The sequence below is a fragment of the Leptosomus discolor genome, chromosome 2 (genome assembly GCF_034619465.1).
Source record: "Leptosomus discolor isolate bLepDis1 chromosome 2, bLepDis1.hap2, whole genome shotgun sequence".
In the NCBI taxonomy this organism is placed as follows: domain Eukaryota; kingdom Metazoa; phylum Chordata; class Aves; order Leptosomiformes; family Leptosomidae; genus Leptosomus; species Leptosomus discolor.
The window spans coordinates 36,680,867-36,969,224 of NC_141392.1; the positions used below are offsets into that span (position 1 = coordinate 36,680,867).

The window sequence follows — 288,358 nt, forward strand, 5'->3', positions numbered from 1 at the left end:
TAGTGCCATCAGGACTGTGCAGCAGCATTTTGAAGGCCATATCTCTGTGACCCAGACAAAAATTTGGAGGACATTTTGGGTGATTAATTGCATAGCAAAAAGCTGGTTCTTTGATGCAGAGCACCCATGCAAGATGTTCCTGTGCCATTCAGAATACATCTCATTTTGCTGCTCTGTTCATACAAGAAGCATCTTGCTGAGCAAATAGTCTCTGTGGGATTACATAGTACCTTTCAATCACCCATCCACGTAAGAACAAATGGCCTTGGGCTGGGAGGGAAGTGCTTGTACCAACACCCACTCTGCTTGTGGAGCCACTGTGAATCCAAACAAACGTTTAGGGTGCCTCATTCCCTCTCAAATCCCTCCTCCTCCCTCTGTTTTCTCAACTTTGAGCATCTCTGCTCAATAAACCCTTTCTGCATCTTTCTGCACTCAGGGTTCAGACCAGCTGACCCATCGCAGGGCTCACATGTGGGCAGCTCTAAGCCATGGGATGTTCCCAGTGACCAGCCAGAACCCTCCAGAGTGAGGACAGGAGTCCCTGCAAGGACGCACACCCTATAGCAGCCATGGACTCAAACAAACAAGAAGGTAAAGCATCCTCTTATTTCACTTCTTGGTAGTATGAAAGGCAGCAAGGAAGAAACCTGCTCTTATATGATCTGTCTGTTGGCAGCTGCCAGCCAGTCCCCCGAAAGCACCAAGACCATAGCAGCTGAGGGCAAATGTGTCCCTTCTTTTAGTGTCATAGAAATATGAATTGAAGCTTTTATGTCTTTTATTTTAGAAACACCTCCCTCTCCCCTCTGGAAAATAATCCTGTGGCATATGTAATGTCCAACATGGGAAGTCATTCCCCTCTCTTGCCTCAGACTCATCTCTGCCTTGGGGTGTACAGGGACTTCTAACTGTCAAAAGCTGCCTTACATGAGGGCACTATGATGAAGATCTGCCTCTCTCCCCCACATGCTTTGTTGCAAGTGGTTCTTTTTCATGTCAGTGCCATAAGGCAGACTTCTGCGCCAGTCTCGACCTTGCAAGCACCAAGGTTTATCCAGGCCACACTATTTGCATGCAACTAGTCCTGCTACAGTCAGCAGCACCTCTAGAAAGTCTGCAAAGCATAGGGGTTTCAGGTCCAGAGTTTTAGTGGTTATCGGCTTTCAGATGAATGTGGGGCTCGTGGTACTTGCTTTCCACCCCAAACCCCTTGCAGCACTGTGCTCTGCCTTGTCACCTCAGAGGTGACTGTGTCCATATACTGAGGAACTCCTGAAACCATGAGGAGCAGGGGGAGCAGCTTCAGGATTGCCCATAACTGTCAGCTCAGGAGAGAGCCTGGACCATCTCTTTCCCTCTTAAAAGATGCTTGCTGGTGCCACCATTAATTCATGGCATAGGTAATATAAGAGTTAATTTATCTATTATTATTATTATTATTCTTCTAAATTGACTAAATTAGGTCTGTGTACCTAGGCCCCTGCACTACAGCAGGCTGAAAAGGAAATTAACTCAGAGGGTTTTTTCCAATTAATTTGTACGCCCCCATGGGCTGCAGATGTTCGCAGCAGAAATTGGAAGATAACCACAAAGCCCCTTGCTTCCCACAGTGCAACAGTGAGGAGCCTCCTGTGCTTCAGCTCTTAGCAATAACTTTATAGAAATGGTCTGGGTTTTGACTAGGTACATGTGGAGAGTGCGTCTGCTCGTGCTCATGGCAAAGGTGGGAGGTAAAATCACAGCAGCAGGGACCCTCTCCCCTCTTCTGGTCTTGCTGCGGAGCTGATCCTCTCTTTGAGTGTGTCCAAGGACATTACAGACTGATCCGTATCCAAACCCAAATGAAAGATCTCTACAGATTTCTGTAGGGCTTGGGTCAAGCTCGCAGAGTTATATATCAGGTTGAAAAACACCCAAATAAAATGCGAGGAGAGACCATGGCTCTTCCTTGTTGTGCTGTACTTCTACCTGAAACCTCTAGCCCTTCATAAAGCTCAGCATTCAATATGTCCACCACTTCGCAAAAACAGTATCTCCCTGTCCTCCTAGCATCTAGTTTGTATTGTGGTGTTAATTAAGAAACATGCCCTCTTGCTCTTTTCTGGTCACTCATTACCAGAAAATCGCACAGTAAGAGTCCAGCAGCAACATTTACATCAGAACAGACATGTCCCTCAGGCTTCTTGATTCAGGAGGATCGCAGCACACAGCAGCTTTCTCAAGCCTTGACTCCAGGCATCATGAGAAAGCTTCATCATTCACTTCAGGTCAAAAGTCGGTTTCTAGTTCGCGGGGTTGCAGAGAAAATCCAAAAAAAAAACCCCAAGACCCAGAAGGGACAAAGATGAAAACGTAAACAACCTGTCATTCAAGAGATGAAACTTGGGACTTGGTGCGGGCTGGCTGATGAGTTTTGACCCCAAACATCTGGAAGTTTGGGGTCATGGTTACTTCTCCCAGTAAGTCTGCTGCCCCTTGTTTTCCCCAGGAGGAACCTCAGAGGATATTCCCTGGAGGGTCAATATCTAACCCTGCTACCCAACCCCATGGCTGTGAGACCAGCCAGCATACAGAGAAAGTGGCATATGGGCAGAGAGGGGCACACGGCTGCTCTTCCTCTGCCTCTCACTTCTGTGAGTCACTGGGGAATTTCCTCACATTCCTCTGAATCAGGACAAATCCTAGAGACCAGAACAGGGCCAATTCATACGTGCCCTTGGTGGTAACCCATATTCCCCCTCGGGGGCAAAGAAACCAGAACATAGCTTTGCCTTGTAAAGCTCTGATTTCCAGGCTTCAGCTTTCCACTTCATGCACTGGCTGACTGCATAGAGTCCTCCCTGCACCATTTTCAAGCCTCTGCAGGACTGAATTTCTGTGGTCTTAAAGGCTCAGGTGGGTAAGACACTGACCATCTGCAGCCAGCATGGAAAGGGGGAGCTTGGCTGCCCCTAGAATTGGGCATGGGGTCATGTCTGTGACTGACAGCAGAGAAGCAAATTCTTGGATGCAAGAGGAAGCCCACGTCATGAAGTGACATTACCAAGGGCATGCAATCCAGATGAGGAACTGAGTGGCATGGTGTTTTCTGGGAGTGAAGGCCAGCCAGGGACCCTGATGTAGGGAATAACATGGGCACCGAGGGCCATTAGACTGCAATTCCCTTGAAGTGCAATGGTGGCACAACCAGCAATAATTTCTGTTGGATAACTGAAGGTTTCTGCGCAGAAGAGACAGTGTTAGAAGAGGAAATAACAAATACGGACTTTTTGGTTTCAATCAAGAACCCTTTAACGCCTAGAAATAATGTCTCTCCACAGTGTCCAAAACACTTCTGCAAAGTAGATATAAGCTCCTCCATAAGCTAAGTCTGTTTCAGAAATGTTAAATCTAGCTCCATTGTACAAGATCAGGTGGGATCAAAATGCCACAAAAACCTAGGAATGACAAAACTAGTGAAAAGATCTATTTTTTTGGTGTTACAAAAGACATGATTACTGTTTGGAATGCATTGTGACAAAATATAACTTAGGGCTGAAAATATATAGATCAGATCAGCCTTTTGTGGAGATAATAGAAATACGTACAAATATAGTAGAGGACAAAATTCACAATTTCAGAAGAGAGATGGATCAGTAATGCTTTAGGGGAAAAAAAAACTTATTTAAGGTTGGTGCACACAACTGAACTTCACAGGGAGCAATTTAGTCCCAATTGCACATACAAGGTTTCTCACCTCTTCACATTGATCAGGTTTGGACAGATACAGGATCGCAAATGAGTTGAATTTGACATCTGATTTAGGTGAGCCATTCCTGTTTTATAATTGCAGTTACAAATGATATGGTGTTCACACCTACTAAAGTGAGACTTGAGTCCTTTAAAACTGATTTGTACCCCAAGAGGGACTTCAAACCCTTTGTTCCAGTTATTTATAGTAACCATAATAAGTCATTTTAATTGACTGAAGTTCTTTATTCCCACAGGAGAGACTGAAAGTGTGCCTGTGAGTACCCCTGCAACACAGATTTCCCAGGTAAAGATGAGCAAAATGCCTTAACTCCAGAAGTTTAAAGAGTTACTAACAGATAAAGACTAGTGAAAAAACTAAATGAAGTGGAAGGGAAAATGTAGGCATTTACAAGGAACACAGCAACTAAAATGTGCACACTGCATGAATAAGTGTCATACATATCCCATCTGGGGCCTCATCTTAAAAGACACTTCAGTAAAATTCCTCTGCTCCCAACCAGTTGTGTTTAGACAGGTGACTTGTGGGCTCAGCTAATTAACTAGCTGGCATCATTAGCACCAATTAGAGAATGTCAATTCACTGGGCCAGAGGGAGATTTCATGGTTGAGGTCTGATGAGCTTTCACCAAACCCGATGAACTTTCCCAGGAGCAAGGATGTGTTGATTGACATGGTGCAGGGGGGTTTTCCCAGGAGGGGGCCAAGTCTCCTGGGGGGCTCTGGGCTATCCTGGCAGCCCTCATGGCTCCTTGGACCCTGGGGTGATCTTCCTCGGTAATCCAGAGCAGCTGGGCAGGCCAGAGCATTGAGTCTTGCTGCATGTCTGTCTGGGTTCCCAGCCCAGAGCTTGGAAACCCTGTCTTTCAGCCCACACTGGCTCAAGGTGATCAGGACTTCCAGAGCTCTGCGGCCACTCTTCGAGTTGACATTCTTGCTGCAATTAGCCATCATGGGTGCAACAAGATTGCCTATACCACAGCTCAGGGAGCATCCTTCCTGTAAGATGCAGTTTCAGTGTTTCCACACTAATGTTTCCTACGCACTTCCAGTCTGCAGGAAATGCAACAGAGTTTTGAGCATTTTAAACGTTGGTCTGGTACAATATGGAATTGTGCTCTGAAAGAGAAACATATCCCTGAACTGGAAACCCTGACTATTTGAGACCTCCCTTGTCACCATTGCAACACTAATGCTCATCATTGCTTGTAAGTGCACCATGGCAAGTGGAGAAGATTTCCGTTAACTAGTCATTGCTTCTCTTGTCTGATCCAGACAGCTCATCTTTTCCTATTCAGAGAGCTCCAAGCATGAGCTGTGAGTGGGCTGCTGAAGTGCCCAGCACAGTGGATTCAACACGCATGGAAAGCTAGCGCACTGTTGGGACAGTGCACTGGCAATACCATGCTCATGTGCTGCTTTCCAGGAAAACCTGGCTGAGAAGTCGATACCCTAATGAATCCTTTAAATGAAAGTCACCAGCTAGCTGTCCCTTCTGCCTCAGTGAAGGCTCTATGGACACTGCAGTTACCAAAAAAGACTGCACAGGTATGAAACAAGAGCTGATAAGTGCTTGCAGCTCCCTTTAAGTATCTCCGTCCTTCTCTTCTGTCCTTACCCTGCTGCTCTGCCTTTATTCCTACCATCCTTGCCTAGGACTATAAACACTGGATATACTCCTAGGGCCAGGTTCCATGCCACAGCTCTGCTGCTTTCCTGCTATGACACATCGCAAGCCTTCCTCATGCTCAGCTGTTGAAGTGCTGCCTTTCAGCTATGCTAGAAATTAGTTGTTCCCTGGTAATAGCATACATTATGCAGCTCAGAAAAATCAGATCAAGGCTTTGTGGCAAGTGTTGGACTTTGTGCCAGATTAGTTTTAGGCAGTGTCCTCACGGAGCCCTCTTTTAGGTGACACAATGCTTGCTTACTTCTTCAGATCAGCCACGTAAGATGATGTGCAAAGGGATGGACAGTAGATAAGCTGGGGGAGGTAACACAGACAGTACCCCTTCATGGCCACAGAAGGTTTTACTCTTTTCTAGGATGTATTTCTAACAGCAGAATTATTCCTGTGCAGTGTTTCTTCATCACGAGCCTGTTTTCTACTGGTTTTGACAGGCTTCAGCTCAAGGTCCCTGAGAGTTTTGCTGCAGTTTTGCAGAGCCCTGCAATTTTGCTGCCTCTGGTTCTGGAAGCAGCATCAGTCCTGTCCACCTTGTTCTAGTGTAAGGACCCTAGGCATGTGCCAAGGGTAGCAGATGCAAACATCCGTTCCTTTGGAGAGACAGAGCCCTGGACAGCCTGGCTAGTGCCAGGCGAGATATGTGGGGACACAGCTACTCAGGGAAGCAATGGTTCCCTCTCCTCTCATCCTCTCAGTGGCAATCAGGGCAGTAAACCCAGATCACCAAGGCTCTACTTCCATCCCAGCCCTTCCTTCTGTAAGCCATCCCTGTCGCCTGGCCACAGCTATCTTCCCTGGGCTGCCTCAAAGTCTGAACAAAGCTTTAGGCTGCAGGGACAGTCTCTATCTTTTGCAAACAGCTCAAATTGCTGGCACCCACAGAAGAAGGATGAAGAGGCCCTGCAGTTTTGCTGCCTCTGGTCCTGGAAGCAGCATCAATCCTGTCCACCTTTTGGGGACAGCACAGCAGGCAAGACAAGAGTAGAGGCTCAGCAAAGGAGATTTCACAACTGTTATTTACATATAAATATATATATATAAAAAAATAACTCCACTCTTGCAAAATAAAGTCAGAACCAGGCAGAGAAATGCTCACTGTACGTCTTCTGATCTCACCCTTCCCCTACCCTCTAGCCACCATTACTTCCTCCATGTGGTCACGGTTCTCCCTTTCACGCTGGGAAATGCTTGCTCCGCTCTCCTCTTATTGGGCTGGAGGACAAGTGAGAGTCACAAGTGACTGCTTCTCAGTGTCCTATTAGTCAGTCATGCGAAGAAGCAAGGAGAATCCTTCATTTCCCCATGGGCAGCTACCCACAGAGCACAGCACAGTTACTTGGTCTCGTTAGAGATTTTACTTGAATGGTTTTTCCACAGAGCTGAAAAACATCAGGGCAGCAGGTAAAATTGGAGTCACAGCCCCCAAGAAAGGCATAATCTGCTACACATGCATGGCACTGGATCCCCCACTATATTGCTTTGTCAGGTTTGAGGGCTACACTCCAAAGACAGGTGAGGGCTGAAATGTGTATCTCATGCTAAATTGTTTAGATGCCTAAATACTTTTTTTGAACAGTTCTTGGACAGGTTCTAAGGACTCCCTGTGACCATCAGATTAATTTATCCTCTAGGCATTAGTTAGTTCAACTTCAGTTGTTAAGGTGTGTTCCTTAACTTCCACAGCTTAAACATTAAGATGTGTGTTTATTCCCATGATTAGGTGAGCCAGGGCAACACATTATGGTTAAACCGTTGTCGAGTTTCCACGGTAGTATAAAATCTGTCTTTTTTGGTATGTGTTGCACTTTAGAAACACCAAATTAGCTTGACTTTCCAGGGGTTCCCAAACCTGTGAAATGTCTCTTTGGTCCTGCAGGCATTAGCATGAGCTGATGCTTCAACATCTTCCATTCATTGTAACAGCTCATGGGATTTAAAGGATGATTTTCTGCAGCTTGTCATTAGAAATGAGTTCAAACTAAAATCCACAGCTCAAACACTACACTGCGCTTGGCAGGAATTCGAAGATAACATGTTGTTCCTGTACCACTCCACTCAATTTTGGATCAAATTTGCATCCAATGCCACAAGGCTGTTTGTGTTTCCTTTCTATGCTCTGAGCACTGAGGACAGCAGAGGATGGAATTCTCAGTGTTTCGGCACTTCATGTCCAACCATGCAAACCCTGGCAGATGTGGCTGATTGGTGTTGCTGGCTGCTTTCTCCACCAAGTTGCAACCAAGGGAAATAAGAGTGTAAGATGCATTTTAGTGTCTGAAACAGCTGCTGCATGGGGCTGAGGAAGGATGTACCAGGCAGGACAGGTGGGGTCTGGAGCACTGGGAAGGATACACAAAGAAACCAAGTTAGCACCATGACTGCAAAAGAAGAGACTGGCCAACAGTGAACCCCAAAGTAAGAAGTGTCTGCTCTGTGATGCAGAGGATATTTTAGTCCAGCCTCTAGTCCAAATCTTTCTTTTGGCTGCCTGAGCTCTGCTTTCACAGAGCGTTTCGGTGCACATGGACACCAAAGTCTCTGCAGTGGTCCCTTTTTGCTGACACCTAGCAGTTTTTGACTCTGAAACCTCCAGATCAGCAATGACTCCAATCCCTGTACCCTTCACAAAGGCTCTGCCTAGTTTACACCCTTTCTGGAAGCATCCGAGGAGGATATGGCTGGGCTTGTGGGCAGAAACATTTCACTTTGGGCTTGTTCTCCCCAAACATTGTTATCTCCAGGGCCAGCTTCTGGACTGCTCCACTGCTAGCGAGATGAGGCTGTGACATCTCCATCCTGAAGCAGATCTCTAAAATGGATAGCATAGGATAGAACAGAAGAATGTCTTTCAGGAATGGATCTGACAAATCACCCCTTTTCACTTGGAGGAAAGCGTCTGATGCCCAGCCCTGATGCAGGCTAGCAGCCAGGCCCAGCCTTGGCAATATCAGCTCAGTGTGGAAGTGTGTCAAGCACCTGTGAGCAGGGATGGGAACATTAACAATTTGCACAGTTGCAGTACTTCATATCCCTCCCCACTTCTCCAGGCATGTATGTTAGGTGGTCTGACAATGCTAAAACTGTCTGGCTCACCCCCTTAGACTGCGATATCAGAAGCAGTATGGTCATTGGCTCCCCTACCAGCTATGGCTCCAAGCAGCCTCTCTAACCCTTCAGGCTACACTCACAGGTCACAGGGTGACAGTTCCCGTGACACAGGAGTGTCACAGAAAGGTGTCCACTGTGGCCAGGAAGGGTGCGTGAAGAGGTTGAACCAATGGGTCTGGAGCTCCAGCTGGCTTGGGGAGGCAGGGTTGACTGCCTGAGGAGGGAAGATGTCCTCAGCCTCCTGCTCCCCTCTGCCCCATCCCAGCTCCTGTCAGTCCCGCTCTTCCTACCCAAGTAGCTCTGGGAGCGTGTGTGTCCAGCCAGACCAGACTGGGGACTGTGGGGTAAGCACTGGGGTAGGAATGGGGATGTCAGGCAGATGTCCTCTGTAAAGACACTGTCAGTCTTGATCAGAGGAGGATGGTGCATGCCATTGCCCCGAGGTATCGGAAGCCATCTCTGCTCCATTTACAGGGCTCGAGCGCCTGAGTTCCCCGGGGTGCCTGTCCTCTTACCATCAGTGCTCCAGTTTTGGACTCAGTTTATAACCAGATGTTAGGCCGAATTTCTGTTGTAAAGGTAAAAACCACTGGTACCGAAGCGCCTTGGGCCGCGACCTCGCCGCGGGCTTTGTGCAGGCAGAACGAGCGCCTTGCTCAGAGCAGTGGGGGCAGAGTTTAGGATCACCAGCCCAAGCTGCCCCCAAAGAGGGTGTGTCCCTGCTTAGCCCTCTGCAAGCCGCCTACCTCCCCTCACTGCCCACCTCCACACCTGCCTTGTCTGCTTGCTATGCCAGCCTGGCTCGCTCCAGTCTGTCTCCTGCTTTGCCTGGCTATGAACCAGCTGCCTCCAGCTTAGGTTGTGAGCTCTTCCAGCAGTGCTAGGGCCTCAAGGGACAGAAAACAGGGAGAGTGGGCACAGTGTTGCTGTACACCAGGGGAAAACCTCATGCTCTTTCCCCATCATGAGTTAAAGAGCTGCCTCCTTCCTTGGAAAGGGCCTGCTGACCAAGGACAGAGTTAATCCACCGCCCTTGGAGAGCGAGGAGGTGTTAAACCAATCTGGGGAGAGCACCAGCCCCACAAGCATGTGGGGGAGGACTTGCTCAAAAACAGACATATTCTTGATTGCTCAGCTGCTTTGGGGATTGATAACCTGGCTGCTATTATTGCAAACCTTCTTGGCATGTTTCAGGCTGTGTTCTCCTTCTACAGACTGACAGGCTGCAAACTGCCAGGGAGCCTGGAAAAACTGTCTAAAAAGGGGCACATTGACTGCCCAAGACAAACACCTCATACCCTGTACTGAGGCTGCAGCAGGGGCCAAACCTCCCTCCATGTCTCCCAGCCACGACAGGAGGAGGAGAAAGAGGACAGCACCTTTTCAGAATGGGTTACACCCAGCCTTCATGCCACTCTTGAACCATGGGTGACCCTCGGGGACACAGCCATGTGCATCTGGGAAAAAGGACTGAACCTACCATGTTTGTGGTTCCTCTAGTTGCAGGCATTAGCCTCTGAGTTGAAGGCGGGTTTCACAGAAGCGATGCAGGAGCTGTCACGAATCCAGCATGGCGAGTACGCCCTGGAGGAGAAGGTCAAGAGCTGCCGGTGTGCCATGGAAGAGAAAGTGGCCGAGATGAAGAATTCCCTCAACACATTCAAGGTAGGAATGTGACCTGCAGGGGGGCTGCATACCTGCCACATTAGCTCGAGTGGCATGGGGCAGCATTCCCCTGCCTCCATCAATCCTTTCTGCTTGCAAAGAAAATGAGCCAGCAATTGTTTCAGATGTATCTGGTGCACTCCTTTGGCTTTGTGTCTCCCCCCAACTGCTCCAATCCAAACATAACCCATGTCCCAGCCTGTTTAGTGTTCTCAGTGGGCCATGAGGCAGTGCTGCAAGCTACCCCTGCTCTGGGCTGCACAGGCAACAGGCATATGGCCCGTTCATAGGCTGCTGCTGGGCCACTGTGCCATACTCCTCCCTGGGTCAGGTCTCCTGCATTTTCTGCAGGAACCAGAGCCACTGGGGAGCAGGGAATTAACACAAAACCCTAAACCCTTTTGGAGTTACGTTCTTACGTGGCTGGGCAGAAGTGCTGCCTGGTTTGACCCGGCCAAGGAGGATAAAGACAAAGGACTGGAGAGAGAGAGAGCCTAGCAAGAGGGCTTGATGTACAGTTTAAACCAGCCAGCGTCTCCATGCAGAAAATGGATGAGAGCCTGTGAGGGGGCAGGCAGAGGGATGGTTTTATTGTTTTTACGGTAAATTTTTCCCATCGGATTTTGCTGAGTCAATAATACCTTGTGAAGTTAAATGAGCTTAGTGGAAAAGCCCGTTACTGACCCTGTGACAGGGAGAGATGGATGGCACTGGGCAAAAGCCCTGCAGTCCCAGATGAGTAGGGGAGACAAGAAGAAGTGTCAGGGCACATGGCAGAGATCTCAAAGCAGCCAGAGGCAGGGTTATCCAGGACATTGTTATGGGGGAAAAAGGGATTTTAAAATCCAGATACGAGGAATTATGCAAGCAACAGGAGGGGCAAAGGCTGATCTCCCTCTGCCTCATGCCTGTGTTGACTGTCCAAAAGCTGAGCTCCCTGTGAAGCCACCTCCTTGCTTAGGGAAAACCCCTCTCCTTTGATTTACAAAAACCTCTCAAGTCTCTCCCCTCCATCCTGCTGCTCACACTGATGAAACCTGCAGGAACTTCATGCATCTGAGAGCTCTACATCCGAGTACAGCTTGGTTGAAACTGCCTGAGGGAGGACATGCTGACAGGGAGGTTACGGGAGGACCTCATTTCCTTAGGAAACCAGGCTAAAAAGGCAGTTCTAAGGCCTGACTGGCAAAAGCTTATACATGTGAGTGATCATACTGGGATCTGAACCAAGTGCAACATGTGAATACACATGCTGGAGAATGCAGCGGGAACCATGCTTCCTCAGGCCCACTCCCAAATGCCATTAAAGCCAGGAGTCCTCGCAGTGCTTCCAACTGGTGGCAAATGAAGCCCTATGCCTCCATCTCCCGCCAGTGCCTTAACCATGTGACATCATGCTGGCTTGAGTGAGGTGCCTGTAGTTGAATTAAGGATTGCCATGCTGTGCATGGCTTGTATTACACACTCTGAACTTACAAAGGAAGCACCTAATCACAGAGCCACCCTCTGCAGCACCCTGAAGAGTCTCTAGTGGACACCAGCCAACATTCAAAGCTGTGCTATGTAAGGCTGATGGGCACCCTGGAAATGCTGTGGTTTTGCCTGTTTCACAGGAGGAGCTCAGTGATGCAAAGTCAATGATTGAAGAGATTAGTGCCAAGCAGGAGGAAATGCAACAGAAAATTGAGCAGCTGCAGCAAGAGAAGCGGCGGGAATCACGGAAAATGAAAGCTAAGTAAGGGTCCAAACTCCAGGGCTCTGGAATTGCTAATTAACAGTAATGTCCGTTTTGTTCATTTCCTTATAGCTTAATTTCTTAATCTTTTCCTGGATGGACATGTGCATAAACCCTGATTATTACTGGAAGCTCTAGCCTTCAGTTTATCCCAGGCTTTTAGACTCATAACCCACAGAGCAAACACAGAAGAAAACCACCATCACCTTACTGAGATTCCAACGGCAAAATAGCCCCAGCAGCTCTCAGGGAAACCAGGATACAGACCTGCTAGAGACACATTGGGGCAGCAATATGGTTGAAAGCCAGAAGCCTTCACCATTACAAGCTGTTGCTAAGCCACCCCCATCCAGACAATAGCACTGCAGTTTCCCCTTCCAAGTGTGCAGGACTCTGTGGGCTCCTGATGGTGCAGTCATGCTCTGCTTTCCTGTCAAGCCTTTTCTTCTCTGAGCAGGGCCATGCAGGAGCATGCTTACACACTGCTGGGCCACACCGTTGCTGTGATGAAGTAGACAGCTCGTCTGCCTTGGCCCTGATTAGCCTCCTTCCAAAATCAGAGTATTGATGAGTGTACAGCTGCCTTGGTGCAAACACTTTGCAGATCTAGGCTAGCCCCTTAGCTAATTAAGCCATTTAATTAGATGAAACATGCTCTGCAAAAGAACAGATCTGAAATAACCTTCTCCTATAGCCAGTGGAAGTTACTTCCAGAACTTTGTTCATGAACTACATCAAAGCCAACTCCTTTCCCGGTTTCTGCTGGAGTTGTCCTACTTCTGACTCTGTGCTTGTACTTATACTGGTGTCTGCCACAACTGTAGCATAGGAGCTTCACCTGTAGCATTTGTACTTTTCAACTGTCTCATTCTTTGTATTTGTACAGAAGAGCACAGAAGGATGATCATGGGTCACAGACGGTGCCTACACCTCTCCAGGGCAGCCCATTTCGATCCATTAATCTCCCAGAACCTGTGCTGATCAATGAAGATTTTACAAGTCTTTTACACAACGTAACTTATGAAAAAGGTAGGAAATAGAGTAGGCAAATGCAGTGCCTTCCCCAGGGAAAAAAATCCAGAAAAGGTAAGAGGACACTCAGTTTTCGTCAGGTGCCAGCAGCACAAACAGAGAACAGGGGTGCTCACCTCAGCAGCACTGCTTCTGGGTCTGTGCATGACCTCAGCACAGAGTCTCAGGATAGCAGCCTTGGTGCTGGCCTGGATTCAGGAAACACTGCTCTGTAAACACTGTCCCAAAAGCCATCGTTTGCCTCCTCCAAGGAGAGGGAAGCAGGCTGGATCTTCTTCCCTGTAGCGCTAGTGGTACAGACACAGAGCCAAGCAGGAGCCCCTAATAACAATACTACAACCTGTGGATTTGTTTCTGTGTAAGGGAGCAGGACACAGAAAGGAGGATCACAGGGATTGAACTGACAGAGAACACCTGGTGTCACTAGGGGGTCACACAGTGGTTAATTTAACAAGAGGACATGGGAGCTGGTACATAGACACCAGGCTACTGGTGTCACTGGTCCTTGTGTTGACGAAAGGTCGCAATCATGACAAACTTATCTACACAGTTGCAGATAAGCAGACACTTCTTTATTGCAGCGCTGGGAAGCACGGGGGATAGCTCCACCTTAAGTGCTTTAAAGTTACATAAAAAAATTCAGCATTTTATATCCTTTTTCTGCAAAGTCATGGTCTTTAACATATTTTAACATAAGCATGCATGTTATGCTCGCTATTAATTTTGACATTTACAATGATTGGTCCACCCTATTAACCAACTTCATTAGTATTCCTATACTAATACAATCATTGGTTATCTTACTGATTAAGATCTCTGATATACAAATTAGGATGGGGAGGATGTGAGGGTCTTCACCTTAACATTCCTTAGTTTCTCTGGTTTCATCACATAAGATAAGAAGACACGCCAAGAATGTGCACATTCACTCCCTGTACCTGTCTCCCTGCCTCCCTGTTCTGTTGTGGACAATTTCAAAATTAGCTGCAGCTTCAGCTTTGACCTTCTTTGCAAGGCCTGCATCTGTTGTTTCTTAGCATAAGTGAGGTTTTGTATATTTCTTACTACAATGTAAACTAATATCATCAATACATAGCGTTAGCTATTCCTTAAAGCAATTAAGTCGTTCATTAAAAGCAATTAGTTATCAATGAAAAGTAATTATCTGTTCAAAATCCAAACTTGATTATAACACTTGCATATACATGCTGCTAGGAGAATCACTGCCCCTTGTTAGCTGAGGAAACTGCTAACCTATGGTGTTAATGTTGCACCTTGACCAGGAAAACACTGTCAACTGCCAAATGCTTGTGAAGGTTGAAATCAAAGAAAAGGTGATAGACTAGAGCCTTTTTTTTTTTCTATAATTAACTTTGGGTGTCTCAACTGATCTGTCACTCTCTTGCTGTTCAGATAGGAAGACACTAAAAGCATATACATTTAAAATATTAACGAAGGCAGAGACTGGATGAAAACCATGTGCTGTTTTCTACTCTGTTCTGCTCAGAATCTGGCCAACCACGGCCCCCATCTGCCCTGCTCTGAGGTGGTATGTTAGCCCTCTCCATCACATTCCTCTTGCACATCCCCACCTCTCTCATTCACTTTTCCCACTGCCCCTTTCTTTCCAGCTGTCTCACCCCTCCACTCTTCAGTAAGCTCCCTTCCACCCATACATACTCATACAGCACCAAGCACAACAGGAACCTCCCACATTAGCCTGCCTGCAGGTGCTACTGAAACAAAGACCACAACAAGAGCCACAACAGTAATGATCCTCCTTAGTGGAGGATCTAACAGGGGTGTTTCTATAGCAAAAATGTGAAAGACTGGAGGATCTAACCATGCTGACTGGTCTTGGCAGGAGGAAGGCTGCTCTACAGCTGTCTCCTCTTGCAAAGTTTCCCTTTGTTCTTCAACAGTATCTGACACCAGGATCATGCCAATGGGAGAAGGAGGTGTGAAAGTCGTAGCAGGTCCAGGTAAGAAAACATCAAACTATCAAAAAAACCAGTAGGACAACGATTCAATGAGAGTGCTTGCTTTACTGCACTAAAGAAATGCTTTCAGGGAATGCATTTCATGGGAATGTCTTTCACTTTACCATGTACCTCCATTTTCATACTTTCAGTTGAGATATGAGGGCAAACCTGCGTCCCTGAAGTGCCGAATACCTGACAGACAACGTAAACGATTGGTATTCGGCAAGGAAAGCCTTTCTGCTGCTGCTTTTGCAGGTTCTAAGTGCCTTTGCAGAAAGAAAGAACTGAGGCTAACTGATGGGGCAAAGAATAACAAGGATGCCTTTTTGTCACTTGGGAAGAGATGATCTTTGCAGTGACTACACAGCAGTAGAACTGGTGAGATGTTTATTTGACCACCAGCTTCCAGATTCCTTGTAGACATGTCTGAATAGTAACAAAGGAATTTTTCTGGCAAAAATAAAAATTGGTCAGAAGTAAGAGAAGGGTAAGTAAGAGGATGCTAAAGATCCTGGCCAGCAAAAGGACACATGAGAACAACCATTAGATGTTGGCACTGTTCATTAGAAGCACTCACTGTTCTGGATGGCTCTTTTGCATGAATCCACTTGAAAAAAAAAAAGAGGACAAAAGCTACAGAATTACCACTCAAATTCAAAGTATTTGCCTTAAAATAATTCCAGCCCAATGGCTCTAATGCACCTACACTCTCCCCTACGTTCTTTGTGATTTAATAGCCTCAGACTATCAGTTCTGCTGCAGGTTCTGTATATCACATCACACTAACAAAAATTTGAAGAGCCATGACAGTTTACGTCCATTAAACATTTAAATCGAAATTATAATAATACTTTCTGGTTTTACAATCCCTGCCAATAAGTGTCATATTACTAAGTCCTGAAGCGTCCCAAAACCCTGAAGTGCAACCATACTTGGAACATATGCTTTTTCTTTTCTAATGTGTGTCTAACTTTGGACCTTATTTGGCGTGAAAATAAATGCTGGAAGAGTGCAAACCTTGCTCTACCAAAGTGCTCGCCAAGTGCACTTCTGTTTGTAAATTAACTCTACAAGGCTACAGCCCTTGTGAAGCACAGAGGATGCTTCAACCTCTACTTCCAGTACCTCAAATGGATGATAATGCAGCTTAGTTGCCTGCTGCAGCATAACCTGTCAATTGAGATGTCATGATCCATGCAGCTGTTTGTCATTGCAGGAGCAACCCTAGAGACAGATGACAGCCTCAAGCCTTCCTTGGCAACAGAGGGGCAGTCGAAAGTGCATCTGCCATCCACAGTGTGGAAGCAGCCCAAGGACACGAAGGACTGGGGGGACGAATACATTTCCAAGGAGCAACCGGAGAGAGGGAAAGACATAGGCCAAAGCAGATACAGCTCAGCAGACAACATTATATGTGAACCCTCTTTGGCTGGTAAGGACAGAGCAGAAAACTCTGGCTAGAGAGGCTCAAAGCCGCATTCACATCTAGAGCGAGCTGGTTGGTAATCAGCTTCTACAGAGGGAGACACACAAGCCAGTTTCTCCTGCTAGGGGCGAATGTCTCAGGGCCTCAGGCTCCAAGATTTCTGGCCTTTGTATTTGATGGTCTGTGCCACTGACAGAATTGCTCTGCACCCAGAACACCTGTTTTCCTTCCTAAGACCTGGCACATTCAGATGACTGATGGGGTTGTGACAGCATAGTTGCTTAAGCAGGTGAAAAATACAACTACTCATTCTGCAGGAAACTGGATGTGAATCCCTGGTATGAGTTGTTTTGCCTTCAGTGGTTTGTTTTGTTATTCTTAGGAAAAAATAGTATTCATAGGGGAAAACACATTTGCTTTGGAGCTTTCTTGGCAAACTGTGGCTCTAGTCATGTCTGGGGCATGCTGTAGCATCAGGCTAGAATTTTATATTTTGGGGAAAGTAGACACACAAAGATAAGGCATTGGTATCACTTTTTGACAGCTTCTCCTTTCATGATTTAATGTCAGATCACCAGTCTAACATGAGGCTGTCCTTGAGGTCAGCATTTCCTTATTTTTAAACTTAACCATTATCTTCTGGAAGCCAAAAGGCAGAACATTGCTTTAGAGCTGCTGGAGTCAGAAAGAAAATACGTCATCAACCTTTCCCTAATCCTGAAGATCAAGGCCACATTGCAAGGGCCAGATGTGAAAAGGAGCACCAAAGAGAGAAGGTATTTGGTTTAATGTCAATACTAGTCAATATTCTTTCTGCATCATCCTCTCTCTCCCACTTTTCTTTCACCCACAGAGATCTTTGAACACTTAGAACCAATTTCTAGTTGAAAATTGGAGGCACTAGAAGGTCTTCGCAGTGATTAAAGACTTTCCTGCCTGTCCTTGCATCTTGTCCACCTTGCATCCCAAACTCTTTCACTACTACTTCATTTCAGTCTCCTGAGTTCCATCAGTCTCCTATTCTTCTTTCGCATGCCTCCTGACTGGGTGGGAACAAAGCTTTGTGCCTTCACTGCCTGCTTCTCCCAGTGCACATCTCCAGCTCTAGAAGTCGCTGTGGGCATAAGCCCCTGGCTGGTGGCTGCCATCTGTTTGGTATTGATACATACAGACATAGACATGTATATACACACAGATACAAGACCAGCGGGACTGACCCAGCCCAGCACTTAAACCCAGCTCTTTGCAAAGGCCATTCCCTGTGACAGCCAGGGTGGGATAGCTCCTACAGCTCTCCCCATTCACTCAGCTTTGGCCTGGGAGTTGCCAGCCCCTAAACACATTTGGGGAGCCCAGCCCTTGCTAGCTCTCTCTTTTTGGCTCTTTCTGCTGTCCCTAGGAGCCCCACATCCAAGGAGTTATTTGACAGAAGTCCACTGTAGGACATGTGGTCCATGGGTTGATGTGGACTCATTTAAGCAGTTACATGACACAGAGTTCGAACCGAAGCATGGTAGTCCAGAGTTTTTATTTTTACTCTTTTTTCCCTGGGACTTTTCCATCTGGCAAAATATTTTGGTATTTGACATCATCATTCTGATTCTGGGTTAAATCAGCATGAAATAACAGAAAGCCAGCAGCACATTTTGACCAGCTCTGCATCAAAGCATTGGCTTGTTAAAGGGCCTGACAAAAGAGACAACATACAAAGCTGGGGAGCTCTCCTCCAAGCACTCTATGGGATGGCTCTAGACCCTGGTTCTGCTTCCTTAGCCACAGCAGCATTGCCTTGGGCTTTTTAATTCTGCAAATTCTGGTCAGCTACACAATGCAATGGAGAGTCAGCCTAAGAAACCTTCAAAACACTGTCCTAATAGCCTACTGGGGAGGGTACCCGCATATACATAGCAGCCAAAACTGCTGCAGTCAGGACTCCAATAAAAGTAGGTAATAACACCTGTGATTAAAGCAAGCCTGTGCTGACCACCCATGAATGCACACTTCAGCAGTACATGCTTGGGGCTGAGCTTCTGCTCTGTGTAACCAGCCTGATATGGTCTCCCTTCAGTTTCTTTCCCAACTCTTTGCGGTACCTGGTCCAGCAGCATGTCGATTTACTTCACGCTCTACAGGAGCGAGTCCTGAGCTGGCCACGACAAGGGATCCTAGGAGACATCTTCCTGAAGTTAACAAATGACGAGGTATGTTACAGACCTCTCTGGACTCTTCTGCTATGATTCATGATGTTGTGCTGTTGGCGCACAGGAGAAGGGCTGTGCTGAGAAACTGTGGAGAGGGTAAGGCCTTTCAGTCAGCCTCCTTTTGAGCAGAGCCCCGGTACATGGTAGCCCCTTTGCTGTCGTACTTGGCTGGTCAGGGAGCTCATGGGCCAGACCCACCTGGGGACATGCAGCCACATAAGACAGCCCTATAATAAATGCATGAGACTTGGTTGCATGAGTCACATGTGAGCCTTGACAGTTTGGATGTCTGCATTCACAGTGAGGGTGTGAAAAGAGCATGTTTCTTCTGCACCCCTCCCCTTCCCCAATACGCTTTGCTCAGAGTGATGACAAGTGGGTGGGCAGGTGCCTTATCCTATAGGGCTTGTAGCCCCAAATAGAACTGCACCTCCTTCTCAGGGTGAAGATCTGCCAAAACCCTGGTAAGCAGTGGGACCACTGCTGGAAGGATGTGTAAAAACTCATCTGATGCTTTATAAATTTTAAGAGTCTTAAATAAGAAAAGCTTCTTCCTCCCCAGCCTCTCTACCCCTCCAATCTGCTATAAAGCTTTACACACTGTGCTCAGCAGCTGAACATTGTATTAACAGCCTTTCTTGAGAAGTCCCAAGCCCTGAAAACTTCACACAGTTAGCAGCTCTGCTGCACTGAGGAGCTCTCAGGAGTGATGGTGGGGAAATCAACAGTTTCTCCTTCTATCTGTCTCTATGACCAAAAATCTCTCTTAAGTTTCTTTGTTCTTTTTCTTTTGTAAGAATAATTTTCTGGACTACTATGTTGCTTACTTGAGGGACCTGCCAGAATGCATCTCTCTGATCCACGTGGTGATCCTGAAGGAGGTATACCCCCTGCCTGCTTCACAGACATGTAATGGCAGCACGCAAGCCTGAGTCTCTTCCTGTTATGCCTGTTAGTCCACAATAGGACTCTTCTGCCAATCCACTTGTTCTGTTACCAAATGCCAGTTTCCCAAATGTTGCCACGGCTGACACGCACCTACAAAAGGCAGCTTTAATGTGTTTATCACTGTGTAACCAAAGCTGTATTTCTGCTGTGACATGAACTAATGTCTCAGATCAAACCTCCAGAAAGCTTTCCTGTGCCCATGCTATCCAGACCTGTCCCAGGCAAATGGAGTCTCCTGGAAAATGGAGGACTCGTGCAAACAGTAAGACCAAAAGTGAGGCTGTAAGTAAGGCTTTAGAGAGAAAACACCCTCCACTGTTCAGCTTCAGGTGTTTGGTCTCACACCCTTGATTCTTGGTTTAAACAAGGAAAGTTAAATATAAAAGTGGTTTTAAAGTGCAGTAACTAAATGATACTAGCTCACTTTCAAGACATCTTAATTTAGATTGGCATTTTGTTCAATTAATTTTGTTCAATTAATTTGGGCCTAAACTAAGAACTGAACAACAGCATCTACCTGGGGTTTTGATGAAACTTAACTTGTACACTTTAAAACACACCCCCCCCCCCACTTAATTAGGCTGAGCGTCCTTCATAGATAATCCCCAGCCTAAGGAATTTAATCCTTAGGACTAGTAGTGCTGGGGGAAGGAGCTGCAAAAGTCCCTTCCAGAAGCATGATGAAGACCAGTGCGTTCTTACACACAACTGCCACTTGACTGGCATACTCCTGCGAACAGTTGTAGCTACTTACAGCATAACTACTCATTACACCCCACAACCGTTCGGAAGCAGACATGTTTTATGGGTGGGAGAGACTCTGAAGTCGCTTCCTCTATTTCAGGTAGAAGAAGAAATCAAGTCTGATCTCTACATTCTGTTCTTCCATATAGTCCAACGAATCCCTGAATATCTTATTCATCTACAGGTAGGGCCCCAGGATGGAAACTGTCTTGTTGAACTCTTATCACAAGATGTGACTTTTAACTCAGAGCTGTTATTCAGGCCTGTACAGGTACAGGTCTTCTCACTAACCCAGTGGGCTCTCTGAAAAAAACCTGAAATTATTTTAATAATTTTCACCTGAAGCTTCCTTCTATTTGCCAGTTTCTCCATTTGGCCTGACAGAACCAACCAAAAGCTCTGCTGCCTGCTGCTCTGGGAGAACAGGAGGCTAGAGATGGGGCACATCTACTGTGAGCTCTGGCTTAACTTCTGTGACAGAGCTGGCCTCTTCGCTGAGTAGTCCTCATGCCTGTTAGCTGAGAGACAGAGGGCTAGAGGCTCCCAGGGCCCCAACAACCTTTCCTACACAGAGCTTGCTGACAGAGTTCTCGTTCACAGGAGGGTTATCTGAATTGTACCAAAACATTTCGGACAAGGCAAATGACGCAGAAAGCAAGCCCTATAAAAAGAAGAGATTGGTTTATTTATCCAATGCTAGACTCAACCAGTGCATCACCCACACACCCCATGATTACATTCACAGTGGTTACTTGTGTATTTGCACTGGAGTAGAAGGCAGCAGGCCCCATCCCAGTCCCTCAGAAACTGGTGCTGCCTGGAAAAGCACCCACTGTGCTCCCACAAGGCAGCACCATGGGCACTCCAGAGCACTAATCCATGGTCCCAATAGCACCTTCTCCCCAGAAACTGCTAGGACACCCCTCAAATAGCCTGCTCTCCTCTGTGCCCCAGAATGTCCTGAAGTTCACGGAGCAAGAGCATCCTGACTATTACCTGCTGCTGGTGTGTGTGCAGCGCCTCCGAGTTTTCATCTCGCACTATAGCCTCCTCTTCCAATGCAACGAAGACCTGCTTATACAGAAGAGGAAAAAGCTGAAGAAGTAAGCACAACATCAGCTCGTTCTCTCTCTATCACCAGGGAAAGGGAGGTGTGTGGGAAGCTTGAAAACAGGCGGTTTAGGTCCAGGCAAGCTCAACAGGCACATTGCTCTGTTGAAATAAAACAAAGCCCTTTGCGCGTGAATGGTGGAGACAGCCCACTATTGATATTTGTCCTCCAAACTGAGGTCAGATTTGGGGTGGACCCTTCTGTCTGAGAGCGAAAGAAAAATCAGTTTAATCCTTCTAAACATAGCAGCCACGTTTCATGGGCCAAATCATATTTGATTCTTTAAGCTGATGGCAAAGTCACTCCCCAGTGGGAGAATACATGGGGACATAGCTGCTATGGCACCTTGGGGCCCTGGTGAATGGCAAGACTGTTGCCTGAAGCCCTCATAGGCTGAGATTTAGAAAGGATAGTGTTATCTTATTTTACTGGGGGAGTAGGGTGGGAGAAACAAAAGCCTCCCATAACCTGTTTGAGATGAACTGTGATAGAAATGACCCTGAATGTAGATTCTCAAGTTGCAGTTCGGAAGAGTTCCTTGAAATCAAGACTTTACTAAAATCAAAATCTGGTTGCCTTTGCTCCTTGTGATGATTCACTGGGGGAGGAGGACAAGATCAAACTTCCAAGTGAAGCTTCCAAACATAGAGGGTGGTAAAGGGCTAGAGCAGACTGCTGGGGAGGGACTGCTATCAGGAGAGGCATTAAGAACAGGACTGAAAGCAGGATGCCCTGCTGACTGGGACAGACTAAGGGGAATAGGTCCTTCCTTGGGGTGGGAAGACGTGAATGGGAATATTAAGGTCCCTCCCAGCTCTGTTTTCTGTGACTTTACATCTCGTGCTCATTCCCTGCCTTATTTCTTAGCACGACGATGGATTTCTCCTCCCTCAGGTCATCCCTGGTGAAGCTGTATAAAGGTCTCACCTCCCAGTGTACAAGCCAAGAGGTTTCTCCAACACCCAGTGCAACATCTATCCGGGACAGCGGGATCCACTCTGAAGAGACAATACAGTCATTCCCACCAGCACCTTCCTCTGGCACGACAACCCCGTAAGCCTTTTGTCCTAGTAGAAGGCTTTCAAAGTAGGCTGAAAACTCTCTCCTCAACCAAACAATGCCAGTGACACTAGGCAGTTACAGACTGTCATTTCCAAGACTACTCCCTGTGCATGCATAGAGAGATGAAAGGCTGGCTCCTTTCTGCTATCCACTTGTGGCTTACAAGCAGGAAACGTTTCAGAGCTCTACCCAGGGCTTTCAATGCTTTTGCTAGCTCTCTTAACAGTGTATCAGGCAGGACATGTAATTGTGTAGGCCTGGCAGCGGTGTGCATATTAACATTCCGCATTATTCACTGTCAACATTACAAGATCTAGGAAACATGACCAAGGTCCCACACTAGCAAAAAACATACTTCTCCACATAGCATGTCATTGAACGATGGGACTCACCATCACAAGATTCAAGTACCAATTATTCAAAAAGACACAAGACTAATTCAAGAGAGACAGGACTGCTGACAGCACCTGGCAACCTTTGGCCATTTCTAGCCTAATGATAGATGCCAACTGAGATGATGATCAGAGAAGCATGGTAGACTTGCCTTTTTTCTTATGTCAGCAATTTGTGGCTGTTGTGCTTCCTTACATCATTCTAGCAAGAAGAGTTTGACTTCATCATTCTGAGCCCCCCTCAAGTGGTACTGTTACCAGATCAATGCCCAGCCTTCTTTTCACCAGACTACCCAAGGCAATCTCCCTCCCCTCACAGACACGATGCTCCAGGCTCCCATCTCGGTAGCCTCAGCTGGCGCCTTCCCAGTTTCACCACATCCATCCTGAACTGAGGACCCGACATGGGCCCAGGTGGGGCCTCATCAGCACTGAACATTAGGGTTAAAAATAACTCCCCAGGCTTGGCTGGCCATGCAGCTCCTAATATAGCTCAGGTCAGGGTTTGCATTGCCTGCCACGACAGCATGCTGTCAGTTCATCTTTACCCTGTCATTGGCTATAACCCCAAGTTCATATCAGGGCTGCTGCTCAACTCAAATCTCCCAGTCTGGTCTGATGTATGGCCTTATCTTGCCCTAGATGCACATCCACACATCTTGAACACCACCAGGTTTCTGTTCCCCCACTCCATTCATTATGTCCCCAGAAGATGACAGTGGGACTTCGCTAACCAGTGCACACCCCGCACCCAATACTTCCTCCAATGCAGTACTCTCTGCTGACTTACCTGGAACACATGGAGGGTAGGAGCCCTCCAAGTGCTCCTGACACTTCTGCGGACAGAGTCACTCCACCACGAAAGGAACCTTGTGCACCTGAAAAGACAATCAGACCACAGGAAAGTAAGACACAGCCCCTACATTACAGAAGGAGAAGGAAAGTAAAAATTCAAAATGCAGATGGACAGGAGAGAGATGGAGAACTTGGCTCCTCGTCTCACTTTCTATTAATTTCATGGTGTAGAGTACAAAAGCCAGCCAAAGCTACAGAATAGGAAGTCCTACCTATTCAAGTTTGCTCCTTCTAACCAAACCAGGCAATTGCTATTAGTGGCAGCTCTGTTCTCCAAGATATGAAAATACCTTTTGGCCTTAAAAGAAAGAGAATGGGTCTGTGGGAGTGAGGGGAGGGCTTGTCATGCTGTCTCTTTGTCATCCTTTAGTATTCCACTTCCTTCTGGTTTGTTGTTGGTTTTTTTTTTTTTTTTGGTTTGTGTTTTTTTTTTTGTTGTGTTGGTTTTTTTTTTCTGTTGTTTTGTGGTTTTTTTCTGTTTCTTATTTTTAAGGCATTTGATGCCCCAGATGAAGAAACCCCAGCCAACCGCGATGGAGAACATCCAGGCTGTAAAGCCCCCTGACTGGGAAATGGAAAGTAGAAAACATGAGAGGCCAGAGAACATCCTTGCATCCTCTCAGCTCACAGAGCAGGAGCTCAAGGCTCTGACAGCCCCCTTACAATCCATCCCTGAAATGGAGTATGAAGCACCACCAGCTGATGTGGTGGGAAACACAGAGAGAGCCATCAGGACCTCTGTGGAGCTGCTGCAGGATGCAAGAAGCCTTGCGCCAAGCTACGAAGAGTTTGACTACCCTGGGGAGGTTTTCACCCTGCCAGGCCCCTATGAAGATGATGCCTTCCAAAACCTCACTCTCTTTGAGAATTGCTCCCCAGCCTCTTCTGAGTCCAGCTTAGACATTTGCTTCCTTAGGCCTGTTAACTTCACCTCAGAACCAGAGAGGACAGATCATGCCTTACAGCCATTGCCCAAGAGCTGCACTCCTGTAAGCAGCAGTACTTACAAGCGTGAGATGTTCCACAGCAAAGGCAAACAGCTGAGCAGGTCTCTGAAGGAGCTGCCAAGGAGCGCTGAGGGCGTGAGCACCAGACTTTACAGCACACGGAGCAGCAGCGGGAGCCGGCTGCAGCAGAAGCAGGAGAGGAATGTCCAGCCTCACATGATCTCAGCCTCATCTCGAAGCTCCCAAAGGAGCTACTTCCCCCCACAGAGAGGAGCGGGTGAAAAACAGAGCTTTTTGGAAGTAAGGAGGCTTAAATAGGAGGAGGAAAAAAAAAAAAAAAAAAAAAAAAAAAGGCACGCGGTGGTGCAGAAGCAGTGGCAGCAGCAGGAGAAATATCTGAGATAAAGTTAGGGCAGAACATGCCAAAATAGCTTCCAAGTCCACACATTCAAAGTCCTCATCTGCATGTATGTGCCCAAGGGAGAGATAAGACAGCTCCTTTCCACACACATCTTCCCCAAAGGCAAGCATAAGCTTGAGGCACACAGCTGGTTGAGTGACAGCTAGAACACCCTTGAGACAAGCTAGCCTCTCAGATGTCTCTAGCTGTCACTGAGCTTCCCTGCTCAGGGTCACCAAGTATGTGCAAAGCTGTTCAGTATCAGTGCTACAGGGTGACACCAGTTAAAAAGGTGCCTTTCCTGCTGGAAGAAGTGCTGGGTTAAGAAAACCAATGGCTTTAGGATCAGATCCTCAGCTGGTGTAAACTGGCATGACTCGGCTGAACTCGGCCCAGCAAGGATCTGGTCCATGGGTTTTCTTTCGCCTGTGTTTGTTGCATGGATCATAGACATACAGAGTACGAAAACAGACAGAGCTCAGCAACTGTGTCCCTCAGACAACCACTGGCATGGCAGGCAGCAATCTAGTCCTTCAGAGACAGGGCAGGAGTGATGTTTCTGTAGTCAGCAATGCCTGCTCAGAGTCAGCTTTGAGCTGTCCTAGTCACAGGGGGGAAGACGCTCTTCACACTCCCTGGGGAAGAGGCCAAGGGTACTGTGAGGTGCTCAGCTAGTTGTGTCAGTGCTGCCTGGAGAAACAACCTCCTGTTAAAATGAGGCAAGATGCAGGTGAGGGTGTAGATACAGATGATGATGGCAGCAAGATTCCAACAGCCTGACTGAAAAGGCAGCGAGGAAACCTCAAAAAGAGAAGAGACAAAAGCCTAGTGAGTGAAGGAGGTAGTGGATGGCTGAGCAGGGGAGATGAAGCAGAGGGAGAAGAGCCATGGGGACACAGTCCCCCCAGAAACAGTAGCCTGTGAGCTCTCTGGCACTCACCTGCACAGAGCTATTGGCCCCCAACAGATGTGGAGCTAGTCCAGACCTACAGGACACATCCTCCCCCTCACAGAGCAAAGGAGAACACCATGGCAGTGGTGGGCAGAACTGAAGAGACTTGTCCAGAGCCTTGCTGAGAGGAACTCGGTATTCTCCTAGAAGGGGGAGATATCTTTTGGCGGCACATTTACCACAAGGTGTGTGTGCTAATGAAGCCTTCTACCCCACAGATATAAAACCAGGCAGCAGCAGAGCCAACAGAAGAGTCTTTGACACCGTATTAGCTCAAGAAGCCTGAAGCCTCCCTGCCCTAGAGTAAACAGAGCTCAGGAGCAAGGAGAGGGTGGGAAGCTCCTTCAACTGCCCACGCTGCCTTGCTCCCACATCAGCAACAGGGGCTAGTAAGCTCCCCCTAAACAAAAAGCTTAGCAAGGAAGGCTCCAGTTCCCTCTAACAGTGCTTATCCTTCCACTCCTCTGCCACTGCCTCAGCCTTAGAGCTAGCAACAAGCTCTCTGCAGAGGTACCAGTGCTGCCAAGGCCCGAGTGACCTGTTGTCTCCCAGCCTTGCCAGCACCTCCTCACCCACCAGGTCGCTCCTAGCACAGAGAGAGAGAGATAGAGAGAAGGGGACAAGGATGTGAGGTTGAAAATGCTGGTTAAATTGTCTTTTCCCTTTTAGGAGCTCCATGCAGAAGACAACACCAGGTTCTGCCAGAAGGATGACAATGAGCAAACATCCTTCAGCGACCACAACCCGCGGCACGAGCCCAAGGGGGGTTTCCGGAGCTCCTTCCGCAAGCTCTTCAAAAAGAAATAAGCAGCCCCAAGAAAGGCAGGCCACAGCCTAAGCGCAACAGTGCTTCCCCAGGTCCCCAAGGGTGGAGACAGACAGCAAGGCCCCACGATCCCCCCTGACTAACACAGTAGGTGGAGGGGTGGGGGAGAGGAGACTGTCACAACTGCCTTACAAACGCATCCTGCTCTTCCTAGCACAGGGCAGGGCCAGGCTACAGGTTGAAGTGGAGCTCAGCCAGCAGGCCCAGTAAGCACAGGAACTTGCTAGCTTTCACCCCTGCCTGACTTAACTTTCCTTGGAGTTTTGGAGAGCTTTGGCTGAATTCCACTGTCTTCTCCTCTCCCTCACTCCCCAATGCTTCTTGATTTGCCATACATCTTTGCTCTTCCAAATTCAAGCTAGGTCTGATTTGGGCTCACCCACAACAGAGGGATTACCTTTGCAGCCTTGGTGTCCTAGCCAGAAGTCTGAAATTCCCTCTTTCAAAAAAAAAAAACCCCAACCTAAACCAAAAAGCAAACCAAAACCTACAACAAAACCACCAAACAAAAAAACCAAACCACAGAAAACCACCATCAAAGATGTCTTCCAGAAGGCCAGCTCACATTACCCTGCTGCTTTGAGAAGGTCTAATATGCATCAGCTGAAGCACCTAGGCTTTGTACTGCTTAATCAGTTCTTTCTTTTGGACTTCCATCACTACTCAAAATTCTCCTTCAACTTTTACGCAGCATGCCGTTTCTTGAATTGCCTCCTGCTGTATGAATTTCTGCTCCTGCTGTTGGAATTGCCTATGTCGCCAGGCAGGTGATGCAGGCTGAGCCCAGGGCCTGCCACAAGAGACAAAGACTCTTCTCCACCCTATCCTCACCGTGGATCGATGCAGACACTGACACAGTCAACCAAGCAGTGTCCCGGCTCCTGATCTGCAATATACCTGAAATACTCTTTGATAGCTCTCTTCAGCCTGACACCACCTTACAAGCCTATCACGTGCAGCATGCTGCTTTGAAGCAGTTCTAGCTAAAATTGAGGCATTAAGGCAGGAAAGTCAATGGTGCCCCATGTTCAAAGTCACAAGCCCTCCTTCTTGTGCAAGGATGCTCTCCCTCCCACAACAAGGCCACACACACACACGCCGTCCTCCTTGCAACTTGACATGACAAACCCTAAGTAACGCTGTTCTCTGCATAAGACTATAGCTTTTGTTAAAAAGAAAGTGTGGAAACACAGCCTTCTTGTGCGACAGCCACGTCACACCCCATCAGCAAGAGCACTCTTGGTAGAGGGCTGTGGTGTTAGCTGGAGTTGGGGCATGCTGAGGGCAGTTTCAAGAGGAAATGTGGTTTTATCACCTTATTTTGGCAGGGCTGGGACACTGGCCTGTCATAAAGAACAGCTTCACCTGAAAAGAGGTTGTGAACTGTCTCCATGGGGCCAACAGCAATGTCTCAGGGGAAAGGCTGTGAGATTAGGGGCTGGGTACTCCAACACCAGTGAAAGGGTGATTGAATCTGGTGCCAAGAGAAGAGCACCCATCACACTACATGGCTCTCCTGGCGGTGGTACAGGGAGGGCCCAGAGCGGGTGTCCTTGGCTGCAGTCGCTAACACCCACCACAGATGCAAGGCCTATAGCTCTCCTATAGTGTTGGCTGACCTGACTCTACCACCTGTTTTCCCTCCTCTGGTGGAGGTGAAGAGGTGTGGGTGAAAAGGGTTATCCACCTAAGACAGAAAAAAATCCATCCTTTCTCTCAAAGCTTTCCCAACATTTCAAGAAAGTGACCAAGCAAAACCCCAGAGATCAAAATGTTTTAGCTCATGCCTGCCCCATAGATTTTACTGGGCTCAAAGTAGTTCTCAAAAATCCACTTCTTACAGAGGAAAAAAATATCACCCCACCCCCCCAGCTTTTGAAAATATTCTGGCAGGACTTTAAGGTTTTTAGTAACAAAAACCCCTTCTATCTCTTCTCCTTTCCCTCACATCCTCATTAAATTACAAATTCCCTGGCCCTTCCCAGTCAGGACCAGTCCACACCGATCAGCCACTGCATCACAAAGACTTCGCAGCTTTCAGTCAGACAGTGCAGTGCCAGGACAGAAAAATGTAAAAGCCAGACACTTGTAACTGGAGCATCAGCAAAGTTTTTTTTGTTCTGCAAGGGAATCAGGTATAGACAGACCTGTTTATTTGTCCACAGAACCAGAGTTATATCAATATGGGTGAGTTTCCACTGTAATGCACTGATGCTGTCAAGAGCTCTGCTGCTTGTGTCTTTGGTCTCATATGTAACAACACTTTATCCTTCATAGCACAAACTTGCTCCTCACACTTGCCAGGCAGATGTCAGGCCAGAAAGAGGACAAAGGGAAAAACCTACCTGTTAACATCTCCTGGGTGAGGAAATCCTTCCAAAGTGGCAGACTTTTGCTTGTAAAATGCGCGTGGATTTTAGCTTCTGTTTTAGTGATTTAAGGCATGGTCAGAATTGATGGTTATTTCTCTCTGATCCTGTACGAGTTGTTACCTCCAGGGCTATACTTACCATTTGAGATGTCCTTGTACCTGCTCAGTATCTGCAAATGTAAATAAAATGAATGAATGATGCTCAGCATCACACAACCTCTTGCAGGATCCAATCCAACTTTGCCTTTAGTGTATGTGTACGCTCTGGATTATTTTTCTTCCTGTGCCAAATAAATGTTGCTTTTAAATAATGCTGTTGTCTCTTTTGCACTGAATCAGCCATAAGGTTGCATCCATTAAAAGAAGAAACATGTTTCTCAGGTTCCTTTCTGAAAAAAATCCTTTTCCCCTGCACAGAGCCATGTGAAAAGCCTGTTTCCATACACCTGGTTCTAAGACCCAGCACTCAGCTGACTCACTCAGCTTCTGGTCAAGATCCTGTTGATTGTGCAGCTCACTGTGGCATTTCTTCAGCTCCTTCCTCCACCTCCTTTACTCCTTCTGCTTCATCTGTTACAGACACGTAAGCTTTCACAAAAAAATCCCACAAGCCTCCTCCACTGACATACACGCCACTAATTTCAACTACCCAATTCTGTAAAAGATTTTAATACCTTCTTCTATATCACAAACATACCAAGTTTTTTTTAAAAATTTAATTCCAGTTTGGACTATTAATACTATCTTACCTTTGCCACATTCTCAGCAGGTCCCAAACAATAACACCGCAAACAGGGACAACTCAGCCTGCGGTGCTCACGCTTCCCCATGCCATACGGCACAAGCAACCATGCGCAGCATTCCTCCTACTGCTCTACAGCCTCCCGCAGCGTTATGTCACTTGAGCATGGGTGGTTTCAGAGATCAGAGTATGCCAGAAGTTTTGAATCAACACCCCAAATGCAGTTTTACTCCTGTGCAAATCGACTGGGGTGGTTCCTCCTCAAATTCCTCTCAATCATATGGATGCAGCACATGCCTATCAGCTGGCTGCTAGGGAACTGCCAGCACCTGAGAGCCCCCAACAGGACATGCTCTCATCATGGCTGTGACTCCTCTAGATCACCTCCCCATGGCTACACTCCCTGCTTAAGTCAGCCACCCTAGACTTGCTCAGATTCTGGGTAACTTTGACTTTCAGTGCTGGTCAAACACATCCTCTCACTACTTCATTCCTCTAAGCCAGCATAACCAAGGTTATTTCTAAGTTTATGTAACTTCAGCACTTTCTCCTACTTCTTTTCCCCAGAGTTGCAATGTATCCTGGTTTCCTCTACAAGTTCTTGAGAGTATTTTCACCTCAGTACAAGTCATGTGCATGTACAAATATTAGTAAGGGCAAAACCCACTTCAACACGTTCCCAGGAATCCAGTTGCTTTTTCCAAACTCTACACAAAGTTCTTCGGGCCCCTTCCTCATGCCTCAACAGGAGAGGAGCTGGGGCATGCATAGTACTGTCTTTGGCCACTGTTTGGTTTTGTGGGGTGGATTAGATGCAGGAGGCTACCAATATTAAGCAGTTTCTACTTGTGAGTGGTTTTCATTTATTCACTCTGTTCTTTGAAAGCACATGTTTTGCCTATTGCCAGCTAGAAGATATTAAATTTAATGTCCCTTTATTTACTGTGATCTGATTCAACAAGGAGACAAGACATAGGCTCTTAAATGAAATTACCTACCTCAAAACCTCATACAGTAAAATTCAAGAGACAGTATTTATCCATAGACTGCAGATCCTTTGATACAGTAAGTTGTAACAGAAAGCCACAGAACTGGAGTACCATCAACAATGAATAATCCTGTGGCAGAGAACAATGCAGTTAAAAGATGCTATTTCATGTCCCCTACTGTACATACACCTTGCTTGTTTGTCTTCTCCTCCACACAGTTCCTCTGCTCACAAGCTACTGCGTCTTGCAGTTTTACCATCTTGAGCATGTGTAGTAGACTCATCACTGTCCTTAACGTCAAGCACACAGTATTTAAGCTTAAGGAAGCCAGTCTCAGACTGTAGAAAGGACTTCCTGTGTATCTTACACATTCAAAGTGTACACTTCTGGGACATGTAAGGCTTTTTATTATTATTATTTTTTAGCACATATCTTTTAATGCCAAAAGGTAACACCCACTAAATTTTCACTTAAATGCAACCTGAATCCCAGTGCAGACACAACATACAAAGATCACCTACAGACAGTTAGATGCACAGGTCATCATGTGTGCCAGCTAAAGTTTACCACTTTCTCTGGTGGTTGTTTTTCATTTGTTTGTTGTGGGTTTTTTGTTTGTTTGTTTTGTGTGTTTTTGTTGGGTTTTTTGTTTTGGTTTTGGTGGGGTTTTTTTTTGTTTTGGTTTTTGTTTTTGTTTTTTGGTGGTGGTTTTTTTTTTTTTTTTTTTTTTTTTTTTTTTTTTTTAAACAACTGGACTGACATAGCTTTTAACATTTACTCATTTTGGCAAGTAACCATGCCATCAAAGGCAAATGTACACACATACAGGAACAAACTTATTGGAATCCAAAATTCATTCTTTTCGCAAACAGAAAAAGCTTATTCTGAAGTAGATCCTAACAAATTTGTTCAAAGCAATTCCAGCAATATGCACCCCTCATCATCTACCCTTCTTTTTAAAAATATTACAGATGTTCTTTGATAAAAGGCACATTTGCCAGCTACTAAAATTGTCATGCATTTGGCATATGGTTTTTAATTTTATTTTTTCCCTTTCAACTTTTCAGCCACCATAGGTGTGGTTTTCAACAAATTTCACATTTGCTGGCTAGAAAGTAAAGAAAAAAGTTAGTTACTTTTTACTTTGTTTACTTACAATGCTGCAGCAGTTGGCTACTTAACACGCTATTTTCAGTAAAGGCAAAAATTTGCTCACAGTTGACAGAAAAATACATTTCAGAGTGTTATTTTTAATGGGAAAAGGCATGAGATCTACAAAGTAAAAGTGCTTTTGTTTTTACAACTATATGGGGCCACAGTTTTCTCTCCTTGATAACTAAGAGTTAAAAAGGCTTCAGCCCATGCATCATCTAGGTTTTGAAATGACAACTCAACAACTAAAAAAGGGTATTTTAAAGGGGATGATGACGGACAACCCATAAGAATTCGCAAACTTTTAAATATCATCTTAAAACAGCCTTTTTGAACATGTCCCTCCTTGTTGGCTGGAAAGGGCAGCAAGGAGACAGTGAAGGAGGGACTTTTACACGCTGCAGCGAACTGCACTGCTCACAGCAGCAAAGCATTAAGAAATACTTTGTTTAGCTTTCATACAATTTGTAAGACAAACATTCATGAACGAGGGGCTCTTTCTAGTAGAGCTTAAATTGCAGTAATGCTAGAAATATCAGTAGTCGAGGCTGCCACACTAGGTTGAGACAACAGCCAAAAACTCCTTACAATGCACTGCCATTGCCACATAGCCTACTGTGACGCAAATTTGTTCCAGCACCTCTTCAGGCTGAAAAGAAACCTCCTTGTACGTAACAAGGTAAAACCTCATTCCTGAAGCACAATAATCTACTACCTTTGATAGTGGCACATCCAGTGACATCACCTAGCTTGAATCAGGCAAAAGAAAAATAATTAAACATCCCATGATTTTAGTCTAAATCTTGAAGGATCTAAATTCAGTGCATTAGCATAAACATACTCTTCCTGAGACAGACCCCTCCCTCCCCAATTGAAGCGAGGAGTGTACTAAAGAATCAGGTTAGCCCACACTGGAGATGGCTTCCAGAGGATGGAGTACTCAAATGTTTCCATGTTATCGATCCTGAAGCAGGATAATGTCCTCCACTAGAAAGACTTTGCAGGGGCTGATGAATGTCATGACAACAGCATGTACCTTGGGGTCACCAGGCAGACCTTCCATACAGCATGCTAACAGAAGTAAACACACAGCACTTGCAAAATCATAGAATGACAGAATAGTTTGTGTTGGAAGGGACCCTTAAAGGCCATCTAGTCCAACCCCCTAAACCACACCACCACCCCCTCCCCTGCAGTGAGCAAGGACATCTTTAGCTGGATCAGGTTGCTCAGAGCCCTGTCCAACCTGACGTTGAATGTTTCCAGGGATGGGGCTTCTACCATCTCTCTGGCAAACCTGTTCTAGTGTTTCACTACCCTCACTGTAAAAAAAAAACAAGTCTTCCTTGTGTCTAGTCTAAATGTACCCTCTTTCAATTTAAAACCATTACCCCTTGTCCTGTCACTACAGCCCCTACTCAAAAGTCTGTCCCCATCTTTCTTATAAGCCCCCTTTAAGTACTGAAAGGCAGCAATAAGCTCTCCTGGAGCCTTCTCTTCTCCAGAATGAGCAAATGCCAACTCTCTCAGCCTTTCCTCACAGGAGAGGTGTTCCATCCCTCTGACCATTTTTATGGCCCTCATCTGAACCTGCTCCAACAGGTCCATGTCTGTCTTGTGCTGAGTACTCCAGAGATGGATGCAGCACTGCAGGTGGGGTCTCACCACAGCAGAGGGGCAGAATTACTTCCCTCGACCTGCTGGCCACACTTCCCTTGATGCACCCCAGGATGCGATCGGCTTTCTGGGCTGCGAGCGCATATTGCTGGGTCATGTCCAGCTTTTCATCCACCAGCAGCCCCAAGCCCTTCTCCGCGGGGCTGCTCTCAATCCCTCCATCCCTCTGCCTGTATTGACAGCAGGGGTTGCCCTGATCCAAGTGCAGGACCTTGCACCTGGAATCCTGGCACTTCCAAATTCCCAGAGGACTTTTCTGAGCGAACACAACCGTGACACTGGAAGAGAATGAACAAATCCAGGTTATGCTCCACTATTGCACTAGACATATATATAAAGTATAAACCTTGAGGTCTAACAGCATGAATTGGTAAGTACCACACCACTGACCTCTGTTACCCTGCCTACATAGTTCACAGTTGTTGAGGCTGACTTTTAGCCACACATCAGCACCCTAAAGTAATACCAGCAACCCACCTGGCCTCCACACAAGCCTGTTCCTTTGTCCAGACCACATCATCCCAGGCCACACCAGACCACCTAGGGTTATATTACCAAGGAAACAGATAGCATCATTGAAATGATTTCATTTTCTGTGTGAAAAATATTATCACTAATGCAAACAAGGTCCAAATAAGAAGTCATCCCAGATTAAAGAACTATTAATGCAAATAAAGCTGTCATTAGACAAACCAGTGGCTTAGCAGTTGTACTCAAAACTTCTATTCTAAATGCAAAGGTTTGATTCTCACTCTGTCTTTCCTGTTTGCAGCTGAGTCAACACCATGGTTTATGCACTGTATGACTGACCCATTCTGCTGGGCTGTAAAGGACATTTCAGTTAGGTTCTTGCACGGTGATCATTATCACCTGTTGTTGGGGTACCTCACCAGTAAAACACTTTTATCCTAACCACAAAGACATGAAACAGCATTCCCCATCTCACAAAGGGAAATGGAGAACTGCTGACGTTCAAGTAATCTGTCAATTAGCAGGATCCACGCAAGATCTCTCTTTCTGGCTGAGCAATGTAACCACTGGATCACTCCTCCTGCCTGGTCTGCCTTGGCTGCAAAATAGCACAGACGAGAGCATACAGAAGAAGAGACACAGATCAGAAAGTCTAAATTTAAAGAGTTTTCCCTTGATGAGATAATAATTTAATGACATTGCCAACAATATGCCCATTATGGTGCTTACATCCAAAGAACTGCTAACCTAAGCTACGCCTCCTGTAGCTTGAGGGCCTTCACAAAGCTCCCATATAATGTTCTCCTCTGAAGCCAAGCTTTAGAGATCTTCAATTTTTCTTCTTTTGCCAGGAAAACATTTCAACACAATGTTGTTAAAGACATCAAAGGAGGAAAACAACTGACAAATTTCAACATTTGACTATGATGAAAACGGCCGTTCTTCTTGATGAAATCAGAACGCTTCCTGAAATGTAATGACCACACTAAAGGATCAAGGGGCACTGATCAATGGCACTGTAGCAAGCACTAAAAAAAGAAGTTGATTTCCGTCATCATTCAACTGACACCATCTCTAATGGTACAGCTCTCCAAGGTGCTGAAATGTATTCTCCTTCCAAAAAGGAAATGTGATATAGTATGTTACTTTGACCCATGAGCCATATTAACTGAAGATAAGATACTTCACGCTTCACATACATACTGTGGCGGAGATCGCAGAGCTTCTTTTCTTCAATAACTGCCATGCATTACAGTCAAAGAATCATCTAGAGCTGAAGAGCAGTACACAGGTTTATGGATAATCCATGTCATGATACTTATACAACTACATGTTCTGTCATGTGTATTCTGGACACAGAAAGCTACGGTAAAGATTAACAGAAGTTTGGATTTTTCTAACAAGTGTCATCTTCACACAGAAGGTATGAGAAGTTTTATAACATATAATAGTTTGCTTTTGGAGTAACCCACCATCTTAAATATTACTAAATTATCACTAACACATGCCAAAACCGACTTCTCTTTTGACTCTTATTACTAAAATACATACACTGAACTGGGAAAAATATGTACCATAACATGTGCTTTTATCCCCTTCGGAGCTCAACTGAAAAACTGAGTTGTACATTTGTCCATGTAATAATTTAACATATGTCAGCCAAACATATCTGTATCTTTATTTCAATTAAATTAAAAACAATCTGCAAGTATATTTATGCAACGTTCACTATATACACATGATTTATGCAACTGCAAAGCAATTCTATGTATGCTGATTAATCTATTGTTAGTAAAACATGACAATAGCTACAGAAGTTGACCAGTGAGTGCTCCTTTTCACAAGTGACTGTTTTCATGGCACGACTGAAAAAGAATAACTACTAGCCATGAAATGGATTATCAGTAAACCTTAAAAAGAATATGACATAACCTAGCAGAGATTAACAGTCTTCTAAATGTAGTAGTATATTTACTTTGGATGATAGTGCTGCTTTTCAAAAAAAAAATTTGCTGTCATCTTAATGATGTAAGATTTTCACCTGCTCTATCTGAAGAAAGTAATAATTAGACATTATGCTTCCTGGCAAAAATTTATTTTTGAACTGGCACCATAATATTTCAGGAAAAAAATAATAAAGTACCTCTTTGGTGAAGCCTAGGTACCCCCTACTACTCATTGTAACAACTTGTAAACAGGACCGCAATACAGTGCTTTGCCTTAATTCTAGCTCAGATAGGTACCACAGATCTTCCTCACAGTCCTTCTCATAATTTTAGGAAGGTATTTTAAAGCAGGGAGTAAAGCAAAGGAAAATTAAGAAGGATATAAAGTTCCCTGTTTGAGATTTTAAAAAAGTGCATAATGTTTTCATTCCAAAAACTGTGCCACTGTATAGAACTGATTGATACAAGACTGTTTTCCTTTCTGTACTGGACATTATTGATCATTACACAAACACAGTCTCTGCTCATTGGCCAAAGAAGTCTCACAAGTCTGTTTTCTGGTACAATCAGTTGTCCAGTTACCTTAGAACAATGTTTGCATACTAAAACAACAATAGCAAGTTAACCGTTTTTTCCACTAGAATGTCTGTTTTTGAAACTCCATTTCTGTACACTGCATTTCCAAACCAGCGAAGAGTTTTTAGTGTTTGGCATACACATTCCAGCCCCTTGGCACCACCAGGTTCAGTGCATCCATTGCCAGCAACAGACATAGCACCAGGAAAATGCAACTCCCAGTGCAAAGGACAGTTCAGGAGGAGTGGGCATTCTCCAGCAACGGTGGTCCGTCTTGATGCATCGACGGGTGTGTGTGCTCCCTTTTGTAAGTTTTTGGAGGAAGCTTTGGAATATGTTGAGAAGTGCTTTGTCGTGGAGGAACAGGTGGTCCAGCAACAGAATGGAGGTCCACATCTTGCGGTATTAAAGGCGGTGATGGAAGATGCCTCCGTGCTACATGTGGAGAAGGCGTCTGAGGGGGAGGAGGAGTAAATGGAGACGGACTGTTTGGGAAAAAGGTGTTACCAAGTTCACTTTTTCTCCCCAACGGTGGAGGTTGGAGGTGTAGTGGTGAGCTAGAGAAAACATCTGGAGTTCGCACAGGTTCTCGTGGTGGTAACACGGGAGGGCTCTCAGGGGGGTCAGAGATGCAGGTCCGGTCAGGCACGGAGTACCTTGGTGAATACACTTTAGAGGTTGGTTGCCTCGGAGGGATTGCTGGTGGGCTGTCCAGGTGTGCAGAAGTAATCTGAGGTACACAAACATTTAATTCAATAAGATTTTAAGAGTGGCAGTAAAGAACAGGACCCTGCTGTGAAATGGAAGCAGAACTCCTGCCCAGCAGGTTGCTCTCATCTAGCTAAAGAGGAGGCACAGCAAGCAGGTGCAGCACAAGGATGGGTAGTAAGGAAGCAGAACTGAGTTGTGAGGCCTGAAAAACATCTTTCTCAGAGTGTTGCAGACAGAAAAAGACAGAGACTGGATGTGCAGGGGGAGAGCAGGCATATATCAATGCACGAGTTAACAGCCAAGGATGGAAGGAATAAAGATGCACAGAGAGGGACAAAGGCAAGGCAAAGAATGGTCAAGGCAACAGATTCCACGCTAGTTCCAGGTCTGCTTTCTGGGGTGGGTCTGGGTATCCTCCACCACCTCCCCAGTAACAAGCACTTGGGTACTAACACCAGGTATCTCTCCAAGAAAATGAGGAAAAGGGAGGGGCAGATGATGCTGAACAGGGAAAAAAAAAATAACCATGCTCAGAAAATCGAATTAGTCACAATTATTGAAGTGAACAGTTCCCAAGGTGCAGAACAACACAGTGACAGGGTAATTGGTCTCCAACACCCTATCACCTATATGATGTTTTCAATTATATTTTGGTAAGAACATGATATGTTAAACTCTGCTGGCTGACAGCATAGTCACCTGTGATCTGAAAACATCAACTTGCTGAAGAGCCATACACAAGCCCTCTTCAAAAACGTACATGCGCCAAAGTAATTTTGAGAGGGATTTTCAAATCTACCTAGTTCTCTGAAGTCACAAACCAGCTCCCGCTGAAATCAAGAGACATTTGATACTGTCTGCAACAAGGGCTGGATCAGATCCCAAATGCCAGACAAATACAAAAGTAACATGTAGCAATGGCTCGAGTGGGTACAGATAATCAAGAAGGGAAAGAAAGCACTGAGCACTCCAGCATCAGGGTCAAATATTCTAGCAAACCTTTTCAGAGGACTTAGGTGTGTACGTCACTTTCCATCATCACTATTCTTCAGTTCTTTACCTCCAATGATACACCTCAAAATAATATTCTGGCACAACTATTGCAGATGGAAATATCTGCCTGAAGCCTCAAATTCTCACAGGCAATGTGAGGGCCTGAGCATAGCAGATCAGTAAACAAGAGACATTTCTAATCCTAAATTTAGGTCCCATCTTTTAATTTTCATTTGTTTGGGATCAGGACAGTGAGGCAGAGCTCTGAAGACTTGAAAATACGTGGCTGCTTACTCTTTCACATACAGTTCTTCAAAAACACATGTACTAACTTTAAGAGTTACTTTTCTATCATACCCTGCCCTCTGCTCTCAGAAAAAAATGCCCTTTTTTCTCCTTACTTTTGATGGGGAAGATTCAGCTGGGGCAGACTCTGGTCGTCTTCGTGGAGGAACTGGAGGGGGGACATGAGCTTCATCTGGATTTTTGGTAAAGTTTATGGATGACACAGACGCAGATCCTAGCGGATATAAAAAAAAGAAGCCCTCATAATGATGAACTTTTGTTTGATTCAATATATTTCCTTTATTGCTGTCAATAAAGGTGTCATAAATAATAAAGTAATTGCTCATAAAAAGTAGCATGAATCAAGAAGTTATTAAAGAAAGACAACGAAACAACCCTCTAACTCGCAGCTTCCAGAAAAACTGTTTTTTCTGAGCTGCCATCATCTGTGGCCATGAGTTCCTGCACATTCTTAAGTAACCCTTGAGACCAAAACCACACCACAAAGTTCCTTTGTACTACAACAGCACTAAACCAATATCCTGAACCTGTGGTCGATGGGCCAACCCAACAATGAAGAAATAGCTTCTTCTGAAGAGGTATTCCAAAGACCTAGCTTGGACACTCGACAACGTCACTGCTCTGCTAAGCAACTTGTGCTTTTAGCAAGTCATTTCACCTCCTTCTGGCAACCAGCTGAACACAGGACCAACCTTGAACTTCCTTTGAAAGCCCTCACACATGAAAGGAAGCTATGTCCACTATTAATTACTGAAAGGACACCATAAAATACGAGCTTCCTTGTCTGCTGGTGAAGACAGAAGAAAAATAGGTGTGGGTGGGTCCTGATGGTTTTAAAGCAGGGAAATGCTGACTTTAAGTTCTGTGGGAAAACCATCCGTGTGCACTGAAACCAACTCAGAATGGCAGACAGCAGAATAAGGCACCCACAAAGCATTAATTTTTATTCTCATTGTTCACCAAACAGACACTCACCAAACACCTTCACCACAGATATACATGGCAGCAAATTCCACAAGTGTTTGCTTGGGACATATATGGACACTAGAGATATATCTCTGCCTTCTGTTTTGACAGTTTCTCCTACAACATGTAATATTTTCTAAGTAACACACCTATTCTGTTCAGTTTCTCCCTTTACAACAACAACAAAAAAAAGGAATAAAATACCCTGAAAGTTTTTGCTGTCACAAGATAAAAGCAACTATTTCTACAGTCACTTTAGAAGACTAAACCTGATTTCCCCTCTTTAACACCACAAAATCCAGTGCAAACATTCTTGGTAGACTATCTATTAGCACCTACTTGCATGAAAAGGACTTGAAGGATCCGAGTCAAACACACTGCAGGCATCTGTAGTACTCGAAGTAGCAGAAGCAGGGGGAGGGGTCAAAGGTGTTCGGGGAGAGTTTGGTGCAGATGCTGTCGTTTCAGTCTCACTCTCTGGGATGCGGCTGTAACTAATTTTCCTTGGCTCCTGTTGCAGGGGTGTAGGATGTCTCATGGTACCTGGCCTTGGATTAGAGGGACGAACACCTGGGGACTTGAGAGGATAGCTGTATTTTTTGGGCTGAAATGACAAAAAAGATAATATCAAACAAAATCAAAAGTCCACAAGACCACCTAAATGTAGCTTTGTATTTATGAAGTTACAGGTCTAAAACGACTTCTGCAGTCAGTGAAAGACAAATGTAAGAATTTTTGGAAAAAAAAAAAATCTAAAAAAATGGAATACTAACAAATCTTGGTGGAGGCTTGACATTTCGTGGCTCTATCTCTAGGGACTTGTTGAACAGATAATCTGTAAATTCTGTCTCCACATTGTTTCCCATTGGATTCAGGTTTTCAAAAAATCTCTGAAATACAAAAAGGTAGAAAACTTGTCAGCTAATCTACTTCTTAGTAGCCTAGTACTGCTTGTTTCTACAGCACAAATGATTCCAACTGTTCCAGAGGAGAGAGAAAATGCTGTAAAGATAGATTTTTAAGTTATTAAACCTGTTTGTTGTCAGCCCTTTGCTAGGCATTGCTACTGATATGCTTAGCCTGAAAACCAACCGCGCAAGTACCCTAAATCCTTTCTACAGTGCAAAAATCAGACGAGGTTAGCTCAAACACCTTCAGAAGCAGCTGTATGTAGTCCATCTTTATACCGATGCAGGGAAGGCTGCTCTCACAATGCATTCTGTCAAACCCTGGGGAGAACAAATAGCAAAAGAAAATCTTGCAGAATCTCTTAAAATAACCTATCCTATGACTCTCTGAAAGTATACAGCTCAAAAGATATTAAGAGAAAAGGAAGAAAGGAAAGCAAGTGGAGAAAATGACTGCTTAGAGAACACCATGGACGAAGGAGGTCAAAGCAGGAGAAAGAAAAATGTGAGCATGACAACTGCCAACACACGATGTAAACGCAGCGCTATCAGGTAAACCTGGAAACATAAGGCAGTGTAACAGAAGAGGAAAAAGACAGCTGGGCCCACTGGACAAATAAATACATCTGAGTGAAGGACAGTGAGAATCTGGTAGTTTGTGTTCCTGTTTAACACTGATCAGTAAGACCACCTATCAACCAATAGCTGGGTGAAGGAAACAAAAACCAAAAAAAACCCACCACCAAAACCCATCAAACAGCAAGCATTGAGCTTTCTGCCCTCCGTTACAGTGAGACCTGAGAGATATTTTATGCCAGGCCTTCTGCTTGACTCTGATTCAGTCTGACTGAACCTATGTGAATCCAACCTATCCTTACAGTCTTTCAGCTGACAGAGTCCCCACAAAAATAACTCAGTGCACAGACTCAAGGAAATAATGTCACTTACCCTGATGTCAAATTCTACTCTTAAACAATATGGCTGGTTCTGGTACTGCTGTATCTCTCCTGTTATTTCAGCTACCTTTCTTCTCTTGCTGAAGTTTATAAGTTCTTTCCCATGTCGCTTTAAAAATTCAGGGTTGCCTTCTTCTGTTTTCAAAATGTTAGTTAAGTAAATCCCTAAAGAGCACACAGAAGATGTTCTCAACATATAGTACAAAACAAGGAGGAAGTCTCACAACTGGAACACAAAGAATTCTTAAATAATTTAATTTGTGCAGCCTGTTTAGAAAAATTCTCTTTTAGGGTCAGTAAGAGAACACATCTAATTTCCAAACAAGGGCAACAATTTAAATATTTTAATACGCATTTTCCAGAAAGCTGCCTTTTTTCTTCAAAACTTCAAAGTCTACGCATCTTTGTATTGCTTAGAAAGTTCACACAACTGAACACTACTAGCATTTTGCAATACAAGAGTACACTGAACTCAAGGGCTTTCTCTCAACTGTTCTCCCTCAATTCAGGTCTACTCCATTAGAGATCTTAGCTAAGCTCCAAAAAATTATTTTCAGGTTTTCTTCTTCTGTTCCACTCTCCACTCCTGGCTTCATAATTGCACCAAACCATTTGAAGATGAGAAAGAAAAGAGTGCTCTCAAGTCCACAGATGATATATCTGGATCGGTCATTATGACTCTTCTAAGTATAACTTCAGAGAAATAACTGAAGCTATTCATGTGTGATCCTGCTAGCCTCTACTCATTTCTGAAGCAGGGCAGAAGGTTTCTTAGTTATCTTTCTTTGCAGAGCTCTGCAGTATAGCCTTCCCCAATCTGTAAAGGCCAAGAAAACCATCAACACTATTTTCTTTCAGTTTTGGCCTGAAGCCTACGCTGGACAAGTGTAATGTCCAGAGTTGGACCTGATCTGCAGCAAACATCCAAGCAGATTGCTAAACAACAGGAATGCCATCTGCTTAACTTCACAATTTGCTAAACATCAGAAATGCGAAACAATATAGTTGAAAGAAGAACTGTTAAGTCTGATGGTAACAAACAAGCCTTCCTCCCAAACTCTACTTTTATATAAATAAGACATTTTAATAGAAATAAGACTCTAGTTATAAGAAACTATAAAAATTAAAACTCTAGCTTTATTTCTTTGAATTCTTGATGGGGAAGGGGGTCCTTCTTTCTCTACTAGTCAATGGCAACAGTATTTCTAATGTGACCACCTTCCATTCAAGGCATTTATGGTCACAACACAGTTCAAACCACACTCAAAATAAAAATGAGTGAACACGTAAATAAGGTATCACAGATATACTTACTTTTACTGCAAGTAACATCTGCAATCAATAGTCACTTTGACTTTTCTTTCACATATATACAATTAATGTCTGGGCACCTGAAATTCAAACCCAACTGACTTCTCAATACTGTTCATACTCTGTTTAGTGCCCTAGCTCAATACTTTCCAAATGTTTATGCATGATACAGCTCATTCAAACCAAACGCACTTACCAAAAAAAGGCACACAAGGAGGATTAATGGACCTGAGTTTTGCCAAGTATTTCTTATAATGATCCTCACTCAGCTCATAAGCTTCTTCTAGAATCTTCTTCTGGCGACTTGGAATTTGCTAGACAGAGAGAGAGAGATAGAACACGTTTGGAAATACAGGGTAATGGTATGGACCGGCAATGATACTGAGAGAATGGTCTCCTACTGATAATTAAGTCAATGACCATGAGGACAGTGCCCCACCATCTCAGGATCTTGCTACCTCCTTCTGCCTTTAAGTGAGGATTGATTTCTTGCTTATGAAACCAAGAAAAATACCCTATTACACCTTGATTGATCACTTGTTGGGGGATTTACCTTCCTTCCTCCTTCTTTGAAGCACATGCTTACTGAAAAGACAGGCTTTTAGTGAGCTAAAGTGCACTGCATTACACTTCAATACCAAAAATGGAAAACATTCACTGTACCTCAAATGTGTGATCCAACCTATACACTGCCGCAGAGTTCATAGCACTGACAATCTCAAGGACACCATTAAAGTTGTTTAGCTCTTGAAAAACTTGCAGGATCTCAATTATCCGGCTCACTACAATTACTCTTTCCTCTAGGTTTTCTGTTTCTACAATGCATCTAAATACACAAGAACATTTGATTTTGTATTACAGCGTTGATGAGTTTTCCAAAATCAAATATTAAGTCGTAACACAAACAAACATGAAAAGTTTATCAAATTACTTGATGCAGTTTTGAAAATGTTTAGAGAACAGACATTTGAAAATATTCTAAGAATAAAAAGCTGAGAGCATCATGGTAAAATTCTTGCAGGGACCTGCTGTAACATCTAAACGACTTAAAACTGGAATTCTCCCAGAGCAGAGTTTTCCACAGTATACTTCTGAATGGACTGTAAATGTCCAGAAATGGAGCAGGTGCAGATTCAGGAAAGCCACTTACTTTTCAAACCACAAAGTGAGGTTAGTTGTATGCCTTATCATTTTGAGAAGGTTGGGAGAATTAATTTCTTTATCTTCCTTTGTCCACACACTTCCAACTAGTTCAGATGGCTGCACAGCTCTAGAAAAGTAGATGCATGTATCAAAGAAATGTAATTAAGAGCAGGAAAGAAGATTATATTTTCCCAAAACCTCTTTATTTCCAATGAATTTGGAAATAAATTCTTAAGGTATCGTTTCTTTTCTATAATGTTAGGCTCTCCACATGACTAAGTGTCTGGTATTTCTACGCTTACTTTTTTAGTGTGTAAATATTTCTTAATTTATGCACCTCTGTACATCTAAATGAAGAATGAAGTCCACATCTCATTCACCATAGTAAAACGCGAGCTTCCTACACCTGAACAACCTCTCACAGACAGCTGGTGAGATCTGACACGATCCATAATTTGCTTCACAAACCAGGGTATGAAGAAAACGGATTTAATTAATGTTCATACTTCTCAAAAGTTGATCTACTTGGAAAATATCAAGAGAAACCTGCAGCACAATGCAATTAACAGCATCAGTCACATGTACTGCACGTTAACACGGTGAGGGCAAGACAAATACTGGTTTTTAGAATTTTTTTCTGAAAAAATAGCAATTAATATACAGCATTGGTAAAGTCCCTTGACCTACCGTGGGGCTTCACAGCAGGGGCCCGCAGAAACAATTTCATGCTGGAGAATATTTTGGTTTGTGTCATGTGTTTTTCAATGGAGGAAAGTTACCTGTAAAAATCTGACTCAAGTAAAGTGAGCTGCCGAGCAATTTCTATTGGATGCAAAGTGAGCAAGTCAAAAGTTTCTGTGTGTCCTGGTTTGCTTATGTGCCATTCAATCGCCGGAGGTGGGCTCTCAAAAGTAATGTTGTGACTTGGCCCAATGGCTTGTGCCTGCTTTTTCCGGTTTATTATCTTTGTGATCGATTCAACCCACTTCTTCATTGCTTTGCCTGGCACACAGAGAAAATTACTATTTAGTTACTCTTAATACTGTTTTTCCAGAGGTCAGTAGAAATCTTTGGATTTAAACCCCAAACCTACTAAATTAAAGCAACCATATAGTCTTTAGAAGTGCGTAAGTGGTGTTCTCACACAAGTCTCAAAGCATTTGAACATATAACGAAGTAGTCCTCAACAGCCAATGCTGAGCACACCAAGTTTGCCCGAGCACAATTCACAACACCCAAATTAGGCTCCTGCTCTGAATCAGGTGTTTTCCTTCCTTTTCTGACTTCACAATGAGTTTATGTGAACTAACCTCTTTTTCCCCAAAATTCACTCCTGTAAACACTCAGAAGTTTACATTTTGTGCAAGAGTACACGCTTACCTCAGAAGGTAAGAGGCAAAATAACAAACAGGGAGAAACTTCTCTCTACTGCATTTAACATCAAAGCTCAGAATAAAACCCAAAGGCCAAAAGCCTGTTCAGCTCTACACCGTAAGAATTTCATGCATGAGATGTCACGTTCATTGAAAATTTACCGGTAATCCACATTAAACTAGCTGACTCATTCTCCCTCTCTTTTTAATTGCTAAATAACCATTAAATACTTCTCTAACATAACATTTTCCTACAAACTGCTCCCGTAGCTGTCTGTTTTTCTTACAAGGGAACAGGAAAGACCCGTACAATCACAACTGGAATGCACTGCGAAATATCTGGAAAATCCTTGCTTCAAAGAAACAGTGGTTTCCACCATTAAAGTTTTACAAAAATTACCCCTGTATATAGTTTAAGAGGACAATCAAAGGACAATTATTCTGTCCTAATCATTACTCAGTTATTATTTTGTATTATTTCAGTTCCTTTATAACAAAAACCATACTTATTTATCAGGATGTAAGTAACATTCTTCTGAACCCTGAATAATAATGTGTTGGGGTTTTTTTAAATTATGATTTATTTTATGTTCTTTGTGAAGCATTTAGTAAGCAGGCAGTCCTGTTGTTCTTTATCTGTTCAGTGAAAGGAAAAGTGATCTCACTCCACACCTTTGAAAAGGGATGCTTTATGATAAATGCCTGCACATAAGAAACCGTAAGTACCTCTTACTGTTCCAATGAATTCCTCCAAACGTTGCAGAAGATCAGCATCTCTTTCGAAGTCATAGAAGTGGTGTTCTACCCAGTGTCGACATACATTTAATACTCTGCAAAAGTAAAGGACAAGTAAGCACACTATAACAGAGCCTATCTTCATCTCTAGCATTTCAAGGCTTTTAGCAGGAGAGGGCTCACAGGAATATCAGAATCAGCAGACCAAATGCAATTATTCCACTGCATTTCATCAGCGACCAGCTATAAGCATTTTTGTACTTTAAAGAAGTCAGAGTAATGCTATTGTTCATAAAAAGAACATTATTTAAAGTGTTCTCTGCCTACACCTTTGTGGCACACTTAAAGTGTATAGCCTTGCAGAAACATGGATTAAAAAAAAGGCAAGTGTGAGAAATTAATTTGCACACTAACAGTCGAAAACTCAGCACAAGCCTTTCCCGAGGATTTTCATGCCATGAAAATTTCCACCAGGTTTTCAAGCAGCAAGGTCAAAATGGCTGATTGTCCACACACGCTCCCTACCAAAGCGTCTACAAGATAGGCTGCTGGTATCACAAAGAGCCACTGCATCCAAAAGATGGTACTTCAAAAGACTTAAAGGAAGTCAGTTTGGCTCACACTGATGAAACACTCACCGTAGCTGCACAGGTTGAATGTACTCTTTCCTAAATCTTTTCAACTCTGCACTAAGAGGCTGGTCTCCATTCTCCATAGCAATACGATCAGCTTCTGTTGGCTCAGGCTCTGGAATTTCAAATCTAACACAGAAGATGGGTATAAACACTAGGCTCCTATTATACTAATCTTGCTCACAGCATGCACAATAAAATGTTGATTAAAGACAGCTTGAAATTCAGAATGTTTCTACACATCAGAATTTTATGTCTTGATAAGCACAAAGGAAGATTTGCTAAATTCAGTAATAACACAGATTTCAAAGACAAAACTGTGGAATGGTAGAAGTTATTGGAGATACCTGAACAATTGTAAAGCTTCTGGATATAACTTGCACATTTTACTTGCAATCCTTGCAATTCTTGAATTTGACAACTTTTCAAAAAAGTATTTGGAGTGAATCAAAACCAACTGGAAAACAAGAATCTTACAAACTCTACTCCAAGCAAAAAAGAAAAAAAAAAAAAAAGAGACAAAAAAAATCCCTTGCACTTCTTATGAACAATATTTTTAATAGTGGCATACCTTTCTATTAGCAGACTCAGCAACTCTTGAGGTTTACAGAAGGATCTATATGTTGTGAGAAAAGTCCGAACAAAGTTGGGATCTAAGACAAAGAATAATTTTATGCTCATGTCAGCAACTACCTATTTTTTAAACACTTTAAGTATAATAGCTTTAAGTACCCTTTAAAATTAAGGGTGCCAGCCTATCAATTTACAGAGAAGATGATGTAAACCAAAATGGCTTTGGTAACAATGCAGAACCTCTTAAAATAGCAATACAAAGCAGAATTTAAAACCAATTTTTATTCTGTTGAAATTTAAAAGCAATGACTTCTTTCCCTTCAATTATTAAAAGACTGGATTCTTCTTCAACAACTTTAAAAATAACAAATAGATTATTTTATTTATGAGCCATCTAGTAAACAACTTTGGTTTTGACAACAAATCAGGACAAGATAACTAAAAAGACAGATTCAGTAATTTTGCATTGGGTAGAAATGCTCTCTTCAAGGGGAGAATGTTTTCCCTAAACTGGTACAACTGATAACCAGTCGCGGTTAAGGCAGGCTAGATTTTTTCAGCTGACAGCCATGCTTTGAAGTTACACTTCTTTCACCTCAAGAAAATCAACAGATTCCATTTAAATTGACTAATTACATGTCAGGTGCATTTTAAAAACTAGCAAGTATGCAAAACAAAAAACCAAAGAGTCTCCCTTAATTACAAAAGCAAAACCATTTGTTTTCAAGTATGAGAAAATGCAGTCACAGCATGCTGGTACTGCACAGAGCTGACTAGAAACAAGGTTAACATTGTTATCACTGAACAAAATTAACAAGTGGGTTGCAATGGCTTTGCATATTAAATCCATACACAAGATTTTAAAAACAAACCCCATTGGTAATTTTTTTTAACACAGAGTGGCTGAAAAGGAGCACATAGGCCTTGAAGTAGGAGTTCCTATGGACTGTAATGAAGAAAAAACCACACCTGCATTACTTGACCTAACACTATATTAAGCCATGAGACTTGTTTGCTGGAATATGGGTTTTTAAGAGCTTTTTTTAAAAGTCCTCCTTAACTATTTAGCAGCATCTTGTCCATTTGAATGAACATTCTACCCTTCTCAGATCCTACTGAGTTCTTCATTTGGGCAACAGTTTACTGCAACGTGTCACACAGATTATCTGTGTATTGTGTGAAACAGCATTCCCACTGATTAAACAATCAGCTGTACCATCTCTATGTCATTCATTACTCCATTTTTCTTATCATAATGCCTCTCCCACCTCTCCTTGAAATGTACAATCTAAAATCCTTTTCAAAGGCAGAACTCCAAATCTTTTTGCATGAAGAATGTCATCCCTGTCCCCATCGTCCTGATCATAAAAATACAATTATTTGTTGTCCTAAAAAACAAGTATAGAAGCACAGTAGCTCATGTTTTCACAGCCTGCATTCTACACACAGCATCCACCCCAAACAGATTTTGTCTACATGGAAAAGAAACTCTCCATAGCAACTAACATTTTCAGATCACTGCAAGCTCTGAGTCATAACTACTGTTATTTACAGGTAGGGTTAGTGTTTAAATCCACAATACATACTGAATTTCAAATGAAGTAGATCAGAAAAAATCAAATCTAACCTTGTTATCTTACTAGTAAAATCTGTGACTCAAAATAGCGTACAATATATGAGCAAGTGTTAAAAAAACCACAGACAACTCTAGTTAGTCTCAGGACGTCTGCTCATGTGATAATTCTCTCTTCAGTACAGCCAATTTGAAAGCTAAAAAAGAACAATAACTTGTTCTACAAGGATTTATAAATAATCACCCTTGAATCCCTTAAGAAAGGAAACGGACACTATGATGACGCACAAGCGCTCTTAACACATCAAAGCTTTAAAAATAGAAGAGCACTGCCCTACAGATAAAAAAAATTGCCACAACTTTCAAAACTTGGTACCACCTAATCCAGCTGCTCTTAAACAAGAATCGGGCAAGGAGGAGATAGAAACACATTAAAACAAGTAAAACCCACCAGAATATGCAAATGAGTTCAGTACCTGAATTTCTAATCAAAGGGCAGTTTCTCTCATGTAAAATACATGGAAATCTGCATTTGTAAAGAAGATTTCTCCCTATTTTGCTGCTCCACTGCAGGACAGTTCGTACTGTCTGCTGCACCTTGCAGCCAGGTGGCCATCGGAGCTGTCTCCCTGTCCCAGCTCTCGCACTGGCTGGACACCTCCCACCCCTGGCAGCACTTCTTTGTTAGACCTAGACTACTGGGCTGTCCCTGTTCCACAGTGAAACAGAGAAATATTTCAACTGATAAGCTGATTTGTGCATTATCAGGGAGGTGGGGGAAGACAAATAAAAGGTCCAACACCCATATCTACAAATGAGATGGGCTGTGTGGATCTTCACAGACAACAGAAAAGTTGAGACCTGATTTGACTACCATCTGAACGCAGCCCGTATACTACTCAATAAGCAACTCACTGAACTGGTCTTCAGCTACTTGCAACAAATCAGTACCACCTCTGCAATTATGTCTGTAATTATTCCTATAGTATTTGACCCACAAAGACAAAAACCTACACAAGAGTCACAGCTACAGTAAATACTGTCTTTAAACTTTCAGATCAAGGGCTGCCATAACCAGTCACACCGTACTTGAGAAAAGTCACCTCAGAAATGTAAGGCCTTGCTATTCTGGCATATGAATATAAAGTCAATAAATTCCTTTAAGATCACAATCATGCACGCACAATCTGACGTGAGTCAAGAAAGTCTGTAGCTGTTTGGCTAGATATCAAAGTACTCATCTTCCCACATCTCAAAGCAAAACAGAAGCCTTGAACTCAGCTGACACGTGTATGAAATAAGAGCTAAAGGGTTACTGTGGAAAGTTGTTGCCTTACCGCATCTCATAAAATGCAACAAAACACGGAATGATTTACATAATAAATGGACCTTGTTTCCTGTACAACAGAGCATTTTTGGCTGAGTCACTATATCTCTATCTCTTTGTTCCGCTGGAAAAGACAGCACAGAATGGTTAGAATGATTACATTTTTCCTGATAGAAAACCAATTCTAAAACAGAAGGTACAGAATGAAAGATAAGGGGTGTTGAGAAATGACAGGCAACCTAACAATTCAGCATCAGGTCCATGTATGTTGCAGTAAGATCTTTAAGGCTACAAAGACAGGCTAAATACATCACAAGACAACTATTTTTATTCTTTTGGTTGAAGTCTTTCAGCCCATCTCACAGCAGCCATGTTCTCTGTTTGTTCATAGAATAGTTTGGCCAATGTGACACACACCTACAAAGTTAGGCTTCAAGCAACCTACTTAAAGCTTTATTAAATAGGGGCTGCTACAAGCAGGGATTTAAATGACCGTGGACAAAAGCGTATCTAATCAGTTGATCTGAACCCTTCCTTGATGTCCTATGCGCTACAAAGGCCAAAACCACATGCAGACGCAAAAAAAAAAAAACAACAAAAAACACCACAATATAAGAGATTTATTTCAACAAGCCACGTGTTCCTTAAAAATAGGCCTTTGTGTTTTATGGAACTGGAGAATGCAGTTTGGGGCTGCCTGGGCATAGATGGCACAGAGAGCACTGCTAGCACCTGAAACAATGCCAAGGCTATGGCACTGAAGTCCCAGTGCATATGGAAAGGGCAATTCTCAATGGTGCCCTAGTTAGCTAAAGCAAAGCAAATGTTCACCACAGCAGTAATCGAAGTACTATTTTTGCCAATTCTCTGTCAAATACAATGCTAGCTTTAAAAAAACCAAACACAGAACAATCCAGTGTCTTCCTTTCTCTAAGGCTGAATTGTTTTAACTTCCAAAACCACAAAAGTATGTCAGAAGTCACGCTTGTAAAATTCGAAGGCAAGGGCTAAAAGTTCATAAAGTTACAAGAAAATGAAGACAGGCACAAAACTGCTCTGGTAAAAAAGGCCAGCATGATATTGCATTTGGGTTTCTTACAAACATTATGAAGAGCAGTAAAAATAATGGAGTAAAGAGATGTATCTACAAGCATTTAAAAAATAAACAAAAGTACTAAACTACACTGATTATATTCTGTTTACTCCTCCCTTTTTCCAAACAAATATTCCTGGTCTATGTGGAGCATACAAGACCAAGCTGCAGAAGAACAATTAGGACAATCAGACTGTAAAAGAATAAAAATAAATAAATAAATAAAAGGAATCTGCAATTGTATACGAGAAGCACTAACACCAAGATGCATAAAGCTTTTTGAGTAACTGACATTCAGGCAGAATTAAAAAAAAAAAAATCCAAACCCACAACCCAAGCCCATGGTTTTCAGCACAGCTTAGGAAAATCCTGGGAAATTATCAAGAAAACTCCACACACTGAAGTTGGACTGGATGATCACATAAGTGCCTTCAATGTATCTTCAACACAAACAGAAACGCAAAGTCAAAAGTCCTTAAATCAAATCCTCACTGAAATGCTGATTAAGGCAAAGTTCCAAGGCCAAATTATACAAGTGACTGCTTCAAGCAAGCTGGTATTTGGTCTTTTCATCACACGCCAGCATGGACACAGGTAATAGTCAATAGAGTACAACCCTTAACTGAAAACACTGGGCCTATAATTCTTTCCTGCAATGCTGGCACTTCATGTAACACCCAGCTGTGGAAGTCTCAAGGGAAGAAAATTCTTGTAGCTTAGGGAATATAGTAAAAAGCATTGTCTAGAGCTCAACTGCTGCAGGCCTCCACCCCCCGATCCCTTACGTGACAATAACCTTAGCACATGCATACCCCACTACAATCAGCCAAACAGGATTCACATTTTTAACTACTACAGTAGTGCATATTTAGACCTCAAAACCTTACTCAAAAAGAACGTTACAATGCGCACTGCAAAGCATACTCATTTTCGACACGCTTTATGTATTTTGCTGCATGTATTTGACACAAAGAGAAGTACAAACTAGCCACCACCCTGAGTTTTGGCCATGTAAATGAAGCGCCTCACCTGCATACATGTGGTAAGTCAGTCTCTCTATGAGCTTGACAACAGTTCCTGCCTTGATGATGGGGATTCCAGATTTGGGCTGCATGTTTTCTTCAAACACAATATTCTCTTCAGAGTCAGGTTCTGCAAATCTATAAAGCTCAGGATTTGGAAATCTCATCTGCTCCTCTTTTTCTTCCTGCAACATCGTTACATCCAACATCCTTTCCAGCGTGCTTCTATATTGCAAAGATATCAATGCTGCCATCCAGTTGTTCTTCTCTTCAGCTGACTTAGCAGCAAAAATAACACTGTTCTCATCTTTTAAGATGATTTCGAAAGCATGTCTGTACTCATTAGTGTCATCTTTATCATTGATTTGTACCTTGCGCATGAAGAACTTTTCTTTTAGACGATATTCTGCGTTGCTAGCACCAGGAAGTCTTGGCTGGCCGTGATTTGACTTACAGCAAATCATCAAGCCATCAAATAGAAATATGTGTCTCTCGTGCTTTGCTCCTACACGTGTGAGCGTTCCTTCCATGATGAATTCGTTACAGCATTGTCCAATGTCCTTACCCTCCCAACCATCAATATTTTTCTGGATTTCATTCATTTTCTTAATTGCTAGCTGTTTCCCCTTCATCTGCTGAGTATAGAATCGGCATGCAGATTCACTTCAGTGAAGGATGGGAGAAAGGCAGCCTATTAGTACACATGTATTTAAAAACCAGAACCACCACTACCCGCAAAACCAGAAGATCATCTTTCCAATTGGTGATAAATCCCCTGAAAATGCAATTTCAGCACTCAACATCAGCACCATCGCAAACCTTGACTAATGTTTTTCTTAAGCACCTCATCCGATAAATTTCCTACTTATCTTTCATGCAATAAACGCTCTGCCAAAACACAGGCAACTAGAAGTAGGCAAGCCGTTAGTGCTTCTTAGCTTAACAAACCACTCATTTCCATAGCCAACAAAACAATTTTAGACTGCATTAATTTGAAAGATGCACATTCAGTGAAAATAAGCTGTTAAATGCATTCATGTCCAAGCCTAAAGCTTACACTTTGCAGCACAGAACCTGTTTGGCAAAGAAAGTATTGAAACAATTTTAAAAGCAAAAGCAGAGTTTTAACACATTTAAATAACTGCACAGTATTAGCACTAAATCGAACAGCAGACAGTGTAATCCAAGAATGTGCTACAACAGTGCAACTAAGTACAGTTATCTACCCATCTGTTTCTATTATCCAGTGGTAACTTTAACTGGCCATTGCACAAAAACCTCTTCAGATTAAGTACTTTCATATTCAAAAACATTCCCTTCTAATCACACAGAAACGTACTTTTACAGTATTTTTAGGTGGATATTTACTATCTGAGCATAATTAACCCACAAATGCCATAACTTTCTACTTACCAGGGAATTCTCAGAACGTCTTGACTACCAGCATGCAAGGACACATAGAAATTAGAACGGTTTTAAAACAATAACAAATTATCTTGGCTTTGATGTCACTTCCTCTGAAAAAGCAGGCTTGTCACAAACTATTTTGTTCATTGTTTACTAAAAGAGGAAACTGGGAGCCCTGGATTTATAGCAAAGCATTAAGAGCAGAAAGCAGGAAAAATGGAAATATGTTTACCTAAGCCTTCGTTTTGCAAGACTTTTGGAGCATATCCGTTCCATACTGCTTTGAAGATTTAGTAGGGCAGTTATTGCTTGCTTTAAGCACTCTTTATCCTCTTCATCCTCACTTTTTTCTTCCAATTGCTGTGAACATTGAAAGTCAAATACAGAAAGTGTTACAAGCATTTTGGTATGCACAAATCCAGAAGTTTGACCTAGGAAGAAGAAACCATCTGCTGATTTTGCATGCTCCTGCTTGCAAAATTAGAGTTAATGAAATAACCAAGTGCATTACTGACAAAGGTGAGAGACTGTCTGCTAAGAGCTTAATCTCAGTAAAATCGAGAGCAGCAGGTACTAGTCCCCCAGAAACAGACGCACTCAGGAACATGTTATTCACCCCAAAAGTAGTTTGATTTACCTTACATCTCCAAAGAACACATTAGAAGTCTTAAATCTTAAGAGGAACAAGTGAGGAAGGAGATCCTCATACATACTATTCTATAGCACAAGATCAAACCTGTGGGATGTCTGTACGTTTGCAACGTGCACACACAGTCCTGGAAGCTAGACCGAAAGCTAAGCAAAACTCCTTTATCACATTTATGAACAGAAGATTACAAGGGCTCTCACCTTGCTAACAACAGTCTAATCAATAATTCAGGTTGGAAGGGACATTGGAGATTATCTTATCCAACCTCCAGTTCAACCGCAGAGCCAACACAGGTCAGGTTGCCTACAGCCATATTGAGTTTTGAATTGTTCTCAGGATAGAAAGGCCACAACCTTTCTGGACAATCTGTTCCAATGTCTGAAAGCCCTCATGGCAACTTTTTTCTTCCTAATAGATTATCTGGATTTCCCTTATTGACTTTTCATATTGGAATACGCAGAAGCACTATGCAGCTGCAAGAAGTATTTCTCTGTCTTCCCTACCCCATTCACACAGTCAAAGACAGCAGGAAAGTTTCCCTTCCTCCTCAGCCTCCTTTTCTCCAGAACGAGTAAGCCCACTCCCCCAGCCTCTCCTTTATCGCATGCTCCATTCCTCACGTCATCTTGACAAGCCATTCCAGTGGGCTTGTTTCGGTACACCAATGTCAACAGGAAACCCAAGCTGGACATGGTTCTCACAACGCAACCTTGCCAGTACTGATGTAGGCACTGCCGCTTCCCTCAACCTCAGGGCTACACACTTGCCAATACAGCAATACAGGCCTTTGTAGCTGCAAGGGTGTTCTGCTGGCTTGTGTTCAGCTTATCCACTAGGACTGGGATTTCTTTTTTCATGAAAAAAAAAAACAAACCAACCAGGAACTAGAGGGACAGCAGGGAGAAGTAAACATTCTTCCTCCATGGAGGGGTTGCTCAGCTGTTCATCAGAAAACATGGGGGCATCTAACCATGGCCAGTTTGTAAAACAATGGTACATTGAGTATACAGCTACATTAACACCTTCGTATACTAAATCGACTTTTCTTAAGGACAAGAAAAAAAAGCTATGAACTAAAACTGGATGAGAAGGGTTAATACTAACACTATTTTCTGCCTATTGCTGCCAGGTAACTTTTATAAAGCAAGATCTGCCATGTTTTTATCTTAAATCTTTGTTTAAGCAATAAAATGTTTCACATTACAGTTAGTGAAATAAATTTTGACTACAGCTGTGGCTCAGACATAAAGCTAAGGTAATTATTTACAGGATTATTAAGAGACAAGCATTTCAGACTATTATACACCAAGAACAGGCTGCACAGAATTGAAAGATTTGTTTTGACAAAGATGGTAAAAGTGAAGCGAGAGGCTGGCATGGACCAGACACCCTTAGAAACAGTACAATCATGCTGTCTGCTTCCAGTGTGAAATATAAGTATTGTCCTCCAAAATCCAACCAAATACAACATAGTCATGTTTGTCATTTGAACGGGTTATAGAACAGCATTATTTTTTTTCCCTGACCAGAGTTAATCATTCAGTGCAACTACTACTTTATCTGTGTTTTCAGCCATAAGGATGACCGCAAGGTTTGCTCTAAGCAGCTTTGGTTCATATAGCACAATCTGTCATATTCTTGACCTAAGCAGCATTAGGCGTGAGTGCCTACTCATGCAACAACCACTGAAACAGGGCTGACAATGCACACAACAGGCATTACTTCCCAAAAGGTCTCAGGGAGACTACATCACCTCAACAAGGAACAGACTACCCTTGTCATACTCTTCTACTCTCTAGATTTAACATAGAGGTATCATCCCTTTGCTTCAGTTGTGCTTCATCTAGGGTTAAAGAAGACTTCAGACAAATGAGACCGGTGCAGTACTGCTGACAGAAGTCCTGAAAGAAAGCTAAGAAAAATGTGTGAGATCTGCCTCTAAGATCTTGCATCTTTCCTGCACAAGAGTTCAAAGGAGGCTCTTTGCTTTGCACACTGCCATCAAGACTTTGGCTGGACTTCTTATCATCTCTGGGTAGCTACCCTTCAACAATGGATAAGACTGTTTTAGCCCAGTCTCCTTGAAAACAAGCCTTATTAGATCCTGTAATATTCTGTGATTTCCTTGTAAGGGTATATCACAGGAGACAGTGTAAGGAGCAAAAGGCACGTAAAACACAGGACAAAATAAATTAAAATTAGGTTCAACATGCAACAACACTTATGAAACTATTTCCTTATATTTAATACTGTCTATACAACCTAAATGCTCCAATCAAAGTAACAGATGCACGGTGCCTAGCATAAAGCAGAACAAAAATGGCCAACATCCCAAAAGAAGAAAGCTTTTGAAATCTGAAAAAATCTCAGAAGAAACCCATGCAAATGTAGAATAACATGTATAAGGGGAGTGCTAAAGCAAACAAACAGAAAAATAAACCTCTATAAAGTAATGAGGAATTTTCTCCATGTAGCACCTTATAAACTCAAATATGTGGGGAAAAAAAATGGCTCCCTGTAGATTCTCTTCAGAAACATACTGGTAACAGATTAACATTCATTACCACAAAGCATTCTGCTCCTGTATGGAGCTTATAAAATGCTTTTTACAGCAATTTCTGTCCAGTTGCAAAAATGTTGGTATTCATCACAGAAAAGTCCACATCCAAAAGCAGAATACGTTTGTATACAGTGCTGGAGAGAAAGCAGTTGTTTAAGACTTCAACATTTCCCCATCAGGATCTAATGGAAGTAACCCATATCTCTAACTGTATGTACAAACTAAATCAAAGTCCAATGAGTGTAAATATGCTCCGGCTTTAACAATTAGAAAGTAGTGTGTAGAAATACATGCCATCTTAGGGGTAGGACCAACATAAATAGCAAATCAGACAGTGCTGTGAAGAACTATAAAGAACTTCCCTGCACACAGAGAAGGAATTCGAAAGTTTATATTAATGGCATCACTGGAAAGGCATGCAAGTTTCTCTGCAAATCCCATTGATTCTTCTATAGCTGTGCAGTGCCCCCTAATGAACGAATCGGGTAGATGCTACACTAGTGTGCTTTTTTTTTTTTTTTTTTAGATAACGTTTCCAGTGAGGAATATTGTATTATTACAGGAAGGAGGTGCAGATTTCTGATTATTAGTAGTGTTACAGTAGCTGTGTTTTTTAACAATCTTCTGGGCAAATATTGGTTTATAATGATTGTAATGATTCACAACACTATAGAGGTAGTATCCTGGCCATTCAAGGAAAACAAACTTTGAAAATTGACGGCTAAGGGAAATTTCTAATAAAAAAAAGTACTCTACATTCTAGGCTACAAGCTCTGAAGAGACACCAAGAAGTGGAAGACATGGTATTTTGTTCCACCTGTTGTATAACACAAGGATTTAGGTATTTACGAAACCAGGAAATTCCAAACAGCTAGAAAATAAATCCTCCTCATGCACTACACAATTAAAACCATGGTAGTTGTTCTCTTATGCCATCATGGAAGCGTCTATCTAGGACAACAACAAAAAATACACTTACGGCGAGAATATGCAACTATAACAATGCTAGTAGGTGTCACAATGTATACAAAATCTTGTACTTCAGAGCTTACATCACCATCTAGACTTCTGTCTTTCTAGGTTATTCTAAATCTAACCACTGAAATGTGTGAAGTGCAGGTTCCCCAGTTCATCTGGCAGATCACAAGTCAGCTTCTACACACAAAAGCCAACAGTGTATGGGAGGCAGGGAAATCACAACTGGATTAGCTTAAGCTTAACTGAATATCACTTGATTGTAGGTGCTAATGATTCTTACTGCTCCTTAAAACATTAATCCAAGAAGTTTAGTGCATAAGTGGTCCCACGTTACAAATGCAAGCTGTGCACCTCAGTACTCAAAACGAGCTCAAACTAGTGCTGCTTCAGAGAAACCTCTTCAATACCCACTACATAATTTCTTCAGACATCCTGAAGCCCACAGCAAGGCAACAAAACACAGTTGCATAGCTGGCAAAGCAAGCCTGATCTGTAGTGTGACCTAGCTACCTGCTCTGTAGGGAAATGCTACATAAGTAAGCAATGTTCACAAGAACTTGGATTGCACTGACACCAGTTACTCCAGCTTCTGCTCTAATGCATCACCATTTTCTTCAGCATGTTTCTGAGAATGGGATACCTACCAAAAGGCAATCCTGAAACAGGCTATTTACGATCAAGAATAAAAGTGATCAGAATACCTCCTCTGACGCAGGCACAGGCAGGTCTGCTGGCGCTTTGCCATAAAACAATCCTGGAAGCTGGCTCAGCAGCACTGAGCTGCCCCAGAGCTCTGACTTCTTTGCAACTCTTTCAAATAAGAAAAAACTCAGCCCAGAGCAGCAGTATGCTGGAAAAAAGTGCTCTCACATCCAGAGACTTTATTTTTCAGAAAGCATCAGGAAATCATCTGGAACAGCAAAAGACGACAACTGCAGGGAACACTACTCACTTCTGGAAAATGCTAGCAGTCTAAAAGGCACTTCACACTTGAAGCTTAAAGGAAGCTCTGTGTGCCATATTCCTGGATGTACATACACAGCTTGAATGCACTGAAATTTCAAGAGTCATTTTGTTTTCATAAACTTGGACAGTCTTGAGCACAGCGCAGTAAAAATATGCAAACATTCATATAACTGTTTATTCAGGCTTACATTACAGCAGGAGTGTTAATTGCATTAAGGGTGCAACAGAAAAATGTATTACTGAAATAACGGTAAAAACTTTTTCTGCACTCCAAGTTTAACGATGCCTTCTCAGCTTAACTTTAAAAATTTACATTAAATCACATAATCTTACATAAACATGTCAAATATCAAACTTCAGATATCAAATAATTAGTTAAAAAAGCTTCCAGCATTCTATTAGAAGTACATTTTAAAAGAGATAGAAGCTAAAAAGCCCTCACCTTTTATTTCACTTTAAGTTTTAACTCATACAATGTAAAATACAGTCAGTCCGTTGGAAGTATGTTGTAAAAATAAAGCATTAAAACAAAGGAAAATAAGAAGCCATTAAACTGTTAGTGCAAGCTTCCCAGTTCTTTCACAGCTTGACTATGTGACTTAAAATAGATCTCAAAGATACGTGGAAAACTTAAGTACATCAAACTTCACCTGAGCCCCAAAAAGTGAAAACATTTGGACTAGAGAAATACATGAGTTTAAGGAATTGCTACTTTGATTACTTGATGCAGATGCTCTTATTGGGGGGGGGGGGCTGTGCGTGAAATTAAAATAAATCTGTTTAAGAAATAAATTACACTACTCTGAAGTAAGTCCTATTTTTCAAATCAGGATGGACATTGAGGAAAAGTCAGGAAATCCATACCACACAGAGGTCTGTCAGTTGACATTTCTCTGATTCAACAATTCAAAGTTTTTCATAACAGGCTTCTTACGTGGCCAACTTGCCACTAGCATTCCCATGAATGGGTATAGCCTGTCAGAAGACCATATTTCAGATAGAGCCACTTAAGTGCTACTGCAGACTGCCAGGTATTTCAACTGGTGTCTGCTCAGCAGGAAAGAGTGTATTTTTGCTCTGTTTCTGCAGCTGGGAATGGATTCACGTATGTGAGCAATTCTCATTGAGCTTCCACAATCAACATTTCTTTCATCAAGAACAGATTAAAAAAAAAAAATCAAAGCCTTGTTTTCAAGTAAGTTCCTTGATGTTCTCATAAAACCATTTCCTAAACATTCAGACTTTTTGTAGGCTACTAGCAGCCATATATGCACTTTATATGCCCAGATTCCATTACTAAGGAAACTGCTACTTTGTTTACAGGTGGCCATGTCTTCTCAGAGTATGGAAAACCCATTCGCTCTGCATTCTTCAAGAATATGGTGTGTGTGTGCATATGCTGATGTCTCTTCCACAGCAGATTCATTACCTTTCTGCAACTAATGTACAAGTTCACACAGATCCTTCCAGAGCCTTCATGCTCTGAAATTCTCTTCTTTCTATCACTCTTGGTTTGTCTCATCATTATTAGCAGACCTGCAGAATACATGAGAAATTTAAAATTCACAATTAAGTTGATAACATTTAGTTAGATCAGCATTTGAAATATCACAAGATATTTACCTATGTGCTTCCACACTTGTAACTGAGGTCTTCTATTTTCTTCCCCCAAATTTTCCATCACAGTAAGACAATTCAATTTGAAAACATCTTCCCTTTCTCTTTCGTAATTCCAAAGTAGATTAAAATCCACTTTCAGTGTTTCGACACAATTCAAGTCTGATCTTTGCCAGCCAAGTTTGCAAGGCTGTAAGTTCAACTGGATGGCATCTCTACGTTTGGATAGAAATGTATGAAGTTTTGAACGCTACGTGAGATGAATTAACAATTTCAGAGATCATTCTGGGAAGCAACAGTAGAACCCCATTGATTTTTAAGAGGAACCCTGTTGATTAAGGAAAAAACAGCAGGGAGATGAGGGATGACAAGCAGAATCGCATCTGCGGATGTGACCTACAGAAACCACGAACGCAGCTTGTTGTTTTACTTGTGTTTGTTATTTCCTACATCTTTCCATTGGTTTCCACTGAAGGTACCAGGGTACTGACAGAAAAACATAAACCTCCACTGCTGTAAGTGCAAACAGAGAAAGCTTGCTGGTAGTGGAACTAAATCCACAGCTCCACATCCAGAAACATTCCCACTGAAGAAGTCAAGCATATGAAAGTCCCAACCATAGCGTTCTCTCTCAGAGGATCTCCCTTTTGTATAGAAGGTGACAGAAACAGAGGCAGAAGAAGAGGACAGGGAAATATAACTTCTACCATAAGGCACAACTTCTATAGCTTTACAACAAAGCAGCTGCAATGTAAGTCTTCATAGCTCAACCATATGAAGAAGTTGCTGGAATTTTTCACCTACTGTTATATTCTAGGAAATCTCTTCTTAGACTTGAGACAAATTTTTACATCACTCCAGCTTTTTCTCCCAAGAAACACTCAAATATGCTTTGCAGTCCTTATCACACACTAGCAACAGTTTGGTCAAGCTACATTTCCTCCAGCAGATAGACCTTCATCTGTCACAGACACATAAAATTACACATTATCTCCAGTAGATGTAAAAAAACCTCAGCCTCATCTGCAGTTAAATATAAAAATACATGTAAACCAGTAATATTTTTGCTTTTACCTTTATTTCAAAACAGTATTGTACATACAAGTTACTGTGTTTAGAAAGAAGCACACCAGGAAAAGTGATTCCAGAAAACAAGATCCTTTACTGACACCAAGGTACATACTTTCTTAAAATAATTCATAGCTAGTCTGAATCTGCGATTTTCTGTTTTTAATATTAACGAAGGAGACTTAAGAATCGACTAAAGCAAGAGAACCTGTTAATTACAGTGCCTGTACTAAATACAAGCAATACAGACAGTGTTTTGAGACAGTGATCTATAATTGCAGTTCAACTAATTAAGATTCAGTGATTCTCCACCCTGGGCTGGGTTACACCTGTTACAGGTGGGATCGCAAACCAACTTCATCAAATTTGTTACACTCTGGATCATGAGCCTGCCTGAAACAAGGCTGAGATTCAAAATGAAGTCAAAGCCCAAAACAGTCTGGGATGCATTGCCTAACAAAACACACAGCAAGAGACCTACGCGATCAATCTAAAGATACTGTAGTCCTCAACTATCACCATTTCACCACCATGTGCCTTCTCCAGCAACATGTAGCAAATCTAATACCATCAGGCTGGAAAAAAGGTTGTTTCTTATCTTGGAAGACCTTGTCAAACTAGAATTATTTAATTCTTTAAGTTACATTAGCATAGTGAAAGAGGAAGACAAAAAAAGTTTAATTGAGGAATATTTCTAGTTGAACTGAATTGCCAGTCCATAAAGGTTGGCAATTCATTTATTTAAGAACAAAGCTTGAAAAAAAATAAATAAAACACACTAGATGCTGTTGTGAAATGAATGCTTAGAATTCCAACTAAAATAATATTCGCAGAGACAAGAAGTTCCCATGCGTAAGTCATGGGAGCTGAGTCTACATCTGGTTTAAAACAAAACAAATTAAAAAAAATAAAGTATCTATCTAGCCCTCCTGTTTTCCAGAACATATTATTTTATCTAAGCAAAGTTTATATGTGTTTTGAGCCATTTCTATGCAGAAAATAGGAATTTTAAAGTAATTTTCTACTTACCCGAAGAAAGGAAAGAACGTCACACATGCACACAAATTTACAGCATCTGAAGCAGCACCCAATTCAATTAAAAGTCTTGTAAACTTCTTTCTTCAATTACTCAAGGTCACAAATAACTGCATATTTGTACTACCCTACCGTTCACTTAAGAACCCACATTTCTATTCACAGAATTCTATGATTCTATAATTTGGAAAAGCCCATTCCTGTTACCTGCAAATTTGCAGAAAAGCACTCATATGAAGCTGCTATTTTATATAGTTAGTTTTTTATACACAAGTTTGGGGACTTTCAGGTTGGTTGAAGGAAAACACAGCCCTTAGTCATATGTTGATTTTCCAACAAAGTTACAGCAATGAGCTTCAGCTAAAAATAGAGTATGTATTTGTGCGTTCCTGATGCCCTGCCAAACTTCAGGAGGGCTTTAGTTTCTAAGTAGGATAACCATTGGTGGATATAAATTCACTTTTTTTATCGTCTGCATAGTTAGAAGGTAACTTTGAGATGCATTTTAAATAGATGACTTCAAAGTATGCAAGATTACACAACATAGCTCAAAGAAAAATGCTAACCCCTTTATCTATATTGTAGAGAAATGTTTTTTCCACATACTACTACGCCAACATTTTGCCTCTTCATACCAAGAGATCCATTTTCATGATTTTTAACTTGATTATTCAGAGATATGCCTCAAATTTGAGTGTCTCCAAGAGACTCAAATCAGGTCCCTTACCATACAAAAGAATTCAATACAACCTTGCATCAATGAAATTGTCAGGATTATATGGCTAAATAATTACACCAATACCCTTCTGTAACAAATACCCTTCCATCAGGCCACTTTTAAATATAACCAAGCTGGAATCTTTTTGAAGTTTCCAGATATAAGAAAGAAAATGTTATTGCCAGCAGAGAATCCCCCCCGAAGGAGGGATTAACGTGCTGTGTGCACATTTATGTACTAATTGACAGATGAAGCTACTGCTGCGAGAGCTAGTATCTCTCTCCATGTGCTCTTATTATCCACCAATGCCTATAACACATATCACATCTGACAAGATGACAGAGACTAGTACCTGTCAGAGATTCTTGCTCAGAGATGTTGCTCTGAGATCAGCAACACAGTGGGAAGAAAACCTGGAAGGTTATCATATACAGAACAAAATCCAACTCAACAATATCATATTTACACAGGGTGCGTGTGTGTGTTTGTAGAGCTTGAGTGAGAAAAGACAAAAATTTTACATAAAGCATAGGTCATGAGTTGCAAAAAGACTGATAACCTTCTGGAGGCAGGCTTAGCTTAGACTCCAGTTTGCCCTAGAAAAGGCGAACACGAGCTGCTCCCTATTTTCATAAGCACACATGCCCCCTTTCCCCCACTAAAATTACCAAAGGCAAGAAGCAACATAGGATGCAAGTGTGTCAGACAATGCTAATCCTTCAATGCTTTGTCTATCACATAAGACAATACCACGTTCACATGGAAGTACGCAAAGCCACTAGGTACAGCATTTTGAGACTGTGTGATAAACGCATGAGCAGAGAAACCTTTATGTCTGTGCAGGTCTTTGTACCATACAAAATGCAGTCAACTGTATCATACCTCTCTTCAAATGGACTGTCATGAAAGAAAATGCTTAATATATTAAAGAAGTCAGACCAAACCCACGAGCTAGACAAACAGATCAAGCATGCATTCCAAAATTCAAAAGAAGCATGTTATACAAGATAAGCTACGTGCCAAAGCTGTATGTGTAGATCTGAATCAGTAAAAGTGGTGTTAAAACTGTATACACTTAGATCCAAAGATGACCTAACTACTGGGTTATCCCAAGACAACCAAACATTCAAGAAATACACACCCAGATCTCTTCAAAAGAGCAGACACTTTTTTTGACTTCTGATCCAAATTTTGCCAAGTAATTAAGTTTGGAACACTGTATGCCTTATGAGTTTCAATTAAGTCCAAATGAAGACTCCGCTTGAAAGTCTTCCTCAAAACTCTTCACATTAAAGATTATTATTCAATGCTAACCGATAAATGCCCCAGAAAAACACTCTGTAGCTACTTTATTTACATGTGTATGTTTCAGTCTTTACTGCTACCCTACTGACATGAGGTCTCGCTACAAAAAGCCCAAGAAGTGTATATATCAACCAAGCCTTCCTTTTGAAGGAAGGACATCACCTTTACAACCACCATGGGATGTGCACTGCAAGAACACTGAAGCTTTTATGAAAAAAAAATAGTTTGATGGGAAATCTTACTGTGATTTTAAATTCACAAAATAACAGCTTGAGAAAGCCTTGGACTTTTTTTGTAACACAGCCATTTGCTATTATCTCTTACCGCTGTTGAAACAGTCATTCCAAAACCACAAATACCTAGATCTCTATTGCTTTCTAAATTAGTAGTAACTTGATTATTCAATACAAGTCATTAGCTGCTGTAAAACTCCCATGAAACAACAAGCTGATACCAGTTAGTCATAGCACACACCAGAGCACATAACCTGGTTTTCTTTCATCATAGTGGTTTTATCAGTCACATACTAGTAAAAGGTTTTACACCTAACTGAGCACACAAAGCCCTGGTATCCAATACTGAAAATGACGAAAAAAACATTGGATTGACAAAACGTTCTTACTTTTAGCAGTTCAAAATAATGAAGGCAGTGATAAACAGGGGCAAGGAGCAGCCGGGGTAGAACATACTGAACAGCTTCTTTAAAGCCTTCACCTATTGACTAGAAACAAAATAAGTCTCAGTCTTAAAACAGTGAACGTATTGAAGCAACAATATAATGTAACTAAAATAGTAATAAAAATAATACGGCTTACTTAAAAGAAAGTTACCTGTAAATAAAATGCTGCTCCTGGCTTTGATAATTGACTTAGAAAATGATCATGAAAACCAGGTCGCAAAATATCTTGTGCATATGATTCATACGGATCAAATGCTAGCTCCTAAGAAGAAATACAGAGTAATTTTAGAAAACCAATTTAACGTCTAAGCTCCATATTTCTTAAAGAAAATACACAGGAGAGACTTTTCTGCACACTTTTTCTAAAACACCTATAGAGAAGAATCAATACTTTTAAGTGCACAGACTCATGGACTAATTCAGTCTGGGAGAGATCTCTGACGGTCAAGTGGCCCAATTCCCTGTTTAAAGCAGGGCCTGCCTCAGGGCCAAAGATGGACACAGCATCAAAGCTAGCTGAGGTTGCTCAGAGTCTCATTCAATTGAGTTCCAAGTACCTTCAAGACCAGAGGCACCAAAACCTCTCTGGGCAGTCTATTCCAATGTTCAATTTTTCTTGTTGCGGATTAATTTTTTTTTCCCCTCAGTATCTCATCAGGATTGCTCTTTATACAATTCACGTGCTCTCTCATCTCACCACAGTTCTCTGCTGTGAATCCTGAATAGGAGCCTGCCTCGGTCTTCTCTATACCTTCCCTTCAGGCAACTGAAGACAGCAATATCTCCTTTCTCAGACTTCTAAGACTGAATATAATCAGCGCTCTTAACCCTCTTCATACATCACGGGCCTCAAGTCCTTAATCATCACGGCAACACTTGTGTACAAGCTTATTTTGTACTAGGAAGACCAAAACCAGACACAGTATGCCAGATGTGGCCTCAAGTGCTACGCAGAAGTGATTCCTCAACCTGTCAGCTATACTTTTCCTAGTATAACCCAGTAGGCAGTTAGCCTTCACTGCCAGTTCCCAAGGATCTCTGTCAAGCAGTACTGCTCCTCAGCTAGCCAGCTGGACCACTGCATGGGGTTGTTTGGTCCCAAGTGCAGAACTACATGTTTGTCTTTACTCAGCTCTGTGAGGTTCCTGTAGGTCCATTTCTTCAGCCTGTCAGGTCCCCCAAGAAATAGCCCTGTCCTCCTGTGTGTCCCTCCCACAATTTGGCATCACCTATCCACTTAATGAGGCAGACCTCCTCCCACAACACTGATACAGGCATTAAACAATATTAGCCACAGTATCAAACCTGAGGAATGCCACTAACCCTTGGCCACCAGATGGACTTTGTAGAGCTGATGACGGTCCTTCAAGCCTGCCAGTCCAACCAATTTCCCACCCAATCTACACATAGTTAGTCTACATCTCACCAAGCAACTATAAGGATACTATGACAGACTGTGCTTAAGGACTTGCTTAAGTTAAGAACAGGGGGTATTAACTGCTCTTCCCTTTGTTCATGCAGCTGGTCATCTCCTCTTAGAAAGCAGTCAAGTTGGTCAGCTACAGTCTGTCCTTTGGCAATCTGTGCTGGCTGTTGCAAATCACATTCTAGACCTTCACAGGGCTAGATGTGAATTCCAGAAAGATTAACAAACCTCCTCAGTCCCTGAGAAGAGGCTGACTGCCTTCTAGTTTCCAGGATTCCCCTCATCAGCCTTTTTGAGATTAAGCATAATTAGGGCCTGTGAATGCATATTGCATGTGCTTTGAACACATCGCCTTTGAAAGTAAACCAGCTTTCCTGAGCCCCTTCTACTCTCAAGACAGCTACCAATGTGATCCTGTCTTCCCATTCCCTGAACAAGCTAGTCTACTCTCACAAAGCCCAGGGTTTTCAGTCTGGATATCTCTTGCACTTTTGTCAGGACCTTAAACTCTACCATCTGTGGCCAAGCCTGTCATTAGCTATGATTTGCTGCCAGTTCTTCCTTATTCATGAGAAAGAGGTCAAGTGCAGCACCTTTCTTAGTTGGCCCATCAGCATGTGCCACAAAAACCAAACAAAAAACAAAACAAAACAAACCTGTCCTCAGTGCCCACCAGAAATCTTCTGGATTACTTGAACCACAGTAAGTTGTCCACCCAGCAGATGTCAGGAATGTTACTCTCCCAAGAGAACCAAGGTCTGTGATAAGGAAATGACTCCTACTTGTTTAAAGAAGGTTTTTGCCACTTGTCGACTGGGCAGTCTCTGCAGGAGAAGCTTAACCACAACATACCCTTTGGTAGCCTCCTCCTCTGATCCTTACACATTCACCAAGCTCATCATTCATTCTGTAACAGAGCTCCATGTATTTGAGCTGATCTTTTGATAAGCCTCCTAGCTTCTCCCCCATCCTTCCTGAGTGCCTGTATTTGTTCATGCAGCCCCTACCCCTGCCATTTTGCTAATTCGAGTCACGTAACGGCTCTGCAACTGTGCACAGATTCCCACATCCTCCTATCTGTCGATGAGCACATGAACCCCAGGGAAACAGACACTTCAGATGAGCCTTTGGTCATCCCACCTTCTCAGCAGGAAGGTGCAAGAGCCTTTGTTGTCATACGTTCCGTTATGCACATCCCCTTCTCCTCTCAATTATTCTATCTGCAAACTTGGTCTTCATCCACTAATGAGCCTAGTTCAAAATCCTTCCTCACTAGTTTAGCAAGCCTGTTGGCAAAGAAGTCCTTGTTCCACTTTGTCTTTCCACAGCAATCCTGGTCTACAGCTGATTTACAGGATATCTCCATTTCTGTTGAAATCTAGTGACAGGCACGGGCATTTTTTCCCCCCACCCTGTTGTCTCTAAACAGCCCTAAAAACTGAGGTTTAGCGACTAAAAAGGTAAAAGCATTCAAAAATGGGCAGTCTATTCACCATGGCGGAGCTGGAAGAAGAGATCTCACCCTAAACAAAGGCAGCTACTACAGAGATGCACTTACATCTAAGTACAAGTCACTAAAATATACATGAATAGCAAAAAACCCCCAAGCATTTTCTTACCTCTGCCATGTCTTCAAAACAGCTGCCTACTAACGGATGAGGACTACCTTCATCTGTCATTTCAACAGTGTCTTCTATATGACCCAGTAACTTCACACTAAGTTCATGAATGTCCGATATACGACTAAATATATTTTCCACATCCTGAAAAAGCAACAGCAACAAGGAATTGGACACAATTTCTAAGAGGTAGAATGTTACGTGTAAAGCTACTCTACTGTGATATGAAAGTCAAGTACTTCCTTAAATAGTACAAGATTTTACAGTACATTTTATATAAAACATACAGAAAGTATATAAGATGATAATAGAATTTATTTTTAAAATAATGACTAGAGAGATATATATATATAAAAATACATAAAAATTTACAATGACTCAAACACGGCAAAGAACAATAGTGACAAATCTTAAGTTTCAGGCCTGCGAGTGAATATAGTAAATTGGGTGGTTTCTTCCACAGTTCCACAAAATCTGTGCTTCCTCACAAGTGCTTCTTTACTATTTCCATTTCAGAACTCGAGACAAGTTGATTTGTTATTGATACGTTAAACTGGACAACAGTTAAATTCCAGAAGTGTTCATCTAGATTTACAGGTATTATAGCAGTGGTGGTTTTTTTTTGTTTGTACAATACTTACATGAGGTGAAAACAGTTTGGAGTTGGAGGCATATGGCTCTCTGAAAACTCTGATAATGAGATTTAGTTCCCTTATATATTGTCGAACCTCTGCCATAAATGACTTCACTAGATCATAATAGGTTTGTTCCCCTGAGGTGGAGGGTTCCTCATCAGATAAAGTTAGTGCACTTAAATCTTCTACATCTTGATGGAACATATCCATTAATACCTAGGTAGCAAAGAGGGGGAAATCCACAAAGCAAGAAAAACTTCTTTTTAAGATCTACCAGTAAAGGAAATCTATTATTCCCATGAAGTCAGACTGATCAGCAGTAAGAGTTATGTATTATCATTCTGCAATTGGTTGAGCATTACAAAAGCAATATTCATTGCTATGAATTTGCAAGTCACTATTTGCAGTGGCAATGTCTGAAGAATTCCCAGTCATTTAGACCAATCCAGGCATCCCTCCAAGGATGTGGTCCTAAAATCAATTACAATTTTAAGAAGTCTATGAAGTATACAGACACATTTAGCATTTAGCTGTATTCTATCACTCCAAATTAGCCATGCATAATCTAAGTTTCTGAAGATACTATATTACCTAAAGTCAAAAAGTGCGTGCATTTTGGCTTTTCAGTCTCAGCTTTAAGAGGAAGTCACACATGATCATGCTCAGAAGCCTTTAATCTACCTGTGCTGAATACTAGCCTGCCCACACACTGTACGTGCCTGGTTTCTGTCCTCAACTCCTGAGTTCACTTGTTAAAATGGACCCTCAAGGAAGAGGACCTGCTTCAGAAAAGGTGGCAGTCACATTGCAGAATTACATAGACAAAAAGACCTCTAAAAACTTTGACTACCAGAGGTCCCAATTCATATCCAAGCAAGGCTTACTAAACACAAGCAATTAATAATTTGAACTTCAAGAAAAGTGGATGACTGAACACTTCTTCCAAACATGGTATCCAAGCCAGGAGTCATTACAATGACTTAGCAAGTTTGTTTCCATGACACTCAAAGAACATCTTAAAGGTAAACTAAGTAGACTGCAAATTAGTAAAAGACATCGTAATTTGAAGTATCTTTAGCAGAAGAAAACCTAAAAAGGGTCCACAAACAATCTACAATGATCTACAGTGACGTAGCAAATCTTAACGACAAGCCAGCATAAGATGCAGTTCAACATACAAGATGACTTTGTCCTGGGATAGACAGATGGGACAGTATTTATAAACAAATCTGCTGCCCACAGCTACACTCCTTTCAGGAAGTCGTGAAGTGTATCAAACAATGTATGTGACCTTGAAAATGAAAGAGAACTTAAGTGCTGCTTGCCAGCCTCCCCTCCAAACAGATGGAGGTGAAGCCACGGCAACCTATGCCTGTTACTGCAGAGACTGACACGACTACCGTCAATCACTGAAAAGACTGAGGAAAAAACTGCAGGATCAAAGCTGTAAATACCCCTCTGAGAACCACAGAAGGGAAGACTAACACAACAAACATGAACTAGAGTTTTCAAAATGGCAGAAAACAGAATGAAAAAGTGTTTTTCAAATTAATTCTAAAACTAGAGATCAAGGATCAAACTTCTGAATAAGCCACAACAAACACGACATTTAGCCTGATATTTACTGTAAGAGTCTTCTTTATTTTAAGCATGTTACAGGCACTTCTCCAGAAGACATGTCAGTTAACCATACTGTTGACTACTGATATTAGACAAATGAACTATTCTACAAGAGAATACTTGGGGATCTCTAAGTTCAAGAGATGGTCTGGTAGGTTAATCAGACAATATTATCAGAATATTGGAAGAAACACACCTACCTAGAGCAGTAATTCCTCACCCAGGTCTTGTCCTAACACTTCTCAAAAACATGGAGGTCTAGTGAGGAGAGAAATAGGCACACAGCAGGTTCTTTCTCTTAGCGAGTCAAAGGTCCCTACTACACACCCTGGTCTCAAGCTTCTCTGAAAGCAGAGCAGTGGACATTTTGCATTCAGACAGGCTTCCTCTGAAGCTCTAAGAACAGAAGGCAATTAATCTTCGAAAGCCAGTGAATGTACACGGTACTCAGATTATAAGGAAAATCCTAACTCATTCTGGGGAATGGGACATTATAGGGTCACTACTGTAGGAAATTACATGGAACAATGAAGGTTTTCAAGGAGGCTCCAACATTTGTAACTTTACTTCATGGACGCAGTTCTAACACTTACTTGAGCTAGAAGACTCGAGGCCATATTCAGGAGGTGCATATCTCACTACTATGAAATTCACAGAAACAAGCTGAAGTAACTATACCCCAGATACTGAACTTAGAGCAATCAGAAGCATGGGCAGATAGTAGAAGAAAACCAGCTTGCATTTTAACAAAATTTGGTTTTTGCAGACAAGGCAAAATTTTCTAGACGGATGGATGGCACAAAAGCAACTGTGGAAGTGCTTGAGGAAAAAAATGGCACAAAGGGCCAAGAAACTGTTCTGGTTGTTCTGTTTCAAAAATAAAAATAAGTAGAACACATATTATGGGTATGAACATAATACACTATGAAGTTTCTCAATGTAACTGGAAAGAAAACATCTTGGGAGCATCTTTCAATGGCTTGTTCTGCTGAGACAGTAAACCAACAGGCCTGCTTTAGAGCCTTGAGTTTCTTCTCTGTACATATCGAAGAGTTCCTCCAATGTAATGTAATAGAAGTTCAACTTCTTCATGGCTGTTCTGCTCACCACCTTTCCTAGGACAGAAAGAAGCATGCAGCAACAGCACTTGTTCCTGCTGCTATTCTATGACAAATATTCAAACCCTTCAAATCCTGCCCTAATGACCCAGGCAGAGATGTCCAAAAGCAAGAGGGAACAAGACTACTGCCCTGACTGAGAAATACTTGACTCAAGTCCTCATAAGATATCTTGAGAGAGTAAAAGAAAGGTGAAGTAGAATGAAAAAAAAAAAATAAAGCAAGCAGGAATGAGACAAAGACATTTATTGAAACACAGAGGTGATACCAACCATAGATACTGATTAACATAGACCAAGACAAAATACTGAAAAGTAGTGATAAATCTGAAAATCCTCAGACTTCGGCAAGATTAGAGATTCTCAAGTCCCATCCCCTAAAGGATGAACTTCAAGCTTTGTTTTTCAAACAACGGAAAACTTGAGATGCTAATGAGGTGGCCATGTAAGCTAGAGTGCAAAAGCACCTGAAAAACAGACAGGAGACCTTGTTCTGTTCACTGCTGGAAAGAGAGTCGATTCCTGTCTGAACACAATGAATCTTCTGAAGCTACAAGCAAGACTACCTGCAGATAAAAATACGGATTGCTAAGGAGAACTAGGCTGAGATACTATTGCAAGTGGGATTTTTGTTTTAAAATGCTGAACCATCGAGACACTACTTTTTACATCTTAGGGATGTGAAATTTATACTAGGAACGTTAATTTTTTACACTATTACAGCTTAGGAATGTTAAATAATTTTTAAAGCATTCACACGTTGCTGAGATTAGGCAAGTGATATCAAAAGGAAGAGAGACTTTAATATTAATATATGGAAGCAACATTTCTGTAAGCTCAATCAGCTTTTTGGTAGCTTTGCTCTATTACTGGAACTATATTTTATGGCAGTAATTTCTTCTTTCAAAGGTACAACATTCCCTGTGCTCAATAAGGAACAGCACACACTGTCCCTCTCAAAACTTAACTAAAACTTCCCACTAATGTGAGAAAGAAGAGTTAGGCTTACCTTATCAGCACACATTGCCACTTTAATATCTTGTTTTGTAATCTCATAATGTCTTATATTCCGCACGTAATTCCCAACCAATTTTAAGATGTCTGCAGAAATGTATTCTAATACTGCCACTACGTAAACAGACACTTGGTGGTCAACTTTGTAGCCCAGAACTTCCTGAAAGGATTTAAAAAAAAAAGGCATTCCGCTATTATTCAGTTGATGAAATACATATCATACATCACAACTACAAACAGTAAGTTTAAGACCCTACTCAATAAACACTCATCACATATCCACAATGTTTTATTAACAGAAACACATTAGTCTGTAGGCCTAGAGAAAAAACAATGTCATTGCAGATGCTGCTTTATTAACTATGAAAGTGACAACAGCCAACAACTGTCCCAAAAACCTCACTTAAAACATTTAGGGCTGTTTCCAGAAGTTTCTTGAGCATTTTCTTAGTCACGCAAAACGAAACAAGAACAACCAAATTCATAGCAAATGAGTTCTTGCCTTTGTTTTTCCAATAGAGAATTAACTAATTTTTAAGTGAAAAAGAAACATATGCAATTAACTAAAATGGAACACCTAAAACTATGTAACCAACACACATACTCTTAATCCTTTTTGTTTACATTTCAGGCAGCATACAGACATTACATGAAACAAAGGTATCAACTTCTAGTTGCATTCTAAAAGCAAGATTACACAACTGCTTACCTTTAATAACGGATGGATTTTTTCTACTGGAAGAGATAATGGATTTCTTCGTTTCCTCTTCTCAATAGCAGACTGGGCATCAGCTATTGCCCACTTATCAATAGGATGGGGAAAACTCTTTTGGACACGATCCTTAAAAAAACAGGACTAAAGGGTAAACTCACAATCTGAATGAGCTTAACAATATTACTACATTATCAAATGACTTTCCGTTACTTAACAAAGGAAAGTTTACTACTGTTAGTATTTCAACTCTAAAAGCTTGTACAACATGCATAAATTTTATCATTTTGTTACATGCAACTCACTACATTCACAAGGCTGTATCAGAAGATCATTATCATAGAATAATCTAGCGCTGATAATTTGAGAAATGCCAGAATTAAGTTGCCACTGCAGGCACAATTTGCTCCCCTTGTGTACATGCCTGGTAATTCAGAATTTAAATACATGACTACATTTTATCCTAGCACTTTACTCCCTGTACAGAACAGTCACTGAACGAGATTACAAGAGTTTCCTGTTTCACCTTTACTGATCAGCACATGGTCCAGAGTGCACATGTGCAAACAGCTCTGACAATGGCAAGGAACATAATAGGAAAAGAGAACATACAACAGCACCCACATGTTTCAAATCCATTTCATAGTCTACAGTTGGACCATATATGCCTCAGTTTTACTCTTTCCAGTAGTCAGGGTGCCTGAGGACACTTATGCTTTCATGCACTAAACAACCCTCCTGCCAGAAATCACACACACGTGTCTCCGGAGGTTCAAAGGCCTCACCATTTTTGGTAGCCCTGGTGTTCAGAGATAGCGGAAATCTAATTTCTTGGATAACTTCACCTTTTATTTCTTCAGACCACACTTCCCACTGACTGTTTCAGTTGCTAGTGCTCACTTACGTAAATATGACCCCCGTTTGAGCAACCGTGAAATGAGGAAGATGAAGTTAATGACCACTTACAAAGAGCTGCTACAGGACAAAGCACACAAATGAAAACTTTCAGACAAAAAACTGGGACAGAATGCAATTCTATAAAGGTGGCACCCAGCTTCCCAAAGTACAGGCTTTTCTTTTTCTCCCCTCATCATAACACTTCCACAAAAGGAAAGCAGAGGTCCTACCAAAAAAACCGCAAACAACAACAAAAGCCTCATTCACTGTCTAATACCAATTCACTCTCCTAGTCCAGCCTGCTGATTGAACAATGAAGTTGCCCTGGGGGAAAAAATAAATGTGTAAGACTGTATAAATAAAGACAGCATTATTATGCATAAACACAAAGAGTGTAAATTGAGGTTGCTTGATCATCTCTAATTCTTGCTTTTCTCATCCTGACTTCATAGCCATAAGACTCATAACGCAACACTGTGTGTCAAGGGTTTTTTTAATATTGTTTGAAACACAACATTAAACAGTCTTCCACAAACCTCTTGTCTCTTGAGTGGGCAGACCAGAATGATGGTGCAAAACAGGCCAGCCATTAAAGGGGACACTGGAACACCACTAGAGGTGTCAATGTTCAAGAGACAAGAGGAAAGATGAAATTCATTAATTTTAAGCTCAGAGACAGCCACTTTTTTTTTTAAAGAGGTTTTTGGGTTTTTTCTGGTTGGTTTTTTTTGGTTGGTTGGTTGGTTTTGGGGGTTTTTGTGTTGGGGTTCTTTCCCCCCCCCATTAGCCCACTTTCTTCAGAACATGAGGAAGTTACATCTTGTTTTATTACCTAACCCAGCACAGGCACAGCCCCCGAGTACTAGAAACCAACAGGCACACTGCACATGGAGTCTGTAGCTTGGCACCAAAGTCTTCAAATCATGCTTAAGCACAAAGGGCTACCAAAATATTCATGGGCTTAGAAGTTCAACTCATTTAGCTTAACTCATACGTTTCTCAGATGAAGAAAGTCTTCTCAGATCAAGCCCTCTTCTCAAACATCAAGTTGCTTTTCTGAGCAACAGAGGTTGTAGATCTTTGAAAAGGCAATTGTAAGACAAGAGATTTCTATATAGAGGAAAGAAGTGTTCCACAACCTGCACTGAGAAAGCAAATGAACTATTTTCGTTCAAATTTCCAGGATGGCTTGAGGTATAAATCACCATGCTGAGAAAGCAGCACAGAGCCTGAGACCAAGCAGCTATAGTTTGCATGCAATTATCAGTGGGGAGAAAAGGTCTTTTGAAAGGAACCAGTCAGAACACAAGCTACACTCACCATCTTATATAGAGTAATACAGCTCAGAGATAGTTCTACCATGCATTGAATAACAAATTCAGTTGATAGGAAAATCAGCTATTAGGTAAATCAGCAGGCTTTACACGGAAGGTTCTGCTACATAAAGATACATAATTACTGCTTTTCTTTTCACATTGTGAAATGATTAATATACTAAATTCACATTACCAGTCCAAATCACAGATTTGTAATAATTATTCTCTATACCTCTACATCCAGAAAACTTCTTGGTTGGGCTTGGCACAACATATTTAACAACTGGAGAATTAACTCCTCCACATACTGTAACGCATCTTCAGTAGAGGAAAGTTTAGGATGGACTTGCACCTGAACCTACAGGAAACAGAAGAATTCAAGTTTTGAGTTTTGCTCTTCCCCAAACCACATGCTTTACTTGCAAAAAAAAAAAAAAGTCAAGAGTCAAACAGCTCAGAAAAATCTAACACAAAATACAGCTTTATTAGGGCACACCAGACAAACATGAATGAAACACTTACCTACATCTGACAGAAATACCAATCTCCAATGTTAAAGGTATCAAATAGCTGTGACATTTAATGTCAAGAAAACAGCAAATTAATAACAGTGCTTAGCAGTACAACTAGGAAAACTGTTTAAAAACACTGCATATATTTATCTTTCTCCCCTAGCTCTTAAACCACTGTTTGTACAACATGTTTTAGACATGGGGTTTTCTCCCTTTTACCACTCATTGTTCGTCACTCAATCTATAGTAATGAGACACAGAACTTTTTTCACAGAGCGTGCACTACAGAAACAGTAATGCCTTCAGCAGTATTTAGCCTTCGAATTATTTAATCCATACTCGATTAGCTCTCACTGAAATAAGACTGGTTTAGAAGTTTGTTCCTGCACTGAATTTTTAAAAAGATGTCAGCCTCCAGAGTAAAAAACACTTCAAATGAAAAAAGGCCACAGTGTTGCCCTGCCATTAAGTGGGAGTTCCGAGGTTGTGAGAGTTCAAAAGCCCCATACAGTTAGTTGTAAGTCATAAGCATCCGTAAATTCTCACTGGTGTAAAGCCACTGAGGCACAATCCTCCTTGCTCCTCCCATTATTCTTCTGGTCATTTAACTTCTGAAACAAGTCTCCAGTATAGCTTTCCTCTGCACTTCCGTAGTTCACAAAACAGCAGTTTTAACCAGGATAAGTTTCAGGTATGCAAAGCTCAGTGCTTCAGAGCTTAAACAGGCAGTTTAATCTCAATACTACACCAACAGCAAATACCATGCCAGAGCAAGCTGACTGCTAACTTTCGCAACACATCTTTCAAGCTCCGATTTCATCACTTCACCATTCCACTGCACACATCTCAAAATGCCTCCAGTTCTCTCAGTCACTAACACAAGAGCTTAACCACCTTAAATCAAAACCCAACAATCTGTCTCATCCAAATACTAAACCCATGTCTATATTCAAATAATGGTGCCATAATTACTTAATTTCACACCTGAGTTTTCATTCCTGTTTGTAGTTATAGCAAGAATTAAACGTTATGAAGTTCAAACACACAACAGCCTCAAATAGAAATCTACTTGTCTGCTAAGGCACTCATTAGTTCGAAAACTTCATGTCTGGGCATAGTCCTGGTGCTCATTTAACTGCTGTTGAGATTTAAATACGCTAAATCACGCATTTAGTGTCTTGCAGATTGGATACTCTTATGCAGCAGGTCTTAAAAACCTTCTGTAGAAGTTATTGCTTTTTTACCTTAAAAGCACTCTGGCAAAAATAGAACAAAACAACTTCTCTCCATTTGACTAGCTAATGCAACTGTTTTGATTATGCCAACAGTTTAATTTTTCCTAAGAACTTCACTGTGCACAGCTACAGAGTGTGTTTGTGGACATACCCAAGTAACAACATGTTCGCCAGTCCCAAGCATTACTTACAATTCAAACACTGACATATGAAGTACTGTACCAGCCTGGACCATCTTAACACCAGAAATTCAGATTTGCAGAAGTATTCTCTTCGAGATCAGAGCTGATCTGAGCTGCTTCTAGTTTGGTTTTTTTGGGGTTTTGGTTTTTTTGTTTGTTTGTTTTGTTTTGTTTGGGGGGGGGGGGGAGGGTTCTGGTTTGGGTTTTTTTTAAAGCAGAACTGAACAAATCTGTATTACATTCTGCCTACAGTATACTCTAGCACTTTGTATTTCAAGAAGTGTTAGATTACCAAGTGAATCTGACAGAGCATGATAAACTGGAGTGATGAAGAACAGCTCTATTTCCTCCTTTACTTAGAAAACAGATTGTAGACTTAAATAACCTCATCACAACTCTTTCAGTCTGTAACACAGAGTCTATAGGAATAAGAACAAACAAACAAAAAATACCACATCAGGCTGTGACCTGAAATATTATCCAAAGTCAGCAAAACACAGTCAGCAACAATAACCTACCCCTAGTTCGGGAGATAAAGTTCCAAACATTTTTCCTAAGCATGTTAGGGGGCAATTACATCATTCTTCTTAAAGGCCATCATCTTCTGGCACTGTCAAGCTCTACTTCAGCAGAATATCCACCTCAGCAGAGGAAAACATCATAAGGTGCCACTGGCTTGCCAGCTTACTTTGTCTATATTAGGTAAGTAGTAAATAAGCTTCATTGCTACTTAAGTGAGATGTCGTATCATTTAGGGTTCAAAGTCATACAAGCGAAAGCAAGAAAACAACTAGACGAACAAGGAAAATTACAGGATAGCTTGGACTACAATTATCATAGAAATGTGTAATTTTAGTATCTGCACTGCTGTAATACCTAAAGGCTCTGACTGAGAATGAAACAGTGTTATTTGAGGGTATGCAAAGCAAGCCTCAAGAAGTCCATTATCCAAGACATGATGCAAGACTGGGTAAGATGCAAGATTTAGTAAGAGAAGACAAGAAATGAGAACATCTGTTGGCAAACACCATCATGTGACCAGTTTCAAAAATGAAGATCAAGTTAGCAGGGGGTTTCCACCTTTCTCATAAAGTCAGCCCAGATTTTAAATTAAAAAAAAAAAAAATGGGGCCACCCTGCCTTATCACACTCGAAAAGCAGGAGTATTGCTTGAATCCCACCAGATCCTTCACAGTCCTCTTACGAATATACATGATAAAAACAGACTAACAACTTCTGAAGTGTAGTGATAATAAGAATCTTATCTAAACATTTAACCTCTCCCTTAAATAATGACAGAACCCATCCCTTCCCTCCCACACACACACCAAAGCTTCTATCTTTATGATAAGGGAAATTACTAAAAGAGCAGCTTAAGATCTTTTCACAAAAGCTTCAATTCTTTGAAATATCCCAACAAATTCTAATGGGCAAATACAACCCACATCAGCTACAACCCCCTGCCTCCATGGCTCCATTTTCACTCAACTAAACTGATCACTTTCTTGAACATTCAATCTTCTCAATCTTTTTTAATTCTCAAAGGGGATCTTTATTTGAAGATAAGCAGAGCCAGCATTTCTTTAACAGCTTTTCATGCTCTGTTTAAGAACAGGAGAAAATTTGTACCACTGTGCCTTTTTTTTTTCCTTCCCTTAAAATCAACAAAAGCAGGGAACTTCTATCAGGAATGGCAACAGCTTAAAAATTAGGCAACCAGAAAAAGTCAATGAAATCAACTAAAAAAAATGTGCTTAATGAATAATACAAAGATAAATAACCCTTAGCAACTGATTTCTATATAAAGCTGCTCTAAACTTTTTTTTAAAACTTTTATATAAAGCTTTCTCAAACCATTCCTTTCAAACTCTACATAATCAATTACAATATAAACACTCTCACAAGCCTTAAGAAAGCAGTAAGGATGTAGACCATACCCAGATACAAGTTTCAATTACAGGACTGCAGATCGAACAGCTTCAGCTTACACAGGGGCTTGGTCTCCGACTAGTATAACACAACTCCTTGGCTGGTCACAAGATGACCCAAACCCAAGTCTAGACTGACACCCAGCAGCTCATCCTGCACTAGAAAGAGGTGTTTGGTATCAGTGAAAGAGAGAAAGACTCGCACAGTGAATTTAATCTGACTGATACTAAACCATACTTTATACAAACTGTTTCGGGTTACCTCTTCCTCACTCAGCCATGAGGAAAAATCTAATTTATGTCGATCGTGAAGCTGAAGAATTTCAACTTACGATGAAAAAAACTCTCCAAGGACTTCTTAAAGCAACTTCACATACTACACAAACCCATCAGCGTAATGCTCCCAAATCATCAGTAGCAATCAACACGACCAGGCTCATGGATCTCAGTTGCTCTGCTAAGTACAGAACACACCAGCAAAATCCTACATGTGAAAGGCTTCAGAGAGAACAATACCGGACTGAGTCCCATTGGGAGCAGCAGAAGCTCCAGCAGATTCAGAAAGTGCATCACAGAAGGAAATCATTCTAAAGCTACATAACAAACTGAAATAAAAATGAAGCACCTACTGTTGGTTAGAGATTATTTTTTTCATACCTGGGCAAGACTACCCATCTACTGGGATTCTGGCAAGAAGTCACAGTATGAATAAAAACCCAACACCTACTAAAGAACAACTGCACTTCACTGCTGAGTACTGCCATGCTGCCAGCCTTCCTTGGTGCTAGCTGAAGCGCTGGTAAGAAAGAGTCTAAAGGAAAAAAACCCATCAATGTTTACCACAGCATTTTGATAATAAAATGGAAGAAGCTGTAACGAGATGACAGGTCAAGTTGTTTTCCAAAGCACTATCAGAGAGGGTGAAACTTTACAGATTATAAACATTTTTCTAACCTTTTTCTAAACCTAAAATTGCTAAACCTTCACAAACACAGTTTATTCAGTGGATAATTAGTAGAAATGACTTGGTCACAGAGCAGGTTTTTCTGAGGGGGGGCGGGGGGGAACGGAGGGAAGAATTTTCTTCACTTCAGTAACTTTGAAAGTCTTCACTAATGTTACAACTCTTATTTTTATTCAATGTATCTTTTGTTAATCTTCCCTCAATGACTACAAAACTAATGACAAGCAACTGCTTATCACTAAAACGCTCCAGGATGAAATACTTTATGTGCAGCTTGCATGGATGAGCATTCCCATAACACAAGCACTCTGTAAACAGCTTTTTTTTCTTCTGTTCTTGTACATCTCTGTTGATATTTGGCAGGTAGAAATACCTTTGTCAGCCACAGCTTCTTGAGCACTCTGTAGTCACTGAATCAGCTTTTCTCGTCTCATTTGCTCCATAAAGTGTCCAGAAGACTGACTACATGATACATGGAGTACATGGAAGCATGTTGCCTGGAACAGTTTCTTTAACTGAGGAAGCAAATTCCCCTCAGCTGTCAAGCCAAATCAGTCCAATCATTTTGACCACGACAAATTCCAACAGCACCCCTTGTTACTTGCTCAACTGATTCAAACCAAATTGAGGTATGCAAACAGTGGAATATCTGTATGGTAACAAAGTTCTTCTGTTTTCCTCAATCATCAAATTGCTTACAGTATCAATCAGTAAGGATTACACGCTTTCTACTGTAAAAGCCAATATATCAGGGAAGAAGCAAGTCACAGGCACGCAGAACAATTCTGACTCTGTAAACAAGAGTTACAAAAGCAAGACGATCCCACGAGGAAAGATGTTTAGGGAAACTATCCAAAATGTTATGACCAGAATAAAGTGTATGAATTCACTAGCGAAGGAACACCAATGCTACAAGAGGCACCACTTTGCAGATGTCCCTTCTTAGTCTGTTTTCCAAGGTGTATTAAAAGCCGTGGATATCCATCTCCAGCCACACAAGAGTTCTGGTGTTTCATGTGCCTTGAATCCTCCATCTTCAGCCTCAGCATCTCACCTTCTATTCATCTCTGCAACTACAGTTTCAGATGCCAGCTCTCATTCTTTCTTTTCTTGTACCTCATCATCACAATCGCTGTCCTTTGTCAGCAACCAAGGATCTCCACAACACTCCTCTTTCGCTGCTTCAAAGTAACAGTGACCAGGCAGAGAAGCATCTCAGTACACACCATTTTCTTCCTAACCGAGTGCACTGAAGTCTATCTTGACGGTATCTGAAGGAGAATCAGAGAAAAAGGATTACATTAAGATCTGAACGGTACAAGAGCTGCTTTTTGCAAATGCAGCTGTTCAATGCAAATACAGTTCTATTGTTGAGGTTCACGTCTAACAAAATACAAAGCATGCTCTCCTAAGAATTTGTTGCTGTAGGAAGATTTATTCTTACTGCATATTCTTGGTTTTGCTGCTTAACAAAAAAAATTAAATCAAAATAACTCATGGGAAAAAAAGAAAGCTATTCGCAATGATTCAACAATATCTGTTTAAGAAAGCAATTCCAAGGCTGTAGTTTGAACTCTGCATTACAAGCCAACTCACAGTTACAAAAGGGCAACAACATTTTAATGATTCAGTCCACGCATGGTAGCCTTCCCCAATAGCTGAGACACTCCATCCTGGTACATGTACTTTAACAATGTTAAATTAAATGCCACTCTCCTCACAAGGGGCATTAATTCAACATCGATCTTCCTAAACTATCAAGTCTTATTTCCAGCTATGCAGAAAATCATCAGAATCCTGTTTGCACATCTAATTTGTTTCAAGGTGGAGTTCAGAAAGCAGCTTGCTATCGCTACCTGAGAAAGAGCATCAGCATCTGGTGAGCTAACTGGGAAAAGAAGGAAAGCTTCTCCTTCAGTGATGACAGGATGTACATGAGCTTCAGATAATCTGACTCCTACTGAGCAGCAATTCAGCAGACAAAGCCACAAGGCATTAGTTTCCCTCCAGTCATTTCTGCCCTTTGACCTCACTGGCATATGCTGCCACGTTCCCTACTTTACTAGTCCCACACGCTGGTCTCCAGGTGCAGCTCAGGTCTTCGGCTAGCAGAGCGAGGGGTCAGTGTCTCAAACTCACTGGCTCCAAAGCTGCAGTATCGCACCCCGTCTTGTGAACGACCACAGGTGATTGTCAAAGCAAGTACGCTGCATTGTTCATGGTTCTACATGCCACCTGTGTCAGGTTCATTACTTTACAGGGCCTTTAACAGGGCTGAACACCCTAGCCAGCACTACTTGTACCTATGTAAGTTAGTAAAATACCAAATTTACTGTCTCCATTAGTGAAGAAGCCATTAAGATAATAATTTAATGTTTTCATCTGCCATTTAGTTTTCCTGTAACTCAGGTATTGAGCTGTTCAGTACAGCAGGTGACAATATGGACAGATTCTTCATTTCTACCTTCACAGGGACAGCAATAGTAAGCAGAAGACGACTATGCTTCTGGAGCGCAGGGGGCAACAGTGTGAGAGAAGGTCAGAAACAGGTGATGATCTTACGAAGAACTAAGGTTAAAAGAGTTAACACCTGCAAGTTTGAACTACCTTCAGAACTAACTCCACCTCACTCCTGCCACCCCTCTACCCATAGTAAAAAACAGAGCACAGCACAACAAAACCAAAACAACTATACCTTGTAGGGCCTGTTTGTCATCCTCAGTAGCTTGTCATCGTTGGCCTTCTCTGTTGACTTCAGACTCCAGAATTCCTTTTCCCCTCCAAGGAACTTATCCAATTCCTTCAGTAAGCATCCTTAAAGCAGAGTGACTCCACTAATCGCTTGTCCACTGGGAAGAAATCTCGCACTTCAGGTATAGCAAGTAATTCCAAAGTCTTGGCTCATATTTGCCTCAAATCCTCACTCTATGTCCTCCAGTGGTTAGCACTGTGCCTCATTCCAAATTTGACAAATCTCTGCTACACCATCCTCCAAAGGAACAAGCTTGTGCTGGTTGAGTTGGGTAGCTCTAGTTTCCAAGCAGGCTTCAGTCAGATGGCTGTCCAAGTGCTTACAAGCACCACAAGAAGCACTCCGTTGTATGGTTAATGCAGATGTATAGTTTCATAGAAGTTACCACCGACCAAGGATGAGACATTAACACTACATGCTACAGATGAGACAAGCAAGAAGACTTCCAAGAACTGGATGAAACTGCAGAGTGTTGGAGACCTCAAAGAGCACGCCCAGAAAAGCGAGGCAATACATTGCAAGAGGAAATTAGGAAGAAATACTGAACCTGTACAACTGCAACACTTGAGACTTCCAATCCATCCTGGAGAATGCAATAGTTCTGCTAGCCCCAAGAGCAAGTCTTTTACGCAAAAGTTGCAGTTAATCACTGTAACTAGACAGACTCATAAAGCATTGTTGTATACAACTGAAAAGCATCAGGCTCTGTAGTCTGAAACCAGTTCAAGCAATGGTGTCAGAAACCTAGTTTCTTAAGCCTTGTACTTTCTGGGCTCTGGCTGCAGAAGTGGAAGAGGAGCCCTCCCCATTTTTTCCTCTCCTCCAAATAAATTCTTTCCACACCATGGGCACAAGCTTCACCATCCCGAGGGAGCAAGACTTGCTAGTTTGTCCTAACGATGCCTTCTCAGCAAAAAGGTATTTAAACAAAGAGAAACGTAACTAAAAGCCATTAAAGCCGAACATTTATTAACCAACACTCTCTCAGCAGTTCCTCATAACGATCCCCGCCCCCCCCCCCCCCCCCCCCCCCCCCCCCCGCCCCAGCTGTGTCACTTCTGGGCGCTAAGCGAGCCTAGCAAAAACCCGCAGCAGCACTAATCGCCTCCTTCTGGGCGAACGGAGGCCAGGACCTGCGTGTCAATTTACCGGCTTTTATCTCCACGGCTCCGTCTGTCAGAGCATCGCCCCTACACGGGGCCGCCGGGGCCCCCCTCCGCGGCATCTATCGAGGCGGACGCCCGGCTGCACCGACCGACCCCCGCCGAGACCTAACGCCGCTTCCGGAGCGCGGGTAGCGCCGGCCGGCCCCGCTGCCTCGGCTCGCCCGAGGCGCCTCGCCGGCCGCGGCCCATCCCGCGCTGAGGCCGGACCGCCGCGCCGGGCGCCGGGCCAAGCCAAGCCCCACTCCCGCGGCCCTGCCCGCCGGGGCGAGGGACCACACTCCCCCTCACCTTCTTGAGGGCAGGCACGAGCAGCCCCCGCCACTTGGGCGCGTTCTCCTCGCTGAAGAATTCGTAGAGCAGCGGCTGCGCCTGCATACTGCCGCCGGGCCCGGCCCGCTCGGGAAGGCGGGCGGGGCGAGCCGGGCAGGCCGGGCCGGGCGCCGCGAGGAGGCCGCCGCGGGAGTGCTCGGTGCCCCTCAGCAGGAGGCCCGGCGGCCCCCCACCGCCACGGCCACGGCCACGGCCACGGCCACGGCCGTCGCCAGGCCCGCAGCGGCGGGGGGAGGCGGCGGCTGCCGCATTCCCCGCCCCCGGCTCTCAGTGGTCGCCCCGGTGGGCGGCGGTGGACGGCGGGAGCAGAGTCACGCGGGGCAGAGCGGCGCGCGAGGGGCGGGGTCGGGCGCCCGGGGCGCGAGCGCCGCCGCCGCCGCTTCCCCCCTCTCCAGACTCCTCTCCTCTCCCGCACGGTTGGCGGCCGCAGCGCAGGCGCGATGCAGCAGCAACACGCCCCGGCGGCGCGTGGTCGGGGCCTTTTTCCTCCCCTCTCCGGCGGAAGTGGCTTCATGGGGCGGCTGCACCCCCCGCGCGCCCCCTGCCGGCGGGAGGCGCCGCTCAGTTGCGCGGAGCCCCGGCGCTCCCTGACCGGGCCGAGCTGCACGAAGGGGCCAGCGCCGCTGCGGTGGGGACCTGCAAACCCCCCCCACCGCGGCTGCCTCCGGCCACTGCAGCGGGGCGGGAACGGCCGCGGCCCGCCAGGCCCTCCGTGCGGCCGCAGATCTGCCCGCTCTCGGCAGCCGCCCAGCGACCCTGGGAAACTGGGGCCCAGCCGAGGTGCCCTTGGGTAGGGCCTGGGGAGGGGACAGGGTGCTGGGGAGCCGTGCCCGCCAAGGGAGAGTCCAGCAGTGGAGGGGTGGCAGCCCCACACAGCCCTGCAGAGGTCTGGGGGAGAGAGAGAGGCTTTCCATTTACACCAAACTTAGTAGAGCTGGGCTGCAGCAGGGAAGGTCTCTCAAGCTCTCTCCCAGCTAGCGCCTCTGCAGGCATGCTGATAATAATGCCCCCAAGGCTTTGCTCCATGCAGACCATGGCTGATCTCCTCACTGCCAACTTCTCACCAGCCTTCCTTGCCAGGATGGCCTGGAGCACAATAAGATGGCGTCTGCCTGTGACAACTGTCTGCTCAGAGCTGGAGGCAGTGGGGTGGCATTACTCTTCCCTGGAGAGCTCTGTTGTTCCTTGTTTGAAAGACACTGTCATCTCACATGGGGACCAATATCAGAGATAAACAAACACCCCATTCAAGCAGCACAAGAACAGCCTCAATAAAAGTCAGCTTGGTTCTTGGAAAAAAGGCCAGAAAAAGCAAAGCTGGAATGCAAATAAAGCCCAGTGGTTTGAACAGGGCAAAGTCCGTGGTGGTCTGTGGGGCCTGGCAGGGCAGAGGGAGGAGGACAATGCTGGAGATGAAAAGCAAATCACTGTGCTCTGCCTTACAAGGCAAGGGACCAGGGAGAGCCAAAGGACCAGAAGAGGAAGTAGTGAGCTGCTGTTGGGGAGCACAGGGAGGGAAATAGATGTATGAAAGCCTTTGCTGGTCACTGGAAGGAATGTTTAAGACCAGCTTCACAGCTGGGAGGAGAGTGAAGTACCCACAAAAGATTCCTTGGACAGAGACTGATGAGTCTCCCTTTGTCTCAAGAGCTGATTGCCAGACACCTGTCAGAAATGGTATTGCATGTTGGGAGGCTCACTTAATTAGTGTTTGTGAAGCACTCTGAGGACAGGAGATGTTCTTGAGAAGCTGAGCAGTACTTTAGCAGGTAATGGAGGGAGCCTCTCAGAAAGACCTGTCTTCACCCTGCAGCTCCACCTCAGGTGTTTTTCCTCCAGACAGATACTGCTGTCTGAAGGAGTCAGACTTCTGCTTTGAGCTTGCTGGAACAAGGATGAAAGGCAGGAATATTCACATCTCAGAGCTGTTTGCTTGGTCTAGCAGTCTGCTTGCACATTCAGGGACACCGTCACAGGATCTCATAAACTGCGGAGCTGTTGCACCAGAGCTGTTGCCTTATGATGGAAAATCAGTCTGTTGAAGTTTAAATTTTCAGGTGCTCCCAATTATGTGCAACGCTGGGTGTAAAACTGTACCAGTGCTCTCCTCTCCAGCCACTCCATTTGGAGATGAAGGTGCCAGGACTCCTGAATATCAGTGAATGATCTACAGCAGCTCTTTCCTTCAAACAAAACAGCATTGGGTAACGTGAGACTGAGGCACCGTGTTCGGTCGGTTCAAGTGTTCAGTATGGCCACAGGACGGTCCAGGCCTGAGCTCTCCACCCAGAGCCACCAGCGACAGCCGATATCCTTCCTCTGCTGGCCTTCAGTGCTTTTTCAGTACCCCGTGCCTGGGTGCATCCTGGGTTTACGGGTGCTGACAGGGCAGTCTGGGTTCCTCACTGGCCTCCACCTGATCACACTCATTCATTTCACATGCTGCATGGGAAGGTGCAGTTTTGCTTGGAAAGCGACCGAACAAGACCTAACTATCTCCAGGGCTGTCTGAGGAGCTGTTGCTTCACTGCTCATGGCAAATAAACCAGCCTGTATGGCAGGATGGGAAAAGTCCCATGGGTCCACTGAAGGGCAAAGCACAATTGAGAGCAATAGGATACTGTTCGCCCAGCAGTTGCTGTCCCAGGCCACTGGCTTTGCACTCCAGCTGTGGCAGAGAGCATAGGCAGGTGAAGCGTAGTCAGGCGTAGGTGTTTATCTAGTTACCACGTACAGATGTGCACATCTCCAAGGGTGTCTAAGGAAGGACCACAGCCATCTGGGTGCTCGTTACAGTGTAAGCTCTTGCAGGGAGGAGCCCAGAGTTGAAAGCTGAGGCCTGCTTTCATAGGGATGTAGGGACAGAGGAGTTGAATCATGAGGGAACAGAGGCTCAGTGGCACAGGCAGGTGCAGGGAGCCAGGCAGTGGGATAACCTGCCCTTATGTCAAGAAGTGGAGATGAGACTCACTGCTGTCAGCAGCAGAAACCAAAGGCCACAGCCAGTGGAATGGGGGTTTTACAGGGATGTATGTCTGTGGGTGGCATGGGGACACTTGGGATCCCCCAGTGCTGCTGGAGGAGTGAGTCGAGGACGAGGTGGAAGGTGATGGCAGCCCTTCACTGTACTGTCCCGAGGGCTGGCTGAGCAACGTGAGCTTACAAAGAGTGACAGCACCCCTTTACTGCCAGCAGCTGCCTTGGGGAATGCGAGGAGGCACCCCCAGGAGGGACTGCCAGGAGCTGATGATGTACTCCTGTATTCAGCCTGAAAGACACTGCTAGGAGTAGCTGCCTGACAGAGCAATGCAAGGGGGACCTGAATTTGAAAGTGTTGGATTTAAATTAGCTCTGAAGGGAAAATCTGCACCCAAGGAAGTGCTGCCCAAGGAGGGAAGATCTCTAGCAACAGCAGTTGTATTGTAGAGGATGATGCTGAGCAGACAGCAAACCCAGCATTGCTGGCCACAGGGACTTGAAAGCCCACCAGGATCCACGTCCCCCTCCCCAGACACATTCTCCCAGCTCCTTCTGCACCCCTCAACAGACAACACAGGCTTGAAACGTGACTCTCTAACCCATATTTTAGATCAACCTGGAGTGTTTCCTTGAAGCAAGAAGTTTTGGCACGTTCCCTGGTTTTACCAGCTTTTTTCCCCCATGTTTTCATTTAGATTCCTTCAAAAATCATCAGTGCTATTGCTAAAGCAGAACCCTGTGGAGTGTAAGAAACACCCCTCCCTGCCCAGGGGATGCATCCATCCCCATCACTGCTCGCAGCCTTGCTGGGTTCCCCCAGCACCATCACAAGATCCCAATGGTAAAGCTACAAGGAACAGGTGCTTCGCCTTGCACAGCTTCTGGTTTCAGTTAAGGGCAGTAGGATGCAGAACGTGAACCTGAACCCCCTCTTTCTCAGGTCACCAGACTCCATTTCTGACAGGGGCAGGCAGCACTATTTGGAGAGATGTGCAAGAACAGGATAAAAGCAGTGTTCATTCCCCTGTCCTCCCAGCTTCCAGGAGGACTTCTGCAATGGACCCAAACAATCCTGCTTCCTTGTTCTCTTTAAGAAAGCTCAGTTTGGACTGAGACCCAAGCTCAGCCCCTGCACTGATCGAACTTTGCTGCCAGGTTGGTGAATGCCCCATTGCGTGGCCACATCGCAACACACTTCTGCCTCTTAGTGGCTAGGACTGCTAGCCAGAAGCCAGCGATAGCTGCCAAAGTGGAAGGGGCTGGGAGGAAGAGCAGAAGAGTAGCCACATAGGTGGTTAGAGAAGCTGCGTCAACTAGCTCTAGGCAGAAGCCTTGCTCTAACCTCATCATGCCTGTGATTCAGTTTCCTGGCTCTGACTGTGTTCCCTCCAGTCAGCCACACACTGATCCCAATCTTACAGCAGGATAGGGGTGGTGGAAGTTCCCACTGAGCATGGCTGAAGGAAACTCAGTTCATGGCAACTGCAGGTCTAGCAAGGGAGACAGTTTGCTCTACTGGCCATCTAGGCTCCTGGGCTCGGCTGAGGGTAGCCGCCAGCTGAGGAGCTAAGCAGCGTGGCATGGGGGAGAGGCAGTTTTGTGGCACAGATCCCAAATCCTGCAACAGAACAATTCCTCAAAAGTCAGCAACCTTTCACTTCTTCCTTGTCTTTCAGGCTAGAGAGCAGCATGTGGAAAGCAAAGCTGTCATGGCTACACCAACACATTTGAGACAAGCCTGCCCTAGCACAATTCTCCCCTTCCTTCCACATGCCATTACCCTGTCCTCTTTATTTTCAGCTCTCCCAGCTGCATCCCAGCATGCCTCCTTGTACCAAAAATGCTCAACCAGAATAAACCCCAGTATCCCTCAGCTCCTGTTGCCTGTAATTCAGTAATGGCCCAATGGCCCTGAACAGCAAGATACTTTGCCACAGCTGCTGCAGAAACCCCACAGAGGGAAGCATGTTCATACCATATCAGCTATACTGTTCTTGGTTAAAATTTATCTACTTTGTGCATGTCAAAATGAGGAATAGTCCACAAGAGGCAGGATGAAAATCCCGCTTGGGTAGCAGCACAAGTGTTCTGTGAAACACACACAAGTTATTGCCTATTCTGAGAATTCAGCTTCTCAGCAGTGGGGCTTGCATTACCACCTCTCCCACAGGGCAGGTCTGAGGTTCAGTACAAGGGAACAGACAAGATGGGGCCAGCTTGAGTCCCACAGGCAGAAAAAAGCCCTGCTGGGAAAAAAAAAAAAAAAAAATCAGTTGTGCAATCAACAGATTGAAAAGCAGATGATGGAGGGAAGAAATCAAACAAGCTGGAATTTGGGAAGACTTATCTCAAATACATCCATTGCCTAAAGGCCAAAAGGGTATTAATGCCTACCCTTGAGCACTACCTTAGATGGAGTTAAGCTCCAGGGGTCTGACCAGTCATACACTCAGAAATGCCCAGCTTCTGTTTGTTAATGTTTGGCACAAATATTTAATAGCAGAATTCAAAACTCAGTGTGTTCCATTTTTGTCTCGTGTGGAAAACTAGTGCAGGTGATAATCTAGTTGTACAACAACATGTTAAAAAAGTTTATTTTACATTATATACATTAGGGAACATATTTCAAATCATTACCAATCACAACAATAATGCAGGCCATAAATCACTTTAAATTTAGTTTGGTTTTAGTGTATATTACCACAATAAAATATAAAGAACATACACACACAAAAAAAGAGTCAAATGTGTGCATTTCGCTAAAACTTGGCATTTACATACTCCATTGGAAACAGCAATCAAAAATACTTCTGATCAAAACTAAGTTCTGTGATGCATGATAACCATTGTATTGTTTGAATGAGGTAGTAACTAAATTATTTTGGCCATGTGTTAACATCCTAAATCAAGAAAAACATGAAAATGGTTATAAGGCCAAAAGAAAGTCAAAATGGCAACATCTTTGAGCCATTTCCACAACGTGGAATGTTGCTCCTTTTCATTGTGATACAAAACGAAACAGTAATACTAATTTTTATCATTGTATACACTAATAATTCAAACACCTATTGCAGTGTTACAGCCAGGTACCACTAGTCTGGGACTGACACCCATCCAGAAAGTATGGTTTTCAAGCACAGAGAAGTAATCATAAGGAGAGTTTTAATTAAATATAAAAATACAGGTGTTTAACTGGTTTGTTTCACAAAGAAAACTACCCAAAATGAACTTTGAAGCCCAAGTCATATCCACAAAGTCACAGCTTACCTTTGTGACCAAATACATCACATCTCAATACATTGTGCAAACATGAACACCAGTGTGTTGCATCAAAATTAAAACAAGATTGTAATCTGATTACAGCCTTGGTTACAATTTCTAAAAGTTAAGATTTATTTGTATTAGTAAATTACACATAATAAAATACAATAGTGTTGTTAAATATACTATGTTTGTTGCTAGCATCCCACTTTATAATAAACATGAGAAGTCCTTGAAATAGTACCCTAATTTCATTTTTTGTATCCTCGGTGACTTTTACATCTGTACAGGTAAGACACTTGTACTCAACAGGAGGACCGCTATCTACAGAAAGTCAGTGTAGGTCTTCAGCAAGAAGTTTCACTGAAAAATACTGCATATGTACAGAGATTACATAACAGTAAATAAAGTATTTCTGTGGTATCATAATGCTCATGTGTCCATAACACAAACAATTCTCATCTTCCTCTCATGCCACAATAAATTATAAAGTAACTGAAGTGGGGTTACTGCAGCTGTTGTGCAGTTTCAGCCAGCCGTGAACCCTGCAGCAGCAGGAGTGTTCTCTCGTCACAGTGAGCCGCCGGCCACGCGCTGTTCTCAGTAACTGTTCTCATGCCCTGCCAGGATATACAAATTGCTGTTGGCTGTTGGGTTATCCGTAGGCCTACTCTCCAGCACCACAACCCTAAAATGAACATAAAAAAGCTTACATGTCAAGTAAGGCTTCATTTAAAAACATCCTTGGATGTAACTGTAAACATTCTTTCCCAGGATCCATCCGACCGGTGGCCATTTCTCTTTCCCTGGTCACCTCTAGGCCTAAAGCTGCTCAAAGCAAGGCCAGCCTCAAAGCTAGCTCATGGTCTTGTCCAGGCAAGGTCTCCAAGATCTCCCATAGCCTCTCTGGGCTCCTACTGCAGTGCCCAACTACCTTCACCATGATGTTCCCTTGCTGCAATGTATGCCTGTTGCCTCTCATCCTTTCAGTGGAGGCTTCTGAGGAGGGTCCATCACTCCCCTGCTGTGTGGGCCTGTGCTTCTCCCAGAGCTTTGCAAAACTAACCCATTAATCAGGCTCCAGTTCTGGAAGTCATTACTCTGCCCTTTGCCATTGAACATGACAGATGACCAAAGCTGACTTCTGTGAGCATTTCTAGTCTTTCCCTGAGCTCACATAACCTAAATCCACAGAAACTGTCTCTAGCTCTGAAAGTCCCAGAGACAAAGACTTGCAGGCTGAGAGAGTCCTCAAGGAAAGGATGGCTATGGGCAGAATCTTCTCTCTCACCCCTTTCTTGCCACTCACTTTTGGCCAGCATTGGAGACAGGAGACTGGGTTAGTTGGACCTACACTACAACTGCAAAGAAAGGGCTGAGACCTTTCTCTTCAAGGGAGATAAATTAGCAGTCACAATTCTGTTTCACAAACTATTTGAGAATTTTTTGATCAGGCAAGAACTGCTAAAAACTGCTAAATGGACCAGGATGTTGATGATTGAATTTTCCTCCACAAACACCCTGAAGCGAAGGTAGATTTTAGGAAATTCAAATCCATCTATTGTGTATGCAGTCAAGGAGAGGTTGCTTGCTTCAAAACTATGGCTCATAAAACCAACCTTCTGCTCAATGTGCTCCACAAAGGGAATGACATCTCATGCCATAAGGCTTTCCCTGCTCACCAGGAGAAAGCAACTGCAAGTTGCTTTACTGCAAGTTCTTATTAAACTGATGTCAGTTTTTTGCCTTCTCAGAACCCCAGTTCCTATGGACTGCCTAGGAAATGACATGCGTTACCACAAAAAGGTTTCACAGCTCAAGCACAAAATATGACAGAGCTGCAAGCAAAATGGTATCTGAAGAAAACTGGAATTAATGTTTAGGCAGTGCAAAGTCTTTAAACACTGTCTCAGACGTGGAAGATTACTCATGCACGCCAGAAATAGATGGAACCACATTTGGTCAGAGATAAGTATTACTTACAACTACACATTACCACAAAGCTATCAGGTATTGAATGTAAGACAGAATCCTCAACTCAGCCAGCAAAAACTGCTGGTTGCCAGCCGATAAAGCCACAGCACCACTCACTGCTGTTGATGTTATGGGTAGTAACAGGGCTGTAGATCAAGCCTGGAGAAGCAGAATATGGGGAAGACCTTTGGCTGATGTGAAGCTTTTTTGGTAGTTCTGAGATGCGACAAGAGAGTGAGTTTACTGCAAGTGGCATAATATGGAGGCAGTTCTCAAAAGAAAAAATAAAGCCTATCTTTGCACTTCACACAAATATGTTACTGGTGAAACTGTCACATCAGCACGCACTCCCCACAAGACAAAGTATCTGCTGGTTTTGTGGCTGTTACAGAAGTCCAAGGTTCAACAGAAGGGAGAGAAAGCTGAGGAAGTCAGGGACACTCCTAAAATAGCAGCTATTGACTTGGCAAGCTGGTATCTGATGGGTCAGACAGACACAGTGTTAGTGTCCTGCAAAACAGATGCCAAAGAACATCTGGTATGTTGGGAATTATCAAGAGCTTTTACAAGACCTGAGCAGTCATGCTGGGAGGGCAACTCATAGAGTTCATTTCTGGGGGTGAAAGGGAGATATTTAAATTTATAAATATTTTTTGCATTTGTCTCAACGTAGATGTAAGATCTCAATGAGCTACAGCAGAGCATCTGAAAGTAAAAATTTCACCAAGTTAAATGGAAGCACTGCAGCACAGAAAGGAAGACGCTCCTGGAGGTTGTGACTGCAGCCAAATAGGAACTTGCTAGCATGGCTGAGTACCTCTGGAAGCCCACAAACACTTTTAGAAGAAATTCTACTCTCTCTTTTTTTCTTTTCTTTTTTTAAGAAAGAGAAGGGCTGAAATGTAGACATGTACACAAAGGGATGAGTAAGATGGTTAAAAAAGGAATCACAAGAAACAAGCAAAAAGAACTTTTACAAGGTAGGAGGAACACACATTGTTCTTCTATTTTAGCGTGCCACGTTCACTTCTTTTCATACCTGTCAGATCCCAGAAGCCTGAATATCCTCGTATTATCAGAAATTTCTTGTGTGATCTAGAAAATAAAAATAAAACAAGTGGTTACATGTTAAGGGCACAAGTGTTGTTGTTCTGTTTTTAAAAATCAACCTAGAGAAAAGAATTGACTATGACTGATGTTACCTATTTACTGCTGATTTAAATCCGCTAGAGAATTTCATGCAACTGTCACTTTTAAACGAGATCTAAAAGTTTTCTGTAATTCCTGCTTCATTATGTGAAATCCTCTGGTAGCAACTGCAAGCACAACAGCAGGGCTCAGCACTGCACAGCATCTGAGCTACTGGTGCAATTCTCTTTACAGCCATGAGTGAAATAGGTAGCTGTAGGGTGTAATTTGTCTCGCTCTAGAGTAGGTATCCAAAATGGGTCAGGTAAATCACACATAAAATGCATTGTATTGAAACTCTGAATCATAGTAGTGATGCAGTAAGTTCACGTTCTGAAAACCTTAATGGAGAAACATAATCTAATTTGTGGTACTTATGCCCATTGTGAAAAGAAAACAGTATGTTGACATTTCAGCCTAGTGCAATAGAGCTTTGTTTACTGCAGCTGAATTGTACTTGTGCGATATATCCTTATGATCGCATGAATACCAAAGCACCAAAGAAAACATCACGTTAATCAATAGTCAGCTGAAGCCCATATATTCCAAAGGATATTAAGGCACAATGGAATAGACAGCGCTGTTTACAAAGCTCCTTTTCTATACAACCACATTTCACATTCTTGAGGAAAGAAGAGATTCTTCTCTTCTTCCGAGATCCTAGTAGCATTAGTTGACTTAGTGAATTCACTTCTGGCACAGAGAACTTACAAGAGAATTTTAATTCACAACAACCAAGTTCCCCACTTTGTTAAGAAAATTACTTCCTGCTTGTTGTGGGGCTGAGTCTGCACAATCTTGGCCCAAATTTTGAGCTTCTTGTCTCAGAATTCACACAGTTCCCCATTTCATTCTTCCCACTCAATCAAACCACTGTGGAAGGTCACAGTTGTGGAAGGAAATCGCTTTGCAAGCACATCAAATCATCTGCAATTAGGCCAACTGATATTAGATTAGGGAATCCGAACTAATAATGTCTTCAAAGACAGACATGCTGCAAAGTCAGGTTGGTCAGGTTTTTGTCCTGTGTAACCACTTCCTACATACAACAGAGTATAAAATTCCCCAAAAGTAATGAATGTGATCAAGACCTGAGCCTAGTAATACAGGCTTTTCATATTACAGGTGAAAATTACATTGTCTTTTTTTTCTCAATAGCTGTGGCTAGTAGGACAGCCAGGAGAGATAAGGCATTTAAAAAGGCCTGAGAGCTTACCCTAGACAGAGAAAAAGTTTTGGGTTGCTTGCTTCCTGCCAACAGCTCAGCTCTGCCTTCTGTTCTTCATTTAGGTGCTGCCTTTGGCTTGACAGTAACAAAGCAAGAAGACCGAGTTCCTTATGCTTTACATAAATAATATAAAGCATCCACTTGCACTGCAGCACTCTGGGGCATGTCCTCTAACAACTGGATCAGAGCTACTCAGTGCAAATGGGTAGAGTAATCCACTGAGCCTTCCAGAATGCAGCTAGCAGGAGTCTGGAGTGTCACCTCCTCCTCATGGTCTATGCTAACAGTAGAGTGCTGCAGTTCACCATTGTGAGTTCTTGGGAGAAGGGCAATCATGCCTGGGGATCAAACATGCTCAAGTGCCATGAGAATTATTTGCAGACTTGGAAATAAGAAGTAGTCTGACTGTAGTCTTTGGTCCAACTTACCACAAAGAGCAGGCTTAGTGTCAGCACAGATTAGGTCAACTGTGGCTTTGTGCGAATAAATGTAGCTGTGTAACAATGTGGAATATCTAAGCTCGGCATGGTGTAATTGTACATGTACCTTAAAATACAATTAGTCATAATGAGCTCAATTTCTCAGCCAACGTGACACTGATGAAACAACTGGTGAAGTCTGTAAACATTCTTTAATAACTCAAATTAAAAGACTCATTACAATCCTACAAAGCACAGCATTTCCATTAATACATAGATAGATGCACAAAGTCTGCAGCAAGGAAAAAAAAAAAGAGTTAGGAAGGTACTTATAATGGTTTAACTATGTCTAAAAATCACATCAAACTGGCTGAAAAAAGGGACGACAAATTTTAGAAAAAATAATTTAGGTCAATCTGACATTGTTCTCCTGAGAATGGAAAATACTTCATGTGAAAGCTGGGTACTAAAACCTTCAAAGTATTTATAAGCCAAGGGAACATGGAAGGGAACATGGAAGAGACTAAAAAACCACAGGCAACTCATTCAACACTGTGACAAAAAGCTAAAGTTCAGCAGTGGAGCGTGCAACCACTGGCAAAGCCCAAATTTTGGCATCCCTGTGTGAGAGACTAAGGGACTGATACTGGTATTCAAAGCAATGGAAGGTGAAGAAGATTAATGCTACCAAGGATTAGGCTTGGATATTTTCTATGACATCATGTCTCAGTCTCTTCTTGCTTTCTGCTTTGTACGTTAGACTTGACAGGGGCTCCTGTACAGCTTCACGAATTAGTTTGTAGCTTATGAAACACACTTAGAATGAGAATCCAGCTTCCAGGTCTAACCTAGGAAGTTAATGAAACATTTTACTCTTTTTTTCAGACCACAGCATTATGCCATTTGTCCTTTACTTATATCAGAAACTAGAACTTGAAGCAAAATGCAGTACTCACCTCATTTGATCTAAAACTCCTTCCTTGCATGCCGTGTTTCCAGAATGCTAACACACTGTCTTGTAGACAGACTGGTAACAAAGAACACTGGAATCAGTTTTGAGGCATAATGTCAACTTGTGCTTTTAAGGCCAAAAGCGTATGATTGCAATTCTGAAATGTGTACATGTTTTATTGTACCATGTTCACCCACACAGACTGCAAAATATCTCACAGGAATCTCTGAACCTGCCTCAAAAGTAGCTGCATTTATAATTCACTTGCTCGTTTAATGAGTGGGGTTTAAAAATATCCCCACTCAACCAGAAAAATTTCTAAAACTGTCCTTCTGTCTAGTCCTAAACATGTCCTTTCCTTTGAACGGGAAACCTCTCCTCATTCTAATACTAGCAGAAAATATATATTAAAATTTTAGCAGAAAAGTTACATACTGCAGATACTGCAGCGACATTTTTCAATTTCCCAGCAACTGTTGGCTAATACGGTCCTTCTGCAATAGCAACGCAAAGCTTTACAGAGCCCTGTACTTCCCAGCCCTGCTCCTTGTCACAAATCTAGTGACAGACACCCACCCACATTTGAACCCTGTGAAGAGAAATGGGTCTAGAGCCTTCCTCAAAGAGAGGGCAAGTGTCTAAGTCCCCAGGAAGAATCTGTCCCACCTGCATCCAGCATCCTGCCTCTGGGCAGATAGGCAGGAAAGAGAGCAGAGCTCTTTGGAAACACTATCAGGCCAGAACGGACACTGGTAGCTCATTTGTGGTGAGCAGAGAGAAGACTACAGCATGTGCAGAGGTCCCACAGTTGAGCAGCTTCCAAGTACTCCCTTCCTTGCCCCCATTCCTAACCAACAGAAGCCATAAAACTTATGTTTTCCATGACAATGTTTTTTTGTCCTCTGTGGGACATTATGTTTTAAACGCTTGAAACTTTAAAGCTTTTCCTCAAAAGTAACTCCTATTTTTGTTCCCACTGCTCCTCTTCTTCTGGTGCTACCCTCCACCTATGCACACATCCTTCCTCATCCCTCTTTCAAAAGCATGTGATGCAACCCAGGTATGTAACCACTGGAGAACTGTCAAAATAAATGTAACCTGTCTTTCCGTTTCACAAATCTAATTAATCCAGATTCTTCACAAGAAAACAAAATTTATGTAAAGTGTGACCTATCATGTAACTTAGTCTTTTGAGTTGCTTTATAAAATGGACTGTGTGAACACAGAGGCAGAATAAGTGATTCACAGAGTTTATGTAGGTTGTGTTAAGGCATTCCTTTAGAGGCTGAAGGTCTCCATCACATTGCCAACCTTTAGCCTAATCACGGAAGATTCCAGGGTTATTACTCCACTCCAGGGTTATTACTCCATTCCAACTGCTCCTAAGGAAGCATGTTACATAGTGTGCTAAAGCTTTCACTAAGCCTTCTCACACAAAGTGAAATGCATGAGATAGTGTTTCAAATGCCAAAGACTTGACAGTTAGCATCCCTAACTCTGTACTGTAACAGTAAACAAGTTAATCATAGAACATCGCGAGTCAGAAGAGACCCATAAAGACTATCAAGTCCGACTCCCTGCTCCTCACAGGACTACGTAAAAATAAACCATATGACTAAAAGCGTCATCCAGATGCTCCTTGAACTCTGACAGGCTTGGTGCTGTGACCACTTCTATGGGGAGCCTGTTCCAGTGATCGACCACCCTCTCAGTGAAGAACCTTTTCCTAATGTCCAGTCTGAACTTCTCCTGATGCAGCTTCATGGCATTTCTTCGTGTCCTATCACTAGTCACCAGGGAGAGGAGATCGTCACCTCCTCCCAAGCTGCCCTCCTCCGGGAAGCTGTAGACTGTGATGAGGTCTCCCCTCAGCCTTCTCTTCCGTAAGCTGAACAAACCAAATGACCTCAGCTGCTCCTCTTAAGTCTTGCCCTTGAGACCTTTCGCCATCTTGGTTGCCCTTCTCTGGACAACCTCCAATAGCTTCACGTCCTCCTTATACTGAGGCGCCCAAAACTGCACACAGTACTTGAGGTGGGGCCGCACCAGTGCAGTGTAGAGTGGGACAATCACCTCCTCGACCGGCCAGCTATGCTGTGCTTGACACACCCCAGGACATGGTTGGCCCTTTTGGCTGCCAGGGCACACTGTTGACTCAAATTCAGCTTGCCATCACCCAAACCCCCAGATCTCTTTCCGCGAGGCTGCTCTCCAGCCTCTCGTCCCCCAGTTTGTATGTATAACCAGGATTACCTCATCCTGGGTGCAAAATCCGGCACTTGCTTTTGTTAAATTTCACAGAGCTGGTGATTGCCCAGCTCTCTAGTCTATCCAGATAATATTTATAATTAAAACCAACTTACCTATTGATTCAATCTGAAAGTCAAACGTGAGCTCGGATGACAGTTTGCGGCTGGATTTTAACCTGCCTTGCAGATTCACTATTTTTATGCAGCCTAGACAACAAATAGAACGTCAACCAAAAATTAATCTTCATTATATGACCTAATTTGAAGACAGTATGCATGTATATGCATATGTACATATTTAGTCGATACTAAAACTTACAATCCAAACACACCAAAATGGTATCTCTCTCCAGCTGTGTTACATGTACAACACTTGTCTCTGTAGTGTCTATAAAAAAATGACAGTGTTAGTTCATACTACAAATTAGCATGAAGTTTGAAATGGAAATTCTAGAGATTGAGACAATTTAACGAGTTAGCGTGTTTTTCTCTACTTGAAATAACCATCTTACCAGTGACATTTCTCTTCTCTTAGAGAGGCATGTCCACTTATCCATGTTGACTGTGACAGGAAAACTGAAGCTGTAATATTAAAGTATGGACTTAATCCAGCCTTTCCTGAGCTACGTCACAAAAGTAAACTCACGTGTACATTGTTTTCCCTTTATTCTCTCTTAATATTGCTGTTGCAAAAAAAGGGAGATATACGAGACTGTCTACGCTAAACTTGAATGCTGTTCTATTCCATTTTTCTTCCGCCTTTAGTTCTAAATCTTGCTAGGGCCTTTTATATTAGTACTTCAATCTTGATGCTATTTTGAGACTTTCCATCCCCAGACCTTCCAAAAATAGGGAATTATTTCCTTCTCCAAACTGTTAAAAGTGGAGTTACCTTCCTCTCTTCTGCGTTACAGCTGAAGCAGTCTCTGTCACAGCAAACAGATGGATCTGACCCATGATTAGCGGACATGTCAACTCAAAAGAGAAGCGTGGTTTTGGTACATTTGTTTGTTAACATAATATTACACAAAAAGCAGCTCTTACTAATTCAGCATTACTGCTAACGATTCTGAAGGTGTTCTTTCACACAGAAAGAGAAACTCATTAAATCTGTTAGAGATGAGAAATCAGAGCATATTACCTAAAATACAAAAGTAGCTTTCAGTTAAATGATAAAATCCATAGTCTTGTTGAGAAGCAAAAAACTCCTCAAGGATGATGGCAGAAATGTGCTCCTTGACACAGTCTCTCCATCTTTTTTTGCTCTTTGAAGGTATACATTTATGATCTTAACCAATTTCTAATGCATGATCTTAACCAAAGGTGGATATACTCATGATGAAAGCATGCAACAGAAGGATTGGAGGATACTCGTCTGTGCAACTGCATTATGCCACGTGGAAACATGCACTGCACTGGCTGAAGCTAACAGCAGAAGGATGGCAAGGGGAGAACCCCCCTGCAGGAAGTCTCTGACAGCTAATCTTTTAAAAATATCTCTATCAGATATTTACAAAAAAAATTACAAATAATGAAAACTACTGCTCGATGGAAGCTATATGTGACCATATGGTACACACTTTCCTCATTTAAAAAACACTGAAAAATCGTTTCATTGCATTATCACTCTCCTGCCAGCAGGGGACAGGAATAAACCAGTACAACAGGAGGAGTCAAACAAATAGGACAAAATGACAACATAGACACAACAGGAGAACACAGAAATGATTCAAGGAAGCTAATGAAGCATTTTTGGAAGGCACAATGCAATCTTAAATTTTCCACATTAAAAAAAAAAAAAAACAACCAAAAACCAAAAAGGAACTGCAATTACTGTTCTTGTATTTACACATTGATGCAGACAATACTGAGAGAATGACAACAACAGGACATTATGGGTCAAAGAATTTCTCTTTAGCATGCTACTTTTATAGACTATACTGAAGTCACACAGTTACATAAATAGATGTAGGAGTTCGAAAGTAAAATACACTAAGTCTGAAGTAAAGTGCATTAATTGGCTGTCCACTGCTCGTTTTGCTTGTCATAACTACGCTTTAAACTGTCAAAATTTGATGCACTTTTCAGCAGCAAGAAAGTCAGCAGTCATCTTCCTAGTGGAAACTGTTCTTCTTAGTGAATCCCACGGTACACAATCAGCTGGATTCATACACATGTAACGTCCTGGCACAGGGCTACATAGAAATTCACCACAGATCAATAAGGGCTCTATGCCTGGTAACAACAAAACTATTTACTGCTTCTAAATCTGCAAGCTATGACTGGGTCCAGCTCACTACTGTATCGAGGTTTAAGGGGGAGCCTTGCAACTCTAGAAAAGTAATTCCTAGCACACTTCCTTTTTAAGAGAACTACTACTGTTGCTCAGATGTTGGCCTGCTCACTCATAGCACCCAGACCAGTGACAGACAGGTACTTGGTTTCCTGCTACCAGTGGTCTTAATCCCTTTCACTTTCCATAAGCATCAGAAGAATAGAAATATACTCTCTCTCAGCAGAAGGCTGATCAACACCATTTCTAACCACACTGGCTTAATGCAGGAGAGCCAAACCACACCTACAGAGATGCTGAAAGAAATTGCTCAGAGTGCAATTCTATTAAAATCCATTAAGTAAACAGAGGTCATAGTGCCACGGTAGAGCACAGAACAGCACAGTGGGTAATAGACAAGTACAGCCTGATTTATGGAAATGCAAGAAACCACAACTCCATCCTCTGCTATACTCAAAATCTCAAGAAATTAAATCAGTTCAATAAGCAGAAACATCCCCCCCCCCAAAAAAAGAAGGTGCATGTGCAAGCAGGTACAACCAGACACCCCTTTAAACAGAGAACTTACAATGAGCACTTAGCCTTAATGATTTAACCATTAGTTTCCTCGGAGGAAACTACCTTTCTTGTGCTTCAGCTATAAAAGAAGAGCAAGGAACATTCCTGAATGCAATTACAACAGCACACAAACCTGTTTCTGTAAACCATGAAGAGGTAGAATTTGGGTTGACAGTCTCAAACTTCACCACCTGGTTGAAGTCTCTTCCTCTACTGACACCAACACAAACTAAAGGGAATTCCTGCTCAGGGACTACCAGCATTTCAAACAATCTCAGCGGACAAGGTACAGGAAAATCTATGTGCTAGATTAAGAAAAATAGATATTAGAAGGGAAATAAGTTTAGTCTGAGTTGCTATTAGCTATTTAAACCGTGCACTAAATTTTATGCCATACATTTTGTAACATTAAGCTTATTTCTTCATGTAACAGTAACTGATATATACAAAAAGCCCCAGTTAAGAAGTTTAGAGAGTCCTCATGCCGATTCAGTTAAAATAAGATAAGATGGTTTTCATCATGTGCGCCCTGTGCAGCTGCCAACAGATGACAAGAGTGCTATACCCATCACTGGTCTCTCCAGCTATGGAGTCCCTAAGCCTTATTTCCCAGGCTGATCAAGTTATACCAGCTGCCTTTCCACAAACATGAGTCCCCCCTGGCTCCATCTCTTCAGATGGTGTCAGACAGGGAGATAACAAGCATTTCTGAGCACCTCCAGTGTCACAAAGCATAGAGTAAGTGGCCACCTTCTCTCTGGTATGGGAGCAAGCCCACTGTTATCTCATGTTATCACTCCACTCCATCACATCTCAGTCTGTCAGCCAGAGGTTTTTTACTGTGTAACTAAAAGGCAATGCTCATGGAGAGAAGGCTTTTGTTCTTTAACTGAAGTGCACCACAAACACAAGAACATTCTCATAAATATTTTGAGTCATTTAATACATATTACATATTTAAATATCTATTTTCAATGTAATTTAACAGGAACCAAGAGAAAAATTTAATAACTCAAGAAACGGCTAATACTTATTCTTAATAAGTCATTGAAAGATAAACAGAACTGAAAACAAGAGTATTTCACCTTATCGTAATATTACCTTGATTAACATAAATTTTTGCATTGGTTCAACCCATTCTAACAAAACAATGCTAGACTGTAGCGCTCCACAAAGGTACTTGTGGCCTGTGTAGGGATTCCTCACTGCCAAAAAAGGAGAGGTAAAGTGCATTAGTGTACTAAGGAAATACAAATTAGAAACAATTTCCAACTAAGTAAAAGTCCATACACTTTTGGAAGATGCCCACCAGCACCACCACTCTAATCTTTTGTGTAAGGAAGCTGCTGAAAAGTCAACATCCACATGATGAAAATGGTGATGCTGAGCATGCTGGAGCAAGGACTTCCCTTCCACCGAGCATTAACAGCTAGTAGCTGGTACCAAATAAGTCATAATAAACACAACTCTCACAAGAGCACTGTGGTGTGTTTCACCTTTCCAACTCCAAGTTTATTGTTGGTTATTACACTGGTAGGTGGGATTTACTAATTTAGATAGTCTTTAAAAAAAAAGTAGTTGACTGCATACACATTTGAAATATCTTTCTCCACCATACTGGTTTGCCTAAGCTATCTCCAAATCATCATGAGAAGCTGTTAAAGGATGGCTTTTTCTATGACACACAGACAGTTATACAGCAGGCTCTGAACAGTAACTGTAACTTGAGAACTGCTCAGCTGCCTTCCAAGCACTGTCACTGCAAGTCTGAAATCCAAGAGCTTTGTATATCTGATGAACAGTTCTAGATCAGCAGGAAATTCAGGGTTTGTTTTGTTTGTTTGTTTGTTTTTTCAAAGCGACATCATCTATTTCCATTCAACTGCTCTTCCTCTATTGTTTGTCAGAGCTCAATTAAAAATTGGACGAGAACAATAAAGTTGCAAAATCGCAATGTGAAATCTGAAGTTTCACAACTTTAATTCTACAGTATTGACAAAATTTCACTCCATAAGCACTGCCAGCATATCCATTAAGACAAACAAGTGTTACTTAGCACTTCGTACAATTACATCTAAAGATTAGATTTTAAAGTGCCATAAAGCAACTGTGGGCCATCAGGCAGTTAACAACACAGTACAGATAATGAGCTTCTACAAACCAGTACTGTCTACGTAAGTAAAATATGCTCATGGTACCTTACTGCCAAGGAAATCCACTAGCAACCCCATGACACCTTAAACTTTAAAGCTTAATTTCATTAATCCAAGTTCTCGCTCAATATTGGTCAAACCAACTGCAAACTGCAGCAAAGAATGTTTTGGCATGTCCCTTAGTAAGGCTGAACTCAGCAGCAGAAACCACAAAACATGCAACCACCAACATCCGTAAGATGGAGAAACATGACCAGAAGTTCTCTCGTCTTTTTCTGCCTCCTGTGGCACTGCTGCTTCCCCCAGGCCAAAGTGCTACTTATGCTGCCAGGAAGAATGGAGGCTCAGGCTGCATGTAATAAATAGGGCAGGAGAGTGGAATCTGTCACTTCTCCCCTTGGCCTTTTGCAGCCACCATGTTGCCGTCACAAATTATCACTTACGTCTATCATGCAAGAAGGACTCCAGGCTTATTAGGCTAAGTTATTTCTGAATGTCAGGGCAGCAGACTTCCCCTTATCATGACGAGTCTCAGGGCACTCTTGTTAAATTCCATGTTGTAAGATTACAGAGGAACACACCACTAGGTTTGTCATTTCATAAACAGAGACCTGAAAATGTACGGACTTCCACATAGGTCAGGAAGCCAGCATTTATACCTACTCTGAGCCCTGACACTCCACCCCTTCTTGGGGTGTTCCCTTCAGCATCCATTAACGCTCACAGCTTGACTAGATGCCTCAATTAGGGAAAGGCCTGGACATACACAATATGTATCGTTAACACCCTACCACACCCCAGAGAATCTGTACCCCAGAAAAGGTCAAGTTTTAACAGGTGAGCTGGATGAATACGTGATAACAAACACCAGATGTTTTAGCAATATCAGGGTAAATGACAGACACTCACTTACCACTGAGTCTCTAAAAATCTCCTGTATAATACAACTCCTCAGACCAAACATTTGACTATGGAATACCAGGTGAAACATTTCCAGGCACAAGAGCTCAACTCCAAGAGATCATCCACAGTTACCTTTCCTGTTTTGTTTGTTTGGTGGTTTTTGCTAATTGTTTTGAATCTTTCTGCCTCCATCCCCCTTTTAGAACATGGGTTAATGCAGTGCAGCTTTGACACTTCAGTAGCTGGCACTTTGAACACGCTGTAAAGGCTTCAGAGACGACGCTGTCCTCAAAGAACTGAAAATACTCCTTGTTTTTTATCATTCAATATTGATAACTGGAACTTGTGCTAGGAAGTCAGGCTACTTAAGCCTGATGGTAACTTCCTTAAATCACTCCATCCGTGGAGATTAGGTTCTTCCTGAGGGCTGGTTTAAATTTGACATGCATTCTGCTTCTCTGCATTTCTTGAGAATCACCTTTCAATATAAAGAGCAAAATGGGAAAATTTTCACTGCTTAAATACAAGGACTAACCTGAATGAGCTTACTGTCTGCAAATGTATAGTTTCATAACAAAGACAAAAGTCTCTTCTCCCTTTATGTCCTAAACCTGACTCAGTAATCTTTATACTGCCACCATTTGTACTGTTTCTTGGCATTTATTCTGCAGATCTTTACTTACCAACACAACACTTCTGACACCATTTCGTGTCAGGAATTTTTGTAGACACTGCAAACTTCCTACAAGATATAAATACAGAATTATTGATCAACTAAAACAATGGAATGAATTTGCTTTTTAGAGAGTTATTGAAGAGAATACTGTATTTGCCCTCCAGAAAAACGAAAAATATTATTTATTTGAATATTTCTTCTCAAAACAATATGCCTATAACGTACTTGGTCCCTCTGTTAGCACTGAGATGCTGCTCAGTTATGCAGCATTACGAACGCAGTTAAAAGTCAGGAATGGAGAGGAGTACCTTCAAGAGTCATTTGCCATTATCTCTTGCTATTTAATTATACATATTTATATATATGCCTGGTTAGTCTACTGGTACTCCCATGATCATTCTTTTTTGTAATGCTGTAACTGGTTGAATCTTGTGCTGGATCCTACACAGACAAAGTTCAGTCTTGTCCCAAGGACATTACAGTTCAAAGACAAGACATGTGGACCCAAGGGGTGTGAGAAATGATGCTGTACTGGATGGCTTGCTGGGTCACATCCCTTGCAAACTAACAGCTTAAATTTTGAAAGACTCTTCATAGGCAGCACAGCACGCGTTTTAAGAGGAGGTCTGAAGGAGGACTGGAAGGCAGCTTTGCAAGAGCTGTTCTCATGTGCAAGGGACACGCCCTGAGAAATCATGAAAACAATTACTTCAAATTTATCAGATAAGCCAGGGGAGATGTTATTTGCTGGCAGTGGGAACTGGTGTTTCTACACAGACTAGAAGACAACAGACAGTATGGAGACTGGGCACAGTAGCCTTGACAGTAAAAATAACTAATCTGATGCTGTAGAAAAGATGGGAATAAGTGGAGTGATAGATGCTGCAGTCAAAGCTATGAATTGGAAAAATACTTGCATAGCATTTCAAACGAAGCTGTCCAGAAGTGACTGATAATGCAGCATGAAAACTGAATACTGGCCACAAATTTTGGTTGGAAGTAGTCACGGATGGTTTGAAAAGAACTGCTCAAAGACACTCAAGGGAAAGACGCTGGAAAGGAGACTTAGCACAGACATATTTTCCTCTACTCAATGTTTGCCTACCAAGTATCAAAAATTGAGCTTAGACCATTTTGCAGATGAATATACAAACCTCACAAATTACTTGACTTCTAGTTTGCTTTGCATTTTCTCTACCGAAAACTTTGCTTTTAACATATCTACATTTTTCATGTAGCACTCATCATCATGGTATTGAGGAACTTCCCTGAAGAATCCACTTTGTCGTCTGGTAGAGAAAAAAAAATTCTCTTCTACATACTTCAAATGTACTACTTCTGCCTGGCTAAATGTTACTACCCTGATGCCTTACAGCGAGGGATAAAACAGAAAAAATGGGTTATCTAAACGAATCTCTCCTGCCTTTGAATGGCTGGCTTGGCACTCACACATTCAGGTTGTGCTGCATTTTTCTTGGGAAGTGACATGACTGGACAAGAAGTTTTCTAAGCCCTCTGTGACGTAGGTGAGTTGTCATTCCAGGCTTCATGTAGTCTGAAGGTTTCCCTCATAGGATCCTCATGATAACTATGGTTACTAGTCCACTGCTGATGCAGTCCAAAGTCACCCAGTCAAAGTTAAGTTTGGAAGAGAGTGGAGAGAACAGTGGTGCAGGTACACAGAAGACAACAATTCAAAGTACAAATTATCTCTTAGGTAATTAGAATTTAGCCTCTAGGAAGAACACAATTTTCAGAGAAGTGTTGCACCATTATGTTTGCAGATGACTGAACACGAAGCCTTTCCTGAATCCAAGAATTTAATTTAATAGGCTGTTAATAGAACCAAAAGTAGCAGAGAATCAGGTCTTCTGTAAGTTTCCTAACAGACAGCCTATTATATAAGAAGAACCAGAGATTCACTAAGCACTTTAAGAATCAAAGGTTTCTCTGCAAACTAGATTACTGTTGCTACCTCCTCCTCTTGGATTTGAATAGGTTCCTTAAGCTTGTTTGGCAGTCAGCACTGTACCCAGTCTCTGGGATTTTGTACGCGCTTGTTAGTAAGTAAGATTGGAGGGACTGCATACACAACGTGCTGGGGACAAAAGTACCTTCTACACTGGCCTACGAAAAAATGCCTAGCCAATGATGAATGTCAAATCTGTACTCCAATTCTAATCTTCCCAGCTTTCAAAATAACCCATGAGCCCATTCCCTCTGCAGTAAGAGACTACATATCCTTTTTTTTTTTTTTTTTTTTTTAATAGAATGGAAAGATACCACCCAGAGTAACTAATGTAAGACCACCATTTCTACTTGCCTGAAATATCACAGGCACAGTATCGACCCTAGATTTTGTTTAGCATCAAGTACAGCCAGGATCCACCATACTAGATTATACCTGAAAAGAGCTATGCCCAGAAACAAGAGGCTTCATGACAAGAAGGTAAGATGTACCAAAACTCATTTCTTCAATAAAAGTATATTCACATCTTTATTAATGTAAATTTAGGGGCTTACCCTCTCATTAATGCCCATATGAGTTATTCATGGCAATCTGTGAACAGAGCTCCACATTGTTTAGTATTCCCAGAGTTTCACAAGCATATTCTGAACTCCCAGATATTCTGATATATCTGATGATGTGTATTTACCTGGGAAGTATTCGGTCAGGGAGCTTGTGTGCTGGAATAGCAACGGGTAACTTTTGCATTTGCCTTGCATAATCAAAGAGTCCTGGTAGGTTATGGGAATAAAGCTGAGAAGCTTTACCTGGAAATTAGAAAACAAAACCACACTTCAAATACAAACCCAAATGTTTACCAGCACTACCACTCAAAGATAGCACAGTAACTTACCAGATATTGATAACAAGCAATTGTTCATGACATATAACCATGTACACCTTCGAGGAAATAGCTGACAGAGGGAAGGAAAAAAAAGAAATAAAAGCATTCAATTTAATAGACACAAAATGTGAGCACATTAAGTTCATCAATTAATATCTGCATGGACAACAGGACAAAACTAGTACTGACTTGCTTTTTGTAGCAGAAATTAGCTTAAGACGAGTAATGTTTACCTGGATTCCAGAGTTAATTCAGAGTAAATCTTAGGCACACGCACTATATTTAACATACGCATTAACATTTAGACAATTAGCACATTTTATACTCATGTCTTCAAGCATACTATAATTAGCCCACAAGACGTCATTATAAAGATCAATCAATCCTTTTAAAAAAAATTTAAAAACACCTAACTTTCTCCTTCAAAGGAGAAAAGCTTAACAACATAAACTTCAGTAAAGAAAGCACGGTCAGCAAACCATAGCCATTCAAAAGCCTGTGATAGTTCAAGTCTCTTGAAACAATCAAAACTGGCACTTGAAGGGACTCTCCATCTGCATATGATTACACATTTCACTTAAGTGATCGAGGAATACAACAAATATTCAAGGCAGAATTGTTATTTATCAAATCCCACAACTACTAGAAAGATGGGGCTGAAATCAACAAGACGTCCTTTCAAAAAACTAATATAAAAAGAAAAATTTTTTTTAAAGTGCTACTTTTTTTCCCCTCTCACAGAACTTCTGGAGCTTGTTGCCACAAGAGGTCATCAATGTGGAAAGTATCAACAGTGTAAACAAGGGATTAGACATATTGATGTCCACAGTTATATAAATGGACACAAAAAGCAAACAGGCAGGGATCCTCCAACATCCCCCACCTCAATGACTGTAGTGGGTTGCGAGAATGGACAGCAGACAGTGGCCTACTGTCACTTTAGGAAATTGGGCTAGGCAGACCACTCAGCAGGACATTTCTTTAGCTCTTGAAAAAAACCCAATATTCCACACCAAACAACAAAAAAACCTCACCACTCTCACTGTTGGTTTATTAGAAAGATTTGAAGAGAGCTGTAAATTAATTGAAAGATTTTCCTGCCAAAGAGCAAGAGATTCATCCTGAAGTTGCGCTAACTCCTGGAAACATATGTTATTTCTGCTTTGTCCACAAGTGAAGTGGAATGTAGTGAAAAATACCAAGGATACTACTTTTGCTTTTACACTGAATTGTATCAGACCTAGAGAGTAAACAATGAAGTGAAACACAGAATTTGAGAATGCTATTAAAGCCCTGTTATCGTAAATAATGATGTAATAAATGGTTAGCACAGAGGGTGCACATCTAGACTTGAAGTCTTCTCATAACCCAAACACACTGTAGGAAAAACCTATGGTTATAATCTACCAACCTGGCTGTATCCAAATTTAAGGTGCAAGTTTGATTGATCTTCTGTAGCTGCATAAGTGTATTGTGACTTAGTAGGTTTGAATCTGAGGATTACAAGTTGATTGACCTGTCACTTATTCCTCCTGTTTCACACATGACTGGCTGTTTTTACAAGCATCTCTTCTCATTTCTAAGTGCTTATTAAAACATCTCCCCAAAAGCTCACTAGGCAACGCACTACAGAATATGGTGCTTAAAGAAAACAAAGATGGATACAAGAGCATGAGCTTCATTACACCTATTCTCCTTGTCAACTTAAAATAACCCAAACCAAAACAAAAACCACTAACAAAACCAAAACCACAAGAAAAAAAAAAAAAAAACAAACCCCAAAACTTTCCTTGGTCTACCTGGCCTATAAGAATTATTGTGTTAGTGATATTTCTCAGGGTAGGTTTTACAACTGCAGTATAGCAGTGGATAGGTACCTGAGCTAAAGTTTAAACGAGCTAACCCAAGCACCAGCATGATTATGGGTTACATGGAGCTCAGTGCAAGCTAGCTAGGTCTTCTTCCAACACAACAGACATATCTACAACGTCTGGACCCTGGAAGATGAACAAACATCAGTGCCTCCAGCTTACAGTGTGAAGGCTGTCCTTGCAAATTCCTCCATCTTGATGGCTGATGCATAGCTCCCTAAGTTAGGGAGAAGGCAGGAAAGAAAACAAGTCTCTTAGAGATTAACAAAAGAGCTGGATAAGACACCATACAGAGAAACCTGCAATTGGCATTTCCCCCTCCCCGGTATCCCCTCAAAAAAATTACTATTTATAAGATTCTGCAAAGACAAGAGTTTTAATTGGGATTCAGTAAACTGTCTCAACAGCAAAGCTGCTTTTAAGACCAAAACAATGGAATCTAGTGTATAAAGGAACTCCTTCCTTCCCCGTAGCTGAAACACAATGTTTGCTGCAAATACTCTGTCTTGTAACAAAGCTTTAAAGAAATATAAACTTTCATCCAAAATGTATCAGGGAAATTCCATATTATTTAACAATCATTTAATAGCGGGACGAGGCATTACAATGAAGTTCAACACATTTATATATGCAGATCTCCTACTTAAACATGGTTCAGCCTACAAAAAAATTAAACATGACTGAAAGTATCCTCAATAGTAAACATTTATGGTAAGCCTCAGTGTAGCTAGTGCCAATGTAACTGTAGTAAACGAAATTTTCACAAGGATTATACAAAATCTGAGTAGCTAAAAAGAGTGACAAAGATGTATTTTTTTCCAAAATATCAAACCAGAAATATACCTGCTCCATTGATGTTTCATGAAGTTCATTGAGGTTCAGTGTGTAAATACCTTCTTCTGCACCAAATATCAAGTACTGATCTGCAAACACAAACAAACAAACAATCTAGAAATCCTGATATAAGGATGGTGTGTCTTATAAGAGAGTATGCAGCTCTAACAAAAAAAAAAAAAAATTTAAAACAGTTACACACATTGAAACAAACCAACCTATTATAGTTACTGTGTTTGAAAGCATGGAAAATTAACCTTGCTAAGGAAGCTTAAATTTGTGGATGGGGCTGTTTTAAGACATTAGGAAAAATCAGTCATTTTTTTGTGACTAACAATTGGAAGAAAAAACAGCAGTGATACAACCATAAGCAAGAATTCATGTGAATAATTTCCTCATATATAGATTATCCTACTTAGACATTTCCATATATTTTGTGGCATATTCATAGCCTTCTTTTGGAGTACTTCAACAGCAGTATTGATGTTTCCTCAGTACTTTGGGGAAAGTACTTATTCTTGAGCATATGATCCTGGACTGCATTTAGGCATGCGAACGAGACAGACACCTCAGATTGAGAAGGCAGCAACTGCAAAAGATTGACTTCCATAATTTCAGTTTCTAAAAAACCTACGTATTTTCTTGCTTGCTGGCTCAGTAGCATGTCTGTACAGCCTATAATCAAAAGATGAAATTGGAGGCAACACAAGTACAATGTTACCAATTATCCCTTTCATCAGGCTATATAATAAAGCACTAAAATTTATGCAAAAATAGAGTTGCAGAAACCTGTAGGACCAGAAAGGTTTAGGGGAAAAAAAAATTAAAAGTCTGAATGATTAAGAAATCAATCTTAACTAGAACCTCCAGAAGTCAGATTTTTTATAATAATGAGTTAGGATTGGTACCTTTTGGACTAAAACATTGAGAAGACCCTTGAATCAAAATCAAAAAAATATGTTTTTTTACCTTTGATATGTAATTTACTCTTTTTAATCAAAGCTGAAAACTGCACCCTCATATATCTTAACATAATTAAAAAAACCCAAACCACATTAAACTTCAGACAGCAGTGGTGGCATAATTAAAAGAAAAAATTCTGCTTATATGAATAAACCTATTTTAGAATATGTCTATTTTAAAAGGAACAGTCTTGCTCATTTAAGCACTCTCGAAATCTGTGGAGAGGACAAAAAGGGTAAAATATATCTAATACACTACCTCTTGTATCTGGATTTATCCATGATGTTGCACAATGAATTTTTAATGGACAGCCATTGAAAACCTTTGAAAAGCAAGCACCCATCTGTAGAAGTAAAAACAATTAAAAACATACATATGAAAAATTAAAATATGACATTTCCAATAGGATTATTTTTACTTAAAGTAGTAACAAAAAGTTAAGAGTAGTTTCATTTGCCATGTGGAAAACAACATCATCCAGACAAAGGGTTTTTTTTAAAAGTGATTTTTCCTTTGTGTGTAAAATCTTTCTGAACAAACATACCAGAATTTGCATTTCGGAATCAGCTCTTAAATTAACAGTCTAAGCACAAACTTACTACAAAAGGTGACAAACCTGAATAAAGAATAAAGAATTTTGTGACTTTGGAAAGTCTCAGAGAAACTTTATTCTTGCCCTTTTTCACATATTTAAAACTCCAGGTCATGCAACAATCAAAATCTTAGTCTCAGATTCTCTATTAGTTGTTTCAAATTAACTTATTTTAAATACTGATTACTTCCCAAAGGGAAATGTCTGGTAGAAGATCCCGCTCCTTGTTCAGCATAATCCTAACAAACTCAATTTGCCTAGTAAGTGTCTTGCATATAATCCATTTCTCCATCTTCTCCCCAGTAAAAGTACTTGGCAAATTTCCTTCAAGATGACAAAAAACCAAAAGCCATGGCTTCCTCTTTCTCCTTCAAACATCAACATAGCAATTGCCCATTCTATTTTGTTACGAAACAGAGTTGATTGACAGTATTGTAGATGAAAAGGAATCATGCAGCAGTAAATGCTAGTAGTAACGTGAAATGTTACAACTTATCAAATGATGGTCAAAGATAAGAATTAATCGTAGATAAGGATTGACATTCTGAATATGAGCAGGTATCACCTTTATGCAAAGCTCCATACTCTGTAATACAGCTAGAGAATGGTAATGTGTTCACTCTACAGTAATACTTTGTGAATTACTATCGATCTATAAACAGAATTATAGAAATAGGTCTCGTATTAGCATTCGGACAATTTTTTTTGTTAACCTGCTGCTGAATAAGAAAGTCTGCGCACATTTTAGCCATTTCTGAACATAGTTTAGTTTAACAAGGAAAGAAAAAAGAACTTTATCATTAACGCTTTAAAATGAAAAGCGGCAGAAATTGGACTGTTCTTTGTGATTCGGACATCTCTCACTCTCGCATCACTATAATGAAGTCCATATATACTTATGTGAGGGAAGAATCAAATTCATTAAGGCAATCAGCAAAACATGAAAGACCCCACTGCACAAAGACAAAGGGAAAGACTTCAGCACTGCTAGTACCACTGCAGAAGTCTGAGTATCAAGGCAGGGAGCTGCCTGCTTGCTAGAAAATGAGATAGATGATCCTTCTGCAGGCGTAAGAACAGAAGAAAAGATATACATGAGGCAGAAATACGAGAAGATACTGACACAGAGCGACCTCAAGGTACCAACAGCTTCAATGCTGTCAAATACTTTGGCAGCAAGGAATTTGAAGAAGGGATGGTACCAAGAAAAAACAATAAAGGGATTTTTGGGCAGTTTTATGGAAGCCTCTTCCCAAGTGCACAGGGCACTGAAAGGCACTCAACAGAAAACACACCAGACGACACTCAAAGCACTAATCTCCTAGAATACTGGTGGTTTTGCTGCTCCTGTAATGAGCTACATGAGTCTCCTTGATACTTCCCAAGCACTGAAGAGAGATGCTAAGACCTAGTTGAGCTCTGCAGTGATAAAATGGATAAGAAAGAAGGAGGGGATGAAAGTCAGAAGAGACTAATCGTTCTTCTCTGGCCATTCTCAGCCCTGATCTCGACGATGCCTGCAGAGCCAAGATGCTGCTGCAAATGCCTCAGAAGGGTAAGCAGAGCCTGGGAGTATCACCTGTAAATACCAAACAAATCTCAAGGATACAGCTGAGAATCAGTCACATTATTGAACTGAGTTGCTAGTGGCGAGGCGGCACACCCTCCCAGCCCGCCCCCCCCCCCCCCCCCCCCCCCCCCCCCCGAACATGAAATAAAAGGTTGAAGCATGGCTGCTTGATCTTCAGACTGCTGCCATGGAGGCATTTAAGCCTCGGGGGAATTTCAGCAGGCAGGGCATTCCCTCACTGGCAGGATCTAACAGGTCTCCCTTTGCTGCAAGCCACTTAAAATAGCAGGGGAAAACATCACCAGGCTGGGTTATTAAGAAAGTTGCACAAAGTCTCTAGAGTCCCAGGCAACCATGCACAGATACCATTTTAAAGAGCACCAGAACATCTAACCATTTTACAGGATAGCAAGAACGCAAAACACTTCTTGCCATTTGGCAACATACTTAAGAACCACAAATCAAAAAAAAAAAACCAAAACAAACAAGAATTAGAACAATGTACGGCTGAAAGAGAACAGAAGAGACTGAAAGATTGTCAAAGCTTTACTTGCAGTAGCAGGGTATTTGTTAGGTAAGACTCCCAGGTGATATTAGGATACAAAACATGCTCCACAACAGACAAAAGTAAGAAGTCCAGTAATCCCAATGACCTGGGAGAAAAACCCCTTCCTTATCCAAATTTTCATTATTTGGCAACTGATGGAGACAGCAGATACACATTAAGTGGCAAATCAGTCTTCAACACTTAAAAGGAAGGTTAGAACATTTGTTATATATAAAATGTGGAGTGTGATGAGGGAAGAGGAAGAGAGGGGCACGAGTTTCTAACCTGAGGATCAGCATAACCAGAGAATTAGCGTACCACAAAGATGTGTGAACATGCAGAGAGCAATCCAATACTCAAAGACTCATTTGATCAGCTTCAAAGTTCTTCCTATTTTAGTCAGTCTCTTTTTACAGCTTCATTATATTAGCAACTCACAGTCATTCTCTGATGGCCTGTCCCTGAAGTCTGTGGCAGAAGTTCAACACATATGACTTCATTTTGAGCTACTCTATTTTCTACTCTTTTTCTCATTCCAGTCACTGAATCGATCTTATTTCCCCCTCCCCAAGATGATTCAGTTGTTCTAAATGCTAGGAGTGCTTACAAATTTCTGTCATCCACTAATTTAAAGTAAGCGCTCCTAGGCTATGCGTTTAATTTAACATTTAGTTTATTAAACCCCAGGATTGACCTCAATATATGATGCTAAACTTATCAAGAATTCAGAGCTCTGAACAATCCTGTGCATTTATCCAAGAGATTACAGTTCTAAGGAAGAGAAACACGACATCTATCTTAAGCTGTCCTGCCTCCCTAAAACGAGTAGGAAGCAAGAAACAGTATCATTTGCAATTACACATCCTTGTAGCAATTTTATCTTCCTATTTGAAGATGAGAAACTGATCTGGCTTAGGAGTAACACAGGAAAAAGGTTCATTTAAAATCAGATGCATCCCCCATTTGCTGCACAGCACAACTACACGAACGCATGCTCTAGCACACAAAAAGGAGAGCAGCGAGGGCATAAACACATGGTGAAGAAGGAAATACTAGCTCTTCTGATCACAGTGCTGGTGAAAAGCACAGTGACAAATTCGCAGAGCTATCACAATGAAATTCTAGTTTGCTTTACGTTATGAAGGTGCACATAGATGTCTGTAAAGTTATTTCCAGCCCTAAGGCATCTATGAATCCTGTCTTCAGAAGTTTTGAAACCTAGAGCTGCATAGTATAAGCTTCGAGCTATTTGAAATTCCTGAGAGGCATCAGCTTTTCAAATCAGTAAGTACCTTCAGTACACTAAAAGTACTTCTGTGACATTAGTCACAGAACTCTCACTTTTTAATGAAACAAGCAAACAAAAAACCTCCCAAAATTTACTTCCAGGGCACAAAATCAAGGTTGATTTCTGAAATACCATACCTGTGGCTTAGAAATGTTAAGAGAGACTGGCTTTTATAATTAAAAATACTATAAACCATTCAAAAAAAATGAACTCTCTCAGCTTAAGTAAGAAAAACACGTCCTGCTTCCAACATGCACTTATATGACTAATACTCACGTGTACTTTAGGTGTGGGAGGAAGACCATTACTAACTGGTTTCTAGAAAATAAAAGTTAAAAGGTATGTTTACACTCACATGTGCACATATGCATGAACATGAATATTCTATCCCCACACTACAGCACAACCGAAATACAGGTCTAAAAAAAATTTTTAGAATGCTGTTAAAAGCACTTGATAAATAACTAAGCATAATTATATTAGGAGAAAATAAAAAGCCAATGCTTATATCTACATACGAAACAGACCCAAACCCCTCCCTGCAGATTTTTTAAGACAATAAATAGCTGTGTTGTGTATTTCTACACAATGCTAAATAGAAGGTACCAGGAATCTACAGGGACACTCCACCGTGTCCAATGCCACATGTACTAGATCTGAAAGCCATGGCTAAGCTTTGGCTACATTCCTGTTGTTAAGTATGAGGTTAGGCTAGAGACCACCCTTCCAACCAACACTCCCGTAATTCTGTACGAGTTTGCTAACCACGTGTCTCCAGCAACCACACACCACAAACTACCAACCTGCTTTTCTTACATCAGAACCTCTACTAGGATTCCCTAATACATCCTCGCTCACTGTCTGCACAGTCTATTGCACAACATTTTAACATTACGATGATGCCTGAAAGAATGCCATATCCAGCAATACAAAGTTTAATGTTGCAGCAATTGCTCAATCGTTCAATATTATAAGCAGAGCTCAATGCTATCAATCAGTACCAGACCCACCTTCCTGTGTCAGTATCAATTTCTCCTAGTAAAAACATGCTTCTGAAGAAAGGTGTTTTACAGGTAACAGGAAAATCCAAACACAGAATTTCAAATGCCCAGTTCAAAGCAGTTCAGGAAATCATACTTTCCAAAGCACTGCTGGTATTACTGGCACTTCCTTAAAACAGAACAAAAACGCACACAATGTTTCTGCTCTATTTCCTATTCACTTCTCTCAAAAAAGCAACATTTCCAACCTCATCCTTAGAAGCAGTCCCCAAAGAGTGCCGCTTCATGTTACATTTAATGTGATCTAACGACAAATGTTCCACTCTCTCCTATCTCACATTCCCACTTTTGCATCATAATAACAGTGACCACTCTGGAAGACATTTGCCAGTTTGAAGGAAAATCTCACTCGGAAGACGAGAAAAGGAAGGGATGCAGGAATATTCCCTTTCCTCAGCAGCTCACAGCTGGATCAGATTATACGTGGTGTACAACTGCATTCTCTCTATGAGTGCAACTTCACAAGAGTATATGTAGCTCAAGTCTGACAACAAACCCAAGCTGCTAAACCCTGAAACCCGGAGCTCCAGAGGGCAGCAGGCAAACAGCTTGCATACCTGGACCCTCAATCTATATTTCTCCATCTTTTTCCTTCCTGAACACCAAAAAGCCTGTATGCCTACATCTGCGACAGATGGACGACTCATTTGGGAACAGCCCTGATTCAGCTCCTTTCCCAGGGCCAGCCAAATCCCCCAGAAAGCCATCAGGTGGCAGCATATTCCTTAATTTCCTCGTTTGAGTAAGTGGACATTGCTCAGTACAACACATTACACCTCTCTTGCAGGATCTTGCTCTCATTACATGTCTCTCAGTGTCATGTATGCAAATACAAGCAAGTAAATCTTTTATATCCATGACTATGTCAGTTTCTAATGAAAATTAAATGCCAACTCAAGCTTCAGCTTAAGACTGTATCACGACAATCTAGCTAAACTCTGCTTTGATTCAAAGTAAACAAGATGCCAACCAGCATAAAATTTCTGTACTAAAGAGTGTGCCCACTTCTTTTCATTGCACATGTAAAACAGTTTAGCCAACTTTAAAATAACACCTAGAAGCTTCAATACCTACCAGTATTTCCTTCTTTTCTTTCCTTGAAAAATTAGTGTCTCTAGCTTCATTCTGTTGATGCGGTGATCCCTCTCTTTCACCGTTTAATTGTACAGAAGTGACTCCATTACCTAGACAGATTCATATTTAAAAATATGTTCTTCTACCTTCAACTTAAGAGTAATATAGTCTAAAAACCATTTTGAAGGGCCAAAATTTCCACTTATGTCAGAACATGTTCCAATACTCTAATTTATTTCTAAAGCATACATGATCCTACCTGTGTACATCTAACGATCTACAGAGCCACATTCAATCTCAGTCCATGCCTTTTGGTAATTAATGTAACAAATCTAATGCGGACATAGAAAGGGATGCAGTCACATTTATGAGGAAAAATGTATTTAACACACCTAAAGAAAAACTTTGCTATAGTTAAGGCTTCAGTTATTGATTCTTTTAAATAGCCTTGAGGCGTTTAGCACTGGATGCTTAAGTGTTACAGTCAAATCCATAACACAGCAACTGCAGTACTAAATATGTATCAAGGAAGAGCTAGCAAGGTATTAATTAGGAGTCAGAGGTTCAGCTTGCTTAAAACAAGCCAGTCCAGGACAACTCTCAAAGCATCAGACTTCAACAAAAGGATAAAAGGAACAGCCTGAGCAAAGAGTAAACTAATACAATTACCTGCTATACTACCCAACCCAGTTCATTAGATATAAAAGCAAACTTCGAAAGCAAAACTCTATTCTTGACATGTTAAATGACAACAACAGTTGACACACAGGGCCAGAATCTGAAACCTACATACAGGAAAACTTTTTTACTGCCAGTGAAAATCCTGATACACTATAAGCCTGCTGCTTAGAACAGCAATAGTGTCATCAATGGCATCAGCAGGAATCATGTCAGTGACTTTACTGCAAGGTACATTTGACCATTCTAAGAGTTTAAGCATGCTTTCTTCATGCATTTTGGCTTTCATGCACTTTCTGTTACTTGCCCACCACAGAAAAATTACCACAGTATGTTTTAATGTGTGCTTAGGTGAGGACGTAGAAATAAAATCATGTTAGATTATTTAATAAATACTTGTATATTTCTTCATGTCACTCTTACTACCTAAAGCATTAGATTTCTGTGGAGGTAACCGAGGAGGTGGTGGCCTGGGTGGAACCTGAGATGCAGATTTTGCTGGACTCTCTGATGTTGGGCATCTCTTGATAGTCCCTTGATTATCATTTTCAGAAGAATGAGTTTCTTGGGGGATAAAGATGGATTTAGGCTGAAAAAGACATAGCAATAATAAAAACATAATGAAAGAATATTCAAAGCATCCATGCTACTTCTCAATGAGAAAAACAAACCTACGTGCAATATTTGGATCCTGGAATGTTCACAAGTAAGTTGATAAAGCAATATGTTCTGCCAGGCAAATTTCTCTCAAAAAACAAACTAAAGGAAATGCATAGCAATAAGGAAAATGTTGTTATCGACAAAGGACAAATTAAAAATCATTATAACCAAGTCATACATGAAACAATTATTGGGCATGTGGAAATGTCACTGTTAGTGACTACAGATAACCAAACTAGACATTTAAGCAGCAACTGGGGATCACTCAAGGATATGGCCAGGAATTGTGTAAAGAATCCGAAATAAGGGATGTTACTACAAAGGGCAACATTGTTTAGACACTGGCTACACTAATGCTGCTTGTAAAACCCTTCTCAGATATGCAAAGATAGTGCAGGATTGTAAGTAATCAAACCTGCAATTTTTGCCTAGAGAACTGACAGCCAGACAAAGAAATCTAAGCTTTTTCTTCTAATTTTTATTTTTGCTCATATTAAGATAACTTCAGTGTTAAAAGATTCACTTGCTCTTCAAGTGGCAGTGTGCAAAACCTAATCTGATCCAGGCACACCTCTGAAGATCACCATTCAGACATCAAAATTAGCAAGCAGATGCTTTATTTGATGACTCTCTATTAAAAATTACTTGTGACACTAAATTTAACTACCCAGTTAATGCCTTCCAAAGTATCAGAAGAGCAATTAATTAAAAACAGCACTGACAAATATCCCACAGTGTAAGACTTCATGCAGATTTGCAACTGAAGGCTAGGTCTTCTGTATATCTTCTGGATATACCCTTGACTTAAAACCTTCTTCAAGTCTTCAAGTGAGAGAACCATTGGTACAGCCATTTAGACACTCTGCATTTGTTCATTTATTTGAAGTGCCCTTTTATTCTGGGCAACAAAATCCTCCTCACTTACCTTTGGTGGTAAAGGAGGTGGCACTTTAGGTTTCATAGTAGCACTATAATGAAAAGAAACAAAAGAAACAAACAGATTGTTACCCAGTGTAGGTCTCTGAACTTTATACTGCAGTGCCCAAGAGGATACAGGATTTTATAAACACCATGCAAATAAACCATTAAATTTTCAACAGCACTATTCTGTTCAAACAACTGCCTCATGAATACTTCCAAACATTTTGTTATTGCAGCGCATACCAGATACTATCCAAAAACTAAAGTATCACAGATCCTCCCTAGAGAGCACAAAGTGACATGAACTGATTTGGTGAAGATGCACAGCAAGGTTTATGTGCAGAAAAAAGTAGAGAGATGCAGAGCAGCCCTGATATCTACTCTTTTGAGAGGAGACAGATTTAGGATATCAGTGGCTTTGCTAAAGGGTCATCTGTAGGTATACAGGGCAAAGGAGACTTACAAGAAAACTGATGAATGCCATTCCTTGAAAAATTTACCACTGACTTCTCCAGAACAGGACTCAGGAAAGCAAAATCTGTCTGCAATGGACAGCTAGCCTACTGTCTGGGTTGTTTGGTTTTCTTTTCGTTCTTCCATGAGATTCTTTTTTCACAGAAATCTTGAGAAAGACAACTTTTTAACGCAGTGACAATTCAACAGCTTGGCTCAACAGTTTAAGGTATGAGCAGAAACCAAGAAAGCTGAAATGTCATGAGCATTCTTCCTCTGTTGGGTCTGTGTTTTACAGAATATGCTGCATTTTTAAAAAAAACAAACACTAACTTTCTAAATTTTTTATGTCTTTAAAAACTCTTACACTGTCTCATTTCCTAATCTTTTGGAACAGAAATTGATTTCCATTAAATAAATTAGGAATACAGCTGTGAACACTTGACATTTGCACAGTATTTTCCTTATTTGTAAATTATGTTCCAAAGTTTTAGGAAGTAGTAAGATAACTGTTTGCTTGTTTACAGGTCAACATCTTGTCTGCTTTGCTGCATTCTTCTCAGGAGTTTCTGTTCCGGCATCTTATCAGTTGCTTTTATTTCAGAGAAGCTGGAAGACCTGTGTCGTGCACTTCAGCTGCTATGGTGGTGGAAATTATCTTCTCTTTGTAACACTAGGACCAAGCTTAAGTCCTCAGGCATGTGTGTACAAGCTCCATTTGTATTTTCTTTCATATTCTTAACTCCATCTCAGATGGCCATCGCAGTGTTATTGGGCAGCCAAAGGTAAAAAACCAATAAAGCAAATGATTTCGCATAATTGTGACAGATGTTTGTACAAAGCACTGTGTGCCCTGGTTTCAACAGCAAGGTTTATGTGCAGTTTGTCACCACTGATCACACAGGGCAATGCCCCAGTAATTTCTGCTTTCCCATGAAAGAAAAAGAAATACCAAAATAATCAAAATTATTAAATGAAGACAGATAATTTTATATTGTTCCCTGAAGCATGTGGGTTATCTGCTGTCACGAATCATCCAGCTTCAGAGACATGCAATGGTATCAGTTTGGACTAGAAGGCATACAGCTGCTTCATTGTTTTTGTTCTGGATCTGAAGGGAAAAGTGACCAATGTCACATGCGCTCTTCAATTACAGCTCCATCTCACAGAATATAAATCAAACAGAAGCCTTGAATTTTCAGTGGGCTCTAGAGAAAAATATTCGAGATCAAGCTGATGAACCAACATATTGCAGCAGAGCTTTGGGTTCAAGCAGGTACCAAGAGGAAAGCCACAGATGTAGAACCTGTCTGATCCAAGGTTGAAGCATTCAAGTCTTACCCCTGTGCTTACAGGAAATTGTCAGGCCCTCTCTGAACGGCAAGACTACCTAGGATGAAATATGGGAAGAAGCAAAAAACACCAGGACTTTTTTTAGGAAGACCACTGGTGACTGTCCTTAGGGTCAGATTAATTGGAATGTCTCCAGAAGCTATCAGGTTCTTTCTTGCTTAACCTGAAGAAGAAAAACCACAGAAATATGACAGCAACAGAAGCAGCTAAAGCCAATGCTGTTTGAAAGCTCTGATGTAGCTCATGCAAGGAACAAGGATCAAAAAGCACTGGACAAAGAAATCAGTGCAAGCACTTCAAGACAGCAGGAATCAAGAGGTTCCAAGCCCTGGAACATTACTGAAGTTGATGACCCTGGCTGCAAACCGAACAAGAAGTGGAGGCGGAGTTTTGGGGGGGAACCAAAACATTAAGCAAAAATGAACAGACAGACACAGAGCTGTACACAAAAAAAACATCTAGAGATTAGTGCGGATGGAGGAACAGAGCTGAGCTGGCTTGCAGCAGTGCAGATACCCAAAGCATCTCCAACTGAAGGCCATCAGAGTGGAGCTGGCAGTATGGAGCTATAGGGAGCAGTTACCTCCTACAGTGCAGGAAGCCTGAGTTATCATTTCCAAGGTCTACCCAGCTATGAGCAAAGCTGGTTCTCAGCTTGGTCCAAATGCAGATGAGCAAATCAATGAGTAGCATATCAACCTCTTCCCCTCAAAGACAAGAGCATTATCGATGAACTGCATAATCAATCACACTTTTAAATAATGACTTAATAATGAAATATGAAAAATTTCTTAAGGAATTAGCAAGAGAATAAAGCCTGCTAAAATCTGAATAAAAATCGTTTTTTTTCTACAAACATCACTTGTGTCAAAAAGCAAACACAGTCGTGTTTTGAGAAGTTGATCCTTAAGCAATGCGAGTTTCAGTACAGCAGTAAAATAACTCCAGAAGGGGGGGGGGGGGGGGGGGCGGGGAGAGACAGAGAGACAGAGACAGAGAGACAGAGACTTGGTTCTTTGTAAGAGACAGATGCCAGCAACAGATAACGCATGTTTTACAGGTTTCTGGTATGAAGCAACAGCTTTCAAAATTACCCATTAACCATTAACAGAAGGTAAACAAGAATTCTGTCTCAACAGCATCTTTCTTTTTGGTCTTTACATCAGATTCATTTAAGAATGCAAATTTCCACATACTGGCTGTGCGTTTTACATTGTTTCTGCTCTTACCTGTCAATCAAAAAGAGCCCAGGAATAACAGTGGAATTTAATATAAGCATAGTTAATTTAACACATCCATATAGATATTGCCTGTGCAGTCACATAACCTCGCTCTCTCTGTGGTAAGGGAGCCAGCTCTATCCCAAAATAGAGCACCCATATAAGCATCCCCGTAGCTGAGAATGTGGACAGAACAAAATCATCCAGAGAAGACAGTTACGTATATATTTTATGTACTTCTAATGAGCTGTATTTTAATATACAGTCGTCAGCTCTAAAAAAGGACACCAGGACTGGTGTCAGAAGAATTACTGGCTCGATGTAACTATGCCAAGATTTTGCTCAACAATTAAAGATAAAAGGAGAACTGTATCAAGCAAGAAACAAGATTTCTTTTCCTCCTAATTTATAACAAAGTTTACCAGCAGACTAAGAGAACTTCTAGTGATGTAATCTAGAAACAATAGTAAATGCCTATCTTTAAAAAAGCTATAGAAGAAAAAGAATCCTGAGCTATTAGGGATAGAACATATGATTCAACTTCGTTAAAATTTTCACCTATTGAAGCATCAGCTTATTTATATATTTATTTTTTTTTACAAGAAGAAAGGACTTACTGTTTAGCATCATCATCTGCATCATCATCATCTTCTAAATGTGCCACATGTCCCCTATGAAAATGAACAAGGTACTATGGCTGAGTGAGTTGTATTAAAATTACCTCGGTTACTGCGAAAAATTATGAGCTCAAGGGCTACTACCTCTTTTACAGAATTTTACTGTCTTTTAGCTTGTTGCCATTATTATTATTATTCTTTAAAGCACAGCTGCAATCCAGACAACTAAGCCTCTCTCATTTTCTCTCAGCAAATACAGGGACAGTAAGAACTAGTTGTGATAGACATAAGAAATCAATGCACAAATGACGTCGAAACACACAGGAGGGGAAAAAAAATAAAGAATAGAATTACCGCTGATGCAGTTCTTCTTCAACTGATTTTAAGAGACTCCTTCAGCATTAAATAAGAATAAGAACACAGTTTAATTGTGGCACACAAAAACCAGGCCAAATGCTCCTATGATTCTATCAGTAAATAATCCAAAGCATGTTATTTCAGCTGGCTTTCAGAACATACATCAAACATCCACACACAAATGAACACAGATGCTTTTTTTTTTTTTCTAGACAACATACTTCCAAATGTGTTTATCAACACATTGCTATCAAGTGCAGTGGTCCTTGTGCAGTGGTCCTTGCTCCTTGTACTGTAAAACTTAGCTTGATCCAATTTAAAACAAATCCATGCTGTCCAAGAAAATCATAATCATAAAAAAAAAGAAAAATCAGACTGACAAGAGGACTGAACCACTATTGGAATAAATTAATTCTTCCCTAGTTCATTTTTGTAACATTCTGAACTTCTTCAGTTTTGTGTCTTTGTCTGAAAAGACACAGGAAGGAACAGCAGGCAAAACACAGGGATGAGAAAAAGAATTTTGGAGATACCAATATTTGTATTTTCCCCAACTAAAAGTGTAAATGTGTAAAAATATATTCCATGCTTAGATTTTCTGCATTTTTAAAACATTATTTAACTTAGAAAGCAAAGCTAGGCTTCCTAATTCTGACATGCAGAAATGTAATTAAAAAATTGGGTGGATAGAAAGAATTACATGGAAAACTATTTCATACGATTAATACAATAAAATTATTAAATGTATGAACATGAAGTTAAAGGACTTTGCTGAGACAGGTAAGTTTTGGTTTTTTAAAGCACCTATAATTGAATGCTCCTAGTACCCTACAATATGAAGAAGGGCATAAAGTACTGTCAAAGAGCAGCACTGGTAGTTCCTAGATGGTGTAAAATCGTGCTCTGGGGTACCTATCATACAGAACATTTTGTCAATGCGCAGATCAAAATAACTGCACTTAAAAGGAAGCTTACAGCACTGTAGAGATGAGGCTGTGTTGACTATGTTAATTACTGAACAGTGCTGTAATTCTGTATCATTGGAATTACTACTATTTTAGAAATAAATAGTGATTTTGGAATTGCAACTGATACAAACAAGCTTGACATTTTACTACATGTTTCAGCTAATGTGTTTAATATAAAAATCACAAATGCATGTAAAAACTGCCTTGAATGAATTAAAGACAGAAAATGCCATTGCTTACTCACTTATTTGCACCCAAGAAGTAGCCACACTGGGGACCATGACCGTATTCTAGCTGTAGATCCTACAAATATAAGAGAATGAATCTTTAAGACTAACAGGTGAGCATCAAATACATACCCTGTGTCATGCTGCAGTTACCCCCTCTGCCACACCTGAGCTACCAAACAAGCTCATTCCCCTGGCATTTCTGGCCAATAACACCACTCTCAGGCCCATCATTCTTCTCTGCCAGTCTGCTGCATCTCTGATGGAAGTCTAGGGGGAAAGTTGATTTGCCAGTGCTCCATGCTGAAAAAAGATGTCTAATAAAGTTGGTACGATTGAAAAGTCAGTCTTTCCATGATTCAGGAAATGCCAGCATCGGGCTCGCCTCTGTGATTTTTATTCAACCCTCTGATCTATGCATTCTTTTACATCAAGTAATTATCAGTTACATACTGTTTTTTCCACAGTATCTCACTTGTCTTGGGAAAATATGGAAAGTCACTGAAGCAATCAAATACTACTGACAGCTGTGTTGAAACATCCATGCGGAAACTACCAGTTAGCTTTAGAGAGCAGAACTGAAGGTGCAACGAACAACCTGGAACTCTTTAGTGAGCAGAAAACAATATATATAGCTTTGTATTAAAGTGATTGCCCTTCAGTCTGAAACTGAAAGCTGCAGTGGCTTCTGCTTCATCAGCAGGGAGCACTGGCAAATCTAGGGTGAGACTTTTCCTCTGATATTTAAAAATGCCCTTTTGAGAGATCAGCCCCATGAGTTGTGGTTGCCTAATCCGAGCTTATTGCTCTTATAGCTTGGATATCTGGGCATTTTTCTGAAGGATGACATGCTTTTGATACGGGCTGCAGCTGAAAGAGACCTGTTCAACAGAAGATGCTGGGAGACCTTTAAAATGTTTCCTGGAACACAAAACCACCAAACCGCATCCACTTCTATGGGTCTGACTCACAAGGGCCACTCAACTTTCTCCCTAGACTTCCGTCAGTAGAGCTAGAAAGTTAGGTGGCAGGAAAGAAGGGCTCACAAGTGGCCATGCCAGTGGGGAGGAAGGCTTGGCCCTTTCCAGGAACATGTCCTGGGCTCTGTGAAGTAGTAGGTGGAAGGGGCCAGGCCTCAGTCGTGGGTATCTTTTGATCCCTTCTACTATCCTTATCTTCCTTCTTCACAGTTTCATCCTCCTCCTATGGCCCAAATCTCAACTCCTCTTGCTCTTTGCCTCACACAAGCTCAACAAGTCTCCTTTGCTTAAGAAAGGCCATCTGCAATTTCAGTCTCTTCATCACTCTCAATATCTGTCACCTTACCCAGGCAATTCCTTTGTGTTGGTCCTCACCACCAGTTGATGTACTCCAATCCACCACAAAAACTCAGATTTAACTGTACTGTGAATACTTATATTACTACTATGGGATCTCAAAAACTTCCACATATAAGCACAGGTATTTTGAGGATTCAGGCTCTAGAGCAGAAAACAACAAGACTGGAAATGTAAGACATCACCAGGCTCATAAACAAGGAGGTTAAACAGGTTGTGTGAGTCTATGTAAGAAGACATCAGAACAAAGACTGGGAGGCTGTTCAGAAAAATAAGCCCAAATCAGTATAACAAGGTTTTCGCTTCGAAGTGACAAGCATTTTGTCTACATGCTGCAAAACCATGTTAATCACAACTGGGAAACAAAGATCTTACGCTGGGCAGAGCCAAAACGTCTGTCCTTTTTAATTTACACACTGTGCAATGCATATCATTATATATAGTACAGCAATGAGAGGAAAATTAATAAGAGAAAATAAGCAAACTCCCATGAAACATAAGGAGCCATGATCTGTCATCAGACTTTTTAAGCCTTACTGGAATTTTCTTTACGAAAAATGACATCTGTCAGAATTTCTTATGTTTAAATCCTTTAAAAGGACAAAAGCTTTGTTTTGATTCCGTTTACTATCGTGCTGCCTATTAGCAGTTTTTTGACTATGATTCTAATTCGATATGTATATTTTTGCCTTAACTAACTTGTTAGTGTTCTTCTGAGCCCTTTAAATATTGCTGGTTTTCACTCCAAATGTGGGGTCAAGTAATTCATTGCTAGGGACATTCCTTCTTTTGCACTCTGAATAGATAAATACTGAGAGCTAGAGAGCTTTTATAAAGTGCAATGTATTTTTCTTGTACCTTCTATTCCAAATATATCCAGAAGTTATAATTTTATAAACCTTCTAGCTATATATTTGATACAAAAACATTGGAAAATACTGCATGTACCCTGCAAGGCTTCCAGTGAGCTGTTATACTTTATCAGAACAATCAGTATAACTAGATTTTATTTAAAAAAAAAAAAACAACAAACAATCAAATATAAATGTATTTTTCAACAAAATAGAAATCTTATCAGTTATGGATTCCCACTGGGAAGAATACATTAGCACGAACTAATAAATGATGCAACAATTGGCTTAATAAAAGCTGTTACCTCTCCTGCATCCTTGAAGTAACACAATTACTTTATTAATCTACATTAATATTTTCATTTAACATACATACAATGCCGACTACTTTATTAAAATTCTTTTTACATCAGGCAACATTCACACAAAATAAACCTGAGTGACTAGACAGGTATTTTCCAAGAGAATCTCAAGATCTAGAGCCAGTAGGAATGAGAAGTCAATAACCTTGGTGTTTAATCAAAGTGCAACCCCAGATTATTCTGTGTTCAGCTTCAGGTTAGCAATGACCTACTACTGAACCAACATAACTATGTACAAGACAGAGTGCTATTTGCTGGCAACAATGGCTTTGGAAAAAAGGCAATACAAGGAATAATCACCAGCTCTTCTCAAGAGCCTGAGTATACTCAATGAAGAAGTCATGTAGAAAGGCAAACCACACCTTCAGATAAATCAGATGTGCAAAGTAATCAATGCCTAAAAACAGTATAAAGATTTCTTCAAAGCAAAGACAAATTTGGTGGTAAGGCCATGCTATGGAACAAATTCCTCAGTAATGATCAAATCTACAATACCTTCTGCAGTTTAAGTTTCAAAACCTGCTCTTTATGTTCAGCAGAATTTCATGATGATTTAATTGTTACTTTGACTTTGACAGTCTTATGTTCCTCATTTGTTCTGTAGGGTGGAGCTGTACTGGAAATCTACTTTTTGGTGTTCAGTCCTTCAAAAACCAAAACTGAATGTATACAGTGAACCAGCAATTCACAGTTACTTCCTACATTTGCTGTTCCTGAAATTTAGTGAGAAACAAGATCATTTGAAGTGACAAAGTTAAGACTTTAAATCCACAAAGTGCTGGAGAAGTAATTCTGAATTTCAAAGTATACAAATCACCTTTGGACTACTAACTAACCTTTGGACTACCAAACAAGAAGGCACATACACATCTTTATTTCTCAGTAAAACGATTAAGCAATTCCTATCACATTGCTCCATAAAAGAGGATGTTAATTTTAAAAAGAGACTAATACTACCTAATGCATATGCTATAGTTTTATTGCCCTTATTTTATTAAAAAGTATGTTCTTGAATTTATTTGGATAGCTTAAGACATCAGAAATAGCAAGTTACATGTATACTTTTTTTAAACAGGCTAAATATAATCCTTCCCTGGTGACTGAGGTTCTACTGTGCATTACTGCTACACAACCACTGTTTACCTCTTCCCCTGTATTTCAGTTCTCTATGCATTTTGTCTATGAATGCCCACTTGGCACAAACAGCACTACTTCATTCCCATATAATGGAACATCACTACCATAATTAGCTACGGTAAGACCTTGATGTAACAAGCAATTGTACACAGCATTTTTAAACTGCCTCCTTGCAATGAAATTGAACATTTTCCTAACAATATTTAAGGTTTTCTGCCACAATAATTAATAAACCAGAACAGCTATGCTGAAACACTGCTTTCCTAAAATTCAGTGTTACGAAAAGCTATTACAAATTCTTAACCCCAGAATATATTTATAAGCCAAAACAAAAACCAAACGTGACCAAATTATTTAAAATAGAACCAAATGTATAAATGCACTGGCAAATACAACAGTGCAGACTGCACGGTAACTGAATTCTTTGCTAAAGGAGTCTAAAACAAACGTTAAGTTCATAACAACTGAAAATAACTGGAGGTTGGGACCTGAGATATCAAATTCAAATTCTGTTCAACTCCTGTCTCACTTTCTAAAATGGTAGAATTCAACACTTAAAAAAAAGTGAGCCGGGAGAGGGGGGAAAGAGCGGGCACAGGGGGGAAAGAGCAGGCGCGGCGAAAGGAAAAAAAAAAAAAAAAAAAAAAAAAAAAAGAGTGGGCTGCTAGTCAGAAGAACGTCAACAAGCTGGAGGAGTAGGCAACAAAACCCCATGGGGTTTAACACAGCCAACCAAAAAGTCCTGCAGCTAGGAGAGACCAACCACATACACAAGAAGGAGCCGAGGACAAGCTGGCTGGGGGTGGGAAGGACAACTGCAGAAAGGGGTTTGGAGGTCCCAGCAGACAAGGAGCAGGACTACACACCAGCAGCAAGCACTTGCGGTACAGGTGGCAAACCACAGAGAAGCCAGAGGGGGTTACCCCCTCTGTTTGGGACTTCCCAGGACAAACATTGACAGATTGGAGGGAAGCCAGAAGGCCACTGAGATTGTTCAAGTGATTGAGGAAATGGCACAATAGGAAAGGCCGAAAGAACAGAGCTTTTGTAGCCTGAAGAAAGTAACTGCTGTCTTCAGCTATCCCACAGAGCATTATAGAGAAGACCAAGCCAGGCTCTTCTCAGATGCACAGTGGAAGGACAAGAGGCATCAGGCACAAATGCCAGCAATGCAAACTTTGGCCATAAGGAACTAACTCCTCCCCGTGGGAGCAGTGCAGACCTTGAGACAGGGCCTAGAGACGCTCAGTTCTCTCCATCTTGAGACAGACTCAAACTTCAACTGGACAAGCCCAAAGTAGCCTCTGGATCTAGCTTGGAAGAGGCCCCTGTTTTAAGCAGGAGAAGGCTAGATATCTCCAAGGTTTCCTTCCAACTCAACGTTTTTTGGGGGATTCTCTGATGGTACTTATAACTTAACAAGGTATGCAGCTCAGTCTACCATATATGAACTGGAATTACTTTTCAGCTCACTGTGAAAAGGAATAAAGATTTTTTTGCCACAGTATTTCACTGCAGATCAGGATAACTTGAATGAAAATATTTTTATTCACTCAACATGACCTTCTGTTTTGAATCAGAACAACAGTACGCTCTGTTTCTCAGAAATAGGGCTTCTGGGACCAGCCACCAAGTTTTCGTACAGATTCCGCTTGACAGACCCCACCACTCACAAGTACAACATGTCACCTCTGAGAAGTTACCCACATAGCAACAGCTCTGCAGAAGCTGGGTTTAACAGTCCTTACTCTTAGCTTCTCTCTACTCCTTGCACCTCCCTCCACACCTCACTGACACAGCTACCTGCAATGCCACACAGGGAACCTGAATGGGGAACTGATCTGGTAGAAAAAAATAACCCAAAAGCAGCTGCATATTTTTTGCTCAGGTCGTCATATACTTGAGACTACTCTGAACACACGCTTAATGATAGCAAAAACATTTCAACCGACAGAAATCTGGCCTCATTATGCCAACTCATGTAGACTCCTGAGACTGCCATCATGGTAGCTACCGCAGTACAAGATGAACAGTCACACATTTAGTTAGCCATTGGATTTTTCAGGTGCTTTTCCCAGGATCAATAGCATAAAACTTAAAAATTGTTCTAGAACAAAAAGGTGTACATATACATAGAGAAGCTTACTTTGATTTAAACCATTTACTGAGCTCATTGCAAATGCAATGCTCAGCTCTCCCACTTATTTGAGTCTGTACCCAAACAACTGCTTTTGAAATACACTGAAAGACAGTGAAAAATATGGGAGAAGCATTTGTTTGAGGTCTACCCTGTGTAAAGTCTAATGTGCATGTAAGATAAGACTTTTTTTTTAGTGTCCTACACACCTCTGCTGCTCCTAAGGCAAAGGAGATTGCCAGAAAACAGCTGCCAAAAGACAGTGCAATGACCACAACATGAACATGAGGAACTTGAAATGACAGGAAGGAGCATGTGCAAGAAAATCTCAAGTGATGGAAGGTACCCAAGTAAGTTCTTGAGAAACTTGTTGTCTAGTTGCAGAAAAAATAAAAAAAGTTCTATTCTGAAAGAGAGAAGAGCCCTGTACCTAGAGCAAAATATTCTGTTATTTATTTAGATATGAATCAAAGGGGTGTATTTGTAGAAGATCAAAGAGAAGTAATGTCTTGTCTTTTTCTGTTTGCCATTTGCATGAAGGGATACTCGGGTCTGGACACTGAATTTTCCCTGCAAACAAGACGTGTACTGAATTTCTTCATTCTTCTGGCAGATTCAGGTAGCTGTTTCAGGAGCACAGAGGTGGAGGAAGGGGTAAGAGGAAAAGGACAGGAATGATTTTTAAGGTGTAGGCATCAAATTTTTAAAAGATAATGTGCATAGTGACTGCATAAGCTGCCAAATAATCCATCCAGCTGTGCAAAATGCCATGTGATAGGTAAAAATACTCTCACTCAATCCCCAAATTTGCTTTCAACCTCGACTGTATACCTTTCATGACTCATGCTGCCCAAAATATGCCTCAATTTCTGATAATATTTTTTAGGATCTTAGAGAAGCATAGTTCTGCAAATGAGTTGTTGCTCATAAGAGCATTAAAAAACCCCAGTAGAACAGCATGGGAAAGAGCCCAGAGTAGTAGGGCATATATTATGCTTATGAAAAAGTATACTCTTTTCCTCTTGATGACATTTGAAAAATCCACATATCACTGAACACATCTGAAGCCAAAACTGTCAGAGCAGGAGGGGGGAGTGGGGGTAGGAGAGAGACAGAAAAGAAAGTCTGATTAGTATGTCCTGGTCCACCACAGAAGACCAAACCAATTACTAAATATTTTTTCTAATTTCCAGAAATATTAAGTCTTACTGGAAAAATCTCACAAATGAGTGAAGCATTAGCACCAAATCAGAATTCTCCTCTTTCACAGTGAGCACAGGAGGTTGTGAAGAAAGCAGTGAAACACAGAAAGTGCTGTTGACTGACTTTAAAAACACTCTCACGACTGTGACAATAGTACTTTACAAGCTTTATCATAGTAATCATTTTTGAAAAGTGTATTGAACAGCATGGGGTAAAAAAAGGATGGGAAAGGACAGTCCAGTTAGGAGACAAGTTCTCATTCGTCTCTTTAGACCCACAGATACTAGGCTAGCACAATATGTGACAAGACTGAAAGTAACCTGAAAAAGACTTTTTTAAATAAGTGTTAAACTGAAAAGACAAAACCAAAAGCAGACTGAACCAAAAAACCAAAACCACACTCCCAAAACCAGAACAATTGCATAGGATGGAAGTGTTCCCACTGCATACAGGGAAACCTAAGCTACTGACGTCAAAACAATTTGAGAAACATTTTTACAATCAAGCAATACAGGAAGTTCCTTCCAAGAATGGGGAAGACAGTCTAAGCTTTCAGTAACTATGATATTGGCAGATTCAAGTCACACCAAGGCAACAGATGCCAAAACAAACAAAAAATCCAAACAAAAAAAATGTAAGAACAAAACAAGACATTCCCAAACACCCTAGTTTTCAGTTTTCCCCTTAGTGCACTTATATTAATCATCCAACAAATCAAATAAAGGTATTGGAATAATGCTCTTCATCCAACACAGAATGTTTCCTATTTTTTTCCAACAGTATATGAAGATGCCAAAGATTTACAAGCATTACTTTACTAACTACATAGTGCCTAAAGAGCACAGAAATAAGAAAACTCACTTTCTAGAGTAATTTCTACACTGCTATGCTAACAACCAAATTTTTAAGCAGTGCAGTAAGAGAAAATTTGGAAAATGTATGAGACTATAAATGATACCAAATGCCATTGAAAACACTTATGACCGCACTTTCTGTTATTTGTATTAAGTGTATATTCATTCTGTAACACAATTACCATCTGGAGAATTCAGAGACTTACATTTATGCAATTTTATAGTCTTCCATTAGATTATTTAAAGGAACTACCAGACAAAAATACAAAGAGAATGTCTCTTCTATTTTTACTCACTCTCCAAAAAATTAACAAGCTACGTGTTGTAAGGCAGTTAAATAAATTAGAATGAGTGCATAATACGAAGCCCTTCTATGAAAGTGATTCAACTAAACAAGAATACGGGTTAAATACTTTCAATACTGCGCATACTAATAATTCCTTCCCACATTACAGAACTACACATATAGACTAATCCTTATATTGAATGGCTTTTACACAGATGAAAAGACCAGTACAAAACCAGGACAACACATGAGCTTTGAAAAAGGAAAATAAAGGCAAAACTAACACTGACAAAGAAAGGCATAACATGAAAAATACCATGTTAGATCTTGCAGTGTAGTATATTTCTTCTGAATTGTCCAAAAAATCGCTACTGTCAGGCTGTTCATTAGACAGAGATCAAGAAACTCAAGTTATTTACATTGTGACCGAAAGCCGGGTATACATAAAGTCATCAGCTGAAACTCAAAACATATTAAGACAGTTCTGGGGATAGGGTAAAGCACGGCTAAGGGTATGGTCACATCACCAAACACTACTGAATCACACCAAAATAATGAGTTATTGTTCATCCCCTGAGGTGTGAAAATGAGCAACAAACTGCCTCAGTAAGAGGCAAGTATGTACCAGTTCAAGATCTCAGTGCACCATTGACAATAACTCATCACACTGCAGTGGTCCAGTCTTCTGGCTTGTGCACACATACCCATAAGTAAATAAAGCATAAAAGTTTAAGCATGCTTTAGTGAGACAGGAGCAAAACGGTCAGAAGAACTGCTTTAATTAAAAGGAATCTACACTGTTACTGCTGGAGGAAGAGACAGGCATCTCTTGTTCATGCTTCCACTTCAAATACTTTCTCTCCCAGAACATGTAGTTTCAAACTTCTCCCTCATTCTGCTTTGTGCTAAGGCCCTTCGCTAGGGCATCTATTCTTTGAATGGATCTCTTGTTTGCATTTGACACACCAATTTAAATTGTTCATTGGTTATTTATCTAATGACAACATACGGTTTCTCTTTGGTTTCTAGACCCAAAATCATCATTTCCAGAATCAGTTCTGGTTTATCTGGAAAGGACACAGCGGGTCTGCAATGCTTCATTCTGATATGAGCACTGGAACAAGTAATTTCCCTCTTCAGAAAGATCCAAACAAGCAGTTATAGATCTTCGTTATAGACAGGGAGATGAGGCAAATTCTTTAGACAGGTATGCAAACTCTGACAGGAATAGACAATACTAAGAGATTTCCTTATCAACAGAATTAATCTGGATCCCTTCCTGGAGCAGCAAGAGCTCCTGAGATTCCGAAATTGCAAAGGTCCTGATTGCTAACACACAAGGCACAAAAAGGGCTTGATTCCTCCTATCCAACAACACTTGCCAAAGGAGTGCTCTCAAAAATCATGCTTTAATCCCTGCAGAAAATCTCTCTGTGCAACGAAAACACCTCTCTGCCCCATGAAGTTGTCTGCTAACTGGTTTGTATAGTCAGTGACTCATAAAACAAAAAAGAAATGGAAAAAGTATTTCTAAAACTTCAGCTTCTCCATTAAAACCTTTTTGCAATTATGACACTGTGTGTTTATAAATAAATAAAATTCTTAAGGAGCAAAAGCTCCTATACAATGCTACCAATATTATTTTCTTTATAATCCAGACAATGGAACAGGGAAGCAAAGTCAGGATAACCTGAAATCAGTTCAAAAATCATTTTGAGTTAACTGATGAGTTTATGGCAGAAACACTAATTTCATTTCCATATTTTAAAAACACTTGTATAACCAAGGCTCCTAAATAATGTTGTTATGCAGTTATGTCAAGGTCTAAATAACATACCTGAAATAATTGCCTAAGGCCTATGTGTGATTTGGTAAGCTATTCTCCTCCATCTTGAACAAGCACCAGAAACTGCAGACTACATGTCCAGTCAGTTGCTGAGGAAGAGCAAGATTACATACAACCTCATACGCCCAGAGCCAACTGACCCACTACCAAAGGCCAAGGCACTAGGAAGGAAATAAACCTGCATCAGAAACCCCATTCACATGTGGTTTGTAGATTACTGAAGAGGAAGTACGTTCCTAGGCACACACCCTTCCCAAAACCAACTCAGGGCAAAGCCAACGTCCCTCTCACCTATGTCCTAAACCAATTGTTTCACCTTAACACCTGCCTTAGAAAAACAAAGAGAACACAGAAACCTGCAGTAAAGAAGCAAAGGAGTGTCTTGTTTATCCAGGAACACGAAGAAACTGCCTAATGCACAAATGTGGAAAGCAAGTCTCCATAGAAGAGAGGAAGCTACTGCAAGTGTGTGTGAGACAGCAGAGATGCCTTTTCCCTCGCTGTTTGAGTTCTCATACCCCTTGTACTGATGAGTACATAGGAAGAAAACATTGGCAACACACCTTTATGTCAACTGCCAGACTCAGCATGGCTCAGGTATGATGCAAGACCATAGAAAGATTGTTTGTGTGGGGAAAACAACTCCACAAACATGCAATTTTTTAAAATGCATCATACCTCTTTCCCAAGCTTTCAATTTTATTATTTACATTATCAATCATTGTCAATACAAGCACAAGGGAGAGAAACATTTGAGTATGCACAGTAATTCTACCGTTAAAAAAATAACTCTATAAATAAAGGGAAAGATACACTTTGCAATAAGGTATAAAGGATAGAGAAAACCCACAAGACAAAGGGCTCTGCTTCACATATACATCACACCTGGTAGAGCCCACAAATAAGGGCTTGCTGCATATAGTGTAATGGCACAAAAAAAATAACGACCAATGTGTTACGACTTGTCAGAAAAATCGCTAACAAGCTTGGTAGTGCTAAGGAAGTATGCTACACATTGTGAATTTCTCCTCCTCCACAGATATTTGCAGGGAATAATATGCAGAGCATAGCCCATGCTGCTTGTTACTCACAAATTCATGATGTGGCTCTGTCTCTTTCCTCAAGGGTGGATCAAATTTCACTTGACCAACTAAAGAGGAGAAAAGGAAACCAAGAATTTAAGTTGGACTGTAATTAGGCAAAATTCGACTCCAAAGGCTAAAACAAAGAAAAATCCAATTTAATCAGTGTATCATATCCCCACCCATGGAAACTTCTGACACACGGACATACAGAACTTATGCCTGCTAGAAACTAACGGGCACAGAAAGCGCTTTACTATCACAAAGGCAGCACAATCACCATTTGCCCCACCTACTCATTAGAAGGATGGGGTAGGGGGGGAACCATTCAGCAAATAGGGTGGTGAAATGCCCTCTTTAGAGAAGCAATACAGCTATAATTTATAGAAAACACACACCCACTGTGTGAATTCACTCTTGGATCTGTTCTTCTGAGAGATTCGGTAGCACCAAAGAGCCTTGAATCAAGTCTGGAGAGACCTAATCACATCTTCTAGGACAGCTCTTTGGCAGACACTCCTCCCCTCCATTTTAGTTTAAGAAAAGTAAAGCTCCAAGTATCGCTCTGATTTAATTCAAGCAAAAGAATGACTACAATTTGGGGGGTGGAGTCTGCTTTTAATGGTCAGCAATCGACCTCCTCCTTTCCTGATTTCTACATCACTGTTTCAATTCAAAAGCAAAACCAACAAGATACTAAATTAAGGAAGAAAAATCTTCCTCTTGCCATTTTGTTACCCAGCAGAATCCATCATCAGTCCAAATATCCTTGCTGCAGTGGCCTATGAAGCTATACTAGCCAGCTCTCAGAAGAGCTCAGGTTGCATCCTGTTCAATTAAGATGAAGCAATAGTGAGACTTGCTGAAGTGCTGACAACGGGTGTATTCAAATATTTTACACTAATATATCTGTTGCATAGTATCTAGAACCTATATCCATAAGCGAAACAGCCTAAGTTTTTATTTCCTATGTATCACTAAAAGTGTTTCTGTATGTCAGACACTCAGAATACCTTTTTGAAATAAGTATCAATGATTATTTTAAGAGTATTTTATGTTGTCATATACACATGCTTACAGTTTATTTCAGAGCGTGTCTTTTCTTCTCTCACATTTCTACTTGTCGAATGAATTCTGTGAGGCACTACAAGAGGCTAGAAGAGAAAACATAGAAGACAAGTTAGCGAGGTTTTCAAAGTTGAACAGAAGAGAGTATTCCTGGTAGTCTTCTGCTGTGTAGCAAGAGTGATGCCATCATTTCTACAAATTCACCTTCATATTTATGTTCCATTTCTATTTTTTCCCTGGATTTCCAAGGAAATTTTCTACTTTTCTATAGGATGAAAGTGTCATGAACTTTAAGACTTAGCTTTCTTTTCTTTGCCTCTACTGGATTTTCTCTCTTCTTTCTACATCCACTACTGCAGGTTCTCTTAGAAACCACAACTTGTTTCTTAACAAGAGTAGAAAACCAGTATCAGGCCCCCAAATTAGCAACATAAATGCTAACAGTGTGCTCTCAGCATGTCCTCTTGAAAGAGTTAAACCCCTGACAATACCTAAGACACATAAAAACTTTACTTGCATTTTTCCTGAGTTTTTCTTCCCCTGCAAGGATGGTTTTAGCTATTTGCTGAGCAAAGCTGACAAACAGATAACATCTTGCCTGACATCAAGTAGACATCAAGTAGACAAAGCTCCAGACATCAAGGAGACAGTGTCTAGTACACAACCCATTGTTACAAAAGGTTGCATCAAAAAGAGGGCCCTGGCTTGTATTCAAGAAGAAGAATTCAATTAGAGGACAGGGTGAGGAAGACTATGAATGCAGGGAACTCATCACCATAAGACTGCCCTTCTCAGGAAATCCGATGAACATGTATGATTTTTGTGTATATGAACTGATGGGTTTTGCTAACCTGTTGGAGCACATATGGAAGGAGCTATCCGCGCCTGTGCCCCGCCCCCGCCCCCGCCGCCCGGTGCCATAATAAAGAATACCTGCTTAATACCACTTAGTTGTTATTGAGTTTTCTTTGATTCACTCTGCAATGAAATCTTACTCTTCAGAATAAAAAAGTTCATTCTCCATGATGTCAGCCCAAGTAATCTCTGAAAAGCGCATGTGCGCTACATTTTTGTGTCGAATACGTGGCAGCAAAACCATTTTTAATTAAAGCAATCTGACACAAGAGTGTCAGAAATTTGACGTGCTGGTATGTTAGCTTTGCTTTCATATATACTAATTATAATCTTCACTTGGCAACTTTCAACTATGAAGCGATGACAGAGAATTTCAAGTGCTACACCATCACAAAGAGTCACAAATAGCTCAGGAACTCTGTTTGTGCCTGAAATATTATCCAAAAGTATTACTTCCCTTTTCATCACAAACTACTTCCTTGCTTTATATTAGGATCCAACATGTACATACAAAGTGTTTCACCTCCTATTTATATTCACTTAGGTCTTTCTTGAAACTTGAGAGACTTACAGACTGGGGGTATGTACTTTCTCCCGCCTATCTCAGGCAGCTTTTCAAGGTGTTTTAAGGCTTGATCTGGTTTTCTACATGAGTATTTCAAACACTATCATCTTTTGTTATGAGGCATTGCCCACGTGCACATGATGCAAGTACATCTGTAATGCCAGCATCAGGAACCCGACTGTAGTGGGGGTGGGGGGCAGTTTTGCCTTTGAAGCGATATTGTGCGAGTTCCTTGCATCCTGCCACAGATGTTGGTACTGCACCACAGGTAGAGCCTGCCCTCACACCTCCTCCATGACCAAAGAATTACTGGAAGGAATCAAATCCTTATCTCTTGGTCATGAGGACAGCCCTCAAGTCACCTTGAAAGACCTATGCTGACAACAAACTGATACAAACAGCTGACACCTGCACTGTGCAAGAGGACAAAGGAATGCAGGATAACCTCCCAACACAAACACCATTTGGGCACAATTCTAACCATGGTACCAATCTCAAGAGCAATCTTATCCCCAAAACTTACAGTACGGTAAGGACAAAATACAAGCACTATCCTCCCTGCAACCTTTGCAGCTAATATCGCATCCATCGTGAGAGTCACCATCACAGAAACGTGGTGAACAAGCAGCTGCCAACATCTCAAAAGGTTTATTCTTAAGCGAGTGAAAGCAGAGTTCCCAATGGAAATCCTGTCTTTGACTGAATGGGAAACCAAATGAGGTCCTCCATGAGTCGAGGTAGAGAAAAATACTCAAAATGTCAGTTACAGATATTGCTGCCAAATTAATAATGACTGTATCAAGGGAAGATCTTTCTGATTGTACCCAAAGAATCTGATTGTGTGGTTTTAGTTTTGTTTTTACACATTAAACATTTCACCTTTGCCGATGTAGTACGGCACTCCTCAGAGGTGGCAAATTCACATCTTAGTCCCTACCTCACACACAACTCTGCAGACTATCAAAGCAGTAACCCCATAAAAGCAGCATAGGCCAGGTAAAGAGCTGTCATCACAGCAGGCAGTAGACTCGTCTTCAAAGACCACCGACAGCCAGAAAAGTTCTCTAGCCTCCAAAAAAACCCAAAAACCAAACCAAACCCAATCAAAAAACCCCACAATCACCACCACCATCCCCGCAAGAACCAAAACTCCAAACAAACTGGGGAACAGGTCTGAACCTCAAGACTCTCGCCAGTGGTCCGTATCATGTTATGTTGTATCATGTCGTGTTGCTTTTTTTCGATTCTTTACGGATGCATTCAGGTGTTAGCCACAAGTATAGGAGTGGTCAATCCCCCAACTCGGATTAACATCTCCAGCTACCTCTGTGAGCAGGCAGGTATTGCAGCAAGTTCAGCCATGTATAAAAGGAGCATGTACACTTCTTATTCCCTTTGGTTTATTATGGTAAAGACCACAAAGCCAGCAACTCCTTGCCCTATGGCAGGATTCTTCATCTGAAATGCAGACCTTGCTCAAGATTCATTAGATAATTCACTATCACCTGCTTTATTCACTGAGGTGGGTTCTACATTAGCTTATTACAAAATAAAATGTTTCCCCAAGTATCACTTATCAATCTCATTTTGCAGGTGGATTAATGGAAAATTATCTGGCAACATGGTTAGGGGAGAAATGAGAAGAGGCAAAGTCATCTATCCAATGAAAATGATCCAGTACTGCAGGTAACGGTGTTCAAAGCTCACTGGAGCTCAAGGCCATGGGATGAACAATGATGGAGAAGTATCATGCCTAACACCGAAGCCCATGAATACAGCAGGAAACCCTCAACAAAAGATAAACAACAAACAAAGAACTAATATCTGAAAAAAAGCATATCAAAAGACATGCAAGCAGCTTGTGTGTCCTCTGTACTGTTAGCTAGCCTAGCTCCTTTATAAATAACAAAAATACACATTTTCTCTGGTCACTGCTGTGAGGTGGTTTTCTCTTCATTTTCTCCCCAGACAAGGCATAGCTTTTTTCTCCTGATACCACATTTCATTGTGGGATAACTGATAAGTAGACACTAGACAACAGAAGAGTCTTCTTAACGGTAAGTCAGAGGGACTATCTAACATTATTTTGAAAGCTACAAGTAATCGTCAGTGAAATGTCTACTAAAGTGACTCCATACAGGAACAGAAGAGAGTGGCCCAAAATGAAGGTCAAAATTCTTACTGAAAAGCTATACCAGTGACACGGGGGAATGGCACGTCGGGGTTTCAGTACAATTTCCAAGAAAGCAGGGAAGACTCACAGGACTCTGATCAGAGCAGCTCACTCACAGGAAGCACACTGAAAACAGCTACCCTTCTTATGACAGTTCATGAAAGCTTCAGTTTTCTCTTTTCTAAAGAAATATCACTTTAATGGCCTCAGAGCTCTCTATCATCATTAAACAGACAGAGAACGAAAGGACGCCTGATCCTTAGAGCTTCCGGTGAGAAGATCCAAGTTCCTCAGTGCTGTCTCCATCAGCAATCAGACACCTTTCTCTTAACACTGACATGAAAGTCAACCGCATTAAAGGTATTCTTGTGTGTTTAACTTTCCTAAATACTTTTTTAACAGAAAAATTTACTAAGTGTGCTCCACTATTTGCAATTGCTTTCGAAAGTACTGACTATTCAATCCTTACACCTTCCTCTCCTTCCCTCCCATTTAGGAAATATGTAAACACTGCACTCTACAACATAAAAAAGATCTATTTCACTTTGGCTTCTTTCCACATTTATTTATGTCAACTTCTAAGGAAGGTAGACTTGGTGCATATCAACTTGTCTTTGCTGTTCCAGAAGGTAAAAGCTCACTTATCTTGTAAAATCTGAAAATTAGTATCTTAAAGTAGTTGCTTCTTTTAAGCTTATGTTCCTTTAAAGGCATTTTTAGATTAGTTTGTCCATAAAAAAGTAAACCACAAGTATGCAATTAATGAATCAATGGCATTTGTGTCAAAAGGATTAATCTCCCTCCAAGAGATTATCAGTTATGGAACTGTAAACATTTGGAAAGTCTTCACTAACATACAGTTAAGTATGAAGAGAGGATGCAGTAACAGAAGATCTGTTTTCTCTTATTTATGGAACACTTCATTCCTCCACTGTTTACCACTTTACATAAGCACACTATTTTTTCCCCAGTTGTTAAAGGAGAAAATCAGAACTTTGCCTTTGACAAAACCGTAAGTGAAATCAAGTTTCAGAGTATTCCAAGATAGAAAATATAATCAGCAAGAAACACACAGCAAACCATTTGACAAAAAACAACTATAGGATCATTCCCGCCTTTTCATAAGAAAGTAAAATAGGAACAAATGAACAAGTTCCACAGAGGTATAAAGTGATTTTTATGAATGCTTTCTTTGCAGATGGATGGAAACATGATTGCATAAGGGAACAGAAGGCAGAACACATGACAGAACTTAGGACTGGAGAAGCAGTCCACATTTATTGTTGCAAAATTGTTTAAGGACAACAATAAACAAAATTCTAAAGTGTTTATATCTCTTTCTCTTTGAGCTTCTTTCCCCCAAATGCAATTAATTTTGGTAATTGCCCATACACGCGACAGCAGCGCAACCAAAAGTAAAAGCAACCCTTAAGACTATTCACAGATCACAAAACATTTTGTGGCTCGATAAATCATAACAACTTCAAATGAAAACTTAATCTGATTCTATGATTAAAACATATTCTTACCTCAGGATCATCATCATCAAAATCATGGTAAGTGGAATGATCAGGATTATTCATTTTATCCAAAAGTTCAATAGCAAGACTTCGATTTAATGGCTGGGTAACAAAGGGATGCTGAAAGGCAGAAGGAAAAAACATATTAAAATTCTAACCACTCGTATTAAGCATATTTTAATTTTATAACTTAAAAAAAAACCCATACATAAATTTATACCTGTAGTAACTTTTCAGCTGTAGGTCTTTTTTTAGGATTTTTTGTAAGTGCCATTTTCACAAAATGATGGAAGCTATTGGACCTGTAAAATGAAATGGTAACCATTAGAATCAGTTGCCCAGTGAAACACACAATCATTATCTACTGAAACAGAAAAGTACTTACCATTTCATTTTGTCCTTTAATTTAGGAGGCTGGAAGTTGCTTTTCGTCATTAGAAAAAGTGCTCTAAAAAAAACCCAACAGTATTTCTGTGGCTTACATTGCAATACATATACAAGATGAATTATTAAATACATTATTTGGTTGGCAGTAAGAAATCCATCAGTCTAAGAGATACTACCAGGACATTATACATTTATGCACCAGAAGAATTGTTACAATTTCTATCACCTACATTCAGAACACTTACAGCTCAATACCCTTGCAGTACCCCCAAACACCACAAGCACACATAGCCACTACTCCAAATGGATTACGTAAGAAGCTGTATATACACACCAAGCTTTAACCCCTTACTAACCTCATTGGATGTAGGTCAAACATTGGAGGTTGAAGTTCAGCAAGCTCTATAGCGGTTATTCCAACGGCCCACAGATCACAGAGCTGGTTATAGCCACCTTTTCTTTCTACTGCAGCAACTTCTGGCGCCATCCTAGAGGGTAAAAGGTAGTTTTAGATAAACTTCTCGCCACAAATAAAACATTTTTCTGTACACAGCAGATTTCTACTCTTTTCCCTAAAGCTCTCAATCTATAAGCTCACAGCATATATGCTTATACATGTGGGTATATATGGCGGGGGCAGGGGCGGTGTGTAAAAAGCTATGTCACGTACACATGAATAGCTATTTAGCAGTAAGTGGATGAAACCAATCTGTCTCAGACTTTTTTGCAGTCACACAATGAACTATCACTCAACAACCAAAGAGCCTAAGGTATAACCATTCAACTACAGTAAAATCCAAATAATATCCAAAGTCACACATTACCTCAGAAAGTAATCAACTGACTTTGAAGAGAGGAATTCTAACAAAAACCCAAGTGACAGGATGTCAGCTTTCTTGTACCCTGAAAACATGAGACCTGAAGACTCATTGTCACCTCTGCACAGAGCACTCCTTGTTTGTAAAGTCTGCCTCACCGTAATGTCAGAAAACCTCATTTAAGTTAACAAAGTAGTTTCACATCCTCAGGTGGCAAAAATTCACAAGCATAACTGACACTTAAATAGAACACATAAAGAAAATCGGTCACTGGGCACTGTCACACCTTTTGAACAGCCAAAGTGAATTATGGATTTGATTGTCCTACACATGGCAAACATGTTAATATTTTTTAGCTTTGAACTTTAATCCAGATCATCTGTAAAGTAGCAGTGGAACTGGAGATGTAACTCAATATAGGCAAGACAGATGAATGTCATTTAATAAGTGCTCCAGTAAAGCAGCGGCAGCATCATGCATTATTTAAACACAGACATCCTTATCTGCACACCTGAAAACACCATCAGGTTTGGTGGTACAACTCATTTCAAGTTTGCATAAACTGATTTTACATAAATTTCTTCAAGAGTTCAGAACCCCCCCGAATCACTCTAAATCAAAAAGGAGGGAGTTACCAAGATAGAGGGGCAACATGGGTTAGCTCTGGAAATACACAGAAGGGGAGCACAAGGGTAAATAACAGGGTTACTAGAAATAAAGATGCTGCACAGCAGTTTTGCCCATCATTTCTCTCCCATCCAAGCACCGTAGCCTTACCCGCCCAGACATCTCTAATGATCACTAAAACCTTTACACTGCCTGTTTCAAACGAAATTTTCTTCTCCACGACCTGAACAATTTCACTTCCTTGCTTCTCCTCTCAAATCTGTGAGAAGCTTTGCAAAGACAAACTGACACTTTTAATCAGCATTTAATCTATGTAATGCTTTCAGAGTTATTGTTTAAGGCTACGACATGTCATTTGAGAAGCCTGTCACAATTTGGAAGTTACACAGTGATAAAGGCCAGGACTAAAGTCACCCACACATTGGGAAAGAGAAACAAAAACCTTAGGAAAGAGAGACATAAACCAATAATACAATCATGACTGATGGGTGTTTGTGTTATTCTGAAAGGTAAATGAATCCATGCCTTGGCATGACTTACACTGCAGAACGCTAAAATGCCATGCTTGACTATTTCAAGACTCAATCTATATGTGAATGTAGGAATTTTCTTTTCATTATATACATTTTTTATCTTGTACCTACTATGCTGCCAGACAACAGAATTTTTACTATCCTTCTGAGAATGTTGAGTATCTTTTTGGGAAACGTACAACAAAAGTGCTATTTTACAGTGAAGAATGTGTGTCATTTCCTTCAAGGCAGAAAGAGAACAACCACTTCCAGTACAAAGAGGAGACAATAAAAGGCTGAACTTTAGAAAAGATAAATTATGCAAACTAGTTTACTGAGGGAAGAATAAAGATGCAGTACAGAAAGAACAGAAATGTACACTTGAATTCAATCAATTTAGGCAAATAAAGGAAAAAAAAAAGAAAATGGCTTAGAGGAAACATTTCACAAGTGGCAAAAGGAGCTGTGAAGACAAATAAATGAAACTCATTATCAGATGAAGAGTTGCAGAAAAGACTTATCTAGGGTGAGGGAAAAAATGTCAAACATCAAAATGGAAAATTAGGGAAGAAAAAAAAAATTAAGATCACAGTTAAAACCAAGCAAAATTGTTGATAGTTTTTAAGTTTGACTAAACTGAGACATGTTAGTCCACAGCGACAGCAGCACACAGACAGCCTTTCAATTGTTCAGACCATTACAGCATTTGCTCTGATACTCAACTAATTCAGGATTTAGCATAAGTAATACAGATATGATAACTAGCAAGTCTAACACAGCCTTTAGTGATCAGTTCACCCAGAAAGTTACACAGCATGCTTTAATAATTTAATCAAAATTTTTTTCCCAACAGCACTATATATGACACCAATACATTAACGGACAAGTAAAACACAGTTACCAATATGGGGTGCCAATGAATGATTTCCTTTTGGCAATCGTAGCTGTTATCTGTGCAGACACTCCAAAATCAGCTATTTAAAAAAAAAAGCAAAAGCAAAATGAGAGTTAATAACTGATTTGATGTAATTAATTGTTAATGAATACAAGTTTGGTATCCCCACTGTAAGTTTCTTAAATATACTGGAAATACTTAACAAAACATAAATAAAGAAAGCAAATAATAGAAACTTAGTCTATCTCGGATATTGTAGGTCAGCTCCTCTCAGTCACCTGCCAAACAGGCATGCTGCACACAAACATGCCCCTCATAAAGAAAGAACAGGCTAGCACAGAACTCTTAACAGCTACATGCAGTGTCTTAATATGTAAAATACATCACTTAGTATTATCCAAGAGATTCTTTCAGATAACCTTTCAAGGCACATTTCACACTTAAGCACTCTGGATGGTGCACTTTATTAGAAATTTATAAAAACCTGTGATTTGATTTTTACCTCCCCCTTACAACATCAGAAAGTCTTTTACCTCAGTGTTCCAAAACTACTCCAGTTACTCCTCATACGCTGATTGGATGGTGCAGTTAGATATTACCAGCAAGAGAAAAAGAATTCTTATATTCACTAATTCCTTACATGAACCATTACATCATTAAACAAAATACAGAAGCCTGCTTCATAGAGCACATAAAAATCTGTTAATAACACTAAGTTGTATTAACTCACCTAATTTTACATGTCCATTATCTGTTAAAAGAATGTTTGCTCCCTTTAAAAAAAAAAAAAAGCATACTTGAATTAAAACATACAGATTATTCTTATGAGACCTTATGGCAAACTAGGGGCCAAAGACAAACCAAGGATTGTGTGTTCAAGAAATATGCAGCCTTACCAAGGAAACGTTTGTGAAATTAGCAAGTTGTCATTCTGCTATATAAAGAAGCTCAGATATACAGGGTTTCTCATTAATTTCTAGTTTAGTACTCTTTAGCCTATGGTACTACAGTTTGCATACAAAACCCCTCTCAAAAAGCAGAATATGATGATTTGCCTATGCTGATAAATTCTTACTTTTTTCTATTTACACTGACTGAAAGGAAATAGGAACCTCAGAGGTCAAAGCGGAAATAATTTGATTTTCTTTTCATATGTAGGAGCTGGCTTTGTCTTGTTTGAGTGCCATGATAACCATAATTACAACCTTAGGGACCTGCTTTGATATTCACATGTTTAGCAAAACTATTTCCATCCTTATGCGACAGAGATTCTGTTAGTGCTAGATTTGAAGAGTTCGGTTTTCTGTGGCTGTATGTACCACCTGCTTCAATTCAATAGTCAAAACGAACCTGAAGCGGTAGTTGATACCATAAAATTACAACATAAAAGGACTGAGAACAAACCTGATCTGAAGACTGAAACCAGGTACAGGCTGAGCTGAGTGAAGGCTGGAGCTGGCTAAACATAGCTCCAAGTGTCAGCACTACCCATAAACTAGATGGAAAGGCAGCACAGATGAGCCTCCAAAAAACTACATTTTTACGGATTATGGATTTTCACAGAGAAGGAAAAGCCAGGCCTGCAGAAAAATGCAGCTTACTTCAGCAAACATTGCACAACTATAGTTAATGAGCCTTACAAGTGGAGCTTGGTAAATAGTGTGACAGTCCAGTTAACATGCTCTTGACCTTGTTTACCTTTCAAGAGTAACAGGACAGGTATTTTAAATACATAACGTAGCTACCAAGGGAAGCAGACATAACTCATCAGGAGATTTGCAGATGAAGATAGTATTTTTCCATGCTCATGAGAACAGCTTTTTTTTAAAAAAAAAAAACAATTCTGAATGTAAAGCACCATAAGCATTTTTTATCAGCACAGTCCTGTTTAGAAACAAGTATCTATGCACTGTATCCTTACAAGTACCATTCTGCATTCTAGGAAGTATAATAAAAAAATGTTTAATTTCTGTGTCCAAAGCAATCTTTCATTCTGAAATCATTTTTATCGTTGCTCAAAACCCAAATATCGTTCTGCAGTCAATGAGAATAACTTGGAATGAGGCTACATTAAAGCATCCACAGTTGAAGCTATATCCACTGCATCCCTAGTCTGACAAAAACCAACCAAACAGAACCAATCCCCCCCAACAACGTAGCCTATTTTAAAACCACCAAAATTCCCTTCAGTTTTTACTTACCTTTATATCTCTGTGCATTTTTCCTTTACTGTGAAGATAATATAGTCCCTGCATAAAATATTTAGATAATAATTTAGTCCAGTATTTTTCATTTTACATACATTTCTTACTTAATTACCTGACATATTTAGGATCCAATTCAATCATCTAAATGACGCACTGACTGAAGAACTTTCTTATATTTCAGTGTATCCAAACTGCATTTGCAAATTCAATATAGGTAGTAGCATAATATCTAAAGCACAGGATAGATGGAAAGAATACCAGTCACCATATCTAATCCAAGAAAAGCATTCCCCAACTAAGTTTTCCTCTGGACATGGTTAACTGTCACCTTTTTAGACCAAGTCAATGACTTTCAAATTGCCTAACAGTCTTCTATTAAGCGGTCAGATCACTGGATACCTAGTGCAGTTATCTCCTGTACCATTATATACTTCAGTTACGTCTTGAAGCATGCTAGCAGACAGCACTTCAGGTCTAACACGGGAGTTCAACTCTAATTCATGGATTTCTGCAGAAGCATTAGGCTGTCATTCTGGGTCTCAATGGCAGTAAAAAAGCATTTTAGGACCTAACACGAATTAGAAACTTTAAGTTTAAATTCTGGAAGAATTCTATGAAACCACATCCTTGCACGACAAATCACAGAGCACGTCACTTTTGACACTCCAGGCTTATGTCTAAAACTCTCTTTCAGGGGTAAAATGACACTTAAATATCTTCTTCGCTCTGCAGTCATGAACTTCCATAAAGACTACATTTTCATGTGAGATAACTCATGTCAAGACAGAATTTTTTTTGCCAGCTAATGCAAGACATCAGAGTTCACTGCAAAAATAGATTAGTACTGGTTTCAATTAGCAGGATTTTCATGGATCATCCTAAATATACCAACAGGAAAAATGAGGAAACAATTACTTACATGATTTGGTACTTGAGATTTTCAAGTGAACAACATTGTACAGATAGACTGCACTGAAGATACAGTTTTGGGGTATTTTTTGGTCACCTCATGAAAACCTGAATGCAGTGTAGCTGAAGTGCTAATCAGTTATGAAATTAAATTCCTTAAATAAACTAAAAAAGAAAAAAAAACCCACTCACAGATGTTTTAACCTGTTTCTCTGGGGGAAATACTAACAATACCCAGCTGGTCCAATGTTTTTTCAGAGTCCTCCCTGCAGGAATGCATGCAGACCCAAAAACTGGACTCCATTTGCTCTTAGTACAAAGTGTAATTAATCAAAGCATCTAACCGATGGTTGCAACAACTGGCATTAGCTAGAAGGGTCCTGTGTACACTCCTCACATTTAAATCTTTGGATGCTACTGGCACAGAAAGCCCGACTCCTCACTCATTTTTACCACTACCCTGGAAGAATTTGAGGTGACCATTTTCCAAACTGCATACCCACAAGCAAGTACACCAGATTTAAAGGATCTATATTTTCAGAATCAGTCTCACCGATTCCAACCAGAATGAGCGTTTTTTGAAAACAGACTGTTTAATAGGCTTCTAAATATGGAGATGGAACGCTAATTTTAGGCATTCAAGTCAAACTCCGGATTCATGGAAACTGATGGCAAAACACTGGACAAATTACTTTCCAGGATGGACAGATGGCCTATATTCTCAGACTTTTTACTAGGAAAAGTGACTGCTGCATTATAAGCTACAACAAGATAACAGAAACAATATACATTATATTCGGTCTTTGGTCAGAGTTATAAGCATGTATTTACAGACAACTTTAAAATATACAAAAATGGATCCATGGACAACTCTTAGAAAATACATACAAAGTAGCAAGTTTTCTTCTCACAAGCAATTTACACATATTAACCAAGAAATCTTCCCACACAATACATAATGATTTAATAAATTCCATTCTAGGCTACTGAAACTCTCCTCCACACTCCGAGAAGATTATGGATTTGATGGATGGACTATCCGGTGGATAAGGATTTGGCTGGATGGTCACACCCAGAGAGTATGGTCAAGGGCTCAACGTCTGAATGGAGATCAGTGCCAAGTGGTTTCCCTCAGGGGTCTGTACTTGGACCAGTACAGTTTAACGTCTTCATCAATGGCACAGACAGTAGGATCGAGTGCACCATCAGCAAATTTGCAGACAACACCAAGCTGAGTGGCATGGTTGACATGGCTGAGGGACAGCATGCCATTCAGAGGGACCTGGACAAGCTCAAGAAGTGGGACCCTGTGAACCTCATGAGGTTCAACAAGGCCAAGTGCAAGGTCCTGCACCTGGGTCAGGGCAACCCCCTGTATCAATACAGGCTGGGGGATGAAAAGATTGAGAGCAGCCCTGTGAGGAGGACTTGGGGGTGCTGGTGGATGAAAAGATGGACATGACCCAGCAATGTGCACTCACAGCCCAGAAGGCCAACTGTATCCTGGGCTGCATCAAAAGAATTGTGGCCAGCAAGTCGAGGGAAGTAATTCTGCCCCTCTACTCCACCCTGGTGAGACCCCACAGGGAGTACTGTGTGGGGTTGTTTAGCCTGGAGAAGAGAAGGCTCCAGGGAGACATTATTGCAGCCTTTCAACTCTTAAAGGGGTCTTATAAGAAAGATGGGGACAGACTTTCAAGTAGGGCCTGTAGTGATAGGACAAGGGGTAATGGTTTTAAACTGAAAGTGGCTACATTTAGACTAGACACAAGGAAGACATTTTTTTACAACGAGGGTAGTGAAACACTGGAACAGGTTTACCAGAGAGGTGTAAACACCCCATCCCTGGAAACATTCAAGGTCAGGTTGGACAGGGCTCTGAGCAACCTGACATAGTTGACGATGTCCCTGCTTACTGCAGGGAGGGTTGGACTAGATGGCCTTTAAAGGTCCCTTCCAACCCAAACCATTCCGTTATTCTGTGAGAACAAAAAGGTTTAAAGGCTCAAAGACCAAAAGTCTCAGATGTCACACAAGACTTCACTGTACAGAAAAAAAAAGCCAGGTCCTGCAAGTCAGAAGCCAGCAAGATCTCTGGCATAGAATAGGAAGATAGTAAGTGGCATGCAAAGGAGCTGGCTCAGGGACAGAGCTATCTCGAAAGAGTGTTTGACAGAGGCAGCAGCTCTCAACTGATGGCATTCAAGAGATTTGCATTCACTAGAAGCCAAGAACTGCTCTCTCACATGGAAGCAAGACACCCACCAGATGCCGTTTCTGATTAAGTTTTACTGGTGAACTGAACATTTAATTTAGGAAAGGAAAACGAAAGCTAGCATACCCATTAGGAGAGGCTGGTGACCTTAACTTGAACATCTCAAGTACACAGGTAATTTTTTTTTTCTTTTTGGCAAAGATCAACTATCACATATGCAAAACTGAGTCTTTAAATTTTCCTTCAAACTTCCAATAACTAATTTGTACCACAAGTAGGATTAATAAATATGCTGCTTTCCCCCTTTTAAAAATAATTAACAGCAGAAAGATGATGACAATTTTCTTCAAATGATCCGAGATAATTTGAGGTTATGCAATTATACATATCAGTTCTACGCTACAGGACCTCCTGAAAAGTCTAAGAAAAATGCTAAGCCATCCAATCATTGTACTTCCATGGCATCACACACATTTGTAGCTTTTATTTTTAGCTTTTAATACTTTTACATTAAAAGTCAACCACAAGAACCTGAGAACACACTACCTGTAGTGTTTCTCTGCTAACATAGGCAATCTGCTGTTCTGAAAGTGGTCCAGTCACTGAAACGGAAGGGGAAAAAAATAAAATTCTCAAAATCAGGTAAGATACTGCCAATTCCAAACCCATACCTCAATTACTTCCATTCACACCAATAGGATCCTGCACTAGAAGTCTCAAAGTAAATGTCCTTAGACTTTCCCCCAGATTGAGCTTCCTGAAGTCCACCAAACATTTTTTAAACTCAAAAATGTCTAGTCCCATTGGAATGGAAACTACTAACTCCCTTCATATATAAATCTCAAAGTAGTTAAGAGGAAAAAGAAACAGAAGCAAGTGGGTTAAGCACATCTCTTCCCTGCACAAACCCATTCTGTCCTGTGCAGGGCTGGACCTCCAACCCAGTGACCAAGAGCTACAGCAAACTCCACTCAGTTCCCTTTGAGCCCTAGGAAGCTACCCTTTGCAACCTGCTGTCTCCTCCAGTCCTTGTCACTGCCATGCAACCTGCTTTCTCCTGCCTGCAGCCAGGTGACCTGCTCTCTGCAGCTTCTTAACCCTTTTCTGCATGAGCCACCAGCACTGCTGCTCCTGGGCACCTTCTCAAACTCTGCCTCTGAGTGAGCTCAGCAGCTTCCCAAGGGAAGGAGGAGTCTTCCTCTTCCTCCAGGGTCCCACTTCACCCAAATCTCTTAAAGGACAACAATTAAATTCTGAACAAATACGTAAACCAAAAACTGAACAGCAAGCAACCAATGGCCTGTGACTTCTCCCCAGTCATTGGACTTTGATCCTGAAATTAAAGGGTTAAATAAGACCAGGAAATGCAGCCCTTGCTGCAAGCTTCTCAGGTTTTGCAGAGAAAACAAAAAGAAAATTGGATGGGGTTTCTCAAAGGAAAGTGAAGGAGTAGGGAGTTAAAAACTAAACAAGATTTAAACACCTAGCTGCAAGCTAATATAATGCAATATATATATATAACTCTTCAAAACGAGTCTGGATCCATCTTCCCTTTTCTGCAAGAAAAGTTCCAAACCCACATAAAACTAAATGTATTAGCACACAGAAAACATATATGCCTAGAAATATGTACATTTTGAGAAATTTAACTGATTAACTTCAATGACTTAAGATTACGGATGCCTATAGCTCAATAGGAATAAGACCTTTTGGAACATAATTATGATCAGAAAAGAACCTTTCACTCTACTGGCAGAGAAGCAAAAAATCAGCTGCAACAGAAAACGGGCTCCTGTACAACATCCGTTCAGGCATTCATGGGGCATGAGCTCATTTCCCACTCGACACGTGTTCCACATAAAGCCTATCAGACACAATGCTTTTATCAACACTAGGAGAGATGTAAAGGATCAACAAGGCCATGCTCAAATGGCAAGGCCATGAGCATGGTGTGAACTTGTGAATTGGTGCCTCGTTGTAATTGTACCCAAGCTACACGTAAAAAGGTAGTTTACGCACAAGCTGTTTATGCACAAGAGAAGGATGTGAAGATCCTAACATAAAATCTTCACAATTTAGAATATGGATGGATTTCCTTTCTGAAAACCACCACCAGAGAACCACAAAGCCATTACTCACTTATGGCATGCTCCTTTCCTAAGCAAGTCTTAATTCCAAGGCAATAAAATCCCTCAGAACTGATTTTGTCCCTTGAAACTAGCAACCAACTGACTGATGCTCTATTTATGCAATAGATTCATACACAACCCTTGTTTCTCTGGCCACTCATCGCACCTAAGCCTAAAGCAAATACATAGGCCACCTTTGCTTTTTAAATGTCATGCATCCAGTATTTAAAAAAAAAAAAAAAAGAAAAAAAAAAAAAGACAACCCTCATGGCACTACTGCTACAGAAACATACAAAAGATCACTATTTACAAAAGACAAGAGCATCTATGCCATTCAATCCACTTATGTAAGGTATCTGTAGGCAGTGATATAGATTATACTAAAGCAAAGTTCAAAAGCTCAGAAACAAAACAGCTATGAAGTAAGAGAGTACATCAGGATATAAATTCATTTTAAAAATACAATATTATCTAATTTTACAGTCTTTGGAAAGTAGTGATGGGTGAGCTACTGAAGGAAGGAAATAACTTCTGCTGCTATAAAAACCCGCTATAGCTAATTTTGTTTAGAAAAACTAAACCCAACCAATTATGTAAATACATAAACTAAAATTGACCTTCAGTGGATTATTACGGATACTAAATTTAGGATTCCTCCTCTCTGATTCCAAAACACTGTAATCATCTCCATTTTTGAAAGTAAGTTTTACTTAGATTTTAAGGAATTACAGTCTTGACGTACCATGATAAATATCCTGTAGAGAGCCACCTCCACAAAACTCCATGCAAATCCACAGCTTGTCTCGTCTAAAAAGTGAACAAAACCATTCATTAGCTGTCAGGTTTGAAAACAGCACCTATAAAAGATAAGTCAGAGGACTCAGACATTATAAAGCACAACATAATAAGCTCTGTATTATGAAAAGTACAAGTCAGATAATGAATATGATTTAATCTCTACGTGATACTTCACTGTCAAAATAGTCACTAATGAAATACCAAAATTAAGCCAGGGTTTATTGGAGTAATAGAAATAGTATTAGTGAAATGCACACACTAATTTTTGTTCAAGATGTACTATGAAAACGAAATATATTTTTACTGAGAGTAGAGAGAAAAATAGATGCGTGTTCTTATTTCTTCCTCATTTTCATTTCTTCGCTTTTTTCAGAGCAGAGGAATTAACACAAACAACAACCAAAAATACCTAAGCCAAACCAAAAACCCCTAGGGTTATCTCTCAACTCTTTCACAACAAACGGAGTGCTTCAGTCAAGGCTAGGTGGAGTGGAGCCCATGCTGTGGCCAAGTGCCTTCTCAGATGAAGTTTTTTCCTCAAAAATACCTACGGATATTTTTACTGGCAGGGGTCAGAGGGAAGATTTTTAGATTCCTCTTGCTAAGGGAATCATTACAGTTTGACTCACTACACCTCCATAAAAGGTGCTTTCCAGGAATAGACAACGAGCTGAAGGATTCAAAGGTATCTTCTATTATGGGCACTAAATATTATTTTCACTTAGTAATTTTCACTGGTAAGACAGATCTACCATGTGTGGCCGCAGAAAGGCATTTTGGAGAGCATAAAATCTGGGACTTGCCTAATCATTCCTCTCCATCAAAACACACAGGGAAGAAAAATTGCACACAACCACCTTAGGGCAAACTGGGACACAGGGCAACCAAAGGAAAGACTGATGATTGTTCTGCAGCTTGTCCATGACCCCTGGTCTTGGGTTTCTTGCATTCATAAGGCTCTATTAGAATAGCTGAGACGCTTCTGTAGGCAATGCCAACATTTGTGGAAGTATTTTGCAATGCAATGGTGTAATGCTGAGCTTATGCCCTGAGCTGAAAATTGCAAGTACTTCTCACCAGCAGATAAAAAGTTAGAATAGCAGCTGTTCCAATGAAGAACAAGAATCTTTCTTGGATCTCCTCCCCTTTTATGTCCATAGCCCACATGGTCCTCAAATCTATACCCCATCTGCTTCCTCTAGTGGTAGGAAAGTTATTGCTCTGGAATTACAGAGGTTTTATGCCATAGAAGTCACTGGCTGTTAACTCCATGCATTTCTAGGAGTTAATTAAAGCACTGCTTGAAATAACATGAAGGCTTTCCACTGAAATAACAGATCAAAGTCAGACACAGAAGCAACGTGACTACCTGTGAAAGAAAACACAATTAGCAATGGCAGCAGGGGAACACGAGTGAGACAGAAGCAGACAGACACCTGTAAGTCCCTTGTTTATTCCCCACAATGACGCAAGGCTCAGACAGGGACACTTTTGGCAGCCCTGAGCTTACAAAAACCACCCCTTCCCATGTGGCTGCATCCTGTTTGATGCCAAGAGCAGCAGCAGCGTGGAAGTGGGAAAGAGCCAGGACAACCCCAGCAGCCTTGGGACAGCAGCAGAGCACCCATAAAGTAAGAGACATGAAGTAGGTAAGTGCTGTAAATTCACACCTTCGCTTACTGGGCATTAACTTCCCAGTGTGGAAAAGCCCTACAGAAAAGGAAAAAAACGTAAGAGGATCAAAAGAGGAGACAACATTTCTAATTCGCTATCTAGCCTTTTATTACTGTGCCTAAGTGCTTTGAGACAGGTGAAGATCCGTGTAATCAACAGTAACAGTGTACACAGGTGTCTGTGTCTGCAGATCATAAGGCAAGAGCAGAAAACAAAACAGAGACAGGATCAACAGTACCATTTAGTGTGTGCAACTTAACACCTAGGCTAACAGCAAGGCAGAAATTCGACTGTAAAACACCTATATTGAAGAAAAGCATGGGGAACGATAGGCTTGATAAGTGCCAAGTACAGGATGATGGTATTTTTCTTATTGTTCTTAACATTGAAAGATACTTGGAAAACAAAAGGTCAAACGAGAGGCCTCAAAGACAGCCATTCAATTGCCGAGACAAGAGAGAAGCACTATACCAAAGAAAGGGATGGGGATCAAGCAAGAGCACAAGACAGTACCAAAATATGTACTGTATTTGCAACAATTTAATTCTGGGTCTACAAAGGCGTATTTTGATATTCTGAAACAAGACGAAAACTGTCTTTTTAAAGAAAAGCACCCCCAGCCTGAATACAGCATCATGAGAAAAGACACCATTTCAATCTAAAAATGTGGCAATCTAAAAGTATCAGTCAATCTAAAGAAAGTTGCATTCAACAACAGTATTTGTTCACAGTCTGTTTTCATATGAAATCTTAAAAAAAGTCATGGGAAACAGCTTTTTATTAGTTATACTAAGCTGTCTGTTCCCACTATGACTAGTTAAAAGAAGCAGTTGGTAAGACAACTGCATACATTTGTCAGTGCTTCTACAATGCAAATAATCTCACCTCCAGAAACAAACACAAATGGAACCATCACATTCTGGTCAGAAGCTCGTATGTGAGAAAAACAGTACTGCAGAGCCCCACCCCTCCCCTCTGCCATTTCTCACTTACTTCTTTCTTCTAAACTTGTCTTCTGAAAAGGTTTGTAACAATGACTTTAGGGTTTGTAGAGCACACCAGGCAATGTCACACATCAAGAAAAATTTCAACACAACTTCCTTCCCAGTACTGCAGACAGCTACAAACAGTCATCACGTGCAGTGGAGGACATCTTAATGTACAAAAAGGTGCTCTCTTCCCAAAGGCAGGCTTTGAGTCTGGTAGGAAGATTAATGAGTTGCGACAGGAGGGTGAAGGACTATGTGGTCCCAGTCACACAACTTTCAAACATGCAACATCCATTTAAGAAGCTTAGTTACGATGACAGGGAGCTTCCAAACACTGCCTTTGGGAGATCACAAGATCCCTTGCCAACTTTACCACCTGACAATCTGTAAGCTGCTTTCAAACAGACTAGTAACTTCACAAATTCTCAAAAAAATTTTAACATGACTTCAAGGTACGTAGCAGTATTAAGCACTGACTCTTCATTCATAAGAAAAAAGCCTGCCAGCACTGCACAGAACAGAAGTTACAAACAATTTAGGTTAACCTTCAAATTAACCTTAAACATTCAGAACTGAAGTGCAGACGCTCCTAGTTTGGAATACCAAGTCCCTACATGTACGCACACTCTATCTGCATGCACACCCACACAAACTTGTGTGTAACAGCTCACAGACCAGCTCAGTGTTCAAAAGGCATTCAGGCTGCCAAGTCAAACACCCTTCAAGGTATGGGATGCCAGAACAGCATGGCTTATTGATTTTATCTTCAGACTTTGATCCCTTCTTGCACATGTCTACATGATAATACAAGCTGTACACAATCACACACTCCCAGCCCTGCCCAGTGCAGTGGGCAGATGGTGCTCATCTAATGGGCTAGCCAACAGTTTGCTTTCCTCTTTGTTCTCATACTTCCAGCACACTTCCACTTAACGTTATTCTGAAAATACAATTACTCTTGCAAACTTCCTTCACGCTCCACACTAAACTGTGTTTGTGAAGTACTAAAATGACCAGCTTTCCCACTACAGACCTTTGAAATTACTATAAAGCAAATATAATTCAAAAAGAGATTCTATTGACTTGAATCACATCTGTCAGCATGCAACACTTTCACTCCTCAGACAAAACCTAACAAGAAAAACAAGAAAGATTCAATGAACCTCACCAGTGATAAAACACAGTTTCAGTGAGTGTCCAGGGCTATTTAGGATGCTGAATACAAGAGGCAGGGAGAAGAAACTCCTCAAGACAGCATTAGTCAGCTGAGCTTCTGCATGAGATCTGTCCTTCTGCTCTAGCATTTACTGCCAGGACTTTCTCTCTTCCCCAATACTACCTCCAAGTTCTGGCACCTCAACTTGTCAAATTTCAGTTTGATCCAACTATGCAGGCATTCAGCATCAAGGTCACTAAGAGCACCACAAGGCCCTCCACATGTGCTATTTTAACATACTGTCCCAGCTCCCCCCAGAGCAAAACAAGGAACGCTCAACAATGGCCAAAGAAGCCAGGGAGCATGTTAGCTCTTCCGTAGCACTGCAAACATGCAGCAAACCAGGCACTGCTAGCTAGAAAAGAAATAGTAACTGGGATTTCCTAAAAATCTAGTTGATCTAGAATGAAAGTAAAAGAAATGCAGTATTTCAGAAGATAACTTGGTCACATTTGAAACGATTTTTAAAAGGAAAAGATGCACTCCAAACACAAGAGCCAAATTCTGTCATATATTCCTCCTTCCAAGATGTAATTTTTTGTTGAAAGGCTTTCATATACCAAGATTTTTCATGTGAAAATGCCACCTACACCTTCCCATCCCCAGGCCAAAAGCACTTGGCCAATATTGCTGAACAGCTTTTGGCTACAGCAGATAGCCATTATGGAAAATTTCAGCTCCACTTGGCACCTTTCCATTATGAATAGGGTCTAGAAACCTTCACAACACACAGAGCTACCATGTCCCACCTCCCCAAGCAAACAGAAGATACGCGAGTACCTGAAGACTCTCCTGTAAAGAGCATCACAACTTTTCAGAACCTCTTAAAAGCTTTATTACATTGCATGATATGCTTAAAATTATGATAACATTAGGTCACAAAATCCAGCATTAAAAGGAATAGGCCTGGAATATCAAGCAATTGGTGTATCTAGCACAAAATGTTTGTCTGGATATATTAAAAAGAATTATAATAGCAAACATTATTGGAAACTAGCCATCAATTTTGTCAACACTCAGACTTTGTATGGAGTACAAGTTCGCTGTACTTGTAACAAGTAAGCATAGTATCTTACAAAAGGAATTACACAGAATAATGCGCCAGAACAGTTTACATATACTACATCAAGTGTCCTAAACAACTCTGCAGCTCAAGAGAGAAAAGCAAAGATAAAAGAGCGGAAATATTGATCATTTTTAGTTTCAAAACAAATCCAGAACACAATCACCAGTGAGCTTCTTAAAGGCCGCATGGTTTACACTCACAGGTACTTCAGCATGAAATTGTCTTTAAAGCTTAACACAGCACTACTTCTCTTACACAAGGAAAAAAAGAATTTTTTGCTCCTTATTTCCCCATAACATTCAATTTTGAGTTCTCAGACAATTTGACACACCAACACCAGTTAAGTCAGAACATTTCTGAAAACTCCACCTGTATTACACAATATTTATACTTCGCAAAGTTTTGCAAATTTAAGAGACATTTTACCAAAACAGACTTAAAAGCTGCTACATACACATCCTCTTTCTCCATATTTGTCACATTTCTGCTTAATTTTCCATTTATGTATTACATTCAAAGCTTTTAAATGACAACTAATTTCCAAGGAAACATGATTACGCGGTCACCGAAGGATTTTGCTAAGAGAAACATTAGTTATATCTCTATAACTAGACACTGTAATAACAGAACAGACTTTAAGGTAAATGAAAAAAATAATATACAAGTGGATAAAACTTATTTGGTAAATTATGCTTTGCCTAAGTCACCTTATAGAACTGTTCTTTACAAGAAGATAGTAAATGAGCAAAAGAAACAAACTGTACCTGAGATAGCTGCCAAAATAAGCAACAATGTTTGGATGTTTACAGTCTTTCATCATAATGATTTCCTGCTGCACAACAGCAAAATCTTCTCCTGAAAAGCAGAAGAATGAGTATTTACATTGGCCTGGTTCATACCCACATCTCAACCACACTTTCAGTACATGTTTATAAAACAAACATTTTGATTAATTAAAACTAATTATCTGCCAGTTTCACAGACATATAAAGCAGCTGTAAATCAGTATTTATTAGCACGGGCTTAGCAATAACTAACTGTATTCTTAAGAAGTTTCATTCTGGACCAGATGCACATCACATCTGCCGTCTGATCTCTCTTATGATATGGGCCATAGCTCTTTCTAAAGATTTTTCCCCAAGTCCCCACTGCATCCATCTACATATAGCCTGCCAATAGCCCAGGTTCTTAAAACCATGACAAAACATTGGTATTTTTGGCTGCATGTCCAACACTCATTAGATCATCTTCCTGAGCAAAAAACATTCAATAACCTGATGCTGCTGTAACCTTTCAGGAAACTCGGTCATCACAGACATTTATGGACTGTGTATAACCTATGCCCAGATAAAATACTGACATAGATGTCATGGCATTTATCTGAGACTTACTGTTTGGTACCCTGGTTGCCCCTGTCTTTCTATAACAGGTCCTTACCAGGTGTGTACACTGAGAAAATCATGTATGAAACTGAAAACCCAACAGAGATGTTCTTGTTTTGGGGGTGTTGTGCAGGGGTTCTGCAGGCAAGTTAAAGAGGGAAGGCAAGAAAGACATCAGGATGTAAGAGAATGTGGGTAACAGGTATTCAACAGCCTTTTTCATTAATGTTTTTTGAAGAAACACACATCAAGTGCTCTTTTGCCATTCAGTATCTTACACTGGGGCTCCTCTGAAATTTCCTAAGTTATAAGGGCAGATTATAGTTAGGTTGGTACGTTATTTCTAAAGAAGTTCCTTCTTTAGTTACTAGACACGCACAGCTCACAAAAACCAACTCATTCTTACTAGCTTCAAGGACTTCATAGGTAAAAGAAGCCTGAAGGCCTAAAAGAAACATTTAACTTCATGAATAACTTGACTCCATAAGTGAGCTGAAAAAAATAGGAAAATTCAAAGTATGTAAAAATTCTCCTTCTAGTGTACTGCTGTAGCACACTTCAGCGTAACTCAAAAGAGATTTTAAACCAAAAGACAAAACTATTGTCTTATTTATGAATTGTCGCAACCCAAAATCGCTTCCCAGGTATGGCTGTTAATAAATGTCAAATGTAACACAACAAATTCCAAAAGAAACAGCCAAGGCAATATTACCTAGGAAAATGTTTTAAGTTTCTCCCAATACATTAACATACTGGTGACCTATCCATTTGGTTCTTTTTAACCACAAATCCGATATTCATGGGTATTTTACTTAACTGAAAGCATATTTCAAACCACAACCTGCAAGTTAACATCACAACAGACTGTCTGCTATCCATGCTGCATTGCTGATGGCTTGTTGTATCCTGGCTAGATGTTTAAACATGCAAACACTGGAGAGCAAACAAGAAATTATTTTCACATACAGAGAGGTATCTCTGTGAAAGAACACGATTCCTCCAGTGTTTGACCAGTGTTTTCATCGCATCCAAAGTACTGAAGTACCATAAGCTTTAGGGTAAGTGCCTAAACATTATTGACCCTTAGTCTTCACACTCTCCCCAATCTGAAACACTTGCAAAGAAGGCCAGTGCCGTGCTTCTGGACTGTGGACATTGCCTCAACTGCAACTGGAAGCAACAACTGTTGACAGAACCTGAGCTCCCTAGCAAAGCGAGGGGAGCTGAAGCACATTCTCTGTGCACCACTCAGGTACCCAAAGGCCGCCCAAAATACCCGATTCAGCTCCAAGATGCCAGTTGGTCGCCCCATGGGCACAGCACGAGGGCGAGTTACCCCAGCTGCAGCGCACCCCCAGGCTCTGCCTGCAGCTCAGAGAACTCCCGCAGCATGATTCTTTGGGCCCTGCTAAAATACCACCTATTTTAAAGGCTGGCATCGTCTGAGTCTGCCGAGTCCTGTGGCTCTTTCCCCACTATCCAAGACTCCTTCCCTGTTTTATCGTCAGTTCCACGGGGAGGCACAGCACAGCTGCTCGTCTGAGCTGCACTGGTAACCCACATGCACAGCCATGTACTCCAGCAACAGGAATGGACATAAAAAGCCAAAGCAGCAGAACTAGACAAGATCATCTGAGACCACAACTTCCAGTGTGAATAAAAGAAGTATGATGAACACACACTTTTGGAACTACACAGTAACTTACTGTCCTGCCTTGATTTTTTTTTTTAAATGTCCGTGCAGTATATAAACACCACATTTCTAATCGCTTCCAGAATTGTAAGAGGAAAAAAATGGAAGAAAGTAGCAACCACTTTTCCCTTCTTGCCCAAATAGACCTCAAGGATCAAACCAAGTAGCTGGTAAAATATTACCCCCCTCCCCCACATTAAATCTTGAAAGGGAAACCAATGAGTTAAACAAAACCTCTGGACATTTCATTTCCCACATTACTCTTCTCTTGTTCAACGAGTCCAGACACACTAATGAAACAGCACTTGCAGGCTGATAACTGATCTGTAGGCCCATGGACTTTGTGAAACCAACACAAGCACCATTCCAGCATCAGTCTAGCACACAGCGAAGTCCTAATCAGAGTCCCCAAGAGAACTTCAGGAAATTTACTTGATTCCCAGATACTAACGCTCACCTATTATTTCACTCTTCCTTCTTTTTATCTCTCCTTCTACACTCTCTCCAGGTCAGTTCTTTTCTGCCCTGCTGTCCTACTAATTTCTTTTGTTCAGTGTTTTGTATCACATGGGTTGAAAACATAGTACTTAAGACAAAAATAACCCCAACTCTCACCAAAATTTCAATCATCCTTCCTTTAACTGTTCTCCAGTTACATTTTTTCCTCTGACATCTTGCTCATCATGCTTATTATTTTTTAGAACAGTGTATTTTGTCCTACACTACAAGGCAACAATTATCCCTTCTTTCAATAAGTGGACTCAATTGATTTTGTACAACTGTATCTCAAGCATAAAACTATTTAGTTTCTGTAGCCTATTTCAGTTAAGAAACACTTACCTGGTTCTAGTTTTATTACTTTAATCGCTGCTAGCTCACCCGTGTTGACATTTCGAGCCTAAAAAAAAAAAAAGGAAAAAAAGATTAGAGATCAGAACACAGCAACCAGCTCTGCATTCTCAATTCAACATTCTGACAACACAAAGTCAATGAGAAACTGAGAAACACAAGTCTGAAACAGTAAAACCACTTGTTGGTTTGGGTTTTTTTATAAGCAAAAACAATGTCAGGAGGAGCCAATAAACTAAAACATCTTGTTTATGTTTCATGGAAGGTTAGAATTTTTTTTTTCAAATAACGCATTTATTTTTATTGGGCTTACAACATATATTTCCATTAGATAAGCACCATTATCGAGTTGCTATATCCAAAACACTTACTTAAAACAATCCACACCTGTGCCTAATAACAGTGAACCAAGCAGCAAGAATTCTGTAGATAGCACAGAATAGAATACAATCATTCAGGTTGGAAAAGACTTTTGAGATCATCAAGCCCAACCATCAACCCTACTCTATCAAGTACACCCCTAAACCATAACTCCAAGCACCACATCTAAAAGACCTTTAAACACATTAAGGGATGGTGACTCAACCACCTCCCTGGGCAGTCTATTCCAATGTCTGACAACACTTTCAGTGAATAAGTTTTTCCTAATATCTAGCCTATACCTACCCTGGTGCAGCTTGAGTCCATTCCCTCTTGTTCCATCATAAATTACCTGTAAGAAGAGACCAGCACCTACCTCTCTACAATGTCCTTTCAGGTAGCTGTAGAGAGCAACAAGGCCTCCCCTCAGCCTCCTTTTCCTGAGACTAAATAGCCCCAGTTCCCTCAGTCACTCTTCATAAGACTTTCTCTAGGCCTCTCACCAGCCTCGTTGCCCTTCTCTATACTCTCCAGCACCTCAATGTCTTTCTTATATTGAGGCACCCAAAACTGAACACCATACTCGAGGTGCGGCCTCACCAAAGCCGAGAACAGGGGGACGGTCACCCTCCTACTCCTGCTGGCCACACTATTCCTAATACAAGCCAGGATGCCATTGGCTTTTTTGGCCACCTGGGCACACTGCTGACTCATATTCAGACACTTGTCAATCAGTACCCCCAGGTTCTTTTCCACGAGGCAGCTTTCCAGCCCCTCATCCCCAAGCCTGTAGCGCTGCATAGGGTTGTTGTAGCCCAAAGGCAGGACCCGGCACTTGGCCTTGTTGAACCTCATACAGTTGGCCTTGGCTCATTGACCCAGCCTGTCCAGATCCCTCTGCAGAGCCTTCCTACCCTCGAGCAGATCAACGCTCCCCCCTAACTTCTTGACATCTGCAAACTTACCAAGGATGCATTCTATCCCTTCATTGAGATCACTGATAAATACGTTAAGCAGAAGAGGCCCTAGTACTGACCCCTGTGGAACACCACTTGTGACCAGCCATCAGCTGGATTTAACTCCATTGATCACCACTGTCTGGGCCTGGTCATCCAGCCAGTTTTACCCAGCAGAGCATATGCTCATCCAAGCCATGAGCAGCCAGTTTCTTCACTAGAATTCCGTGGAAAACAGTGTCGAAGGCTTTACGGACGTCAAGGTAAACAATATCCACAGCCTTTCCCTCATCCATCAGGCATGCTCTTCTCCAGTACACGTTTGTAGGAAGCACTCTTCCAACAAAACTTCTCATCCTGATTTGTTTTCTGATAACAAAGCAAGCTATCTCAAAAAACCCACAACCCACTAGGCACCTACTTTGTACCGAGATCTGAAGCTTTAAGCATGCTCAAGCAACTCTACGCTGCCACACCACAGTCCTAAATTACACAGGTCCTCAACCATGCCGAACTTATGTGACAAAATTTAACAAACCAGCCACTGAGATACTGACTGCAAAGCACTTAAAACATACACGAACCTCACAGCAGACAAGCAGGGCCCAGGGAGGACCAAGGGCTGTACGCAGCAGCGTGTGTGACTGCTTCCAAGACTCCCATGAGAGCGATGTAATGCTTCCTGCACATTCTACTACGTGCCCCTTGGTCCTTACTCTCCACCAGAGAGAGCATCCTCTCCTTGCAGCAAGGGTGTGAAAAAAAACAAGTCAGCAACAAAGGAATTTGAAAGCATTCCCCTCACATACACAGCAGCTCTGTGGCCAACTTCAGCAGCAATTACTCAGCAGCTTAACTGCATTCAGTACAGGGCTCTGTCATGACGAAGCCTACGTTCTACTGAGCAATCAAAGCAGCTAAATATTTTAAAAGCCATTAAAAAGCAACATAATTTATGATAATAATGTTTTATCTTGTAGAACTGTTGCATTTGACTACTAACTGAAAACCAGGGAGCCATTTGCCCCATACTTTCAGGATACTTCCGTGCCCCCAAACCCAGCTATAGTGAGAGGGCAGCAAAACTACTCCCCAGCACCAAAGCGGCAGCTCCTGAAGGATGCTCAGCTACAGCCTCTCTTCCTCCCAGCGGAGTCTTTGTATCCAGGGCTGCACTGTGCTGGACCACCACTGCACTGAACGCCATGTCCGCTCTACCCCCTTCACAGGGCACAGAACGTGAGACCAGTCCTGCTTTTGCTTTTTCTGCCATCCACTTTCAAATAAAAAAGGGCCAGAAATCACAGAATGTAATGAAGCAGATAGGTGCCCATATTTTAAGCTGCTAACCGTCTCATTTAAGTCACTTTAGGAGCTCAAGGGCTCGCACCTTTTATTGACTGGACATGAGACTCACCAAACACTATAAGGTATTGAGTCTTGACATAGCAGGTTGAGAGCTGGTTCTGGTACTGCAAGTGGAGGGAAAAAAAAATCCCCTAAGACTCTACAACATAGCCAGTAATACAGTCTGGAAATAAATGCAGTGTGTGTTCCTATGTTTAGAGAGCTACCCAGGTCATTCCTAGCACAGTCAATCTGAAACCTCTCACTGCTCCTTGATGTGGCAATGCTGTTCTGCAATACTGGGAGTACTGGTATTTGCCAATAATATGCAGGCAGGTGGTTATGTATAGATCCACAGAAATCAAATAAAAATCAAAGAACAGTTCAAAACCTGATAAACAGACTGTGGAAAGATCAGTTAAAAAATGAATTTTCTTTGGCTGCCTTCCCTGTAAGTCATAATTTGCCTACCCCACTGATGGCAGCAGAGTCTCCACTCATCACTTTATGGTGGAACAAAGATACTAAAGACATTACACATTACTAACAGCAAAAATAGGAGTTCCTTTTATCTGTGCCAGAGAATGGAGACAACACATGAGAAAGTGGCACCACTGAAGCATAAGCTAGGATTTTTATTCCTTATTTCTTTTCCCAACACATTATTTGCATAGCAAGAATCAAACACAGAGGCAAGATGTTCATGAATCAAAGTTCAGCATTTTTTAACCTCCAAGATTAACAAGAAAAATTACTGAAGCTTTAACTGAGATCATCGGGGAGTCTTGTTAATACTTAGAGACCTGTTTTGGGGCAACTTGTGCAGGAAGATAATCAATGAGACACAACTGTAGTCAATACAAGTAAGGAGATCCTGCATGCAGTTGGGATGTGCAAGCTAAGCTGGAAAAATTTCACAGGCTTCAGGGACATTGCTAGTCCAACAAAAAATGGTTGGTAACGTTTAATTTAATTTTATTTTTAACAATACTGTGTCCAGCTGTCAAGAATTTGTTTCTCCAACTATGGCTCCATAGGTCTCTATGCTCTGCAGAGTGTTACGGCAACTAAAGCCAAAAAAGGAGGTGGGTAGGAGCTAGTGACAATTTCGGAACAAAACTAATTAAAATATGTGAGGATACTCATCATAAAGTCTTACGGGATGGTGATGCCAAAAAACTATCAATAGTAGACAGGCAAATCTCTAGACACACCTGGAGCAGGACATGTAAAATCCCAGCCAAAAGAGCAGAGTTTGAACAGCAGGTAGCCTTGCCAAACCTGTACTCTCCACACCTCACAGCTGATTCGGCCCCCTCCCATCACAAAGGGATTTCTTCTTTAATGTCATATTCTCACAAGAACCGTTAAGAATTGTGGGCAGGACAGAATAAAGGTTGTGTCTTTACACCTTCACCTTAGGCATTGCTTCCTTTCTTCAACATCAGAGGCAGTGGGACTCTGGCCAGCTGGTCCATTCTCTGGACCAGTATCAGCCGCAGCTCACGAAAGCCAGAAAGGAGGAACAAAATCTGATTTAATGCAAGCTGCCAATGCCTTCAAGAACAGCACACTACCAACGCCTTAAGGGCATAAACTGTCACTTAAGAAAACATGACTTGAAGTCGACCATCTGAATAAGTTATCACTTTGCATTCTTTCCCATTTGGGTTTTTAGCACTGAAGGTGTTGTCACAAGTAAGAATATCAATTGTCTTTGTTAATCTTGCTATTAAAAAAAAATTAAAAAAGAGATCATTCTGATTGTAGTGACACAAGGGTTTCTTGCAGAGGATGAAGATTAGGTACCCCTGACAGTTTTATGAGATCTCCTCACATACCTTTGAAATCATCAGTTGTGAAACAATTCCTTGCCTAAGGAAGGCAGAGAGAAGAACAGTACTCTTCCAGAGATCTAGACTGCCGTATCTGGGGAGGAGTTTAAAAAAAAAAAAATCCACCAACTGCTAAGTCAGGCTGGAGAAGCACTACCTAATTAAACAGGAAATAATTACTAGTGTCTCTGTGACAACAGTAGGATATCAGATCAAAATGTCAGAGAAAATCTGCCCACTAGAATTAAAAGCTAGAAAAATCCAGGTTTTGTTGTTATTGCAAAATACAAAAAAAAAAAAAAAATCCATTAACCACAATGCCCCACAATTGGAAAAATCTTATTACTCTGAAATAGAGAAGGAAAGAGCAATAAACTGGGGCAGTACTCAGGTTCTATTTGGGAAACACCAGCCAAGCAAAAGATGTGCCTGATGTGAGTCCGAAAAGAAAAGGAGAGGAAAGAAGAAAAGAAGGAAGAAAGCTAGTATTTAGCACTTCCCTTTAATATATGCCACAATAGCAGACTCATGAAAAGGAGAGGTCTGTGCAGCTGAACCAGTATAGACACAAAATCCAAGGGCCAAGGAGGTAAATCTCTTGCCAATTTTATATTTGTTTTTCGACTGGAAAGTGTATAATATAAAACTATACACACAAATATAAAGTTGTAATGGGTCTGCCTGAGATGCAGCCCTCACCGTGCTGTGCAGTGGTAGCTAGATAAAACACCAGTGTTTTGACTACTGCTGAGCTGGGCTCACACAGCACCAAGGCTGCTTCCCCAACATTTCCCCAGCAGGCTGGGGGTGGGTAAAAACTTGGGAGGGATATAGCCAGGACAGCTGACCCAGACCGTCCAAAGGGATATTCCATACCACATGACGTCTGCTCAGCAATATAAGCTGGGGAAAACAGGAAGAAGGGGGGCACGCTCGTTTCGCGTTTGTTGTCCAGAGCAACCGCTACATGTACCGGAGCCCTACTTCCCAGGAAGTGGCTGGACATCACCTGCTGATGGGAAGTAGAGAATAAGACCTTTTGTTTTGCTTTTGCTTCCGTGCGTGGCTTTTGCTTCATTAAACTGTCTTTATCTGACCCATGTGCCCGTTGTTATATTTTCTCTCCCCTGTCCAGCTGAGGGGGTGAGAGTGATAGAGTGGCTTTGGTGGGTACCTGGCATCTGGCCAGGACCAAACCACCACAAAAGTGTATAACGCTGTGACAAAAACTAGGCCAAAAAGCAAAGTCTAAGGCAGTAACGACAGTGTGCTGCTCATTTTGATTACTTCCTATGTGAATTGTAGTACAAAATGCAGACAAATGACTTCTAAACAAGTTGCTACTTCGTGGGATAACTGGCCCCAGGGCACAGACAGGCTTCCTGACCCACGTTAGCTCTGTTCTTCAGGAAAAGGCACACAAACAGCTTCCCAACCCCCTTGCTTCCAGCCTTATGGTCTTCTCTCAAACCCACATGACCCCTCCCAGGAGCTGATTCAACTCTCCAAGCCAGCAGAAATCCACCTGCCTCCCTTGATTTGGGTTAGTTTTCTGCCAGGTTAGCTAACCACACTAGCCCAGCCATCACGCTGAGCACCAGAGCTCACGCGAGGTAAGCAGCAAGGCAGCCAGCACAGGGTAGGGAATCGCCCCTCTCGGGCAACAGTGAGCTGCTACATCAGTTCAGCCCATCCGATGAAGTCAACAGCTGTTAATTAATAGGAATTGAACTACTAAGATTTATGCTAAAAATAATTAGGTTCCACATTCTGGTGGGAGGTGTGATACCAAAATGCAACAGAGCTACCATTTTAGAAAGCAAGGCTTTGATAAAGGTGATGTTAAACACAAAGATCTGAAACGAAGGCAAACAAAAATCCCTATTCAAGGCATAGATTATTGTTTAAGGAAACCACAATCACACAAACTGAGCCTTGTAGTACTTACTCAGCACAGTAAAAACAGGATGGGAAAATATCCACCCGTCTCTGCCTGCCTCACAAGCTGCAAAAGACAACAAAAGCTGAAACACAGAGCCTTCAAAGCATAGACATTTATTCCTAGCAAAGTCAAAAGCAGCTTCAACGGCTCTAAGGTCATTCAAGAAGAAAGGAAGACTAAAATACCTATAAAAAAGCACACAACTCAAAGGCACAGCGTCAAAATTTCAGAAGCAGCAAAGCTGTAGAAGAATTGATGCCCTACTGAATCACCCCAGGAAAGAGGAGCAAGGGCACAGACGTGGAGAGAAGAGTTTTGTGCTTAGGACTCTGCAAAATGGAAGACTCCTCAGGTTCATCTGCTCTGGACACATCCTCTTCCAGCAGCACACAGGAGCGCTATCAGAAACAAGACTCAGAAACAAAGTTGACAGCAGAAAGCAGTGGCAGTCACCAGGTGTTCCCCAGAGACACCCACAGAATCTGAGAGTTTCAGTGTGAAGCAGTTGAGCTGGTAGATAACATGACTTCCCTCACCAAAACCAACTCCCATGCCAAAGGGCTGGGGAGCAGAAAATCAGTCTTTTTCTTTTTTAAAAACAAGACCTCAAGCAAAGCACTCCCTGCCAAGTTCTGTGTCTCCACTCATTAACTAGCTGATACCATAAATGACAAAAAGAACTGAAATAAGTCAGTCAAGGTATAACAGATCCCTTGGCGGGATCTCACTAATTACCACAACTATTTGAATTCCAGTAAAAAGGAAAGTAAAAGAAATGCCTTTCTTTTAATAGATGCTGAAAGTCTTTGGAAGGGTGCACTCACACTAGATGCATTCATTCACCTTGCAGACAGCAAATGAAATTCAACCTTCATTAAACCGAAACAAGGACTTTTTTTTTCCCAAGATATGTTGTGATATAAATTAATTGCACAAACAAAAGAAATGGATGTAAAATTGCCTCAGAATATACTTCAAATCTATGTACAGTTACCACCAAACCCAAAGGTATTAAGATGGGGGCAAACAAGAAAATTATTAATATGGTCGCTGTCAGAATACCACATGCAGCACTTGTAACCCCAAACCCTGAAAGAATGGTGTAAATTACAGAGGGTCTGGGATCAGGCACAATCAGAATGGCAATTTCATACCAAGAGACATAAAAGTCTTTCTAAATGAGAGATGGAATAAACACAGAGCAAACAAAATTAAGCAACCACCTCACTAAACTCTAGGAATATTTCCTGCAACTGAGCAGGACAGGACAGTGTTTCTTTTTGACAACCAAAAAAACATAACTCCTCTTTTACACTTTGCTGGCCACCCTATACAATGTAATTTTTTGCAATAGTGAAATACACAAACACAAAAGACAGAAGTTATTTGTGCGACAGCAAAACTAGTTTTCATCCTTTCTAATAGGTGTCATTTTGGATGAGAAAATTTGACAGAAACAGAAGGTGAAATTCAAGAATTTCCCTGACATATAACTGCAATCAGAAAGGCAATTTTGCTATCAGTCTCTAAACTAGACTTTATATGAAGCTACACTACCTCACAAGAACATTTACTGAGACACAGAAAACAAAACCATGCAAACAAAAAGGTGATTCGCAACACTCAAGAATATTCAACTCCAAATAAACACTATCAGCAGGTGGTCTGTGTTGTTACAGACATCAACCATCCAACAAAGTAGTAACTTGATTTCATCATTAACTTTAGCTGCCTTGAGAGGAGACATCTCTGAACAAGGGAACGGATTTTAAGTCCTGCGTTTTACTTAAAACTCCTAATAAAAATTTTGCAATATTACAGTGATTTAGCTATCTATTGTGGCAACACAGCTTTACTGAAAAAACACTTAAAACCCCAAACATCATCTCTCTTTCAGGCCCTCACTGAGAACAGTGTTATGTCCAGTGTTTACATCCCCAGGACACATCAAGAACTAAGCAACCCAGATGAAAGTTCATCTCCTCCAACAAACCTGCACTGGTGAGGCTTAACAGAGACACATCACTGTTGACTGGGCATAGCTGATACAGAGCTAAAGGCGTGAACAAGTTACTCATTACCTTTCTTGTGATGCATTCATCATCATCTACTCCAAGGCCACTCTGAAAGCTGAGCTTGGCTGGGAGGGCAGACAATGACGAAAATATTTGTTCTAGGCCAAAAATCCCTACTCGCGGTGCACTAGCACCTTTCCAGGTACCAGTTAAGCTGCAGGGCTCATAGCACCAGGATCGTATCAATCTGACCTATATCCTCATTCCGTTCAAGTCTCCGCAGTTCAGTCCGCACCACAGGCTCCTATATCAAATTCAAAAATCTTCAGAGTAGAGACTCTGCCTATATTTTTTTTTTTAATATTTTAATATAATTTATTCTTTAAAACAAACCAAATAATTAACCCATGCTCTGTTGTAGCTCAGTTCAACTGAAACGGAGCAAGGAACTGGATGCCAGTCTGCTCTGCTTTCAGCTCCTCAATGCTTTGCCAGGAAAGCAGGTTATAGAAAGGTCAGCTTTTAGCAAGAATGTCAACATAACAAGACTGTCATCTTATTAAGGCAATAATCCCTACCTACTAACAGCAGAAACACCTCCCTACATGGCTCTCCCTGCTAAGGGGCGAAACCTACAATTTACAAAGAACAGTTTGAAGCTGCACAAGTATGTCCAGTGCTTGGATCCACTCTGCTGAAATCTCACCATTGATAAGCACCATTGTCACACAGCTGATTTCAACTTCACACAATTATTTCATCAACCACAAAGTTCACCTAGAGATGACAGGATGAAGCAAATGAAAGAGGCTTTATAAAATCCCTCACAAATTTAAGATAAAGCCCTAGTAAGCTCATGTGTAGATGACACTTAAGACTATATTACTTCCTCTTTGTCACATTAAAAGTAAACAGCTTTTATTATTATTTTTGGGCTTCATGCTCCACCTTGAAGACACCTTGGGCAAGACCTTGCCTCTATATGAAACAGGTAATAGCCCATTCAGGAAAAAAGCATGTCTAATATTCCCTACACTGTCCACAGCCTAATCAGAAAGTACTTACCTCTCTCATCTAGAAGAGATGAACAATTCTAATACTAGCCTAGTGTGTTCTGGTCCTGATATATCACCTTCTATCTCAGCTGTCATAGGCAGCAGATTGTAAACACAAACAAATCTACTCTGAGGGAGGAGAGAAATTCTGTGCCTCAAACAAAAAAAAGTCACAAGCAGTGCCAAACACCAGCCACTCACAGAGCACAGAACTGAAAGCTACTGCAATATTAAGTACAACAATGATCAAAGAAACCTTGACAAATCCAACAAAACTTAACAGGTTTCGGATGCATAAGGGTATCGCAAATGTAAATATTCTTCGGTTGGATGTAACGTCCTTAAAATTAAACCATAAACACAGGTGACTTGGCTAATTCACATCCATCAAAATCACGCACAGAGCACTGAAAAAAAATACAATTGATAAGATACCGGAGTCAATATGCCAGTTAAAAACTGCAACAGAAATAGAGCTGAGCACATCAAGATAACAAAAAAAAAACAGAGCATAAGGCAAGTAGACTTAGATAATTAAAACACAAATAAAGAAAGCTGGCAATATGAGAAAAACAACACAAAAAACTCTTTCAATTAAACAATTAATAAAGCAGGGAGTTAGCACACTAAGAGTGCAGTAAGAAGAGGATTTAGGTCCTGAAACTTTCACAACATTTAAGTGAGCCGAGATTAAACCAAAATCTCCCCAACTCAAACAAGGCTTCATTCTCAGCACATTCACTTAAGAGTCAAGGGCAGCATTAGCGCTAGTTTTGTGCACCTCAAATTGCTGAATGGCTCTAAATGTTTCCCTATAGCGCTGCCTACCAATACAAGTTTTCTTAAACATACATACCCACCCTGGGATGACAAACCCAGACCAGAAGACACTTGGAAAGCACACCGTTGAAGTGATGCTTTCAAAGGGCTGCACATGACAAACTTCAACTCTTCCCTCTGCTCCGCCACCAGACAGGAACGGGTAACAACCACTGTCATCCTACCCGAGGGATAGGCTGCCGCATCCCATCAGGCAAGAATTTAGCCGGACACACAAATAATAATATATGCTGCAGAGCAGAAAAAAACCCGTCAAAGTACACTATAAAGCCCAAAAAGTCAAACTTATGTTCGGCTGCTATTGCTTTAGCTTTCCTTTTCCTGTTTCTGAAGTTAGGACAGGATCGTGAAAGACCCTGACGCCTTTCCTGACTCCTCAGTTTACCCTCCGACTGGTCAGCCTCACGTTTTACAAAGACGCGAGCACAAAACCACGGTTCTTCCACTCAAGACAGCAACGAGAGCAGTAGCCGGAATGGACAGCCCTGCTCATCTTCAAGCACAGACTTTAGTGGCATTTGGGCTGGAAACGAGTGACTAAGCGTGCGCTTCCCGCACACCCACAGCCCCCGCCTCAGTCTGGAGGGATGCTGACCCCCAGGCTCCGTCCGGCACACAGACGCCCGAGCCGGTACCCAGCAGCGACAAGAAGCATCTCCTGGGGCGGCTCCACGGCCGCAGGAAGCCGGCAGAGCGCCGCGGTCTCGTACCGCAGGCAGGGCCCAGCCGGCCTCAAGCTCCGAGGCGGCCCCCGGGGGTCACCCCGTCACACGGACCGGCCAAGCCAAACCAGACCGGGCGCCCACCCGTCCCTCACCAGGACTGAGGCCGGTACGACGGCGCAGACCACCCGAGAGGAGGGGCCGGGGGACGACCTCGCCGCTCGCAACGGCAGGAGCCCCCTCAGGGCGGAGGGGGGGGAGCGCCGCTTGGCAACGTAAGCCCCCTCAGATTTTTGACGGGGGGGTGGGTGACACAGTTGCTTGGCAACAGAACCCACCAGCGGGGGGGCAGGAAGAGACGAGACCTCCCCGCAGGACCGCGGTGCTGCGCCTACCTTGTAGACGTCGCCGTAGGTGCCGCTGCCGATGCGCTGGATGAGCTCGAAATCCTCCTGAGGGTTGCGCCGGGACAGGTCGCACACCCGCCCACCGCCTCCGCCGCTCATGGTGCCGGGGGAAGGCCCCGCGCGGCCGCAGCCCCCCAGTCCGGGGGAGGAAACCCGACACCGAAACCCTCACCACCTCCCCCCGGCCCACTCCGGCAACATGGCGGCGCGCCTCCGCATCGCGCAGGCGCAAACGGCACCGCCCCGCCTAGCTCCCCGGCAGCGACCCTTGCGCTTGCGCGGCCGGCATCTAGTGGGGTCGCCTTTCCCGCGCATGTACTTGCCGGGGTGGTGGGTTCCGCTGCTCGTCAGAACGCTGCCCGCTCGCACTCCAGAGCTCTCAGAGTCCTCTCCAGGGTCCCGGCGCGCTGGAGCTACTGGCGGCGACACTCGACAGCGACCGCTGGTATGAGGCCGACCCGCGGCTGTGGTCCCTGCTGCTCCGCCGCTACCCGCCCCCCCCCTGCCGCCTCCAGGCCGCGCCCGCCGGGCTATGGCGGAGCTGCTGCCACTTGAGCACCGATTTGCTCCTCGAGAGCGTCCTCCGCAGGGGTGAGTGGCGCTGCCGGGTCGGGGGCCCCTCGAGTTCAGCTCCTGGGCGTGCAGCTGGGGACCCAAAAAGCCAGCCTCGTGCCCGTTCACCCCCTAAAAGACAGCACCTGAGGGCGCAGCCGGCACCCCCCGGAGGTAGCGCTTTGGCTCGGGAACGTGATCCATCCCCGGAGCTCACAAATGCAGCTGAGGACCAGCAAATTCCCCGGCCCCTGTGCATGCAGCTAGGGGCCCATGCAAGACCGGCAGCGCAAGGACACCCCCCCCCGACACCACACCCCCCCCCCCCCCCCCCCCCGCTGTCCCCATGCACCGGGGACGACCACTCCTCTCCCCCGGTGCCCGGCCCCTGGTCTCAAGCTTGGGACAGGGCGCTTCCCTACACCTCGGTGCATGGGAACCCGGTGCTCCCTGCCCCAGTGTGCAGAACTGGGAACCCGCAACCCAGCAGCGCCCAGTTGCTTGGAGCCCCCGGTGCCAGCTCCTGCGGGAGCTCCTGGAGCCCTTGCCGGCTCTTGTATGGTATCTGTCCTTCCCCAGCAGGGCATGAGAACTACGCGTCATGGATGTCCCCACATCTGCACCATGTTGTGCACCTGCCAGTCCCCTGCACCACTGGCACAGCATCCATGCACACTCATCCAACACGCCCTGGCTGGGCAATGTCTTCCCCCTTATCTGCAGGACTGTTTCCTCTTATTTTGTGACTTTTTAGTGTGCTATACATCCTCCCACAGGATAAAGTGTGCATTCCCTCTTCTCTTACACCAGCTTCCACTCCCATCTTGTACATGAGTTTCTGGCATGGAGGAGGCATGTGGGTGCTTGCCTCTGTCTCTGGCCGTGCACCCCACCCTTTCTGTGTGGGGAACAAGCACCAGATGGCTGTGGGAACCCTTCTCCCCCGATACGCAATGCCTGGAGTGTGGCTCTGCAGTTCATGGGTCTCAGGGCACCTCTTGGGCTCTGTGCTGGTGAACCAGGTGTAGCTTTTCCCACCATGCTCCTGCCAGTTCTGATGTGTGAAATAAAAAGATGAGGGGAGAATTTGGGCACAAAGATGCACAATCTGCTTGCCACCCCTGCCTGCCTTCTCAAGGATGTTGGCATGGGGGACCCTCCTCTCTTCTTAGAAGGTGCATGGGGATGGGGAGCTGGGTGTGGCCTCATTTCAATGTGTGATGATCAGAGCAGAGAGGAGCTGAGGCAGTTGAGTTCTGGCAGGTGCAGCATTGCTGGCTATGAAGTTGCATGGTGTCTGTCAGTGCATTTGTCCCTCCAGCTGCCCTGGGTTGTGAATCCCTGCCCTTGGCTTCATTTTTACGACTTTTGATCTTGCAAGTAAAACAGTCTTAAACCTGCTACAATTGGATCCAGGCTGCTGTGATTTTTCCTGGCAATGTGACCGAGGTTTTTTGGGCGTGCTGTGGTGCTTTCTGCTGTGGAAGAGCCAGGACAGGCAGCAGGCATAGATTAACTGGACAGGGCTGCTGCAGATGCTCCGAGAGCAGATTCAAGGGGACTGGGCTCTGTGACAAGTTCGGAAGTAGCAGCAGCTCTGAATGAGTTTTCAAAGGAAATTCCAGGGAGTTTGAGCTCAGTCCAGAAAGGCTAATAACCTCATCGCCCGCCTACTTTTGCCTCTCAGTCTTCATTTTTATCTCATTAGAGGGGAAATGGGTTATAATTGTTCCCATGTTATGTCCTTGCCAAGTTCTGCTTGGGTAAAAATAAATAGTTATGAATGAAGCAAGCACAGTTATTTCCCCCCCTTAAATCCTGCTTTCTATTCACAGCAGCTGCCTGTGCTTCTGCTGTTCTTGTAAAAACACCCACAGGTTTCTCCAGGAGTGTCTGTGTCCCTTCTCCCTGCTCAGAGACAGATGGAGCTGAGAGATGTGCTGTCCACTACCATCTGAAACAGGTCAGATCAAATGGATATTGGGCATAATTTGCTTCCCCAAGCTTTGGGGCAATTTCTCCCACTTTCTCTTTTCCTCCTGTTCCTTAAATGTGGCTATGGTAGGACAGTCATAGGTAGGACATATGCTGCAGGGAGGAGGCAGTTCTCTTCAGCACGGCTTAGAAAGGTCCATGAATTCAATTAAACTGCATTTAGGTGTTAAACATTTTTGTGACAGTTCAGCCTTGCTTTGAGAGTTCTTCTGCTGATGGTGGGGATTTGCTGCGGCAGTTGACTGCTGCACCTCCAGGGATCACGAGCACCAGCTGTAGTCAGTGGCAATCCACAGCCACAGAAAATACCTTGCTGAGGCTGGATGTGTTGTTATTTCCAGCTGTGTCCACAACACATACATTTTCCTCTACAGCCATAAATCCTGGCCACTGCTTGAATTGTGAGTGCTGGCTCCTTGGCTGATGTACATTGACAGGCTCCACCTGGGTCCAGCTGGATGACACCAATGCCGTTTGCTGTGGTTGGAGACCTCTTCCCACCCCTCCAGCATCTTTCCATGTGAGAAGAAAGGGCGAGGCACTGCATCTGCTGGTGCTGCGGAGGAAAGGCGTGGCCTAGGGCCAGCCTGTCCCTTTCGCTTATGGGACTATGTCCTGGTTTGGCAGGGATAGAATCATAGGGCAGCCATGCTAGGCAGGCTCAAGCCAGCCAGGGCAGCTGACCTGAGTTAGCTACAGGTGTAGCCCATACCATAATGTCATGGTCATTATAAAGGGAGGAGGTTTGCTGATGGAGCTCCTATACAGTTATTACTGCTGGAGTTCCTCCTCCTCTTCTTCTTCTGCTGAGGACTGCTCTGGTAACAGCATATTCATTTGGCTAAGTATTTTCTATTTGTACTGGTGGTGGTTTCATTAAATCTGTTGTACTTCCACCTATGGGTCCTCTCTCTTTTTTTCCTGATTCCTCTCCCTGACTGATGAGGGGGATATATATCTATATCTATATAGATATAGATATATATATATGGTATATATCATCAGGTGATAGAGTGACTGTTACATTTAGCCCTGGGTACAGGCTAAGCATAGACAGACTGGAGCCACTGTGAGAGTGTGAGTGTCCTTACAGGGGCCACAGAGTACCTGCTTGAGCCTGGTGGGGTCAGACATGGTGGCAGGCAAGTGTCTTCTGGAGTGCTAAAGGCTGCCTTGGTCAGGGGAAGAGCTGTGGTTTGTGTCAGTGCCAGAGCAGATTGGTTGTGGTTGTAGGCTGTGCCCCAAAGAAAGCACATGAAGGAAAGTTTAAATTTAGGGGACCCAATTGGCTCCAGATGCGAGAGGCCCATGCACACAAGTCCCACACTGATATACTCCTGTGGCAGTCACTCCTGATGTCCAGGAAGAAGAACTAAGCCTCTAATTTTAGGGTTGACTCTAGGAGGGTAAAAAAGCATCACTGCAGCCTGGACGTTTCCCCACTCTCCTCAAACATGAGGCTTTTACGTTGTACTTCACAGAAGAAAGAAAATAGATCTTTCCAGCATGATGTCAATGGTCTGAAGACTGGGCTTCTTCCATGCTTTCTTCCTGCCTCCCCAGAGCAGCTGTCCTTGGTGCCTCCTCACTGCAGCCAACATCTCTTGGGTACCACTTCCTTGCAGCATCTTATGTTGACTCCCGTCTGTTCTGGGATGCCTTTTGCTGTTTGCTCCCCATTCAGCTGAGCAAGCCCAGCTCCACCCTCCCAGACGCCCAGCACCCTGGCTCAAGGAGGGGCACCCAAGCAGGATAATACCATTTGCCCTGCATGCCTAGTTTATCTGTAAGCAGCTGCACAGCCTGAAACTGCCTTTTAAAGCAGCCACCTCTATGGTGTCATGATGAGGAGCAAGCAGTGCCAGTGACAGCTCATGCTGGCATTTGCTCCATGAAGAATGCGGAAGGCAAAAAGGCTTTTTTTCGGGGAAATGGTGCCCCAGGGCAGTGATGGCTGCAGGGGAGAGGTAGGGTATGTCTCTGTGGTGTTTGCCAGATGGTGGCCTTTGGAGATACCAATCAGTGGTGCATTATGTGGCAACTGGAATCCAGCCAGACCCCTATACTGCTTTTTCCTTTTTTATTTTTTCCTTCCCTCCCATCTTGCAAAAAATAAAGCTTGTGTGAGGTCCGCCCTGTCTCCTCCATCCTTCCCTCTCCCCTGCAAGTTTTGTGGCTCAGCCAGTGCTGCTACCAGCCAGCACAGGCTGCTTGGGAGAAGATTGTGATAGCCAGTTGCCAGCAGGCAGGGTTCCTGCCTGCAATTTTGCATTAGTCAGAGACTTGTTTCTCCTGTACAGGCCTTTTCTGGGAAGGTTTTTTATTTGCCAGGAGAGGCATGACTATAGCACAAGAGGAAAAATACTGATTGCCTCTGCTCAGCAGCCCAGTAGTAAGCATTTCCCCTATGTTTCTACATCTCTGTGTGGAAATACTCATATGTGTCTTTCAGAGAGAAGCAGTGTCCCTTTGGAAGGGGCAAGGGGGAGGGAAGAACTTGAGCTTCTATGTAATAGATAAAGTTTTATGAGTGCTGCTGGCCATTGGTGGTCTCTGGAGGTTCTAGGATACAGGGGCTGGAGAAGCTGGGCAGAAATGATTACTGAGACGAGAAAGGGTGGGCAGGAGTCAAGCAGATGGTAAAAGGATGGGGAGGAGGAGGGCATAGTGACAAGGACTAGCTGCAGGAAAGGGGGTTAATTTGCAGCACTGGGAGTAGAGACTGGTGCTGGTTTTGGTTACCTGGTATGGGAATGCCTCATCTTCCTCTCCGGCAGGCATCGCTCAGAGATGCAGTGCTATCAAGTACCGCTTTTCCCAGCTGGTATGCTTGTGCAACATCCCCTTCAACCCAACAAAGATGATCCATCAGGACGAATGGCATCTGCTCTGTAAGTGTTCAGCATGGCTCACTCCTTCCTGGCAAGATCTGTGGCTCATCCTCTCCCTTTCACGTGAAAAACGCAGCAATGAAACACTAGTTTGCAAAGGAGGGGGCTGAGGAGGCCCCATGGGGGCCCAGCCGTCAGCAATTTTCACTCTCACTTTTACTTGCAGGCTGCTATGGTCAGTCCAGGAAAGTGTGAACACCACACACAAGGGTTTTTAAATTTGTTGGATGTCACCTGCTCTTAGCCAGCTTTCACAGCCCTATCACTTCTGCCCTTGCCTCTCCAGGGGTCTGCAGACACCAATTTGAAAACTTGTGTTCTGATGTCACTGGAAAAGCTCCAGCAGGAGAGATGTCAGAAGCTAACAACAGAAGCCATGTGCTAGAAGCATTATGGCAGAACCTGTCTGCATGGACACTCCCTGACATTTAGAAACTGGAGCACTTCTGTCCATCCAAATTACTTTAAATTTAAACTCTGGAAGGAAATAGAGAACAAAGAGTGTATTATGATGTCTCTGCATAAAAGCATGCTGCACCCACATCCTGAAGGTCATATGGCTGAAGCTGTACGATTACATGGTTCATGTGATAGTGGGAAGTTTATAGCACAACTATGAAACTGCTAGTTTGTAGCAGCCTTGCTCCAGTATCACTTTCTGCTTACAGGTACTCGTAGGTCAGGGATGACTCCTACTGTGGGTCTGCCTGGCATGGGCCAGCTGCACTCGTGGCTATTTCTAGGTGTCCCTCCACTTCCTCCTGCAGTGGAAGGCTTGTCCATAGTAACATCTGCTCTTAATTCTTAGGTTTGGTGGTAACAGACTTGAGAAGGGTCATGGCTGGATTCTTGGGCATGGCTGCAGCTGCTCTTCTCTGCAGATGCATCGTGGCAGCAGTCAGCTTCTTTTGGGAGGAAGGCCTCACCCAGCACGTATCAGGTCTGCTGTTCTGACAACAAGTGATGAGTCATTTTAGCAGGCTAATTACGGATAAAGGCTTCACTAGGTTTCCCTTAGGTAGGCAAGGTGCACTGCCAGTAAGCGGAGCATGTCTTTCCTTCTGATCTCCAGTTACTGTGCCTTGCATGAAGTGAGTTGCTTATACAAGTGGAATAACCAATAATTAGAAACAAAAAGCCTGTGAAAAATGCTCTAGGCCTCATGCAGCAGCAGGAAAGGACAACGGGGCTAAACCAACCACTTGTTATGTACAAAGCAATCTCTCCTACAGAACAGAATGGTTCCTTGCTGCAATTTGTAGTTCTTGATGGTGGGCTAAATGTTTCTTATAACGCTGAAGTAGGAAAGAGGAATACCTTAAAGAAAAAAAACAACATGCCTTAGTCATAAAATTAGGAGTTGTTTAGAGGGGGAGGAATGGTAAAATCTGTGAACACCAAGCTAGCATGACTTTGAGCCATCCAAACTCACGAGGCTAAGCACACCTCCTTCTCTTGTGCCAGAGGAAGTCCTTTGATTTGAGCAGCTGTAATGCACAGCACAACCATATTTTTTAATAAATTTGGAAAGCACAAGCATGAGGAAAGGCTAACTTAGCTGCTTAATGAAAAACACACCGTAATGAAAAACACTTGAGGAAAAGGGACCCAACAGAAACCCTAGGCTGTGAGAAGGGTGTTGGCAGAGAGCTGGGGAGTGATTTAACCTGAATGGTTCCTCTGCAGAGGTATGTGGAAGGCCACCCATGGAGGCAGGTTACCTGCTCAATAACCTCCATATCACACTACACGCAGCACATGCAAAACCGTTTCCCCTGGCTGCTCTGAGGCATGCAGCAGGCTCTGCTGCTGCAAAGGGGATTCATCATCACAACACCAGCTTGCATGATGTGATTGCATCCCGTGTGTCAGATCTGATCACAGATGGAGGCTTTGGCTACCTTGCTCTGTTTGAAGGGCAGGCAGGACTTAAGTCACAGAGGAGACTCTCTTATTCTTAAAAGTAGCAAGCAAGAAGTTTGCTGGATGCAATTCACAGCAACAGAGTTAGGGCTTAGCCTTGCATAACTGGGTAATACCCGAAAACATTACGAATGCTGGTAATTATCACCTGTGTGCTACTCAAGATAACTTATACCGATAAAGTTGGGTGCAAGTTATTTGATTAGTAAGACCTAACATTTATTTTGTTATTCACACTATGCTACATGTCAAAATAACAATGCAATTATTTTCTTTACAGGAATATTTTGCACTATATCTCTGTGCAGTTATGCGTATCATATGGCCTAAACCACCTCCTGACATTTGTCTATAATCTTCCCAATGATATAGAACAGAGATACAGCTGGTATTTTGTGCTTGGTGCAGTCTGGGATTTACAGTAGCAGCTGGGTGTCTTTGCACAGCTTACCTGTTTGTTAGCAGGGGCAACATTTTGCAGCTGAAGTCCACCACAGGCTCCCCTGTATGACTGCCCACTAGTCACCAGCAACCTACAGTGATGGCTGAACAGTGTTTTTCAGGACATACTCAAAGAAGAAGTGAAGGGAAAACTAAGCTCAGGATTCCAAGCACAAAAGTCTGATTCCTCAAAATCTGACTGTTGCGTTTTACTGGTTCAGCAAGCTGTTCTCCCATGCTGCCCGGCAGAGAGATTTGAAAAGGAGACAGCTCTCAGATGACAGAGATGTCTCAGGATCAGATGCTTCAGTTCAGCATGCCGAGTCCATGCAGAGGAACATATTTGCATTAGAAGGTAAAAGGGGGAGGAAAGTTGCTGTAAGAATTAAGGGCTTTTTCTATTTTTCAAGGATCTGTACATGAAGAAATTAAGGAAAAGTAACGGTTGCCAAATGACTCCTAGTCAGGATTATACCTGCTCCCCAGGGCATCATCTGTAATGTTTTAATTCAGCACCTTCTTCACTTGACCCTAAAGGAAGTCTTTGCATCCCTCTCCTCCCAAAATGCCGTAACAGACCTTTTTCTTTTAAATCAGTGTGTATCTCCATCTCTTTGTGTATCCTTTGTACATGAAGTTCCCACCGTAATTTGTAAGTAACCGAGATTTCCATTCTGAGCACCCAAGCTGCGCTGTGAGAAGGATTAAATTACTCCTGTCCATTCCTGGATGGTCTCTTGGTTATAACACATTTGTCAAGCTACAGTATCTGCTGTAAAACACCTGCTTCTGTCAAAAGCATTTGTTTGAAATGTAACTTCACAGTTTGGAAATGGTGTCTCTTGCAAGGCAGAGAAAGGTCGTAAACCAGAACGGCCATAGCCTGGACAGTGCTTGCATAAAACATCCCTATGGGGCAGTGCAGCATGCTGGAGTTAGAGCTCCAGAGAACCTCTCCTGCTTGGGCCAAGAAGCCACCCATAGCAACAGAGGGATGGAGAGATGCTAGAAGAGGGGAGGCTTTGCATTTTCCAGATGACACCACCACACTAATCTATCAGACAGCACTCAAACTGACAGAGCCAGTCCCCACAACTAAGAGACTTATGTGCTATGTTGATGCATTTTTCACAGCTTGTCCAAAGCTAAAATCCTCTGCCATCACCTGAAAACCAGTGTTGCCCTTGATGCATGGCATCCGTACATTCATTGCCAGAGCTGTGTTTTACACCTGCTGGGCACAGTGAAAGAGTTGGCCATGCCCCTGGAAGGTCCCCCAGACTGCCTCGCAGAGGGCACAGGCTCTGTGAGGAACGGAGAAGAGCAATCTGAGAAGGTGGATGGTACGAGATGAACACGAAAGGGAATGATGGGTGGAAAGGGTCAGATACAGAGTATTGTGAGTGGGCTGGGAAGAGAAGAAGGAACATGTGAGAGAAGGGTTGGTTGAAGGGTAAAGGAATGGGAGAGGAAGGAAGGGGAGGTGAGAGGCAAGGGTGGTGTAACAGAGAAGTATTGCCTTAATGCAGTAACCATCAATTAAATGACAGCCTAGAAAGTCAGTGCCAAATTAGGCTAAGAAACAGAATCAAACAAAGTAGACTAAAACCCAACAGATCAATTAAATGCCTGGAAGCAATGGCAGGAGAAACCAGCACCAGCTCTAAGCACAGCTTTAGGGCCAGGCTTCCCTGCATTTCTTGCTTGGCTTCACCACTGAGCACAGAGCAGTGTTCCTCAGCAGTTAGGTCCTGTTGGAGTCAGCTCATACCTGTTTACATAGTTGTCTTCTCATACACAGATCAAGGCAGAAATACTCTCTTCAGATGGTTTATACATCTAATATAACACCAAGAAGGTTAAACTCGGTTCCATCTTGCGTGAAAAGCACAAATAGCCATGAGGGAGGCTGGAGGCCACCAGAGGCCCCTTCCCACAGGCATGACAACTGTATTGAAATGACACCGCAGCATTCTATAAGACTCCACAAGGGGCTCCACAAGCAGTTATAAACAAGAGTAAGTTTTAGCCTCTTGAAATACAATTAGCCTTAAGATTAAAGTCTCTTCCCTCCCCCAGCCGAAGTACCTTGTCGGAATCAAGGAAAAAAAAAAAAAAAAAACCAAAGAAAGCCACCCCCTGCTCCCCCCGCAAACCGCAGACACGCTACTAATCATATCTTTGTACTAATCACGGCAGAGTAACACAGTGCATGAGTCCATCCCAGCTTGCCAAGTTGCAAATGCTTGTCCAAAATACAAAATAGCATCTGAAAACAATCTGTAGTAATTCTTTATAAAAATACTTCACTGTTAGCTCAGCAGCCATGGGAAAGCCTTGAATTAAACTATCCCTCCCCCCCCCCCCCCCCCCCAATACCTTTTGCTTAGAATAAAAGAACTGCTAAGACCTCTCTCTTTTCAGGAAAATTTTTCTATATGCTTCTTTGCAGGTAGAAGTCACTTCTAATTACTCATCCACTTGGCAAGTTTTTCCATCTTCCACACTATGGCCTTGGAGTAACATTACTAAGTGAAGAAAAGCGTTATTTTTGATAGACCACATTTGGTTTTGCAGTTCTGCAAATGAAGTCTTTCTCTCCCAAAGAAACTCCTCCCAATACTGAGAGGCTTTGCCTAAACAAGGATTTGAGGCCTCTTGTCTCATTAAAATATTTTACAGTAAAACCATTTGAAAAACTAGTAGGCATCTTCCACCTCTCCTAAAAACCGAAGAGAGAAAAACAGCACCTTAGCACCTCCAAAGAAAGCGAGGAGAGCTAACAAGCGGTACAGGGTTCGTTTGGATCAGCGGGGTTTCACCGGATCATAGCCGTGCTGCTTTTCAAGGTGTCACGGTTTGAGGCTGGGCCGACCACTAATGAATGACAGACGCTCTCTACTAACCCCTCTCCCCTCCCAAAAGGGAAAAGGAGAGAGAACAAGGGAGAGAGACTTTACGGTTTGGGAAGGAAAACTAAAACAGCTTTAATGGAACAATAACAATAAAAGAAAAGATAAATAATAAGAATAAGGAAAATAATGAAATATATACAATATGTACAAATATATACAAAACCAATACCGAACCAAACTCCCCCCACCCTGATGACAATACGTCACCACCACACCGCAGGGCTGGCACTGGGGCAGTCCCAGGCTGGACTCAGCAGCAGACAGGGATGGGATACAGGTGCTGGACTCAGGCACTGGATTCAGGGATGCACGGATCAGTCCTCCTCAGATGTCGGCCATCGAAGAAGGGAGGAAGAGACGAAGAGAGCGAGACCCTCATGATCTCTGAGCTTTATACTGAATATGACGTATATGGGATGGAATACTCTGTTGGTCAGGTTTGGGTCACCTGTCCAGTTCGCTCCTCCCTGTAGGTGTGACCCTTTTCACTCCTGGCACCCCAACATGGAGTACAAGATTCAGCAGTGACCTTGGTCGCCATAAGAACAAGTATAAGCAAGGGCCTCTCTGCACACCATTCCTTGGTACGAACTATAAACACCAGGCCTTATCACTGCTAGGAGCAGTCACTGTCTGGAAAAACAGGCTGCTGTTTCAGAAAATGCTGTTAGTTAGAGGAGACTTAACTGAAAAGTTAAAAGCACTAAAACAGAATTAGTTCTGATTTAGCCCAAACCAGGACACAAGGGTACCATGATTCAAGTTCGCTTTGGCACAGTGCAAGAAAGCTACTGATCCCCAGCAGCAGAGACCTTCCTGTACTTGTATATGAAAGCATCTGTCTTTCCGAGACTAACTCCATAGACGTCATCTGGCACCAAAGACCCAAAAAGTGTCTGTCGGCTGCCGAGAAAGGATGATCCTTCAACACCATTCACCAAGGAGGAAGAATTCCCACCAACATTCAGCGCTTTTGCGGTGATGCCTTCACTTGCGCCATCAGAAATGGCACGAGGAGAGTCGTTCTCAGCGCGCTTGGTAATGCCATCCATGTGCTTACAGAGATCTTGGCTCAGCAGCAACACGATAGGCCTTCCAACACAAAGTACTCTGCCAGTTGCAGGAAAAATGAAGGTTAGGTGGTCAACCTGCTGTTACATTCAGCTGTGCGGCTCAACACTGCTGACACTTCAACTGCCAGCTGCATTCAATAGAACATCCAAGCATGTTGAGGGCCATGGCTCAACTCGGTAAGCTATGTCTCTCTAAATTCCCTATTTTCACAATACTTCCTAAATGGGAGAACTGGGCCCTGTCCTGACTCCCAAACATTTCTGACCTTGGGAGTTCTCTCCATTGGGTTAGGAAGGAATATGCACCCAGTTTTTTTGTTCTTGCTGTTCTTTCAAGGACTGACAGCAGTATCACCTTCAAACCCCATTTTTGGGCCTCGTGAGCCTCCCACCACCAGTCTGCAAAGGAACAGCTTCCGAGGGCAGCGAGAGCTTCTCAGGTTGCTAAGGCAATTCTGAAGCTGGCCTTTCCCTTTGGAAACTTGAAAAAAGTCTGTCCTTTCTGTGTTCCACTGACCCTTAACGGCTTCCAAACCCAGGAAGCAGAGGAGAATTAATCATGGTTTGTAATCTGTTTTTCTTGCTACATGAGCAAACGTTACACTTGGCTTTGACAGAAGGGAAGAAAAAAGACCCTCCTGACTCTGTTCACAGCAAGCAGATTGAACAGTCTTCCTGGAGGGGCTCTCATGGTAATGGTCCCTTCCTCACCTCCATCTTCCCAATGGAATATTTTGCTTAGGATGGCCCAAGAGAGTGAAGGAGACCAGAAGACATGCATGGCCAAAGGGAGGGATGGTCAGCATAAGCCAACATAAGGTTGCCCTGCCATTCTATGGAGCTACCTCACCTTCACCATCTTCCCACCACATTCCTGCGCTGGGTGAGTAAGATCAACACTTGCTGAAGACCAACCCTACAGAAAGATGAACGAAAGAAATGAAGGGCTAGATGGTTTGAACCGCCTGTTAGAAGCTACTGTTAGCTTGGCTCGACTCTGCGACAAAATGACAGGGTGAGAGATTAAAGGAGGCATCTAAAAGCAGAGCAGGTGGCTAGCTGGATATTCCTACCCCTCCTTCCTTTTGTCACCATCATGCCTTGTAAAAAAAATATTTATGAGTGTGGCTCACACAACAAGCTCATTCCTTGTCAGCCTGAGCTGCCATCAGCGCTTCCACAGCTTGCCAGACAAGCCACAACAGCCTCTCAGGGACAAGTAAAGGTCTTGGACTTTTCACAGGATCAGACTACAGAGCTGGAGAGTGTTTGGAATAAAGCAAACGTGAAGCTGGCTGAACACTTAGGATCACAAACCATCACGACACACCAAACCCCAAGCATGTCGAAGGCCACACATACTTCTCCATTTCCTGGAGAATATCTGGTAGGAGCTCTATGTTTTTTATGGTCTTGATCTTCTTCCCAAATGAAATATCTGAAATCACAGAATCAACGCTTTCTGAAGGCAACGACAGTGCTGCAGAATAAAGCCAAGTCTTTACATCTGACTATCTGAAAAAATGAACAGCAGCTATGCCCCCCATTCACCTTACAAAACTGTCTGGCAGCTCTTTTGTGGGTTATGCACCCCGATTCACAGCTCCCTCTGCACTCATCCTCACAAATGACACTACGAAGCCACCAAGCCAATGCAGACTGGGAAGAGATAAATGCACGAGAGCACGGTTTAGCTCGCAGATTCCCTGTTACTGGTGATACGTTTGTTACTGGTGGTACAAGAGTAAGACTTTCTGAACAGGGGACTGCAGGGTTCCAAACTGACCGCTGCTTCTCATCACACAGTGTCAGGGATAGCCTGACTGAGGAAGATGAAATTGGCCTTGACAGCATCCCAGTATACTCATGAAAAGATGAAAGAAGTGGAAGAAGAATGTTGTAAACAGGTTTGAGAAGGTGATAAGAGACTGAGCAAGAAGAGACTAAACACGTGAATACCACAGAGCAGAAATTTGGCAAGAGATCAGTAGATGAAGTGGGAAATACAGTAGGAGCTCTAGCCAAAATCAGTATGTGAATAGAGGTGAATGGACAGAGCTATTGAGCGAATCATTTTAGCAGCCTTAGTGCATGAACCAGTGGACAGATAAGAAAGGTTATAAAAGGGTATGCTTCTTCTGCTGTGCCATCTCGGCTGTCTTGGCTTTTGGAACTTAATAAAGACTGCCTTCTTACATATATTTTTGTCAGTGTCGGTCCCTACCACGACAACACAGTGTATCTTTACAAGCAAAATGAGAAAGAAGAGCTAAGCTTGCAAGCACTGCCCTTAGCGCAGGTGTTCAGGTACACACGTACGATGGTAAGGAGCCACATTGTCCAGTTCCCCTCCACCCCTCCTTTCTCCCCTCAAAGAGTCTGCTAGCAGCCACAATCACTTGGATTCTGTCGGAGCTAGCGGCTTTGAAGCGTCTCCCCAGAGTTTCTGCATCCTGGGAACAGTCAGTTCTCTTGACCATGGTGCAGCACTGCACCCTGGTGGTGATGGAGGCCGGACACATCCCAGGCTGTGCCGGCCAGAGGGCAGCCAGCATGTGAAAGGACGAGGGTGTGGGCTCTCCGTCCCTCAGCCTGCTCGAAACTCCGCTGGACAAGGCCCTGAGCAACCTGACCCAGCTTTAATGTTAGCCCCGCTCCGAGCAGATGACAAGACTAAAGACCTCCATGGTCCCTTCACCCTGCTGTGATTCTAGAACAGCCTTTCCAGCACTGGCTGGACCATCCTCAGATCAACGCTTACAGCACAACAACTTTAGAACAATTTTATCAACAAATAAAAGGACAAATTACCTGCAGTGCTTCTCAAGACATGCAGACGTAACAGCTTTTGACAAAGACACCATTTACTTTTTCAGTATTAGAAAAGCTTGAGATCAAATTACGTTCCATTATCCTAGAAGCCAGGGCTAACCACAGCTTTTAAGCAACCAATAAAGCTATACATAGTCTTATAAAAAAGAAATAATAATATTTCTTACTGTTCTGGTAAGAAATAGATATTGCAAAGGAAAGAAATATCCATACTTCATCACCCATGCACAGGGAAAAACAGCCACCTTTTGTCTGTCATGAATTTCATATAGGACTAATTTAGACTCAGGCTTTGAGGTCCAGAATAAGGTCACAAGATTATTACCTTCTCCTCAGCCTAGTCCATGAACTGAGAGCAAACAGAGTCCCTTTCCAGGAAAAAAATGGTATTTAAAATACACCTACTGCAAAACATTATCAATTCAAGACTCATCCTGATGAGTCCCCACTCCTACTCATTTTCTCTGGATTTGTCCTTGCTGTGTTCCCATCAGACACAAAGAACTCTCACATAGGATGTACTCTTTGTGATACTCACAAGTTTGCCATTAAGACAGATAACTACTGCCCATGTCTAGTATTTTCATTGTCTTCTGCTGAGTTTATTCTTGTCAAAGTTCAGAGATGGAGAGAACAAATAATTACCCATTCACCATCACTACAGAATCACCACTCAGCTCTTTGTTGAGATTTAGCTCTACTACACATCCCCTAAGAGAACGTACAGTCTGTCCAATCCTAGAACCACAAAAAAATTCCAACATGTCTCACCTGGAAAGCCTGCAGACATCCCTTTCACAGAAGCTTGAAGTAACTCAATCTTCTCCATCAAGCCTGTGCTCCTAATATTAGCATCTGCACCCTCTAACTGTGAATCACTTATATCAGCACCCCAGTAACAGGCTTCCTGTTCAGAGAAAAAGAGGAAAGTAATTTTGTTGGCAAAGAGGTGTATTTATTTTATAAACCCTTCTCACAACTGCCTTCTTGCACAGCTCTTCCAAGACAAACCCTTCCTGGGAGATCTACTACCATGACACAGAGCAATACATAGACCCAGAGGACAGAGGAATGTGGGAAGTCTATGCCATCTTCACTCCTTTCCTGTTCTGGTCTGCACAAGACACAGAAATACCAAGGCTATATCCTAACAGCGAGAGCCCAGCTAGCTACAGACTGCCACACTGCCTCTAATAGTGACAACAGCCTCTACTATCCCATTGACACCCCTGATTCCAAGGAGAGCCCAGGCAGCTGTAAAAGTCCACGGTTACTTCACCCAAACCCCACAGTATAAATCCAGGGTTCCCAGCACCCACCCACACAAGTATGTAGGACTCTGTTTTACATTCCCGTGGAGGAACACTTCTACCAACTGCCTAGAAAGATCAGTTCGGATCCAGCTTCCCAGTAACAGGCTTTGGTGTAACTGCGGTACAGATTTTTCCTGATGCAACTACAAGCCGTCTGGCAAAGGTCCTGCCTGTTGCCACTGTGATACTCATTGGCCACTCCTTGGCAGCTTCCAGCAGTATCACTCGTAGCCCACACATGGGATCCAGCACAAAGGCACCAGCCTACAAACAGAAAGGGATTATTCCATCCTGTCCTAGGTTACAGTGTAAAATGTGCCAAAAGAAAAAAAAAAGTATTCTATTACCATCTTCAGGAGCTGTTGAGACCAGGTGGGACGGTGCTCCCTGCCTCCCCCCTCTGGACTATCTTCTGTTAATGGGCACAACAATGCCTTATCGCCTGACCCATCGATAACTCGCTCCTGGACTATCTCCTGTTAATGGCCCATCAAGGAACTGCCTCACGACTCCCCATCCCATTGTGAGATGCTCCGCCCGGGGGGAAGGAGCCAAGCAGTCCATGCTAAATAAAAACTGACATCTCGAACACCCTAGCAGCCTTCTTCCACCGGATTCCCAGAGGAGTTTTTCCCCCCACTGGAGTTCCAGAGGACAAGAGCTACCTACCTACCACTGGACCTTCGGAGGAAGACCAGACCCTTTTACCTGATCGCTGCTTCAACAGAACTACATCCATCGCTTCAGGAGGACTGCAGCCAGCATCTTATCGGACTGCTACTGCCACCCTAACAGGGTGTCACGTTGTATTTCTGACTCTGTCAGTGTAAACCAGTGGGTTGTGTTTTTTTTTTTTCCCTGCCTTGTGTTATATATATATATATTAGTAAAGAACTGTTATTCCTATTCCCCATATCTTTGCCTGAAGGCCCGTTAATTTCAAAATTATAATAATTTGGAGGGAAGGGGGTTGCATTTTCCATTTCAAGGGAGGCTCCTGCCTTCCTCCGCAGACACCTGTCTTTCAAACCAAGACACATCCCAAGCAAGGCAGACTTCTCTCCCAGGACAAAGCCTACTCAGGGACATACAGATCACATACATGCTCCCACTGAATCCAGTGTAAAATGCATGTAAAAATAAACACTGGTTTACCAGGCCAAACCTGTCTGGTCTGAAAAGCGCTAAACAGTCCACAAGACTAATGTGACAGTCCAGTGAATATTAAACCAGAAGCCAAACACTCACAGTGGATAGCAAGACTATTTAGAAATGGTGCCTGTTCTGACAAACCCAGTGAGGAAAATGCCTACCTGAGAATGGGAATCCCCACCACAGAGTGAATGTCATTAAGATGAACAAAGATCTGAAAGAGGGAAAAATAAGTCAGAAACTCTCAACCTGACATTACAGTAGCTTTAACTCATTTATACCAGACACAGAAAATGTTTCTATGAGCTTCCGATCCTAGTTTTGAAGAACAGAAATACACACTTTAGACAACTGTGATTAATTGAAAGAAATCACACTAGGTAATCTGAATGTCACTTTAAAGAGGATCTAATATGTAAGCAAGCTGGGAGGGGAATTTTGCCAACCAGGAATCTATTGGCAGGCAATTGAAACTTTAAGGGATCCAATTTTTGTAACACTGAATGGATGTTTTTAATTATAAAACTATTTAATCTAAGCAGGAGGAGATTATTCACTTTATACTGGTACTCAGCTATCCACATACCCACTTCGTTTTTGAAACAAACAGAAAACCCACCAAAAAACTCAACACACGTGCCACTAAGGGTCATTTCTGATGGAAGACAAATCTGGGTAATTCTTCCAGAAGTACAAGGCAGCTCGAAGAAATTGTCTTCCTGTCCCACAGAGAGCACCCCAAAGAGATGACTGAGCTCCCCAACAGGTCTTGCACGACGGCAATCCCTTGCCCCCCCCCCCCCCCAGCCCCCCGCCCCAGGGCCCAAAGAGAACCATGATGCCTTTACAATACTCCAGTCCTCAGCACCTGAATGGTTTCAGAGCAAAAATCTGGATGAGAACAGGAGCCCGATTTGAGGCTCAACAAAGCTGTATTTCACACACAGCCTGGGAAAATCAGAGCCAGTAGATGAACTCAGAGCTTTTCCAGAAGGCCTCACACCTCCCAGTATCAGGGCTGAGAGCAGCCTCCCTACACAAAGCACAGGGATGGAGAAACATCTGGTCAAGAGCAACAAGTCTTCTCCAACGTCTTCAGGCAGCTTGCACCATGGAGGGTGCCTTAAGCAAGCTGCTTGTCAGCGACAGAATCTAGAAGGAGGTTCTTGCATAAATGGCATTCTCAAGTCAGGTTCCTCCAGAATACAACTTTACTTCCCTTACAGAGGCTAAACTAGCTGCCCAACGGCTCAGCTTGTTGTCCTAAAAGCGGATCCTTTACCTGCTGTGCAGTAAGCCAGTTCCACATACTCAGGAGTGATATTGCTTTTATTTGGGCCTGAGTCCTCAGTGGAATCAATCCACAAATCAAGCACACCTGGGCACACATACTGGTCACATTTATATTCCATAACATACATTATTCATTAAAATATTCATGATTCACCATCTAGCTAATACATATTTAAACCTAATTTGCATTATGCTGAATCATAGTCAAGGCTTGATGTGTGCATGCTTGGAGGTCCCATACAGTCTATGGTGGTCATTCGCGGATCCCAACCACTCCTCAAATTGACCATGTATGGTAAAGAGTCTTTTAAGGACACCGTGGGTATGGTCCAGCCTATCATGTTTCCCAACGATTTGCCCTTATCTTGGGATCTCTTCCAGAACTTCACCGACTCCTTTCTTTCTTCTCTTTTTTTTCTTGATTCAGGCCTTGATCAGGGGTTGTGGTATGATGGACACAATAAAGTGCACCTATTTTAGGTACAGTCATCCAAGCCTCTGTCACCTGTATACCATCAGTACATCATTTAAATATTCAAGCTAAATCCCTGTAACAAAGCTAAATCCCTTTAACCATATCCCTGCATGCAATTTCTCCCACTTTCTCTTTTCCTCCTGTTCCTTAAATGTGACCATGGTAGGACAGTCAAGCCATATGCTGAAGGGAGGAGGCAGTTCTCTTCAGCACGGCTTAGAAAGGTCCATGAATTCAATTAAACTGCATTTAGGTGTTAAACATTTTTGTGACAGTTCAGCCTTGCTTTGAGAGTTCTTCTGCTGATGGTGGGGATTTGCTGCGGCAGTTGACTGCTGCACCTCCAGGGATCACAAGCACCAGCTGTAGTCAGTGGCAAACCACAGCCACAGAAAATACCTTGCTGAGGTTGCGTTGTTATTTCCAGCTGTGTCCACAACCCATACATTTTCCTCTACAGCCGTAAATCCTGGCCACTGCTTGAATTGTGAGTGCTGGCTCCTTGGCTGATGTACATAGACAGGCTCCACCTGGGTCCAGCTGGATGACACCAATGCCGTTTGCTGTGGTTGGAGACCTCTTCCCACCCCTCCAGCATCTTTCCATGTGAGAAGAAAGGGCGAGGCACTGCATCTGCTGGTGCTGCGGAGGAAAGGCGTGGCCTGGGGCCAGCCTGTCCCTTTCGCTTATGGGACTATGTCCTGGTTTGGCAGGGATAGAATCATAGGGCAGCCATGCTAGGCAGGCTCAAGCCAGCCAGGGCAGCTGACCTGAGTTAGCTACAGGTGTAGCCCATACCATAATGTCATGGTCATTATAAAGGGAGGAGGTTTGCTGATGGAGCTCCTATACAGTTATTACTGCTGGAGTTCCTCCTCCTCTTCTTCTTCTTCTGCTGAGGACTGCTCTGGTAACAGCATATTCATTTGGCTAAGTATTTTCTGTTTGTACTGGTGGTGGTTTCATTAAATCTGTTGTACTTCCACCTATGGGTCCTCTCTCTTTTTTTCCTGATTCCTCTCCCTGACTGGTGAGGGGGATATAGATATATATATAGATATAGATATATATGGTATATATCATCAGGTGATAGAGTGACTGTTACATTTAGCCCTGGGTACAGGCTAAGCATAGACAGACTGGAGCCACTGTGAGAGTGTGAGTGTCCTTACAGGGGCCACAGAGTACCTGCTTGAGCCTGGTGGGGTCAGACATGGTGGCAGGCAAGTGTCTTCTGGAGTGCTAAAGGCTGCCTTGGTCAGGGGAAGAGCTGTGGTTTGTGTCAGTGCCAGAGCAGATTGGTTGTGGTTGTAGGCTGTGCCCCAAAGAAAGCACATGAAGGAAAGCTTAAATTAGTGCTCTTAAGGCTAAAGGAATTAAGGCTTCGACCTTAAGGAATGAGACAGGACACTTTATAGGATGAGACATTAATGCTCAAGACATTAAGAACGAGACATTAAGGAACGACATTGTAAAGATCGAAACACGACACTAAGGCGCGAGACATTAAGGTTCGGGTCACAAAGAACGAGCTGGTAATGGTGGAGGTAGTAACGCTAGGACCGTAAGGGATGAGACAGTGAGAGTCGAGACTTTAAGGGACAAACATTAAGGCTGAAATAATTAAGAAATGAGACATTAAGGAACGACATACTAAAGCTGCAGATGAGACACTAGGGCACGAGATATTTAGCCTCGGGACATGAAGGAACGTGTTATTTAGGCTCGAGGCAGTAAGGCTTGAACCTTAAAGGATGAGACAGTGTGCCTGGAGACTTTCATGGCCGGGACATTAAAGCTTTAGACATTAAGGAACGAGACGTTAAGGCTTGAGACTTGAACTCTCAAACGTGAAGGCTGGAGACATTAAGCACGCTACAGCAAGGAAAGACATATAAAGGCACAAGGCAGTAAGGCTTTACCTTAAGGGATGAGAGTGGGAGACTCAGACTTTGAGGGATGAGCAATTACGACTCGAGACATTAAAGCTGGAGGGAATAAGACTAGAGATGAGACCTTAAGACTTGAGAGGGGACAATGTGTCTCAAGGCATTTAGGCTCAGACATTTAGGCTGGGGACATAAAGAAGGACCTAGTAATGCTGGTGGCAGTAAGGCTTGGACCTCAAGGGACGAAACAGTGCGAGTCGAGACTTTAAGGGACGAGACATTAAGGCTTGAGACATTAAGGAACAGCATATTGAGGCTTGCGATGAGATACTAAGGCTTGGGAAATTAAGGAAGAAGCTATTAAAGCTGGAGGCATGAAGGCTCGGACCCTAGGTGATGAGCCTGTGAGACTTGAGACTTTAAGGGACGAGCCATTAAAGCTTGAGGGAATAAGGCTCGAGATGAGACCTTAAGACCTGAGAGGGAACAATGAGTCTCAAGACATGTAGGCTCAGACATTAAGCCTGGGGACATAAAGAAGGAGCTAGTAATGCTGGTGGCAGTAAGGCTTGGACCTCAAGGGATGAAACAGTGCGACTCGAGACCTTAAGGAACGAGAAATTAAGGCTTGAGCCGTAAGTCTCAAACATGAAGGCTGGAGACATTATGCACAATACATCAAGGAAAGACATATCAAGGCTCGAGACAGTAATGTTTTACCTTAAGGGATGGAGTGTGAGACTCAAGAATTTAAGCGATGAAACATTAAGGCTTGAGACATTAAGGAACAGCATATTGAGGCTTGTGATGAGATACTAAGGCTCGAGAAATTAAGGAAGAAGCTATTAAAACTGGAGGCATGAAGGCTCGGACCCTAGGTGATGAGCCTGTGAGACTTGAGACTTTAAGGGACGAGCCATTAAAGCTTGAGGGAATAAGGCTCGAGATGAGACCTTAAGACTTGAGAGGGGACAATGAGTCTCTTGACATGTAGCCTCAGACATTAAGGCTGGGGACATAAAGAAGGAGCTAGTAATGCTGGTGGCAGTAAGGCTTGTTCCTCAAGGGATGAAACAGTGTGACTCGAGACTTTATGGGACAAGACATTAAGGCTTGAGCCTTTCAGTCTCAAACATGAAGGCTGGAGCCATTATGCACGATACATCAAGGAAAGACTTATCAAGGCTCGAGTCAGTAACGCTTTACCTTAAGGGATGAGAGAGTGAGACTCGCGAATGTAAAGGACGAGGCATTATGTCGCGAGACTTTGAAACTCAAGATATTAAGGCTGAGCCATCAAGGAACAGCATATTAAGCCTTGCGATGATATACTAAGGCTCGGGTCATTAAGAAAGAAGGTATTAAAGCTGGAGGCATGAAGGCTCGGACCCTAGGTGATGAGAGTGTCAGAGTCGAGACTTTAAGGGGCGAGTCATTAAGGCTTAAATCATTAAGAAATGGGACATTAAGGAAAGACATTTTAAAGCTCGACATGAGACACTAAGGCACAGGACATTAAGGCTAGGTATATTAAGGAACGTGTTCCTTAAGCTCGAGTCTGTACTGCTTGGACCCTATGTGATCAGACCTGAGATCTAAAGGTACAAGACATTACGGCTCGAGACATTAAAGCTTGATGGAATAAGATGAGACCTTAAGACTTGAGTGGGGACACTGAGTCTCGAGACATTAAGTTGTGAGATAGTACGGCTAGAGGCAGTAAAGCTTGGACCGTAAGGGTTGAGACAGTGAGATTCGACGCTTTGATGGATGAGAGTTTAAGGCTAGAGACATTACGGCTCGAGACATTAAAGCTTGAGACTTTAAAACTCAGGACATTAAGAATCTAGATATTAAAGGCATGAATCATTAAGGAATGACATATTAGGGCTCGTGATGAGAAACTAAGGCTCGAGACATTGAGGCTTCCAACATTAAGGAACAAGCTATTAAGGCTTGAGACAGTTAGGCTTGGACCTTAGGGGATGAGTCATTATGGCTCCAATCATTAAGGTTTCAGGCGATAAGGCTTGAGAAGATACATTAAGACTTGAGATGAGACACTAAGGCTCGAGATATTAAGGATCGCGACATTAAGGAAGGAGCTATTAGGGCTAGAAACAGTAAGGCTTTTACCTTAAGCGATGAAACAGTGAGATTGGGGACTTTAAGCGACGAGACATTAAGTCTCAATCATTAAGGAATGAGACATTAATTCTTTAGACATTAAATCTCAAGACACTAAGGGTCGAGATATTATTGAATGAGACATTAAGGAACGACATATTAAGGCTCAGGATGAGACACTAAGGCTCTAGACATTAAGGAACGAGATATTAAGGCTCAAGGCAGCAAGCCTTGAACCTTAAGGGATGAAACAGTGAGACTCGAGACTGTAAGAGACAAACCATTAATGCTTAAATCATTAAGGAACCTGACATTAACGCTCGAGACCGTAAATCTCAAGAATTATGTCTTGTGACATTATGGAGGCATTAAAGCTAGAGACATTATGGAGGCATTAAAGCTAGAGACATTATGGAGGCATTAAAGCTAGAGACATTATGGAGGCATTAAAGCTAGAGACATTATGGAGGCATTAAAGCTAGAGACATTATGGAGGCATTAAAGCTAGAGACATTATGGAGGCATTAAAGCTAGAGACATTATGGAGGCATTAAAGCTAGAGACATTATGGAGGCATTAAAGCTAGAGACATTATGGAGGCATTAAAGCTAGAGACATTATGGAGGCATTAAAGCTAGAGACATTATGGAGGCATTAAAGCTAGAGACATTATGGAGGCATTAAAGCTAGAGACATTATGGAGGCATTAAAGCTAGAGACATTATGGAGGCATTAAAGCTAGAGACATTATGGAGGCATTAAAGCTAGAGACATTATGGAGGCATTAAAGCTAGAGACATTATGGAGGCATTAAAGCTAGAGACATTATGGAGGCATTAAAGCTAGAGACATTATGGAGGCATTAAAGCTAGAGACATTATGGAGGCATTAAAGCTAGAGACATTATGGAGGCATTAAAGCTAGAGACATTATGGAGGCATTAAAGCTAGAGACATTATGGAGGCATTAAAGCTAGAGACATTATGGAGGCATTAAAGCTAGAGACATTATGGAGGCATTAAAGCTAGAGACATTATGGAGGCATTAAAGCTAGAGACATTATGGAGGCATTAAAGCTAGAGACATTATGGAGGCATTAAAGCTAGAGACATTATGGAGGCATTAAAGCTAGAGACATTATGGAGGCATTAAAGCTAGAGACATTATGGAGGCATTAAAGCTAGAGACATTATGGAGGCATTAAAGCTAGAGACATTATGGAGGCATTAAAGCTAGAGACATTATGGAGGCATTAAAGCTAGAGACATTATGGAGGCATTAAAGCTAGAGACATTATGGAGGCATTAAAGCTAGAGACATTATGGAGGCATTAAAGCTAGAGACATTATGGAGGCATTAAAGCTAGAGACATTATGGAGGCATTAAAGCTAGAGACATTATGGAGGCATTAAAGCTAGAGACATTATGGAGGCATTAAAGCTAGAGACATTATGGAGGCATTAAAGCTAGAGACATTATGGAGGCATTAAAGCTAGAGACATTATGGAGGCATTAAAGCTAGAGACATTATGGAGGCATTAAAGCTAGAGACATTATGGAGGCATTAAAGCTAGAGACATTATGGAGGCATTAAAGCTAGAGACATTATGGAGGCATTAAAGCTAGAGACATTATGGAGGCATTAAAGCTAGAGACATTATGGAGGCATTAAAGCTAGAGACATTATGGAGGCATTAAAGCTAGAGACATTATGGAGGCATTAAAGCTAGAGACATTATGGAGGCATTAAAGCTAGAGACATTATGGAGGCATTAAAGCTAGAGACATTATGGAGGCATTAAAGCTAGAGACATTATGGAGGCATTAAAGCTAGAGACATTATGGAGGCATTAAAGCTAGAGACATTATGGAGGCATTAAAGCTAGAGACATTATGGAGGCATTAAAGCTAGAGACATTATGGAGGCATTAAAGCTACATTAAGAGAGATAAGGCTCCAGACATTAAGGAGTCATGAAGAAGATGTTAAACCTCCAGACATTCAGGTGATATTAAGGAGACATTAACCTCCAGAAATGAAGAGACATTAAGAAGTCATTAAAGTGCCATATATTAAGGAGACATTAACCTCCAGAAATGAAGAGACATTAAGAAGTCATTAAAGTGCCATATATTAAGGAGACATTAACCTCCAGAAATGAAGAGACATTAAGAAGTCATTAAAGTGCCATATATTAAGGAGACATTGAAGCTCCAGACATTATTGAGACACTAAAGAGATATTAAAGCTCCAGACATTACATAGACATTAATGAGACATTAAAGGTTGAGATATTAAGGAGACATTAAAGTACCCGACATTAATTAACATTAAAGCTCTCGATGTTAAATCTCTAGATTTCAAAGGGTCGTTAAATCTCCGCACAGTAGGGTGACAATAAAGCTCTAGAATTTAAGTAGAGTCATTTAAGCTCCAGACTTTAAGGAGGCATTAAATCTCCAGACTCATCTGAGCGAGTCTGATCTGCAGCTTTTGGAGCTTAGAGCTCAAGTGCTGTGTTAACCTTGCCTCGCTTAGCCAGTGACTCCCACTGTCTGTCTGCTGCCAGACTTCACCCTTCATATTGGCAGAAGTGCAGAACCACGTCTTTTCCGCTGTACTTACTTACATGAATTTTTTGACACTGCTGTTGATTTTAGGGGCTTCTCTAGGGATCTTTCTGTACATTCTTCTTTATAGAGAGAAGCCACATGACTAGAAATCTCAGCTGGGCCTGTTGAGTTTCATCTCTGTTTTTCTGTATGCTCAGTAAAAACTACATCTTTCAGAAGCTTCTACTTCAACCCAAATAGAACAATTGGAAAGTAAATAGAATTTAATATCTTTAATAGTTAGCTGATATATTTTTAGATCAATGTTTTGCACAGTCACTTGCAACTAGTCTCTCTTTTCCTTTAAGATATAATCCTTTGAGTATATATACAAAATGGAGGACAAGACAATGCTTTTTTGCCTTACTGTATTTGGTGTGTGCAAAATACTTACCATGAAGTCAGAAAAGCTTTTATTTCACAGCAAATATTTTAGTACTAAGGTGAGGATGCAGAAGTGGTGCATAACCTAATCTTTCACTTTTTTTTTTTACAAAGAAGTTAACTTCTAAGTCTTGTTCTGTTCTGTGAAAGAATTCTGTAATCAACAATGATTGTGGAGCATGTATGTTTATTACAGCTCTGCAGCGCTGGGTGCAGCAAGGGTCAGGTACCCTAAGGAAGCTTGCACACCAAGCTGCGGTAATTGTCTCCTATTTAAAGCAGCAAAACTTACATAGTCACAAGATTGCTTCATCGCCTAGTATTCATCACTCTGTCCCTCTTCGGATGCAAATTAGATCTCCTCCCCTTGCGCAGGCACAGGGGGGTCTCTTGGTGGTCTTGGGGAGGAAGTAAGAGTTCCTCGATAGTCTTCATTATGTTTCTCCTTTTGAACCCGTTCTCCAGAGCATGTGCAGTTCAGGGACAGCAGGGCAATATCTCCCCCCATGACCATAGCTCGAGGCCAGTTGGACAACGTCCTCCTCTTTGGTTTGCTTCAAAGACAATTCCTCCTTCATCCTTATCTTACCTCAAACAATGAAGCAGTCCTTCAAGTGATAAAGACCCTACTTAAGCCCTGCTAAGGGCAGGGAGTTACACTCTTGTTTCTCCTGATTAGGTAATACCAAAGACAAGGCTAGATAGCTAATACTGAAGAGACTAAAGCATATCACACGTTTCAAAAAGGATATTTTCTACTTTCTCAGCTCAGTTCCTTTGTCATTCTGGAGTAAAGATACAAGCAGAAGCAAAACCAATATGCTGTACATATGGAGGAAAGTGATTTCACTACTTTTTTTTTTTTTTGTAAATGTAGTGGTGTTACATACAATCATCAGATTTAAAATGTTAGACCTGTGTATGTTTTGAAATCTGTAAGCATCGAAACCTCACCAGGTGATTCCGGTTTAGAAACTAGAGAAACTTGAAATCTGTTATGCACCAGTAATGCTGTTGGAAAACCCGTTAACCCCTCTTATTCTGATTTGAATATCAAGAATTCTAATGAGTAGCTATTAATAAGGATGATTAGTGATAATTTTAGGTAGATCACACTCAAATAGAATAAATGATTAAATATAAAATAAAATCTGTATTGCTTATGCTGCTAGCAAGCCTCTGTAAAATTCCAGACCGAAGGTGTTCATTAACCAATAATCTCTTAGTTGTAAGAAACAAGGACAGTATGTTATAGTCCAAGATGTCTGCAAGACAGGATTTATGATGGTACCCATTGTGTATAATCTTTGAATCATGACCAAAGCAGGTACGAGCCAAGAGCCTGCAAGACAAGGACATGTTCCTTGGCCAAGGACATGTGACACAAAATTCGGAGCTTCCAATCCTCCTTGATTTCTAACACTCCTCACCAAGGTGGGAGGCTATGTGCGGCTGGGTAAGGATTCCGATATGAAAACTCCTTAACAACAGTGTTATTAAGCAGGCATTCTTTATTGCAGCACTGGGGAAGCTCCACCATGAGTGCTCCAACGGGTTAGCAAAACACACTGGTTCATACCCACAAAAATCATACATATTCATTAGATTTCCTGAGAAGGGCAGTCTTATGGTGATGAGTTTCCGGAATTCACCTACACGGTCCAAGCATGCGCAGTAAATTTAGGGTTAGGGTCTTTTCATCTTCCGGTGGTTGCTCGTAGTCTTCCTCATGCTACTTGAATCTTCCTTCTTGAGCACAAGCCAGGGCCCCTGTTCTGATGCAACCTCCTCTTGTAACAAGCAGCTGTGTAGATGTTTGCTGGGTGTTTCCTTAACGTCTGGCACCTGTAGATAGCTTTGTCTCCTTGGTGTCAGGCAAGATGTTATCTATTTACCAACTTTGCTCAGCAAATAGCTAAAACCATCCTTGTGGGGGAAGAAAAACTCAGGAAAACAAAGACACAAGCAAAACTAAAGAGATCACAGTGAGGCCTAAGCCAGGGATTGTCAGAGTTTAGCTCTTTTATTCCCCCCTTTTCTTTAAACTTTGTAAATTCCTTTACAAAGGCTCTAAGTTTTCACACTTCATTACCTTAGGTAAAGCTCAAACTCTCTTAGCCAAGCTCTTTAGCTTACACCACAGAAAGCAAGTGACAACAGTTAGTACAATGACAAACACCAGCAATATTAAAAGTGGGTGAATTAAAACATTCAATGCCTTTTCTGCAGAGGGTGAGTATCCTGAAAAGATGTCCCACCAATGATGGGCAGTATTGGATTTAATTTGACTAGATAGTCCAACAAGTCTGTCCTCAGCTAATGATAGACTCGGCTAATGTTTTATATTTCGCTTTTTTATGTGTTCTTGAAGTTCCTGGGGTTGATTTAAGATCTCATTCAGTTTTCTCAGAGATAAACTTACGTCACTCAATTTTAAGCTCTCATAATGCCAAAACGTTGCTACTTGTTCCTCGGTATACGCAAAAAATGATTATGTTTGTCCATGCCAAGTTAGATGCGTTATATTTTTAAGACATCCTACGAATGGGGTGGTTACGTTGTATTCTTCGACTACTGACTGATTGTTAGTTACTAAGCACACGTATCTAGCATTAACCTCTACAAACATTTCAAACACATGGGGAGACAGGATTGTCCATTTGCAGTTGTTAACAGAATGTTCTAATAAGCAAGGTTCATATAATTGGGATTGTTGGCCACACAAGGCACCTTCAGAGGTGGTTTCACAAAGATCTAAATCATATGTTTTATTATCATTTCCAATGTACTTCCCTTGGAATTCTAGTAACCAACATTCTAGGTTCCCCTGACTCAAAGAGCGTTGGCAGAATTAAAAATTTACACATTACTTCAGGATTAGTTACATTATAGAATATTAATTTTACTGCACACCAGCTATCATAACACTGCACAAACTGTGAATAGGCCTTTATCCAGTGTTTAGGATGGACCCATTGTCTAAATCTCCTCCACATAAACTCATTATTGTTCATCACGTAGGACTACCTAATTCTTTTGTTCCAATTGCCACAGAGTTTGTAGGGTACAAAGAGTTCGATCCACAAATGTTGTCAAATTTTTAAGTGATTGTACCCGGGCAATTATACTTTTATTATAGAGATATAAGGACTCCTTATCATACTTTAAGGCCTGCATCTGAGGATTAAAAGTGGTTGGCATCCATTCAGCCTGAATCTTGATTGCTTGTGCCACATCAAATCCTGCTGTTCCTACTTTGTTCCTCAAAGTTTCTAAATCCACTGAACTTATGAGTCCTATTCCAGTTCCTACACCCCTAAGCAAAGTATCATACCAAGCTCGTTTTAGTCTACAGGGAGGTGTGGCTGCAAAGGACATGTTAAAAAACAACACATGGTTTTTGCCTAATTCTTGCCACATTTATAAAAGTGGATGGTAATCTAATTAATTGATCCTGATTTATGGTGGGCTGTGGATTTAAAAATGTTAAGGAGGCTGCCACTCCAGAAATCTGACTAACAGTTAGGTTTGTACACGTTAGAGTGTCCCAGCCATCAGTTTTCAAAGTGTGTGTGTGTGTGTGTGTCTCATTTATTACAGGGTTTTCCTTTTGGAGAAAGCACTTCTTCATTTGTAGTGGAGGCCCTGTCCCTTTAACCCTGCAGCATTTTAAGGGGACATTTGTTTCTACAGTGATTTTTGTCAAATTGGAACATAATGCAAAGGACATTCCATGCCATCCTGTCAATTTACTACTTCTAGTATAGGGTTTCCATAAAGAACAGTTATCAAAAAAAGAAATTGACGTCTCCGTGTTGCTCCCCCAAATCCACCTGAGACCATCAACAGAGTCACTTTCTCTTCACAAGGACCAACTGGGAGTAAAAGCACTTCTCAGCCCAAGACTAAAGCATAACAACATTAATATTTGTTTCAGACCAGTCTTACGGATGTGGGTCCTGTGGGTTGCGACTTCCATGATCCACCAGGCGCCTTTTTAATTCTTGAATAGTGGATCCAGGCAGCATGCTTCTCGAGCTTGACGGAAGTGTAGGTCATGAGCAGAACTTGGAAAGGGCCGCTCCACTTCTCTGCGAGAGGATCACCTGAAATATTTTTGACATAAATCCAATCCCCAGGTTTAAACGAATGCACTGGGGAATCTAAACCCCATGCTCTGGTGGATATTACTAATCCATTTCCTTTTTCTAATTGTTTTCTTAATGCACTCAGATATTGTTGTAGATTAATCCCTCCTACTTGGGTGAGATCTTGCCCTTGATATCTAGTTTGACATGGTCTCCCATATAGAATTTCAAAAGGACTTAGTTTTTCCTTAGTTCTTGGTTTGACTCAGAGCGTAAGTAATGCAATAGGGAGGGCTTGATCCCATCTTAAATTGGTTTCCTGGCAAATCTTACTCAATTGTGTCTTTATTAAGTGATTCATCTTTTCTACTTGTCTGCTTGCTTGTGGGCCATAAGCAGTATGCAATTTCCAATTAATTTCCAGAAATTTACTAACTTGTTGACCTATTTGTAACACAAAGTGTGGTCCTCTATCAGAGGAGATCACTTCTGGCACTCCAAATCTAGGAATAATTTCTTTTAATAGAGTTTATGTTACCTCCTGGGCTTTATTTGTTCTGCAAGGGAAAGCTTCAGGCCATCCAGAAAAGGTATCAGTTAATACTAATAAATACTTATACCCCCCTCTTCTAGGGAGTTCTGAGAAGTCTATCTGCCAATTTTGACCTGGGACATTCCCTTTATCAATACTTCCAAATCTTACCCGATTTTCTACCTTTGGATTATTTTTCAAGCATATTTCACATCTATTAACCATGGTTTTTACAGTTTGAAACAAATTTCTGGCTACTATTTGCTTCATAAGGGAATTATACAAAGCTTCTGCTCCCCAGTGAGTCTTGTCGTGTTCTGTCTTTACTAGTTTCCATAATATTGTAAAGGGAACTATTATTCTATTATCTTTTAATTTTGCCCAACCTGATGATTCAATCTCTGCCTTCAAGTCTATAATTGATCTAAGATCCTTTTCATCATAATCAACCAACTCTGGTAGTGGCAAAGCTTTATCAGGAATCAAACTTAATACCTCACCTTGTTCTGCTGCTCTTTTTGCCTCGTAATCTGCCAATTTATTCCCCATCTCCTGGGCAGTGTTACCCTTTTGGTGCCCCTTGCAGTGCATAATTGCAGCCTCCAAAGGAAATTGCACTGCATTCAGAAGTCTTAAGATCAGGTCAGCATGTTTAATATGTTTTCCTTGGGCTGTCAAAAGTCCACGTTCCTTCCAGATAGCTCCATGGGCATGAACTACACCCAAGGCATATTTTGAATCTGTCCAAATATTTATCCAGAATCCTTTAGCAAGCTCTAGCGCTCTTACTAGAGCAATTATTTCGGCTTGTTGTGCAGACGTGCCCTCACGGAGTGACTTTGCTTCTACCACTTGGTCTGTGGTGGTCACAGCATACCCCGCCATCCAAACTCCGTTCTTTGTAAAACTACTCCCGTCAGTATACCAAGTGTGGTCAGTTTCCTCCAGTGGCTCCTCCTTCAAATCAGGTCTGCTTGCATACACAGTCTTGATGGTCTCTATGCAGTCATGCACAACAGTCTCCATCTCCTGCTTATCACTTAGGAAAGAAGCAGGGTTAATAATGGTAGATGTGACAATTTATACATCATCTTGCTCCATCAGGACTGCTTGATGTTTCAGGAACCTTGATGGCGAGAGCCAGTGTCCTCCCTTTTGTTCCAAAACGGAAGTTACAGCATGGGAAGCGTGCACAATCATCTTCTGTCCCAAGGTAAATTTTCAGGCTTCTTGAATGATCAAAAGCATGGTGGCCACTGCCCGAAGGCATCCTGGCCATCCTTTACTGACTTCATCCGATTGTTTAGAAAAGTACGCTACTGCCCGTTTATAAGGACCCAGCCTCTGGGCCAAAATTCCCAAAGCTACTCCTCATCTCTCATATAAGAATAACCAGAAGGGCTTTGTTATGTTTGGCAGGCCCAAAGCTGGAGCCCTCATTAATTCTAGTTTTAATTCTTTGAAGGACTTTTTGGCTTCATCTGTCCATGTTAACTGTGTCTGACTATTTTTCAAAAGCTCATACAAGGGTTTAACTAGAAGTCCACAATTATAAATCCATAATTGGCACCAACCTGTCATTCCTAGAAAGGTTCGTAGCTCTTTTACCGTGGTTGGTTCTGGGGTCCTGCAGATGGCTTCCTTTCAGTCATTCCTGAGCTGTCTCTGTCCTTTAGAAATCACAAATCTCAGGTAGATTACTTCTTTCTTCAAGATCTGGGCTTTCTGCAATGATACTCGATAACCACTTAGTCCAAGAAAATTTAACAAACTCACAGTCTATTCCTTACATTCTTCATCCTTCTCTGTAGCTATCAAAATATCATCTACATACTGCAAAAGGATGCCATCTCCTGGAGGTCTTTCCCAGGCCTCTAATTCTTTAGCTAGTTGATTTCCGAAGATCGTGGGGCTGTTTTTAAATCCTTGAGGTAACACTGTCCAGGTTAGTTGGTTTTTTCTCCCTGAGTCAGGGTTTTCCCATTCAAAGGCAAATAAATTGCGGCTTTCGGGGGCCAAGGTGAGGCAAAAGAATGCATCTGTCAGATCTAATACTGTGAACCATTCATAGGTTTCTTTTAAATTAGTCAATAAGGTGTATGGGTTTGCCACTACCGGGTGCAAATCTTCAGCTACCTGATTTATTGCCCGCAGGTCTTGCACTAGTCGATAGGTTTTGCCATCAGGCTTCTTGACGGGCAGAATAGGAGTGTTATACTCTGAGGAGCATTCAATTAATAATCCAAATTTTACAAATTCTGCTATAATACTTTGCACTCCTTGTCCGTCTTCCAATTTCAAAGGATATTGTTTTATCCTTATGGGTCGTGCTCCTTCTTTGAGTTTAACAACAACTAATTCTGCATTTTTAGCCTTTCCAGGTATTCCTGAGGCCCATACTCCTGGGTATACCTGGTCTTTTATTTCTTGTATAATTTCTTCTTCTCTAATTTGGGGTACAGTGAGAGCCAAACTTAAGATTTCAATGTGGTTTTCTTCTGGTATTTTAAATTCAATTTCTCCATTATTAAATTTTATTTCAGCATTCAATTGGTCTAGTACGTCCCTTCCCAAAAGTGGTTTAGAGGCTTCAGGCAGATAGAGGAATTTATGAACCCCTACACTTTTCCCAATTTTGAATTTTAGTGGTTTCAAAAAGAAAGCCTTTTCAACCTGCCCAGTTGCTCCCACAATATTAACAGCTTGCCTACTCACAGGTAATAAAGTCTGATTTAGTACCGAAAATGTGGCACCTGTATCTATTAAAAATTCTACAGGTTTCTCTTCTTTCCCTAGCTGAATTTTTACCAAGGGTTCTGCTAGGGAGGATTCCCCTGGTCCCAGTCAATCTTCCATGTTGGCAACAGTCACTGATTTACCCAATTTTGGGCATTCCTTTTTCCAATGCCCCATTTGCTTACAATAAGCACACTGTTCCTTTAAGAGGGGTTGATTTCCTCTAGGTGGGGGACTTGCACCACTTCTTATAACTCCTCTTCCTCTGTTATTCAAAGGGGGTTTCTGACCTCCTGCGGTTCATAATGCAGCTACTGTAGCATTAGCAACTGTTTTGCTCATTATTCTCTCTTTCTGACTATCTCTATTCCGATATACTTGCCAAGCAGTCTTCAGCAATTTTTCTAAATCTCTTGCATCTGTTCCTTGCACTTTCTGTAACTTTCTCCAGATATCATCTGCTGACTGTCCCAAAAAGAGAAGTATCAAGTGGCCTTTGCCCTCTTGAGAGGTAGGGTCTAAAGGAGTGTATTTTCACATTCCTTCCTTTAGCCGATTCAAGAAGTCAGTGGGTGACTCCTTTTTATCTTGTTTTGTCTCGTACAATTTAGACTGACTGATTTTGGGACAGCATTTCTTATTCCATAAGCAATCCATTCCCTGTATTGTACTAATAAATCTCTGGCTCCCGTTTGGTTGGGGTCCCAGCCGGGATTAGTAACTGGAACATAATTATCCACTGTTCCCGGCAGAGTCCCAGCCAAAATTAGAGCCTGTACTTGAGCTCTAGCTGTCCTCATGACCGTTTGTTTCTCTGATTCACTAAATACCACATCCAACATTGCATCCACATCCTCCCACAGTCAGGGTCCTGGGTTTTCATAATCAATTCAAATCCTTTAGCGGTCTTTTCAGGATCATCCCGATAATTCCCAGCAGTAATTCGCCATCCGTCTAAGTCTGCCATAGTAAAGTGCACTTTAATTCTGACAGGTCCTTCCACTCCCATCGCCTGCCTCAACGGAGCCTGTATAACAGGTCCCATTTTACTCCGAGTTCTGGTAACGATGGGAGAAAACTTAATATTACTTTCTTCTCTGACCCCCGCCTCCGGTCCTTCAGCCCCTGCAGCGCCCGTGTCTCCTTCCTTATCACTTTCTCTCTCTGTCGGAGGCAAATAGTCCTCCAGTCTTTCATTCTGCAAGCCAATTTTTAAACACCTCTGTCCAATGCTACATGCCTAACAGCGCCTCTTTAATTTACCATTTTGCTTTTTTTTTTCTTTTTCTATCGCCAGAACCATAGGATCCTGGGGCGCTAGATTGATTCCACATTCCTTTTGCCATTCAGGGTGATCTCGCAGAGTGAAAAACGTGTCTGTATAAACCACTCCATCCCATTTTCCTTCTCAGCGTAGAAGTAACATGAGTTGCAACAAAGTATTATATTTCAAAGTTCTGTTAAAAGGCCATTTTTCTCCATCATCTAGCTTGTATAAAGGCCACCACCGACTATAATATTTTGTCAAGGTTTTACGAGCCACACTCCCTCCAAGTGGTCCTCCGATATCTTTCCAGTAAGCTAAAATGCAGCTCAAAGGGCTCTTTTTCAAAACTCCTTTTTGTCAGTTCCCCATTCTAAGATTTGCACAACACAAAGACAGGAACTAGGGCACCAACACCACACACAGCTAACAATCGCTACTACAGTTGCAACACAAAGACAGGGACTGGGGCACCAACACTACACACCACTAACAATATAGATAAAATAACTAATATCCCCCAGAATAACAAACGTCGACGTAAGGTGATCAAATATTTTCAAATATGCATATACCAGACGTATGAGTACAACACGCACACATATATAAACCAAAATCAGCAAAGATGTTCAAATACGCATATACCAGACATATGGGTGCATCACGCACGTGTATGTAAACCAAAACCAGATACAAATGCACAAACAAATGACTGCACTACTCAAATGATCAATACAACCGTGCAACGTAGTAACCAAGTGACCAATACAAATCGTATATGCAATTGTATGCCACCTGGCAGGGTTCTCACGAACCGTGACTTATAAGCAGCTTCAAATGACCGGTCCCAAAACCCAAAAAGAATGCCTTTCTTACCAGTGGTCCTTGTCTGCTCCCGCACGGAATCGCCAAATCGGGGAGTCCCTCCAGAGAAGTCTCCGGGGCTGGCCAAGGGAGTCTCCGACTCAGGGGTTCCTGCAGCCGGACAGAGAGGGTCCCGTCTGGGGTGCCAAAACGAATAAAAAATTCAGAGCTTCCAAACCTCCTTGCTTTCTAACACTCCTCACCGAGGTGGGAGGCTAGGTGCAGCTGGGTAAGGATTCTGATATGAAAACTCCTTAACAACAGAGTGTTATTAAGCAGGCATTCTTTATTGCAGCACTGGGGAAGCTCCACCATGAGTGCTCCAACGGGTTAGCAAACCACACTGGTTCATACCCACAAAAATCATACATATTCATTAGATTTCCTGAGAAGGGCAGTCTTATGGTGATGAGTTCCCGGAATTCACCTACACGGTCCAAGCATGCGCAGTAAATTTAGGGTTAGGGTCTTTTCATCTTCTGGTGGTTGCTCGTAGTCTTCCTCATGCTAGTTGAATCTTCCTTCTTGAGCACAAGCCAGGGCCCCTGTTCTGATGCAACCTCCTCTTGTAACAAGCAGCTGTGTAGATGTTTGCTGGGTGTTTCCTTAACGTCTGGCACCTGTAGATAGCTTTGTCTCCTTGGTGTCAGGCAAGATGTTATCTATTTACCAACTTTGCTCAGCAAATAGCTAAAACCATCCTTGTGGGGGAAGAAAAACTCAGGAAAACAAAGACACAAGCAAAACTAAAGAGATCACAGTGAGGCCTAAGCCAGGGATTGTCAGAGTTTAGCTCTTTCACATGGTCAATTCGAGGAATGGTCGAGACCTCTGACTCACAGTCCTCTTACCCAAATTACACCACCTACTCAAAAGAGAACAATAGAAGACTATGACAGAGACTGCACGCTAATTTGCATCAGAAGTGAGAGAAGAATAACCAATCATCGAGAGGATGAAATTAAATATGTATTGTATAAATTAAACATGTATGGATTTACTGCATAAATATCCGTTTATTGCAATGTGCAGGTGGACATCTTTGGGAAGGATCCCATGTCCCCGGTGCGCATAGTTATTAAAGGACTTCTCTACTTATCTGACTTTGTGTAGGTAAGTTTTTCTTAACCCATTGCAGATTTGCAACAGTGGGAATTAAATTGATTAAAATATATCACTTTCTGATAAGTGTTTCCAGTGTCACAAAGGTATATTGCTTAGAAGAAGTTCTGAACCTGTTTAACATTTGAGAGAAAGTATTAAGGAAACTCAGTGCAAAATTGAACTCAAATCTTTGGCAAGTAAAACTAAAAAAATAACTTTATAACCTGTTTTAGATTCCCTCTGCCCCTGGTAGTCTAGTATTTAATGACTTCGATGCTTGTTGGAAACTTTTGGTCTGTAATAAGATTTTATTTACCTTAATTTTTGTCTCAGAGTTTTTGTGTTTTGGTTAGACTCTGGTTTATGGGATGTCTGAAAACTCAGAAAAGGGGAGGAAGGGGGAGGGAAGTGTAGCAATCAAGTATAACTAATAAGTTGGTAGAAAAATAAAATTAGCAGAAGGGAAAATGGCACTATATAGATGTAGAGGGATAGAGAAGGGAGAGTTTTTCCTTCATGTGACTGTATGCAACATGCACAACTTTCACTTGTATACATCCTTCCCCAGTTTAATCCTCGTTTGCTTCTTTGCTTGCTCCTGATACTAAAGGTACAATCTTGTGTTTTGACGTAATATTTTGGCATCAAATTTCATATGATTAAAAAGAACAAAATAACTTGAAATGCCCATAGTGCTTATTGTTCTCTGTCACCCTCCTTTTCATTGTTTTCTTTGTCAATGCACTTTTTCATAAAGCTCATTTGCTCCGTTTCTCCTTCATGTCTTTCCTCTCTGCCATTTCCTTCCTTTCTTGGTGAGCCTTGTTGTTTTACCCCTGTTCCCCAGAGCATGCTCCCTCTTCTGTGCTCTCCCTCCCCTTCCCCTCTGCCCTCTGACACTCTAGTAGCTTCCTTAGTTGTCTTTCCCCCTTTAAAAGCACAAAGAGGTTGTCTACCAGTCGCAGCTCCCATCACAGAGGGTTGTGAAGCAGATGACAGCATAGTTTCGGAAGAGCCAGAAGGAAACAGGAAGCCCTGCTTGAGTAAGCCACGGGGCACTCCAGGTGCGGTGAGGGGCAGTGGGGCCCTGCTCAGCACCCACAGCAGCCTCGGTGGCCATGCACCATCTTCTGCCCATGGCTAGCCCTTAGCCCTGCCATGACACCTGTTGGTAGCGGAGGTGCATTTGTCTGCAGCCAGCCTCTCATGTTAGCATGTATGTTAGCATAGGAAGCAAGCCTAACTTCATCTTTGTGTGTCTTCGGGAGAGGTAGGAGAGCCCTGTGCTGCTGACAGCTTGTGCTCTTGGCCCAGGGCTTCGCCCTCAGTCTCAAAGTATGTGTTTCCCCTTTCCTCGCAGAGGAGGCATCATGGCCATTGCTGAAAAAATGTTGGTTTGCTCTCCTTTTCAGCATTTCTAAAGATTTTCAAGAAAGCCCTGTAGCCCTGGGCTGGATTTATAGTTTTCAGTGCTTTGACACCACGCACTGCTCAGAACAGGGCCAAAAGAGAAAAGCCAGGGGGTGCGAGGGCAGTGCTTGACCTGCTGTGGGACACCTGCCCTTTTTATGTTCCCATGATGGGCTGCAAGTCTGCCAAAGTTATTCCCCGTGATGGGCTGCGAGTGTGCCATTTAAATCCTCCTCTGCGGTGGAGATTATGAGTAATCTGTGCTCCCACTGCTGCTCAGAGCTGCCCTGCCCCTCCTGCCGCAGCTTTGCGGGGCGGCAGCCGGGGCCTCTCGACCGGGCCCGGGGTGTGTTGCCAGCTGCCCCCTGCCATGGCTTGCATTCCGGGATGGCATGTCGTGGAGGTGAGGCTCATGTGTTGTAACGCCATTCCTCGAAATAAGGGCAAAGCGGAGGAGAAAAAGGCGAATCCTGGGGAAACGTTCTCACCTCTCCCTCCGCGGGGGTGCCCCACCACCCAGCAGAACTACATTTCCCAGAATGCCGCGAGAAGGGCCGGGGCGAATCCCTCTCTGGATTTGTCCCCGCCAGGTCGCCGTAGCTGCCGGCGGGGGTGGCTGTCAGGCGGGGACGGCGGCCCGGACGCGCCCAGGTTGTTGCTGCTGCCGGGACGCGACTGGGTGCGGGCGGCGGCTGGGTGCGGAGGGGGCGGCGGGGAGCTCGGCAGACCCGGCCCGGCCATGGACGAGCAAGCGGGGCCCGGCGTTTTCTTCAGCAACAACAACAATAATAACGCCCTGCTCCTGCCGCCGCCGACGGGAGGGCCGGGGCTGGAGTCGGGTGAGGCGGCGGCCGCAGCAGCGGCCGCCGCGGCGGCAGCAGGAGGAGGCGGCAGCGGGGGCGTCTCAGCCTCCGGAGCGGCCGCACCGGTGTCGGCGTCCCGGGCTCAGTACAGCGTGCCGGGCATCCTGCATTTCCTGCAGCACGAGTGGGGCCGCTTCGAGGCGGAGCGCGCCGAGTGGGAGGCGGAGCGGGCGGAGCTGCAGGTAACAGTCGCGACCCCCGGCCCTGGCTTCCGCCTTGTCCCTTTCCCCGTGAGGGAGCGGCCGCATGGGCCCGCCGCGGGCCATTTCCCTCCGCCTCAGAGAGTGGCCGCCCCCCCGCCGCTGCTGGGCAGAGGGGCGTGACATGGCGGCCGGCCCCGAGGAGAGCGGCGGCTGACTCTCCTCAAGGCTTTTGCCACCTCTCCGGTGTTTTCCGGATGCCTCTCCAGGGCTGCCCGCCTAAACTTGTCACCGGTTTCATAACCCACTGTTAAAAATTGCCTGCGGCGATCTGCGCGCCCTGCTTGGGCCGCTGCCCATCCGCGGCCGGCGGTTCCCTCCCCGGCCCTCGGTCCTGGCTCGCAGCCCCTCTGGGACCTCGGCCCCCTGGCCAGGCCTGCGGGACCGTCTGCAACTCCTTTAGTATTGCGGGACGCACTGTGTAGTGCTTTCAGTTGAAAAGCGATGGGGTTGGTACCCTCAATGCGTTAAAGGACTGATGGCAATCTTATGGGTAAAGAATTCGTGAACTGCTGGCCTAGAGCCTCTACTGTCAGAGGCTTCGGTGATGGGCACGTTACATTAACAACAGTCGATAGTGCAACCTTCGTTGTATTTCCTCTTTGGCTTTGTTTACAAGAAAATCTGTTGTAAACCTAAATTCTGTCCACATTACCAGTAGCCCACTTTGGCTTTCAGTTGGCCGTGTTTGGGATTGAAAAGTGTCTACTTGGCTTTCTTTTTCGGTCTCCTTTCTTTGTCTTTTGTTTCCTATCCATCTCTTTTATTTCTATGTCTTTCCTTGAAAGTACTGTCTTGGTCAAGAGCGTCTTGATCATATTTAGCAATGTGAACTACTTCTTTGGGTTTGTTTTGGTTTTATTTTTTAATTACTAGGTAAGTCATCTTTTAAATTGTACTTTCTATGTTAGCATCAAAGAGCTTTTCTGAGAAGAGTGGCAGATGTGACATTCTTCGCTGAGGGTTCCTTTGTAGGAATTTAAAGAAAGTGGTCATGAGGACAGGAGAGTAATTTTTGTTTTAACTTCTGTTGTTCAATGAAAAATTCATTAGTAACTGAATCATGTTTCTATTTGCTACACCCAGTAATACTATGTGGAAAGTAACTAGCTTAGCTACTCATATATCCAGTGGAGTCTCATAAATATCTTTAATTTTTTTCATAGTTGATACAGATCTCAAAAATTGCTTTGTAGAAAAAACCCCCTGTTTTACAGGACCAAAGAAATTCTGCCAGTCCGTTAATAGTAATTACACTTTGCATATTTATACTGCCCTTCAACAGAAGCTATCATGCCATTCCTTCTCCCATAAGTATCCCTCAAAAGCTTGGTGTTATGGATGAGACAGGAGGAAATATGTAGAGTATTTTAACTATTTAACTAAGTAATGTAGTACCAGTGGCAGAACTGGGAATATAACCCGATTGCAAATTGTTTGCTTGAATGCCTTTGGCTCTTGCCAAAGCATCTCAATAAAGTTATAATTAGCTGCGGCTGGCATTGCCATGAGCTGTAACAGCATTTGTCTGCTGCCAGTCAGGTTCAGAAAGGTGCAAAATTCTTGGCTGTCTCTATAGACATCAGGCATTGTGCCTGCTGTGACCGTTTGCAGTTGAATATTCTTTGATCCGTGTGAGAGGTTTGCATTAGGGGATCAGCAACTACAGGATGGCTTTTAGAAATTGCATGTGTACAGCTGAAGGATGAGCAGTGTTAATTAAAAACCGGTTCTGTGCTCCTTCAGAAGCCTTTTGTTGGCCTATATATTTGGAAATGTTTAATAGAATAGTGGAAATTTGAGGTCAGGCAGTTTATCTCTCTTGAGATAAAAATGTGGTTCTCCTGATTGTACTTTACTGCTTTTCTATCCAATGTAAATGTCAGTGTTAGATTATTGACTCTCTTGGGAGGCAGTGTGGCAGAGCACCTATTTTGTATGATCTTTTTAGTATCCCATGAATTTTTTCTGCAATTAATCTTATTTCTTAGAGGTAGGCTTTTTTTTTATTTCTAGTTTCTTACCTGCCGTGATACTTAAATACTTCACTTTGTGCTACATATTACTGTGCTCGTCTTCTGCTCTGTAGTTGTTGGTTAGTTAAGCTATACCCTCTCCATAAAACCACCTTGTAAGTCAGTCCCACTGTGATTTCCTACCTTCCTTTTCTTCCCCTCTGGGCTTCTTTTTCTCTTTTTCTTTTCCCTGTAATTAATTGTGTGGAACTAAACATGATATTCAGGTAGCCTACCTTTCTGTTGCTCTGTGATGCTTGTTCGGGTGACACACACCCAAGTTTAGAATGTATGTGAGTTGACAGGCTTCGTTGCTTACTCTGTTCCTAGTTAATGGTCTAGTACTGCCTTTCCAAGGTTTTTCATCCTATCAAGTGCCTATATTTTGCTTTCCCTGGAAAATATTAATGTTATCTCTGATTTTCTAATTATTTTTCTTGAACCTTTTTAAATTATTGTTGCTTTTATTATATAATCTTCCTCATTCAGGGTGAAAGAGGACTTCAATATTTATATCTATGCAAGTATCATTAGTAAGCTGTGTATTTCAAATAAGTACACAAACAGATTCATACAGGGTTCCCCTAGATGCTTATGTGCTAATTACATATTTCACTTTTAATGCTTGCTTTCTGTTTATGGTACTTTGACATCTGCAGATTCAAAAAATACCCTAAGAGTAAACTTTCATAATGCCCTGTGAAGTAATTCATTAGAATAAATACTAATGTTATTAATCCTTGGTTTAGTATTCACAAACTGTGTTTTATAGCATTATCATTTACTTTCATATCTTTTCAGAAATTAGTAATTTTACTTTTATTAGGTTCTTGTAGCAGCTGCTTGGAAGAGTTGACAAGAAAGGGTTTCCTGTTCTGCAAAAGTTTTAAACTTCAGGGTTTTTTTTCATTCTGCATTTTCCTGGACTGTATTTCCAGGGCATTTCAGAGTTGTCGTTATGTATTGGACAAGCCCATCCCAAAATAGTCAAGAGTTTGATCAAATGCATGCGCAGGGGCACTGAAATTTCTGTCTTTGCTTGGGGCAAGAAGAGTTTGAACTGCCTCCCGTATTGGTGTCTTGCCTTAACCATACATCTTCTGACTGGTTCGGGGTGATTCTCTGTTGTGGGTGTTATTTCCCTCTTAATTAGCCATCTGCCACCCCTGGGAGAGAGCAAGGGGGACCCTGCCCTGCGACTGGGAACTCCGCAGAGCCAAGTGCTGCTAATGCACATCCTTGTTCCAGCAAGCGACAGAGTTGTTGGGCTCTGCTGCTTCTGGGCTGGATGAGCCTGGAAGGCTTGTGTGTGTATGTGTGTGTGTATGGCTTTTGTTTTGACTAGAAATTTTGTCTTTGCAAGCAATGCATATGTTTCTGTGGAAAGTTTTGCTTCTGACAAACATTTTTCTGGTGAAAATGCTGATTTGCAGACTTTGGCAGTTCACTGGATTTCACAGATGTTCTAAATTGCAACAAACTGCTATGCTGTATGTAACCGTGTGTATAGACACCCTATATCCTGCTAAGGAATTTTCTAGCTCTTGTCCTCTTCACTACTGAAGTTTTCATTTCTTCTAACCGGTTAGTGTTTGTTTAGAGTAGTAGACTGCTTTGGAGTAGTGGCACCTGACAGGGTTACATCAAAATTATTTTTCCTGGGTAAACTTTGCTTTGAAAAGGTTTGCAAGGAGATTGCGGAGAATGGGTGGGTACAATGCACTTGTCTTTCAACAACTTTGTTAAAAATATTCTTTGTAAGACTGTGCCAGAATTAGAAAAAACAACACCCAAATCATAAGGAAAGAGTTAATGAAATGAGATAAAATGTGGTTAAATGATAGCAAACAACTGTAGTAGAAGGCATGTGGTGGAAATAATAGATAAGCACTTGAGGTCAGTTATGGAAGTCGGATTCAGTAATGTTAGCTTTCTGGGGGGAGGGGTCACGGATGGTGGCATTCCACCTTGCTGCTGCTTTTCCGAGGCAGGAGGCAGGCGTTGAAACCAGGCATGCTATGTGGTAAGATTGCGTCCTAGGAGACAAGTTGAAGTAATGAGGAGAAGGGGCAAATCAGACAGATGGCTGTGGCTATTTATAGAGTGGTTTAAGACATTCGTTATTTGATTCAGAAATAGTTGATATTTACAGTTTGTTGGCTTTTAGATAACAGTCGTCTTACTGGATTAAGTTCTAGTTAAAAATCATTCTGATAGCTCAATAATCTGAAAATATTGTTCAGAGAAAAATGAGCAGTGAGTTGATGAAATCAGTGTTTTGGTTAATGGCAACTCCTGAAGATTTGGTTTGACCAATAAAATAGAAGATAAAATACAGCTTGAAGAAGTTCTGTATAAGATTTTCAAACATGATTACGTGGGTTGAATCTCTGAGATTCTCTGTGAAAGGTGAATTGGCAGAAGTGCCATAGAAGTCTTCAATTAAAATATTTTTTCTCATAAGGCAGATATTGCAAAGAAAACAGTGATTAATGTTAAATTCCTTTCCATGCCAGAAGGACAACATTTTCAACTTACTGTTTTAAATATGGCAGATAAATCAAAAGAAAGGCGGAAGAAAACAAACCATTGTCACAATACTGAGGCATGTTAGTTGGGAAAGATGCTGCTAAATGGGTCTTGGTGACTATCAGATATCCTTTCTTTTGCTGTTTTTTTAGCAAACTTTCTGGTTGCCAGATTCATGTGAAGCAAAGAGAAGCTTCTGTACTCTTCTTTTGTGTTTGCTTATATGCACGCTTGCCAGCTAATCCCGGTATACTCATTGATAAGCTGTCATGGCTTGTTTTGTTTAAGCCAGGAGGACTAGTGGGAGTGTAAATATTCAGTGATGAAGGAGCTGCATCATAGAAATTTCTAGCTTTTGTAGAGAAGTAGAATGTAAATACAAACTGATGAGACTGATTCTTTGCAGGTCTGTACCTGTTTTTTTACAGTTTTTTTTGTTTTGTTTTGTTTTTTAAATTGCATAAATGCTCCAAGCATTTCCCAGCATCAGATGTTCCCATTCTTCTCAAATCTGTTAAACCTGTAGTTTAGTTTAAGTGTAATGAAAATGTGTTCCTTAAATGGGCCTAACTCTTTTGGGAAAATGTAAATACTGACATGGCATGAACAGAGAGTTTTGCAATGTTACATTGTGTACAAGTAGTCTTTAAAGCTTTCAAACGCTTTTCACAGAAAGTTATACTTTCAAAAAGAAGACTTTCTGATTTTCAGGATGTGCTGTACAACCGTTGAATTAAACAAAAATGAAATAAGTTGTTACGTTCTAGGTGGAAAACTTCGGTTTTTGGTGTCAGGTTAGCGTACGGTAAAACATCCTACGTGTCTTTACTAATGTATGTTTATAATTTAGATTGATATCTCTGTGTCCTACTCAAATTGTAGCCCTCCTTTTTCTGTTGAAGGTGTTGGCTCATGTCAGTTTTATTGCATCAGGGGTAAGTAACTGTGCTGTTTGGACAACAAGATGCAAATCTAACTCAGCCGTTATTGACGTTTCAGTAGACACTGGAACTTTATTTGCTCTAGAACAGGCTGTGTAAAATTCTCAAAGGAAGATGCCATGCACCTCCAGAGACTTTTGTTTCATCTTAATTTAATGGTAAAAGAAGTAAGGCTGTACAAATGCCAAGCCTCAACTAAAACTGATATCTGTATTCCATTTGCTGAGAAAATAGGTATTGTGAAAAACCTGCTCACATACTTGGCTTCACAAGGCTTCCGGGCCGTGTCTAGTCCTCCTTTCTAAGTTTCTTAGCTAAAAAGTGGCAAGAACTGACTTAGAAATAGATGAAGGATTGTTATGTTTTGGTTTTAAATGCTGAGAAATGCTTAGATACTTGAAATAACTCTTCTGAATCACTTCAGAGTGCTCAGTATCCGAGCTTTACAGACAATACACTAGAAATAAAAATACTCTGAAATGTGAAAACGAAGGTTCACTGTATCATCGTGACCTGTTCTGTATGGACCTGTAGATGGATTCATCTAGAAGATGTTCCCTTCCTATTTGAAAAGAGTTTGCTATATGCTAACTAATACTGAATATTTTGAAAATAACCCAGTGACAAAGAAGTTAAATTAAAGAGTACAGTGTGGAAAGACTGCATTTTTTCTGCTCTTAGCCAGGAATATGTTTCCCTTTAGGGCAGTCACACAGGACAGGATTGCAAAAGCATTGGAACAAAAATCGCAGGCACAATATTCATATCCAAGCTTGTAAACAGGAGGTGAGAACAAAATCAGTTATTTTTGTATGTGTTTCACTTGATTCTCTAGTCAGTTCAGGGTGGAGGTGCACCATGGAATACAGAGAGTAGCTGCTTCTGGCTTTGGGAGTGAGAATGAGGAGTGTGCTGGTTGCCTCTACAAATGCTCGTGTGGCCAAGTCTACTTTGCTCCTCTTTTTTTTTTTTTGCTACCAAAGCCAAATATAAAAGTCTCCTCCAGATTTGTTCTTCCTTGTCTTGCTATACCCCAAGTGATTCATCCAGCCTGTGAACTTCCATTGTCTCAATTTAAGTGTGGGCTGTAAGTCTATTTATCAGGCCTGGTGCTGACTGCTGTTGCTGCATTTCTGCCTTTCTTGCATAGCAAGTAGAAAGGCCTTATAGCTGAGCATTTGCAATTTGGACTGCAGCTCATAATATGCGATTATTTTGTGACACGTCATTGCAGTGTTGCCTATAGAATTACATCATGTTTAAAACTTGCTGTCTTTTTGTCCTCACATCAGTCATGTGGAGCATGCACCTGGTACTCAAAAAAACAAAACAAACAAACAAAAACCCAAAAAAACCCCAATTAATGCTCAACACTTACTTAAGTGTACTACAAAAATGACTGGAGGATTAGAGAAAATTTTCACTTATGAAGAATGATTAAATAAGCTGAATATACATTGCTTGGCCAACTTGGCAAGTATTTTGATGTTTGCAGTTGTTAGACTTCAGTGAAAGGCAGCACTGAAGAGTGGATAAAAGAAAGACGGGCTATCTGAACAGAGATCTGCCTAGTAAAACGTTTCAAACTGCAGAAGGAAAAGTCTTCCTGTTGGTTGAGATACTTAAATTAGTAATCAAAGTATTGCCAGGAATAAATTACTAAATAATTTTTGATTCTGGATGATCTAGTAGGAGTTTCAAATTAATTGATAAGAAATTGTTTTTCAAACAATATTTTCAAAGAGGTGAAGAATGTAAGTAAATGGCTTTTTCAACCAGCTCTTTTTAATGTAAGCTAGATCTTTGATCTCTTTTGGATGGTTTAATTTTTTCAGGGCTTAGTTCTGATGCCAGTTTTAGGACATCTCTGAGAAGTCCAGCAAAAATAATTTGCCAGTAGCAGGTTGTGCTGTGCATTAGTTCCATGGGGCGCTATTGTCCAGTGTGAGCATGCAGGTGGTAAATGGGATAAAGTGCTTCTGTGTGGGGTGAAGCTAAATATACCTCAGTGTCTGCCACTCACTTCAGCCTGTGGCCCCACCTCAGTTTTGTGTTATCTGAAATGGCTACAGGCGCTTACAAAAGCTTCCCAGCCTCTCTTGGCGGGGAGTGCTAGTAAGGGTGTGTTGCGATGTTAAGTACAGTGCCTGAAAAATTGTTTGCCAGTTGTGCTAGACTACTGATACTTCCCCTCCCCCCTCCCCTGTACCTGTTTTTTATCTCTCACCCCCGGGCATACCTACACTTATTTACAAATATACTTAAATATGTAGCACTTCGGTGGGCCAACTATAATCTAAAATACTGAGCATCCCAGCAGCCTGTGGAATCCTTCTAGCAGATCTGGGTAGACTGGTTGCCACAACTGTTCCAGGCTGATTCATCTGTATAGGTATTTAGTCCTTTTAGCTATCTACGTATTTTTTGCAATACTGTTCTTGCAATTTTTTCCCTCTGTTCTCTTTCTCTCAACCTGTGAAGACCTTGTTGTTGAGTTATGGAAGCACTATACATAGAATTGTGTGTCTTAGTAGCTCTTTGTCAAATGATGCCTGTTGACCTTCAAGTCCCTATAAATTTGAAGTGAGGTTTACTGTAAAGTATTAAAATAAATATTTTAAAGAAAAGAATGGAAAGGCTTTTTATAGTTCTTGAGTCTTAAGAAGTAAAAAAAAGTAAATCACCATTTAACTTGAAATAGCTGTAAAATTCAGGAACTGATAAAGTTGATACTAAACTTGTATCCTGTTTTTTAGCAGCCGTAGTATTGTTTCTTTTTAAACATTTTCTGTTAAAGGTAAATATTTTTCTAATCTCTTGCTGTTTTGTAATGTCAAGGTGTCAGCCTAAAAAGGTGTGCAGGTATAATATACTTTTCAACGTCCTTGTTTTTGTGGTTGCTGATTCCAGGAAGTATAAATTTCAATTTGCCTTTTTAAACATTGGTAAAATGCGAATTTGTTAAGATGCAATTTCATTATTTGATTATATTGTTGTGGCTGCTAAGCCTGTATTAGGAAGTCAACAACACTTTAAAAAAAATTGTTTCTAGCCCAATGCTACCTAAAGCATTGCATCACCCTTTTTGTCCCCTTCACAGTAATGTGACCTTGGAGTCTTTTGGGGAATTTCTTAAAATAACAGTGTTGTTGCCCATGAGACTCTTTTTTTTAACATAAGAATGAATGTTATTTTTAAAATCTCTCTGTAAAGACGTGGACTAGTTAAGATAGCTAAAGTGCTATTAGTTTAGACCAGATGCACGTGAAACTAATAAGTTTTGTTGCAGTTGGTAATACTAAAAACTTTAATGAGAAAAGTGGGGAAAAAAAACCCACCCCAAAACTGGACTGTACAATCGTAGCTGTTCCAGGCATCTCTCTTCCCAATGTTCCCTGGGTGGTGCATTGGTGGTGGGGTTTTTTTGTGGTGGTGGTTTTTTTTTTTTTTAATTATTTTTATTTATTTATTTTCCTGACTTTCTTGGTTTTAAATTCACAGTTCAGCTGTAATACAGTAACTTGTAGCACTTAGCCTGGAATAAACTTGAGCGGCTGCCTTGATTCCTCCCTGCAGAGCCGGTGGGCAGGGTGCTTTATGGAGGCGATGTATGTGCCCCACCCATAAGGCAAGGAACAATGTGAGGTTTTGGGTGATCCCCGGAGGCAGTTTAGAGGTTTGCTATGACTAGCTTACAACCTGATGCGTTTTAACCTAGGCTAGAAGGTTAGTTGTCACGGAACCTGTTTGTTGGGCATATTTGTGAATTCTTGAAATTTCTGGCAGACTTTCCCGGGAGTGGCCAAAGCACAAGTGTAGGAGAGTGCTGCAGATCATTCAAAGCGGAAGAGATCCTCGTTTGCTCTCCTGCTTCCTCAGGTAGCGCAGGCTTCAGGTTTGACTTGTGCTGAAGCTGCAACCATGGGAAATGGCCTTTGGAGTCTCAATCTACTGGTAAAATTCTGTTGTCTACGTCTGAATTATAAGAAAACTGTAGTTGTAGAGTTCAGTTATGCTTTTCATCGTGTTTAAACCAGACCTCTTACACTTTAAATGTTTGCACAGACATTTAGAGAGGTGTCAGCTAAATATTTTGGTCGGAAATTGTGATCCTAGAGTTATCGCTGTCTTGTTCTAGAGACTGAGAAAATACTGCTCGATCTCATCATTTGTCATTTTAGATATTTAAACTCAGTGTAGTAATTTATTCAGTTTTCCTTTATGCTACAAATTGTTTCAGTTATGGTATGAACATTTAGGTTCCTCTGCATATTTTCAATTAATTGCCAAACATTGTGAAGATTGAAATCTGCTTATGACATATGAACTGTTACAGTATTATTGTTAGTATAAAATTTCAGTTATTATTTTAATGCGATGCTTTTGTGTATTACAAATAAACCTGAATATTATCATGAAGGATTTCTTAAATAAAATTTGAGCTTACATATGTAACTGATGTTTTATTGTCCACTGAGGCTGACTTAATTGTAATTATCCAGTACTTATATAAATGAGCATTAAGGGTTGCTAACATCCTGTGGGAAATAGGGAGAATATTCTGCTTACTTTTTTTTTTTACTTATATATACTTACTTCTATTATGAAAATGATCAAATGTAAGCATTCTCATTTTCAGAGCCAGAATTTCTCAAAAGTAAGGAATATTGGACTTAAGGATGCTACTTGGAAGAAAAGCTTGAACAAACTGCTAGAAACTGCACAGCCTCCAAGGAGAGAGGCAAATTATTCTCAAGCCCTCTGGTGCACTGGTCTGTTTCTTGATTTGCCAGTAAAACTACTGATCTGTAAAGTATGTAGTAACCTTGAAAGATCCTGGTAATAAGCTTGTGTAGGGCTGGAGAGTTGGCTCTTGGGCCATGAATTCCACTCTGTTGTTGCTGCATGCTTTTTGAGTAAGAAACATAATGATTTCTTGGAAGTCCAGGAAAAAGAAAAGTTACAAGACATCAGTATGAGCACTGGCATACCACTGACAATAAAAGATGTCCAAAGAATCAATATTTCTTTCAATGCTCTTTCTTCCTGTGCAATATGCGTGTAATACCTATGGCCTGCCAGTGGCCCCGAGGAGGCAGAGCACAATCCTTTTACTTCATGTTGATTCATAAGATGCAGATCCTTCAGCTCCAGAGGTACAGTTAGAACATTATCTATGTTATTTTATATGCTTAGGAAGCTTCTGGTAACAGTTTTGAATTTTGGTTCTCAAATGATTAGTCAGACAAGCTGTGGAGCCAGGCCTCCTCTGTATCAGAAGTGTGACTCTGCTCATTTTCGCATGAAGGAGGTGGTATATGATATTTCTTAAATCCATTTATGTCTCTCTCTCACTAAGGAGACATTTATGTCTCTCTCTTGCTGTCAAAACTACTGAGAAGTTGCATTTTTTTTTCTTTGTTTAGGCTGCTACCAGTGGAAGACAACTTTAACCTCAGTTGTTAGCATGGTAATGCTGGTTTGATATTTGTAGTAGAGCAGTGCGTGAGCCAGGTCATTATTTGCCAACCTGATGGGTAAAAATGCTTCATTCCAGCCTGTTCAGTCAGTTCATTCTTAGCTAGAAATTGCTTGCAGACAGCAAGTCACACATCATAGATCATTTCAGCTTGTGTCCTGATGGCATTGAATAAGCTTTTTCATTCCAGCCAAATGCATATTTATATTGTGTTCTACTATTTTTTATAGTGTGCTTTGATGTTCTCTCACTTTTTGGCTGGAAGGGCACTTGTTTATTTCTGCTGGGCCTATTTGGAGGCGGGGAGAGAGAAATCACTATCACAGTGCAATAATATATGCATTATAATCTGGTTGTCTGCACTGTTACTGCAAACTAAGTTGTATATGCTTGAGGTGTTCTTGTTACTGAGAGGGATGGTGACCTTGTCGAGTTGACATGCTTCTTGCGTAGTTATGTTATTCAGGGTAGGAAATGCTGACTCCAGTGCCAGCATTTCTTTCTTCTGTGCCTTTCCCTAAACCTGAGCATAAAACAAACATTAGAATTCAATTGTAGTTTTTTTGTTCATCCTAGTTTGAGTGTTAAGTGAGGAAAAGCTAGATGCCAGAGTGACAAAGGCCTTTCTTTTGATTCAGCTGAGGTTTTTTTGGCAGTGAAATGCATTTCCCCCATTGAAGGTGAAGACCAACTTCATTGGAGAGCAGCCAAGTGTTTTTCACTCATCATAAACTGGCTGCTCTAGTTGGTGACTGGTGGTTAGGATTCTTCAGGTGTCAAGCTGTTTACTGTCTGTACTTGAGCAATGAAATTATGTCAGCTAGTGTCATATTTTAGAGCAGCTGCTATAGCTGGCCACCAATGGCCTTTTGAAGTAAGATTCATCTTGCCTGATCTCCAAAATTCAACTGAGTTAGTTGTGTGCATTCCTTTTATAGTTGGTGGAGAGAAAATGGCATTTATAGACACTGTTTTTCTTACCTTGGGGTAAAAATCTGAAGTCAGGTAAGTTATTCTTTAGAAGTGTCTGTCTCCATTAGCTAAAAATATCTGGGACTGCCTGCAAGGTTGTGGCGGGTGAGGAGAGGATAATTCTGCTTGTTTCTCCCTGGCTTTCCCTAAAGATCTGTATAGACTACAGTACCTACAGATAACACTGCTTATAGAGCTGCAATGGGCATTTATATAAATGAAAGGCTTACTGGTCTTCATGTTCAACAGCTGATGGTCTAGACCAGTTGTCTTTTATCCTGTTTGTGTTTCTCAAGAGACAGACGAGGCTGTGGAGACTTAGCTGCAAAGGTGGCAGAAGGCTTCTGATCCTGAAAATGGCAGGTGGCTTGCAATGTAGGTGAGGCCAAGGTGTGAAGTGGTGACTGCCCATAGGTGTTTTTGTCTAAAAGTATATCCCTGAGTTGAGAGAGCACAAGAACCTGTCTCTTATAATGGACTTGAGCATGAGATACAAAAGCAGGTAGTTCTGCCTTTATGATTAAGAATTAATATCCTGCGTATATAATAATTTTCTATTTAAAGGAGATTTTTCAAAGGCAACTAAATACTCTCTGCTGGAAGTCGATAAAGGTTAGGTGTCTGTTTTCTGCTCGACTTTTCTTTACTTCTATACCATTTCTCTTGTCACCTCCCTCACCAAAATACCTTTCCCTGTTTTTCCATTTTTCTCTCTGTTACAGTATTTCTTGAGAGCTTTCTTTAACCTATTTTAGTAAGTATTATAATTAACACTTGGCACTGTATTCCAAACAGGATTTTATTTTTCTTTTAGCTGAACATGCTGTACTTCAGTTCTTTGACTAGTGTCATGTATCTAACATGTATCTACAGAACAGTACACTAATTGTATACTACTTCAGTTAGTGAGCAAAAATACTTTATCATCTTCTCCTGCACATTGTTGGTAGATGCTTTTATCTGCTGAAGGCTTTTTGTATGCTTATTTTATCTATTCCTTATCCTTTATTGAACGTTTATCCAAGAGAAAAAATAAACCCTGTCAAACAAACTGAAATTGTTTTATTTATCTTTGGTTGGTTGTTTTTTTTTTGATCAGCAGTGAGCATGCAGTTTAGAAGACTTATCTGTGCAGTGTTTTGTCTAAGCATTCTGTGTTTGTGAAACGCAGTAAGCCAATTTCTTTTGAACTATGCAAATAAATTTTACAATAACTTGGGGGAGACACACACACTTAAGAGCTATGCTGAATGGCTTTGAGGAAGCAGATTCTAAATGGAATGGTTCATTTTGCAGGCCCAGATCGCCTTTCTTCAAGGTGAAAGGAAAGGACAAGAAAATCTGAAGAAGGATCTAGTGCGAAGAATCAAAATGCTGGAATATGCGCTTAAACAAGAAAGGTACGCTGCTTTAGTGATGAGTGCATGATGAAGTTCTGAAGACAAATACTTTCTTTTGCCTTTGTATTTGACAAAACCAAGAAATATTTCTTCTGTATATATTCAGTTCTCAAATTGTCAAATGTGGTATACTAGATAAACCTAGTAGTCTAAATGTCTGCATTACAGTAAAAACAATAGCTAGCATGCAAACAAAACCCACAGTGGATCAATGATGAATGCTTCTTCCTTAGTAAAATTCCACCTAACTGTATAGATTATACACCAGAATTAGTGTGTTCTCTTTTTGTTCAAAGTACCAGCTTTGTTTAATGATCTCTGACAACTGAAATTGTGAATAACTGTCTTCAGTCTAGTAATTACTAGTTTTTAATCTTGCGAAGTTTTTAGTCTTTTCAGTATGATAGACTCTACAGGAATATCTTCTGGAGGCTAATTTGTGAGGAATGGAAAAAAATGTTCATGTTTATCAGTTAATCAAATGTCTGTTTCTTTGTTGAGGGGGATTTGGGTAGAGTCCTCAGGCTACCATTTTATTCTATCATATACTTTCCTGTTATTCTAATCTTTGAGGCAAACAAATAGCTTTTTTACCGTGTTTCCATAAGTCTTTCTGTTCAACTGATTTATTTTAGGCCAAGTTAAGTTTTAAGATTTTTTTAAATTAGTAAAATGTCTTTTAATATTCTTGACCAAAGAGTATATGGTACTACTGCAAAGTAATCATTGTTTACATACCATTTTCCTATCAGATAATTCCTATTTGTCATTAATAAAATAAACTTCTTTTAAATTGTTTTTATTAGTAGAAATAAGATTAGAAATGTACACAGATGCAAATGAGGAATAGGATATTGCTGCTAGATAATTTTAAAAGGACACTAATAGTTGTACATTACTGTATTGCATTTAGATTTGCTCGTATGGTCTGCTTTCACATGAGACATGCCTTGCACCATCTAGTTTGACTCTTTCTGGTAGCAACCAATTCATCTGCTAGCCAATTTCCTGGCCAGCAGTAGCCTCAGGGCTCCAGCATGAGTGCTTGCTCTTTGGGGAGTTCTCAGAAGAACGCTTGAGGTAGATATCCTTTTTTGCACAGGCCTTGTTATTGTGCTGGTCTTATATCAAATAGCATGGAAAAATAGCAAATGTATGCATGATGGAGACTGGAATTTATAGCCATGGAAAGGCTTACATTTGAGGCGTGATTATGAAGATTAGAGTCACTTTAAAAAGACAGAGGCAGTGGAGTACGTTCTTGTGTGGTTAAAGATTTGCTCTAAGGTATATAAGTTCAGTAAAATTTCTTGTATTTCAAAACTGAGGGAGCAGTTTCTGATTACTTAGGGATATCTCTAGTACTTCATAACCCAGATAAATTAGCAATTTATCTAAAATTATCTGACTGTGTAAATACATTTCTGTGTGCTATCAGAATGGCTTTGTAAGATAGAAAAAATCAAAAATCAAACTTCCATGTGGATAATGAAAATGTCCCCCAGTTGCATTCAGTAAAATCTGCCTAAATTAAGACATGTAAATCCTAATGCAGCAATTGCTGTCAAGATTGGGAAAAAATACCTGGTGGTTTCTTATTAGCAGTTTTTACGTAGGTATCTTTTATCTTTTCGTGTATTTTTTTTTCTGCAGTGTACAATGTTAGCCTCTGTTACTGGCATCAGTAGGCTACAGTCAGTTAATCTGATCTAGTCTGACGGTTTCAGTATAGGTGTGCAATGGTTTTTAAAGTAAATGTGATGCTTGTGAATGGTGTGTGCTGAAGACGGCTATTTATAAGAGTGTGTGGGCAGTATTGTTTGCCAGTTTCTGAAGAAAGAGCCTTGTATTTCTGCTGGAAATGTCTCCCAGCAAGTATTCTTGCTTGATACTTAAAAGAATGGTAACGTACTGAGCTTGGAAGCACTGCTCTCTTTCCCAGCATTTTCCTAAATCAGCTGTTGGTCAGGTCAGGCAGTAATCAGTTGGGGTGCTAGCTTTTTCCGCTGGGATCTCAGAGCTGGAAAATGAGGTCCTACAAGGTAGAAGGAAAACATATCTGGTCAAGTCTGGAGAAAGGTTGGTGCTGGTGGGAGGGGGTAGGGAAGCATTTCTGTATTCCTTCATTTCTGCCCTAGCCTTGCAGCCTACCAAATCTTTCTTAGCTAGGTGAAATAAGTTATGAGTATGGGACAGAATATGAAATTGTGGCTCAGAGTAGTCTGTGTTTGCAATGCCCTCAGGAAACTATGAGCAAGAAATGAGCAATATTGGTTTTCTCAGATATATGCTTTTGAGTTGCTGTTCTGTATGGTGGCTGTTTAGTGTTTCTTTTATCAACCAAATGTTTTCAAAGTTTACTATAAATAAAGAACTTTGGAAGAATTGTCATTGTTCTCTATTTCATGGCACTTTTATATGGTAATTTTATAGTGGGTAAGATAGAAAATGAGTTTTAAGTATGGATTGTCATGTTTTTCTCACAAATATAGTTTAACGTTCGCTCTTTATGTTAGTAGTTGTAAGATTACCTTTTTGTTGTGTGTATAGGAAGCCCAGTTATTTCTGCTGAAGGTCTTAATACGCTGGATAGCAAAGAGCTTAGGAGCAGGTAGTTAATAGTTAAGCACTATCATTTGTTCAACAGCAGTTTTGATGTAGTTTTTCCACATCCAGTAGATTGCAGTGTGAGGCTGTTTGCAGTGTGAGGCTGTTGACAGTTGAGGGTTACTTTTTATTACTTTATCAATAGCTCCACCACCAGTAAATTGCAGTTTCGTCTGGATTTTCAGGAGCTAGCTGACATATAGTACTGTTTCTCTCAAGTACATGTCCTATTTCATCTAGTCTAGTTAACTTCCTGTCTTAACATATTTCAACCAAAAAACTGGACTCCGGACCTATGTCTCTAGAAACAGTTGATTTAATTTTATGTTGTTTTCTGTACTGGCGTGTGATCAGTGTAAGGCTGGCGCCTTCTCCCCTTGGTAGAATATCTTGCCGTGCTGTTCCTGGCAGTTGTTCTTGTTTATGTCTCTTGGTTTGGCAGTGGCTCCCAGATCTTCTACGGATGTTTTGGCAGGCTCCCTCAGCACAGCTGGATCAGATGCTTCAGGTTTGGCGACAGATATTTCCAAGAAGTAGTGGCCTTTTTTGATTGGGATCAAACTTCTTTCTCTGTGAAGTATTCAGAAAAGTTTCACTGCTCTCAGTCTTTGGAAATTTAGAAGGATGAAAGCTTTTAGCATTTTCCTGAGCAACTCTTGAAGTGTTATGGCAGCCATGTTGAATGTCTCCAAGCACTGTTTGCATAGAAGACACATAGTTTAAAGAAAATGCTGCTAATCGAAAAAGGAGAATTGTGTAACGAAGTGCAAAAGCCAGAGCAGTAATAATATTCCTACTGATCTGAGTAAGGGCAACTTAGTTTCACAGCCCCAAATAGCTTTCTTCTGAACAACTAGAAGGCTGGTTTTCAGAGGGCAGATACCTTCTCTAAAGTTGTATCCTTCAGCTCATTATTTTCAAGTTATTTTTCAGTCTCTGCATGCTGTTAATTCATGTGTAATTTTCAGAAATTGAAGGTAAATTATCCAAGTTGACCAAGTTTCAGATAAGAAAGGCTCATCTTTGTGATTTGTTTCCCTCCTTCCCCTGCCCCAAAGCCACTGTTCTTGTTTTTGACCAGACGATACGAAGGTTGGAGAATCTTTGGTTGTTTTCTTTATACTTATTTACAGGAAAAATACGTTTGCTCTTTTTTTGGTGATAATTTTGACATGATATTCATGTTTCTGTTTCATAGCTAACTGGTGTCTTGCTCAGATACCAGAATTTATGCTAATTGAGTCTAATTAATTCAGGTTTGAGTTTGGCATTGGCTCTTTTGTCATTTTGTGCAGGCAAAGGTCTATGGATTTTTGTTTTTAACTTTCCCAGCAATATTAAAAATAAGGATTGCTTTTTGGGATTGTCATCTCTTCAATTGCCTGTCTTTGCTAGGACATGATTCTTCTGCTCTATCTGTATTTCTGCTGGTCTCTGCCTGTGATATACAATGTTAAGTCTTCTGAAAGTTGAAATTTTAGTCCAGCTTGGCCTTAAAATTTAAGGGCCAGTGGTTTACAAGGCCATGTAATCTAGATTATCCTTTTGAAGTAAAGAAGAATAGCAAAGGCTTTAAAAACTGTTGCATTATGAAGAGGAAGAAGTCAAAAAAAAAAAGTGCTACTAGTGGCTTAGAATGTGGATAGAATGAATAATCTCACTTTCCTGAACTGATTTTAAAGACATAAGTCTTTAACAAGGGGGAAAGACTTCAGTGAGAAGAAAGAAGCATATTACTGTTGATTTAAGAGGGAAAGGAATTTTAAAAATGAGCATACATAGAAGTAACAGATTGGAATAAATATACTAATCAGTTTAAAAAAAAAAATGCAGGCTGAATTTTTGAAAAATGGATTTTGGAGAAAAGGTGAGAGATCTGAGGAATAGGCAAGCTACAAGGAATGATCCTTTCAGTTAACTTAGCAAACATTTTGCTTTGGTTCTTAGAGTGAAAATTTTTAACAAAAATTTGACAAGAAAATCAGTGATAATGGGACTTTGATAAGCAAATTAGGATAATGGAACCGTATGCAAGACCCATGAGCTAAAAGCAAATGCTTCATGCCACAAAACTAACTGCTCTCTGAAATTATTTTCGGGAATTGAGTAGAGCACAGTATTGGTCGCTAATCCAGATTAAAGTATTAATACTTGCTCACTTCTGGTAAATCAAATCAAAATGGATTAAACATTGGGGTCACTTGAATTGATCACTGCATGAAAACTTGGAAGTTTTTGACAAAGTATAATGTTTAAAGTTGATGGGGTAGGTTAGTGACAGAGTAGATGATTTCTTAAGTCTTGATTAGTCATTTCTTTATTAGTGATGGTGGGGGAAAAAGTATACATAGCATCAGTATTTAACAATAATGAAATGCAGTTATTTTACAGAGTAACATCTCTCTGCTGGTGAAATGTAGGAAACAGCTGAAAAAGGAAAGAGAAATATTTTGATTGAGCATTCGGCTTTAATTTTGTTCTGTTCTTGGTTGTTCTTTTCTGGACTGACAAAAATGTTTACTCTTAGCTTATTGCTGTTACACATTTCAAGTGCATCCTTTCTCCTTTCCTTACTGGTTGCTGCTCAGCTGAGTTAAAACTTAGTGATCTGACTCTTGAGGAGGAAGTCAGTTCCTTCATCTGTCTTTGTTGCTATGCCTAAGAGGCATTTCTTCACTCTGCGCTTACCATTCTCATCCAGAATTAAATGTTTATTGTAATTAAAATGCAGTTGGATTAGTAGGAAACTAGTAATGTTGATACTGGAGTATTAGAACGACCAAGCATTGCTTCCCTCATCACCATTTTGTCAGAGTTAATGAGCTTTCTTGATGAAATAGGAAAAGGCAAAATGAAACAGTAGTGTAATGAAGATGTCTGAGAAGCAATCAAGAGGTGCAGGTAACTTGCAAACATTATCTACAGTCGTTCTTGATACATTCGAGTTTAGTGAGACTTGCCTCGTACAATTATGAAGTGTCACATCCATTAATTATTTAAAACCAAATTTTAAGTGGAAGAGTTCCCTTGTGAGCAGTGGAGGTAATGAAGCCCATTTGTTCACAAGGGTTTGTAGCGATTGGATGAGGAGTAATGGTTTTAAGCTAGAAAAAGGTAGATTTAGGTTGGACATTAGGAAAAAGTTCTTTAATATGAGTGTGTTGGATGACTGGAACACGTTGCCCAGAGAGGTAGTGGAAGCCCCATCCCTGGAGATATTCAAGGTCGAACTTGATGGGGCTTTGAGCAGCCTGACGTAGTTAGAGATGTCCCTGTTTATTGTAGGGGGGTTGGACTAGATGACCTTTAGAGGTCCCTTCCAACCCAATACATTCTGTGATTCTATGATTTTCATGTTGGTGTATGTGAGGAGTTTTTGTCTTTCTGTCTTTTGTAGCCTGTATCTTCCTGCCTTACACCTAGGTCTGTATATTTGCATTGGAGCTGTGTATGTGTGTGTGCTAGTTGGTTGTCCCACTACTGCCAGGCTGCATGGCCAGCATTGCCTGAATTCTTCCCTGCCTTTTATTAAAGATAGAAACTAGTATGAGTGCTGCTTTTCTACCCAATCATGAATATCTGCAAAACTTTATAGGGAATTGGGTTTTTTTGAGTCATTTGATTTTTTCATGTTTGTCAGAAAACAACTCAGAGACAAATGTTACACTGAATGTGAGAGAAGGGGGGAACATTGCAAAACTGGGTAAGGCTCTCTTTGCCTCAGTTTCTCTGTTGCTGTGTTATAACACTACTCTGAATCTTTAATCGCTTATGTGCATTTGTAGTGCTATATGACTGTGGCATTATTTTGTGTGTTTAGAAGTCTGTAGACGCGGACTCTGTAGGATGGAGCTTTTCAAATTGAAAAGCATTTACCTTTCTCTTCTAGCTACTTTTATTGTCATTGTATAGCATGCTTTGTGGGTTTTTATTACAATAGGCCTTCTGTAGGCTAAATATTTTTGAAAGAGAAGTCTCAATTTTTGAGCTTGGTCGAGTGGCTGATCTAGCAGCTTTAGGAGAAACTGGTGTAGATGGGCTGCTGTCAGTGCTAAATCTCAGAATAGTTCTAACAGAGGGCCTGCTGCTGTTGGAAAGCAGAACATTTCAAAGAATAAAACAAAGGTTTGTTTAACTGAGTGACTATGAAATACAAAGTGGTTGGCACTGAGCTGACATTGATAGTGGAGGGGGAGTGGGGAGGAATGCAGAGAGTAGCCCTTGACCACAGGGAAGAACCTTTTCTGTCGCAAGAACATTTTGTAAAATCTGCAGTCTACTGATTCCTGTGTTTCATCAGTATTCACTTTGCAATTACGTGACAACCTTGGAAAAAATAATTAAGCAAAATTAATAATTAAGCAAAAAACTGAAGTCCTGCTGAAATTGTTTTGTTTTCTTCCTAGCCTAGAAGAAAGGAGGGGCTTTTCAAGTGAAGACAGGTGACATTTATGTGTTAGAGATACCCTTTATGTGTGCTAATAGTTTCTTTATTTTTTTTTCTTTCAGGGCTAAATATCACAAATTAAAATATGGCACAGAATTGAATCAGGGAGATATGAAGGCGCCAAACTATGATTCTGGTAAGAATTTATTAAGAATGAGTTCATTACTGGCGTAAAAGCTTAACTGTGCTTTGTGCAAATGCTGGAATGATAGTGTTGGTAAAACAAGCTGCTTAATGGAAGCAGTGGGAATAGAGATAATTTGATAAAGACTGTATTTTACTCTTGTAAAATTAAAAATATAAGCTAATGCTCTGAAAGAGTTTATTAATAAATCAAACTTAATTTAGGTTTAAAAACCCCAAACCAACGAACTGTTCCTGAAGAGAATAGTTTTCGTCTTCCTTACTAGTGTGTATGGATGTTTTGGAACAGGGAGAAACTAGATGTATAGCTATAGAATCCTTCTGTTTTTTTGAATATTCTTCTGAATAAAAAGTTAATGGCAAAGGACATGAAATGTATAGTACATAATTTTTTGTTCAATTACCTCAATGATATTCCAGGAGAGAAATAACGGAAGTGTATATTACACATAAGAGAGAGTTTGAGAGTAGGGAATTTATTTACGAAGTTCCAATGATCATTAGAATTTCATACAACTAAAGTCAGTGCTGTGCTGTGAGACGACAGATTTTCAGCTTGGTCTTTGGAAAGCTGATTTGTTTTTTTAGAGGTTGCATCTCCTACTTCACGCAAATAGTTTTAAGCAATGAACTTGAGGAATTAAGAGTTTAGATTACTTCCTTTCACCCCTCTACTTCCCTATCCTTTCCTCAGAAAATAAAGAAGGGGTACAGAGATATGGTTATAGGTCAAGCCCTTGGAAGGAGAAGTAATAGATGATGATTACCTGATGCTCCTACTACAGCAATGAAACTAGAAACACATGTACATAAAGGAAGAATATAGAAAATCTGCAGACCTCAGCTCTGTCTCTTGGTTTGTGGAAGCAATGGTCTGGTTTACTGTCATGTTCATTCTTATCTTACTGTATTCAGAAGGTGTTAAAGAAAACCTCACCAAACAAAAAATCCAACCCCACACCAACTGATGCAACTTTACACCAGGCTTTTCTTGGACTTTTTGTCCAAGATACGAGGTTTTGTGAAATTTTATTTCATGTTATTATCAAGGTTATTTCCTTAACTGAAGAAATAGTTTAATTTGGTGTTACTAAATAGAAGACCTCAATCTATCTGGACCGCTAGAAAATGTTTTGGTTTTGTATTTGTTCAGGATGCAGCTGTAGCATGTTGCTTCAGTTTCCAGCTGAGGAATGTAGTGCAAGGCCTGGCTTGCCCAGCAGAGCCACAGCCAGTGCATTACTTCTGCAAAGCGAATGTTAGTGGAATTGCCTTTGTAAAATTCCATTAGCATGATTTATCCCATTGCATTCTATATATGTAGTTGTCAGAAATGTACACTTTTGTTCTGTATCGAATCTGGACTGATTAAAGATACACACTTAAAATAGAAACTGTATCATGTTCCTTTGGAGTTGTCTTTGATAGATACTTACTTGTATGTCCCTGTCTTTCCTCCCTGCCCATGTTTTTCATGCCCAGTCAGGAAAAAATGTGGTTCTTAGTTCTTCCAGATGGGTCTTTGTTTTTGTTATGATCTCTTGAGGTGTCAGTAATACAGTTTAGAAGAAAAGAGTTCAATCTCCTGATAAAGGGATGCCTTTTTTTTTTTTTTTGACTGCTTGTGATATCTTCTGCTATTATTTGCTCATAACACAAGTCCCTTCACTCTCATCTGTAAACCGCTGTTACTGCTAGTGGTCACCAGTTTTGAGGAGACTAAGCAGAAGAAAATTGTTGCCTGTAGATGTACTTAATAGTGCCTTTGGAAGAGGAGTTTTTGCTTTCAAAAGGAATTTTCAGGCATGTGTATCTGTCATGTTTCAGCTCTTACAGACTGAGCTTTGGTAGTTGTGCATTGGGTCCAGCTGTGTTCAGTTGTTGTCAGAAAATCATTGTGCAATTGATTGTTTCCTATGGTTGCTATTAAATGGATTTGTGAATTTGAGATGGATAAAATTCCTGTGGCTCTCCTTGCCTGTGAATTCTGATTAGTCTTTGACAGATTTTTGGGGTGGGTGGTGTGGCTTGTGTGTGTGGTGTTAATTCAGTTGTTTAGAAGGTGAATGACTTCCTGGTAAGGACAATAGCTTTCCCACATCAGATGTTAAGTTACTCATAGGATTATACCACACGTTTTTCTGGTTCCTAATTGTTGTTTACACAAGAAGATTGTTCATCCTTCAGTGTTTGGACCACAAGGGTTTCAAGTTTTTTAGAGGCTTTCATAGATAATAAACGAAGATCTCTTATCTTAGGAAGCACATGCTTATGTATCTCCTGGGGGAGGGGAAAAAACCCCGCCATCATGTAGTATGAAGCTATAAGTGGAATAAATGTGTAGCTGTTAGTTGCCAGTGTTCAGATAGATTTCTCACCAGAATAGCAACGTAATTTTTTTGTGGATTTTTGTGGAATAAGTACTGTTGGGATACAAATTTATGGTTGTGGAAAATGTGAAAATTTTTCAACAGCTTTTCAGGTTGGAAAAATAAGCAAACAACCCCTGCTGTATTTTTTTTTTTCCTTCCACAAAACTAATACAAATATGGATGACTTTAAAGCTGATGTGAGTAGGTCTGTTTTATGTTCAACAGTCAAATATTAAGGAAATTAGTTGGACAGTAAGTTGTAAATAGAAATCACACTGCAGTTGCATTTGATATTGTTAGCATTTAAAGATGTTTGTCTTCAAACTTAAATTATGATCAGCAATTATATTGGAAGGTTAATGCAAAAATGGAACTCCAAATTGTCTATGTGATCATGTGCTCTTAAAGAAAAAAGGAGTAAGATGAGGCTTCTGGATGTGAGACAGAAGGGAAGGCACTGATGACTAGTGGAAATTGCTCTCATACGGTAGGACGTACTTGACAATCTTTATGTGTACATAGTACTACAATTATGTGCTATATGCATTTTTTTTCCTCTCATGATTGATTATTGGCACTTTGAATCTTTTATCTTGTTATGAAACCATTCCTAATCATTTTAAGACAAAACATGTTTGTCTTTTCAAGTAGATGGGCATCTTTTTAAAAAGTAGGACAAGTAAAAAAAAATGTTCATAATTAAATAATCTTTTCCAGATGAAGGGAATGAGACCGAAATTCAGCCACAACGGAACAGTCAGCTAATATGGAAACAAGGACGACAGCTGCTGAGACAGTAAGTGTTGAAAAAATGACTCAAATGCAAGGGAAAGAATCTGGTAATGAAATGTGATGTTGGTGGTATTTGATTTTTTTTTCAAGAAAAGTTAGTGTGTGTGATGAAGCTCGTTCAGCTTTTGCCCTACTTTTCCTAGTTGTTTGGGTTTTTTTGGGTTTTTTGTTTGTTTGTTTTAAAATAATATTTCAGAATTTCAGAGAAGCCTTGTCAAATCACAAACTCCTAATCTCTTTTGCTTTTCTTTCACTGAGTATATAAAACAATCTGCTTGGGAGAACAGTGGGTCATGACACTTTGCAATTCTTTTTGCAATTAAAAAACACCACCAGTAATTCTGTTAAGAGCTATGTAAAATTAAAAATAACTGGTGTTGGAGAGGGACAAGTTATATTTTGGCCTGCTCAAGGTGCAGAAAAGACTAATATCTAGAAGGTTAGACTAGAAGTATTCTAATTCTCAGTTCATCTCAATGAAGCAAGTATCTGTTAACCTAAATTGGTTTTTGAATTATTATCATAATGAGTTAATTGATTTCCAAGATATTTGGTCACATTTTTCTATGGGTTTTTTGCATTGGTTGCAACTCTTGGTTTAAATTTAAGAGGTCTCTATAATTTTTTCATACATTTGCCTCATCTTCTGTGCTGGTAGTTAGGTTCTAAGGTCTTCTAATCAGCTAGTAAAACGTTTGCTTTCTGATTTTTTTTTTTTTTAAATTTTTTTTTTTTTTTTTTTTTTTTGGTGTGTTACAGAGAATTAAATGAGAGGGGAGGGACACAGTAAGGACAGCCTGGAGCTTATATTAAAGGACCTTTTTCCAAGGAATTACAGAAAAGTTAATTTTTTTCTGTTGGGTGGCTTGTACATGCTTTTGTTTTGCAAGAGCTGAAATCTTTGCATGTATGTTGAATAAATGTAAATAAAATGGTCTTGACTTAGATCAGTGATTTTGAAGACAAGTCGTTCCTTCTCAGCACAATTCATAAACAAGCAACACAGTGCTGAATACAGGGTGTGTATTACTGACGGACTGTTTTGCATAGGTGACTTGTTTGATTTTTATATAGCCCACAGTGAGTATTTTATCTTCTAATGTGATTATGTGGAGGATATTGTTAAATAATTGGAGGAGAGTGTTCTTGCAGAAAAAGTGCATGTCCTTGACTTGTAACAGCTGTTATTGTAAAATAACATTTCCTGTCTTTAGAGTCCTCTAGAATATTGACCATTTAATCTGTCCACTGCTCATGAGAAGACAGTGCTATTAATTCCATATTCTAGAGGAAACGGCAGAGACCTATTTTAAATATATATATATGTGTATATATATATATATTTTTTTTTTTTTAACTTAAAATTATTATTTTCCCCCAGTTTCCCCTAAGGGCGATATGGCATATTGATGAAAGAGCCAACTTTAGACCCCAAAGTTTTCATAGAGGCTAGTCCAGGATTCTTGCTGCCCAGCCCATATATGCAAGATACATTAATATTTTGCAGTTCCATTGCAGGACAGGGAAAAGAAAGACAAAGATTTTATCAAACCTAATGTGTTATAAATAACAACTCTTGCTAGTAGTTACAGCTATAGAATTTGTTTTTATTCCCTGTGCTTTCTAGGTTTCTAATAATGCTTATGTAAGGAACATACCTGATACTTCTTGTAAGGCTTCATGTATAGTTTCCATGTGTTGAAGAATAAAATGGCCATGTACATATGTACATGGAACCGTGGTGATTTTTATGAGCCTGTTATAAATATTTTAATCGAAAGTGCTTTTCCATACTTTTTAGTAAATGAATGAATAACGTATTGTATAACCTCTGACTGCTAGGCGCTTTGATTTTTTTTTTTTTTTTTCCCCCTCTTTTTTTCTCAGTGACTGTAGAGGCTGGTACTACAAGAGGCAATCCCTCTGCAGCTGGTACAGAATGATTTATAAGCATATTTCATTAGCACAGCACCGTCCTTTGCTAAGCTAAGGAGTTGAAGATGAGTTTAGGGAGAACTTTTCATTTACTGTTTTGAGTGAGATGTGCATGGAAGATTAGCATGAGTTCTGTTCCTGCAGGTATCTACAAGAAGTGGGCTACACCGACACAATATTGGATGTGAAGTCAAAACGAGTACGAGCTTTATTGGGCCTCTCAAGTGATTCTTCAGAGAAGGAAAACAGAAATCAAGAACCAATGGTAAATGGCACAGAAGGCCAGATTAAAGAAAACGCAATGATTGGGTAAGCATCAAGATGACATTGTTACCTTTCTGCATAAGTGCACTTCATGGTATATAACAAATTTTGTTTAATAAGACTTCAGGATTTTCTCTCTAGTTGGAGATTAGATCAATTGTAACTAATTTTATTACATTAAGCAGCAAGTATGGAAGTAACTCTTAAGATTCACAGTTTAAAAGCACGTAAGTTTTGTTTTTTCAGGTGAATGGCAGCACAAAGTCAAATCAAGCCTCTTTGAGATATGATTGCTAAGTGGTTAGAGGTCAGTGTTGTTTCAAGTTAATGGTTTATTTGTATTGCTGGAAACTTTACTGCATCAATTACAGGCTTTACTCGTCTGGTCTGTGCTGACTGTGACATGATAATTTATATGAGAGATGGGAATTTTTGCCTGTGTGTGAAAAACAAAGTCCCTTGTTACATTCCGATTCCTGTAAGTTTTTTATTTTCCACTAATGGATATACATATGTAAATGTGACTAAAATGTAAGGTATTAATTTCTGTCTTTCAGTATTTCTAATACTAGGAAGAGTCAGGCAAGGAGTGTTAAAGCTTGTTCTACTTTTGCTTTTAAGTAATGTTGAAAACGTAAGAGTCTCTTCCATTTTCTTGTCTTTTCCATGTAGAGTTTAAAAAAAAAAAAAAAAGTTAAATCTGAGACTTGAATGTAGAGGCTTCATGAAAACAATCTGTTTGTTCTTTTTTAAGATATTGTAGTTGCAAAACTTGAAAAATACTGAAAATGGTGCAGAATTGTTTGTCTGCAATACATGAGGTAGCTGTTCTAGTAGTTTGTGCTGCATCAGCAAGCACAGCTTTCCTCAAAGACTCTCCCTATTTTTTCCTTTTCTATACTAATGTGGCAAAATTAGAGACTTTTTTTTTTTTTTTTCCCCCTAAGGTCTGTTTTTGTGACTGTGACTGTTATATGAAACAATGTCTTTTAAAAAGCCTTTGTAAAATTTCATTATACCTAGCAGATAGTTGCAGGAGATTCAGGCGAACAAGTTACATGAGGGCAGAAGTTCATTGTTACGTAACTAAATTTAATGCTGTGAGGTGGAAAATTTGAATGTGTGAGAGAACCCCCAAGCTACTAAAATATATTGTGCTGCTACATGGTTAACAAACCATGTCATTTATGTACAGCAGCTTTGTTTCTGCAGACCAAGGAATGCTTGATGGATTACAATAACAATAATTGAATTTGAGTTCAATTTCTGATGAAGGGGTCAATACTTCGCAGAAGCTCCTGTTCTTACACATTAAAATTTATTTAAATATGTTTACTTAAGTTTTGAAACAGATGGATATATTTATAAGGTAGTTATTTGATGGATGAAATGGTTGGACAGTAGTTTTGATATAGCAGTTTTGGATACGTTTGCGTTTATTTCCTAACTACTTGCTTTCTGGGTAGATCTGATGTTAGGTTTAACACTTTGTAGTCTACCCTATGGCTGAGGATATTCGCTGATGGAGAAAAGTTAGTTCCTTTCCCTTGTGATGCTGCAAGGCTGGTCAGGCTACATGCATTGAGAAACTGTTTTCATCTCATGATACATAAGATGTCAGACTGTATTAGAAAGCTTAGGGGAGCATTTTGATATATGTGTGAGAAGTGACTCCAGGGTTTTACAGTGGAAGAATTTTCCAGGAATTTTGTACGACATAGTCACATCAGTCCATATGGGTGATTTTGGGTTTGTGGATGTCTGCTGTGATCTGATAGGAAAAAGTTGGGATTTTACTAAAATTCCTTCGTCAATCTGAGTACAGGACCAGCTTTCAATGCTGTGATTCTTCTGGGTGTTTCAAGTATGCTTTCATCTTTCAGCTTTCCGTACAGGAAGCATTCAGTGGCTTTCTTCCTGGCAGAGACTGCCTGTTATTTAACAGATACTTCATTTTGTCCTATTATATATTATAAAATGTTAGACTTTGCTATTTCTGCGGCATGTGGCACTGTTCACCTCCTGCCAACTGCATCATTGCTTGCCTCCATGATTTCAAAGTGCAGCTTTATAGCAGATGGGAAATCAGAAATGAGGTAAGATGTTGTTCTCAATGAGCTTATACTTACCTGTTACCTGCCTCATCTATTGTCAACATTACTTAAACATATATAGAACAACTTCTTTTTGAAGAGTATTAGCATTGAATAGGTGACTACGATTTAAGACACATGGATGCTCCTCTTGATCCCAACTAAAATTCTTACTGAGCATTTGAAAACTTAATTCAACGCTTTTCTACCCAGTTGTCAGACTGGGAAAAATTTAGGTGACTCTGCTGAATTCTGGCTCACAGTTGAGGTAGGGGCACTCTTTGAAGCAACCTCACCAGTGCTAGGCTGCTTACTGGGAAGGTGAAAAGATTGTCAGTTCTTTTTGCAGCCTCTTGTTATTTCTAGCTTGCATGTAAAGTGAGAAGAGGATTGGGGCCACAGCAAGCTTGTATGGTTGGAAGGAGTGCGATGAGCAAGTGCTTGCAGTTTGGTAGTGGTACAGGAAGGAAAGTTAGTGAGAGATTGGAAGAACAAGAAACCAACCAAAACCTTAGTGTAATCCCAGGAAGTTTAAGGACGTATGTGTGTGTTTGCCAGGACCACAGACATTGGGAAAGTTGCAAACTAGAATGCATATGGAAGATGCTCTGTGGCTGTACGGATGCAGTGCAGCGCTTCGTAGGAGAAAGCTTTGCTGTCACTACAGAAGCCTGTGAACTGCTCAAGCCAATGCAGTTTGTGAAATTTTGTGGTTCAAAACATTTAACAAACATCCATGTCAAATACCTACTGGCAAGTCTGAGGCTAGTGGTCAGCCTGAAGGTGGTTTTAGTTACATTTGAAGAGCAGAGTGCTGGACAAAATGCAATGCATGGAAATGAATCTAGTCTAACAAGGGATACCTCTGTTAAAGTGAGAAAACGCAGCTCATAGAATATTTGATTTGTTTGATCTTGGAACAGCTGCATAGTATTGTGGACTTGTCTGAAAAACAGAAGGATAATGGATACAATGATGCATTTCAGGAACGGGAAAATGGAAGGCACATTAACTTTAAATTTCCTCAAAGGTTTATCTGTATAGCAATGTAAATTGCATAAAGAACAGATTAGCTAAACTGCCTTCTGTACAACTAAACACTAAGGTGATAAATACTAAAGAAAGTAAAAAAAAAAAAAAAAAGTATTTGATGCTTTTATGCTGCCGTATGGTTATCTCTTTAGGAGGAGAGAGGAGGTAACAGAAATAAGAAAGAAAACTTCCTTTGTTTTGACTATTGTTTATTGGTAATAGCCCAGTACTTTCTCAGTGAAATGAAAGTGGTGGAGAACAAAACAAATTAGTATTGAGAGAAATTCCAGTAAAAGAAGAGAAGAGCTGATGTACTCTCAACACAGTCTGATTTTTAGTACGCTTTTTCTGTAAGCCCATTAATCTGTGTGTACTGCTTGTTGCTGCTACTCAGCCTCCTTCAGCAATACCTCTGATCTACTTCAGACAACTTTTTTTTCTTTTTTTTTTTTTTTTTTGGAAATGCCTTTGATTGCTGTAAGGGTCAGACCTGGCATTTTTCCTCTAACCCCAGGGTTGTGTGAAATGTATACTTTGTGTTGGATAGGGAGGATATTCCTCCTGTGTGCAGCTCACTATAACTTTTACAAATTTTTGAGTTGACTGTTATACTAGAACTTGTCTGTTATGCCAGTTATACCTACTTTAACAGCCAGGGTTTGGACACTCAGTGCTGTGACATTGACAGTAAGTCGAGCCTTTTTGTTGAAAACACTGGTAAGAATGTTTGGGGTGATTATTGTGAAGTTGATGCTGTTTACTTTGGTATGTAAAAGTGTACAGTAGTTACTGTAGTGCAAATACTTAAGACAATAATATTTATTTGCAGCAGACAATATGTAACTTGAATTCTGCTAGGCTCCAGTTACTTTAGAAAAAGCCGTCTGGTCCCAATACCCCTTAGCCAAATGTTGTATGTTGTAGAGGGTTGCAGTTATATTGGAGAACTCCCCTCACCTCTTGTTTTTTAATTCTTTTGGCATAGTGATGAGCAAACTACTGTTAAAGCCAAATCAGTTTCTCTTCTTACCATTAGGTGAAGTAGCCTCAGTCTTTGTGTTACTAGCTGCTGTATCTGTGGCCAAACTTGTATTCTTACATTGCCTATGTATTTGCTAATGTACAGATCCTCTTGAAAACTTTAGCACTCAAGACATCATGTGGATTTTGAATGCATCCTGCAAGATTTTGATTCCATAAATGAAATGTTAATATAACCTGAGACACATGTAGTCCTGTTTCCACTTATTTAATGGAATTTAAAAGGGAATCTGTTTTCAGTTTCTTCAATCAGCTCACTTGCATTACAAAAGATAAGTACCACTTGGCATGACTGGACTTAAAAATAGATACTAAAATAATAACTTTATAATAATGGTTGAAATTCTTAACACTTGCAGTGAGAGGAATGGGTGCTTTCCTCCAACAAACTGAAACAGAAATGAAAGCTGACTGCAAATGTCACTTGTAGCCTTGAAAACATGAGTATTTTAAGTGTCTTCGCTTCATTATTACCTCATTTTTTAATAGCTTTGTCTTACTGACTGAAACCTAAACAGTCAAATTAGTTTACCTTCTTGAAGGTGTTTATTTGACTACCATTTGATGTGAATGGAAGCAAATATAATAAAGGAATAGAACTGGGAAGGAATGAGGGTATACCAAGCATATGTATGTATATACACATGCATATATGGTGTATATATATAAAAACAATATAGATAAATTATCTACGTTCTTCTAAGAGTTTGATCATTTAAACATAGTTCTCTGTGTTTAAATAGCCAATAGAAACTTTTTAAAGAAAAATGGTCCTGAATGATGTATCTGTCCCTCTGAAACCGATCTACTGCCTTTTTTTCTGTTGAACCATGTATGTGTTCCACTGCCTATACTTTACACGAGCAAAAAGGCATCAAACCTCGACATTTGAGAGCAAATGTAAAGACCTTTTCAAAGATTAAAATTAAACATTTTGAAGACCTTGTCATTCCAACTGACACTTCAGCAAATGAACATCTTTCTATACCAGAAGGCCTTGAATAACTTTTGCGTCTCTAAATCCTATTAACACTGACCCATGTAGTGAAAATGCTACATACTGGCTGATGAATGTTGTGTGTTGACTAGCTTATAAAATGGTTTATTTGGGAAAATATCTCCGAATTCAACAACATGAGGTAACATCTGCCATGAAAAAGATTTCCAAAGTAGTAAGCAAGACTAAAATACTAAATTACAAAAGGGAAAAAAAAAAAAATCAAAAATCTTGCCTTATTCCCTTTACTGCTGTGGTTTTTTCCACCTTTTTCCTGTTTGTCCCTGCCTCCATCTTGCAGTGGCCTAACAGGCATTTCAAAGATACCTGATTTAGGCCAGACCTGGACACTTTCAACAGATGCATTAAAGCAGAAAAAACCCAAAAAGATAAACTGAGGTTTTGTGTGAAGAAAATAGTACCAGTGGCCCACTCTCTTAATTTCATTGGCACAGATCTATGGCTTAAGGGTTTGAGGGATGCTTCTCGGAAATGTCACATAAGACTCATGGTATGGAAGGAATGGGGAGAAAGAGACAAAGAAATTGTGCTGTGGGAGAGAGAGAAGCAAAGAGAGAGGAGGTGAATGGAGAAATAATTTACAAAAGTTGCTTTGGTTCTTCAAACATTGAGTTTATTTTTTAATTTTTATTCTTTAAAAAGCTTGTTTATTTGACATTATAGTTGTCTGACTAGATTTGGCAAGAGAAGTGGCCTTTCCTTTTTAAATGGCATTCCTTCGTGATTCCATTTTGCATCCAAACCATTTTGTAAGTGTTGCTTTACAGTTGTAGTATGCTGTTTCTTGCATTGTGTGCTGTGAATTCATAAGAGATTTCAAAGGTTGTGACAGACTGTCTAGACTGTGTTAAAACATGAAATAACTAAATTCTATGGGGAATTAATAAAACTTATGAACTTGCAGTAGCACGTTTTGATAGTAGGAGGAAACTGAGCCAAAGAAAATGGCTTAAGAAAGAATATGCTAGAAAGGCTCTTTGAATGCTGGGTTACAACAGGCTTTTTCCTCTACAGGCCCCCAGAAATGTTTCTTAGCCTAAGCTTGTGTTTATTTAACTTTATTGTGGTATTTCTTCCTGCTTCTGAATTTATCAATAAAATCTGGTTTTATTTAAGATAACTTGTGTATGTCTTGGATAGAACAAACAAACCAACCCTATACTTCTTCCTTTGGGGGAGTGAGTAGGACTGAGACAGTTAATGGCCCTGTGATTGGGCAGTTCACAGGAGAAGTTTATGAGAGTTTCCCTGGTCATGACCACAGACTTGCAAGAGCTATTATCAACAAAGGAGAAGGTAATGATAGAAATATTGAATGTGTTGGTTACAAAGAAAATACATGTCTGTAATTGGCATTAGTCTAAGTTAAACTTGACTTTGCAATATGAAATGTTCTGGATCGTGTAGGGAGCAGGAAAGGTATCTATCATCAGTTTGCTGTTTTAGTTTCCGCATAACTTCCTTTCCTATAGTTTATGGTTTCTGCTTTTCACTCAGTAAGAAGCAGGATTTATATTAAGATCCTGAATATTAAATGTTGAGAACCAACTGAACACTATACATTTTGTAAAGTTGCTAATGTTTTGATGTCAGGGCCAAATGGATTTTTACACAAAATACGTGTCTTGACCCATGTCACTGTAGGGCAGAAAATGAAGAGTTGACTGTATGGCCCACTGAGGCCCAGCTTGTATTAAATTGTACATGTGGAATATCCACAAATAATATTTCTTAGATTTCATGGGAAGAGATTAGTATTATTGTATTTAGTCTTAAAGGGGCCAAGGGGTTAAGACAAATCTGAATAATTGAACAAAATACAAGCTGGGATGAGATTTTCAGGGCAGTCATAGCTGCAGATAATTCTGGCAACTTCTCCTGAGGAGAAAAATATTCCTGTGATTTAAGATTTCTGTTGCTTTAAGGGAGGTAAGTACTTCAGTTACCAGCCCATTTGTAACACGAATTTTGTGTTTTAAACAGGAAGAAGTGTCTTATCTGTGGGGATCAGAAGTTCCCTGTGTCAGGAGTAGTATTCACAAAATCTGCACGCTGCCTATCCGCTAGTAGTAAGATGGAAACCCCAGAAACAATAGTGTAGCTATACTTTACTTTCTGGCACTACTGATTGTACTTGTACGCTTGTGACAAGCAGTTAGGCCTGTTGTACTTAATCCTGTGCAGACATGAGTGGCAGGTAGTATCTCTGCCCCAAAGACTTCACTGTCTGACTGGACAAGGCTGCTGGAGAGGAGGATGCAGTGCACAGAGTTAACACTATCTCATAGAAGATGTTATATTGGTTAAATGATTTTTATTTTTTAATTTTTTTTTTTAAGTTTGGTTAGGAAGTGATAAGTCAACTGAGATGAAACCCTCAAGGAAAGAAGGCAAGGTTAAGTCCTGGGGAGAAAACCATGCAAGGGTACTGTTGCAGAGTATGATTGAGGAAGATGCAATGGGAAAGAGATTGAGAACAAGCAGCTGAGAAGCACAGGGTCGAGGAAGTCCTTCCGAAATCTGGTTGCTCTATGCTCTCTGCGTTGGCAGCTTCTGTAGCTGCTCCTACTGTCTGGGCTTTGTGGCTTGTTCTTCCCCAGCAGTTTTTCTGTATGGCTGGGGAAGAAGGACAATACAACACCTAAGTTCTTGGACTTTGAAAATTGTGTTCTGCCTTACATATGTTTTGATCCAGGACAGTCCAGTAAAGAGAAATTTTCCTTTGTGAGACTTTTTGGTTTTTTTTGTCTCCCTTTATTTGCAACAGGTCCTGAACCTTGCCGTAGTCTTGCCTCACTCATGCCTGTAATACTACAGTTCATGTATCAGTCCCTGCCTCTGCAGCACCATTCTATAGTTTTCACCCATTAATTTTTAAAGAAGTATTCTAGACTAGTATTCTAGAATGCTGACTTGTGTTTCTTTTTCCTAAAATGTAGTTTATTATACTACTCTATCTCTGAATATGTTTTTGCTGCTTCTGCTTTTTTATGTTGCTTTGTAAATGACCCTGTAAGAGAAACAAACTAAACAGATGGAAAACAATGAGACAAGCAAGCTTCAAATTGCCATCAAAGTATATAACAAAAATTAGCTAAGGCTAGACATTTTCATAAGTATGTTTTACAGTATTCCTAAGTGTTCATACTGACAGTAATATCTAAAATGCATTATGTTTATGTGCTGCTGTTTGCCTGCTTGAAGCTTCTTTTCTCTGTACAGCCTCTAAATAGTTTGAATATTCTGTCACTTCTGCTTTCTTTTTTTGGTACTTATGAATTCTTTCTTGGAAGTTGTGCACAGATAATCTTCTGTGGTACTATGCTGGCCTTGTACATTTTTGTCCTGTGCAGAAGTTTTGAAATACATGATAAACTACTGTGTTTTCCAGTGTATGAGATGCCTTTTATCACCCTATGTACATGGAGATACACAATTATGTATATATCCTGCCCACTGAAGTATGTAACAATTAATATGATAGTTGGATTTAGATCAGTTACTTTAAAAAGATACAACCTTCTCTTTTGCTTGTCACTTTAAACTTCAGTGTGAGAGCGCCTGATTTAAGATCAAATGTGTACAGAACGAAATCTAGGTATGAATTACTGTGAATACCTGTACCTGTAGAAGGATATCTGTCTCTTAATAACAAGTTCTGTTGATTAAAATTTTATAGTCTATTTTTGGTATTAGTTCATACATTGCTATTTACAGTAGCATGTCTGATAGTTGCTAATATAGATCAGCAGCCATGATGTTTTTACGTGGCAGATTTTTACACAGCAAAATACAGAGGAAAAAACAGATACAGTTATGGTCGTATGATTTAGTCCACTAAAAGTTGACCAGGGCACAAAATGTGCTGGAAATCAAGAAGTTAGCCACATGAAGCACATTACAAGTTTTGTGTTAGATTTGTGTGTTGGGAACAGCAAAATAACAGTACCATAGGATTTCTGTGAAAACATACATTATTGCTGCAGATTCATGAGTCTGCCAAAGTAGTGATTACATAAGTAAAAAGAAAACTATTACAGGTTTGTCACGGAAACAAGAGAGTCAAAATACTGCAGGAAGCAAGGCAGATTGGAAGCATGTATGAGGTTGTTCTTATCTAAGATACGGGAAAGTGAAAGGAATATTCTCAGTAGAACTGGTGACCGTGAAAACATACTGTACATCATGGTATATTATGGTGCTGTGTATATAGAATTTCTAATGGCAGGTGAAATCTTTACTGGTATTTTTGGGCCGTAAAGATGAGTAAATGAAAAAAGGCTAGAGTAGCAAATTGTCTTGATGAGATGCAGAAATATTGTGGGATATGAAGAAGCCACTTCTGCTAATTGTTGGCATGTAAGCATAGAACTGCTTGAGCAGCAACTGTGTAAAGAAGGAAGTGTGCTGCTTATCACGCCTTATTAAACACCAGAGCTTTTGCCCTTGGATGTTTCCTGTAATAAACATTTGAGAAGTGTTATGAAGAAACACTGGAGTAAGTGGGTGATGGATGGATAATCAGGTATCTACACTACAGGGACTTTAAAAGGCCTTACTATATAGGCTTGTAGTTGATTGAACCTTTTGAAATGGGTCATAGCAGAAGCAAAATGTAGCGTCAGCAAGGCATTTGCTGGTAGTAATGGTGACTGTACAAGACCATTTAGAGCTACAATTCTGAAAAGAGAGAGAGCGCCTTCTATTGTTTCAGTGGTCGTCAAAATCAAGATGACGTGCATTTAATGATGAACTGTGAAAACCAGACTACTGATTAAAGGTAAGAAAACAAAGCTTGTCTCTATTGCTGTAAAGTCGTATAAAGAACGTACAAGGCTTTACTGGAAGGAATCATTACAATTCAAATGGAATAATATTTTTTTTTCACCACTTCGTCTTTGAGGGATTGATGGAGAGGTGCGTCTTCTGTGTAGAAAACATCGTACCTGTTGTTAATTTAAGGATTGCTTTAATTTGACTTTTATGAGAGTTTTAATAACAGTTACAGTCCTGCTTCTTGGATTCTTCCTCTTCAGTTGTTAATATGACAGCCTTTATGCTTCCTGTTCTGAGGCACTGCCTGAAGTTGTGCCAGTGTAGTCGTAATCTTACCGAATCTTCATCTGTTTCCTTATTTGTTTAATATTAACATCTATGTAAACAATGTTTAGTCATCAATGACATTTTCTCATTATATTGTTTTACAGTGGCAAATTTACCATGTCTCAAAAGTTAATGAATGATAGATCTAGGGTGGGATGTTTCCCAGCAAGGTGAGCAGCATCAGATAGCAGCAGCAAAGTTCTCCTGTACCCTGATGTACATGTGGGAGGCTGACTTAGTAGCTGTAACTCATGTCCTTGTTGCTGAGGTTTTCAGTGGTGGTATATCAGTATTGATGTTGCTTTTGGGCACACATCAGATGAATGTTGCTTTAAAATGCTTTTCAAATAAAAAATGAAGTGTCTGTCCTGGTGATTGCAGCTGGATGAAGAAAAAATTGTTGCTTCTAATAAGATAGTTTATGGATAGTGTTTAGTTTTTTAATCCTCAAACATTTTAACCTGTAATAGTCCATTTTTACCTGTAGGCTTATTTTAGTCTCCTGTTGTTGGACATCATAATACAGAACAGACTGGTAATTGGAAAAGTGACTTCTTTATGATTTCTTTTGACTCATGATGGTGGTTGCTGTTGTTGTTTAGGAAACCTGAATTGACTGACTCTGCCTCTCTGCTAGAGGCTTTCAAGTTTCTTGAAAACGCAGCTGCAGACTTTAGTGATGAAGAAGATGAAGAAGATATTGAAGGAAGAGAGAAAACAATCATTGATACCGCAACAGTGAGTGGAAAAAATAATTGAAAAACTTACGAAGAACAGAAAATGTGAGATTAATGAGATGCTGTATGCAAAGTATATGACTATGTATGTACACGTGCAAATCCTTAATGCATCTTTATGATGGTCTGTCCAAGCATGTGTGCATAAGAGAAATTATATATGCATTTCTGAGTTTGTGCATACAAGTTAAGCTTTGCCATCTTTATTGCTATTGTTTCTTAAATATTTATATAAATGTATTGATATTTAAAATGACTTGTAAAAATTTTTCCTTGTAGGATACTGAACTGAAATACCACATTTCTCTTTAAATAAACACCTCTTTAAATGTGGAAGGAAGAAAAAGTATAACTGGAAAAAAATCTAACGTGGTTAATAACCTTATTTTTTGTTCACTCGAATACCTGAAAGTTTCTCATGATCTATACTTTACTGTATGATTTGGTCATATGATCACATTAGATACATACAGTCAGTACTCAATGTTATCCTCCTCTTTTCAAAATTAATATTTATTCAATGAGTTGTGTTTCCTAAAAATCGAAACAGATAAGAGCTATGATGGATGTGATTGTTTCTATGATCAATTTTAAGAATGAACACTTAAAAACCCAGCAGTTTTAAAAAGAACCTTTGTAAACTTGTTCCTGTCATCCATGGGCTGTGAACTCATGTCTGAGACTCTTCTGTCAAATCACCTGTAATACAGTGTGTTCAATAAGCCTGCTGAAGGATTGAAGCTTGAAGTTTAGAATTGCTTCAGGTTTTGAAATTGGCTCATTGTGTTTAGAGGTAACAGTCATTCATCCTCATAAACTATGGGAAGTTGGTCTAGGTATTGAAGTCTTTTCAGACTGACCCTCAGCAAGGTTCCAAGTTGAGGTATTGTGATGAATGTAATTTTTGTTTTTCTGTAGAAGTAAAATTTGTGCTGCATATTTCATGTATCATGGCATCAGCTCACTTGTTAGTCAAATAACTGTAAAGCATCTAGTCCATTTTGATTATTGAGGGAAAAGTAAATTTATTGCAGAAAGTGTACAGTGAGGTCCTTCATTAAAACATGTATTTTTTCCTTTTACCAAAATTTGGTTTATTTTTTTTCCCCCAAATTAACTTTTTAATTTGAAAAGGGAAATGCAGTTTAAACATAGAATTACTCTGTTTAATATCTGAGGAAGTATTCAGGATGGAATGATTTTTGCCAAATATAAGCAAACTAGCTCTTGTGAGTTGTGTTTTTTTTTTTTTTCTAGACTTGTCTTTTGGTCCACATGTAGAGTGATTTCAGAGGTGAGAGTTAAAAACGCTGTTTTCAGAGCAGCAGAGTGAGTTTGGTTTTGCTAAAGACCTTTCTACAGCATTCCAGGTTTTTTGTTTCTGAGTTTTGTCCGTTGTTTCTTTTTAATCTCTATTAAGAGAAAGTTTATTCTTTTCTGGTGTTAAGAAAAAATAGTACTGGTCTAGGTCATTATCAAATGATTGATTATTTGTGGTCACAGGAAGAAAGATCTACAGACAAATTTCATTTCGACTGAGAAATTCAAATAAAGTCTGTATGATTATTCCAGATTTGCTTATTAATGTATATCTTTCTGCTTCTTCAACTTCCTGTTAGGATTTTGCATAGAAGACAAGACAGTACTACTCAGTATAAAGATGTGTATAAGTTAATTCAACGTGTTTTCTCTCCTTCCTAACCTTTCAGATTGTAAGGAAAAGAGTGCTATCTGACAGCAGTGAAGACAGAGATACAGAAGAAGCTTTGAAAGAGTTTGACTTTTTGGTTACCTCAGATGAAGGTGATGGGGAATCAAGAAGTTCAGGAGATGGAACAGACTGGGGTAAGGCAATGTAATGAATTGTACCAGGACAAAAAAAAATTGTGCTAGTATTGTGAATGATTGATTGATTGAGATCTCTCTCATGATCACAGCACCTTTTGAGTATTCCTATGGTAAATAATTGACAGGCTGAAGTCCTTTTCACATGATATTTTCATTTTTCTGTATACTGCATTAATGTAAGGATTCTTCAAGGTTTATGCTTCTGGTCATTGTCTTTTTCCTTTAATAATAAGGTAGATAGAATTTTAATTTTATGAGTAGAATTTCAATGTGTTTTTCCAGTGACCCATGCTAATAAAGGGCTATGATAAAGCTGTATTTTGCAATTATGACGTGAAAGTTACTTTGTTGTCTTTGCTTTCTCCCACTTTGATACAGAGAGTAATGTGAGTCATAAAGACTTAATTAGTTATACTCTTATTGGGTGTTAGCAATTTGGGCAATATGAACTATTGAGTAGCTCAAATTTTCTTTTATATTTTATCAGAAGAATATATCTTTAAACCCCCTAGTCAGAGAGAGACATTGCACAAACTATTCTCTGTCCTTTGAGGTTTGTGTCCTGCAACCCAGAATGCCAGCATCCACTTTACCTTGACATAATTATTCTGCGTAAACCCACTGCATAGGGAAGGGAAGAAGAAATAGAACTGGTTAAATATTTTAATGGGTAGTTGTTTTCTCCTTAAGCTGCTCTGGAAAGTCTTAAGCATAAGTGGATACAGAGCAAGCTATGAAAGATGAATGGAATATAATTGAGCTTTATAATAGAACTGAAACCTGGATAGACAAATAAGCCATGGTAGCTATGTGTCTCACATGAGCTAGCAGCTCCGAGATGCTGTATTTCACTGAAGCCATGTCCAACTCCTGGTTGCACTCCAAATTATTGTTCTGCTTGAGAGGATGAGTCTCAATTGATAGATACAGCAATTAGTCTGTTCACCAAACAAATTTAGGAATGTTTTCCTTTTTTACGAAAAATATTAGGTTGTTCTAATGCTTCTCTTTAACGTTAAAATTTTATCCATTTGTGCTTGCTAAGTGTAGCTATTGCTTGTGTCACTGAAGAGTTTTTTGTTCTCAAATTCACACTTCTGCTTTGCTTTTACTTTTGTTGGTGATAGCTGAGTACAAATGAGTGAAAGTCTGACATTAAAAATAAATTGTCATGGAAAGTAGTAGTTTCATTTTTAGATATATTAAGGTGTGGTTTTGAGTTAATAGAGATTCATGGTTTTCGATTACTTGTTTCACAACCTCTGTCTTTTATGTTAACTGTATAAGAATAAGCTTCTTCAGGGAATTGCCATTATGAATCACTTATGTTAATGTGGCTTAAGTGAAACTGTTAAATGTAGCATAGCAGAGTGATGTTGTATAGCAAAGATAGAAGCAAACAGAGGAAGTCCTTTCTTCATTTTGGATCCCAAGTATTGCTGATCAGTTACAGTAATTTGTTGAACCCATTTGGCTTGAAAGGTCTTCAGAAGTGTTCAGGTAATTTTTAAACTGTAAAGCACTTGCACACTAGTAACTGTTCAGGATCCACTTGTGAAGTAGTACAGAACCTGTGGGACATGCAGGAAGCATCCTGGGACAGCCTGTAGAAAATTAATGTATTAAGCATTTTCCTGGCAACAATGCAATCTAATATAAATTCATTTAAACTTTTTATTGGAGGAGAGCAAAAAAAACCTTGTCTAGCCAGGGACAAAAAGCATGATTAAAATTTATGACCTGGTCCCGGAAAAAGATACATACTAGTTTCTCTCGAGGATGATTTTTCTCATACCTTCTTTGAGTTCTTCACACAGTTTTTGATCATTAGTGGTACTTAATTTTGCATATTTATTAAAAGGACATGATTTAGCCCACAGACCATCTTTTTTTAGAGTGTCTCTTCTGATTATTAATACCTCTCTATTTTCATAGATGCTGCGAATAGACAAATGCCTCAAGACTTTGGGTCTTGAATTAATCTGTCACTCATGAGTATAGGATTGTGACTGGAGGGTTCAAATGAGTGAGAGATCATCTAGTCCAGCCTCCTGCTCAGGTCTATTTGCAGCAGGTTACTCTGGCCTTCTTCTGGTCAAATTTTGAGTATCTTCCAATATAAACTCTCAGGGGCAGTATTCTGGAATTTGACTCTTTGTCCTCTTCTGATGCAAGTCTGAGCAGAGTCTGTTGCTGTCTTCTCTACACCTGTCCATTAGGTAGTTGTAGGCAGCACCAAGATGCCTCTTTTGCCATCTCTGAACACTCACAGTAGTCTCAGCCCCTCCTTACAGCTCATCTGCTCTAGCTACCATAACCATCTTAGTGGCTCCCATGGACTTGCTATACTGCATCAGTACTAGGTACTTAGCATTATACTTAGAAGTTTTCCCAGTGTAAGAAATATTATACTGGTTGCAGTACTCAAGAGGTGGTCTCTCAAGTGTCAAACAGAGGGGGATAATCACTTTCTGTCACCTACTGGCTATGTTCCTGTTAATACAGCCCAGGATATGGTTGATTGCCTTTGCTGCAAGAGTGTGCTGCTGACTCCTGTTCAGTTTGATGTTGATGGAGGATCCCTAGGTGTTTTTCAGCATAGTTTAATTTCTTACAAGTCAGTCCCTATAATAACCCATATCTGGTTTTGTATTTTCGTAGTGACCTCTTCAGATTGTGATTGATAGTGTTGTGCTTCCTCTACAGACATTTTATACTCTTTCTGCATGTTAGTCTGAGCATAAGTTTATTATTGTTCATAATTTAAAAGGTCTAGGATAGTTTACCAATGTATAAAAGCAAACTTGATCTGAAAGGAATTAATTTTTTTAAATAATAAGTTTGAAATTTTAGTGAGGAAAACAAAGCAAAAAGATAATGGATTTAAAAAAATTTTGTATCTGCGATGTTCATGAAAAGAAATATATGGGAGGAAAAGCTGTATTACCTCCCTCCTGGCAAATTATTTTTTTAAGCTGCCTCAGTACAGTCTTTCCGTATATGACAAAAATGACTTGGAGGTTTGAACTCACATAACATGTTTTGTTCAAAATCTCCAAATACCATACTATTGGAAGAATACTACTTTGCTGTATGGTGTCACAGGGGAAGCAATTTGAGAGGTGTTAAAAAAAAAAAAAATTGGGGATTTTTTTTGTTTTGATTAGGCATGTTGAAATATTTTGTGTATTTTTTCAAAGACTGATGACTCGGGCCTTCCCCTGTTTCTGAAATGTCATGGCTTTAGTGCTTTAAGATTTTGTTCAAACTTTGGTGACATGTATACTATGTTCCAAAATAATTTAAATATGCTGCTGCTTTGTGTAAATGACAACATAGCACAAAGACAATTAAATGAGAATTTGAAATGCAGTGACACAACATCTGAGTTGTAAAGTTATGTTAACCAGTAACACAGCTGCTACTTCTAGATATAATAATTGTTTCCCTGGAGAAAAGAAAAAGCTGAAAACTATGTCCTAATTTATTATAAAGTAAATGTTCCTTACATTTATGAACAGCTATGTGCCTGGTTATAGAAATTAGGCATGTAAAATTTCATCTCAATTTTTCGTTAAGAAAATTCTAAGCAAACAGAAGTGGAGTGTGAGTAGCAGTTTTACAGCTTTCACAAGCTTGGTGCCATTTCTGTCTGTGTAAAATAAAAGACAAATGCCATTGACAGCAGCTGTTACCTCCTTCAGTGGAGGTCATTCGGTGACATTATTGAAAAAGGATGTTTCATTTGTTTCACTTTGTTTAGAAAAGGAAGACCAGTGTCTCATGCCTGAAGCTTGGAATGTCGACCAGGGAGTAATAACCAAACTCAAGGAACAATACAAAAAGGAGCGCAAGGGGAAAAAAGGGGTGAAGAGTAAGTGGAAAACATTGCACCTCAAAATCATAAATCTCACATCTTTCACACTCTTAATTCTATCTCTCTTTCAATGTTTTCCTAAAATTACTTACTCTTTTACTTTGCTGCTCCTGACTGCTTTCCTGTTCACCGGTTCTCAGGGGTTGAAATTAATAACAGTCAATCAAGTTACCTGATAAATAGTTGGATTAGATATAACTTCTTACAAACAGATGTTGGATTAATTAAAAATTCTTGCTTTAAGCATGGATTATACTTCTGTTATTCAGAAACTTAAATTGTATAAGGCATTGGTTTAATAATTCACACTTAAATATAGAAGACTTCTATTCACGCTTAAATATAGAAGACTTAAGAACCCTTTCTTAGCTGGAAACATGCCAGTTTCACAAGAAGAGTTTAAATCTGGTGTGTAAATAAAAAAAAAAACCACACACAAAAAAACCACAATGAAAAACCCTGAAACCGTCTTGAGTATCCTATTAGATAACAGAGGGAGAAAGGTTAATTTCTACCCCTGTTTATACTTAACATTCACAACATAAAAGTCATGCTGTCATCATAATCTGTTATGCAGGGCTCGAAATAGGAAGCAACTCTGACCATCAGTTTATTTGTAAATCACAGGATTCATTTGTTGACTTTCATACCTATGGGACTAGCATTTTAAAATGTTGGGTATTGTTATCCAAACAAAAAACTAATCAGTATCTGAAATACAGTTTCTAGCCCTGTATTATATTTTTTTGTTACATTTCTTGAAATACAAGTCTGTTTCGTAAAATCAAATGTTTTTCAATAAGTAAGCCTTAAAACTTTTTGAGCTCAGGTGAAGTGTTTAAAATGAAACACTGTGTTCACAGCTGTATTTCAAACGTCTAGCCATATTGAGAATTCATGTGTAATTGATGTAAATTAGTAATATTGCATGTAGCTCAGTAAGAAATTTGAGAGATGTTTCTTCCTTTGTGGGAAGATGCTTATGACTACCAAAGAAATTCTTACTTCCAAAGAGGCGTGCATAACGATGCAAAAGGTGTCAGATCCTCGCATCACTGAGGCTGGCTTGTTTTGTTACTTTTCATATTGATACTGTGGTAAGCCGCTGTTCAGCAGTTGGTTATGTTGCCAAAACTATGCTTTCAAATACACAAAGTAAACCACCTTTTTTCTTTTTTTATGGAAAAAAAGTAAATTATTACCATACTTTAAATTTCTCAAGTGATATTTTTATCATCTTTGGAATCATTTAAGTTACTGGAAATTAATTGCAAGTCTGACAAGAAGCTGAGCTGGCCAACTAAAGCGTTCATGTTTCAGAAAATTGATTCCAAATTTCTTTATAGTTAAGATAGAGAGGGCATACTGATACATAACTTCAGTGAAATTGATTTTTGTAACTTGTCTGTTATTTTTAAAATACACAGATGTGCTGTGTAGTACAGGGTGAGTAGTTGTAGGGTTAACAGCAGGAATTATTTAATCAAACTGTTGAAATTATATTGTTGAACAGCTGTTGAGTGCTTTTTATTTTTGATAATAAAACTTAATATTTAATTGTTAATATAGACATAGATATTATTGGAGCATGTTTTATATATTTATGAGAAACATTCCTGATGTAAGGCAGCACTTGAACATCCAGTGCTCCTTCGTGAAGATGACTACTGCTCAGTACATTTACAGTACCTTTTGGATTGATTTGATTGGTTTGATCTTGGGAGACCAAATGGTTTACTGCAGTACAGAAATTAAGCATCTTTCCATGGACAAACCATTGTTGGAAGAGCATCAAGGCAGAAAAATCAGGAAGAATCACAGCCTGTTTTCAGCTATTCATGATATTGCACATAGTGAAGAAGAATGTGAGGAAGGGAGTCCAGGGGAAAAAGAAGGGACTAAATATCTTGACATGAAATTGTACAAAGCTTGTTTAATCTCATCATAAACAGTGCTTAAACACTGTACTGCTGCTAAGTAAAATACTGGTTTTTATAGATCAGATATTATAGTAAAACAATCTTGCAAAATCGTGCTTACTATTTTCCTGAATCAAGTAATATTTTTGTGACAGACAAGTTAAATACAATTTAGTTTACTATCAGTCATTATGGTTAGGGTGGACAAAGTAGAGTTTGCAACTGCATTAGTGAACTTATGATTTTGCAAGGCTGTAGTAAACACTCCTGTGAAGTAATAAGAGAATAGAATCATAGAATCATGGAATGGTTTTATGAGAGAATACATATATTAGAGTACACTTCTGTGTTAAAGCTACTTAAAAATAGCTGTATTATTTACTGGTCTAGGAAAAAACATAATGGACTATGGGTAAGACATTTTCCCATTCTTAATTAAACTTACAACAGGAAAAACTACCGAAGATATGTTTCAGCCTCAATCCTATATAAAACAGTCAAAACAGGGATGTGGGAAAATGATGGAGCAAAGCACAGGTAAGTGTCAAGAAGGGCATGGGTCTTCACTATATGTAGCTTCAGGAAGTAGGCCAGTGAATCCAGTTGCATTTATATCTTAATGTAACTTTTTGGATTATATAGTTCATGATACTACACTACTGCACAAATAAATTTAAAATAATCATATTGTCGTAAGAATATGCTGCACAAAGCACCTGATGCGCAAATTTTAAAATATTCACAAATGTCAGCTTTTGTTTTGGAAAAGTAAATATTCTAATAATCAGTGTTGATTCAGTTGGAGGCATTCTTCAGCATCCCATGCAAGTAGCAGTATGTGTTTAAAAATGTGGGGAAAATTGTGCATTCTCAGTTGCTTCTATCACTTTCTTTTCAAGAAATTCATTTCATGCTGGATGAGTAGTTACTGCTGAAAATTAGATGCTCATTAATTTTTCTGTGGTAATGTTATAATGCAAGGTAGGATCTATTGTTGCATGTGCTACTGTAGCATATCTGATATAAGTACTGCTGTCATGAACTATACATAAACCGTTTGATTTTTTTTTTCTGGTTAGGGCCCAACAGGTCCAAGCTGCAAGATATGCTTGCAAACTTGAGAGATGTTGATGATCTCCCTTCATTACAGCCATCTGTTGCACCACCTTCTAGGCCCAGTAGCTCAAGGCTCATTGAACATGAAATAAACAGGACAGATGAAGGTAAGTATTAAAAATATGCATACATCTTAGTAAAGGTAGATGTTTATAGTGACTTCTGCTTAAAGGTTATCCTCTAAGACTTTCCAAGCACTTTTCAAATACTAATTCAGCAGTAAGTGCGATAAATAGCTTTCCCATTCCTCCCCTCCGGTCGTTATTAGTAAGGTCAGGACACTTACCCAGGTAAAGTCTTGACTAATCACAGAATGTTAGGGGTTGGAAGGGACCTCAAAAGATCATCTAGTCCATCCCCGCTGCCAGAGCAGGACCACCTAGAGTAGATCACACAGGAACATGTCCAGGCAGGTTTTGAATGTCTCTAGAGAAGAAGACTCCACAACCTCTCTGGGCAGCCTGTTCCAGTGCTCTGTCACCCTCACAGTGAAAAAAATTTTCCTTATGTTAACATGGAACCTCCTGTGCTCCAGCTTGCACTTATTGCCTCGTGTCATATCATTGGCCATCACTGAGAAGAGCCCAGCTCCATCCTCCTGACGCTCGCCCTTTACGTATTTATAAACATTGGTGAGGTCACCCCTCAGTCTCCTCTTCAAGCTAAAGAGACCCAGCTCCTTCATCCTTTCATCATAAGGGGGATGTTCCACCCCCTTAATCATCTTTGTGGCTCTGCGCTAGACTCTTTCAAGCAGTTCCTTGTCCTTCTTGAACTGAGGGGCCCAGAACTGGACACATTATTCCAGATGTGGTTTCACCAGGGCAGAGTAGAGGGGGAGGAGAACCTCTCTCGACCTACTGACCACACCCCTTCTAATACACCCCAGGATGCCATTGGCCTTCTTGGCCACAAGGGCACATTGCTGGCTCCTGGTCGTCCTGCTGTCCACCAGGACCCCCAGGTCCCTTTCCCCTATGCTACTCTCTAACAGCTCAATCCCTAGCCTGTACTGGTACCTGGGGTTGTTCTTTCCCAGATGCAAGACTCTACACTTGCCCTTGTTATGTTTCATTAAATTTCTCCCTGCCCAGCTCTCCGGGCCGTCCAGGTCTCTGAATGGCAGCACAGCTTTCTGGTGTGTCACCACTCTTCCCAGTTTTGTCTCATCAGCAAACTTGCTGACAGTGCACTCCGTTCCCCCATCCTGGTCACTTATGAATATATTGAATAGTACTGGTCCCAGTAATGACCACTGTGGGACTCGAAAAAACTTGTTTGGCACTTGTTGGCTTTGTAATATGAGGATCTTGAGTCACTTGCTTTTGTTTGTGCTCAGGCCTGGCAGTCAAGGTGGAACATAAACTCTCAGGAGATAAGAACATCTGCTTTTCTCATTATGAAAATAATTTTAAATGTATGTATATGTATTACATATACATGCCTCCCCCCCCTCCCCACACACATGTATGTGTTCTTTTTTAAAGTGCAAAGATAGAGGCTTTGCAGGTAAACACAAGTGGCTACGTATAGCTTTTAAATGCATGTGGTGATTGTGTAGTGAATCATACACAGCAACTTACAGCTTGCCAGTGTATTCATTTCCATACTGTGTTGCAAAAATTGAAAAAAATTCTTGTAGCGGCTAGTCCAAGTATGGAAAGCCACGCATCTTTGCAGTGAGGCATGTGGTCACCTTCGTTAGTATTATCTCTGAAAGTTACTAAATCATCTATTTGATTCAACGTTCAAATTACTGTAATATGCAGCACAATAAAGTAAATCTATAAGGCTATATTAATTTGTAGAAGATCATATCATGTGCTCTTTTTTAAATGGAAAATATTGAAAAATGAGCAAAACATGGGTTCCACTAAGCATTCTTCCAGTAACTGTTAAAAAAAAAAAAAAAAAAATGTAGGTCAGTCAAGTTATAATTCAGATGCATAAAAAGCCCTAGCATGTGGCATAGTTACCAGAGATCTCAGTAGTTCTATTTCCTACATGCTCAGTGATTTTTTTCTTTATGAAAGAAGGGAGTAACTTAGCAACACTTTGAGAACTGGAGGCATTTTTCGTTAAATGCTTCCTTTCCAACTTTTCTCACATGTGCTGAGAGCCATATTAGCAGAGCTCTATTTTCATGTTCTTTCAAGAACGTGTTTTTTAATTCAGAGACTCAGGTGGAGTCTCACAAAAACGGAAAAGGATATCTGATTGTTATCAGTCTGAGTTCAGTATTACAAACGATTAGCTGTGTATTCCTTTATAAATATGATACTGTGATATTTTTGGTATACATACAGGACATCAGATTTGAAAAGTTTTCAAATTTGACATCCTGTATGTATTGCATGTTGAGTGGAATATTACATTGTAAGATCAAAAGAGAGAAAAAGAAAATGGTAGTTTAGACTTCAGGGTGAAGAAGGTAAGAGATGTTTGTGATTAAAAGGTAATAATTAAGATACCTAATCAAATGGCAGAGCTTGAAGCACTTTTATTTCATTATAAAAAGTAATAGAAAGCAAAAGGACACTCAATAGAGTATGTATGTGGAAAAGAAAGACCATAGAAAGATTAGCTTACTTTATGCAGGATGGATTGGAGGGGAATTGAATAGCATCTGAACCTGATGCCTTCAGGACAAGACAGAAGCAGCCTGAACAGATCAGGCTATTCATTATAAACCGTAGTTTCCTTGGTTTTAACTTAGTGTTGGTGCTGTTAGACTAAGTAAGACACTGAGAATGACATGGCATTTCCTTTTCTCTCTCTGGTAGGAACAGTGTTTGTCAAGGCTTATATTTACAGTGGAGCTAAAAGGGAAAAAATTGTAATTTACTGAAGAAACGTTGTAATTTAAGAGAAAAGGCATATGAAATTGAGTGAAGTCTCTTGTGTCCAGAAGATAACACATTTTCATCTATTCAGTCCCCCTTTTGTGATGTGTAGACTTGGAGAGCTGTTGTACAGGGAAGATGGTAAAGACACAGCTTCTTTTGGGTTGTACCACTTTAAGCAGAGCCTTTCATGGTATAAGTGTGTGAACTGTGCTCCTCTTAGCCTTTGATCCTCCCATTTCTAGTGAGTCCACCTATGGATGTGTTTATGTTAAAGTGACTGGAGCAACTATAGGCATGCTATGGCAGCTGTGAACTAGTAAGTTTGAATATTACTAGTAAAAACCTGGAATTCAGTGGTGACTAACCTGTTTTTGGTAGTTATACTGATTTTACAAGTAGCAATGAATTGTCAGCTTCCAGTTGCATTGCTAGGTTGGAGTGCATGTAAACAGCTTTATTGTAGACATGCTTTTGGATGTATGTGGGTATGGTGTTAGAAAGGGGAGGAGTCCAGCTGCTCTCACCAGCTATTCTTGTCTGCATTTTTGCTACTTCTCCAGAGCCTATTTGCGTAGTTTATAGCGGAGTTGGAGAAGGGACTGCGCTTTTCTGTGTTATTTTTGCATTATATATGGGTGAATGGTAGTGTACTCTTCCCTCCTGTGGCTAATTACACTTACAGTCTTGAGTCATGCAAACCTCAAGTGTAAGTATTATGTTTAGAGGATACTGTTTATTGGTAAGTATGTGATTATCTTTAGAATGGCTATTTTGTAATGCATTTCTTTATATCTTTTTGCCCTCAGCTGCTTGAGATGTTTAGTATTTTGGAAGTGGAAAATATGCTTTTATTAATCAATGTTGTATAAGCCCATATTTGAGGATTTTTTTTGGTTTTGTTTTCTTGCAGTGGAAGCTTTAACATTCCCTCCTTCTTCAGGGAAATCTTTCATTATGGGAACAGATGAAGCCCTGGAAAATGAGCTGGGTCTTGGAGAACTGGCAGGCCTTACAGTAGCCAATGAGGCAGATTCACTGGCTTACGATGTAAGTGGTTATTAACTCAAGGACCTACTGTCTACTTGCTGAAGGCAGATGCAAGTTACATATCTGTAAACTCAGCATAAAACATTTTCCTGTTAAAATTATACTGCCAGAGAATGTAACAACTTTTTACTTGACATATATATTCTTCCCATGCACAGCAGCCTTCAAGCTCTCTGTAAGCCCCTCTCTCATTTGTCTGCCATGTCATTCATATAGTTGAAAGTAAATGTAATTAGTGGTAGTGATAGAGGTGGGTACAGATGCTGAGCAAAATTAGGAGTAGCGTGGCTGTCAGATTGGAGGAAGTCAGTGTCCCCTCTACATGGGGCTGGTGAGGCCATACCTGGACCGATGAGGAGATGTTAAGGGAGCTTAGTCTTGTTCAGTTGTTAGGAGGCTAAGGGGTGCTCAAATAGCAGCTTACGGTGGAAAGGTGCTTATAAGGATGACAGAGCCAAGCTTCTCCATAGTGCCAGGTGTTAAAACAAGAGGAAACAGTAGGAAATTATGGCTAAGGAAGTTCAGGTTGGACATTAGGGGGAAAAAGTGTTATGTGGGAGGTCGTACTGAAGCAAATTGTCCAGAGAAACTGTGGAATCCCTCTCCTGGAAGATATTCAAGACTTGGCTGGGGGCGAGTTGTGCCTTACATTACCTGGTGTGGGCAATAGTCTCATTTCAAACTGAAAGCTGGACCAGAGACTTTTTAGGAGGCTCTTGTGGCCAGCACTTCTGTGGCTACATGTGTAGCCTATGGCTTCTTTATCCTTCACTTTCTATGAAAAATCTTTCCTAAAATTGTTTCTCTGCAGTCATACACAATTTTTGTTGGTGTTTCTGATTTCTTGGGAAAAGATATTTCAGGTATTACCTTAATTGTCTGCCCCTTTGTGATCTGTCAACTTCAGATTAATCTTGCTATTGCATTCCCCAGCTTTGTCAAGATTGAAGGATTTCAGAGATGATTTTTTAGTATTGCATGTTTGCCCTTAAGTAAATCTGACTCTTAAGTAATCACCATCTGGGATTTTACTATATCAAATCTGAGACTTCAGAAATAACCTGAAGGTCCCTACTTTGAAGTTCTATCCTTGTGTGTACTTGTAAAACAATAAATTACATAGGTAATAAAAATTTACACACATTTTGAGAGTGACACTGCAAAGATGTGCTTTACTATTATAGCAAGTTTCTGAGCATGTGAGGTGTTGTGAATCCACAGGATTGCAGTGATACAGAACATCTCTGCTAAAATTCAGTATTTTAGCATTATCTCCTAATTTGGACTCAGCTGTTATTTTTTTGCTAATCTTCCCTGTCTCCAAAAAGGGGTAAGATGGTGTACAAATTCCATTTTTTTTACAGTTACACCTAAAAATTAGATGCTGAATTGTTAAATTTAGAGGACATGACAAACCTAAACCATCTGTACAAGGTCTTAATGCTTTCAGTGCTTGACCTCATTGTTCAAGTGTTCATATAAACTATTGTGTTTCTCTGTGTCTCCATATCCTGAACTAACAGCTTTTACTTAACGGAATCTGGCATTTCTTTATCCACCCCTATCCTGTTCTGTGTGTTTGAGAATATAACTTCTGTTTGTTCAGTTGTTCACATGCCGTTATGAAGTCCTGTGATCAGGAATTCATAGTCATGCTTACCTCAACTCTTACCTTTTTCTAGTGCTGACAAATTAAAAAAAAAATTGTTTACGAAGCTCCTTGCTTTTGTCACTGTACTCTTTACTAAAGCAAAATGAAAGGCTGTAATATAGTAAAATTTCAAATTTCACTGGAAGTTTAGCTTACAAATAATAGAATCTGGTTTTATTTTGGACTGCTTCATACCTTCTTTCAGCTGCCAAATGTAGGATTAGTGGAAATTTAATATGTTTTTTTTAAGTGTCTATTTTGAATCATGCAGAGAATGAAGTTGAAAGATTCGTGTGAATCAGTCTTTAGTTGTATTTGCTCTCCAGAATTGCCAACACTTTCCTGTTTTCAGTCTCTTTCATCCCATTGATGTTTTTACTGGATTTTTTTCTTCCAAGATGGCAACATTAGCCTACCTCATTTCATGTTTTAAGTTCTTTACCTGCTGCTTTGGCTATCTGTAAATTAAAGAATGGTTTTCACTTGGTAATGGAGATTATGAATTTATTACTTAAGAGAAAATTCTCCTTTTGTGAGTAAGATTTTTAGAATATCTAACAAGATGAAACTTCCCAGATTGCTAGCCAATACTCTCTTAAGTATACCTTTTATTTTTCCTTCCTTTACACATTGTCTTAACAAATGTTCTTTTTGATTGGTTCTGGCTTTTCCCCTCGTCTTCTGGGTAGATTAAAAAGCTTCATAAACTTAAAAAAGAGTGAGTACTGCACATAAGAGTATCTGAACTACAAAATCATTACATTTAATATTATGTGTTGTCTTGGAGTTTTGGAGTTTGCGGTAGGCTCTTGCTTGATTTCCTGCAACTTGAAACAAGAGATGTGTCCATAATCCTGCTTGCATATCATTGCTCTTTCTGGACTGGAGCTTTCAAGTTGTTTATGTAGACACAATATTACTATTAGTGGCAAATCCAGATCAGGTCCTAATTTTGGGGTTAAACATTCTCCCTGTCCCTTCCCCCTGCCCCAAACTGCTTTTCAAGTCTCAGATTACCTCACTGTTGTATTTCAGTGGTGAGAGAGAAAAGGAGGCTGGCTGCTGTGTTAGTAACCCAGCCTCTTGCAGCTTGTGGGGGACTGGTGGGTGAAGAGGAGTGATGGTGATGCAGGCAGGCAGTGTGTCAGGGCTAGCATCTGTTGAAAGGTCTGTCAAGCACTGGAACAGGCTGCCCAGGGAAGTGGTTGAGTCACTATTCCTGGAGGTACTTAAAAGATCTGTAGACGTGGTGCTCAGGGACATGGTTTAATCGTGGACTTAGCAGTGCTAGGTTAACAGTTGGACTTGATCTTAAGGTCTATTCCAATGTAAACGATTCTATGATTCTACATTTCCAGCTCTGCTGCTGGTCTGCTGGCTGGGACTGCCCTCCATCTACTTCCCAGTTCATAAGCTAATCATCTTGGACTCCTTTGGAAGAACATACTTGAATGAATGAGAAGCAAATGGTGGAGATTGTCCTGCCAGAACTGGCATGCGCATTAGGCCGTCTGAGGTGTCTTTGTGGCTTTTGCATATGTGACTCAGGACCTGTGCTGCTCGTATGGCAGCTGGAGGGCAGGCAGGGTTCCCTCCATCACCTAATTGGTATTAGATGGCAACCAAATTCCTCTGCAGGTATCTGTGAATACTCTTTATGTCTTGTACCCTTTTTGCTGAGACTTTCTTGGCCAATCTCCAGAAAATCTGCCAGAGCTGTTAAGTTTGCAGTCCTGCCCCATCCTTGCACCAGCACAAGCATTTGTCTGTTGCCTCATTGAGCCAACTCAGCCTGGTAAACTGGCAAAGAAACTGCCTTGTCTCCCTGAGCAAGTCGGTACATAGTTGCTAAGAAATATGATGAGACTAAACCTGCTGTTTGTTAGGACTCCTTTCTCATTGTTTAAAATCTATGGAACCTCTTAATTGAAGCATATTTTTATTAGTAAATCCAGGAGTAACAAAACCTTTTGTTCTTAAACATTCCCTCCTGGTCTGCTCCATGTTCCAGAATAAAATGTAGATTTTTTTAAGTTGTCTCTTCTTTGCAGTTAATGATACTAAATTATTTGGGATTATCACTAGCTTTCAACATAATAAAATCATCAATATCTGAGTTACAATTGTTTGTTTTCCTGGTTTTCCATAGCCACCATCAGCAGTTGTTATGGGAAGGTAAATTTAATTATGGCAGCTTTGACTGACAGAGTGATAAAAGTCTGTTCAGCATTTTACGTCGACATTTGTTCAGAGGAGCAATGTTGAAGTGACTTATTTTTTTCAAGGGCTTTCTTTCTGAATCTGCTAAGATGCATTTATTGCCAAATAATTATGTCTGTATATATGATAGCTTATTGCTTGCCAGTTATATTCTTAGTGTATTGCCAAGTCCTTTTTACCTTTTTTTTGTCTTCTCCTCCCTAGCAAGCTTTGCTTGTCTTGCATTATTACAGAGCTTGTGTTCCCTTAGGTGAGTAAGTTAGGTTTTGTTCCTTTCTGTGCTGCTAGGCACTTCTCTGTTTCTCTTAAGATCTTACTTCAGAGATGCCGTGTCAGTGGTACTTCAGATGTCTTGGGACCGCAGCTTGATAGTCAGGCCCAGTGTTAATGAATGAGCCAATAGGTATAGATCGAATTGCAAATACCAAACTGAGTTCACAACAGTATCGGTCAGAAAGGTATTTTTCAGCTTTTAAATTGTGGAACTTAACAGACATGTGGAGTACTTCAGATTTGTACAGGTGTATTACTGTGGACGTGACATTACTTGTTGCCTTTGTGGAATACATCTGCCTTCATTCTCGTTTTGAATTATCTGATCATTGTTAAATAGACTGTTGCTCAAGAGCAGGTTGTTATGAAAAGCAGATGAGGTAATTTGACATCTGAAAATGCCAAACTAAATTTCTGACTTCTTCCTTTCCTTGTGCCTTCGAGATTAATTACAAGTTTGGCATTTTTTTTATTAGATAGCAAACAATAAGGATGCATTGAGAAAGACTTGGAACCCCAAATTCACATTAAGAAGTCACTTTGATGGAATAAGAGGTCTCGCTTTTCATCCGGTTGAACCAGTCTTAATAACAGCTTCAGAGGACCATACATTAAAAATGTGGAATTTACAAAAAACAGCCCCAGCAAAAAAGTAAGATTTTTTGTTTTGTTTTGTTTCAAAAAACATTTCAATTTATGAAGATTAAAAAAAATTGTAGATGCCACTTCACTGGATGGCCCTTGGAGTTAATGGCAATTATTTCTTAAATTTAAGAGTAGGAAAACAAGCTCTTAGAGAAGGATAGAGACTTGTAAAGAGAGCTGGAAGAAAATCCATGTGTGTTTGTGAATGTGTTTTGTTTGTAAAAATGAAAACCATTCACTTTTTTATATTTTCTATGTAGATAACATGGCAAATTAATTTACTAGTGAAAATACTTGGATGTGGCCTGTTAGTGTGCTTGCATGTGTATACAAATGTATGAAAATGCGTTTTTATATGTATATATGCATATATATGTATGCACATATATGCATATACATGGATACAGCTTTAAACTTTGACTGAGATATTGCTAGGTTCCTTTGTACACTCTTTTGTGTTGTTGGACATTTGCAGAAATGAGAGCAGTTTTGTAGCAGGGCTGATACAGTAAAGTAGTACATCATACCTTTCAGGAGCACTGGGCAAATCATGTGGCCTTCCCACAGTCTGTAACAAGCACCAGATTGGTAGAGTCCAGAGCAGCAGTTTTTGAAGTCTACAGCATTGATGTAAACCAAGGTGTCATAAGCTCCTTTGCCCTGGTAGGGATTTGGAACACTTAATGATGTATTCCGTGTGATACTGATGGCCCTCCACTCCTTCCCCACCGCTGATGTACCTACCTCCTGGTTTGATTGGTGTGTGAGAGTTTGTGGACACTCTACCCTGAAGGTCTTTAAACAAAAAAAAACAAACCAAACAAAAAAAATCCTGTCATATTTTCAAAGAATGCAAAGAATTCCTAGACATATGAAAAATCATATTGGGAGAGGAAGTTGTGGGAGAAACACTTCAAAAGGCGTAGCAGTGATTTTAAGAATTTAGCAATTCCGGTACATTATTGTAAAGTGTTGTGTAAGATTGTATACATCTTAATGTTTTCTTGTACTTCATTTAGGAGTGCTTCTCTTGATGTGGAGCCAATATATACCTTCAGAGCACATAAGTGAGTATTTCCTGAGAAACACTTGTCATATTTTGAGAAATGTATGATTTTTAAACAGACACAGAATTTCTTTAAAGAGTAACCCTTGTCAACTAGTGATTTCACGTGATGCTTCTAGTCCCCATGTTATTTAAAATATCTGCATATGTTCATGTCCTTTCTGTGTAATTATCTATGTGTGAAGCTAGGTACACCACAGTTTTAAAAAGAAAAACCTACCAATTATACAGTTCAAATTCAATTAGGGGTTCTGTTTGTCAACTCTTACCTTTTGTCAGATATATGCATCTGTAGAATGAAGCTGTTTGCAGTGAGTTTAAATCTACTGAATTGATTTCATGAAAGAGCCTTAGATTTTTAAAAAAGGGAAAAAATCTGTTTATGCAAAGTAACAAAGCCTATAGTTTAAAAGTGTAACACTTTTCATATTTCATGTGCATATTGATTAAATTGTCCTGATCGTAGTTATGTTACCAAATATAGTGGAGGTTTCTTTGGGGGAAGTGTTGTAGCAGATGATCTGGCTATGCAGAATTTTTGTTACAATCTGTACAGCAAGTGATTTGTTATCTAACAGGGAAATTTGAAGATTTCATTGATGTTGTTTTTCACATAGCAAAGATGTTAATAGACAATGTTTCTTTGGGGGGGGCGTTCTTCCAGTGGACCAGTGCTCTGTGTGGTGATGAGCAGTAGTGGTGAACAGTGTTACAGTGGGGGAGCGGATGGCCTCATCTATGGCTGGAATACAACCAACCCGAACATCGACCCTTATGATTCTTACGGTACATTGCTGTCACACACACCAGTGAAATGATACGTTTAGTTACATTAATGTTATTTGGCTAAAATAGTATAATTTTTAGGTAATACTTCGTTAAACATTTTAAAGAGAAAATTGAATGTTGGCTTCAATTACTTTAAGTGTGTTTTTGTTTTAATACTGATGCTTGTTGATGAGAGGATAAAATTTCTCATTTTCTTAAAAAAGGCCTTGATCTCATCAGTTTTGAGAAACAGCTAGGTTGAAAAAGTATGGGACTAAACCTGATGCTTGGCCAGTACAGAAAATGTATTTCAATGCTCTGTTCTTCAACAAATCTCTCTGCAGTTGAGATGAGAAGAGGTTATGTAGTCTGTGACTAAAGCTGTTAATGTTGTCTTCAAACAGCTAAAAAGGCCAAGTTTAGTAAGACTTACTAGATCTGAGTGGATGCCAGCCTTGCGTCTGTGTTTTAAAACATTTTTTCACTTCTTGTAGCTTCAGATGCAGTTGGCCTCAAAGCTGTCTTTTGGAAAAAAGGGATTGATGTGCCATTAATGGTTGTTTGAGAGGAAATTTTAAAATCAGAGTTTGTTTTGCCAACTTTGATACTGTCAACTCTGCGGAAACATTATTTTGTTCCTTTAGTTGTAAACTGTGTAACTGAATGCCATGTATGCTGATGAAATTCAAGCATCTTAATACAGAAGTCTCAGTCATTCTTGTATGGATATGACCTGATTGGTCTTGGGTTTTTTTTTTTTTTTTATGGACTAGCTTCTTAAGGTTGGTCCCTAAAGAGAGACCAAGATACAACTATTGACTTAATTCAAATTTTGTGTTTTGTGGTTTGTTGTGTTTTGTTCACAGATCCTTCTGTTCTAAGAGGTGCTTTTGTAGGCCATACAGATGCAGTGTGGAGTCTGGTTTACAGTGGAGCACACAAGCGTTTGCTGTCCTGTTCAGCAGACGGCACTATACGTCTATGGAAGGCTACAGAAATTGCTCCAGCTCTCAATATATTTAATGATAATCAAGGTACAGAAAATTGCCCTACCTTAAAGTTCATAAGCATCACTATTCAGACTGCCATAGTTTTGGCTGCGGACTAGAAATCCTTCTTGTTAATTTTGCTGGATTTTATATCCTTATGAATGTTTTTGGAAAGAGTAAATTTTGAGTCCCTTCTCCTTTGACACCAGCTGGATAGATACCTACACTCAGGGCGACAGTCTCGTACATTATACTTCATGGTTCTGTTAACATCAGCAGATCATCTGCAGCAGTTGGCTTTTAGATGTATCAGCTCCATAGTTCAGATTCGAACTGGGTTTCCATTAGGCCCTTGCTTTTGGCTTATCCAGAATAAAAAGCGCTTTCTTCCCCCAAGAGAGGTTTGGAGTAGCCAGTGCTTCCTCTCAGGCCAGTGCCATTGTACCTTCCAGATTATGTTCCTTGTGCCTCTGCCACAGAGATTCCAGTTGAATTTCTGAGTTTTGCACGTTAACTGAATAGCAACAACCTAGTCATCCTAAACAGTGCTACACAAAATTTACTCCTTTGGATTTAGTTACTGAAATGTCATGCACAAATCAAAACTCTACAGTTTAGAGCCTGATTTCTTGAAGTTGCTGTCTAAGTGCTCTAGAATCAGCCTGTTGACATTGCCAAACTCCCTTAGAGCTGATGGTCCTAAAGGCAACCATGAACTGAGACAGTTCCTTGGCTCTTCAGAACAACTTTGAGGCAAACTGAACTCACATAACTGAACAGACTTACCGAATTATGGTGTAAAGCGTGTCAGATCTGCCATTACTTGTTAAAATAGGCTGAGCAAAATGGAAATGTTTCATGTATTTTAGTTCTTGCAGAACTATGTTTCCAAAGGACTGCAGGGTTCCGTGAAAAACCTAACTGGCTTGCTGCCAGCTTGCCTACCAAAGTAGAGACTTTGAAAACTTCCTGGTAGTGGTTTTTTTTGTTTGTTTGTTTTTTTTTTGTGTTTTATTATTAAATTAAGAGGGAAGGGGGAGTAGTCTTGCCTCACAGGGTTTTTTATATTCAAACTGGAATGAAACCCAGTTGTGAAATGCAAAGATCCTCCTTTTGAAACTGATTTTTCCTATGGCTTATTGGGAACTTTGAACAAACTTTATAAAATACCTGGCAGTCATCGATGAAGTTCTTTAGATTAACCATTGTAGGCTTACCAGGAAGCTGCAAATAAGCAGGTATGGCAGTGGTAGAAAAGGTCACTTGAGAAACAATATGTGTTTTCTTCTCACACCTATCGTTTTTGGCTTTTTTGGAGTACCACCATTCCTGAGGTCGTGTATCCAAGAAGCGTGTTTCTCCCATGAATCTTAGGTTTAGAAAGAGGTGATGATACTCCTGTGTTATCTGGATCCATGGACATTATGTTGCTTAACATTCAGCATCTCAACCTCTACCTCTTCCTCCTCTTCCTCTTGGCATCTGTTGCAACTGGTGTTCTTTCTTGTAGCAGTTGGTGAACAGGACATTCAGTGAAAAAAATTTGAAGGGATATTTCCAGTACCCAAGCTCTGCTGATTTGGCCTTCTCTCCTATAGTGTTCAGATAGCTACAGTGTAAGAAGATCAGGTGTATACCATAATAGGCAGGATGGACGAAGCTTTGTAATGTGAGTGTATAATGTATTTATGTAACTTTCCATGCTGACAATGTCAGCATATAAAATTTGGAGCTGGAAAGCTTTGGGGTTTTTTTAAGCTCTGAATTTGCCCAGGTTAATAATAATGTTAATCATCTGTCATGTAAATGTCTTTACCACTTCGATTTTATGTCCTTATACTTGAGGCAATGGTGGTTGGATTGAGGATTGCTCTTAAGTTTAAAGGAAGGAAAAGGGGGCAGGGAGTTCTTACTTTCTTAATTTCAAAGTAGATTTTTGTCCAGCTGCAGTTCCAGATACAGCATCTTAGTAAAGAATGTTATTAATACACGTATCATAAAAATAGGATTAAAATAGTGATCAGACAGGACAATCTATTTAGATTAGCATAATGTAGATTTTAAAATGTAAATTTTCCTTTCATAATCATGGCCCTTTTGATATTAAAGTGCTTACTGGTTGGATTTTTTTGTTTCTTTTTCTTTTCTTTACCCCAACTAAATATTATGAAAATGTTCTCTACGTTGTTTTCTAGAAATGGGAATTCCTTCTTCAGTGGATCTTGTGAGCAGTGACCCAAGCCTCATGGTAGCATCATTTAACAGTGGACACACTAGCCTTTTTAACATGGAGACACGGCAGCGAATTCTTACCCTGGAGTCCAGTGTGGATACTAGTAAGTATCAAAAGTAACCCAAAATCAAAGAAATTGCTTGTTTAAGCAATATCGGTACAGTTGATAGTCTTTTCAGTGTTTCCAAACAATTAGGCAGTGTAATGATAAATTATAACATGAATTATGTTACAAGCTGGGTTTTGAGATGTAACATTAAATTATTACTACTACAACAGATCTTGTGGGTATTTCAGTAGCAGAAGAGCATACTTTTGAAAGAAGTTATAAGAAACAAGCCCACACTATTTGAATTAGTCTTCAATGAACAGTAGCACAAAGAAAAACACACGTTTCTTTAATACAGTCCAGTGATCTCTGAACTTCAAGATTTCCATTCTCCAGTCCAAGATTGAAAGATAGCAGTAATATCAGGAAAATCTAAAGTTGAATTTATTAAAAATTTGTGTGTGTATGCTTTTTTTTAATTTTCCCTCAGATGTATCCATTTTCTAAATTTTATATACACTTTTGGCATATTTTCAGTTGGGCTTTAGTTGAAGTTTTCATTGTAGGACAAAAGCAAAGGCCCTGTGGAAGATTATTCACAAGGTCCTGTATAATGACTTGGATCATGGCAGTGGCCAGTATCAGGAGTTTTAGAGAAAACTGTAAGGAGCCTGCTATCAGTAAATTATTTTACTCTGGCATTAGGAAAGAGACTAGAATGAGCTGAAGCATGAGGCTTCATATTCAGGCCAAAATGGTAACATGATAATATAAATGTTCAGTCTGTTTGAAAATTTTGATAACTCTTTCCCCTGAAATTTTTATGACACTGAATTCTAGTGTGTAGTTATATTTTTAAAAAGGAGTAAGCCCTTCTTGTTAGCCTTGCTTGTCTGTCATTTTATAAGAGGGAATAGAAAATGCCATATCCCTTCTTTGTATTATTCCATACTGTGCAGTGTTTCTTTTTTTTTAACCCACATCCTTGTTCCTGTCTGAAAAAACCCTAAATCAGTTATATCTATTCAGTGGAAGTTACCTTTCTTCCTTTTTTTTCTTTCTATTTTTTTTTACCACCTCCTCCTTACTGTAATTAGTCCTTTAAGATATTATATTCCTATAATATTCCTTTAAGAAAATGAGACTACAGTGTAGCAACCAGCAGTCCTTGTTTAGTATCTTTACGTAACAGTGCTATAAAGCTTACATGTATTTTAAAAAATATAATAAATTATTATTTCTACAAGAACTAGGCAAGAGGAAAATGAGTCACCTGAAATGACCTACCAGTACCACTTAGAGACTCTGCTGTTCAGTATAACCTTCAGACTGCTTGGCATTTTAAAACTGTGAGGAGAGATGGCTGTGTGACTTGTACTTTTAGTAATTTTAGGGAGGTTTTTATTGTAGATATGTTTTTTCCTTAAGTTATACTTTCATAATTTTTAAGTATCCTGTGGATGCTGACAGTACTTGATGGTTCAGATTTTTACAGAAAGATGTAAATCGAAATCTTTACCACCTTAGTAGCAAGTGGTCCTATAGTAGTATTCTACTTTGTTTATTTTAGTAAGAATTTTGATTAGATGATGTGAGTGGTGTTTGGCAGCAGTTTGACTAAGTACAGTCAACTTCCACATGAAAGAAAACTGTATTTTGGTGCTCTATAAGGTGTCTATTTGTGTTTTTGTGGTAATCCATATACACATCTCAAAAGTACTGTTGCATTGCATGGCAGCAGTGCCCAGATTTCTAATTAAAAAAGCTCCTATACTTTTTTTGTATATGTGTATGTGTATATATATATATATATATATGATATTTCAAGATTCTTGAAGGCTACAAAAATGGCTTTCCTATGAATAGTCTAGCATCCTTTTTTTTTCAATAAGAATTTTTATTGATATATATCAAATGATAGTAGGTGGGGTTTGCTCTGTGGGTGAGGGCATAGGTTCTTGTTTGCCGGGACACATACTGCCTGCAGTGTTAATTTTCCTGTACTGTCTGTATGTTATGAGGAAAGTTTGGCTTGACAAGAGGAGGAGTGTGGAGGTGAGGAAGTACAGAAAAGGTATTTTCACTAAGTTTTTGGCTTCACATTCTTGCCTGATGTGTCCATCTAAAACCATGGCCAAACTTGGACGTTATTTGTTTGCATTTACACTCATGCATATGGTTTATGTATGCCTCCATGTGTATATAATTTTGAAAGTATTTTAGAGTAAACCACATTACATAAGGTGCTAGCTAAGAGTTGCCATTATATAGAGGTAAGAATTATTTTGCAAATAAGATTGATTACATATTTATTTCTTAGTAGCAGTCTTTTCAAAGACCGTAGCAATTTACATGTATTGGTATGTGTGGGTTTTTTCTTAGCAGTCAGTTCCTCCTGTCAGATAAACAGAGTCATCAGCCATCCAACTCTTCCAATTAGTATCACTGCTCATGAAGACAGACACATCAAATTCTACGACAACAATACAGGTATGCATCTTTTCAGCAGGTCCTAGTCATACTGTTTGTATAACATGAAATATAAATAGAATTTCATTATGATTAATATTAGTCACATAAATTCTGAGGGATGTCAAGAATTGGATATTCTCTGAAACAGAAATATCTCATCACCAGTAGAGCGCAAAGATTGCCAACCCACTTAAAGCTTTGTTAGCACAGTGGTAAGGAACCTACATCTACCAGTGCTTAAAAGGGGCCTACAGAAAAGATGGGGAGATTCTTTATCAGGGAGTGTAGTGATAGGACAAAGGGGAATGCTTTCAAACTGAAAGAGGGTAAATTTAGATTAGCTATTAGGAAGAAATTCTTCACTGTGAGGGTGCTGAGACACTGAAAGAGGTTGCCCAGAGAAGCTGTGGCTGCCCCCTCCCTAGCAGAGTTCAAGGCCAGGTTGGATGGGGCTTGGAGCAACCTGGTCTAGTGGAAGGTGACCCTGCCCATGGCAGGGGAGTTGGAACTAGATGAGCTTTAAGGTCCCTTCCAACCCAAACTATTCTATGATTCTATGATCATTCTCTGTCCATTCTTTTTAAATGTCTTATGTACAGGGGTTATCAATATTTAACATAAAAGGAAGCTTTTTCAAAGTCTTTATGTGCTAATGTTCATGTTTTTTCTGTTGTGTTGTCTGTGTTATTTTGATCTGAGAGCAGGAAGCTCTGGCACTCCTTTAGTGCTTCCAAGACCTGTGCCTGATGGCTTGGTGGTAGAAGTTCCCTTATAGGCATCATTCTCAACTTGATCCACTCTATTTCTCCAAATCTCTCACTTCTGCAGAAACAGCTGGACAGCTTATAGTACTTTTTCTAATTTGTAGTGAGTTTTGCACTGAGATGTGCAATTATAAATCTCCTAGGTTTTAAAGGACATTTTGATAGGAATGTAGTATAAATCTGGTATTCTGACTGTGAATCTTGATAATCTTCAGTTTGTGACTTCTCTGCTTCCAGGTCACACTCCTAAAAGTTAAATTGAGATCTTTCAATATTCTTGTTGACTCTGTTTGCTACTCCTCAGATGTATGTTAAATAAGAAGAGGTGAAAGGACCCGATGGAAGCTGAGGAAAATGCTGAAAATAGCTGATTTGTTTGATGATGTAGTTATGTAATAAATAGTGGAGGAAATGGCTGCTCATTTTTTTTCTGTTTTATTATCTTCTGAAAAAAAAACCCACATTTGACCCATTATTTCTTATTTTTAACATGAAATCATTACTGTAATTATGATAAGCTGTAATAGAACATTAATTCTCTGAGTTGATTAAAATTATCAATAGTCTTATGTAGTTTATATTCATTGCTTATTAGTATACTCAGCCCCTGCCCTCCTTCCCAGTCAAGATCTTACTCCTGAACTCACTTAATTCACTTAAGGGACAGATACTTAAAATGCAGTGATTGTAGCTTCACAGTGGTTTTGCAAACATAAAACAAACGTCCAACAAAGTTGGTGATGTTGGTACTACGGCTCTCCTGAGAGTGTAAACATTAAAATAATGTCTTCTTGCATAATCATAGTGATTCAATCATGGGACAAGATCTTGTGTTTGTAATATGAGCTGTGGTAGGTTTTAAGCAGTGAATACAGATAACAAAGTGAATTGCAGAAAATTAACCTAAATAAGTATTTTCTTTCAAAGGTAAACTGATCCACTCCATGGTGGCTCACTTAGATGCAGTTACAAGTTTAGCTGTTGATCCTAATGGCTTGTATTTGATGTCTGGCAGTAAGTACATTCAGATTTCATTTTCTGTTTCTTATAATGGTGGTGGACATGAGAATTACAAAGGAAACTGTTTCCACTTTCTTTAGGTCATGACTGTTCGATTCGCTTGTGGAATCTTGAAAGCAAGACCTGCATCCAAGAATTTACTGCTCATCGCAAAAAATTTGATGAGTCCATTCATGATGTGGCATTCCACCCCTCCAAATGTTATATTGCCAGTGCAGGAGCAGATGCCCTGGCTAAAGTGTTTGTATGACAGAGTGCTTCCCTTTCAACTCTAGCTTTGTATGTATTTAACCAGATGCACAAAAGAGAAGAGGAGGGCATTAAGTTGTCTTATCCTGCCCTATAATTCAGAGAATGTTTGTAAGCATTTAGTTTTGCAGGGTGCTGTTTTCTAAATTGCCATTTGTTCTGGTTTCTGTGAGCTCAGCTGGTGCTGAGAGCTTGGAAACTCTCAGTTTCAAATAGTTAAAAAACAAAAGAAATGCTTTTATTTCAGAGGGTGTGAATTTTCGTCCAGGCAGGCCTTGGGTGAAACTAGGTCTATATATTGTATATTAATAAAATGGAGGTCTGGAAGGAAGGGGTCTAATCGCATCAGGGAATAGGAAAAGAGGGAAACTTCCTAGGATGCTTCTCACTGAGAAATCCTAAAGTGCTTTAAATCACCTAGAAAAAGTATCAGTTCACATGCTTATTACTGTGTCATGTGCAAGGCACTTTGTCATCTCTTTGGTATTAATAATGTAGATCTTGTTCAGAGAGCAGCAACAGTTTGTTAGTGTCAGCCACCTGACTGCTAGCCTAAGATGAATTCAATTAAAGGAAAGCAAATTACTAACATAAATTAAAATGCAGTAAAGTTTTTGTTACATCTTCTATGTTATACAGTAAATATTTAGGTTGCAAAAAATTTATATAATTTTTTAAAGACTGTATCAGCGTGCAGCTAGAAGCTGAGCCTTTAGTCTAGTTCCAGTTAACAGCAGACTGAAGCAGTCTGTATATACTGTAGTAGCAGATTTAACTTATTCGAATTTATAACGCTGTTTATTCTTTGAGATCTGTCACAAGAAATTATCACAAAGCTTTCCAACGAAGCTGTCCTACAATTTAACTATCAAACATTCACGTCCTCTTTCTGTTCCTGCTACAAAGGGTATTATTCTGGGCATTAAGGATAACAGTGAAATATTCTCTTGAAGATTAACCTATACCTGATGCTTTGTATAAGTCCTACTTCTGCAATAGGTGGGAACTATCTGAAGTTCCATCAGTTTGAGAGATTCTGATACTTCTAGAGGTATTTCCCAGCTTCACTATTTGTGGAACTTTTTAACTTGTCTGCTTCACTGGGCATATCGAGCCATTGATTAGGTTACCTGAAGAATGAGTGCTTCTTGTAGTTATTCAACAGGTATGATTTGTTCATGTACTCAGAGCTTCTCTGTTGATTTGAATGACAAATAACTTTTAATCCCATCTTTTGGTCTTTTTATCCCTTCTTAAAGGAAGGTGAGTGGATTCTTTTCTAATATGTGTCATCATCAGAGTTATTACTGCTCATAAGCCTGAAGTTGGTGTTTTCCTCTGATGGGAATGGAAGGCAGGAATTCTGCTGGAGATGATTTCTCATGCTGATGTGAATAGGAGAGAACCCAGTGCAACTCTTCTGCATACCAGCCTGAGGTTAAGACTGGAAACTGGTAAATAAATCTTTACCTTTAAACTGACACTTTTTGAAAAGGAATCATTGAAAGATACCAATGTAGGGTTTGACTGTGTTGGTTTTAGAGTGGCATTTGGGGATGGGACCACATTTGAAGCTGGTCTCAGAGTTTAAATCAACTATATTATTTAGAACAAAAGGTTGACCTGTGCTATTTGAGCCTCCAACACCTTATATTTACTGCTAAAAATATCCTGGAATACATTTTATTGCTCAGAATTTTCAGAAATGTCACTTTGTGATATTGATATGCAATATATTTCCATAGATAAGATTAGAACTTTTACCATGAAAGATGACTACAATAGTAATTCAGATTATTTAGTTTTTATAAAGTGTTTTGGTTTTATGATGGAGAGGGGTAAACCTGGCTGCAAAACTGAGCATTCAACTTTGTGAGAGTTCTGTCTACTTGACTCATATTCTTTCAGTGTCATTGTTTTATTTCTTTTTGAAGAGAAAATTACAAAGATTTATTTGAAAAATTCTAAAAGTTATGTATATTATATATGTGTATATATATTGTAAACATGTATTAAATGTGTCTAGTAAGGGAAGACTCCATGGGTGCATTTTGATGTTTTAGTATTAAGAGTTCTCTTGAGTTTGTGTATACAAAGGATAACGGTGTGAGTATGAAATGAATGTTGTGCTTTTGCTTACACAATACAATATGTAGTTACAGTTGTTAAAATTGCTGTACCTAAAACTAATAGGCTGGCATGCTTGTTTTTAAAGACTGTTATTCTGATTACAGTTGGAATGTAAGAAGCAGCTGTTCAGATATGAATTGAAAGATATTTCCTTCTCACTATTGAGCTCTTGCTCAAACTGAAAAGTGATTTTTTTAAAAGCTGGCAATAGCTAGAGGATGAGGTGCCTTTAAAAAACAAAACAAATGTAGCCTTACAAAGAGGTTGTGGAGTATATATATTTTTGTGCTGGTCTTCATAATTGATGGCAATGTCTTTTTACTGTACTTGCTCACATACTTGTAGGACTGCAGGGTATTGTGCATGAGCCTGTCAGATCATCTGAACATCATCATAGGAGTTAGGGACAAAAAAATTTATTTAGGTTACCTAGTCCATCTGCTTGCTAAAGCAGGGTTGTAGACTTGTGCATTTTAATATTGTCTTGGCCAGTGTGGTTTTACATATGTTCTAAACAATTAGGCCTGCTTTTGAAGATTAATTCAATGATTTTGTCTCATTGACAGGAGGATTTACATGATGTTTAGTAGTTCTTTTTTGTAACTTCATGCCAGTGTTCTAAGCCACGTTTTATGCCATTTTACATATTCATCATTGTCTTTGTAATATGGAACCTGCATGCATGTACTGGTCTAGCTGTATGTTTCCATTCCTTTCCACTTTCTTCAAGCTATATTTAGTCTGCTCTTTTTAGACAACTTTTTGTTGTTTTCAGCTTTTTAGCTCAGTTCTCCATAGCTTGATGCCCACGACACCATTCCACATACATGATTTGGTGGACTTAGTCTGAAGGTCATCTGTTAAGTGTGGGCTTTGTTTGTTTGCTTTTTTCCTCTGTAACATGATCCCTTTGTGTAGGAAGACCAAACTTTTCGTCTACTGGCTACGGTCTCACAAGCCTAAATCGTATTTCTTTATTTCTGACAACTGTTTTAAATAACTTAGAGCGTTGTTGCTTCTTCACTTTCAATATGTTGTTATGATTCTTTTGCAGATAGATACTTAATTCCTGTTTCATGATTCTCCTGGGTTTTATAAGCTTTGAACTTCTGATCTGTGAGGGTACTAAATTATTTTTATTTTTTCCCTTTTATGTGCAGTTCTTCCTAGTTCAATATAACTGGTAACTTTCGTGAATGCGATACATACATCTATTGAAGATGTAAATAAAAATGGAACTAAGACTTATTCTTGCAAAAAAGCATTGTTGTGCAACACACTGTGCAACAGTATATGGCATTTTACCATTACTATTTTTTCCCATATTTAATTTACATGGTACATTTTTTAATGGTTAACTCATATAATTTTTTTTGTCTATGTTAGCCTGTGCTACTGATTTTTGTTTTACTAACTAATTTAATGGGAGAATTTTCAGTCCTTCCATATGTTGCAGATTGGTCTGCTAGGTTTAAATAATCTCATTTTTATTTCTAATTTATTTCACTGTACTGTTTGCTTTCACATATTTTATTCAGTTACCGAAATGCTTGCACAAATTTATTTGGAGTAGCCTGGAAGAAGGTCTAGATACAATATATTGTGGAAAACATTTTCTTCTGTCTTACAAAGTCTTAGCATCTGCATTTATTTTTGTGCCTCAAAGAGAAAACTTCTGACATACCATGTAAAAGATTTTATTACTTGGAAGAAAATCACACGATGAATATTTTGGCGTCTCATTTGTCTTTACTTTTGATAAAATATGTTCTTTAGCAAGAAGCCTGTACAACTATATGCCACATACTGTAGGTTATTTTTTTAGGCCGTATGTTTCCAAATAATGTTAAAGCAGTCCCATATGTCATGTGTTTGAGTAAGTGTGTGATGTCCACCATACAGCTTTGTGATTAGATTATACAACACCATTTTGCAGTTGTGAATTTAAGTAACCAGAAACTTGTCCTTTTGAATAAACATGGAAGAGATAAAGGGCTTCGTTACATCACCTTTTTCAGTACACCTGTTTGATCAGGCTGTGTCCCCTTTCCCAACCTTCTTCCTCACTTTTAACAATGTAGTTTGGGGGAGCAGCGATTCCCGTAAACTGATGTGTCATTTGAGCAACTGTGTCGTTTGGCAGAAGTGTTAGTCCCTCCCAAAGGAAACAAAAACTTAAGAAGCAGGCATAACCGTCAGATAAGCAAGTTCTGGGGTTTTTTAATGCCTTTCAAGATATGTATTTGGAAGCGTTTTCAGGCTGTGGTTTGGCAGTGTCTTTGCAGACTGAGGGAGCCTGCTTGACACCTGTCTGAAATACCTAGTGAACCTAGTAACATGGGTTGAGTTAAGGAAGAAATGCAGCCATTGTGGTTGTCCCTCTGCCTGTACAAGAGACTATAGCAGTGTTCTCCTTTGAGTCCTCTTTGCTGAAGCATCAGATTTGCAATCTAATTTCTGCAGCATGGGAGTATCTGCAAATGAGATTATTTGTGTTTTTACTTTGAAGATCTGTAGGCAGCAGGCATTTGGACCGTGTGCTGTGCAGTGAGGAAGCAGGGAGACCATTTGCTGAACTCTGTAGGGGGATAGACAGTAGGTTAAATGGCCAGAATCGATGTGCTGTCCATGTGACTGGTGTCATCATGGGAGAATTCAGCTGAGGAGCAGTGCAGAGTTTTGCCCAATGGTATCGCAAAGGAAAACATAAAAAGTTTGGAGTAACAATTTTAGTGAGGCTTTCCCATAATGCTTCTTCAGGTTTATTCATTCATCCATTGGTGGCAGGTTGTATGAAGGGTAAAATCTAGTATGTATCCAGATTCCAAATTATGCATGCTTGTGTCAAAGGTGGAGATTGTTCAAGTTTTAAAATTATGTTACTTTAGATGAGAAAATGGCAAGAAATTTGTGGTGGCTTATTTCTTAAATTCTAAGAACAGAACTTACTCTTCTGCTAACATAGTTTTCATGTTGGGGACCCAGTTATGTGAATATAAGTTCCTCAAACACTGTAGTGGGACTACTATTTTGCTTCCAGATAAACACTTATTTAAAAAACCAAAATTGCAGGACTAAGACTATGTCTCATGATGTCTGTTAGTATTGAACCAAAGCTACAAAATTTTGGAAGCAGAGTAGAATTTCAGACTTGTTTCTCTTTTTTTTTTCTTTTTTTTTTTTTGTGGTTGTCATAATCTGCATGTTTAATATATATTACATGCAGTGACATCTGTGTGACTCACTTCACATTAAATAGCCCATTCTGTAAAAAATACTCCTTCAGTACTTTCTCATACAAATGCGATGTGAATGGAACCAGTGGTTCCAGGTAATTCGTGACTGGCTTCGCATGTATGTCTTTCAGTTTTCTAATGGGTGAACTGGTAAGATTCATGGAAATAACTGAAAATATGATGCTGCTTATAATACAGCATTTAAAAAAGTTCTGAAATTTGTGGCTGTTTAGTAGAAATTGTTTTGGACTACTCCGTTAAGAATAAAGAAATCAGAACATGATAGTAAACCACTTACATATGGTAAATTGTTTTCTGTAAGATGTTGTGATCATTGACATGGTAATTTGAGTTTTCTTGGGCATCTGCTGTTGGTGAGTGTTGTAGGGATGCTCAGCGTAGTGGTTAGTGTTGAGTGACAGAGAGGAAGCAAAGATTTCCCTGAAAAAAACTGCTCAGATATTTCGGGAAGCTCCCTTTTTTCCATAAGAATGTGAGGATGTTGAGAATGTTTACCTAAATCTGATAATGTATTTAGTTGAAGAGGGTTACAATAGGTGGCTTTAAGCTTAGAGGCAAACACCTTTGCTGAAATGAATGGCCTGTAAACTGCTAGTCAAAACCTCCACAACATTTCTAGTGAGTAGTGGAGAAACTGATGAAAACCACGGTGTTAATCCATCCAGTTATACAGGGGGTATTTTTACAAGAAATTAACCATATTTTAAACGATAGTATTACATACAACAGAGCAAACGAACAAACACTGAGGGGTGGGGTGGGGGGGGTGGGGGCGGGAGGTGGACTTGGATGATTTCTGTGTAAATAGTGCTTGCTCAGGCAACTGTTCCTGTTCAGCTGGTAGGACTAATCCCAGGGGGGAGGATGATGGGAAATAAGACCTTTAAAATTGTATGTCTGCCTGTGCTAATGAGCATCCCTGTGTGCAGGTTATTTGTCCTTTTGATATCTGTTTTTTATCTTCCCACGTAAATCCTCCTTTAGGCTATATTTTCGGAGAATCTTAAAATCTCACCTGTGGTGGAGTCTCATTGCAGGATAATTTCATGAATGACTATTGATTTTCTCTTAGTGTTTTCTGAAGGGTGGCTGGTTTCAGCTTCAGCCCTACCCTTCCCACCACCAAAAGACTGATTTGTACCTCCTTATTCCCAGATCATTTAATTCTACTGAGTTATCTCTCACCCTACCTGCTGACTTAATTTTGCTGCTCTCTAGTCTGTTGTGAAAATTTAGGAAGTGCTTGCTGTATCATTTAAGATGTTTTTGAGAATCTGAATTCCACTACAAAAGGTGTAAATCCAGTTGAATAGTACAATTTGTGGGTCTGAGCTGGTTCATTGTCAGGAGACGGTTGTTACTAGATGACAAAATCCGAACTATGGCTGAGCTAAGAAGGCATTTAATAATACGTGCTTTTTAGCTCAGCTTTCTTCCTGATTTAAGTCTGGCTTGTGCTGTTGTGTGCTAATCTAGTTTTGCCCTGCTCATGCTGCCAAGCCATGCTGTGATCCTGGGAGATCACAGCCACGTTTAAACCATGCCTGCACATGTGTTAAGCTGCCCAAAGCTTTGTGTTGATGCAGTCCTCAAGCCACTCTCCTTGCATTCTCTCAGTTTGAATTGTAGGCTCCTGAAATTACTTCCTTGCTATTTCAAGAAAACCTTGGTCCTCACACCAGAGTATTAGACTGGGACGCTGAGAGATTTATGCAGCTGGAATTGTACTATTATGAAAGGGAAGGGATAACTTGTTGCCAAGCCAAATATTTTAATTATTTTTGGATTACTTACTAAAAGCAGCCAAAAACATTGTATAAGGGATAAACAATGGACCTCAAGCTAATATTTTTCCATTAAGAATTTATTTTTTTATTCTTTCAGTCATCAAGATATAGTGCTTTTTGAATGTAGCTTGTTTTCAGATATATGGCTTCTAGAATTGTTTCCTTGCAATCAGACATTTACAAACATGTATAGGTTTTAAAAACTGTCTCGTATTTCTTAGCACTTTTTCTGGAAATGCAAACTGAGCATGTTAGCTAGTAATTTCTTGTACCTTTAATAGCCCAAGCAGACTGAAAAGTGGTCTTGTGCTATGTTTTCCTTGAATCACGCTTCTGAAAAAATTTGTAGAAGAAAATCCGTGATCAGCAGAATATTGTTGCTGTAAGATTTTCTGTTGACATTTGTCAGCATATCAACTACCTGCATTGTATTTTGTATAAGTATCTCCAATTAGTTTTTTAGAAGAAACTCTCACATTAAAAAAGACAGATTTCTTTGCCTTATGGACTGTAGTTTTGATTTTGTTGTTAATATACTTTTTTTTTTTCCTCTCTACAAGAATAACTATTGAACTTAGAGTTACCTGACAGTTCTGTTTTGGAGAAGATACCACAGGTGATGACCACTTAAATGTTAGTAATTACAGTTGCTCCTCTTCTGGTTTGGGTTAGTTCCATGACAGATAGTTGATATGAAAAGGCTGCTGCAACTGATATATATATAACAGCTGTAGGAAACTCCCCTTCAGAATTATGCCGAGGTTATGATATTGCACGCCAGTTTTGAATGACTACTTTGAAACAATGTTGGGCTTCAAGTGTCTTGCAAAGTGGTGGATCCAAATAAGAGATACCTACTCGCTGAGTAATAGTCGTCTTCTCAGTTTTTGTGTATGGCTCAGTACAAGGCTGTGTCAGAATTTCAGTACCACAAAATTACCTTGTTGAAATGCTACTGACATACAAAAGCGAATGTTATTTTAAGTGAGAAATTCTGTTTTCTGACTTGTGAAGGAAATAGATTTCTTAGGAGTAAGTATCCATAAATTTAATGTATTTCATGACTTCAGAAAGGCTTCTTAATTGTGGGACATGAGAAAAGTGAAAAAGTGATTCATTCTCCAATGATTTGATAAGCATTTATTATAAAAAGTATAAATTCTTGCTTTAAATGAAAATGCTTCTTAAAACACTTAATATTAAACTTCTTACTAAAATTCAGTAGTTTAAAATCCTGGATGAATATCTAAAATGGCAAAGCTAGAAAATTCAGAGGGAGATTATTTTGAAATATGCCAGTATATTTTTGAGCTTCTCCGTTGCAGCCCTGAATTTTCTCATTTTCAATGCATTCATATTTTGTGAAACTTCTTGAACGTGTTATATTTGAAGCTACATTCACTTGCCTGAATAAGTCAAGTAAATATTTTGTCATTAAAATTATGTACAACTGCTTATGTTAGTGTGCTCTTTAAAGTTAGACCACATTGAGGTAGCCATGCAGGTATTTGTATTGGTATGACAGTAGTGAAGTGGGGTAGCTGTATACTGTACCTGCATTCTGTGCTGAGCAAAATCGTATGGACTTCCAGAAATAAGCAATGGTTTTTAAGAGAAGCTTTATTTAATGTTACAGCAGCAAGTGTCATTTGTACCATATAATTATGTAAATTGGGTGCTAATAAATACTATTTTTCAACATTTTTTATAGCGTTCGTAATTCTGTGTTTTATCACAAGTGTGTGTGGTCTCAAAGCGTGTACTAGGAGGGAGAAGTGCACTTGGACTAGGACATGTGTTTGTAGGGGCATGAGGTAACTTCATGTGAACTTCCTTTTGAACTGTGCCATGTGTTGCCATTCACAGTAGCGTCTCAGGTTTTTTTTATTCTCCATATGTCTTGGTTTTGTACTGCTCTGCCGTCTTGACGGTTTTGACACCCTACATCTTTCTATGCACTTAGGCACACAGTCTCCAGTATCTTCATGGGGTGAACAGACATGCAGAGTGGGCACAGTGCTGTTGTGCACCGCTGACAGACCAGCTACCGCACGGATCGCAGTAGGACTCTGTGCGCTTCCCAGGGAGAACATTCATTTAACATCAAAATGAGCGCGTGGTTCTGCCCTTGGGGAGAGGATGAGGGAGAGCAAACCACACATCACATATGGTAGTCGCGTTGCTATGGGAAGATACTCAGAACAGCACTGTTGAGGGGGTGGTATGGGAACCTACACAGAACCGAGCAGAACAACTTGTTAGCGCGTCCGTCCTGTTTTTTCTAAGCTTGTAGGTGGGATAAGCAAAGTTCTCATCTCCATGGTAGGTGAAATAACCCTTCTGATTTAGTCCTACTTATCTTCCCTCTCCTCATAGGAAAGGAGGAATTGTGTTATGAAATGACAATACAATTGCATTCACCCCAGTGTTCTGCCTGCAGAGAGGGTCAGTAGAAGATTCCTGAAGTAGAGAAAAAGAAAGTATCACAGCACTGACAGCTGATGGTGAGTGATGTAGCTGATGCAGTGCTAAAACCTGTGTTACCCCTCAGTTGAAGTTTTAAATAAGAAAAAAAATAAAACCAACCTACTTTGAGGTGTTTGAGGTACTCAGCTATATCGATGTACACTTGATATGTTTTTAATATGTAGGTGATTTAGCAAATGTGGATGGCCTGGTGCTGTCCAAGACTTCTCAAAAGGAGTTGGGAATGGAAGAGGAAAGTTGTTTCCATAATGTTGCTGATGGGCAGAGAAAAATAACTAGAAGAATGATAGTTACTTTGTTCAACCATGAAGTAATTTCAGGTATGTATACCACAGAAGAGTGGCTGGAGTGTTTGATGTCTAGGTAATACTGCTGATACTCACTGCTTGCTTTGACTTGCCAAGTAGGGAATGTGGATAACTTTCTGTGGAGTTTACAGGTAGGGTGTTAAATCCACTAAAGACATTTAGATTGGGTTGGTCCTGTCTGGATGCTTAACCTCAGAGCTTTTTGTGGTTATTGGAACAGTTCCCCTGCTGTGCTGCAGAGCTGTTGGGGGAGGAATGTGAGGAGGAAGAGGAAGCTCATGTGACACCTGTCAGAAAAGCAAAATTCAGCAGCTGTAGCGAGGAAACACTTCTCTTGCTGAACCAGCAAAGTGGCAGCAGCAGAGGAGCAGGAGGGCACACAGCAGGCAATGCCTTCTGTGCAGGATGGCACAGTAACAGCCGAGATACTGAGTGTCCCACCTCTGGACCAGCAAGGTAAGATACTACTGGGAAACAGGACTTGTGAGTTACCTCTCTCTGAAGAGGTGGTTGAACTTTTGAATTGAATTTGGTTGTTCACCCAGAACACGAGCAGCTAGTGCTGGAGTTAGAGGCAAGAAGTGATATCATTGTGCTCCCCGGCAAGACTTCCAGAGCACAGATGTCTGTATTTGTTTCCAGGTGGGTGTTCTGCATTGTGGCAGCTGTGGTAATAAGCCACCAGCCCAGCTCCTGAGTGCAAAGATGC

At 40.8% G+C, this 288,358-nt stretch overlaps 5 protein-coding genes across 9 annotated transcripts; 3 read left to right on the forward strand and 2 right to left on the reverse strand.

Annotated features, from left to right (window-relative positions):
* Nucleotides 1-572: 572 nt before the first annotated feature.
* On the forward strand, nucleotides 573-26,807 carry ARHGEF33 (Rho guanine nucleotide exchange factor 33). Its single transcript, XM_086460917.1, has 15 exons — nucleotides 573-594; nucleotides 3,990-4,039; nucleotides 10,049-10,213; nucleotides 11,827-11,948; nucleotides 12,835-12,977; nucleotides 14,903-14,962; nucleotides 16,179-16,394; nucleotides 17,035-17,164; nucleotides 18,457-18,589; nucleotides 19,387-19,470; nucleotides 20,382-20,465; nucleotides 21,236-21,384; nucleotides 22,260-22,445; nucleotides 24,195-24,948; nucleotides 26,670-26,807. Exons 1-15 carry the CDS (start codon nucleotides 573-575, stop codon nucleotides 26,805-26,807), a joined length of 2,436 nt encoding a protein of 811 aa, XP_086317043.1.
* Nucleotides 26,808-35,883: 9,076 nt separating this feature from the next.
* On the reverse strand, nucleotides 35,884-84,824 carry SOS1 (SOS Ras/Rac guanine nucleotide exchange factor 1). Its single transcript, XM_086482320.1, has 22 exons — nucleotides 84,738-84,824; nucleotides 75,943-76,068; nucleotides 73,495-73,626; nucleotides 72,781-72,945; nucleotides 69,041-69,250; nucleotides 68,400-68,543; nucleotides 65,506-65,616; nucleotides 65,298-65,396; nucleotides 54,012-54,139; nucleotides 52,380-53,035; nucleotides 47,356-47,437; nucleotides 46,791-46,913; nucleotides 46,144-46,247; nucleotides 44,824-45,046; nucleotides 44,052-44,171; nucleotides 43,565-43,727; nucleotides 43,098-43,215; nucleotides 41,583-41,755; nucleotides 40,500-40,616; nucleotides 40,066-40,330; nucleotides 38,856-38,974; nucleotides 35,884-37,480 (listed from the first exon to the last, which is right to left on the reverse strand). Exons 1-22 carry the CDS (start codon nucleotides 84,822-84,824, stop codon nucleotides 36,986-36,988), a joined length of 3,960 nt encoding a protein of 1,319 aa, XP_086338446.1. The 3' UTR covers nucleotides 35,884-36,985.
* Nucleotides 84,825-90,903: 6,079 nt separating this feature from the next.
* Nucleotides 90,904-174,878, reverse strand: MAP4K3 (mitogen-activated protein kinase kinase kinase kinase 3). Of its 4 annotated transcripts, XM_086482321.1 has the most exons (34): nucleotides 174,768-174,878; nucleotides 163,352-163,409; nucleotides 160,201-160,291; nucleotides 154,436-154,500; nucleotides 152,111-152,166; nucleotides 148,435-148,482; nucleotides 146,964-147,006; nucleotides 146,240-146,312; nucleotides 143,738-143,869; nucleotides 143,380-143,442; nucleotides 143,215-143,296; nucleotides 143,004-143,114; nucleotides 137,892-137,967; nucleotides 136,823-136,881; nucleotides 134,202-134,264; nucleotides 125,736-125,794; nucleotides 124,521-124,559; nucleotides 124,167-124,220; nucleotides 120,528-120,570; nucleotides 119,369-119,531; nucleotides 118,265-118,374; nucleotides 116,406-116,447; nucleotides 112,391-112,475; nucleotides 111,179-111,258; nucleotides 108,474-108,534; nucleotides 108,270-108,387; nucleotides 105,620-105,678; nucleotides 102,982-103,085; nucleotides 102,014-102,185; nucleotides 99,349-99,417; nucleotides 99,144-99,236; nucleotides 96,785-96,855; nucleotides 94,033-94,088; nucleotides 90,904-91,707 (listed from the first exon to the last, which is right to left on the reverse strand). In XM_086482321.1, exons 1-34 carry the CDS (start codon nucleotides 174,876-174,878, stop codon nucleotides 91,620-91,622), a joined length of 2,697 nt encoding a protein of 898 aa, XP_086338447.1. In that variant the 3' UTR covers nucleotides 90,904-91,619. The 4 variants fall into 4 exon arrangements, with proteins under 4 accessions (XP_086338447.1, XP_086338449.1, XP_009946546.1 ...); XM_086482323.1 differs by lacking the exon at nucleotides 174,768-174,878 and having other exon boundaries at nucleotides 102,008-102,185; XM_009948244.2 differs by lacking the exons at nucleotides 134,202-134,264; nucleotides 174,768-174,878.
* An 885-nt stretch (nucleotides 174,879-175,763) lies between these two features.
* On the forward strand, nucleotides 175,764-182,651 carry TMEM178A (transmembrane protein 178A). The gene is given in 6 exon segments (XM_086460391.1): nucleotides 175,764-175,887; nucleotides 180,104-180,217; nucleotides 181,041-181,166; nucleotides 182,409-182,453; nucleotides 182,456-182,527; nucleotides 182,530-182,651. Coding segments are annotated over 6 exon segments (603 nt in total).
* Nucleotides 182,652-213,383: 30,732 nt separating this feature from the next.
* On the forward strand, nucleotides 213,384-277,772 carry STRN (striatin). Of its 2 annotated transcripts, XM_086482324.1 has the most exons (19): nucleotides 213,384-213,689; nucleotides 226,940-227,043; nucleotides 234,160-234,233; nucleotides 237,331-237,409; nucleotides 239,485-239,649; nucleotides 250,494-250,629; nucleotides 252,338-252,473; nucleotides 256,240-256,350; nucleotides 258,723-258,809; nucleotides 259,352-259,495; nucleotides 263,145-263,281; nucleotides 267,902-268,077; nucleotides 269,090-269,137; nucleotides 269,801-269,922; nucleotides 270,771-270,938; nucleotides 273,089-273,229; nucleotides 275,558-275,665; nucleotides 277,339-277,425; nucleotides 277,512-277,772. In XM_086482324.1, exons 1-19 carry the CDS (start codon nucleotides 213,384-213,386, stop codon nucleotides 277,679-277,681), a joined length of 2,499 nt encoding a protein of 832 aa, XP_086338450.1. In that variant the 3' UTR covers nucleotides 277,682-277,772. The 2 variants fall into 2 exon arrangements, with proteins under 2 accessions (XP_086338450.1, XP_086338451.1); XM_086482325.1 differs by lacking the exon at nucleotides 258,723-258,809.
* Nucleotides 277,773-288,358: the final 10,586 nt, after the last annotated feature.

Coding starts and splice junctions, on each gene's coding strand:
- MAP4K3 (XM_086482321.1), bottom strand. CDS start 174,878: ATGAGCGGCGGAGGCGGTGGGCGGGTGTGCGACCTGTCCCGGCGCAAC. Junction 147,007..148,434: donor AAATGCACAGAGATATAAAG/GTAAGTAAAAAC, acceptor TTTTTTTTAAAG/GGAGCAAACATTCTTTTAAC. Junction 91,708..94,032: donor AGGCTTCTGGGATCTGACAG/GTATGAAAAGAA, acceptor TGTTCATTTTAG/GGTTGTGGTGCTGGAGAGTA.
- STRN (XM_086482324.1), top strand. CDS start 213,384: ATGGACGAGCAAGCGGGGCCCGGCGTTTTCTTCAGCAACAACAACAAT. Junction 213,690..226,939: donor CGGAGCGGGCGGAGCTGCAG/GTAACAGTCGCG, acceptor TTCATTTTGCAG/GCCCAGATCGCCTTTCTTCA. Junction 269,138..269,800: donor TATACCTTCAGAGCACATAA/GTGAGTATTTCC, acceptor GCGTTCTTCCAG/TGGACCAGTGCTCTGTGTGG.
- SOS1 (XM_086482320.1), bottom strand. CDS start 84,824: ATGCAGGCGCAGCCGCTGCTCTACGAATTCTTCAGCGAGGAGAACGCG. Junction 76,069..84,737: donor TCGTGCCTGCCCTCAAGAAG/GTGAGGGGGAGT, acceptor TGTTTCCTGTAG/GTTCAGGTGCAAGTCCATCC. Junction 54,140..65,297: donor ATTATTTTGAACTGCTAAAA/GTAAGAACGTTT, acceptor CAATGTTCACAG/CAATTGGAAGAAAAAAGTGA.
- ARHGEF33 (XM_086460917.1), top strand. CDS start 573: ATGGACTCAAACAAACAAGAAG. Junction 16,395..17,034: donor ATGTGAACCCTCTTTGGCTG/GTAAGGACAGAG, acceptor ATCTTCTGGAAG/CCAAAAGGCAGAACATTGCT. Junction 24,949..26,669: donor AAAAACAGAGCTTTTTGGAA/GTAAGGAGGCTT, acceptor TTTCCCTTTTAG/GAGCTCCATGCAGAAGACAA.